Source organism: Panthera pardus, unplaced genomic scaffold (assembly GCF_024362965.1).
Source record: "Panthera pardus isolate Hobbes unplaced genomic scaffold, ASM2436296v1 HiC_scaffold_7, whole genome shotgun sequence".
Taxonomy (NCBI): domain Eukaryota; kingdom Metazoa; phylum Chordata; class Mammalia; order Carnivora; family Felidae; genus Panthera; species Panthera pardus.
In genome coordinates, this window is record NW_026527002.1 from 9437553 (window position 1) to 9725910 (window position 288358).

At 43.8% G+C, this 288358-nt stretch overlaps 1 protein-coding gene and 2 long non-coding RNA genes across 11 annotated transcripts; all 3 read left to right on the plus strand.

The window, feature by feature from the left end:
- Positions 1-46765: 46765 nt before the first annotated feature.
- LOC128775310 (uncharacterized) lies at positions 46766-71330 on the plus strand. Its single transcript, XR_008419943.1, has 3 exons — positions 46766-46858; positions 69369-69613; positions 71264-71330. It is a non-coding gene; the product is annotated as an uncharacterized LOC128775310 (long non-coding RNA).
- Positions 71331-93674: 22344 nt separating this feature from the next.
- Positions 93675-235076, plus strand: FAM110B (family with sequence similarity 110 member B). 8 transcript variants are annotated; one of them, XR_008420058.1, is made up of 5 exons: positions 108782-109869; positions 128055-128152; positions 160367-160444; positions 168930-169137; positions 228579-228778. XR_008420058.1 is itself a non-coding variant. In XM_053896549.1 (4 exons), exon 4 carries the CDS (start codon positions 232484-232486, stop codon positions 233594-233596), a length of 1113 nt encoding a protein of 370 aa, XP_053752524.1. In that variant the 5' UTR covers positions 109746-109869; positions 128055-128152; positions 174292-174380; positions 232154-232483; the 3' UTR covers positions 233597-235076. The 8 variants fall into 8 exon arrangements, 5 of the variants coding, with proteins under 5 accessions (XP_053752522.1, XP_053752524.1, XP_053752521.1 ...); XR_008420057.1 differs by lacking the exon at positions 168930-169137 and having other exon boundaries at positions 108780-109869; XM_053896549.1 differs by lacking the exons at positions 160367-160444; positions 168930-169137; positions 228579-228778 and adding exons at positions 174292-174380; positions 232154-235076 and having other exon boundaries at positions 109746-109869.
- Positions 235077-273795: 38719 nt separating this feature from the next.
- On the plus strand, positions 273796-280016 carry LOC128775362 (uncharacterized). Of its 2 annotated transcripts, none has more exons than XR_008420092.1 (3): positions 273796-273936; positions 276309-276489; positions 279841-280016. It is a non-coding gene; the product is annotated as an uncharacterized LOC128775362 (long non-coding RNA). The 2 variants fall into 2 exon arrangements; XR_008420093.1 differs by having other exon boundaries at positions 273796-273930.
- Positions 280017-288358: the final 8342 nt, after the last annotated feature.

The window sequence follows — 288358 nt, forward strand, 5'->3', positions numbered from 1 at the left end:
TTGCTGGGTCAGAGGGTAGATCTGTTTTTAATTTTTTGAGGAACCTCCACACTGTTTTCCAGAGAAGCTGCACCAGTTTGCCTTCCCACCAACAGTGCAAGAGGGTTTCCATTTCTTCACATCCTCTCCAGCATCTGTAGTCCCCTGATTTGCTCATTTTGGCCACTCTGACTGGCATGAGGTGATATCTGAGTGTGGTTTTGATTTGTATTTCCCTGATGAGGAGCGACGTTGAGCATCTTTTCATGTGCCTGTTGGCCATCCGGATGTCTTCTTTAGAGAAGTGTCTATTCATGTCGTCTGCCCATTTCTTCACCAGATTATTTGTTTTTCAGGTGTGGAGTTTGGTGAGTTCTTTATAGATTTTGGATACTAGCCCTTTGTCCGATATGTCATTTGCAAATATCTTTTCCCATTCCGTCGGTTGCTTTTTAGTTTTGTTGATTGTTTCCTTTGCTGTGCAGAAGATTTTTATCTTCATGAGGTCCCAATAGTTCATTTTTGCTTTTAATTCCCTTGCCTTTGGGGGTGTGTCAAGTAAGAAATTGCTGCGGCTGAGGTCAGAGAGGTTTTTTTCCCTGCTTTCTCCTCTAGGGTTTTGATGGTTTCCTATCTCATATTAGGGTCCTTCATCCATTTTGAGTTTATTTTTGTGAATGGTGTAAGAAAGTGGTCTAGTTTCATGGTTCTGCATGTTGCTGTCCAGCTATCCCAGCACCGTTTGTTAAAGAGACTGTCTTTTTCCGTTGGATATTCTTTCCTGCTTTGTCAAAGATTAGTTGGTCATATTAAGTATTGTAACCACTTTATATGAATATTTGGGGGTTGAGGAACAAATCATCTGAGTTTCCACTATTTCTTATGGGGAAATTCGCTTTGATATCCAAGGGCTTTGGATTACACGCATGTTTCTGGAACTAATTATGCTCGTAAACCAAGATTTACTGTATATTCTTTTAACGTGCTTTCGGTTATTCCTAACAGCTCTGTGAACTAATAGCTTAAAGAGGTTTAAAGAATCAAACTTTAAGGAATCTAACTTTAAGGAAACATTGTCTTTGTAAGTTCAACTCTCAAACTAACCTAAATATTTGAGCACAGTGCTGACTGAAAAGGAAGTTTCTTAGGACTGCAAAATAAAGACAGAAAACGGTGGACTAACTCTTAACATCTCTTTAATTACTGGGTGCCAGCCTCTGGCTCTGTGGCACTTACTTTCAGTAAGTAGCGTTTTCTCCGAATTAATTTTCCCTTCTTCCTAGTTGTATGACATCTAATGACCTAACGGCCTATTTTGAACAGAGATGAGTAAATTAGTCATTTATGGAGCTGAATGTATCTATCGTAATTACGCACGAGTGAATATATTAAATATATTAATTTATATAATGTGCATATTGTCCTAGTTAAAGGTAGAATACTGACCAAGGGCAACAATAAAATCTAATTTCTAAAAGAGGCCTTGCTTTCCTTCCCGAAGGTTAGACAATCAAGAGAAAATTTTATGACCATCTTGGAATACTTCTTTGGAATCTTAGTAAGGCTGGAGAGCTCTTTCCTTCATTTGGAACTAAGTCTGAAGATGCTACAATTGACACTAAAAAAAAAAAAAATCTCATCTGCCTTCTTCTCTCTCTCATCTTCAAATTTCATCCACTTTTGTTTTTCCATCCAGAAGACAATTAATCACTCTTCTGCTTGTCACGCCGAACAGCGGGCTGAACTTTTTCACCGAACCGATTGATTTCTGTTGAAAGAACAAGGGCAAAACAAGGGCTTAAAAAGTGATCAATCCAGCCCGCGCCCAGAGTCACTCTGTCAGAGAGTAGATAAGTCCGTAAACGTGTCCTCTGCTGACCTCCGGCTGACGCTAGGTGCTGCTTGGGTCTTGGTGTGAACGCAGAGCGGTTTGCAAATGCAAGCTGATCAGAGAAGCGTGCTGTGGGTGACGGCCAGTGCCTGTCACCAGTGACGAAACGAGAAAGAGTGTCAGTCCTGCACATTCACCTGTTCTCATTTATAATATTGACCGTCCCTGATGGCATTGACTCCTGCTTTAGATCTAATTACGAACATCAGTGTTACTTTACCGGAGAAGCATTTATGATATTTTTTGCTGGACGCCAAACTGATTCCAGTTCGGGGTTCTGACCATATCAATTTTTCCTGCTCCTGAGAACCAAAGACCATAAAACATACTGCATAAAGCCTCCTAAGAAGTCATTTTTCGAAGTCATTGGTTCTCATCCCACATGACTGCATTATAATCTATGAAGGTAGAAATCATGCCCGTTCCTCTCCCAACTTCCTGCAGTGCCCTAACCCAGAATTTAAAGTCTTGACTCTTGTCGCATGCACCTGGCTCCCCCCCACCCCCCGCCACCCCCAACTTATAAGCCAGTCCGAAGTTCTTACCGTGACCTCCCACACTCCCTACACAACCTGGCTCTGGACCACTTCCCTGCCCTTCTCCCACTCGCCCTCTCCCTCCCTGCAATCCAGCCAATCTGACCCCCGTGCAGGGCTCCTGAGAGGCTGAACCCGATCCTGCCCAAGGGTCTAAGAATTCACAGATTCTTCTGGCTGCCACTTTCGCCCAGAGGTATCTGCATGGTCCGCTTTCTCCCTCACTGCATCTCACCTGCCCAAGTATCATCGCCTCGGGGAGGACTATCCTGCCACACCGTCCCATCCCCTCTATACCCTCCGGCTTTTTCTTCCCTCCACCACTCATCCCTATCTAGTATTATATCGAATGCTTTTCTGCATTTTATCTTTCCACCACTGGAAGGTAAAGTCCAAAGGGCAGGAAATGTATCTTTTTTTATTCACTGCTAGAGTCCCATCACCTTGAACACTAGAGGACACATGTAAATGCTCAACAAATGGATTCATTCATAAATAAACACAGAAAGACATCCTCCTAGAGCCCAAATCCCAAATCCCAATTGCTGCCCAGACCCCAGAGACCTTACGATGGAGGGAAAGAGCTAAACCCCCACCCTCAAAAAGCTGAGCTGAGTAGTTTCCATTTACACTTCGTGTGCAGGGCCACCTGGGTGATGCAGTCAGTTAAGCGGCCAACTCTTGGTTTTGGCTCAGGTCATGATCTCAAGGTTCATGAGTTTAAGCCCTGCCTTGGGCTCTGCCCTGACAATGCAGAGCCTGCTTGGGATTCTCTCTCTCTCTCTCTCTCTCTCTCCCTCTCTCTCTCTCTCTCTCTCCGTATCTCTTCTCTCTCTCTCAAAATAAATACACTTAAAAAAATCTTTGTGTGCAGCAAAATCCCCCTTCTACACACACACACACACACACACACACACACACACCATATAGAATTCTAAATATATAAAGCAGGATAAGGAGAAGGCACATTAACCTGTTGGAGGATAGAGGAACCTAGGGAGTTCCTCTTCCTCCACAAAGGTTGTGGTTAAGGCACTTCACCAAGACCTTCAGGCCTCAGGGCTCCCCTGGCTTCGCCCAGCTGCTGCCTGCTGGGTCATCCCATTGTGCTCTGGACGCGACTTGCTGTTCTCAGCAGGAACTTAAGGTCATTTACACTCTCTGATTCTTGGAGCCTTGATTTACAGAGCGGCCGACCTGAAGCATATTGTTAGTTTCTACGGGGACACTGTAGACAAGACTCCACAGTCTCCTGTGCATCAGGTACACAGGGTTGAATATCATTCCTTTCTCAAGCTGGCATACCGGAGTGTGTGTGCCTCTTAGTAAGAATGTCATTGTTTTCACTAAGAATGATATACGTGCTAAATCTATTTGCACTTGAGATGGGCGTTCTTTATATTTAATAATGTTGCAGGATGCAACTGACGTAGAGCACTTATAGCGGCAATGTTTAAACATTCATGAAACTATTAGGGTACCGTTTGCTACTTTTTCAGCTAAAAATAAACCATTAACAACCCATTTCCGCCTTTGGAGAATACATCAAATAAGGAGTCTGCAAAGTCACAATCTGTACGATTATTCGGAAGCTCAAGACAACCACTCTGACCGTGAATGCCTGGCAGTCGAAAACACACAGGTCTAACATGGATTAAAATCCTAGTGGTTTCACCTGAGTGAGCGAGATGGATAAAGGTGGTGTGGGGGATGGTAAGCAGGCACACGCGGGAAGTAACAGCTTCCCTTACTTTAAAATGTTTAATTGACGTAACTTCACATGCTTCTCTCAACCAAGGCTTTCCCACTAATTTAAAAATAACACTTCTGTTAATTCATTATTAGTGTAAAAGAATGCAACTGATTTCTGTACATTGATTTTGTATCCTGCGACTTTGCTGAATTCGTGTAGCAGTTCTAGCAGACTTTTCGGTGGAGTCTGTCGGGTTTTCCATGTGTCGTATCGTGTCTTCTGCAAAAAGTGAAAGTTGGACTTCATCTTTGCCAATTTGGATGCCTTTGATTTCCTTTTGTTGTCTGATTGCTGATGACAGAACTTCCAACACTATGCCAGATCTATTTTCAATTTTTTGAGGAACCTCCACACTGTTTTCCAGAGCGGCTACACCAGTTTGCCTTCCCACCAACAGTGCAAGAGGGTCCCTGTTTCTCCACATCCCCTCCAGCATCTATAGTCTCCTGATTTGTTCATGTTAGCCACTCTGGCGTGAGGTGATATCTCAGTGTGGTTTGGATTTGTTTTTCCCCGATGAGGAGCGACGTTGAGCATCTTTTCATGTGCCTGTTGGTCATCTGGATGTCTTCTTTGGAAAAGTATTCATGTCTTCTGCCATTTCTTGGCTGGATTATTTGTTTTCTTGGGTGTTGAGTTTGATAATCTCTTTATAGATTTTGGATACTAACCCTTTGTCCAATATGTCATTTGCAATCCCATTCTGTTGGTTGTCTTTTCGTTTTGTTGATTGTTTCCTTTGCTGTGCAGAAGCTTTTTATCTTGATGAGGTCCCAATAGCTCATTTTTGCTTTTAATTCCCTTGCCTTTGGGGATGTGTCAAGTAAGAAACTGCTGTGACTGAGGTCAGAGAGGCTTTTTCCTGCTTTCTCCTCTAGGGTTTTGATGGTTTCCTGTCTCACATTCAGGTCCTTCACCCATTTTGAGTTTATTTTTGTGAATGGTGTAAGAAAGTGGCCTACTTTCATTCTTCTGCATAACAGTGTGGCGGTTCCTCAAAAAATTAAAAATAGATCTACCCTGTGACCCAGCAATAGCACTGCTAGGAATTTACCCAAGGGATACAGGAGTGCTGATGCATAGGGGCACTTGTACCCCAATGTTTGTAGCAGCACTTTCAACAATAGCCAAATCATGGAAAGAGCCTAAATGTCCATCAACTGACAAATGGTTTATATATAAAATGGAATACTACTTGGCAACGAGAAAGAATGAAATCTGGCCTTTTGTAGCAACGTGGATGGAACTGGAGAGTGTTATGCTAAGTGAAATAAGTCATACAGAGAAAGACAGACACCATATGTGTTCACTCTTATGTGGATCCTGAGAAACTTAACAGAAGACCATGGGGGAGGGGAAAGGGAAAAAAAAAGTTAGAGAGGGAGGGAGGCAGACCATAAGAGACTCTTAAAAACTGAGACTAAACTGAGGGTTGATGGGGGGTGGGAGGGAGGGGAGGATGGGTGAGGGGCACTGAGAGGGCACCTGTTGGGATGAGCACTGGGTGTTGTATGGAAACCAACTTGACAATAAATTTCATACTAAAAAATAAGTAAATAAAATTGTTTAATTAAAAAAATAAAATAAAATGAAATAAAAATAACACTTCACTTTCATCTCCAATTTTCAGTCGGCAATAATGAAGGAGGTTACGTGCTCGATCCAAATTGCCCAACCCTCCAAATCGTTTCCAGCTCTCATCTCCCACTTGTGATGTAGAAATAAGACACCCTTTAAATGATATTGCTTATTCTCTATCCTTCACTAATGACTTTAAAATCTTCCACATGGACAATCACCTAGTAAGGGAGCAATGGAAAATCTACCACTGGCCCAGCTCATTGGATTCTGTCATCTTCACTATACTCCTTTGTTACATGTGAAGCTCTCAGTCGAGAGATTTCCTGTGCCTGTAACTTTGCCAGCTGACGTGGAAACTGGCCTGTCCTACGGTTGCATCAGTACTTTTCCGCCCTGTGGACAGGGGCCAATTTAGGCAGAGGTTATATAGTTAATAAGCTAATGTGTTAGGGCAGTAATTTGGACCTGGAATATATCCCCTCATAGAAAGAGTGTAACATACGGTTGTTAGGTGTTAAGGCAAGCCCACAAAGACCCTCTAATCTGTAATAAATCAAAATCAGCAGACTAATGCATGGTTTTGATGATGCCGAAGCCCACTTTCAACTTTATGTCTATAGGAAAATGCACTCTGAAACCCAAACGGGACCCCCAGGAATATGTGCTTTCTGAGCAGGTGACACTGGGGAACAGGAAGTCCGTATGGAATGCAGCACAGATGACTCAGGCAACTGTATTAGAAATCTAGTAACTTCCAAGTCTCTTTCCCACTTCAGGAAGGAAGGCAGCTAAGTCAATCAGACTCCAAATGGTGTCATTCAGAAAGCAAGGGCGGTTCCTCCCGGCAAGCAGACACATCAGTGCTGGGACTCACCTGCCAGACTTTTGTGCTGGGGTTCGTTGTGGCTCAAACGATTATATATTGTACACAGATTCAAATCTGTCGTTAACGAGGCAAGCTCTGCTGGTAGGCTCTTCACGTGGTTGTCAAGGCAAAAGGAGCGTGCCACGAAGGGCTCCGAATAACCCAGCTTCCGGAAACTACTTTTGCATTGGCTTGCTTCCTTCTCTGCTGTAACACCCCCACCTCCGTGTAACTCAGGGGGTCGCAACTTCCGCATCAACAGGTCTGTAACCGCAACTTCCACATTGGAGAGAAAGGGCAAGACTTTTTTTTCCCTTCTTCTCTCTGAAAACACCAGAGAACGATCAAGAGGAGAAGCAGCAAAATAGTAAATGTCCCCATTGAAGAAACAGGTAAACTGCTGTGGAAACCTCCCTTAGCTTCCTCTGACACCATGGGAAGAGCAAAGGAGGCGACATGAAAAGGGCAGAGCTGACCTTCCTTCTCTGTACCCAGGCTGTGGGGCAGCCCCGCACCTGTCACTCTCGGTCACACAGGGAGAAGGAAACGCTAAAGTCCCTTGCATAGAAGACCCTACCTACATCGTGCCTGGCTTCGTGGAGAGTCAGGAGGGTTTGCCGACTGGTCTAGAAAGAACACATCTCGTCGGAGATGACAATACAACAGCATGCTGGTCTCAGGCTTCTCCATAGGAGCTGGCAGCGCTTGAAGACAACAGCAGTGTGCCTGACCGCGACAGAAAGCAAGACCCAGAAAGCGCACACCTAGTCAAAGAAACAGCGGACAAACGCAACTGGAACACATCCTGCAGACTAATAGATGGCCGCTCTCCCAAAATGGAGAAAGAGGAAGTTAATGCAATAAGAGATCCTGACAAAGCTGATTTTCTGGTTTTGGGAATCGTGCTATAGTCACGCAAAATGTTTACTCAGACAACTCTAATGTTACTTTCGCAACTTCTCTGTAAGTCTCAAGTGAGTTCAAAGTTAAACAAAAAAGTTTAAGTAAGGCAGCAGACAATTATATTTAAACATGCGAGAACTTAGCATAGTTCCCTTGAGTTCTTCTTAACAAACATTAGATAATGGGTTTTGGCCAGTGAGTAAGTGAGGGGAAATCACAACAAAAGAATGGTTAGCCCTGGGGGCGCCTGGGTGGCTAGGTCCGTTGAGTATCCGACTCTTAATTTCAGCTCAGGTCAAGATCCCAGGATCACTGGACCAAGCCCTGCAACATGTGGGCTTGCTTGGGATTCTCTCTCTCTCCCTCTCCCTCTGCCCCTCTCTCCAGCTTGCACTCTCTCCCTCTTTGTAAAATTAAGAAAAAAAAAAAAATGGGGGCAGCTTGGTGGCTCAGTCGGTTAAGCATCTATAATGGCTGTAATAATGGCGACTATATGCTAATATAATATAATATAATATATAGCAATATTTATATATTTATATATAATAGTATATTTATATATTTACTAGTATAACCTTGCAATATAATAATTATATAATTACAATTATATTTCTATTATATATATTATTGTTATATTATAGTAAGATTATAATAATAGTTATATATTATATAACTATATAATAGAATAGTAAAAGACTGGAAGCAATCTATCAGTGGAGGACTAGTTAAATCAATTACAGTAAATGAGAATACAATATATTTATGAAGAAGAGAAAGGCAGTAGCTCTATATATTGATACGAAAGGTCTGTAAGATGTATTAAAAAGAAAAAGAAAGTTCAGTACAGTTTGTGCAGTGAAGAAAAAAAATGAACGAAAGAAAAGTCCCTGCATGAGTGTTTGTGTGCTTATAGCTTAGAAGGATACACAGGAAAGTTGTGATGTGGTTTTCCCTGGAGGGAAGGAGTGAATTATAGGATATGGATGAAAGGAGAACTTCCATTCTAGATGACCATTTGTGCCTTATATATTTTGCGTTTTGTAAATCTATTATCTGTTAAAAATACAGATAGATACATGATGGAGGAAACGATTCACCAGAAACAGTGTTTAGAATATAGCATAGGGAAATGCTGATTCCCGGTGTTTCCACATTACCTGCAAAACTGTGCCAGCAGGGGAGGCTTCCAGAGGTGGAAAATGCAGGCTCTTGGCGAGAGGTATAGTTCCCATGATGAGTAAGAGTGAACATAGAAGGGCTTTTGATCACATCTGGGTTCCAAGCAAGCAACTAGGAAACTGTTCCAGCAAATACAAGAGGTACCTTGGTCTTCTTACAACCATTCTTGGGGCTGATGATTTCATGACCAAGAATGGGTGCAAGGAGGAACAGCGGACAAAAGATGCCATTCAGGGTTCCAGCTTACTAGGGTGGAATGTGGCTCCATTCCCAAGACAAAAAAAAAAAAAAACCAGAAGACAAAGGATGGTTTTCCTGGTGGCTTTGGTGGGGGGAGATGGGAGTAGAGGAGGGGTTCTTGTTCTTGGCATTAGTAGGTCAAGTGAATGTAGGGTAAGTTAAACTTGTGCCTGAAGCACAGATATTCAAACCTAGATGCTCATTAACTAGTTGGACTTAGTCTATATCTCAGAAGAGACAGCTGTCTAGGAGATGAGAGATTGTGTAGACATCAATGCATAGCTTTAATTTCAGCCTTGAGAAAGGATAAAAGTGATAGCAAGATATGCAGACTGAGGAGGGAAGAGCAGGTGGAAAAGGGGGAAAAAAAAAAACAAAAGGAACCCCAGCTGTAAGGATGTCCATAGGAGCAAGGGCTCTGTAGGGCTAGAGAACCCAAAGATTTCACAGCATCCAAGAAAAAGGAACATTTCCAATTTTTCAAAAAAGAGAGCTGTGCCCAGGAGATGTGTAGGGCAGAACCTGGAGGATGAAGCAGAGTCCAAAGAGAACTTATCTAAGATAAGAGGTTTCCTGGGGCGCCTCAGTGGCTCAGTTGGTTAAGCATCCAACACCCGATTTGGACTGAGGTCATGATCTCCCAGTTAGTGGATTTGAGCCCTAGGTCAGTCTCTGTGCTCACCGGGTGGAGCCTGCTTGGGATTCTCTTTCTCTCTCCCTCTCTTTCTGCCCTCCCATGCTCTCTCTCTCTCTCTCTCTGTCTTTCTCTCTAAATAAATAAATAAATAAATAAACTTAAAAAAGAAGACAAGAGGCTTCATATATTCAAACGAGAATAGGAGAGTCCAGTGGACAAGGAGGAGCTAAAGACGAGGAAGTGAGAAAATGAGCGATGCTCCTGATGAGAGGGAGATGATGGATTCTGAAACTATGAAGAGGATAAAGCCTTGTGGAAGATGGGGACCACCTCTTCTGTCATAACCACGAGGAAGAAGGAAAGAAGGGCTACAGGTGCAAACACACTGGTCACATCGGCAGGTAAGAAGGGGAGTTCTCGCCACAAGTCTGATGACAGCTCTTTTCTCATCGAAGTAGAGAGTTGAGTCATCTACTCAAATTGAGGGGCGAATTGGGGAGGCTAGGAGGTATTTTAAGAAGGAGTAGACGTGTTATTATTATAGCTTCTTTGCCGGAAAGAAAAACTGCCAACTAGAAAAGACTGGCGGGAGAGATAGGAATCCATAAATTTGTAGAGGAAGGAGTTGGCAGGGTCGTGTGGGCTTTGTTCTGGTTTGTTCGGTTGCTTACAGCATCACTCAGCAGATCAGATGTAGAGGCAAGAAAAGAGAGAGCCGCTATATTGATCCAGAGTGAGTGCAGGGAAAGAGACACGGGGGAAGGGGTTGGAGGGTGTAAGGAGGTGGTTGAAATAACAGACAATGAGATAGAGATCAGACGGAAGAGAAACACAAGACAGAAGGGAGCTGATGAATGGGAGCAGAGCGTTGAAGGTCTAGAAGTCTCAGTCAGGTACAGAAACACATGGATAGACAGAGGGGAGCAGACTGGAGACTGAAAACACAGATGTAAGCTGTCGATACATGGCTAATAGAACTATGAAAGTTCTGCATAAGTTTAAATGCAGATCAAAACATTTTTACTCGTCAGATTGGCAAAAATAAATAAATAAATAAATAAGTTGGATAGTGAAGTACTAAGTCTGATGAAGATGTGAGGAAATGAAGAGCCTCCCACGCCTTAGTAAGACTGTAATTTGGCAATATGTACTCAAATTACAAGTGGCCACACTGCCTGAGTGGGCACTACCACGGCTGGGAATTTAGTCTAAGGACACATTCAGACAAGTTTTCCAAAAATGCAAATGTAAGGGACATTCTCTGCATCATGTACCTACTCACTCAGCAATTATTTACTGGGCACCTACAATTGTTCAGGGGAAAGATGGTCAAAATGTAATTTTCAAAAATGAAAACCACGGCACTCAAACAAACACAGACTGAATACATGTCACCAGGTTTATTCAACTCATTAATTACTGAGGCCAACAGAATCGTGGTCAAGCTGGTTCAAAGGAAACTTTGAGGAAAGGGGATTTATATGTTCCTTTATAAAGGGAATGTTAGAACAAGATTGTTAGAATGTATACCATCTGGTTAAGTCTTAGAAGGAAATAAACTGTAACATTTGAAGTTATCTTTTCTACTGGACAGAAATTATTTGCTTCTTGACTAGACATAAATCGGTAAGTTAACATGTGCCTTTATGGAGCCTAAGCCCTTAGTTAAGAGTTAACAGCAGTCAAACAATATATTCTCTTGGGAAAATTAATTTTGGGGTGGGCTTGTTGAATGATGTCCTAGAATGACATTGAAAGCATATGCCACACTCTTTTGCACTTATTTCCAGATGCAGATAATTTTCTTAGTATGACCTTGGGCTTGGGGCACAACAGTGAACAAGGCAAACAAGTCCCTTGCCTTCCTGGAGGAACACCCCAGCGCTGTGGGCAGTTATGCCTAGTATGTCTAATATGATGAATTCTATGTCGTCTCTAAAAAGACTAAAGTTGATCTGTAACTGTTGTTGGCCAGAGGCCGAAGAAAAGTTGTTTTGTTTGAGTCTTAGAGCAAAAGAGTAGAGCATGTGGAACTTATGAGGATGAGAGAGCCTCCCGGGGCCCCCAGGGTTGACATTGGTGGGAGTGACCAAAGATAATGTTGTGCGATGAGGTGATCCAACCCCATTTCTCAAAAGACTTCATCAAATTTCAGTTTCAGCTTCAAGATATAAAGAGCCTGGGCATGGTCAATAACCATCCAACAGCTTTTCACACCTAGAAAAAGCTAGACAAACCAAAAATCAGTGACTTTTTTTGGACTTATCAGGGAACTGAAGTCATTGGGCAAACCGTCACCCTGGAATCTTGAGTCAAGTGGTGTCTCTAGGGAGATACTGAAACCAAGATCTATTCCCCAGAGCAAAAGCCACAAGAGCCATCAACTGTAGGAACAGTTAAATGGTAACACTGACAAATTGATGGGATGCCAATGTGGACTATCATGAAGGTGAGAACCTCTTAGAGGTCACAATCTTAGGGACACTCCCTCACGTCCATGGGTCTTTCTCTCCAGAAACCCCAGTAGGTGCTCATGGTGAGAATCTAAAAAGGATCCCCTGTGACTCTGGTCGAAGAGGGGGAAGAGCCTTCTCTATGTCAAATGGCTACTCTCCAGATAAAAGGAATTTGGCAGACCTTGATTCTAAAACCCTATCTCAGCTGGAGGAAGAGAATTCCTTCCAAGTCCAGTTCCCTCCAACTTTCCTGTCTCATTTAAGATGAAATGCACACACACACACACACACACACACACACACACACACACACACTTGCGAATGCACAAATGGTCAAGAGTCAGGACTTCAAGAAAATAGATCAGAAACCCTGTAGTCAAGGAAAGGAGTTGTGGTGGTAGGGGGGGCAAGGGGTAAATAAAGAAACACTTATGAAGGTCACAGACCAGAGACACAGGCCCTCAAAAAGACCAAGATTTTATTAAAAGAGTATAGAATGCTCTCTGCCCCCACACCTTGCCACCACACCAACAAGACCCAATATAATAACAGAGGATCTACCTAAAAATGCTGCCAGACACAGACTCCCTGAGGAAGAGTACTTAGGTAAGCCTAACATGAGGAGAAGAGACAAAAACAAAGACACTGGAGGCATCGGATGATGCTGGTACCTATAGCTACACTAAATATTAACGCAACCTAATATCTAATCAGATTAACATCAATCTTCACACTAAAGCTCTATTTATTTCAGTTCTTCTTACCCAATAAAACATACTTGAATTTCAGTAGAAAATTACAAGACATACTAAAAGGCAGGAACACACACACAACAATCATCAGAACTCAACGCGGATATGACACAGCTTTGGGGATTCTCAGGCCTGGAATTTAAGACAACAATCACTAATACACTAAAGACATTAATGGAAAAAGTAGATAACGTGCACGAACAAATCGTTAATGTAACATAGGCAGAGAGATAAAAAAGCTAAGAAAATAGCAAAAACAACACCATAGAGATGAAGAATGACTTAGATGAGTCCATCAGTAGACTAGACACGGCTGGGGAGAGAATCTGTGAGCTTCAAGAGAAGTCCATTAGAAATTTCTCGAATCGACACGCAAAGAGAAAAAAAGAATAAGAAACCAAAACCAGAACAGAACATCCAAGAACTGAGCAATATCGGGAAGCATAAGAGACACATAATTAGAATACCCAACAGAGAAGAAAGGGAGAATGGAATGGAAGAAATATTTGAAGTAATAATGGTTGAGAACATTTCAAAATTGGTGACAGACAACAAACCAAGATACAGATCCACAAAGCCCAGAGAACACCAGGCATGGTAAGTACCAGGAAAGTCTCCTCCTAGGCAGGTCATGTTCAAAAGAATCCACTCCAGCACTCACCTGTTAACTGGGTAGTTGGTGGGGATCAAACAATCTGGAAGTATTTCTGGTGGGCACTTCAAACTTACTGCACACCTCAATCCCTCCCTCTTTTTCACCTTTTACATCAAATTGCTCACAAAATGCTGCCAGTTCTCTAAGAAATGTTTCTCGGATCCAGCACCTCCTTTAACTTCCTATTACCACTGCCTGTGCCCAGGACTCCATCATCTGTTGCTTGGAATTATCACAATTTTTTTTTTAATCTGTCACCTGTTTCTTCCTTACATGCATCACCAGAGTTAATAGCCGAAAAAATCAGCTGACTCTTTGGTACCTGCAAATTGAAACCCAAAATTTTGCTGCAAACCTGACTACAGATCTATTTCCATCCTCTACCTCCGTGCATCCAAAATGAGTCCAGTCAGTACCTTTCCTTCTGGGCCTTGGCACACGGTATTCGCTATTCTGGGGTCACATTCCCCCCACTCTTCATCTGTCAACTCACTCATCTGTTCATATCTAGTTCAAATATTACCCTCTCGGTGAAACTTTCCCATATCCCCATTGTTAAATTGTTGCTCTATAATCTGAACCATAATCTTATAATCTTACACCTTAGTGGAAGTTTATTGAACGCGTGAAATCGTTACCTTATTTTAGAATTTATTTGTTGACCTGCTAAGCCAGAATCCTAGACTGAGGGCTCCCCAAGAGTAGAGGCATTTGTACGTGGTAGTCATTTAATATATGTGTTGGAATAAAATGAAATGAAATGAGGAGATGAGATGATTTTTGGAATGGCGTCAATCAAGGGTATTCGTGATAAATAAAGACAGAGGGAAATTTTCTGAATGTGAAGTAAACCTTATTTCGGCATTTGAAGCATAGCTTGGCATTTGACTTAATGATTTACAAACAAGAAGCTGTTTTTGCATTTACCCATGAAACGACGTAGCCACAGCATTCTATACTTCAAAAAAAAAGAAAAAGAAAAAAAAAGCAGATACCTAATACGTAATCTCATATCACAGATTTCTTCAATAAAGTGAAGCCTAGACACTCTCTTGGTGGTGGTGTTCCCTCTTCCCCATTGTCTTTGTCTGGGCTGCTATAACAAAACATCACACACTGGGTGGCTTATCTGCAAGAGAAATTTATTTCTCACAGTTCTGGGGGCTGGGAAATCCAAGGTCAAGGCGCCAGCAGTCTGGCGATGGCCTTCATCCTGGTTCATAGCTGTGACCGCACATGGTAAAAGGGGAAAGGTGTCTCTGTGGGGCCTATTTTATGAGAGGCTCGGCCTCATGATCTCATCACCTTCCAAAGGCCCCTCTTCCTGATAACTTCACCTCTGCAGGTTAAGATTTCAACACGTAAATTTGGGAAGATACAAACATTCAGACCATAGCCCGTATGGTCTGTCCTCACTACCCGCCCTTGTCATTACTGGAAAAGCTTCACATGACATACCCCATATTTGAACTTTTCATAGCCATGAATTAGCAGAAAACTCTAAATATTAAATATTAAAATGACAAGCACTACAGTAGGGTAGCCCAGACCAGAGGCTGTGGGTCAGGATGGTAAGGCCATTGCCTAATGGCCTCACCAAACGGGTCAAGGCTCAGTCAAGAGTGAGGCAGGTGTCTCAGGAAGACCAAGGCCTTGGGCTCTCAACCACTCCCCTTCCTCACTGCAGGGGTTTTGGACTAGGTCTTACAGATGCTCCTGGGCTCTGTGGCTAGACCTGCATTTCAACATTATTGATTTCCTTTATAATTCTATAAATTTTATTTTATGGCTTAGAAACATCGTCTTGTGAAGAGGTCCATGGCATGAAAAGCCTACAAGTGCCTATAAGGTTTCTATACTAATGGATCATATTTCAGGGAGATATGGATCCCCTGAAATAGAAACACGACTTTTATGATATGTGCCTTTTTTTTCAAAGAAAGTCCAGGGCTTTCACTAGTAACAAACCAGGGTCTAGAGAGTCGAAAAGGTCCGCAGTGAGATCTCCTGATTTTAGCCGGTTTTGGGGTGGCTCTCATAGGCACCCTAAAATCTCCCTCTTCCTTATTTCTAAACGCAAGCACTATTTATTGTAACGTCTTCCAAGTTTAGCGACAGACGGACTAATAAGTGACGTGCATGCTAACTGATCTTGCCTGTTACTTAAATCCACTCGGTCCCCACCAGGGCTTACATTCTCAAGCTAGCGCTTCAGGCGGCTTTATCCAGGTGACATCCCTGCATTGGCATCAGAACGAGTCCTTTGGGGTCAGGGCATCATACTAGTACCAATCTTGCCACAAACGCGATGCATCTTATTTTTCGTAAGTAAGCCTGTGTAGCGTAGTGTACTAGAGTAAGTACAATAGCACATTTAGTCAACCTGCCTGGGAAGAACCAGAATCCCAGTTTAGAATCCAGAAATGGTGTGATTTCAAAGTCCCAGTGTTAGCCTGACTCAGCAGGAGAGCCCCACGAGGGAGCAGGCTTTTATATCCACCCCCCCGCCTACGCCCTATGTCTTCATCATTGGTCATTGGCAGCCGGCTGCCCCCGGTGACGGGATGGAAAAGGCAGACTCCCAGGCCCTTTGGGGTCTCTGGCGAACTGGGTCCAGGAGTCTGCGAACAGTTCTACGACGAAGGTCAGAGGTGCCAACCATGAGAGGCAAAAACCACACAGAAGCCACGGATGGGTGCAAAGATAACGTCAAAGGGATTCCAGGGGACCTGGATGGGACATTGGCGGTATCTGCCACAAAGAAGCTAAGCAATTTTTCCAGGCAAACCTAAAATTAAATGTGCGCCTTCCCACTTCAAAATGTCACTACTACATTGAGTCTCCCATTGTCTAGAAACCATACTTTCTCAGAACGTTTTGGATATTCGTGCTGTGGCACGTAGCTAAGACCTAATTGCCACTCACTCGGTGCAGACTCTGTTACAGACCCATCAACGTCTCTTAATAAATCCCAAATGATAAAATAGCATGCCCCGCTGACTTCATTGCTAAAAAAAATTCAGTAACATTCTTTTGTCAGGTCACTGGTGATGACTGCGGCTTCCCTCCACCAAACACAGGCTGGGGCAGAGGCAGAGAGACCAGTGGCTGCTGAAAGAATGGCCTGAGTTGAGTATCTCAAGTAAGATGAAGTCACAGGAAATGAAGCTTCATTAGCTCGGATGCCTCCATATGGAACTACTTGTTGGGTCAAGAGCTTTCCAGAAAACCATATGAAACCCTGGGAAATGTCTGTTTTGGATGCAAGAAATCTCAAGGGGTTTTATGGATTCAGATCTTTGTTATGGAAAAAGGAACTTTGAGTTGAGCCTGGGAAGTTTGCTTTCTGGGAGGCATGCCAACCTCGGAGCTGATGTCATTTGCAATAACCTAGGGAATCAACCATAAAAATCAAGGCTTTATCATTTTTTAGAGATAATCACACACCGTAATTTCAAATAGGAAGTCTTACTGTGGGAAAGCCATGTGCTTTAGCTAGGGTATACGTTTGCGTAAAGGACGACTAACTGTAAACATCTCAGCCAAGAGCTTGGCTTGTACGTAAATAGCCAATATACTGATGCTTTCAGATAACATTTGCCCATATTTTAAAAAGATAAAGCGACGTCAGAGGCCTTTCATGACTTAAACTTGGCTCTAGTAATTACAGAATCGTGTTTTAAATACAAGAAATGGGCTTTTACTGACAAAAGTCAGAAGCCCATTCATCACTTAGGAGTCGTGTGACGCTGAATTTTTATGTAAACAAACACTACTAACGTGACTCTACCTGGGAGTGTTATTTCTTTTAAATAATCAGAATTCTTACCTACTTTTGAAAAAATATATAGACTATCTGAGATTGTAGGCTGAACTTTTATAGAGTCTAGAAAAGCAGTTTTGAGAGCCTGGCAGGAAGAGGGCGAAATGGAACAGAGAAGCAGATCAGAAGAAATAGTGAAGAAAGCAAATTTGCACTTTCTGTCCCCCACTTCAGGCCTCTTTCCTTTTGAAAGGGCTTTGAAGCAGCTCAAGATCCTAGGGCGAGTCCCAGCCAGCTCCGTCCCCTAGTATAATCTAGTGGAGTTTTCCAGAGGCTACAAGAGGTGTGATATCATAACAGATTGAACGCATGTTAAAAATAGCTACAATAACAACTAAATAGACATAAAGCATATGCTTTCCCAACAGGTTTTGGTTAAAAAAAAAAAAAAGTTAAAAAAAAGTCTCAATCCAAAAAAGACAAATCAAGGAGGGGCGGGGAGGGGGGTAGGTGGGGCAGCAGGAAAGAGAAGAAACAAAAGAGTATGGAATAATAGAAAATAAACTTGAGAATTCACAATAAAAGTAAATGGATTACACCACTGAGGTAAAGGACAAAAATTAATCTAACAGACATTTTAAAAATAACTACATATTGTTTATAAGTAAGTATAAAACAGAGTTGGCAAACTACCGCCCAAAGGCCATGTTAGCATCTCCCCCCACCTATTTACATATATTCTTAGGTGAAGAATGTTTTTTATAATTTTAAGTGACTGGGAAAAAAGAAAAAAAAATATGTGACAGACACCGCATGTGATTTACAAAGTTTAAGATATTTCGTATCTGGATCTTCACAGAAAAAGTTTATGAACCTCTGCTTTAAAATATAAAATGATAAAAAAAATTAAAAAAAATAAAATATGAAATGATAGGGCTGCCTGGGTGGCACAGGAGGTTAAGCGTCCAGGTTCCGTTCAAGTCATTACCTCCAGGTTTGTGAGTTCAAGCCCCGCATCTGGCTGTCCGCTGTCAGCGCTGAGCGGGTTTCAGATCCTCTCTCTCCCGCTCTCTGCCCCTCCCCCACTCATGCTGTCTCTCTCAAAAATAAATAAACAAATAAACAAATAAAAGGATAAGATCCAGAGTGGAGACAGGCTGGAGACAGATTTAGAACACAGTCTGGTTTCCCTCCACTCTCCAAAGAGTAGCTGGATATGCGCCTGCCTTGACACATTCGTTAGCCTCCCTTGTAGTGAGGTATGGCCAATAGGAAGTGAACTGCAGTGACTAATATAACTCCCAGGTCAAGTATTTGTAAAGAATACATACGTCTCCCACTTCACTTTCCCTCCTTCCTGTGGAAGAGAGAGAAAGGAGCCAGGGATGGAGTGAGCCATCTTTGACTATGCACATGAGGCCATCACCTGGAGACCGGAAAACGATGAGACAGGAGCCTGAGTCCTTAGACAGTTTACGAGAACAGAAGTATCCTCTGCTCCCTGTTCTCCCCCCCCCCCCCCGAAACCATTATAGATTAGGTAGAAATGGACTTCAATTTTACTTAAGCCGTTTTTAAGTAGAGATCTTTGTTTCTGTAACTTAGCCTGTATCCCCACAGATACAGCAAGCAAAGGTCAACTAAAACAAACCTGTGTTGCTATGATATCAGACAAAATAGACCTTAGAGCAAAAAGGGATCCAAAGTGTCATAACAGGAGGGAGGGGAGGGGAGGTGATGGGCATTGAAGAGGGCATCTTTTGGGATGAGCACTGGGCGTTGTATGGAAACTAATTTACCATAAATATCATATAATAAAATAAGTAAATAAAATAAAATAAAAACGTGTCATAACAGAAGGGCTTATTTTACAGGAATATTTAAAACTTCTAAACTAGAGTTTAATTCTACAGTTTTATGTAGAATCTTCACAGACCTACAAGAAATTAATGAAGCTACCGTTCTTGTGGAATATTTAACACCTCTCAGAAATCAACGGATAAAGCGTAAAATTAGCAATTAAAGATCTAGACAGAAAAATTAATATGCTTTATCCAGTGGGCACGTAGAGAATATCACACCCAACACTTGAGGAATTTTTGTTCTTTTCAAGCACATTTGAAGTGGTCTTTGAAGACCGACCACGTTCTAGTCGTAAAGCTGGTGTTAACAAATTTCAACGGATTGTAGCATACAGAATGGAGTCTCTGACCGCAATGTAAATAAGTTAGAACTCAGTAACAAAATAAAGCAAGAGGAAAAAGATATTTACACATTTCATAAAATTCTAAATCACTCAGGGATCAAAGTAGAGAGAATAGTGCAAATGATCAAATATTTACAGATGAGCAGTAACTACCATAGCATGCAACAAAACTTGTGGAATGTAGCCAAAGCATTGCTTCGTGAAGAACGCATAACCGTGTTAAGTCTCATTGAAAGGTAAAGTCATGGCTCCCATACAGATATAAAACTGAACACGTGTTAAAAATCTCATCCTGTTCGTTCATCAGCGAGGGAGTCAGGCGGTTGTTATAACTGCTCAAAAAAGAATCCAAAGAGTAGACACGTTTATAGATAAGAGATATTGAAAAGAATATGTGAATGGAAGTAAGACTGGTTTTTCCATAGGGGACTAGGGAAGAGGGTTGAACCTCTCTACCGCATAGGACAGAATCTGCGTGTCTATAGATGGGAATTATTCTGTTGCTGTCAGTTACTTGTGGTGTTATAAAATAGCTCAAAGGCAATGACAACAGTAGAAATCAAGCAACCCACAAGACAGACAACGCATCGTGTTCACTGGGTGTACAAGTTTTTCCTTACAGTCACCCTCCTGATCAACAATACCATCATAGAAGGACTACTGATAATCACAAAGTAAGGCCGGTCTCATTAGCTTTGGAAGTCCAGCAAGAGTGGTAGCTCATGGTATAGACCTCTTTGAGTTTGTTTGTTTGCAATGAACCAAGCATATAGCTTGTGAAGTATGGGAGAGAAAGAAAAAACTACAGCAAAATAAACCCAAAGAATAAAAGATATGGCGCAGCGGGGAAATCATGAACAGCAAAGAGTTCCTGTATCTGCCCCAGGAGGCAGAGAGCTAGAAGGGCCTCGCTCCCACCTTTACAACAAAATCAGCCACACTCACTTCAAATTCATAACTGTGTTTGAACCCACCGGGGAATGAGGTGGAAAAGCAACAAATGGTCTAAAATCGAAGGAGACACGGCAATGCACGGGAGAGGGGAGATGGAACACCCAGCTGGGCGTGGCGGATGGAACCAGACGCCAATTAAATCATTAGCCTGGAAGAGTTCAAAAACTCCGGTGAGAGTCAAGTGTGGGCCAGCCAGAGAGTGTGAACCCCCTAGGGGTTACAGAAATTGAATTTGCTCCCACTTGCAGACTCTTTCTGGACAAACACTGTTGTCTGCTCACAGAGAAGTCCAGAAAGAGCCCTATGAAGCACTCCCTGTGGGGGCGCCGGGGTGGCTCAATCTGCTAAGGGTCCGACTTCGGCTCAGGTCACGATCTCGCGGTTTGTGGGTTCGAGCCCCGGGTCAGGCTCTGTGCTGACAGCTCGGAGCCTGGAGCCTGCTTTGGATTCTGTGTCTCCCTCTCTCTCTGCCCCTCCCCCGCTCACTCTCTGTCTCTCTCTCTCTCTCTCTCTCAAAAATAAATAAACATTAAAAAAATTAAGAAATAAAAAGAAGGGCCAAATGTGAGGGAAGGAGGAGAGGAGCAGAATTCCAGGAGAGGAGGGAAACTACTGCTGCCTTTAGGGGAACTTTAAAAACTCTTGACTGGGTGGCTGGGGGAAGGGAACAGAGGAAAACATTCCTGGAGAAGGAGCAGAATTACATTGGCCTCACAACTACAGCCAGCAGAGGGGAAGGAGTTCACACCCCCTGAACCAAGAAAAGTTACTCAAGCCTAAATGGAAAGAGAGTAATCAAAACAACAGAGACCAACACCCTCAGCCCCAAGCTACCATGCTGGAAATAATAAATGACAACAGCAGAATATTAACGGGTGGAAACTGGAGAATGAGAGCATTGAAGTGATCTTTTTGAGGTGCCATGCAAAGACCTAAAACTCAGAAATCAGCAGACAGACCCCCATGCTGAACAGAAAGCATCTCAGAGCATTTTGAAGCCTGTGGTAGAGGGACAGTTACCATAGCAACAACAAAGCTCCAACCCAGGCCATCTCATCTTGGGCCATGAAACAAGCTCAACACATCTTGCAAAATCGAAATCACATAAAATATGTTCTCAGATCATCCTGGAAAGAACTCTCAAAACTTAGCAATAGGAAAACAAGTGACGCAAAAACGGGGAGGGGAGGAAAAATCTGAGAAGATACTTTGTCAAAGAAGAAGTATATAGAGAAAACGAGCATATAAAAAGATGCTACACATCACAAATTATTCAGAAAATTCTCATCAAAACAAAAGTAAGGCACCACTACATGCCCAACGAAGATCTAAAAAAAAAACAAAAACAAAAACTAAAAATACGAAGGGCTCACAAGGATGTGGGGCAATCGGAACTCCAATGTCCATGTAAGACGGTGCAACCATTTTAGAATCAACAAACCTAAAATTAGTCATCGGAAGCCTGTAGTGAAACAAAGATACTTCCCTTCTCACAAGGCATAGAGAAGGCATTAAAAAAATGCAAAATGCGGGTGCCCATCCGTAATATCTTCCCTAAATTTCAATTCCTGTTTGGTAGGTTTGGGATGCTCCCCTGACCCAGACGCCAGTCAGTAGTCTTTCAAAGATCTCCAAGTGTTTCTAGGAACCACGAAGAACACTCTTATTTTGAGCCCCACCTCTGCACTTCATCTCAGTATCTCCAGTTCCCATTTTAGGTTACCTCTTGCCTTTCTCCTCTTTGGTCCCTCCCATCAAAGTCCCATTAGGTGAACAGCCAGGTTGAACTCAGCCCATCTATGACTTCTAGGCTATTCTCTTCCACACAATGCCCTTAACTCTATGGGGTTATGTGAGAAGAAGCCATCAAAGCCTTTGGGATTCCCCAATCTCTGGGTTCACAGGATGGGCCCAAAGATCAGTGACGGCAACGTTCTGTTTCGGCACTAGGAAAAGGTATGAAATCAGAAAGTGAAAAGGTGGCTGATCTTTAATCAGACTTTGCTGAAGCATAGATTCTAGATCCTGGGGTGAAACGGACCTAACATGGTCCAGATACTCTGCTGTACGCGTTTCACGTTCTCACAATAATCCCCAAAAGAAAGCAGATTTTATCCCTTTTTACATATGAGAATACTTTTCACTCAGCAAGTGTACGTAAACTACTCACAGTCATACAGCTACTACTTGGCAAACAAAGGGTTGAAGCCAGATTTTTTTCTAACACGTAGGCCCTCGATAACTCTACTGTAAACATATGTCAGCTAATATACTTCATTTAAATTTCCAGTCAGGTGAGTGAAGTGATTTTTACTTGTTTTACTAGCTCTCAAACCGGCTTCACATTCTTTATTTCTCCATGATGAGCCTTTATCTTTAAAACGAAATAATGTGGGCCGCCTGGGTGGCTCAGTCGGTTAAGTGGTTAAGCGTCCGACTTCGGCTCAGGTCACGATCTGGCGGTTCGTGGGTTCATGGGTTCAAGCCCCGCTCGGAGCCTGCAGCCCGCTTCAGATTCTGTGTCTCCCTCTCTCTCTGCCTGTCCCCTGCTCATGCTGTCTCTCTCTCTGTCAAAAATAAACATTAAAAATAAAATAAAATAAAATAAAACTAAAGAATGAACCCCAGCTTCCCATAAAACGCTCATCCCCCAAAAGATATTTTCATACATCCCACTTTGATCAACTCATCCTATGGATGTTGCGTGAGACAAGAGCCTTTCCACATCTGTATAAAACTAGCCCTGTTCAGTGTTACTGAGCACGGGCCTCACCGGCAACTCTTTCTTTTCAAAGTGGTGGCGTACCTTGAATTTGTTTGGCATAGCAAAGCATTCCAGTCTGAGCCTTGCTGCTGAATTATGTCCCCAATGGGATTTTTTTTTCCCTAAGTAATGTTGAATTAGATTGAATCTGAGAACTTCTCCAGCCGGCTTATTTTCTTATAGTAACTATTGAACTGAATCTCTCTTCTGACTCCCTTGGTTCTTTTCAGATGAGAATAACCCAGTGAATCAGTCCTACATCATTCTTGGATTTGAATAAAACCTGCAAAGCCTGTGGGACTTAACATAGTAATAACTACCTCAAATGCAGGTAAAAGACGCAAAGGTAGAAAACGCTGCCAGCGCTAAAGGAAAAGAGGGAAAGAGTGGGCAGGTATTCTTGTGGGTAATTGCAAGTCTGACAAGAGAGGATCGCTTCCTGGTATGTATCTTCCCTATATTTTACATATCATATGCAACATATATTATATTAGTGACTCAAGTCATTTTTCCTTCCTGGCTTCCCTCTCCCTGGCAACGGCCATTCCATGTAGAACTTGGACTCATCTATAATTTTATGTCTTCTTTCAGTAGAAGTATAGGGTGGAGGGAATGGTTTTGGACTCAGATAAATCTGGGTTCGAATCCTGATTCTACCCTTTATTGGTCATGTGCCATTGACCCAGTCATTGTAACCAATCTGAGCCTCAATTTACACGTCAGAATATAGGGATCATAAAGTCAGCCTTACAGCATTATTGTGAGTATTAAATGAGATAAAGTATACAGAACGTCAAGCACAGAGCCTGCTGTATGTTAAGAGTTCATAGCACTTACATTATTGCTTATTGTAATATAAGCAATGTATCCTTACATTGTAATGTATCCTTACATGTAATGTATCCTTATTGTTAAAAATAGAGATAAAGCAGTCGTGAAAAAAATGCCTGCTTTTTACCCAAGCCATGGAGTTAGTAAGTCCATTTGAAATTGCACAATAATTTGCCACAAAACAAGAGAAACTGTTTCAATGAAACGACTCAATGGAGACACTCAATAAGAAGAAAATATCTTGGTTTATAACCACCACGTTAAGGTCAACCAGGCTGAGAGAAGAATTGACATTATCCAGCGCAGAATTCTCACAGTAGGACATGTGGTGGCAACGAGCCAGTTGTGAAGGGCCAACTGGTAAGTGATGGAAGGTTCTAGAAGTGCAGTCTTTGGCTCTCAGGGGAGTGCAGTGTCCACTTCCACAGTATTTCTAATTTCACATTTGACTAAAGGCTAAGTATTAGTAACCTACTCTGTAAGTTATTAAAGGTTAATATTAATTGATATTTATAGATAAGTGCATTTACTTATTTAATAGTGACTTTAATTCAGTATTCAACTAAACTACTAAACAGTGCCACACCAAGTTAGCAAACCGTAAACTTCATATTTTGCACACTCGCAGAGGTAACATGCCTACCATTTTCAAGAAAGCTGCTTTGAATTTGGTGTACAACCTCCATTTTTTTTTTGCCAGATACTTACGTAAAGGCCATTTCTTGTACATAATACCTCCCACATAGCAAGTGCTAATAAGTGGTAATTATTAGAGTTACTTAATTCCCCACAACCATTTACTTGCCGAGTCCTAGATACTCTTCCTCTGAAAAGCTTCCCTTCCCCATTTCTTCCACAACCATCTTAACTCAAGATGGGATCACCACACAGCCAGATAATTTAAGACTTTCCAGTGTCCCTGACCTTTCTGCTAAACCAGCCTGCAGCTACATCAAACTTCCTTTTTTTTTCTTAATTTTATTTTGGAGAGAGAGAGGTAGCACGAAAGCAGGGGAGAAGAGCAGGGGGAGAGAGAGAGAATCTCACACACACAGTGCAGAGCCAGAGGTGGGGCTAGATCCTGTGACCTTGGGATCATGACCTGAGCCAAAATCGAAAGTTGGCCACTCAACTAAAACTGAGCCACCCAGGCATCCCTAAAGCAAACTTCTTTAAAAAGCATCCATTGCCTTCCCCTTTCTTAAGATACCTAAACTGGGGGCACCTGGGTGGCTAGTCAGTTGAGTGACCGACTCCTGATTTGGGTTCAGATCATGATCCCAGGGTTATGGGATCAAGCCCCTGCATCAGGCTCCACACTGATCATGGAGCCTGCTTGAGATTCTCTCTCCTTCTCTCTCTCTCTCTCTCTCTCTCTCTCAAATTAAAAAAAAAAAAAAAAACCTAAATCAAAATGCACGTATGTGTCTGATTTTTAACGCCACCCTCCATAATCTGTTTTACCTGTCCAGCCGTCCTTGATTCCCACAGTCTTCCAATAAAAATTGTCCATTCTCCATTGCTTACAAATGAGCTCTTCACAGATTGACAGGGACGGTGGGGAACTTAAAAGTCATATTCTGGGGCGCCTGCGTGGCTCAGTTGGTTAAGCGTCCAACTTTGGCTCAGGTCATGGTTCATGAGTTCAAGCCCGGCATCCAGCTCTGTGCTGACAGCTCGGAGCCCGGAGCCTGCTTCGGATTCTGTGTCTCCCTCTCTCTCTGCCCCTCCCCCACCTGCGCTCTTTCTCGGTCTCAAAAATAAATAAAAATATTAAACAGTGATATTCTGAGTAAGATATAGGTGGAGATTTAACAGTAGGTGGGTGGAGCTTTTTGCTACACCTATCCCAAACTTGCCAGTCATCAAGATCCACACTGACTCCTCTTTCGAAAATTCTTTCCAACCCACTCAAACCATATTAATTTCCCCTCTACTGAACCTCTGAGCACTTAAACACTGTGCCACCCAAACCAACACTTAATTATGCATTGTCTCACTAAGTTCTTTAACCACTCCATGTACACTTCCTATATATTATCCTTTCCTGTCCAACAGGCAATTTCCCCAAGGATAGAAACGATGTTTTATTCATCTCTTACATTTTAAAATAGTGATGGGCATGTAAAATACGTTGTCGCATAGTGTTCGATTATTACTCTCAGGCAAATCACGAGGCATTTTAGCTGAATTATTTAATTTAATATACACAGCAATCCTATCAGGTAGGTATTTCTTGTTCTCCATTATAAAGGTGAGTCTTCTGAGATTTGAAAACAAAGTTATTTGCCCAAGGTCAGAGAGCTATTACACACCAAAACCACAGGTCGATTCCAGGAATGGCTTATCCCTAAGTCTTAACTATAGCAGGTATTCGACACAGAATTGATTGCCGATAGGTGTTTAATACCAGCTTGCTCCGATACAACGTCAGTAACTTTCATGCCACTAAATACAGAGTGCGGGTTCTCAAGTCTCAATAAACATCTGTTGATTGATTGACTGTAGGCAAACGTCATGCAATTAGCCAAATAAGCTTAGTATTGCAGAGGATAATATAGCACACGGCCCCGTCTTCCGAGATGACCGAGAATTCTTTCAGCTGGTTTTCAAACACTTCGAATTCTACTACATATTTTCCGTTTGGGGAAATAAACAAAGACTACCCTAATGAGAACTGAGGCTGTTCACTCAGATCTTGTTACAGCGTGGGAGTCAACCGCTATCACTTGCATTTGGCAGAGGCTCAAGGCAGCCAAGGGAGTGGGAAAGCTTTATGGTGGACAAAAGGAAAGCCTTTAGGAAGGCCCTGATTAGAGGTTGTTGGTCTGGGGTAGCTGGAGGCGGGCTCACCAGAGCAGGATGTATTATGTGATTGGTTTGGGCAGCTTGCCTTTCTCGGGTTGGTTCTTGAGTTGAAATGGGGTGGGAGTGGCAAAAACAGGGAAGCTGACAGTCACTGACCAAGTCGTGGCCTTTCTGGGCCAGTTGCTACAGAGGCTGTGGGTCGGAGTTCAGTTGTCCTATATGCCCTGGCCATTGTCCATTGGTATACTCGTTCTCCCACACTTAACTGGAACCCACCTCTTCTACTAATTTACATTTTGCAGGCATTGGGAATGCTGCTTCTATCTTTTTGTTGTTGTTATAAGGAAATCAAGCAATTTATTTTCAAAGACTTAAGTTTAGCGGGTTAATAAATTGCTTTCGTAAGAAATGCAATTTTCTAAAGCGGCTGCCCATTTCTTAACAACCAAGCACTTCCTAAAGACAAAAATGGGGCGCCTGGGTGGCTCAGTCTGTTAAGCATCCGACTTCAGCTCAGGCATGATCTCACGGCTCATGAGTTGGAGCCCCACGTCAGGGTCTGTGCTGACAGCTCAGAGCCTGGAGCCTGCTTCGGATTCTGTGTCTCCCTCTCTCTCTGCACGCCCGCTGCTCATGCTCTGTCTCTCTCTCTCTCAAAAATAAATAAACATTAAAAAAAATAAAAAGCTGAAGCAATTAAATCAAAAGATAACTCAAGTGTCACTTGCTCTACATAAAAACAATGACATTGTAAAGCTGCTGAAGAATGCTATTTCAGAAACCACAGATTATATATGAAGACATTGCCCTGGTTTCCATGTATACGAAAATGAACCCTTTCCCATAGCCACACTCCATACTATCTTCAATCTCTGAAGGTTTTGACACGTGTAAAGTCATTGGGTTTCTTCCTCCATTTTTACCAAGTCTCTAGCTTATTTCTGGAAGTACCCAAAATACAAAAAGCAAAAACCCTATAAGGTAGTGCAGGGAGAGGACAGGGGAAAATTTTGGTACCTTTCTCTCAATTTTACTGTGACTCTAAAACTGCTTTAAAACTTAAGTCATGGGGCGCCTGGGTGGCTCAATCGGTTAAGCGGCCGACTTCGGCTCAGGTCATGATCTTGCGGTCCGTGAGTTCGAGCCCCGCGTCAGACTCTGTGCTGACAGCTCGGAGCCTGGAGCCTGTTTCGGATTCTGTGTCTCCCTCTCTCTGACCCTCCCCCATTCATGCTCTGTCTGTCTCTGTCTCAAAAATGAATAAACGTTAAAAAAATTAAAAAAAAAAAACTTAAGTCATTATACATATATATATATATATATAATCACAACTCTATAACCAACTCACTTAAATTTTTGCCTACCAGTTTTGTCAAATCTAGGGATTTAGGGACTTTAATCTCTGAAATACTTAACGTTTGTAGATGCTCATTTTCTTCAATCACCAAGCCAACTTCCCCTCCTTGCTCTAAATTAAAAGTACTACAATGGTCCTTACGGTACTTACATCAAGTTGGAAATCATAGCTGGTTTTATTCGAAGCTTTAGTTCTGGGTCCAGGAGAATACAATACTCCGTTATTTAGAAGTGTCAGTTATCTCTTACCTGGAAATAAGGGAAAGTCAGCTTAATCTTATCAAAACAATAAGCAATGTTCTCAAGAATAAAAAGTAAAATAAGAACCTTCTTAAAAATCAGGATCCTGAATTCAAAACAGATCTACCCTATGACCCAGCAATAGCACTGCTAGAAATTTGCCCAAGGGATCCGGGAGTGCTGATGCATAGGGGCACTTGTACCCCGATGTTTATAAGCAGCACTTTCAACAACAGCCAAATTATGGAAAGAGCCTAAATGTCCATCAACTGACGAAATGGATAAAGAAGATGTGGTTATATATACAATGGAAAACTACTTGGCAATGAGAAAGAATGAAATCTGGCCTTTTGTAGCAATGTGGATAGAACTGGAGAGTGTTATGCTAAGTGAAATAGGTCAGGCAGAGAAAGACAGATACCGTATGTTTTCACTCCTATGTGGGTCTTGAGAAACTCAACAGAAGCGGGGGGGGGGGGGGGGAGGTTACAGAGAGGGAAAGAGGCAAACCATAAGAGACTCTTAAATACTGAGAACAAACTGAGGGTTGATGGGGGGTAGAGGGAAGGGAAAAGTGGGTGATGGGCATTGAGGAGGGCACCTGTTGGGATGAGCACTGGGTATTGTACGGAAACGATTCTGACAATCAATTTCATATAAAAAAAAATCAGGATCCTTCAAAAGGAGAATTAGCATACAATGCTTGGTGCTAGTGAGTAGGCCAAAGGCAATGGAAGCTGACCTGGTTTTTAAGAAATTCTGATCCAGCCAAGCATTACCCACCTAAGTAAGCACCAAAACCACAAGCCTAGGCCATGAATAGGAAGAAGGAAGGGCAAAATATTGGAAAGAGGCATGGAATGCGTGCCTGTTGGGGTTGGAAGGGGAGTACTAACGATTAGGGCTTCCTGGAGGAGGTCAGCCTTCAGCCAATTCTTGAAACATTTATGATAATAATATACACTGTAGGGTATTTTATATTCTACGCATCATGGTCACCTACCTGACCGCTTTGACTGAGCTTGACTTCAACTTCCACGCTGTCATTTCTGCCACTATCAAACTATGAGCCCAATTCAGTCCCTAAATGGGGTAACATGAGGGATGTTTCTTCAGAATTCAGCATGACGTCAGCCCAGCTGCTAGTTAGAATATTACGCCTAAGGAAATAATCGGCTATACTGTCTCCCAAACGTGTCTCCAGAACAGTTTTCCCTCCTTCTTTTCTTCTGCCACCATAAAAAATAAAAATAAGAAATTCCTACATGCAAGGTGTCAGAAAGGCAAGCGTCAATGAAGCCCTGTGCACCCACATACACATCTTAACTCCCACAAAAGGGTTCCCTTTTTAATCCAGTTGAGTGAGTAAGCGGTCCGGTCCAGGTATAATTTGTAATTCTAGCTCAGTCTGCTTCTTCTGGTTATTACTATCCACTGAGTCGTAGGCATTGAAGGTCAGCCCTGGGGGAGAGGGAGAAGCTTTGTTCGTGGCCCTGGGCTACTCTTCCCAGGAAAGGAGAAACGCTTTCTCACTGCAGTCCTGCTGCAGCCATATCTTTAGGTAAAATTTATGATTATGAACGCCTGCCTTCCTCACACTAGACTGAATTTCTCCAGGGTGGGGGCCCAATTCCCCACAGGGAAACAAAAGGATGACTATCTCAGGGGGCCAAGATTCCCGCCCTGCCTATCTGCCCACCTGCATCCCTTTCTTCTTGTCAGCAAAGTCGTCCTTCAGCTTCAGCACTGTTGGATTTGGGTTTCCCGGAAGCCATGGGGGGATCACTTCCGGTTTGGTAACTGCTTCTTCTGCTTCACCCTGAAACCTGCAAAGTGGCTCTAACAGTCTCCTGTGCGCTTGGTGGTGTCCTTTCTGAGCCCCCACGCAGTTCGCTTGGGGTCTTTCAATAGCACCAAGTCTGACATTTCCAGTTTACAAGCATTTTGGGGGGAGTAGAGAAGCACTCTTGACGACTGCATTTGAGCTGGGTTTGGATGAAAGGGACTTGAGGGAGCCCTCCTGTGGGGCAGGGCGTGTGGTGTGGGCACATCTGCCTAAGGCTGACTATGAACACCTGATAATGAGTGACCAGACTGAAGTCATGCCCTGATAACAAGACTGCTTGCAACAGCAAATACCAGCTTTTAAAACATATCAGAGGTAAATGTTATCTCCTTGAATGCCTGCCCCGGGAGGGCAGTTAGGAGCTGGTTTACATTTTTCCAATTAAAGTGATTCATTTTTGGTTGCATTAGTGGCAAAAAAAAGAAGGAACGCTTTGGCGAGAAGACCACATCACTAGGGCAAAGGTGTTTTCAATAGAAACAAATGGTTTTAGGAGCCATGATAAATATTTAACCACTTCTCTTTAGCTTCAATACCAACGATCACGACGATCATGAAACGCAGTTCAAGAAAAGAGGGAAGAAAGGAAGGTCCGAAGGAAGGGAGGGAGGACGATAGGGAGAGGGAAGGGAAAGAAGGAAGGAACTTTTGATTTTTTTCGGGTTTATCCTCCAGTTTTGTTCTTGCTAACACTACAGCTGTACTATTAAAAGTACAGAACGAAAACCTATGTGAATTAACACGCGCTCATTATACCCACCGCAACCCAGATTAACACCAATTAATTCTGTCACAGAAATACAACGGGAATTAGAAATCCGGGTTCGTATGGTGATAAATTATGTCTTTATCAGGCCTAGAAACTAAAAGGAAAAAATCCAAAATCAACCAAACCAGTCACCGATGGAGATGTCTTTTAACAACGCAATAATGAATTTAAGCTTCCAGCACACAATTTTCCTGGTAACTCTGTTTTTCTCCAACATTTCCAAAAGCTGTGGCTTTGAGCCTGACCCCATGCTGTCAGTCCACTTTAGCACATTTGGATGAAGGGAAAACAGAAAACATTGTTCTCTAAACTGCACCACAGTAATTTCTAGCAGTGCCTGAATGTGAGCTTAGTATCTCGGTGTTCACACTTGATTTAGAAAACACTTTGAAGCTTTGGATTAGAGTCATCAATATAATAATTTGACAGCATTAATTCCACTTGGTAATAAAAAGTGCTTCTTTCTTGGAATCTTTAGCATTATAAAGAAAAAAAGGCTTTCAAATCTCTCCAACACGGAAACTCTAGTTCGAGGGTACTTCTGTGCCAATATATACCCCTAGTACATATTTTTGTTTAAAAATATTAATATCTATTCGCCTCTTCCAAGTCTCGCCATTGTAATTTCATTTATCTTTATCATTAATCTCATGTGAATACCGAAGATGAAGGAATTGAAGTATAACTCACTTTGAGACATTCTGTGTCAACAGAATCTCAGCTAAACCTGGTTAAATATGATCGTAGTTTTCTGAAGAAGGCATGGAGTGTGAGAAGGAAATGAGTCAGTAAGACATCGAAGATGCCAGGGTGAGGGAAAACGCTCCAATCAAAAGGCCCCAATAAATTAGGAATTACATAATGACACCCAGTCTGTGGCACAATGTTGAGATGAACAAGTGACTGGCAACTGTGACCTCCCCCTTCCCCCCCCCCCCCGACCGCCAGATCCATACCTACCCCCCCAGATCCACCTACCCCCACCCCCTCTCCCCCCTCACCCTGCCCCGATCCATTACACTGAGCTGGAAAAGTAGGAGAGGAAATAATACATGCAAGGCATTAATAACAATATTCCCACACACATTTTCAAGATAGCTTCTATGGTACAGAAGACATCAGAATTTTCTGTTTGCCTCTTAAATGATGCATTGTGAAAATTTTACTTGCAGTTGAGTGAATTTAGCAACTCAAAAAGGAAATCTGATTGTTGAAACAGGTTCAAACAAATTCCCTGGAATCATGGAATTAGCCCAGTGTGAAAACCACTGAACGTGTTCAACGATTTCTTAAAGCGGTAATATTGTCAATGAATAATAATAACACCATAAGAGTCAAAATGAGGACTGGTAGCCCTATGTGAGGTTATTGAGAAAGCATGCTTTGTTGTTACCCGCATGCTCAAAGTTAATGAAATCAGAATTTGTGGGCTCCCGGCCAGATTCTAGGAGGCCAAGAGGTCTGTCTGTGTTATGCTGATGGACTGCCCTTCTCACCCAACCCTCCCATTTCTCTTAGAGAATCCTGCCTATGGGAAAGTCCAGTTAAAATGCCACTTTCCAGGAAGGCTTCCCTGAGCTTTCCCTACTCTGAAAGATTCTTTTTCCTATACATGGTAGCACACATCACAGCAGCCTTGTCCATACAGAACAAAGACCGACTCCTTACCTTTGAGTTCCCACCCCTTTAAGAAGTTAAAAATAACAGTACAGCTGGTACACCGCGCTTACTACGTGCCAGGGACTGTTCTGGACACCGTGTATCTATTGACTCACGTCTTTCTGATAATACGCCCCAGTCTAGGTAGTACTTGGACCCCCATTTTTCAAGTGAGTAAAATTAAAACACAGGCATTAGGTGAGTTGCCCCAGGTCACGGAGTTGGCACATGCTAAGATACCTCATTTGTCACGCACTGGACAATTGACTGCCATGAACATGCCTCGATTCCATATTTGACCAACCAACGGAAATTAGCCATAAAGCGTTTACTTGTAGTCTGTGCACCCTTAAGAATAGATTCTCCCAGGATGTGTGTGTGTGTGTGTGTGTGTGTGTGTGTGTGTGTGTGTATGTGCGTGCGTGCGTGTGTGTGCGAAATCTAAACCTACTTGGCCTCATAAATTGCAAAATTGCTTCCAAAGTCTTAAGACTTAGCGCCCTACTAATTAAGTTCTGGCATAGTCGCCCGCAGCCTGGGTCGTGCCTAGAAGTACAGTACTGACTGCCCCAAAGCACTGGTTGACTCCAGTCCCAACAGAAAAGTTGCCACACACCATGGCTCTGTACATGTACTCTCAGAAAAAAAAAAAAAAAAAAGTAACATTCTTTTTTTCAATGTCTATTTATTTTTGAGAGAGAGAAAGACGGAGTGCAAGCAGGGGAGGTGCAGAGAGAGAGGGAGACACAGAATCTGAATCAGCTCCAGGCTCTAAGCTGTCAGCACAGAGCCTGGCACGGGGCTCGAACTCACGGATCGCGAGATCATGACCTGAGTTGAAGTCAGACGCTCAACGGCCCCAAAAGCCCCAAAAAGTAACATTCTCAGTTCCTTGTCTTTTTCCTCATTTTTTTTCCTCTTAGTATATTGGTTCTTTCTGTTGACGCCTTAGCAATCTGTTATATTTTTGTACATTCAGTATTCGTTCTCTATTGCTGTAGAAACAAATCACTACCAGCTTAAAAACAAAATTATTATCTCCCGGTTGGTAGATCCGAAATCCATGCGGGCTCAGCTGGTTTCTCTGCTTCAGGTTTCACAAAGATGAAACTATGTTACGGTTGGGAGGTTCTAGGAATGAATCTGCTTCCAGGCTCATTCGGGTGTTGGCTGAAGGCGGTTCCTTGAGGCTGCAGCACTGAGGTCCTTGGTTGCTCGCTGGCTGTCCAGGCTTCTGGAAGCTTCCACACGCTCCCTTAGCTCATGGCATCTTCTACCATCTGAAAGCCGGCAACCAGCAATGGCGGAGGCAGGGAGGAATCTCTCTCTCTCCCCCCTCGGAATCCGTCTGACCTCCCCTTGCCCTCACCACCCCTCACCCTCTCCTGCCTTCCTTTTTGTCATTTAAGGTCTCGTGGGATTATACTGGACCCGTTCTGATAATCCAGGATAATCTCCCTTTTTAAAGTGGGCTGATTAGTAACTGAATTCCGTCTCAAAAATCCCGTCACAGCAGTATCTAGATTAGCTTTGGATCCAATAACCAGAGGACAGGAATCCCCGGGGCATCCTCAGAATCCTTCCAGCCACACATGCTGACTCTCAAAATGTAAACATGAAAATGTTTTCTTAGCCAGAAGTTAAGAACTTTGGTGCCTTTTAATTTTGTTACTCCCCATTCTGTATTTTCCAATTTAATAGCTCCTTTACCTATTAAAAACAAATACAATGAAAATGGAATTTAGATAGATGCAGTACTAACAAAGACTGTTACAAATGAGTGTATCGCTTTATATAACATTTCTTTATGAGTTGTAAGTGTACAAATGAATTAAATGATATGAAATGCACGAATGCATTAGCCGCTGGTTTTTTTAGCTATCAATAAAATGGTCTATAAAATAATTTCAACATCATGATTAAATTTCGCTTCATATTTTACACGCGGCATCATGACGCAAGCTTGGGCAAATAGTAAGCTAGGCAGGATAAAAATATATTTCCCAGAGATAAGGTAAATTAAGTAAAATAGACAATCGGTTACAGTTACATCATACTAATAGATAATTCAAGGATTTGTGAGAATTTTATGCATTCTGAAGAGGAAATCAATTGTCTTCAACATCAGTTTTGACCATGTGGGGCACATAGTAGGACCCAGTTATGCCACTGAATGAATGAATGAATGAATGAGATTTGGAGTGGTGGGGGGAAGTTTACTAACTTGCTCTATGAAATGTTCAATGATATGATGCAAGAATTAAGCTTAGTTTTCTCATCCATGGAAGAAGGTTACAATTATCTAATACCCCCCTAGCTTCATATCCTATCATCACGATTTACAATAATTTTCATTCTGAGTTCTCACTGTTTAGTCCATTTAAGATATTCACAAATATTCAAACATAGACAAAAATGTAAGTATGAATTTTTCCTAAAGAAAACTTAGAAAGCAATTAAAATGGGATTGCCATAGGATTTTGTCAAGTGCATGAGAGGTGCGATTTGCTTTCAGTGACAGTTGTCTGTACCAAAGCTGTGGATTCTCAAGATATTAGACGATGGCCATAACTGGGGAGACAGAAGCAATATGATGAGAAAAAAAAAGATATGGCTTTTCTTTTCTTTTTTCTTTTCTTTCTTTCTTTCTTTCTTTCTTTCTTTCTTTCTTTCTTGCAGTAAATTGAGGGTGGGACTTTAGGCAAAGCACTCTACTTTTCTGGACTCCACTTTCTTAACTGGTTAGAGAAACAGGGTTTGCTTAACAAAGGCATATTCCATCTAAATAATCACTCTCGCTCTTACTGGGGGTATGAGGCTATTTCTAGTGACTGGAGTCTTATGGAAAGTGGAGCCACAGCCCACAGGAAGTTGTTTGGAATGGCAATGAGCATTGACTCTTAATATAATTGTTTACAGAAATTTTCGCAAGTTGATGGGTACATCGCCTCACCACGTTGAATGGCTTTGTGTGCCTAGATCATTCGAGAAAGACACATGTCAATCTTTTAAAAATCTCCAGCGATTATTCCACTGTGTCAGACCCCCACTGTTCATGTTTCCTCTCCTCTGACATTTCCACTGCTGCAACCAAAGGCCATTTCCTTTTGGTCTGTCAACAGTGGAAATTGAAAACAGCTGCTCACCAATCCCTTGGATAATAGGTTCTCTGCACACATCATGTTATCAGATTTTGAAAGTCACCTCCAATATGGGAAGAAGACACAGAGAAGAAGAATTCTGAAGATGAAAAGAGCCTTAGTAAACATCTAATCCAATTTCTACCCCAAGCAGGAGTTCCATTTGTATCTTTGGTCTTTGAGCCATCCATTGGCCGCTGCACCCAAGCTTCCAGCAACAGGGGATTCATGACCCCCAAAGCAGCATATTTCCTGTTCAGATGACTTGAATTGTTAGAAACATTATTCCTATACTGAAGTGGAATCAGACTAGTTTCTACAGAAACTTATTCTGTTATCCAGAATCAGACAGTATGAGTTCATGCACTGTCTTCATATGGTAATTCACCTATAAGAAAAAAACTCTCCTGTTCTCCCAAATGGTTTATTCCAGTTTCAGCTTTATGGGAAATGGTTTACATTCATCTTATTACCCTTTTTATTAATTTCTGTATGTTCCTTATTTGGTCTCTCTTTGAAAAATTTACTCAAGTAATCAAATACACTACAGTTCAGTAAAAATAAATGATCTACAGTCATAGGCAAATATATGGTTGAAACTCACAAACAGAATATTTAATAGAATGAGCAGGACACAAAGGAATACAGTATATTTCATTCATGTAAATTCAAATCTAACAAGACTGCATGTATAGATACTATAACTATAAAGAAAAGCCAGTTAATGATTACTATGAAAGTCATGATAACACTTACCTCTGGACAAAGAATGAAGGTGAGATTAGAGAAGGACATGTGTCTGGGTTTAGGGGATATTTTAGAGCATTAGTAGTGTTTCATTTCTTAATTGTTGTTTTGTTTTTTGTTTTTTGTTTTTTTGAGAGACAGAGACAGAGAGCATGCATGCATGAGCAGGGGAGGGGCAGAGAGAGAGAGAGAGAGAGAGAGAGAGAGCATCCCAAGCAGATGCCACATTCAGCACAGAGCCCAGTGTGGGGCTTGATCCCACAACAGTGACATCCTGAACAGTCGCTCAACCAACTGAGCCACCAGGAGCCCCGGTAGTGTTTTAATTCTAGACCTGAATGGTGATTTCATGATATTCACCTTACAATTTCATCAATTTACATATATTTTATGTGTAAATCTACTTTTCTAAATGCAGATTCTGAAATTGTGCCTGTTTAGCATTTTATTCTAAAAATTTGCGTGCATTCATTTGGATTACATAACTCAGCTTCTAGAAAATTGTCCCAAGTTAAATGAAGGATATACACAAAATTTTTAGCTCAAGGTATGTTTAATGCAACAATGATTATAATAGAAAGGGGAAAAAAAGCCCAAGGTAAGTTAAAAATCCAAAGTTAGATTGAGTTGTTTGTGACACGGGTATGTCTTAATATAAAGGTATGTTTATGATTTTTTTCTGAGTAAAAAAATAAAATAAGATGCAAATCTGTATGATTACATTTTTTTTAAAAAATCTGAAAGGGATTTCAATGAAATATTAATAAGTATTTCTCAGAGGCTTACTAAGGTTTATTTTTATTTTCCTTCCTCTTTTCAACTCTGCATTTATTTTATTTTATTTTATTTTATTTTTAATTTTAGAGAGAGAGAGGTAACACAAGTGGGGGAGAGGGGCAGAGGGAGAGACAGAGAGAGAGAGAGAGAGAGAGAGAGGGAGAGAGAGAGAATCCCAAGCAGACTCCATACTCAGCACAGAGCCTGATGTGGGGCTTGATCCCATGATCCTGGGATCAGGACCTAAGCCGAAATCAAAAGAGTCTGACACTTACTTGACTGAGCCACCCAGCCACCCTCATCTCTGCTTTTAGATTATTCTATAATGATATGTGCACTGTACTGTTTTATAATAGAAGTATTATTAAAATAAAAATAAAATATAATGGACTTGGTGGGCACAATACTCTAAATGAGTCATGGATCATGGTCACTTGTGTGTAGAGTCTATTTTTCAGTGCAGTGAAACTTTGCAAATACTTTGTAGAAGCAACTATAGGACACTGTGAGGAAAGAAATGGGACTGGTCAAGTGCATATAAGATCAACTGAATTCAACCCATATCTTTTTAAATGTAGTTTCTTTTAAAACGAAGTTATTCAATAGCATAACGTCACGTAGTCTGTCCAAGCCTTGTTAGAAAAAAAGCAACATATCATGACCCCCTTTCCCAATTTCCTACCTCCCAGACAATTGCAACTCTTTCCCCTTATTCTTTCAGTGTATGTCTATTTTAAACATGTTTACGTTGCTCTCCCTCTCAAAATGAAATAAACATTAAAAAAAATGTTTACATTGCTTCATTTTGTAGCTTTAAGCATTATCCGTTGACTTCCCACGGCAGAAGATAATGATTTATCTCTTTTTCACTACACTACTCACATGCCTATTCTTGTCCTCACAACCTCCCAATATCACAACTTGTATTATACGTATTTAGTGTTACATCAACATGACAGAAATTCAATACTCATGGCTAAGTCAAGAGCTATCCCTTGCTGAAAATCTCATTTTCCCTGGAGTTCGTAATTATTTTTGTTTGTTCATTTGCTTGGGTTTCATTGTGTTTATTTTCCACAGTCGTATAGCCCCCAAACTCATTCTCAGTTGTAACCTCCTCTCAGTTCACCTAATACATCTTGTATTTTTCAGGTTAACACATTTTTAAAAGAAATCTTTCCCAGAGATTCTGTCTCTAATCCGACCTGGACGCTCACTCAAGACCCCTTTTATCTTTGCAGTTAACTCTTTCACCTTTCTTTTTTTGTTGACTTTGTGTTTCCTGGATCCCATGACTTTCTTCTTGGTGTATGCCCATATTTTGATGAGATGCATTGCTTTGTAGTTTCCTAAAAAGAGGTGTGTGGAAAATAATTTTTTGAGGTTTTTGAGTGCCCCAAAGTGTCTTCATTCTACCTTCCTAATTTATGGTTTTTGCAACTAGAGAATTCTAAGCTGGAATTATTCTCTCAAAATTCCCTCAGAATCTTGAGAGCATTGCTTGATTGTCTTCCAGTTCCCAATGTTGCTATTGATAAGCCTGAGCTCAATTCTTGAACTTGCATGAGTAGTCTTATCAACTTCTTTCTAAAAAATCTTGGCTTCATCTCTTTGTTACATTTCGTCCCTTTCACTGTGTGTCTGGATACTTTGTGAAAAATTGAGTCCTTCAGTTCTGGGACCTTGTCTTGAATTCCTTCTTTATCATTAATTCACCTCTGTTTCTTTAGCCCACCCCCACCCACCAAAAGAGACAAAAAAAAAGCCCAACAACAACAAAAACAACTCTACCCGACCACATTCACAGAACATTAATTCACCTCTGTTTCTTCATCTATTGTTCAGATGTTGAAATTTCTGAAATAGCCTTGATTTTCTTAGCTTTTCTCTCCATTTTCCAAACTTTGTTTTCTGTTCCGCTTTCAGAGAGTATCTCGTCAAATAGTCTCTACTGGGTTCTGAGACTGTTTCCATGGACTGGAATCCCTGAAAACTGTATCTCCCGATCCTTCTATTGGGGTTTCCATTTTTGCCATTATCCTTTCAATTATCAAGGGTGGCTTATTCTAATCTGTGAATGCCTTTTTTTTCTTTTGTAGCACCCTATTCTTATCTCGTCAATGGAATAGCTTCCCTTATCTCTCTGATAATAGTTTTCATTTTAATTTTTTAAGTTATCTTATTCCTGTATTGTCTCTGTTGCCTCCAAATTGCTTTGGTTTCCCTCCTCTTGTTTTGGTCTCTTTCATATTCTGTGATTCTTGACTGGGCACCAAAAAAAAAAAAAAAAAAAAACTGCTTAGGAGCTCTACAAAAGAGAATAGGGCTTGTCAATTACGGGTGTCACCGTGGCGTCATCTGGCTGAGCCCATTAGTTGGGGAACTTCCAACGTTCATATCTTTAGATCTTTTTCCGGGGTTATTCTGCTGACAGAGAGTTTTCTAATGTCTTCCTGGAGTGAAGAAGCCAGCATTCTCGGTCAAGCTAGGGGGAGAAGATTGCAAGTGGCGGTAAGGAGGTCTCAGTGTTGAATACATGTGGACTTGCACAGACTCGCCCGTTCTCATTGGGGAACACCAGCTTTCAGTTCCACCAGGAGCCCTCCAGTTCAGCAGAGATCCGCTGTTTTATCCTCCCCAGAGTCCTACATCCTGACAGAGCGAGATGGGAATCTGGGAGCTTCCAGCTTCTTCAACATGTTTTCATGAAGTCTTCCAGGCCCCAACCCCACTTTTGGGCCTCCTCCAGGGGTACTTGACTTTGCCAATCCCTAGCTTTGAGGGGTTTCGTGTGAATCAGATGCTTCTCAGCCTTCCCGGAGCCAACTGAGGTTCAACGCTCTTAAGTGTGCAAAACCAGCGATCATTCCTTCATCCGCTTTCTAGCTTTCCAGTTATCTTCCCTAGCTGTCTCTTTGCTCTTGTGGGTATATCTATTTTTCTATTGTTTTCTAAATAATCCAATTTATTAGGGATTTGGCAAGATGCACAGGTAAACATGTGCATCTTCATTGAAACTTCATACATTTTGTCCCATGAGCTTCTCTTAAGACAAGTTTTTCCATAGTTTATATGTTTTCATCTAGTTCTTGGGGGACAAAATGTAGGCCTGTGTAGTTTTAAATTTTAATCTTGTGCATCTCACCCATATTTCACCCTTTTAAGGTGATTTGGAAGCTCAATCCTGTGCCAGGAATGACAGTAATAATAAAGACATCTACTATTTTACGTGTCTGTGACACTATACTAGATCAAAGTCATATGTATCCCTCATACTTCTGTGTTATCTGCACATCTGATAACCACATTCTTCCTCTTCCTGTAAGTCATGGGTTGGCAAGCTACAGCCCATGATCCGAACTTGGCCTGCGGCCTGATTTGGTAAATAGATTTATTGGATCTCAGCCATCATCATTTGTCCACATGTTGTCTATGGCAACCTTCGTGCTGCGGTGCCAGAACGAAGTAGATACAACAGAGACCATATGACCTGCAAAGCCTAAAATATTTACTCTTTCATCCTTTACGAGTAGTTTGCCAACCCGTGCTTTAAGTTACTGATAAAACATATTATATATGAGAAAGCTAGACCTGATCCCATTGGTATGTCACCAAACCTTTCCGATGGCTAGCATCGATTCATTGACCAGTACAATTAGACAACTAGCAACAAACCTGTTTAACTCCTTGTCTTTCAGACTATACAGATCAAATTTCACGAAAGGTAAAAACGGACAAAAGCTAGTGCTGACTTTATATTGAATGAATTGTCTTAGAGGAAGTCCCCTATCAGTTTGTGCTTAAGCAGTGATGACATTCAAACGCAAAAGAGCCTCTGTGGACGATATTCATGTCCGGGAGTCTCACATCCTGTGCCTGGGATTCTGGGAAAGCAGGGAATTCTGGGGGATTGTAAGAATTCACAAAATGGGTTGCAAAAAATGTTAGACCTGTGGATGGGAGAAAGGGTTAAAGCTACTTCATGTTAGTGAAATACTGATGCTTACATTCTCCCTCTTAGAGATTTGCCATATATTAGCACATGAAAGAGCTAGAGAATTCCTGCAAAGCAGTAATATGAACACCTTTGTTTGTGCAAATGTTACCTATCGAAAATTATCTCTTCCAATTCCACGACTGTGATTGCATCGCATCTGCCTTTATAACATTGGAAACATTGTCAAATGCTTTGCTGACATCATTGGTCCTAACCAAAATGAATAATGGTATTTTGCACGGTTTTCAGAAACCCTGACAACTTTTTGGTTCTCTGGTATAGCAGCATTTTACCTGGAAGCTGTTTTAAAAGAAGCTGACAGTTAACTAAGACAGTCAGAGCACTAAGAGAAATGATGTTTATCATTCATTGCTTCCCTCTTCCTTATTCTGAGCCCACCAGAAGGGAATGAGGGGAAGGTAAAAGCGATAACTGTTGAGGTAGGGACACATGGGATCACTTGCCCCTGCCGGAAGCAACTGGAATGCAGGGTAACCAACAAGCAAGACAGCCCCTCCGCAGATCTATTCCGGAGTTTGTCCAGTTTGGACAGCACTGACCACTGCTTTTATGCTCTTCTGGTATATATCTGGTGAGGGTCACTGATAGATGGCAGTTCTGTCATCACCCTGTCCCTGACATCCTCTCTACTGTGCCAGCATTTTCATTAGTCTTCTCTACTTATCAGAGGGGAGTCCAGTCATTAATAAAAGTGATCTATTTGAGCACTGTCTTAGATCTCAGCGTACGTAGTAATGACAAAATATAAACCTAGAGCTTTGCTCACTACGCATCAGGTACACATGTTGCAAAGGCCATCCTTACAGGTTGTTTCTTTTCACACAAAGCGTAAAATGGAAAGGGTCCCAAAGGAATGAGGATTTTCTCCACTTCCATGGCTTAAGATGATTTATTTCCTGATACGTTATCTCATTCAAGGATCCAGTTGTATTATCATTCCTGTTTTGCAAATAAATAAACCAAAGCTCAGAATGATTAAATAACTTACCGCAGGTCTCAGAACAGAGCCCGAATCAAACTTAGATCTTCTATCTCCAAATTCCAAGCTCTTTCTAACAAGCCATGCTGCCTATCCAAATACTGTTTTTCTCATTCTCGAACTCCATCTATCAGTCTAGTAATTCTATTTAAAAAGCAAAGACCACACCCAAAACCACAACCAAAATGACATGCGATTCACATCACATTTCTGTTGGACAGCACTGACCTAAGATTTGATGCAATCCCAATAAAAATCCCAGGAGGCCTTGTTGTAGAAATTGACAAGCTCATTCTAAAATATAAATGGAAGTACAAAGAAATAGGAAATGGCTAAACAAACTTGAAAAAGAACAAAGTTGTAGAACACACACCCTTTGCTTTCAAGAGTTACTAAAAAGTTGTAGTAATTAAGACAGTGTGGTGTGGGCATAATGATGAGCTTAGAAATTAATAAGGAAGCGTAAGAGTACAGAACTAGATCTACACTATGCAGAATAGATTTTGAATAAGTGTCAAGGTAATTCAGTGGGGAAAGGATAGTATTTTCATTTTTCTTTAATGTTTTATTTATTTTTGAGACAGACAGAGACAGAGCGTGAGCAGGGGAGGAGCAGAGAGAGAGCGAGACACAGAATCCGAAGCAGGCTCCAGGCTCCCAGCTGTCAGCCCAGAGCCCGATGCGGGGCTCGAACTCACGAACGGTGAGATCATGACCCGAGCCAAAGTCGGACGCTTAACCGACTGAGCCACCCAGTCGCCCCAGGATAGTATTTTCAATAAATGATGCTGGAACAATAGTATATTTGTATGCAAAAATAAAAATAAAATAAACATGAACTTTGACCCTTACCTCGCACTAAATATAAACATTACCTTGAAATGAGTTACAGACCAAAGTTAAAAATAAACTTTTAAACTTCCAGAAGAAAAGCATGGTAAGATATATTCATAAAGTTGGGGTAAAAAAAATAATTCCTAGATAGAACACAAAAACGTATGAATCATTACATTGATAAATCGGACTTTATCAAAATAAAACAGCATCATTCTTTGAAAATACTGTGAAGAAAATGAAAAGGCAAGACACAGGCTAGAACACAGCCACCATACGTAAGTCTCACTGAACAACCTGAATTTGGAATGTATAAGGAACTCTTATAATTCAATAATAAGAACACAAGAACACTTAATAAATAATAAGCCAAAGATCTGAATAGTTCCATTACAAAAATATACATATAATGGCGTGCCAACGAGCTCATGAAAAAAATGGATGCTCTGGGTCATCCAAAGTGAAGCCACAAAGAAATATCACTATGCACCCGCTAAAATAGCTGAAATTAAAAAGATTGACTCTATTAAGTGTTGACAAAGACTTGGAGCCACTGGGACTGCTACACATTTCTGTTAGGACTACAAAAACGCCACAGACACTTTGGAAAACAGTTTGAAAGCTCCTTATAAAACGTAACATACACTCACCATGACCGGGCAATTGAATTCCCAGGCATTTACCCCAAGAGATGAGAATGTATGTTCCCATAAAGATTTGTACTTGAACGTTCAGCACCTTATTCATAATAGCTAAGAACTCTTCGATAATAGCCGAGTGGATAAACAGATTGTGGTATATTTCCATAATAGGATGCCATGTGCCAATGGGAAAAAAAAAATGAACTGTGATACCTCTAACACCCTGGTCGAAGCTAAAATAATTATCTGAGCAAAAGCAGTGAGGCAGGAAAGGGTGAATGGTGTATAATCTCATTTTATGAAATTCTAGAACAGAAAAAACAGGGTATGGTAACAGAAAGTGGGTCAGGGCATGGCCCAGGTTTGCGGTACAGGTGGCGGGGAGATTGACTTCACACGGACAAGAGGGAATGTTTTGCGGTAATGCTCCGTATCTCAACGCTGGTAGAAATTGCATGGTTGTATGTGTGTGTCAAAGCTCATCACAATGCACATTTAAAATGGGTGTGCTTTGCACACCTGAAACTAATAGAACACTGTATGTTACCTGCATTGGAATTTCAATAACTAAATACATAAATATGCTCTATTGTATGTAAGTTACACCTCAATGAGTTTAACATAGTTCAAGTGTACGTGCAGAAATAGAAGAAAATTCCAGGTGCACATATATCAGTGTTATAACGCCCAGGCAGCAGAGTTGTGGCTGATTTTTACTTCCTTGATCTTGTTCTTCTGTGTAATCTAGCATTTCCATTAGTATACATAATGTTAGTGATAAAGAAGATTAAAAGTAAAAGTAATATCCATTCATTTAAAAAAAAAAGCCATGGATATAGCTTTTTCATCCCCTGTAGTAATTTTCTTATTTAATCATGAGATTCTGGTTAGGCTGATGCATCACTTAAGCAGCTACCGAGCCCAGGTCCCCGGTAGGAGCGAATTGAACGGAAATGTTGGGTTCACTTTGGTCATCACCAGGACCTACACTGCCTGATCTGCTGCCTCTTGAGAATCATTCGGAATGTTCTCCATCAAGCCTCTTTTTCTGAGCCCTATCTACTAGGCTCTGCCTAGTTTTAGAGCTCTGCAAGGCCTGTCAAGGAAAAATCCAGAGACGGACAGTAGTTCCAGAGGCAAAAACAGATTCTATCCAAGAACCATCGCAACAGGGGAAACCAAATCTCAGTATAGACCTAGGCTCAGCTCCACATACAGCAAGGAAAATTGGGCGTTTGTGGCCAAGGAGCAGCGTAAAAATTACTAAGAGGTGACGTGGGGATGGGGGAAAGGGGTTTCTGGCTAAACCAATTTGGCAGGATGCTTGCAGAAGGCAGGCAGGGTGAGCAGATAGCATGTGGGGTGGGGGGGCTGGAGGGTGAGGAATGTGATCAGATATCAAGGGTGGTCAGATACTGAGGGCAGGGTAGTCTCACTAAACTGACTTCGCAGGATTCCTGCTCTTGAGATCAAGGCCCAAGGACGGGGCCCAGTCCAAAGAGGGCTTGAAGGAGCCTGATGAAAGTTAACTCTTTGTCGAGTGTCTTTTCTCGTCCCACTTCAAATTGCGTGCCCTGTGTTGGCAGGTTCTTTCCCATACGACCCGAGTGGGTAACAACTCCTGGCAGGGCAGGGCCACAGCCCTTTCCAGGGCCCTGTGTGTGCCCCTTGCTGGTGAGAGAGCTCCTCTCTCCTCACATGGTGCTGATACTTGCTTCCTGGGAAGAGGCCCAAATCTGGGGGGATCCCTTTGTGCAGTTTTCCCTCCTGTTCCGTTCACTCCTTGAACTCTTTCTTTCCTTTTTTGGCTAGCTTCTGCTCTCGTCTTACGATCGGAGGAGGCATTCCTTCCCTCACCCAGAAAGACAGAGGATACAGAAGGCTTACTTAATCCTTGTCACTTCCTGATTCCTCTGGCATCCCAGGCCTTTGGGGTGTGCCTCCTCCAAGAAAGATAAAGAAAACATCTAGTCTCTCTTGTACAGCACAGGAGACTCCTCCGGGCCAGGGTGACAGGCCTGACAAATGGAATCGAGGACAATGGGTGGATTCCCAGACAGAGAAAGGAAACTTATTACACCCCGGGAAGCCAGCCAGACAGAAGGCGGCGAGCGGGCAAAGGGTTCCCTATACGTCTTCCCGTCTTGCCCTCCGGGGTCTCTTCCGATGCCATTTTCCTCAGTCTTCTAACCACCATGTCAACAAACCCTAAGGAATTGCTGAGATGGTGCATTTTCGGAGAGTGTAGACAGGAGACTTGCACCTCCTGCTTCACTGGTGCTTCTGTTCCCACGATGGGGCAGGGGGTCACCGCATAGGAGATCAAGTCCTGGTGGCACTGAGGCCAGACTGGCATCCGTGACAAGTTCCGGGCTGTGGAAACTCGGCCCCAGGTGCCTGCGAAGTCTCCCAGACACGTGTTTACCTGGAGGGGCGTCGTTACATCGATTCCCTGTCTCCCCCAGTATAACGCACTGCCTTCTTGACTCTGAGTATGTGCTTGCGGGTAGAAGGAAGACGGGGGGACACCGTCATCTCGATAGGACTCCTATGGTTAGAGATCCGTTGCTAAATGATAGTCAATTTCTTTAGTTCTCATAGAAAAGAATAAACCTGAATTTAGTGCTAATGGGAATTTAGAAAGGCTGCAAGCCCAGCAAGGTCACTGTCATATTCAGTATTTGAGAAGAGGGTCTGTAAATGATGGCACAGGCCTTTGAATGGTGGGGAAATACACCCTCTGGTCCCGCACTAGGTATTTTCCACGAGCGAGGGCTCCTTGCTGAACAGGGGGTTTAATGGCAGAGAGACACAGCGCAATGCAAATATTATGCCAAATTCACATCCAAGGGATTGGGAAATGCAAGCTTCTCCTCTTTCCCTTTGCCTTTCCCTGTTACATTTAAAGGGGGAGCTTCACAACATGCCCTGTCTGTGATCAGTAGCTCACGCAAGACAGGGAGCATTCCCCTTTAACAGTTTAACTTGAACTCTGAGAACCTATGCGGAGCTCTCGCCCTTTCAGCTCAATGCTCTTTCGTCTGCAGGAAAGAAAGGCACAGGCACCTTAATTAAGTGTGATCAATGAGCTTACCCCGTGTAAGTTCTTAACGAGGTAGAAGATGGAAGAATATGTTAATCCATAATGAAAGCTGCCATTTTGTCTGCCATATATGGCTTTAGTCATTGAACAAAATGTGTTTGAGTCATGATCTTCAGTCACCCGAGAACAGGAAACTCATTTACTCTAAATAGGACAGCAAGGTAGAATCGTCCATTTTAAAATTCAAAAGAGATCCTCAAATGCATTTTTTGCTGACAGAAAGTTTGCTTAGCATTTCGGCAAAGCCGACGCACAATGGAAGTTGGGTCTCAGGATGATAGGAACGTTGCTACACGAAAGTGAAATCAGAATCGAACTATATGTATAACTTACCAACTTTCTTATTTTGGTCTCAAGCTATTTCCTTGGGAGGGAGTGTAAAATACAGGGAGGTGTTCTTTGGCAGTCTTTCTAAGAAACAAAAACAAATTGGGCTTTTGAAACATTATTATTCATGTGTTTCTGAAAATACTGAAGAATATTCGAATTTGTTCATTAAAATAATGAGATAAATAGGTTTGATATGTTGACAACTTAAACGTGCAATTTTCATTTTCATCAAATTTATGTCTTCATTCTGAGTGTAATAAGGAGCTATTCTGGGATTGATTGGCACTTATTATTAGGAAGGGGAAGGTAAGGTAGAGTTAAGGAGTCTTGGGACTATGACAATCTGTTATGTATGCTCAGGAAAAAAAAAGCTGTCATCATTGGTCTAAGCCTTAAGTAATAGCACTCTGCACAGATTTTTTTTCTGGAGGGATCCATCCAACTCCACGATTCTGTAATTTTATAAACCGATTAAACTATATTCATTGGGGGAACAGCACAGTTACTCCGAATGTTCTGTGTTACTCTCTACAGTTCATACTCTTTTGCCTATTGGGATTTTAAAGATGGTACAATAGTCAGCATCACTGTGACCTCTACCAAGTTCTAAACATTTGAGAAATAAAATAATGGAATAAGGCAGGTGAAGACTAAGCCACGAATGTGGCTCAGACAAATGTATTCCTTCATAGTGAACCTAAAATCTCATCCGGGGCAGCTTGGGACAAAGAATAATGTGGGACCAGGACAGTCCCGCCCCTCACCTCTCCCCTATATTTCTCTCCCCCACAGAGCTTTCCCCTGGGGGGGGGTAGTCAAAGAGAACGCTTATTCTTTATAGACAACAAATTCCAAATGAAAGTGGCTAGCTAACGTGCTCAGATTCTCCTTCCAAGATCATCACATGGGTCACTCCATCTCTCTAGGAATGGAATGATTAAGACCCATAGAGGTACACTGATGTTTTTCTATCTGGAAGGGCACATCTGGATGGAATCATCTTCTGATACTGTCTCTAGTAAGACTATGGCCAGGTTTGTTCTGTGTCAAGGGTTGGGACAGTGAGATCATGACCTGAGCTGAAGTCAGACACTTAACCGAATGAGCCACCCAGGTGCCCCCATGGATGCCATTTTTAACAAAAAGGGGAAAGTAAACCACTGTTGATTCAGGTTCTCTACCTACTTTGGAACAAAAATTCCCAGAGTGGCCATTCACTGGGCTCCTTTTTCCAAACATCTCAAAGCTTGGTCTGTAAAAGCAGTAACTAAGTTACAGGAGGAAGCTTAAATCTGTCCTTTTCTTCTCCAAAGTTTCTTAAGATTTCCTATTTTCTTCCAAGATAGAAGGATTTCTGGAAGAACTCTTACTATGATGTTTTCCACTTTGTATACAATCTTAACTTGAAAATGGAAGAGTGTTGTTTGTGGAAAGTCACAAACAAAGGAAGACAAAACAAAAACCCACTTTCTTAGCTCTCCAGCTGGTGAAGACTAGACCTTGGCAACTTTCTTTGATCTACCATTTTAAAAAGTACTTAATTCTGGAAAAAGTCATAAAGAAAAAATGTTTCATTCCATTTGAATTTAAGAGAAATGTTGGTAAAAAGTGAGAAGGGTACATAAATTTGAAAGTTGATTCAAATTGTTCTCCCAGATTCTCTCCTTCCTCTTACCTTTTTTTTTTAATGTTAATTTATCTTTGAGAGACAGAGATAGAGAGACAGAGCATGAGCAGGGAAGGGGCAGAGAGAGAGGGAGACACAGAATCCGAATCAGGTTCCAGGCTCCGAGCTGTCAGCACAGAGCCCCACGCGGGGCTGGAACTCAGGAACCGTGAGATCATGACCCGAGCGGAAGTCGGAAGCTCAACCAACTGAGCCACCCAGGCTCTCCATCTCCTTCCTCTTACTTTCTTACTTGAAGTGAGAGCTTTATTTCTTTTCATTGAAAGCCGAATCTTAGTTTATAAGAGGCGTGTACTGAAATGCTCATTCATGGTTGTTTCCTCCATTTCTCTCTTCTATCTTTTCCTCCTTTTTGCCCTTTGGTTCCCCTCTGACCAGCTCCATCCAAGTCTAAATTATATAGTTCCTAAATTATTTAGTCATTATCATTTTCCCTCAGTGCCTAGGAGTCTTACAAGTACTCTACAGGTGCTCACCAAGCTTCCTCCAGCCTCAGCCAGGAGAGAAGGACAGTGGATTTTTCTCTCTTCCACCTCATGGACAGGGAAAGCATTGTTCCCATCCAGTCTCCGGAAGAGCGAGGCTACCTCTATGCTCATGCTCATTCTGAGAAAGGTGCAAGGAACTTACTCTAGTTAAAGGTGGGAGAGACAAACTCAGTCTTGTCACCAAGAAGAACTGGTAGTTTCTGTGGAGGTTTCTCTGCACTCAGAACCACGCTCCCTCTATACACACACACACACACACACACACACACACATCCCTGGCCCAAACCTCAGCCCCACTCGGACTCATGATTTAGGACTTGGAAGGTTCTGAGGGAGTATTGTCAACCCTACATCCTCAGGAATGCATCTAGTAATAACTTCCCTGCCCCCAAGGAAGCAAGTCAGGCACAGTTGAACTTGGAAAGTTTTCAAATCAACATGAAGTTTTACCCACAGACGTGACAGATTCTCTGGTCTCAAATCATGCCATTTAAAAAAAAAAATTTGGATTTCTTAATTAGGTAGAGTATGTCATAAATTAATTTGCTTGTTTACAAACGTTATATCAGTTTGCTTAACCATGCTAAAAGATGCTATTCACTAGAAATATCAGTAGGGTAAAGAAACGCTTCTCTTCTGTTTTCATTTTAATGGTTTGGTAGGAAAAGAAAAACCAGTGGCGAGATCTTGAATTACACTCAAACAACAGAAAAAAAAAACTGTTTTCAAGGGAATTCTTAGTAGAAAATGTTGACGTACTGGTTCTCCGTTAAGAAGAATCCACTTACGAAAATATTTTCAATGGTCTATGGAACATCGTTAAACTCAAAAGAATACTCTTGGGTGAAATCAAAGTATCAGATTGCAATGCCTGGCTTCATTTATATGGTTGTCACTGAACTGATCTTCAAATCAATATTTCTACCCAGACAGGAAAGAAGTTACCCTGAGTCATAATACGTTCTTAGGACTTAGTCTCTATTTTCTTATCCAGATGCCATTTCCAAACCTGCTTAGCATAGATAATGACAAAGTCCCTTAGTCATGAGACTTCCTATTACAAACTATGCATGTTGTGGTGACGTGCCAGTTTTAAATCCCTCTTCCAGACTCACTTTGCACTAATTTTGAACTTGAGGCATTTAAAGATGATGCAATTTTGACCACCAATATGGTCTCCACTATACTCAGAACTCAGACACAGTTGTAGAGAGTTTTCCAAGTAGATTATTATAGATCCACCTCCCTGAAGATCCAATATGCTAGGTTAAATCAAAGAATAACAATAGGTAAAAGCATGCATTTTTGCATATATATATACATATATATATATATATATATACACATATATATATATATATTCTTTTCATTTACAAACTGAAACAAAAAGTAACTTGGTTTTGTAGGTCTTTATTGTCTGATGTCTATTCTTTCTCAGTGGTTCCTTCACACTTTGATAAAGTTGTTACAGTTAATGGCAAGATTGTGTAGGCACATATGTATGCTATGGAAATCTGTAGAAGTTTCCCTGGCTGATAAGCTTCAAGGGTAGCATATGGACTAGATAAACAAACTGTACACTGAGATAGATTGGAATGCTGAGCCCCCACTTAAATCTGGGAGCAATGAAATTCTTTTTCTTCTCTCCTAGAGCCAGTCGTAACTTTTCTGCTCCTATTACAACTAGTGGAAACCCTATTCATTCACCCAACATGATATATGTAAGATCAACTGATATATACTGGTGAGAATTTTTCCAAATGCAGGTCTTTCTTGCCGAGCAGGTGTAATAAATTCAGTTTTGTCTTACAGTTGCTTTCACATCCTTATTAACACTTGTTCTGTGAACTGTATTTGTCTGGTCAGACTATGATGTGCTTGTATTTGCCACGCAGACAAAGAGAAAGACATCTTGATTCTGGTTTGCTCTTAAGCCAGTCTCTGAAACCTGTCTGAACCATTGCTCAAGTAGAAATAAATTTTTGTATTTATTTATAAGGTTAATATTCACATGATTGTTGTTATGACTAAATGGATAAAAAGCAGTGCAGAAACACTTTGTAAATTAAAACGTATTTACGAATGCTATGATGATAATAGTAGGTAGATGCATTTCTTATATTTTTCCTTAGATCCTGTTATAAAGACAAAGAAAAATTAACATTGCAGTAAAAGACTTGGTGAAAATAATGATAAATTTAAAAGTCTTACTTATCACTTTTGAAGTCGATGCTGTTTTTTAAGACCCTGAAATTCATTAACTTGAAAAAAGGATGTGCCAAAACAAAAACAAGCAAACAAAAAAAACATAACCTTTGAAAACTATCAATTTAAAATATCGTATTTTTCACTATCTATATTACCAGTCCACGTAATACTAGATATTGGGGTCAATATATAAAAATGCATGTAGGACAGCTCCTAATCTCAAATAATATACAATTGACTTAAGCAGATAAAACCAGTGCACACAAAACAGAGAATAATGTAATACTAAATGCCATGATTCAAGCTAAAATGCAATGTGAGTTTTAATAAACTATTATTAGTAAAGTAATTAGCATTCTTTGGCACTATTTTAAAACAGGAGAATCTCCGGGCGCCTGGGTGGCTCAGCGGGCTAAGCATCTGACCCTTGGTTTCAGCGCAGGTTGTGACCTCACAGTTTGTGAATTCAAGCCCCGCATCGGGCTCTGCACTGGCAGTGTGGAGCCTGCTTGGGATTCTCTCTCTCCCTCTCTCTCTGCCCCTTCCACTCTCTGTCTCTCTCTTTCAAAATAAATAGATAAACTTTAAAAAATGAAATGAAATGAAATGAAATGAAATGAAATGAAATGAAATGAAACAGGAGAACCTCAGTAAGAATGAAAGAAATCCATCATACTAAAAGAAATACGTCATGAATCAGCCTGAAGGTATTATGAGCCTGAAAATATTATCAGTTACATACCATAGGAAATTAGACTCTCACAGTTTGTGTTATAACTATGTTTGTCTCTTAAAAGATCTTTAAAATAGTTCATAAAGTACTCTTTGAGGGAAAAAAAATTGATTTCTTGAACAAAAGAGGCTGATTAAATGAGAAAAAAATATTGAGGATAACAGTATTACATAATCACCTTCCAGTGTATTACCATAGTCTTGTTTCTTGTTTCTTTTTTTTTGTAATTTTTTTAATGTTTATTTATTTTTGAGAGAGAGAGACAGAACATGAGTGGGGGAGGGGCAGAGAGAGAGGAAGACACAGAATCCAAAGCAGGCTCCAGGCTCTAGCTGTCAGCACAGAGTCCGACGCAGGGCTCGAACTCATGAGCTGTGAGATCATGATCTGAGCTGAAGTCGGACGCTCAACCGATTGAACCACACCGGTGCCCACTATTTCCTGTTTCTTAAACCATGTTAAATGCAAATTTCTGGTCATAGAACCTAGAACCGTTCGATCAGAATCGCTGGTGGGTAGGGGAGTGGTTCCCATCTATCTGAATATTTAGCAAGCACCTCAGAGATTCTGACGCAGTTAATCTAGGGAAGACTTAAGAGAAACACACTCTAAGAGGAGAAAGAATTTATAGAGAACATGGCCTCTTATCACTTAAAACATTCTTAATTTACGAGTTAGAAAAAGTGTTTTATTTAGTGGATATAATCAGAAAGCTTACCCAGCTTTTAGACAATATACACATATCTCTCTTTTTTTAATATAATTTATTGTCAAGTTGGCTAATATACAATGTATACAGTGTGCTCTTGGCTTGGGGGGTAGATTCCCGTGATTCATCACTTACGTACAACATCCAGTGCTCATCCCAACAAGAGCCCTCCTCAGTGCCCATCGCCCGTTTTCCCCTCTCCCTGTGCCCACCCCCCATCAACCCTCAGTTTGTTCTCTGTATTTAAGAGTCTCTTATGGTTTGCCTCCCTCTCTGTTTGAAACTATTTTTCCCCTTCCCTTCCCCCATGGTCTTCTGTTACATTTCTCAAATTCCACAGATGAGTGAAAACATATGATATCTGTCCTTCTCTGACTGACTTATTTCACTTAGCACAATACCCTCCAGTTCCATCCATGGTGCTGCAAATGGCAGGATTGCATTCTTTCTCATTGCCAAGTAGTATTCCATTGTATATGTAAACTACACCTTCTTTATCCATTCATCAGGTGATGGACATTTGGGCTCTTTCCATAATTTGGCTATTCTTGAAAGCGCTGCTATAAACGTTGGGGTACAAGTGCCCCTGTAAATCAGCACTCCTGTATGCTTTGGATAAATTCCTAGTAGTGCTATTGCTTGGTTCTTAAACACGAACGTCACACTTGTAGATTTCACCACATTCAGTATCATATGGGCAACCATATGGGTCTATAACAAAATGAAAAGAAAACTTAAAACAACTTAAAGCATGTTTGGAAAATTTAAATTATACTTTTAATTGTTTTAATTTTTTATTGGTTATTTATTTTCGAGAGAGAGAGAGTATGAGCGGAGGGCGGGCAGAGAGAGAGACACACACAGAATCCCAAGCAGACTCCAGGCTCTGAGCTGGCAGCACAGATCCCAACACGGGGCTTGAACCCACAAACTGCGAGGGCATAACCTGAATCACTAGTGGACACTTAACCGACTGAGCCACCCAGCCACCCCTAAATTATACTTTTAAATAATTAATTTATTAAAGGCTATATTTTAAGGGAAATTAGAAAGTACCCAGAACTGAAGGAAAATATTACCTACCGAAATTTGCAGGATATAGCTCAAGCTGTACTTACAGAGAAATTTATAGCCATAAATTCTTACCTTGGAAAAAGAGAACGTTGAAATTTAATGAGCTAATTGTCAAAACTAAGACAAAGAGAAACATAAATTACTGGTCCAAAGAAAATGACAGTAATCAGATGATAAACATAGGAGCAATAATTAAAGAACATAGCAACCACATCATAATGAAGATCAAGACAGCCAAAAATTGGTTTTTTGAAAAGAATACACTAAAATAGACAAAAATGTCTGCTGAAACTGGTCACGACAAAAAGAGACGATACGCGCACAGACAAATATGTTAACAGTGAAAATAGAAGCATAGCACATATAAATCATAGATTAAAATGGTATTGAGAGAATAACATGGATGGCTTTATACCTATGAAATTTTAAAGCTTGGCTAAAATGCATTGTGGAAAAGACTATTAAACAAAACTGGCTAAAGGAGAAACACACAACCTGAACACCTCTATAATATTTAAAGAAATTGAATCAGCAGCTAATAATCTTCGTGCAAAGAAAACCTAGAATTCGGTTGTTTTGTGAACTATGTCATTTTTTTTAAATCATCCAAATAAGAGGAAAAAGGGGAGTACTCTAAAGTTCATTTCATAAGACTAAAATTACCTGCATGCTAAAATTCTATAAGAAAAGCAAATAAAAATTATTTTTATTAAAAATAAGCTAATTCACTCATGTATATAGACTCAGAAATATCTTTTTTTTAAGTTTACTTATTTATTTTTGAGAGAGAGAGACAGAGATGGAGTAGGGAAACAGGGAGAGAAAGAATCCTACATGGGCTCCTCACTGTCAGCATGGAGCCCGATGTGGGGCTTGAACTCGGGAACCATGAGATCGTGACCTGAGCTGAAATCAAGAGTCAGAAGCTTAACCAACTAAGCCACCCAGGCGCCTTCTCAGAAATATCTTTTAGCCAAGTGAATCCAAGCCATATATGTCAAAGTGTAATTGATCATATCAAAGTGCTCTATTTCAGGAATCCAAGGTTAGTTTAACATTAGAAAATTTACTCAATGGCTGAAATGAACAAATCAGGAGACTATAGATGCTGGCAAGGATGTGGAGACACGGGAACCCTCTTGCACTCTTGGTGGGAAGACAAACTGGTGCAGCCACTCTGGAAACCATTATGGAGGTTCCTCAAAAAATTAAGAATGGAACTACCCTATGACCCAGAAATAGCACTGCTAGGAATTTACCCAAGGGATCCAGGAGTGCTGATGCATAGGGGCACTTGTACCCCAATGTTTATAGCAGCACTTTCAACAATAGCCAAATTATGGAAAGAGCTTAAATGTCCATCAACTGACAAATGGATAAAGAAATTGTGGTTTATATACACAATGGAATACTACGTGGCAATGAGAAAGAATGAAATATGGCCATTTGTAGCAACGTGGATGGAACTGGAGAGTGTTATGCTAAGTGAAGTAAGTCATACAGAGAAAGACAGATACCATATGTTTTCGCTCTTATGTGGAGCCTGAGAAACTTACCAGAAGACCATGGGGGAGGGGAAGGGGGAAAAAGAGAGAGAGGGAGGGAGGCAAACCATAAGAGAGTCTTAAAAACTGAGAATAAACTGAGGGTTGATGGGAGGTGGGGGGGGAGGGGAGAGTGGGTGATGGGCATCGAGGAGGGCACCTGTTGGGATGAGCACTGGGTGTTGTCTGGAAACCGATTTGACAATAAATTTCATATTAAAAAAAAGAAAATTTACTCAAATAATTCAGCACATTAATAGATTAAGAGCAAAAACAGATGATATTCTCAATAGATTCGGGAAAAAAATTATTTACTAAAACTCAAAACCTATTTATGATAAACATTTAAACTCTTGGCAAATTAGAAATAGAAGACAATAATTCACTAACAGTTTACAGCAAACATACTTAATGATCAAACGATAGCAATCGGGAACAAGACAGTGATGTCTCATACCATCATTTCCAATGAACGTTGTTCTTGGAGACCCTTGAATTCAGGTCTGCATACATTGTACAAGAGACTTCCAAATGTCACCACAGCCATAGCTCCAGATACCAAGTGTCCCCTAGGGCAGAACTGACAATTCACACACACCTGTCTTCCGTTGGAGCTGTTTTTCATACCACAGCCTCCCAGATAGTAACTCAGGTTTACAAGCATTGAATGGCAAACATCAGTTCAAAAAGATCTCTGTATAATCTGAGCTGAACCAAGTCCTTCTAGAATCGAGGAGACCTGAGGCCTATCATGATTCTTCAACACAAGCCAGGAGGCTATCTGTGGTCACTGATCGAGGTAGAGGCTCATAAAATCCCCACAAGTATAAAATCTGTGAGGTCGAAATGATTCCAGCCGAGGACATTCTTTATTCATTGTGCTTATCTAAGAAACTCCTCAGCAGCCTCTCTCATTTCTCCCTTTCTGATTTCTGAAGAAAAGCAATCCTGTCGTCCTCTAACAAATTACCACAAATATGGTTGATTAAAACAAAAGAAACTTAGATCCAGAAGTCCAAGATCAGTTTCCCTGGGCCAAAATCAAGACGTCGGCAGGGACTTGCTCCCCTCAGAGGCCCGAGGGGAATATTTTTCCTTAGCCTCCAGCCTCTGGTGGCTGCCGTCATTCCCTGCTTGTGCTGTATCGCTTCCATTTTTGCCTCTGTGGTCACATGGCTTCCCATCTTCTGGGTATGTCATTTGCCTCTGCCTGTCTCTTAGAAAGACCCTTGAGATTGAATTTAGGGCCCACCTGGGTAGTCTAGGACTATCTCCTCATGTCAAGATCCTTAATCCTATCTACCAAGATTCCCTTTCTCATATAAGGTAATATTTACACATTCCAGGGATTAGGACAGGATATCTTTGGGTGGCCATTATTTAGCCCAACATCATGAAGAGGAACTGGAGGTCCTGACTAGAAGCCGACTCTGGCAGGGCTCCACTGGGCTTTACCTACGATGGCTACTCTCAAACAGGTGACAATATTAGGTTCTGTCTTTGCAGGCCAAGGAGTGATAATGCCTGTGGCTGCCATCATAGGAATGTGTAACCACAACCTTGCAATTGTTGCCGGAATATATATATATATATATATATATATATATATACACACACATATATGCATATATATACATATACATATATACATATATATATATAAGATACTTATTTTATAAGTATCTTATGTATATATATATATATATACATAAGATACTTATTTTAATTTAACAGCACATCAGTAAACTCAAAATTAAGAGACACTTGCCTTCTGACTAGCACAGAACTTGAAACATAACAAAAGGTTACTAAGTAGGTGTTTAGTTGAGCCCCAAACCATAAAGATATTTGTCAAGGGAGGTTAGATAAGGAGAAAATGGTCCTCGTTTACTTTATTATAGTAAAAACACCAGAAAACAGACCAGAATCTTCGTACTTGAGCAAGGGTTTTTTGGGTGCAAGGGGTAGAGATCTACTACCTGAGGGGTGGGGTTATTCTGAGAATATACATGGAGTACATAATTAGACCCAAAGCAGTTCCTCTTTATCCCTTTCTCAGACCTTGAGCATTTTCCTCCGGCTTTTTTTAAAAATTTTTTATCATTTATTTATTTTTGAGGGAGAAAGAGAGAGAGAAAGAGAGAGAGAATGCAAATGGGGGAGGGGCAGAGAGAGAGGGCGACACACGGCTCGGAATTATCAGCACAGAGCCCCACACGGGGCTGGAACTCACGAACCGTGAGATCATGACCTGAGCTGAAGTCGGTCGCTGAACCAACTGAGCCACCCAGGTGCCCCTGCTCAGTGTGCTTTTCTTCATGACTTCTTCGTGACTTCGGTTTGAGTGGGACCCATGACGGCTACCCCAGTCAGTTTGTCTCTCAATAGCTTTTGGTGATCTCTTTCTGAGTGATTCTACTTCAAAGGACAAAATGTCTGATTTCTCTAGCTTTTTTTGAACTAGAGCTACAATCAGAGATTATGGATTGGCTGACCTTGAAGTCCTCGTCAATTCCCATACAAGGGCAGAGTGGGGAAAGGATTAAGGCAGGGCCATGTGCGAAAAAACATACCACCTGGGGTAGCAGGGGCTATATGAGGGTACGTCTTCCCATCCTAAACTTCAGATACCCTAAAACTATATCAACTACCGTCTCCTTTTGGAAATCTGGATCATTAAAATTCAAATGGCTCCTTATAAAGCCAGCATATTGTAAAGGTTAGAAATCTTAAAAAGCAAAATATACCATCTGGTTGTTATATTATAGGCATTTACTGGGGAATGGATTTTTTAAATATAAATATGCTCAAAATCTAATGTCACACTCACAGTATATCACTATTCTCTCTCTCCATCTCTTCGTTTCCAAACCTTCAACAGATTTACTAAAATTTCTCTTACCGTAACCTTACCTTCCAACTTCTCTTTATATCCCCTCCTCTAGTCTCACCGACCTCCTGGATTAAAAGGGTAGCTGAGCCTTGTGGGGCTTCGCCACCAAAAAAGGGCCACTCCTTGTCCCTTACCTAGCCATTTCTAAGATGCCTCACTTTCTGCTTTGTGGGAAGACTATTCTGAAGACTGAAGAAGTGAGAAAAAAACCAGAAACCAGTAGAGAGTTAAAAATCCCAAACCAGACCAGCACCAAAGAAGTTGCCATCTAGTTCCTGAAAACCGTGACGTCAATTGTAGTGAAGATATACTTAGTGACATCCAGCTTTGCACGTTGAGTCCCACTATGGACTGAGAACGGCGCAAGGCACCGCGTGAGGGCCGGACAGCCCTTGAACTTAGCAATTAAAAGAGACCTGGACCAAGTGACCACAATCTAAATTTCAGGCAGAAAAAGAGGTTTGAACCTAATGCAATAACAGCTAGAAGGATCTGGAAACATCGTCCTGGGTATTCGGGAAAGGTTTCCCCGAGCTGGTATCACGTTTAGTATATGAAGGATGTGGAAGAATTCCCCAGACAGACAAAGGAGAAGGGGGCAATTGCGGTACCTAAATATGCACAGAAGTATCAATTTGTATAAATATACCGAAGCCTACTGGTTCAGAACACAGCGGCTGGAATTTTCTGGATGCATGACAAGAGAAGGAAGGGTAGGGAGGAAGACAAGAAGCATAACCTGAAGCCACAGGGTGCAGGACGTGGATGGTCGGCCAAAGAATCTAGATTTACCTCTAAGTCACTGGAAGACCTGGAAAGGTTTGAGACAGAAGGAAACGATGATACAATTTGGGTTTGGCAAGGCAAGTGCAAGAGTAGATTAAAATGGGGAACGGTCTTCTGGTGGGAACTCATTTGGGACACCTTCACAACAATCCAAGTGAAGACGTAGGGAGGCCTGAAACAAGGCTCAGAAATGATTGGCATTGGGAAGGGGGTGGGGGGACATGTCAAAGGTGGAGTCAGCTGGAGTGTTCACACTGAGTAGGGAAAGGAAAAGAATCAGCCATCTTCGACAAGGCTTTGACCCTGGCTTGCTGGCTTGATTCAAAAGTGTAGACAAGGCTGTTTTTTAAATTTATTTATTTATTTAGTTAGTTAGTTAGTTAGTTATATTCAGAGAGAGAGAGAGAGAGAGAGCATATGAGCAGGGGAAAGGCAGAGAGAGAGGGAGAGAGAAAATCCCAAGCAGGCTCCATGCTGTCAGCACAGAACTTGACGTGGGGCTCCGTCTCAAGACGTGTGAAATCATGACCTGAGCGGAAATAGAGAGTCACTTACCTGACTGAGCCACCCAGCCCCTCCACGGATAATGCTATTAACGGAACTGCTCATGGAAGAAAGAACGGAGTTGAAAAGAGGTATAGAAAATTTGCGTTGAGAAAGGGGCCGGATGGGGTGGGTGGGGGTACAGGAAAGTACCAATGGTGAACTTCAAGGATTGGGTAGCATTTAAATCAGGCAAAACAACTCAGTGAGTATACTAAGAAACACTGACTTGTATACTTTAAATGGGTGAGTTGTATGGTACTGGTATCCCCATAAAGCTGTTACAAAAAAGGGGCGCCTGGTGGCTCAGTCGGTTGAGCGTCCGACTTCGGCTCGGGTCATGGTCTCGTGGCTTGTGGGTTCGAGCCCCACATCGGGCTCTGGGCGGACAGCTCCGAGCCTGGAGCCTGCCTGCTTCGGATTCTGCGTCTCCTTCTGTCTCTGCCCCACCCCTCCACTCACACTCTGACTCTCTCTCCCTCAAAAATAAATAAACATTAAAAAAAAAAAATCTGTTACAAAAAAAAGGTCAGGCCTGGGAGAAAGAATTTCCAAAATGGCAGAACAAAGGTAACAAGTTCAGGGAATAGAAGGTAAATATCCTTCAGATTTTTGTTTACTTTTCTTATTCTCTTATTTTTTATTCTTGTTTTATCATTCCTTGTTCTACTTCCAATCTCAAGTTGCCTGTTTTGCAATCCCCACCAAAGAGGGCCTGCAATTTCTTTCAAATGTTCCAAATTCTGATGATGCCGAGTCAGTAGTAAATTCACATATGCTAGCAGTAAATTCACAGATTCGCATTTCTCATAAAGGGAACTTGTGACTAGAGAGAAATTGTAATTTTTATTCGATGGAGCATGTGCAGAATGTCACAAGAATTTAATGCACTATCATAAAGTGAAGTGTTTTATTTACTGGATTTTTGTAAATGATTTTTAAAAACCACATTCGGAGGACCTTAAGAATGAAGCTTTTATTTGGGTAAACCGTAACCATACATAAATACCAAAATGCCTGTTGAGAAGAACTTTTTTATGTCCAATAAATGCATAATTCTGAATGTTTTTATACCAGTAATAAAGTATTTGGTATGCTTACTGACAGGTGAGGGACCCATGTGTGATTTCAAAATCATGTGATATATTTATACATGCTACAGGGTGACGGCCATGAATTTTCTATTAAAAAAAGAATGAGATTAACACCAAAATAGAACTATAATTTAAAATGGGGCAGGGAGGGGCACGACAAGAAGCCAATTCAGTGATCTTGTTAAAATGTAGGTCAGGTCATGATTATGTTGTCTCTTCTGCTCAAAACCCTCCCAAACCTTCCCATCTCATCCAGAATAAAGGGGGCCCTCCTGTGGCCTGTAAGGCCCCAGTCTCCCTGGACTTTCCTCACCCCTTACCTTCCTGTCCTGGGCTCCAGTTCTCTGTCCCCATGTGACATGCTCCTGGGTCTCTGGCTCTCCATGGGTCTTGAAGAACATACCTCTCCTGCCATATAGTCCTGGCCCTTTTTAAAAAAAAATTTTTTTTAATGTTTATTTATTTTTGAGAGAGAGAGACTGAGAGAACACAAGTAGGGAAGGGGCAGAGAGAGAGGGAGACACAGAATCCGAAGCAGGCTCCAGGCTCCGAGCTGTCAGCACAGAGCCCGACGCGGGGCTCGAACTCACATACTGTGAGATCATGACCTGAGCCGAAGTTGGACGCTCAACCGGCTGAGCCACCCAGGTGCCCCCAAACCAGTATGAATCTTAAGTACTGAAAATGATATGCATCCTCTAAAGGAAACAAGTATATGCAAGCATGTTTTTAGCCCAGCTTATGGGTTCACTGCTGTTAACATCTGCTTATGTATCAGGTATCTATAAGAAGCTAACTCATCCAGTAAGGCTGAAATGCTATGTAAACTTCTATATCAAAATAATTTTTTAGGAAAACAATCTTAGTGAAGTCTCCTGAATTCTTTTGCATGTGTATATATGCTTTCTGTAAATATATTTTTATGTTTATTCCTATGTGTTATACTTTTTGTTTTTTTGTTTATTTATTTATTTTTTAAATATGAAATTTATTCTCAAATTGGTTTCTATACAGCACCCAGTGCTCATCTCAACAGGTGCCCTCCTCAGTACCCATCACCCACCCTCCCCACCCTCCCACCCCCCATCAACCCTCAGTTTAGTCTCAGTTTTTAAGAGTCTCTTATGGTTTGCCTCCCTCCCTCTCTAACCTCTTTTTTTTCTTCCCCTCCCCCCATGGTCTTCTGTTAAGTTTCTCAGGATCCACATAAGAGTGAAACCATATGGTATCTGTCTTTCTCTGTTATGACTTATTTCACTTAGCATAACACTCTCCAGTTCCATCCACGTTGCTACAAAAGGCCATATTTCATTCTTTTTCATTGTCATGTAGTATTTCATTGTGTATATAAACCACAACTTCTTTATCCATTCACCAGTTGATGGACATTTAGGCTCTTTCCATAATTTGGCTATTGTTGAGAGTGCTGCTATAAACATTGGGGTACAAGTACCCCTACGCATCAGCACTCCTGTAACAGTGTGGAGGTTCCTCAACAAATTAAAAATAGATCTACCCTATGACCCAGCAATAGCACTGCTAGGAATTTACCCATGTGTTATGCTTTCCGTATTGCTTGATTGTTAACTCTGGGTGCAGAGAATATTTATCTTTTTTTCTTGGTGTTGTTTTCACAAGTTTTACCAAATAGATTAGACAGCCCATGCTGTGTGGTGCTGAATGTTTGAAAGCACATAAAGACGAGGCTAAGGAAGCACCATATAATACGAACACTGTTGGCATAGTCCCCAGACTATCCGTTTGATTTTCTCACACTTGTTCTGTCCAGGGCTAACTCTTCATAGAGCTTCGCTCTGATTAAATAAATAAAAATTAATTGGAAATCTTTGGCATTTATGCCGTCTGAGAAAATAACGCTCATGAGATATCAGAAAACCCCCACATGCACATTTTAATAAGAGCCTCCATTTCCCAGCCCAAAGAACATCTGGTTCATTGGGGGACATATATCATGATGTTAAGAACATGAAGTGGCTAAAGCCGAAGAGAATGAAGTTCAGGGGAAAGTGTATTCAGCGTTATTGGAAATGTGTTTTATTGCAGAACAGTAAAGATTTATGACTGAGTCAGGAGGATTAGCAGTACAGTTTTCCCATTCTCTTTAATAAATAAATTATGTTAATAACAGCTTTAAAAAACATCAGCAAGGTACACTATAATTTTTAAGTTACATAATAAATAGTGACTAGAAACATTACTAAACCAATTAAAATTTATATTTAAAATTCCCCACTAAATTTATCTATAATGATTTTTAGGGGTCTGTGAGGGTTTCCATCTTGCTGACCTGAAATTAATTACCGTTTAATGTGTTTTAGAGACACATGTTCAAATTTTTTAAATGTTTTCTTTTTTAATGTTTATTTATTTTTGAGAGAGACAGAGACAGAATGCGAGTGGGTTAGGGGCAGAGAGAGAGGGAGACACAGAATCCGAAGCAGGCTCCAGGCTCTGAGCTGTCAGCACAGAGCTCGATGCGGGGCTCCAACTCACGACCTGTGAGATCATGACCTGAGCCGAAATCGGACGCTCCACCGACTGAGCCACCCAGGCGCCCCTTAAAATTTTATACAGATTATTAACCCATGTGACGTATTCTGCAGTCCACTTGAAAGGCATATCGAAAGTAAGAGGAACTAACAAAGAGTAGAAGTCTGCTGTGCATTCTTTCACGTCCTGAATCTAATAGAGTGTAAATATCACTCATTTAGAAAGTCGTTCTTCGAGGATCCTTTCTCTGAGCCTAAATACAAGAGATTCGTAATGTTATAAAGACGAAGTTAAGCAGCCAATATCAGGGTGATTAGCTAACTGTCCATCATGGAAAACAGACTTTTCGAAGAGAGTGTAATGGAAGAAATATCTCAGGATTTATAGCAACCGTTTGGACATCCAATTTCATAATATTATTTCCCTCTTCATGAGTTTGAAGAACCTGGATGGAATTCTAGGGGATTCTCAGAGCCCTGGGGTTAGCGTGGGGCCAACAAGCGAGTTTTTCAGAGGCAGGTCCTACTGTGCCTTCTACCCAGGTGAGCTCTGTAAACACCATCTGTAGGTTCCTCTGTCTTTAAATAAGTCCATTTGCTTCTTTCGGGGAGGTATATAATGTAAGACATTCACAGAAATGGGGTATAAATCATAGGCAATGCTCTTCCAACAATTCTACATTTAGATAAGTATATTATCTTACAGCGACATTCAAATTAGAAAGCCTAGAACTTCTGGGAAAAAAAACATGCTAAGCCCCCAAATATAAATACCCCAGCAATAAATCACCTCTTCCACAACTTTTCTCCCAACTTCTCAGCCCCTGTCGGACTATAGCTTGTCTCCAACTGACAGCCATCATGGTTTGTTAACCAGGAAGAAGCATCTGAGAAGCAAATATGGAGACAACCCTCTGAGGCTCGTTTGGGGATGTTTCCATTGACTCTCTGTGGCCCAGATGTGAGTTCTTACTTCCAGATCCTCCTCCAATATTATTCCTGCCCTATACTACGCTTTCTGGCCTTTTGGAAACAGGGCCAACTTTACAGAGTTAGTAGACGGAGTATATCCCGCCCCTTGGAGGATGTTGGGCTGGCTCCCTCTCCAGAAATGCTTCTCTTTATCCACTTAAGACAACTGACATTTCACCATAAAAGAAAACTTCACACCTTTGGGTTTCCAAACCAGAGAAACACCAATGGAAGGCTAAATGTTTCCATTCTTAGAAGTCTGATGGAAGCAAGGAATAACTCGTATGTTTAAAGACCAAGTTGCCAGCCTTCCCATTTAACAAGGAAGGGTCCAAGTGTCACTTGGTTAACTTTTTCCCAAATTTCCATTAACATACTGAGTTATTTTTTTTTTTTTAACATTTATTTATTTTTGAGACAGAGAGAGACAGAGCATGAACGGGGGAGGGGCAGAGAGAGAGGGAGACACAGAATCCGAAGCAGGCTCCAGGCTCTGAGCCGTCAACCCAGAGCCCGATGCGGGGCTCGAACTCACGGACTGCGAGATCGTGACCTGAGTTGAAGTCGGACGTTTAACCGACTGAGCCACCCAGGCGCCCCTGAGTTATTTTTTTTAAATATTTTAAAAAAACATATAAAAGTTTACATCTGCATTGTAGACTAAAAATTACAGAAAATGATATGCCAAGAGTCTAGGGCAAATTCTTGCTAACTACTGCGTTAAGAGCACTCCACTGAGAAAAAGAATCATGGGTCACCCCACACTGATACCGATACAATGCGACTGCGATGAAGGAATTAGGAAAACATTCTGATTTCTGCTACATCGTTCATTTCAACTTCCATCCCCACCACCCACCAGAGACTGAAACTTCCAGAGAAAAAAAACACAGCTTGCATCTTTAAGGCCAAAAACAAAACAAAACAAAACAAACAAACAAAAAACTAAAGAAAAAAAGACATTACAGACAAGAGAAGAGAGAAATGACAGAAGCCTAACTCACCTTCTGCCAAAGAGGGAAGTTTATTGGCTCAGATATCTACTCTGTGGAAAGGGCAGAGGTGAAGCTGGTCTTGGAGAAAGCCAAATACTACATCCGAGTATCTCTCCTCCCCCACCCCCCACCCGCCCACCCTCCTTCTCTCCTTTTCCTCTTTAACTCACCTTCCTTCCCCCCTTCCTGTCTCCTTGGCTCCAGACCCTCTCTCTGTCTCTTTCTCCATCGTTCCTTTTTTCTTTCGAAGTGCTGCACCCTCCACGTAGGAAGGGGACAGGCTACCAGCAGCCCTGTACTCCTACCTGATGGCTCTAACAGCAGAAGGAAAAGGAGTCTTCCCCGCCAGCTCCATTTTAATCTTGAGGGACACTGAGAGGCATGGCTTGGGCTACATGCCCATCTCCGTGACGGGAGAGAGAGTAACGTGAGCAACATGGCCTGAGTCAGATGTCCCTGTTACCAAGGTTGGGGGTGAGAGCACAGGAGGAGGTCAAAGGAAGGGAGAAATGTTTTCGAAGAAAAGGTGAAAAAATAACACCTGTGCTTACTGCACATGCTTGCAAACCATCGGAACATTTGTTAGGTCAGTATTAGCTTTCTCTCCAGGTATGGATTTGTTTTGTTTTGTTTTGTTTTGTTTTGTTTTGTTTTTTTACAAATTTATTTTGGTATCATTAAAGCACATTAAACGTCATGTATTAAAATGTACAAGTTGATCAGTTTTGACACGTATACACCCTTGAAATCATCACCGCAATCAAGGTAACGGACATTTCCATCACCACCACATGGCCTCATGTTTCTTCGCAATTTATCCTTCTCTATTCCCCTTACTGAAGCCGCCACAGACCTGCCTGCCATTACTGCAGATGAGTTAGCATGTTCTAGAACTTTGCCTAAAATGAATCATGCAGTAAAGGATCTTTTTTTTTTTTTCGCCCTGATTTCTCTCACTCAAGATAATGTGTTTGAGAATCATCAGTGTTTTGTGTACACAAATAGTTTGCTTCTTCTCATGACTGACTTGAGTACGGATGTATTATAATTTGTTTATCCATTCCACAGTTGAGGAATCTTTGGGCTGTTTTCAGTTAAGACTATTACAAATGAAGCCATTATGAATATAATATATTTTTTGGAAAGCTTTGCTTTCCTTGTTAATTACTAAAAGTTGAATGACTAGGTCATATGGTTGGTATATCTTTAACTCTTTAAGAAACTTGCAAAATTTATCCAATGTATTTGTACCATTTTACTTTCCCCTCAGCAGTATATGCGAGTTCCAGTTCCTCCACATCCTCACCAACACTTGGTATGATCAGTCTTTTAACTTTTAGCCATTCTGCTGAGTGTATGGTGGTATGCCATGTTTTTCTGCATTTACCTCATGATCAATGATGGTGAGGATCTTTTGACATATACGTTGTCCATTTGTGGACTGTACATTCAAATCTTTTTATTTTATTTATTTATTTTTTTATTTTTTTTAACGTTTATTTATCTTTGAGACAGAGAGAGATAGAGCATGAACAGGGTTGGGGCAGAGGGAGAGGGAGACACAGAATCCAAAACAGGCTCCAGGCTCTGAGCCGTCAGCCCAGAGCCCGACGCAGGGCTCGAACTCACGGACCGCGAGATCATGACCTGAGCTGAAGTCGGCCGCCCAACCGACCAAGCCACCCAGGCGTCCCTCAAATCTTTTTAAATTGAGTTGTCATTCGTTGCTAGAGATCTTTATATGTCCTTGTTATAAGTTCTTTGCCTAACGCACATGTTGTAAACGTTTTCTCCCAGTCTGTGAATAGCTGAGATCTAATGCAAAAAAATAAGTCCTTGGTGTTTATATGCAATTTCCAGCACAGAGCACCTTTGGAATTTCCTGAATGATAGAAATGTCTTTTTCTGTTTTTAAGTATAGTCCACACACAATATTGTATTAGTTTCAGGTGTACAACACAGTGATTCAACAACTGTATACATTATGTTACCACAACTGTAGCTACTGTCTGTCATCATGTGCTATTATAATACTATCAACTATATTCCCTATGAGGTACGTACTTTTCATCCTGTGACTTATTCAGAACTATCTTTTGTTATTCATAAGAAGCCTCCCTCAGCCACTTTTGAATATATGCTAATGAAGGGACTTAGGTTAGGGCCACTAAAAGCCTCAGAATGGAATTGATCACAAGAAAGACTAAGTGATTAGATGATTGGAATTGTAAGCCCCACCCACCTATCTGAGGGAAGGGTCACCTGGAGATTGAGCTCTCTAAAAATTCCTGAACAAGGACATTTGGGAAACTTCCCAACTGGTGATTATATCCATGCACTTGGAGGGTGGCCTGCCCCAATTTCACGAGGTCAGAAGCTTCTGCACTTTGGATCCTTCCAGACCTTACTTTATATATGTTTTTATCTGGCTATCCATTTGTATCTTCCATAATAAACTAGTAAACATAAGTAAAGTGTCTTTCTGGTTCTATGAGCCATTCTAGAAAATTATCAAACCCTAGGAAGGAGTCATGGGACCTCTCAACTTATAGCCAGGGGGCCAGAAGTATGGGAGGTCTCAGAAATGCAGCTGGCATCCGACATAAGGGACAGTCCTGTAAGACTTTAAGTTGTGGGGTCTGTGCTAACTCTGAGTGGTTAGTGTCAGAACTGAACTGAATTGTTGAACACCCGATTGGGTGTCTGGAAAATCAGAGAACTGGTCGTTTGTGTCGAAAAACACCCCAAATTTGCCTTTTCGTTTTTTTAATGATGTCTTTCAAAGAACAAAGTTTTTATTTTGCTATAGTCCAATTTATCAATTCTTTCTTTTGTTTTTCATGTTTTTGGTGATCTAACACATTTTTGCCTGTTCTAAAATCTCAAAGATTTTTTTTTAACCTATGTTTTCTTCTGTGGATCTCAGAGTTTTAAAATTTGTATTTAACTCTAAAATCTATCTTGAGTTAATTTTTGTTTATGATGTGAGGAGTTGAGGATTTTTTTTTTTTCCATACAAGTCCACAGTTAGCTCACCACTATTTGTTTACAAGTCTTACCTTTTCTACATTTAATTTTCTTGGAAGCTTTGCCTAAAATCTACATTTATATGTGTGGATTTATTCACAGCACATGAAAGTAATAAGTACCCCAGCATACCTCCTACATTCCAGACACACTATTTATTCTGTTCCACTGATCTGTATGTTCACCTTTTCACTAATACAAATGTTTCAATTCTGTAAAATCAAATAGGGTGAGCCTTACTTGTGAGATTATTTTGGAGGTTCTACTAGGGGAGAGCAGCTTCTTGTATACCCTTGACCAAAGAATGAACGGTCTTTCTCTATGGGGGAAGGTCATCCTCTCCCACCTAGAGTGCATCTTTGGAAGGAATACACATGGAATGGTGAGGGAGGAAAGGGACCCCTGCCTAGCCAGCCAGATCAGCCAGATCAACCCTGGAGATCAATGGAGTGATAAATGTTGCAGCCAGATGGCCCTCACGTCTGAGTAAGCCCTACTTGTGAGAGATTAATTACCTCTTTAAAATTGTTTCGTCTATCACAGGTCTATTGCATTTTAATACATATTTTTAAATTAGTTTTTAAAATTCATGAAAAAAAGTCAACTGGAATATGGATTAGGACTGTATCAGATTGATAGATCACTTTGGGGAAACTTGCATTTTCACAATATTGAGTCTTCTAATCCATGAACATTGTCTATATGTCACTCTATTTATTTAGGTCATTTTTAATTCGTCTATGCAATGTTTTGTAGCTTACAGTGTGGAGGTCTTAAACTTCTTTTGTTATTTATTCCTATGTATCTGTATCAGTCCGAGTTTTACATATATATGCATTTTTAACAGGAACTTGATCTAGTGCAATCATGGGACTCTCTAAGCCTGCCGTCTTTGTGTTTAATGCTGGAACAGAGCAGATAATTCTGAATGGAAGATAGATGTAAAGTGAGGAACAGCAAAGACAAACTGAAACCCATAACTATAAGCCGAAACTTATGTGTATGAGTTGCCTGGAATCCAAGAGCACACCCTGGACCTTTATCCGTTCTCACCTCCACCGTGACAAATCGCATGTCCTACAAGAGAAGCCGACACCCTAAACCATGGAGATGAGCACACGTGTCTCAGCAATAGAAAAGCTGAAGGAGGATTTAAGGGTAAGTGGAGGACATACAGGCCCAGGTGTTGCCCCACACCAAGGAGGTGAGCCAGCAGGTGAACACCAACACGAGTGAGCTGCAGAAGCAGTTGCTTCGACCTCTGAAGCAAATACACAAAAAGGCTGCTTCTTCACTTCTGCATTCCAAATCTTGCACGAAAATACGACGGCGGTTCACCTGCACCAGAAATATTCAGGAAAGGGAACTCCAGGGAACACTTCATCCCAGATGAGTGTGACACATTACAAAACCACACCAATTATCTCCTTATCAACTTGCCACCCATACCTATCTCTTCAAACCACGCTTAACGTCCAAATGGAAATAATAGTAAAATCACATTGCCACTAAACATGAGGCAAAGAGTAAATACAGTGTAAGACTTTCCCCCCAAATGGATGCAAAGATGTGTTGGTGTCTCCGGTTAAATCATCTTCTTCCAGATGATTTACTCTCCTCATTTGACATTTTGTAATTTAAATACTGAGGTAAAATATAAACGACTATTAATATATCTCATGTTAACAAGGAGACTGGAAAAGTCGCAGAAAACAAAAATGTTGGTTAATATAAGCCTTCATATCAAGATAAGAAAATACTCAACTATTACAGTACTTAGTTCTCTAAATGTTCACATGATAATGGCTGGTAATTATAACTAAATTATTCTGCCACCCATTCAAAATTCCCTTTGCCTTCAGAAAGTGCAACAGTTGGTAATGGTTGGGCACTCTTGAGTGACTCAAACCTTCATTCCTGAATGCTCGAGTTATTAGCAATTCTTCCTGAATTGGGTTTTTGTAGTTTCCAATGACTTTAATCTCAGGACTTGAAAGTACTAAGAAATGCCCCCAAGGGATCTCCTACATTCCAGGCATACTGTTGCCTACCCCCACTGTGGGGTAGTTACCCAATTGTTCCTTAATGATCGTGATCAATCATCCCAGCCAATATGGTAAGGACTTTCTTCGCCTGGTGGTTCACTGGGTGAAGCATCTCAAAGTGGCCAGGCGACAGTCTTAATTTTCAGTTGAGTGGAATTATTGTTCTCACTCGTGGAAGACTGATCCTTTTGGAATAAGATTTCCAGACAGACAGAGTCTAAAGATGAAGACAGAGGAAGCACAACTTTTTCTTGTAGATCACCAGGAGTCAGAGTAAGGCATTTCCAATCCCACATTCCTGGATGCCTGCATCCCGAGTTTGGGGGACACTATTGATTTGAAGTACATACTGCATCCTGGAGGAAGTTTTCCTACCTCTCCAAGGTCCTCAAAAGGCCAGGGAATAGCCAGGATTAAAGCTGACTGGTCTCGACAGAAGAGGTCATCTCATCTACCTGATCATTAAAATTCTCCTCGGCTGACATCACTCTTTAGTAAGCATTCACGTGGAACGCAAATAGATTCACATTCTTCACCCATTCCGTCAGATCTACCCACTTTCCCCATCCCCTGATGGCTAGCATTTGCACTACCCTGATTGTGAAAGCCTCTTTAAATTGTGTGTGCCAAGCACCTCACTTGTCTCAGTCACTCTAGTCCTGGCCCAGGTTCATATCTCCACATCCAAATTGCTTAAAAGACTAAGAGAATTCTATTTTCGAACTTCGACTGTCTATTTTTTTTTTTTTTTTTTTTTTTTTAGGAATTGAGGAAAATGGAAAAGATGCCAGAAGACCAAGGAGGTATAACTATTTACCAGTTCATAAACCATTCACTCATGAATCCCTTTATACAACATCAATAGCATGCCAGGCTGGGCAGTTTGGACTTTATGCTGAGGACAGTAGGGAGTCGTTGAAGAGATTTAAGCTTATGGGAAAAGGCTGATGTCATTAGATTTATAGTATTCATAGAAGTCTCTATGATTGCAGTGTTGACCATGGGAAAAAAGGGGAAGGGACTGGAAATAGGGAGGACACATTTTCTACCTGAATGAGCTTAAGAGAAGTGGTATCCATTATACCTCAGTAAAGCTTATAAGAAAAGAAAGAGTTTTCCGTTTTTCTCAAGCTAACCTAGGGGAGTGGCAGGGGGTGAGGGTATTGGAGTGGGAGCCAAAGAGAAGTTTCAAGGATGAGATAATACCAGCAGAGTCTTAGAAAAATAGGTAGAGGGGTGTCTGGGTGGCTCAGTCAATTGAGCATCTCACTTTTGATTTAGGCTTAGGTCATGATCTCACAGTTTGTGGGGTTGAGCCCCACATCGGGCTCTGCACTGACAGTGTGGAGCCTGCTTGGGACTCTCTCTCTCTCTTTCTCTGCACCCCTCCAACCCCCACTTGCAGGTGCTTCATCCCTTTCTCCCTGTCTCAAAATAAACAAACTTTAAAAATAAAAAAAGAAAGAAAAATGTATAGATAACTAATCGATTAGAAAAGAGGAAGGTGCATTCTAGGTAAAGAGCAACCTGATGATAGAGGGTCTAGTTGAAGAAGCAGCAGAGTACGACAAAGGCCGAAACCAAATCTCAGGGAACATCAACCCCTAGGGAAGAAGCGACTTTTTTCATCAAACCATGGGAAATTCCAGTGCATTCAGTGGAACTTACATATATGTCTCAGTACTAAGAGTTCTATTTCCTAGCTGTGGTCTTCAGGCAATTAATTAATCCAACCTCTCTTGGTTCCAGTTAACTCTAAGGCACACTATTTTGAAGGTTGTTTACAGAATCGTGTAAAATCCAATTCTAAGCCCTCAAATGCTAGGTGCTTATAAGTGGCAGTTAATTTCATTACAATTGTTAAAAATGGTAACTTAAAGAATTATATAGTTATGTAAATTTGTGAGTCCCTCTCCAAAACCGTTAATTAAAGAATGTTACCCTGAAGTAGAATCTTGAATGACCCTGTCTTTGGGTTTCTCTCAATGCGGTCCTATTCAAAGCATTACCGATAACTTCAACAAATCCTAGCATACTAGTTTATTAAATTTACGAACAACATAGAGCTTGGAGAAAAAGTATATTTGATAGCAAATTAGAATTTAAAAAGGGAGCAAAAATGACAGAAGCTTAAAACATTAGGCACAATTAGCAGACTTTAAAAATAATAACAGTAATAAATCCACGTTAACTTGCTTTCCATTCTTCAAATACACTGGGTCAATTCTTGTATCGTGGCCTTTGAGCTAGTCTTTTCCTTGACGGGAATGTTCTGCCCACTTGGCTGGCTCCACTGTGTCATTCAGATGTCAGCTCAAAGATCATCTTTTTTGGAGTGGCTCCCTTGAGCACCCCATCTCATACAGCACTAGCCTCCTACCTCGTGGCAAGTTATCATATCACTTTCTATCATTGCCTTCGTTGCCTTTATCAAAGCCTAACAGGTCTTCATTTCACGAAGCTCGCTTGGAATACGGCAGGTGTTTCCTTTGCCCGGTGACCGTTTCTCTGATGACATTCACAAACCCAAGGCCCTACATGTATACTGTTAACTAGACGCCACATCTGGACCCTGTGCCTGGGCTCCGTGTGCTCTGCTGGTCCCATACTCAATTTCCTTCTTTCTTTTCAGGAAGTGGCAACCTCCCAACGTGAAGAGCAGCTGTTGGTAAAAGTGAGGAGAATGAAGAGGGAGGCCATTTTCTGTTCTCTGAATGGGGCAGACTTGTTTTATCTTTTGGTTGGCAGGAAGTGAGGGGGGGAAATCGCCGGATTCCCACCTTTATTCTCACCAGCAGCTTTGCCCCATTTCATCCGACCAAATAGCTTCAGGCTAACAATTGCAATTCTTAGTTCAACGCCACCAATCCCTTTTCACACCTTATGGAAAACTGTCTCAGAAAAGGGTCTAAGTGTTGCAGTAGGTTGACGGACAGCTGGTCCGTCTTTGGTCTTTGGTCTTTTCATTCTATTTGCAGCATCTTTATTTCTCTTTTAGAAAAGAAGTTAACGGGAGTCATATAGGAGCTACGGCACAGACTACTTTTTAACCACCTCAATCTCCCTACTAAGAACCCTTGGATTTCTTTTACTTGTAGTGTTGGCTACTTGAAGGGTAGGTTATTTGTTGCTCTTTTAACGCACCAGAGTGACTTGATCCTAATACCTCTTAAGCCCCACCGTGTCGGTTTGGTTTATTGTCCTAACCTGTTATGATCCCTTTAAAATCTGTTCCATGTTTTTCCTGTAATTACATGCAACTTTGTGCTGCTCGAGATGTCGTGGGTTACGTTCAAGTTGAGAAATTTCGCAGTGTTAATGTAACGTCTGTCTTTGTACATTTGAATACAATTTGAAGTGAAATATAATTGGCATCCAGGCATATATTTACATATATTTAATTAAAATGTAACACATAAAGATTTACATGCTTATATGTATTTAATTAAAGTATAATTTAAATGCGATGACTGGAAGCCTGCTGAACTAGCACAAAGTGAACTGCTGTGCAACCACCACTTATTAAAGAAACATCAAATTGTCAGCACCTCTCACGCTTTCCATGCTGCTTCCCCATTAGTAATGCCACCCCGTTCCCCTAAAGAAGTCCCTCCTATCCTGACTTCTAAAGGCATAGATTGGTTTTGCTTTTTTTTTTTTTTAAGTTTATTTATTATCTTGAGAGAGAGAGGAGAGCATGCGTGACCTTAGGGGAGGGGCAGAGAGAGAAAGGGAGAGAGAAAATCCCAAGCAGGCTCCGTGCTGTCTCACAGAGCCAGATGCAGGGCTCCATCCCGTGAATCGTGAGATCATGACCTGAGTGGAAATCAAGAGTCAGGCACCTAACAGACTGGGCCACCCAGGCTCCTCAGTTCTGCTTTTTATTCAACATTTTATAAGGGGAATATATAGTACACGTTCCTTTGTACCTGGCTTCTTTTATTTAATAACGTGCTTAAGTTTCGCCCTTGTGGTTTTATATATCAGCAGCTTATTTATTCTTACATAAGTACGGTCAACTTTGGCAGACATTGATTGACAAAGTGCTTGCATAGACTTCTCTCCTACCAGTCATGTATCAGAGTTCCAGTAATTACACAAGCTGTCAGGTCTTTTGTTTTTTTAATTTTACTCGTTCTTGTAGTTGCAGAGTGGTCACTTATCGTGATGTTAAACTGTATTCCCTGGTTATTGATGTGGCTGAATACATTTTTTTAAATATGCTTACTGGCCATTTGCATATCCTTGGGAATCCTGTCTAAGTCTTTGGCTCAGTTTTCGTTGTCTGTGAGTTCCTCGCATGTTTTGTACATGAGCCTTTTGTCAGTCAGATGTACTGCAATTGTCTTCAACTTTGTGGTTTACCTTTTGGTGAACAGAACTTCTTAATTTTGATGTAGTTCATTTTATTAGTCTCTTATTTTATGTTTTAATTACTATAGCTTTAATAACAACTCTTGGTACTTAGTAGTAAAATTCCTCCAGTTTCGTTCTTTTTCAAGATAGCCTTAAATAAAATTGTTGAGGGGCGTCTGGGTGGCTCAGTCGGTTGAGCATCCGACCTCGGCTCAGGTCATGATCTCGCGGTCTGTGAGTTCAAGCCCCGCATAGGGCTCTGTGCTGGCAGCTCAGAGCCTGGAGCCTGCTTCAGATTCTGTGTCTCCCTCTCTCTCTTCCCCTCCCCTGCTCATGCTCTGTCTCTCTCTCTGTCAAAAATAAATGAAAAAATTTTTTTTTAATTTAAAAAATAAAATTAATTTGTTGAAAAGTTACTTAATTGTTTTCTTTGTGAATTTTTTAATCCAATGGGTTATAAGTTACTAAAAGCAAGACCATCATTTTTTCACTAGGAAAATGATCTACAAATTGTGAAATTATCACATCCGTCTGATAAAATGTCTCTTTCCCTGCTCTTTCCCGTGAACTAAATTAAAATCTCTGCTGACCCTAAAATGGAATCAACAGTATTTCTATCATACTTTGGCCTACAATCAATCAGGCAACTAAGAGAGTTCTAATTCACTTAGTAGACTCATGACCCTGTTTTAACATTAGAGAATCATATGACCCTCTACCTTCAATACATGGTCTTAATTACCCAGAATGAATTGTTTTCTAATTTAATCTTCTAGGACTACATGACTCCAAAGAATTTTTAACTATTTTACTTCTTAAATCCACAAAACTCTTCCCGATTGCAAAATAAAATATTTTCCTTTTCTAATTGATGTCACTTTTCTCATGTCTAGTCCTTTACAGAAATTCAGAACATCTGATCAGCCTGCTGTCTGCTGCATTCCTCAGACTCTCAGAAACTTTAAGAGTTGTCTCTCTTCTCTGTCCTCCTATGACCTGTTTCTAATTCCCTAAAAAATTGTGTCTGCTATCTTTAAAATGTGGTAACAGAAACTTAGACAAAACAGAAAGGAAAGGAAAGGCAACTTCTCAGACTTTGAAATTAAGCTTCTTCCAAATATACCTTTCCAGTATCCTGTTGAATTTTATGAAATGAAAGGTCTCAAGACTATCTGATATTCAGCTTATGAACTACTAAACTCAGTGGACCCTCCTTAACAAAATAGTGGTTGGCAAAAGCGTTTTCATCACTGGAGTCTTTAAGCAGAGACCATCACCCCATGATGAAGTAGGCACTTTGGGTATGAGATCGAATGAGACCTTCTCTAAGATCGAAAGCTGAGATTTTTTGACTCTCAGGATTTTTTCTTTTAGTACTTCCTCAACCTGCACCGTATTACATTTTCTGTTGTATTTATCGCTAGGGGTAATCATTTTGCCTTATTCTATATCATCCCACTTCACATCTATAATCCATTTTCAAGTCCGATTGAAGTCTGAAGTCTACTGAGGTTTCAAGTCCTTCTGAAGCCTACTTCAGAAATACAACTCAATTTCATGAAAGGTTCTTTCATCTTAATTACAGCCACCATGGTGTGAGTCACCTCCATCTGCTTCCCTGGACCACTGTAAAATTTCCATGTTGGTCGCCCAGCTTCCGTTCTTAGCTTCCGTTCCCCTATCCCCTGAAAATTTGTGACATCTCAGCTAGATTGGCCCTGCGGGAATATAAGGCAGATTATACAGCTTTCAGGAGGCATGCAGACTAAAATGTAAATTCTTTACTACAGTCCTACCTCTTCTCCAGCCACGCCTCCAACCTCTCCTTGCTCACTGAAGGTCTTCCTTGACTTAGATGGTGGGTTATGTCTCCACAAACTCATAGTAAGTTGAAAATACCGTACGTTGAAAATGCATGTAATACACCTAACTTACGAAACATCATAGCTTGGCCTCGCCTAACTTCAGTGTGCTCAGGACATTTATGTTAGCCTACAGTTGGGCAAAATTGTCTAACACCAAGTGTATTTTATAAGAAAGTGTTGACTATCTCATGTAGTCTATTGACTAGTATACCGACAGTGGAAAACAGAATGGTTGCAGGGGAACAGAATGGTTACAAGTATGTTTGTTGTTGACCCCTGTGATCATGTGGCTGCTTGGGAGCTGTATCACTGCCCGGCAACACAACAGAGGATCCTACTCCATATCCCTAGCCCAGGAAAAGAGCCAAATTCAAAAGTCAAAGTACGGCTTCTACTGAACATGCATATCGCTTTCACACTATTGTACAGTTGAAAAATCAGAAGATTAACCATCACATGTTGCATCCTTCTGTACTTTTCTTCCTTTTTCTCAAACATGCCTAGCTCATTCCTGCCTCCCGGCATTTGCGATAACCATGCCCTCTGCTTGGAATGCCCTTTCCCCTTATCCCTGCGTGGCTGGTTCCTCCGATGCCATCTTCCCAATGAGACCTTCCTGACCACCTGACCTAACTCAATTCCATGCCTCCGCAGTCACTGGCTTTCTACAGCATCATCTATTGAAAACAAACACACTCATCATCATCTAGAATTATCTTATGCATGTTTTATTATTTGATTGCTTTTGCTCTCCCACCATGAGAATACAGTACAAGAACCTTTGTCTGCTTGTTTCCTGTTGTATCACCGTAGAGAAACTTTACAATATACGTCGCTTGAATAAACGAGAGAATAAACAAATTACCAAATGAGTGAGTAAACTCTTTTTATGCTATGCCCATTCTTCCTGCATCTTCCTCTCCTGTCTTCCTCCTAATTCTGACTTGTTCTTGTAAAAACATTGCATGTGATTTATGCTTGTGGTTCGTCGAGAGCGTAACTGCTGTGATGTCATCTTGCTTTGTGAATTCTAAGAATCTATTTACACACAATCATGCAAACCTAACCTACAATATATAAATGTTTTAGATTCTTTTTTAAAAAATGTTTAAGGGGCGCCTGGGTGGCTCAGTGAGTTGAGCGTCCGACTTTGGCTCAGGTCATGATCTCACAGTTCGTAGGTTCAAGCCCCGCGTCGGGCTCTGTGCTGACAGCTCAGAGCCTGGAGCCTGTGTCGGATTCTGTGTCTCCCTCTCTCCCTCTGCCCCTCCCCCACTCATTCTCTGCCTCTCAAAAAATAAAAAAACATTTAAAAACTTTAAAAAAATATCTTAAATTCTTTAATCTTGGATTGGTCACATTGTTATAAATGATTTGCCTGCCATTTGGTGAAGCACCAACAAATCTTTATACTATTGCTGCCATCCAAGGAGTCTTTTTAAATACTTGGAACTTCTCTTCTATAAAATAGCATTCTTAGATTCTCTTTTAAGAGTTTTGAAGCTTCTCTTATCAGTGCAGAGAAAAGAAATCCAAGTGAAAGGACCAGAAGCTGGAACTCTGTAGGCATATTTGTGGCTGGAGTTATTTCACTACTTCTGCATTATGTGGTTGACCTCAACATGTGGAAAAATACAGTAAGTCCCTTCATTGCACAGGGTATAGTTACGGTCTCATGTAACTTAGATGGTTTATTCTTTTCACAAATATTTCATGATAAACATCCAATAGGCCGAAATCTTTTCCAAATAATTAATGTGTATTTGCTTAAAGAAACAATTTTTATTAATAAAATTCTTTTAAACAAGTATGTTTCTGTCTGCCCCTTACCTCTACTAAAAAAGTTCCAATCCCACCAATGTGGGAAAATGTTTCCCGTTTCCTGAAGGCGTTTACTCATGGGAGTGTACAGAATAAATCAGATCTGTCTATCAGGAAAGACAGAAAGGAAGAATTCTGAGTGATGACTACCCGAGATTTGCTTACAAGAGGAAATTTTCAACTTTTCTACTCCAGATAACATAATTTCTCTACTATTGGATTAAATTAATGTATACAGTGCATCCAAAGTCTATGCCTCACATATTCCTTTTTTTAAAACTAGTTTTTTTAAAAACTAGTTCTAAGAACTCATCAAAATATTTGGTTTAGTTTTTTTTAAAACTAGTTCTAAGAACTCATCAAAATATTTGGTTTAGTTTCTGACACTTTTAATGACCTAATCAATTTCACGAAAAAAATAATTAAATCATCCATTTTGGAGTTAGTCTTGAGGATCAACAGAATCTTAAAAATCTATTGTTTTATTTTCTTTGGGATCTTGAGAATTCATGAGGACCTAATATTGTTTTGCTATATCTGTAATATTAGACTTACTAATCTGAAGATAAAATTAAGATGATTTTAAAAACAGACCAAAACTTTTCCTTCCTCCAAAATCTCAAAATTGTTTTTAGGTACCATTTTAAAACATCTGTTTTATATTAAAATTTGTTGAATATGAAATCACATATTATGATTCGTATTATTATGTATTTCAATTAATCCTGTCTGTTTGTACCTTAAAACATTTTGTCTTACCATTTAATCATGTCTGTCAACAAGATCAAAAGTTCTCAACAGTAATATTGTATATTAAAGTTAGTGATAAATGCCCAATGACTGTCTTATGACTACCATCTAGCATCTTTTGAAACATTGTTTATAAGTAATCATTCAACTGACTGGTGTGCCCTTCACTGAAGATTCTTATTCTCGTCTCTTCTGAAGTTAACTTCCTTTTTTTAAAGCTTTGTCCACCATAGACTCTTAAAGCAGTTATCAACTGTTTATTTTATTTACAATTGTAATTTCTCTAACAGAAAAACCCTACGGTCCTCTTTTTAACCCTCTCATTGTATAAAGTCGTATTAAAATTTTATTTCCTCAAGGAAATTTTATAATCATCCTACATCTGACTTCTCTACACAATGTCTGTTTGGTACTTACTTGAAACTGATCTTGCATTATATTTATTCGAACTTGTTTGTCTGTTCCGTGTTTTCCTGAGTATATTCTATTACTTAAAGAAATAGGAAATTACCCATGGATTGAAATGACATCTTATAATTTGCTTATAACTCTGACCTCTTCCAGTCTTTCTTCATCATATGCACCAAGGATTCTCTACAAATTGCACAGATCATTGGAAAATCTCTCATTATGACCAAACTCAATTACAGATGGGTGCACCTCCACAAATTACATAATCACTTTATTCTGGGGTTGCAGTTAGGGCAGAAGATTGCAGCCTGCGCGTACCAATCTATTCCTCGTGCGGTGGTTTCCTAAAATGCTCTTTTAAATATAATACACTTCTACATTTAAATAGTTTTGTCCTTTAAAAGATTCAGTCATTAAGAGGAGCAAAGGCTTTCTCACTGCAATGATTAATGCATGTGCATATATGTTATGATCGGGAAGATAGAAGCTTATGAGCAACAGTTATTGACTCATATTATATAACATTCCGCAAAGTGACTTATCGTTACAGCATTGGATCTATTGCACCAGACAGAAAATCAGAGTCTGTGGGCGAAATTTCTAGCGTTGGGGGTGCTTTGTACACCCCATTAGGGAGGCCCGTCTGTAGTGTGGCCCGTGGAGATGGGCACTGGAGGCCACTTGGTTTTGCATGATGGCCCTGCAGAAACCAGAGTGTAGAGGATATTACATAATTTTGAACTTCAGGGCCAGTCCTTTTAGTTAAATAGTCTTGAAACTCTGATGGATGTCTGGTCAATCTGTTATAGCCCGTGTTGTCAGAATGTACAATGGCCCTTACCAATCATTTTATTTAGTTGAGAATAAAAATTAAGATATAACAATAAAAAGCAAATTCTGTATTTAGGATATTTGTGAATAAAATAGAAGTGAGGCATAAAGCACAAAACGTAATATGACTAGCATCTAAAATTAAGGACTTTTACAGTCTAAACTGTCTGCAAATATGCCACAAACATTAAAAATTTATATTGCTTACATGAGTCTTATGTCTCAAAAAAGGAAAGATTTTATAGTGACATTTCAGTCTCCAAAAAGCCCATCATTCATGAAAGCTAAAATTAATTATTTTATGCTGAATTAGTAGCATAGAAGCTTTTGTAATAGCATATAATCTTTCATGTGAATTATATGTTCTGGGTTATTTCTCAGTCATCTAACAGTAGCTTTTAAACATTATTCAACCACATGAAACATTGAAAATTGAAATTTGTTACCTATCATATCAGAAAAAATATATACTTTTGAGCTTAAATCTTTTTAAAAAAATTTTTTTAATGTTTATTTTTGAGAGACAGAGACAGAGTGTGAGCAGTGGAGGGGCAGAGGGAGAGGGAGACACAGAGTCGGAATCAGGGTCCAGGCTCCCAGCTGTCAGCTCAGAGACCGATGCGGGGCACGAACCCATGAACCGTGAGATCATGACCTGAGCTGAAGCTGCACGTTCAACTGATTGAGCCACCCAGGCGCCCCTGAGCTTAAATCTTTTTTTAAAGGCTGAGGCACAGGAAAACAAACACTGACTTCATATTAGCTAAATGCAAATTAAGGAGTAGCTTGTTTATATTTACATAAGATAACATCTGCATTTCTAAAGCTATATGGAAAATGCAACATGTCAGGTGGGCTATACACTGAGGGGAAATGAGTGTACTTAGCCCATTCTAGCTACCCAAGAATATAAAATATATATTATGTATATAACCTAGATGGAGCTACAGATAGCCCAAGCTATGCAGGAAAACATCTCTTGGGATTTTACAAGCTCAGTAACTTCCTCTGCCTATATCCTGTTGTATTTGGGGCTCCATTCTGGAATAACTAAAATCATGATTTCTGAAAAGCCTATTGGAAAAACTGTCTTTTCTCCAGTGAGAATTGGTCCTTTGCCAAATGTTAGTTGACTCGACATGCATGGGTTTATTTCTGGGCTCTCAAGTCTGCTCTGTGGGTCTATCTGTCTGTTTTCATATTAGCACCTTACTGCTTGGATTACTATAGCTTTTTAACGTAGTTCAAAATAAGAAAGTGTGATGTCTCCAGCTACATTCTTCTTTCCCAGGATTTCATTGGTTGTTCAGGGTGTTTTGTGGTTCCAAATGAATTTTAGTTTACTCACTGGAGAAAAGTTAGTTTCTTCAATAAATCTTGCTGGGTTAAAATTGGATAGTCACATCAAAAAAGAAAGAAAGAAAAGAAAAGAAAGAAAGAAAGAAAGAAAGAAAGAAAGAAAGAGAAAGAAAAGAAAGAAAGAAAGAAAAAGAGAAAGAAAGAAAGAAAGAGAGAAAGAAAGAAAGAAAGAAAGAAAGAAAGAAAGAAAGAAAAAGAAAGAAAGAAAGAAAAAAGAAAGAAAGGAAAGAAAGAAAGAAAGAAAGAAAGAAAGAAAGAAAGAAAGAAAGAAACAAACTGGGCCCTATCTTAAACCACTTACAAAAATTAACTCAAAATGGATTAAAGACCTAAGTGTAAGACCTGAAAATATAAAACTCCTAGAATGAAACATAAGGAGAAGCTCCTTGACATTGGACTTGGCAATTTTTTTTTTGTTTTTGTTTTTGTTTTTGGATATGACATCTAAAGCACAGGCAACAAAACCAAAAGTAAATTGGTGGGGCTACATCAGACTAAAGAGCTCCTGCATAGCAAAAGAAATGATCAACAAAGTAAAAAAGCAACCAATGGAATGGGGTAAAATATTTGCTTACCATCTGATAAGAGGTCACTATCCAAAATATATAGAGAATTCATACAACTCAATAACAACAACAACAAAACACACATGCAAATAATCTAAAAAAAAACCCAAATCATAGCAGCAGAGAACAAGCTGATGGTTGCCAGGGGTTTGGGGGAAGATGAGGGTGGTCAAAAGGTACAAACTTCCAGTTATAACATAAATATGTTCTGGGATGTAATGTCCAGCCTGGTGACTATAGTTAATATTGTTTTGTATATTTGAAAGTTGCTAAGAAAGGATCTTAAAAGCTCCCATCACAAGAAAAAGAAATGTGTAACTATGTGAGGTGATGGATGTTAAGTAAATTTAGTGTGGGGAACATTTTATTTATTTTTTTAAAGTTTATTTATTTTGAGACAGAGAGAGAATGAACAGGGGAAGGGCAGAGAGAGAGGAAAGAGAGGAAAGAGAGAATCCCAAGCAGGCTCCACAGTGTGAGCGTAGAGCCCAATGTGGGGCTTGAACTCATGAACCTTGGGATCATGACCTGAGCTGAAATCAGGAGCTGGACACTGAAACGACTGAGCCACCTGGGGGCCCCATAGTATCTACATACATGGAATAATTCCTTATTTTGTACACCTTAAATTTGTACAATGTTGTATGTTAATTGTATCTCAATAAAACTGCGGAGGGGGAGGGGGCAGAGAAAATATTAGCAAGGCCTTGTGATCCTGGAGGAAGAAAGCAGAGTTAGCTTTCGGGCATGCCCAAAGAACTGCTCTGTTTCGAGCTTCCCAGTATTCCAAAAAGCCCATTTTCCTGTGACTCCCCAACCACCTCCACAGCTCTGCCTGGGTGAGTCACGTCTCATTTGGAATTAAAACTGCCATCGCAACTCTTATTTTCTCAAATATAATATTTTCAGGTAGAGAACAAGAACACCTTATGCATAGGAAATTAACAGGAATATTTTGCTATTCATATTCTTAAATATGTGGCTTCACAAACTTTTTCAGACCCAAGGAAGATTAGATCTTCCCATAATTTTCCATTCTCATTCTCTCCCGGATTCTGATGTGCATCGCCAGGTGGGAAAGGTACCCTGCAGCCTGTCAGGAGCTGCACGGAGATCAGGGACTTCTGCCTGGCCTGTCAGCACTTCCCATGTTCCACGTGGTCAAGCAAGAATTACTGCGGTATAAAACTTTCGACGAGATCCCAGGGATTGGACGTTGATGAATATAAAGTGACATAATAATTACGCCACTATCAGAGCATGGATTTATCTCAGTGAATAGCTGGTGAAATTTTGTCAGCCGCTATGCAGTAGGGAGAAATTTCACAAGAGGGGTTAGGGTTAGCTGCACCCACTCTTCTCATACAGCTGACAGACTTCATGAGGTTAATGAAGAGCCACCCGAATACCACTGATTGAGCAGGACAATTTATTAGTGCGTAGTGAGGCCTGAGTTCAGAGAAATAGGCAATCTAATCAAATATAACGCAGGAGGACCTTCTAAGAACGGCATGATTAAGATATTTACTAAGAGGGGGGAACCCAGCCCATCCAAAATTCATAAGACTGTTATGGTTGATGGTTATGAGCAAATTGTGCTGGGTATTTAAATTTTCTACTTACTACTTTGCATAAAACTCTGAACTCACAGCTAATGAGGAGGTAGAGACTACCAGAGCGAGATGTGCTTGTCGATAAATGCCGTAATTACGTACCCACATTTTTGTAGCCTACGGTGACTGTGTGTAGCCACACTTCTCTTCTATCAGTGGCACCAAAAAGGCAACATTTGCTGATTTGCTTTTCTTTCAAAGGATTTCAACATACTATGCTTTAGTCTTCCTGTTTACGGTCTGGCAGAGTTTGGACAGTTTTTGAATTGGGTGTGATGGTGAGCTGGGGAGTAGAGACATTCTCTTTATCGCCCCGTTCTGCCTCTTATTAACCTCCTTCCCTCGGTCCCTCTACCTTGTCCCTCTTCTGTGACGTGCTAGTCGGCAATTTGCAACTGCGGATGTTCGAAAAGGGTATCTACTTAGAAGTCTTGACTGCTGGTGGTGAAAGTAGCAGAAAATTTCAAATCTGTGTAATTTATGAGGCACCTGGCTGGCTCAGTCAGTTGAGCATCCGACGCTTGATTTCCGCTCAGGTCATGATGGCGGGGTCATGGGATCAAGCCCTGTGCCGGGTTCCGTGCTGAACATGGAGTCTGCTTAGAATTTTTTCTCTCTATCCCTTTCCCCTGTTTGTGCACACACTCTCTAAACAAGAGTATATGTGTATGTGTATGTGTATGTGTATGTATATGTATATGTATATGTATATGTATATGTATATACATATATATACACACACACACACACATACACACACATACACATATATACACACATACATACACACACACATATACACACACACACATATATATACACACATACATACACACACACATACACACACGTGTGTGTGTGTGTGTAATTTGTCAGGTAAATAAAATGAGTTAGTCATCGGACTAACTGCCCAAAAGATTGATTTTTACTAATTTGGGGGAATGGAAGAATAATCATAGAAGAGGTAATAAAGAACACATTTGACTGGTTGTCATGTATTACACAGTGAACCAGGAAAGCTATTGTACTAAGTGCAGGTAAGATGTGAATGACTAAATGCATAAGTGAAAACATTGAAAATGAGAGATTTGCTGACAGAATGAGTGAGGGAGGATTGAGTGGGTGAACCAGCTAAAATTCGCATCTATACCAAAAGCACTCTGACATTTTGTTGCAAGTTCCTGGTAATTTACAGGTGATTTCTGCAAATGTCAGAAATACATTGCTCAGCCTTAGGATTACTACCAGGTGACTAAAAAAATAGAATGCCTACATGAAATTCTGAATATATCTTTAGCCAACATTTAGAAACCATACCATACACTTTAAAAAGAGTTCAGGGAATAAACACACCCACTTTAAGCATGTTTTAAACAGAGGAAAATGGTTATTATGTATCAGTACCATCTGTGACTCAGAGACCTAATATTCCCTTACTTGTCCCCTTCTCCATGTTCTCTCTTGCTTATTACCTATTTTTACTGGTTGGCGTCTCCACCGCATAATGGTAGAAAGGAGCAGAAAAGTTCAAATTAGTTCATTTTTCTGGCTACTAATGAACTGGTTTAATATTTGATTAGGACGAGCTTTGAATTGAATTAGAGATTTCAGTTATTCATGCCGCCTCTGATTTTTGATTCCAGGGAAAATGAGAATTAGTGAGCTGTGTACAAAAGGGATTATAGTTCTATTAAGTAAGGAGCTTAATGTTCTAAGTTCACCTTGCCACAGATGGTTTAAAAATGCTGCGTATATGTGGCACATTATTTCCCACTATAGGAATACAGAAAGTGTGTATGTTAACCTAATATTCCATATACCGTGCAAGAAATGCTGGCAGCTTAATATTTTTCAAGTTTGGAAGATATGGAAGTAAATGAAAGTTCTGAGCTAAATAGAAACAAGACTTCATGTATTTATTTTATAAAAGCAGACACATCTTCAGTCCTGATGCGTAGATCAGGTTTCTTTTTATGCTTTTTTTTTTTTAACATTTATTCATTTTTGAGAGTTAGAGACAGAGTGAGAGCAGGGGAGGGACAGAAAGAGAGGGAGACACAGAATCCAAAGCAGGCTCCAGGCTCTGAACTGTCAGCACAGAGCCCAGTGCAGGGCTGGAACCCACAAACTGTGAGATCATAACCTGAGCTGAAGTCAGATGCTTAACTGAGTGAGTCACCCAGGCGCCCCTAGGTCAGTTTCACAGCCTGAAAGGACCTAACAATGTCAAGCTCCTCTGCATAATTAACTTATTATATGCAGATTTGGCAATCTAGGATGTCCCAGGAAATTTTTTTATCGTGGTTGCTGTCAATAATAGAATAGGAAAATCAGTTCATTCAGTTCAATTGAAAAGACAGCACCCATGTGCCCTCCGTGGTCTCAGCATCTGGGGAGAAGTTCCGTCATCAGCTCCAGCTCCTGGGTGCCCATGAGACCAACTTGTCCTTTATCTGTGCTGTTTATGACAGTTTCTGGCTCCTGCTAAAATCCAGGTTGAGTTCCCTTTTCTTGTTTGTGCTTCAGCTTCTCAAGAACTTCTGTAGGTAGTTCCCTGTATTCAACCCCCCGTTTCCTGCAGGGATCTTGACTGAAGAGTGGGGGGCATCAGTGCGGGGGGGGGGGGCGGGAGAAGAAGAACTGTAATTATTGGCAGGTGGTGAGTGAGCATTGGGGGCATAGGAGGTAGCCAGATGGGGTCAGGTCCAGTCAGCGAAACCTTGGTTTGCCAGCATAACTCATTCCTGAAACATGCTTGGAATCCAAAGCACTTGTATACCAAAGTGAGTTTCAAGAACCATTGGCTCAGTGGTGATCATGTGACATTCGGTGTCACATACACTCCTATTACAAGACGTCGTTTGATTATCAAGTAAAAATTTACTCAGAATGTTTGCTCCTCTTATGGAACACTCACAGAACAATTTACTCTTGATCCAAGGTTTTAGTGTATTTGGGTTTGTTTGTTTATTGAAAAAAAATGTTTTGTAACATTTATTCATTTTTGAGAGCCTGAGAGAGAGACAGAGCATGAGCGGGGATGGGGGGGCAGAGAGAGGGAGACACAGAATCTGAAGCAGGCTCCAGGCTCTGAACTGTCAGCACAGAGCCCAACGTGGGGCTCGAACTCACGAACTGCAAGATCATGACCTGAGCCAAAGTCGGTCGCTCAACCCTCTGAGCCACCCAGGCGCCCCTGTTTGTTTATTTTTAATCTCCAATCCATTGCGGTCTGTTATTTGCATATATACTATAAAATAAAATATAAGGTCCCTGCAACAACAAATTGCTCTAGAAGTTTCTAAACTCCAGCTTTCACTTTCTAACTTCGCTTGTCCCAGAACAACAATAATCAATTTACAGACGACTGCTGGTGGGTCTACAGACGGCGCTCTGAATGCACTAGTCTGGTAGAGAGCTAGGAAAAAGAAAAAAAAACCCTACTCTGAAGATCAGAAACTGAGGTGGAAGTCAGAGATCAAAATTCTGGAGTCCCTGACAAGTCAGCAGTAGTTGGGGACACGGAATTGGAAAACAGCGAGTAGGAAGAAATAGAGACAGAAGTAGAAACAGGCTGGGGCAAAACATCCGTGAACACTATAATGCGGCAGATAGTCTGAGAGAAACAAGAAGTAAAGTCGGGGAAGAGAGACCCCCAGAGGAGGACCGGGAAGCGTAAGCCCCACACCAGGCCATTTGGGTCCACTGAGGCATTCAAGAGGCCTCTTGTTCAGTGTGCTCTACGATTCAGGCAGGTTGTGATCCGTGTTTGCGCTCTCCGAAAGTCAAATGTTGACATCCTAACCCCCGCCCCCCCCCAACTGATGTTAGCACTAGGCATGGCCTTTGGAGGTGATTAGGTCATGAGGGTGAAGCTCTCATAAATCGGATTAGTGCCCTCATAAAAGAGACTCCAGAGAGCACGGTGCTCCGTTTCTCATTCTGCCATGTGAAGGACACGGTGAGAAGATGTCCGTCTATGGACCAGGCAGTGGGCTCTCACTAGACATTGAATCTGTTGGCTTCTTGATCTCAGACTTCCCAATCTGCAGACCTATGAGAAGTGAATTTCTGTTATTTATTAGCCATACAATCTCTGGTATTTTTGTGATACAATCTCTGGTATTTTTGTGATAGCAGTTCAAACGGACTAAGACACAGGAACATCAATGTATTACGTGTTTTACAGAGAATTCCGTCTTTCGAAATACTTGGAGTAATGTACGTGAGATATTCAATCACAAAGAACAGTGTCTTCATTGGTGATATGAACAAATATGTGAAACATCAGTGCTGACAGAACTTTCTGCAATGACTATGGCAATGTTTTTTTTTTTTGTCTGTGCCATCCAGCGGGGCTGTATGTGGCTATTGGACACCTGAGAAGCGGCCAGCGTGACTGCAAAACTGAGGTCTTCGTCCAATTCAATTTTAACTCATTTAAATTGAAATGGGCACATGTGGCCAGGCACTGTATTATTAAACAGATGACTCACAGGCAAGTTTTTAGAGTAAAAAATATATAGGCTTTGAGGTCGGGTCACATAGACCAGCCTCTAAATCCTTCGAATATTAACTCTGTGACCTTGGGTATGTCACTGACCTTCCTTGGGCCTGAGTTTCTTGTTCAGAAAATGGGGGTTATAATATTTATGCTCAGGGGCATTGTTGCAATTAGAAACGAGGCTTGTAAATTGCCTAGCACAGACCACATATTCGGTAAACGATAGCTGTTACTAGTATTAAATGACGTAGGTCAGTATTCGTGAACGTAATTCGATTGTTTTGATTTCTCCGATCATCAGCATGAACATGTAATAAACTGTGAAATATGCAATAGGTGATAACCCTGGGGCTGTTGCCTCTGGTGGAGTAACCTCTTCCTGTAACAAAGGACGATGTTTTTCTCGTTAGTGATTCTCTTATCTCTGGCTGGCTGTGAGCTGTCCTTTTTCAGTGTGATTGCTTCTGGCAAATCCTAAGGAGCAGTCCTCACTGCTTTTTTCCATAACCTCGGAAGAACTATACAGGCTGTTCAGGAAAAAAAGACAAATTGAGCTTGTTCAATCAATAACTTTAATTTTACATATAATTCTAAGTCAATGGAGTCCGATCAGATGGTTTCTAGAGGTTGTTTTTTCCCCCCTGTGGGATGAAGGGCACAAATTCAGAGACCTGATTTACTTTAAATTGATCATTACAAGCTCTCTTGGGAGAAGTCCTAAAACAATACACGTGCCCGTCCCTCCTCCCCCTAATCTGGAGACCTGGCGTTGTTAGGAGCACTCCAAGTGCTCCTAACCATCTGTTTCATGGTTTGAAAATTATTGGTGTATGCCATTTTTCTAGGGTAGGCTCTGGACAGAGGGGAGCCCAGGTTACATGAGAGATTTCTGAGCCACTCTAGGGTAAGGAAATGGCACAGACATCACACGGATCGGCACAAGGATGGGGAGGGACTCTGAATATCGGGCTGAAATTTTCCCTTGGGGAACCATAGCCTATCCTTTGAACAAGTGTCACTCCGAGCTGGGCCTGGATTCTAGAACTTTCCTTTCCTTTTCCTCCTAGGCTTCCTCGTCATGTTTCTGGAGATGGTTCACCTCCTTGTATTGTCTTTCTGTGGGGCTCAAACCTATGTATGGTATACTATAATTAGTAAGCTCCTGGGATTTCATGCATGAAATTTCACTAGTTATTGACATGGCCAGGTACATATCCATCTGAAGGAAAACCAACGAAAACTCTTTTCCCTTTAGAAACCACTCCAGAGGCTCAGAGCAATGCCTTTGGGTCTGTCCCACCCACTCTCTTGCCACCCAACCTCCCACTGTTCACAGTGACCTGTGAGTAATGGTTAAGCGACATACAGATTAGTGTATGGACGCTTGTTAGGGTACCAAGCCAAATATTGTCACATAGTTTTAGAGACAACAAGTTCTGTGGAACAAAAGAATTCCAAGCATAGGCCAATGGCCCACTTCTCCTGAACAATACGCAACACAATAAAATTCCAGCGCGACGACCAATTTCGCCAGCCCCTGGAGGTCTGTAACAGGCCCTAACGTTTTCAATCCAGGAAAGAGGAAATGTCCTACATCAGCAAAAATAGGGGATTACGGAGGCACGTTTTACTGGACTGACTTCAAGACAAAAAATTTGCTGGGATGTTCTGGTTCAGACATATTAATATTTTCTCTCCGGTTTTCTAACCACATCTTTTGTTAACTTTTGGTTTTAAGGAGGGCAATGTAAAAATGTTAAATCTGCACTGGGCAACGGTAATACCTTAAATGAGAACCTCAGTCCTATTAAAAGGTAAGACTTAACTACTAAACGACCTTCTTGGAACCTATTTTATTATGAAGGAGCAATTTAGGTGATCGAGAAGCTAGGATTCATTGATTACATTCCTGATCTTCAGAGCCTGGCTCACATGGGAATCTTTTACGGCCTTAGGAGTGAGTATTTTGGAAAGAAACCTAACTCCCAAGAAGCTAGAAGGACAATTTATGGGTGCATTTCCTCAGAAATCCAGGGTTTTGACTGGTTTCAGACATGGCTGCCTGGAGGGCCTCATTAATGCCATCACCACTCTTCCTGTCTTCATTGCTCAGGTGGCTTTCTTCTTTTGGCCTTACTCTCTAACAGGCTACCTCTGTCTTACACCGCACTGTCTCAGAAGCTGTCATATCAACTCTGAAAAAGCCCCCCCCCCCATCTTCCCAGATTAGATCCTCTGTATTTCCCCTCTTCCCTTTGTGCCCAGAGGATGAGAGGTACTCTCATTGGCAAGCTTGGGTCACGTGCCTCTGTGATGGCAGGGAAGGTCTCTCCTGCACAGTGTAAAGGAACAATTCCCTAAAGGAAGAGGTCGGGGCAATGCAGTTCATTTTTTTTTAATAGCTTACCTTGGGATGAGAGAAGTCAGTTCTAATGTGCTACACAAAATAACTTTATTCTGCCGTTACACGACTTTTGGACACGGGGCGATGTGTGGGCATCACATGGAATGCATTAGCATGGCGAAGGAAAGTTCCCGGTATCATGTCACTCGCTTAAAATGGTTCCCCTGTCAGTAGCCAAAACTTGACGCTGGAAGTCTGAGTTTCATTTATTTGATCGTTTCTGAACTGGAATGATACAAGTGACACAGTTCAAATACAGATGATCTTTCTGAGCAAATGGGATGAAGATAATTTTATTTCAAACGTACAAAAGGTATAAGGAAATCTCTGCTAAATATTCTAGAGAAGTAATTACGTTGTGAGTTCGTATCTCATTCAGTCGTTTCGATAAGTAGGGATTTCTTCTACTAGAGTTCCCAGTAGCAAACACTAAACTGGAATGTGCTCGGTATTCCTAAAACGACAAAACCCTCAGAAAACCCAACCAAGTGATTAAGCGCATCGAAAGAAAAAGCATTTACAAACCATACATGATGAACATGAATCATCATACACCCTGAAACACTGAGTTAATTTGGAAACATCAGCCGGCCTGCACTCTAGGGGCAGTACATCGTGCTTGCGATTTTTAAAATATTCTTTACTGTTTTCTCCAAACATTTTTTGGAGTCTGAAAAAAAATGCCTTGAGAAATTAAGTCTGCAAATGCTCACAGCAGGCTCCCCAGAGTGTATGCAAGTGAGCCCACGGAAAATGTCAGGCACCGAGATCATCTGGATGGGTTGACTACCAGGTGTGGTTACCGCATTCACAAAAGGGACTCCAGGGTCCCCCCCCCCCCCCCCCCCCCCCCCCCCCCGCGCCTTGGTCTGATGTGGGGCTTCCCGGAGGCAGCGGAGACCCTGTGGCTTCTTCCCCCCCTCCCCACCCCCCCAAGGGTGGGAGCGTCGGTGGGGGTGTGGAAGGGGTTTGGAGGTGGGGCCAAGGAGGGGGTGGGGGAGGGGGCCGGGCTGGAAGCGGGGGTGCGGGAGGGGGCGGGAACGGGGAGGGGGTGAGGAGGGGGAGGGGCGGGGCGGGGGCGGGGCGGGGCGCTCTTTAGGGGCGTGCACACTCCACAGGGACACGCGCTCTGGGCCGCGGCAACTCGCTCCAAGTTCCCTCCCTCGCGCTCCGCGAAGCCCGCCTGAGCCCTCCCACTCGGTGCAGACCGAACCATCGCGGCCGCCGCCGGCCGGGCCCTCCACGGCCTTGCGTCCCGGGCCGCCTCGGCTCGCGCGGGCAGCTCCGTATCCGTGGCCCCGCGGAGGCGGCGCGAGGACTCGGCCGGCCCCCGCGGCCCGCGCTCGGCCCTCCGGCGGCGCCGGCGGCCCGGACCCCGCGTGTGGCGGGCCCGACCTTCCTACCCGTCGTCCCCGGGAGCTTGGCGCCCGGCCGCGGACCGCACCGCCCGGGGCCGGGGAGCGCGGCCGAGGAGGTAAGGCCGGGCCGGGCAGGGGCTGGGGGTCGGGGCGGGGGGCCGCGCGGCGCCCCGGCTGCGGACAATGCGGGAGGCGCGCGCGGCCGGAACGCAGCCGGGTCCGCCCCCGAGCCTCCGCGCCGCGCCTGGCTGTCCGTCCGGCCCGGTCCCGCAGCCGCGCTGGCCCGGACGGACCCCGGCCGGCGGTGTGGGCCGCGAAGGGGGGAGGCGCCCGGCTGCGCGTCCGGGCTGGGCGGGGAGGCCGGGCAGGGGCGCTGCGGAGCCGGGCGGGCTTGCGGGGCGCGAGCGGCGGGCTCCCCGAGCGCGCCTGCTGCCTGCTGCTGGGGGAGCGGGCAGGCGAGGGACCGCGTCTCCTCGCGGGGTCTGCAGCTTCCGGGGCTGAATACTTGTTGGGGTGGGGGTGGGGGGGCGGGGGGGGTGTGTCTGGATCTCCTGATCGCCGGCTGGGCAATTCTGGCAAGAAATGCAGATTCAGAGGCTCTGAAAGTTTGTATTTGGTTGCCCCCCTCCGGCTCCGCCCGTGCCTCCCTCGTCTCCACTTTCTTTGAAAGCACACAGATTCGAGAGGGAATGAAAGTATCCTTGGCTCACTCGTGCCCCCCGTCACCCAGCGGAGCTCATAACTTCGCAGCACCGCGCGTTGCAGGCTGTGGGGAGGCGCCGGTGCCCGCTGCCCAGCCTGGTGCCCGCCGATTGTTGTCGGAGCAGGAGCAGCGTGGTGGAAATGGCAGTGACAGTGGTGCCTCTGCGCAGGCTTGCGGGGAGGGTGGCAGGGGTGACTTTGCCGTGTGCTTCAGTTACTCGGGGAAAGTGGAAGGAAAAACACCTGGTGCCCGGCTTCTTAACCCTTTCAAGTTGTGACTCGTTTCGTGAGCCGCAGAAATGGACGGGCTTTCTTCGCTGCCTGAGATCCAGGCAAACTGGGTTTCCCCCCCCCACCGCGGCCATGCCCTGTGCAAAATCTGGCACACATCTGTGACAACATTGCATGGCTGGCATTGTAAGGACTGCAAACTGGTCTGTTTTTGAGAAGGGCAATGTGGTAGTAGACTAAGCGTTTTTGCAATATCAATAATATGACTTTGCTTTTCCCCATTTCCCTTGTTGGTGTCCAAGATACCTATTCAGCCTTTCCCTCCGCACCGCCCCCCCCCCCCGCCCCAATTCACACTTAGAGTCATTCTATGGAAAATACCTGTACTAACTTGTATATATTTTGTGACATCACAACCCCTGGTCATTCAGATGAGCTATTTATTAATAAGCATAATTATTTTAACCTAAGGGCGAGGTGATGATAAGCCAGAATTCTTTGTCCGTAACATCCCCACTGATTTATCCTACGATATTTCTGGTGCTAGTATGGATCTTACAACAGTAAAGTCACTAATTGAACAGGGAGGTGGCCGTGCTTTGTCAACCTGATCATCGGTAAAGCGCTTTGAGCAGTGCCGGAAACCCAGTGCTAGGTGAGTAGCACCCTACTTTTCTTTTTTTAATTTTTGTTATCAGTCCCTGTGTTTTTCTGTACAGTTGTTTTTGTTTTTAAAATGGAAGAATTTCTAAGTCATGGTCTATTTTAAGTATTGGTTTAATTTTAGATCAGAATTGAGATTGGGTTGTTGTTTTGTTATGACTGACGATCTGTTGCGTGTTTTCTTCTGCACAATAAGGAGATCTGTACAGGCCAGCACATAGTCCTGAACAGTCCTATCCAGGTACATTTCATAATAAGGAGACTTAATTATCCTTAAGGGCCTAATTGAGGAGAAGCCTGGCCATTGGGAGAAACCCAGTCTGGACCCCATTCTGAACCCCCTCATTCTCTAGGTTGACAATAATACTTCCATTTGTACTTGAAAGAAGCATATTGGCACAACGGTTAGGTAACTCCCGCTGGGTCAAAAGGGAATAAAATACAAATGTGTGCCCCGTATATACATCAACCAGATCCTGTAATTCTTACTTGCACTTTAAATCTCTAGAGCAGCCTAATTAGCTAACATAAGAAAAATTAAAACGACTTACTTGCCGAGTGTCTGTACCCAAACGATTACGTTTGCTACCTAGATATTTTAAAAGATTGTCGGAAGTGTACATTCATTGTGAGGTTTTCTCCCCCTGCCCCCAGCCCTTTTAACTTTGAAACGATATCTCTCTCTTTCCCAAACAGTTTACTTAGCTAAGCAAAGGCATGGCATTAACTTTTGGGGCCCGGCCATACTATAGCTGCTGTAGATACAGTGTGGCAGGTAGGTGGAGCTGTGGATAATGCTGGTATAGACGAGGCAAATTTGTGGTCCAGGAGAATGGGATGGATTAATTTAGTAATCCCATTGTTTGCCCTCTCCCCAAAATATACTCCCGCCACACCGATCCTAACAGCCTCCTTAGGAATAAACTCTGTAAAAAATCTGTCCTTTGTATGTCCAACTTTTTTAGACTGTTTACTTGGCCACACTTTTCTCTCTGAAAAGCCACGGTATTCAGGTGTTACGACGAACGGTGCTTGTAAAAATCTTACTTGATCGACCGTACTCTTTACTCTCATTTTTTTCCGTGATAGGATAAGGTTGATTGTTCTGAGCCCAGAGGATCTCCAAGTAACCTGGACTTAAAAAAAATGTTTGTTAATTTTTAATTTTAGAGCAGGGGAGGGGCAGAGAGAGAGGGGGAGAGAATCTCAAGCAGGCTCCCTGACAAGGGGTTCCATCTCACGACTGTGAGATCATGACCTGAGCTGAAATCAGGAGTCTCACGCCTTAACCCTCTGACCACCCTGACACCCTATAAACCTGGACCTTTTTTCAATACTTAACTTTTAAGAGAGAGAAACAAATGATAAGAAACCCAGTTACGTCATGACTTGATTTAAGAAAACAGCTTCTCAGGGCGCCTGGGTGGCTCAGTCGGTTAAGCATCCGATTCTTGGTTTTGGCTCAGGTCACGGTCCCACGGTTCATGAGTTCAAGCCCCGCTCAGTGCTGATGGTGCAGAGCCTGCCTGGGATTCTGCCTCCTTCTCTCTCTATCTCTGCCCCTCCCTATCTCTCTCTCTCTCAAAAATGAATAAACAAACATTAAAAAAAATAGAGAGAGAACAACTTCTCGTTTATTCTCGTTTTTACCAGTTTTCTGACTCCCGGTATGATGCAATGAGAATTGATATGCAGGACGAAGGATCTGAAGCTCTGCAAAGCCATGACTCATCCGAGAAAAAATATATCCATTCTATTTAGTACAGCACCAAGGGTAGCAAGTGAATAAGAGGACTCAGAAGAAGAAGGCTTTCTGGACTGTAATCTGAGTTGTCTCTGTGGGCCGGCTCGGGGACCGGCCTCGTTCTGGGCAGTTGACGGCATGTTCTCTTTCTTCCAAGGCAGGATAGTTGTTATCTCCTTTCTGCTGGTGACGCAAAGTGACTGGGTGAATCGCAGTGGTTTTACCCCTGGGCCGTGTGTGCCCCGGAGCCCCTGAATCTTTCCACCACACCGAGGGGGATAACCTCTGTCTTGGAGGTGCTCCCCTACATTCTTTTTGGGTCTGATACCAACAGATCTCTTCTTCGTAACCAAGTGACATGCTTTGAAGTTCTTGACCAGTGCTTAGTCATTAAGGGGTACGAGGCAGGAGACCTTAAGCTAATTTTAGTGTTTAGAGGCCACCTCTTAAGATTTTGCAATACTTTATTAAAGCCTCCTTATTTTAAGAGGGTTGAGGAGAAGGACGGCAGGTTTGACTTTCTTGAACTATGTAAAGGCGGGTGCACATGGCCTAGAGGGTGAAGGTAGTGTTAGGACTGTTTCTGGCTTTCTGGCTCAGGGGATCTGGTGAAAGTCTTAGCCTCCTTGAACCCCCACTGACTTTCTTTCCCTTGGGTTAAAGGACCTGTTTTTCATTTTGATCACTTAAAAACATCAAATAATCAAATACGTTATGGTGATGAATGAAACGTTGGATGAACACTTCGTTCAGCGGGCTCATTTTTTTCAACCTGACATTTTAGCCAGAGCCTAATTTCGTGTTTCTCGCAGCCACTAAAATTGACATTGCTATAGAAATACAAAGAAGTCGTCTGGGGGAATTGTTCAGAACAGAACACAAATTCTGCCCAAAATGTTTACCAAAGAAACTAAAGGTAGCGTTGATTCTGAGGTTTGGATGGATACGTTACAGGATCGTCCGGCCCGGAAGATTGGGGAGAAAGTGGTAAGAAATACAATTTTTCTTTGTGTGTGTGTGTCATCATCCACGCAGGTAACTGCAGATAATTAAGGTATGGGCAAAGCTTCAGAATTTCTGCAGAATACATTTTCCTCCTGTTTTTAAGCCTGGGTTTGTTTCTAGATGATCTTTTGTAACGCAGCATGAATGACCTTACGTCATGTATCTTCCTTTTCTGACACGTTAGATTTCCTCCTTCTTGTGAGAAAGGACGAATGTAATGTTCACGTTTTTAACATTGAGTCTCATAAAGAGAATTACAGAAGACCACAGCATTCAAAGACATAAGACTCATTTCTTCGTTTTGTTTTGTTTTGGAAACTTTAGTAGTTAGTAGATGAAACAAATTGCTTCCTCTTTCCAGTGTATGTTAGTGATAAAAATAGTGACCATGTGGATGATTTAAACAATTTTAAACTGGAACTGGAGCTAAAGCTGGGGTTTAAAATTGTAAACACTTTAGAGGGAAGTTCAAAGGTGAATACTGAGCAAAAGGAAACAGTATGTCACTTGGCCGACAGGTTTTCTAGAAGAATTATAAGAATTCTGTGGTATGTTTTATATATACATCCGAGCAAAATCAATGGGTTTTGAAATTATCCAGTCTAGATAAAGCTTTTAAAGATACAATTTAGAAACATATGGGAAATTTCTGAGTGGTTATCTGGGAAGGCAAAGCATTTGCTCCTCATAAGCCCCACTGGAAGTTTCTTTCTTTCTTTGTTCTTTCTCTCTCTCTCTTTTTTTTTTTTTTTTTTTTGACTTTTCAGGAAGAATCACAGATACACTTCAAAATGATCATTGTCAGCATTTTTTTTGTCCCATTGGCTGGAACTTAATGAAAAGGAAGTAACTATGAGGGGCGCCTGGGTGGCTTAGTCAGTTAAGTGTCCCACTCTTGATTTCGGCTTAGGTCATAATCTCACAGTTTGTGAATTGGAGCCCTGCATTGGGCTCTGTGGTGACAGTGGGGATCTTGCCTGGGATCCTCTCTCTGCCCCCTCCCTCAAAATAAATAAATAAACTTAAAAAAAAAATAAAAAGTAACTATACACATAAATGTAGCTTAGTAATGTCTTCTATTATGGTTATTATGTTAAATGGGTATTTATAGAGGATCCTTTGTGCACCTGCCTGGGTACTGGGGATAAGCAGTGTCCAAGGAAGACAAGGTTCCTACCTCTTTTAGGCTTTATGGCATGAGTGGAAGCAAAAGATAATAAGATAAACAAACAAATAATGACAGTAACCATCTGAACTGGGCTGGGTGGTCTTGGAGGGCTCCAAGAAGGATGTTTGAGCTGAGCCTTAAGTGAAAAAAAAGGAGGGGGGGGGCAACCTCTGGAAGGTCCCTGGGTAGAGAGGGTGGCTTGTGCAAAGGCCCTGAGGCAGACAGAACCTGCATTTGTGAAGAACGGGAACTTGCAGCAGAGGGACCAGGTCAGCAGGGCCTTGAAGGCCATGGAGGGGAGAGTTTCTGTTTATTCTAAAGTCGTGGGTGCTGCTGGAGGGTGGGACGCAAGGAGGACCGGGCTCCGGCAGCTCATGTGGCCCCCCTTTTGGAGAATGGACTGTCGGGAAAGAGCGGAAATGGGGAGTCAATGAGAAAGCTGTTGTGGTGACCAGCCAGTTGGGCTGGAAGGAACGAAAGGCGATGAGGGGTGGGGAACCTGATATTGGCACCATTTTGAATGTCTCCTAACCTAACCCACTGTTGATCTTAAGATGCATTGTTATCGCATGGCACGCTAAGAAGAGAAAACATACTACCAGTTAAACTGTGATGCACCACCCGCTGTGATATGAATCCTCATTTCAAGGTATTAAAATGGGAAAACAGATGTGTCTTAGAATCGGTGAAATAGGGTACATTCTGGAGCTCACGCTGAGAGGGCCTTGCTGCTTTCTGTTTTATTTCTATTTGCGTATCAGTGATACAAACCGAATCCTGTTATTTGGAAGGACCTGGGCCGGGGTGGGGGTGGGGGTCATATATAGTGGAATCCCCTACCTCAGGATTGGAAGCTAGGCAATTGCATCCGGTGGAAGCAGTCTTTCTGATACTTTAAAAACGTGTCGAGAAGGCATTCACAGATTCTTTTGCCCCCAGACGCACAACAGACTGTGGGTGTCAGAGATAAAGGAAATTGGGACGGCCCGGATTCGTCAGATTCAAGGGGAGTCGCCGACGCTGTGTGCACATTCAGAACGGGGTGGCAGAGCCCTTGGGAATTACAAGCTTTATTTCTGTTACACTGGGAGCAAGGCAGGGTGAGGGCAGGGTGAGGGCTCGGTCAGGGCCATGCGGATTCCAGGCCAAACACTTAGCTGTAAGCCAGCAAGTAGTGGAGCCCATGACCGACAGACTGAGAGGAGGTTTTATAGTTGAGTTTTTCTGGGTGCGGAGATCGGCTCTGTGTGAACTTGAGTGAGTTGTGGAGGCTTCTGGAACCTCAGTTTCCTGATCTGTAAAACGGGGATGACGTATAGCATCGGATTGCCGTGACGGTTAAGTAAGATGATGCTGCCCAATGCCTGGTGCTCCACAGAGATGAGTTGCTGTTACGTGTTACTGTCTCGTAGATTTCGTGCCTTTTTCCATCTGTCTCTTTTTTAAATGTTTATTTATTTATTTGAGAGAGAGAAAGAGAACGTGGGGCAGGGGGGAGAAAGAGAGAGAGAGAGAGAGAGAGAGAGAGAATCCCAAGCAGGCTTCACTCCATCAGTGCAGAGCCAGGGCGGGAGGGGGCGGGTGTCAGACTCATGAACCATCGAGATCTTGACCTGAGCCAAAATCAAGAGTCAGACACCGAACCGACTGAGCCACCCAGGCGCCCCCGTCCATCGCTCTTGTATGTTCTCATCACACGGGTCACAGGACGAGAGTCACGTTTTCAGAGACTCACCCTGACCGCTGAAGCTGAGGTCGCCCGTTCTCCGACCACCCTTCTTTCCCTCTTTCCCATCGTCCTGCCGCATTTTCTGCACAGCCCTCATGCCTCGCTGAAATTGTGGGATTTGTTTACATATTGAAAATACAGTTTCCAGGGTGAGAGGGATGCTGTCACGGAAGCTGCTGAATCCACGTGGCCGGAAACTGTGCCAAGCACCTGGCAGGCTTTCCGACCGGGGTGCGAGGTGAGGAGGTCCTTGCCTGTGGGACCTCGAAGGCCCTAAAGTCTGAGATGCCAGCTTTCAGGCACCTAGTCCCTCTGTAAAAACCACAAGAGCAGACACGATAGAGAAATGCACCCGCCGTTAAAACGCAACCAGTGCTTGGGAAACAGTGCTGGCCATTCCAGAAGCCGGCCCTGACGTTGTGGCCTCAGCCGTCAGCCTCATAGACCTGCCCGGTCAGCTGTGTGGACTGTGGGCTATCTCCCCTGCTTCTGAGTTATATTCAGTTACTTGTGATGCCCCATCTCATCACCATGACTTTGGTTGGGGCATTTTCATGTTGTGTGTATTTTGCAAAAGGGAATTATTTGTATATTCTTTTCCAGGCTTTTAATCTTTCACGGTACTTGCTTGTTGATTGCAGTCTTTGGGTGGAGTTTAGTGACTAATATCAAAGGACGTATTTTCAAATCTCAGTGCAGACACTCCACAGTCGTGGACGTGTGTGCATGTTTATTCAATACACGTACAAGCTCTTTCTTCCCTGGCTACCAGGGGGTCAGCGCTTCCACAGTGGGTCAGAAACAGACCGTTGGAAACTAGGAACTCAGACGTGCTGAGAAATACCAGTGAATCCTGACAACGCTTCTGTGTCTTGACTACGCGGTCAGAACAAGGTGAAATGGGAAAGCTCATTGTCCTCTTGACTGTGAGTTGGGGATTTAAAAAATCCTTTTAATCTGTCCCCTGGCCCGTGCTCATTCCAGTGCTCATTCATTGGAATGTTGTGATTTTTCAGAATCAGATGTTATTCTTCCCAATAAATTTTGTTCTTGTGTAGTGACCATGAGAGGAGAAGAGAGATCTTTGTGTCGGTTCTGAATATGGCCGCTCCCGGGTGCGATTCCTCGCTTTTGCGGGCTTCGGTCCAACCTGCAGCGCGTATCGGGTGTGTGACCACGTAAACCTTCTCCTAGTGCTTTGGTCAGCGTGGCCACCATCTTTGAAGGGATCAGCTAGCTGTCTAGCAGCTCAGTTATTTAATTTCGTGGAGATTTTATTCTATCTGATTCCTGTTAGCGGATTGAAATGTATAGCTCTTGTAGGGGGAAGAGTTTTCCAACCATACGCATCTGCATCTCGTGGTAAGTTGAAGTACGTATCAACCTGTGTTGTTTGGAAATTGGTTTTACGTGAATATTCCACCGAAGTGATAGGAGTTCATGTGAGGCATTGAACGCGAGGCATTCAGCTGTTGAAAAGCTCTCTCTGCCCTTCGGACCTTTCCCAAAAGGTGTTTAGGTACCGCGAGTTAGCGATCGAGAGACGGCATCACCGAGACCTTGTAAGGTCAGGACACCAAGACGTGATGAGACGTGTTTATACATTTGGTGTCCGAAATACTTGAATATCTTCATTTTAATTTGGACCTTGTATTTTACCAGATTCATACAGACCTTGTGTTAGTCAGGATCCTCCTGAGAAACAGAATCGATAGGTTGCTGTCTCTGCCTCTGTCCCTATCTCCGTCTCTTTTTAAGGGAGATTTATTATAAGGAAGTGGCTCGTGCGAGTAGGGAGGCTGGGAAGTCCCAGATCTGTCACCTGGAGCCTGGAGACCCAGGGGAGCCCATGGTGTAAGTTCCAGTGTGAGGGGAGGGCAAGACGATGTCTCAGCTCACAGAGTCTGGCAGCGATCAGATTGTCCCTTCTCCCCTTTTGTGGTATTCAAGCCTTCCACAGACTAGATGAGGCCCACCCGCGTCAGGGGGTGGGGCGGGGAGGGCAGTCTGCTTCACTCAGTGGACAGGGTCAAGTGTTAATCTCACCCAGGAACATCCTTCCAAGCACACTCTTGCGTAACCAAGTATCTGGGCACCTGGTGGCCCAGTCAGGTTGATGGGTACACTTCTTTAGTCCTCATGCCAGGCCACTGCCTGTTGCAGGAGAATGGAAGTGACCTCAGTGCTGCTTTTGACCTTGTCCGTCCTCTGAAGTGTCTGGGTGCCCGTGCTGAAATTGTCCGTGTGCTTTGCAAACGGCGTCCCGTGTACCCCAGCGATGCCTACGTGACATGGGGGACGCACCATCAATGAAGCAAAGGTTCATCTTTTTTATTTTAGGAGAAAAAGAAAGCTTAGCAAACGTTCATCTTTTTATTTTATTTTATTTTTATTTTTATTTTAGCTTCATCACGTTTTCTTTTCTCCATCACTTTTCAGCCCCTCTATCCGGTCTTGGAACAGAAAGTCATATAAAGGGAATATGATGTCAGCAGGCATTTTTCCCCTTGCATTTTGATAAGTAAAGAAGCAAAACTCCTGTAAGAAACTCCCCTCTCCCAATAAAAGGGTAAATTCCTCAAACCTGACATAGCAAACATACTCGCAAGCAAGACAACTTTTGTCTGTGCTCATAGATTTTCAATCGATCAGTCGATGCTTTGTGGTCTAATGAAATGACAACGTAGGAATCATGAAAAGCTTGTCTTCGGAAAGGGGTGAATTCTTTCCCCTGCATCTGAGCTGACGCTGACATCAGGAATGTGCCCCGTGAGGGAGAGGGGCCTTCAGATGGATGGTTCATGCCAGCTCATGCGTAGCATCTTAATACTGAAGTTAGGACCCTGGTCTCCTTTGACATCCTCTCTGTCCCTGAGTCTGAAATATCTCTCCTGCTTGCCCGTCTCGGCATTCTTTTTTTTTTTAAGTGTATTTATTTTGAGAGAAGGAGAAAGAGAGCATGGGCAAGTGGGGGAGGGGCAGAGAGAGAGAGGGGGAGAGAGAATCGCAAGCAGACTCCACACTGTCAGCATGGGCTCATCCCATGACCTTGAGATCATGACCTGAGCCGGTTCAGAGAGTAGGATGCTTAAGTGACTGAGCCCCCTGCCTGTCTGCATTCTCAGTGCATCTTCCACCTTAGTCCATTCCTTGGCCATCTTCTCCTTTCTGTTTCGTGGTCCTGCCCTGAACCTTCTTCCCTTTCCTGCCTCTCTTGTACCGTCTCCAAAATTAGCCGAGGTATCCGTCTATCACCTTGTCCACCTGCTCCAAGCCCGGACCGCATGCTCAAAACAAAGTCTTATTAACGTGCCATTCCTGTTCTTCCCAGCGTGGCTCCCGTGTGCCTCTGGCATCTCTCTGCATTGCACCTGCTGTTTCTTCTGCCTCCGGCGCCCCTTCCCCTCCGCTCTGCTTCATGCAATCCTGGCCACCCAAAAAGGCTTCTGTCATGTCTCCTCTTTAATTATTTTCCCTGACCACATATGGTCTGAATGAAAAAGGGCAGAAGAAACAATCTTGTTTTTTATGATGTTTAAATAACTTGAATGCAAGGGCATAAAGGTAGATCTCTGCCTCATGACTTATTCTTGTGAATATCTGCTTCAGCCTTAAGCTACCTGAGTGGTTTTGCATCTCAAGATTGAGGTGAATGACTTCTCAGATGCCAAAGGAGTTGGCGGCTGAAATCAAGGCATTACTCTTGGTAATAATCCCGAGAGATCACGGAGAAGGCGAGAGGTGCCAGAATCGAGATAAATGCCCTGGTTTTTCAGAAAGTGACAAGAGATTCCAGACCCACACTGTCCAATATGGTGGCCACCCATGACTCCTGAGCACTGGCTGTGTGGCTAGCATGACTTCAGATATCCTGCAGGTGTGATATGTCAGATTTTGCAGATTTCGTTTGAAAACAGAATGCAAAATCACTCATTAATATTTTTCATATTACAAGTGAAAATGATATTTTGGATTGATTGAGTTGAATAAAATATGCTGTCAAAATTCATTTCATCTTCTTCTTTTTAATTTTTAATATACCTACCAAGAGGATTTGAAATGACATATATGGCTCACATCTGTGGCTTGCATTATATTTCCATGGGAGGATGCCGTTCTAGACTCTACAATTCAATTATTTTACTCCCTATCCTTGGCAGTGTTCTAAAACATAGTGTTAAGCAGATGGTTGTGTACTTGCAGGGAAGGGAATAGTCATAACTGAAAGCAAGAATCGTTTCACGAAGAACAAATCATGCCAAGCTAACCTCATTTTTTTTTCATAAGGTTACTAGCCTAGAAGATCGGAATGATTCTGTAGATTTCTATCTGGCTTTCTGTAAAAACATTTGAAACATCTCCGCTGATCAGCTCGAGAGCAACGTGGAGCCCATAGAATTGTGGTTGATTGCGTGGCTGTGTCTGTAGCTGGTTGAACTCGGTTCTCAGAATATCTTGTGTTGATTGTGGTGTCAGGAACAGGTGGGGAGGCTCTCAGGCTTCCCGTAGAGCCTGTTCCATTTGGGTGACACGAGGGAACAGAAACGAAGGTCGTCTGTGAAGAGGTCAAGTTTGACCAGGTCTGAAAGGAGGCATGCCACACCAGCCACGTTCTGCCGAATGGTCTGGATCCCATTCAGCGAACACATTTATTGAGTTTATATGTGCTCACGGCGCTCCGTTGGGTGCTGAGAATAAAAATTAATAATACATCGTCCCTAACCTCAAAATTTCCTCTGGCGAGAAAGAAAACCTCCAATAAAGTCGCACACTCGCTGGTAACGCATCGGTAGAGGCGTGTGTGTGTAGGCACCTCACCTCTGCGGCCCCAGAGAATGGCGTAGTATTAATTGGTCTGAAACTAAAATCGTTATCCTTAATGCCTCATATCTAACATATATGGCACCTTCATTTATGAGAGGGTTTTTTTCCCTAATTGGTTTTATTTATATTCTTCCAGCTTCACTGAATTACCATGGACAAAGAAAAGTCATACGTAGGATATACAGCGTGAAGTTTTGGCATATGTATGCATTATGAAATGGTGGCCACAGTTAAGCTAAGTAACACATCCACTACCTCACGGAGTTACCGTGTGTGTGTGTGTGTGTGTGTGTGTGTGTGTGTGTGTGGCGAGAACATTTAAGATCTACCCTCTTAGCAAATTTCAAGTAGACATCCGGGTTCACCGGGCCCATGTACTAGAGTGGGTCCTTCAAAACTGTTACTTCTCAAAGAACATTCTGGCTTTGCTCGCTAGGGACAGAAGCACGTCATCTGCCTTCTGGCCGGGCTTTTGGGCCCTCCGTTGAAAATTATGAACCGACTGAGCTCTTAACAATCCAAGAGGCTTATTTGTTGGGGAAGATTCTTTCACGGGTTTACGGAGCCCCTCCACTGCTTTGGTTTTGTCAACTTTGACCTTCCACGTAGGTGGCGCTAGGCAGCATTTGGGTGGCCAGGAGTTATCTTGGATCCTTTTAGAATCATCTTCCTGACAGCGTGGCCCTCTTGTCCCTCCTGCCCTCTGTTTGGGTTGAAGACTGTTCCAGAGGTGGCCATGACATCTCCCTCTGTATTTTGGTGGAGACGTCAGTAAGTACCTCTTGCACTGTTACCAGCCGGGGTGTTCTACACTTTACACACTTGAAAATGCGTCAGAAACACGTGAGGCAAATAATTTGATCAGAAACAATAAACTTGAAGCAAAATTTAAGCTCACCTATAGCGGCTTAGTAGGAAACTATGTGTAGTGTTTCTCTGTCTTGACCGGTTTCTGTGCTTTAATTTTCTCTAGGTTCTTAAACTACCTGGTTCCCTCTGATGACAATTTTTCTTAAAGGTATCTCACATCTTTCGTGAAAGAGGGCAGGGTTCACGGTAAAACCAGAGGAGTTCTTAATGTGATTTTTGGTCTATAAGTTGGTTGTTGAAAATCCTTTGTATTCGGAAGGTAGGAGTTACCTATGTGACCTTGTTGAAACTTGCATACTAAATATTTACATTGGGGCGGTCAGGTGTTTAATTCTTTATCTTTTGTGGGTGTGAAAAATATTTAGAGGTCATTTCTTTTTTCCCATCCCCAATTACAAGTTTTATGGAGTCCTGTGGCAGAAAATTTCTTCCAACTTAATTGCCTCTTGGGTAGAACATCTCAAAGGGGGGTTTGGCGATGTCTCTGGGCCACGAGCAGTGCATTCTCTGGGAGGGTGTGGTGACGGGAGCGTGAGGCAGGCATACCCTTGGGATCCTGTGCCTTGGCGGGGGGGCTGCTGGTGGTCACCTGAGGTTACCCATTTCTTCTGACAACAACACTGCTGTGTCGGTATTGCTATGGTCCCGCCTACAGGGACACTGGGGCCAAAAGGTAGCACCAGTGGTATCTTCAAGTCACTGGGGAGTGGAAAAGCTGGTATAGAGCATATACTCAGTGGGCAGAAGGAGGCGTTCTCCCTGCCCCCCCCCCCCCCCCCCCAGCCTGCTCTTCCCTTTCCCGGGGTCCGTGTCTCATTTCCCTGAGGTGGCAAGGTGGAGTGAGCATTCCCACATTTGCCTTCTCGGGCAGGTGCCTCCCTGCCTGGAGCTGTTCTCAGAGCTCCTGCATTTCACCGTCCCCTGGGATGTCCCCTCTGCCAACCCTGCTTCCCCCCCAGGCTTGAGAGGGATTGTTGGTGACCCTCTGATGGGTTTTCCTGGAGCACCTTCCCACCCAGACAGGCTGTTTTGGAATTAGACAGGGTGCAACTGAGACTGACTGGGCTTTACTTAAAGATTTGTTTCAGTACCGCAAATGAAGGCGAATACCTGGTGTTCCAGAATCTTTACCTATGTATATCAAACACGAAATATAACAGCAAGTGCCGAGGCCAGTGTAAGAGGATGGGGGGGTGGGGAGGGTTGGGATATCCCAATGGCCGTCCCCCGACCCGCACATCTCGTCGGATGGAGATGGGCTACTCTCCTGTCCAGACGCCCAGCCCGGCACATTTCTGGGCTCAGTACACAGTGGTTGACTATACTCGAAAAGCCTCTGTGGGGTGGAGGGATTAGTGACTGCATGCTCTGCCGGGTGCCCAGCCAAGACCCACGGGGGAAAGTGATATGGAGGCGGGTTTCAACTTAATGAAGGTCACAGCTGCCCCAGATCAGAATGGGCTGCCTTATAAAGTGGACTTTCCGTTGTTGGGATGGGGAAGTGGGGGTTCGGAGGGAGCTGGGCAGTGGGCTTTCTGTCCCCTACGCTGAGACCCAGGTTGTTTTCATCCTGACTTCCCAGCTTCACCCACAACCCCCATGGCTGTCGCCATTTCTAGCGGCATGTTTTTGACTTCTCATTTTGGGTTTATTTCATGATGCCTCGCAAGCTGAATCTGCTCCACGGTAGACTTAACAGAATCTATTCAGGGCACTCTCTCAGGGGCACGGTGTTGGAAAATAAGGTCACATCTCTCTTTAACACCAAAGTAAACTGATAACTGCTTGTAAGCAGAGTAGGAGAGGGGCAAAGCGGCTGGCCTTCAGGTTGGGGCATCTGTCACCGTGCCGGAAACGAGACTGGAGCTTGTGTCTCCTGGGATCAGGGATTTTCTGTGCATCAAGATCCCGGCAGCCGCGGGTGCAGAGTTCTCTTGCCTTCCAATCTCTCTGGCTTGGCAAGTGCCCAAGCAAAACGGGAACTACTGGGGCTGACTTGGCGAAACAGCTCTTCCTCGAAAGGGCCTTCAAGACTGCCTAATCCAGTGATCCACACTGTCGACCCAGTAAGACCGTCTGGGATTCTGTAGTGTCCCGGGCTACCTTCTTCGGGTAGGAATTGGGGGGCACTGCGGAGTTTGCTGGTGACAGTGATGCACACAGGTGGCTGTGGGAGCCCTGGATCCGGGCCAGTGACTCCAAAACAGCAGACTTACCTAGAGGGTTAAATACAGATTGCCAGTCGGCTCCCAGAGTTTCTGATTAAGAAGGTCCAGGGAGGACCTGAGAGTTTGCATTTCTAACAGGTTCCCTGTGGATGCCAAACTGCTGATCGGGGTGAAATCCTCATTTTAGGGGTGCATGGTGCTACCCTGAGAGCCCCCAGGCACAGTAAACTTTGCAGGATCCTGGGCAGGAGGGAGGGAGGGAGGCTCATGGGAGGTGGATGTCTTGTGGGAAAATGCCGCAGAGGGCAGAGTTACAGACGTTCTCCCGACAAAGATCTGCCTTATCACAGGCTTTCATTTCCCATCAAGAATCTGAAACAAAGCTCATAATTTTTAATGGAACACTTCTGCTTAATAAGCTGTGCGTATGTATGTTTTCCCCTAACCATTCTGCTTTCATCTTTAGTCTGTGTGGATACTCACATTTAAAATATCAGTTGAGGGGTTGCCTGGGTGGCTCAGTCCGTTAAGCGTCCGACTCTTGATTTTGGTTCTGATCACGATCTCAGGGTTGTGAGATCAAGCCCCGCATCAGGCTTTGCGCTGGGTATGGAACCTGCTGGAGATTCTGTCTCTCTCCCTTCTACCATTCATGCTCTCTCTCTTTCTAAAAAAAAAAAAAGAAAAAGAAAAAGAAAAAATTATCAGTTGAGTTATGATTTGCTTTTCAGAGTACCGTTTATTCAACATTTTTAGACGCTTGGAAGCAAGACTATGATAAAACTGTGTTTTATTTTAAAATAAAAATAATTAATGGAAATCTGGAACATATTCAGCTTTCATAAAATATTTTTAAACGTAGTGATTCTGAGGTGTTTTCGTTAACATAAAAACTTTGAGCCACAAAAGTATACTTACTTCCTTAGGTTAAAAAAAATGTTTTTATGTCAAAAAAAAGGCACCTGGATGGCCTAGTCAGTTAAGCGTCTGACTCTTGATTTCATCTTGGGTCGTGATCTCATGAAATTGAGCCCTGCTTTGGCCTCTGTGCTGACAGCATGGAGCCTGCTTGGGATTCTCTCTCTCTCCCTCTCCCTCTCTCTCTCTCTCTCTCTCTCTCTCCCTCTCCCTCTCTCTCTCTCTCTCTCTCTCTCTCCCCCTCTCCCCCCCCGCCCCCTCCCCTACATGCACTCTCTTGTTCAAAATAAATAAATTCAAAAAAATAAAAATAAAAAATTTTTTTACAAAATGGTATCCTTGGGAGTTTTTTTTTTTAGCTGATAAATTTGGTGTTCTTTATTTTGAAACAGCTAGGCTCTTTTTGTTTTAGGGTACATAAAATTTACACTCTTGGAATAATTTTTCTTATTTCAACAAAAATTAATGTAGATATCATTAACTTGATTAAATTTGGAGGAATATAGTAAAGGTGATTTCTAAATTTACTCTTGGGTCCATAGGTAAAAATGCCTTTCATGAACTGAAACATGTCTTTAAAGAGTTACAAGGATTTAAAGTAATGAAATGTGTATTCTATAATTAAAATAAGTCCTATTTGGAAACAAGTGTAATTCAAAGAATATCGAACTATTCCTTATCATGTCATTTGACTCATTCTATTTTTACGGTGTAATTATATCGTCGACCCATTTAATCTGAATACCTCACAAAACAGAAACTAGGGTATCTTTTAAACCATTTTAGAATCTGAGAAATCCGACGTCTCTTTGGTGAGTGTGGCCAACGGGAGCTAGAACATGTATCCTCTGTGGCTCTTTGATGATTTTTTTTTTTTTATCTATGAAACGGATACTTTTAGATAAATGGGTATACGGAGCAAAAAGAAGGCTAGGAGTTGAAGTGAAATCTGTATTCTCTATCTATTATTACATAAGAAGTGACCACGAAACTTGGTGGCTCAAAAAATGATGTGTCTCGTCCTCCCACTTCTGTGGGGGTCTGGGGTGTCTCGGGAAATTGCAGTCAGCGTGTTGCTGGGGCTGTGGCCACTGGGAGCCTGGACGGGGCCTGGAGGAGCTACATCCAGGGGGGCTCAGCTGGGTGCCGGGTGCATTGATGCTGGCTGGCTCTTGGTTGGGTGGGTGGACCTCAGTTCCTCCCCGCCGGGGGCCTTTCCTACCCCTGTTTGAACTGTTTCGGTCACAGGTCCAATTCTTGGCCAAGGAAGCCCCAGGGAATGATTCTTCACTATGTCCAAGACTGGCTCCCCCCCTCCCCAACTCTCCGTAGTCCCCAGGTTTTGGCCGAGGTGCTCCTTTGCTCCAGGAAGTGCTCTAGGGAGACACCTGCAATGTTCATTGCTTCCAGGCGCGGTGATCGGCATGTGCTAGCCTAAAAGGGAACGTGCCCGGCGAAGTTTTCCTGAGGAAGGTCATCCCCGAGCTGAGTCACATCTACCTCCCTAAGGTAGGTGTTGCGTAGGTGAAGGGATGGGCTGGGGGTGGGGGGCTGGGGGGAGAAATTCAGGAGGGAAATTGCAGCCAGACGCGCCAGACCAAGTCAGGGAACTGAAGCGTGAAACGGCTCGGGCCAGTCGGGGATGCTCCAAGCAATTGAGTTTTGCAGCTTAAGCTGAAATGTTTGGGTTGGGGAGGTCGGAGGGATGGAGAAGCCCCGTGTGCCCAGGTAGCGGCGTTTGGACTAGCTTCCGAACCGTGCAGCGTGGGCACGTGGGCACGGTACCTGTGCTGCACATTTTCTCGTTCATTCCTTCAGCAAAGACTTGAGCACCTGTTAGGTTTGAGGCGTGGCACGGCTCCACTTCTGAAAGGTGGAGGTGTCTCCATTGTATAGAGGAGAGCCTCGTTGAGGGAGATGAATTGACTTGCCAAGGTCACGTAGCCCGTGACGCGGGGGCTCCGGGTGTCTGTCCGCATCGGTGTGAAAACCTGAAGGTACAGATGAGATGCAAACTGGTTTTTTTTTTTTCTTTTTTTGTAGGAATCACCTGAGACACATATTTACAGTAAAGATTCCAAGGCCTCGCCTTAGACTTATTTATTTCTGGGGGAGGGCCCTCGGGTGATGCTTGGCTATTGGTGAAGTCGAGAACCTGGCTTTGCTTTGGGCTTGAACTTTGCACAGTGTGGGTAGGGAAATCGGGAGAGATGTAATTATTGATATGGCTAATTTTAAGTCAACTCTCTTGTTACTTGTGTTCTGTTTATTTGATGGGTTTGTCCTTTCGTTCTGCCTAAGTTTGGATTTATCAAGTATTTTTTATTAAACATCTTTTTTAATGTTTATTTATTTTTGAGACAGAGGGAGACAGAGCATGAGCAGAGGTGGGAAGAGAGAGAGAGGGGAGGCACAGAATCCAAAGCAGGCTCAGGCTCTGAGCTGTCAGCACAGAGCCCGACGCGGGGCTCGAACTCACGGACCGTGAGATCATGACCTGAGCCGAAGTCGGACGCCCAACCGACTGAGCCACTCAGGCGCCCCTATCAAGTATTTTTTTAGTATGCCATTTTATCTCCTTGGCTGTTTAGCCAAGGTTTGTTTTTATTTTTTACTGGTTGTTCTAAGGATCCATCTATTTAATGCTGAATTCGTATTACAACTTTCAGTTTAATCTGAGAGCCTTACAACAATACATTTCCATTTACCCTCTGCTGATCTGTTGTTATGTATTTTGCTTCTACCTAAGTTATCAACCTCACAAGACAATAGTATGTTTTGCTTTGTAGCCGATTATCTTTTTTAAAAAAGGTAAAAAAAAAAAAAAAAAGAAAAAAGAAAAACCTTTAAAATATTTATACACACTTTTACCAGGCCTACACTCTTTACTCCTTCTTGTAGATCGGAGTTCTTCTGTTTGGTGTCATTTGCCTTCAACCCGAAGAACTTCCTGCATCATTTCCTGTAATGTGAATCTGCTCGTGACAGATTCTGGCTTCTATTTCTCCTAATGAGAAACCGGCCGTCATTAATATCTTTGTATGTAATGTGTTTGTTCCCTCTTGCTATTGATTTATTTGTTTGTTTGTTTGTTTATTATACCTTTGGTTTTTATGTTTAGCTTTCAGAAATTAGACCGTGATATGTCTCGGTATGGTTTTCTTTGTATTTTTCTGCTTTGGATTCAATGAGCATCTTGAGTTAGCGGTTTGATGTTTTTCAAATTTGGTACATTTCATTCACATTCCTTAAAATATTTTAAATACCATCATTCTCTCTCCTCTAATTACTCATATTTTGGATTGTTTGATATTATTTCTCAAGTCGTTGCTACTTAGTTCATTTTTTTTCCTTCTCTTTTTCTCTGTTGAATATGGAAAATGTAAGATTACTGACTTGTTCTTTTGAAATGTCCAATTAGCAGACCCATCCAATAAACGTCTTTTTTTCCAGATTTTCACTTTGTTAATTTTTTCTTTTTAATCTCAGTATTATTAATATACCATGTTCTATTAATTTCAGGTGTAGAATATAGTGATTCACAATTCTATACATTACTCAGTGCTCATCATAAGTGTACCATTTAATCCCCATCACCTATTTTTACCCATCCCTCCTCCCTCTTCCCCTCTGATCACCATCAGTTTGTTTTCTGTATTTAAAAGTGTGTTTCTTGGTGTGTTTCTCACTTTTTTTCTTTGCTCATTTGTTTTGTTTCTGAAAGCCCACATACAAATGAAGTCGTATGGTATTTGTCTTTCTCTGATTTATTTCAATTAGCGCAGTACCCTCTAGATTCATCCATGTTGTTGCAGATGGCAAGACTGCACTCTTTTTTATGGCTGAATAATATTCCTGTGTGTGTGTGTGTGTGTGTGTGTGTGTGTATAAAACACATCTTCTTTATCTATTCGTCTATTGACGGCCACTTGTGCCGTTTCCATAGTTTGGCTATTATAAATAATGCTGCTGTAAGCATAGGGGTGCACGTATCACTTTGAATTAAAATTTTTTTTTGTACTTTTTGGGTAAATACCCAGTAGTGCCCTGACTGGGTGGTAGAGTAGTTCCGTTTGCAATTTTTGAGGAAACTCCATATCGTTTTCCAGAGTAGCTGCACCAGTTTGCGTCCCCCCTGGCAGTGCAGGAGGGTTCCCTTTTTTTCCCCATATCCTTGACAACACGTGTTGTTCCTTGTGTTGTTGATTTTAGTCATTCTGACGGGTGTGAGGCGATATCTCATTATAGTTGCGATTTGTGTTTTTCTGATCCTGAGTGATGTTGAGCATCTTTCCATGTGTCTGTTGGCCATCTGGATGTCTTCTTTGGAAAAGTGTCTATTCATGTCTTCTGCCCATTTCTTCACTGGATTATTTGTTTTTTGGGTGTTGAGTTTGTAAGTTCTTCATTAGATTTTGGATACTAACACTTTATCCTGTATGTCATTTGCAAATATCTTCTCCCATTCCGTCGGTTGCCTTTTAGTTTTGTTGATTGTTTCCTTCACTGTGCAGAAACTTTTTATTTTGATGTAGTCCCGATAGCCCACCTTTGCGTTTATTTCCTTTGCCTCGGGAGATATCCCATCCAAGAAACTTTTTATTCAAATGCTGTATTTTTAGATTTTTATTTAGTTCTGTTTTAGAATTTCTGTTCTGTACTAATGTATCTCAGATATTCTCCCATTGTACACTTATTTTTCCGTATTTTCTTTTTTTTTAACATTTATTTATTTTTGAGAGAGCCAGAGTGTGTGTGCTGCAGGTGGGGGAAGGGCAGACAGAGAGGGAGAGAGAATTCCAAGCAGGCTCCATGTTGTCAGCACAGAGCCTGACGTGGGGCTCAATCTCAGGAACATGAGATCATGACCTGAGCCGAAATCAGGAGTTGGATACTTAGCCGACTGAGGCACCCAAGCACCCCTATTTTTCTATATATTCTTCAATATATTTTTTGTAGTTGTTTTAAAGTTCTTAACTACTGGGGCGCCTGGGTGGCGCAGTCGGTTAAGCGTCCGACTTCAGCTCAGGTCACGATCTTGCGGTCCGTGAGTTCGAGCCCCACGTCGGGCTCTGGGCTGATGGCTCAGAGCCTGGAGCCTGCTTCTGATTCTGTGTCTCCCTCTCGCTCTGCCCCTCCCCTGTTCATGCTCTGTCTCTCTCTGTCTCAAAAATAAATAAACGTTAAAAAAGTTCTTAACTACTTATTTCATTAATGGAGTCATCTATGTTTCTTTTCTTATTGACGTGTGTTAATTCTTAATTATGGATCACATTTTCCTGTTTCTTTGTATATTTCATAATTTTAAAAATTGTACCCTAGGTGGTGTAAATAAAACAGGAAAGACTGAAGTATAATATTTTGTTTGGTTCAGATCTCAGAGCCTGCCTGCTCTTTCTTCATAATGGAGATTAGGGTGAGGAACTGAATATTCAGATCCCTCAGAATTTAACTAAACTATGGGTTATACTTTTAATTAAAATGAGTTCACCTGATACTCCTTTTTTTTATGATCTCAGCATTTCATCTGGGAGAGGCTTGGACTACCATTTTAGATGCTTTGATTCCCCTTTGTCCTCAGAGATTGAAATACCATGAGAATGCATGGGCTCTGTGATTTCCCTTGGCTTTCTAGCGTCTTCACTGTTGCTCTCTTGTCTGCTTTTGCACAGGAGGGTATGGGGGGTAGATTGGAAGAGTTACTAGGAAAGGTGATTTGCTGCTGCATTTTTGGTTCTTCCAGATTCCAGTCTGTCTGTCCTACCGGTTCACACTGTCCTGTAACTCTGGTCTCTGTTCGTGTTCCTGCCAGGTCAGGTCCGTCCGTGGACTACTTCCTCCCCCCTCTTCAGACTAGCCAGGCTCAGCCTAGGCAGACATGCACCCTAGGCTGGCTTTCAGCTTGCCTGTGAAGGGCTTGTTTCTTATTGAATGTGGGTCATCGAGGCTTCTGTGCATTTATTACCCTTTGCTGGACGCCCAGAAAAGTATATTTTTATTTGGTCCGGGTGAAATTTCTCGTTACCATGAGAGCAAAGGCCTTTCTACGTGCTCCGTGTCGTAATTGGAAATGGAAGTCTCATTGTACATTTATTTTAAAGCAAATACCCAAAACTTTGAACTCCAGCAGTGAGCTCCCTGGGTTCCGGTGGGGTTCAACCGGTGGAAAACACTGGCAGATGATTGGTGTAAGGTAATGTGGCGGGATTCTCACACAGAGAGAGTCGTGACGCGGAGGCTTTTTATCCAGGAGGCAGCTTTTATTCATGCCGGCACCGCTCAGTTGGGTTTGTGCCCCAAGATCTGGGCGCCGCACATCACATGGCGTAGTTTTTTTTTTTTATACATTTTCTATTTCTTTGTCTCCCGTATATGGTAACACACGTAAACATGCAGTCTGATTAAGCAGGCTCAGTTTACAAGGTCATGAGGGATGTTGTCACGTAGGTGCGTAGCCAGGTTACCTTGGAAGTTTTCTCTCCCTTTTTTCTCCCTTCTTAGGGAGGGGACCCTACCACAGTGAAAGTGCTGAGTGACATTCTTCCACTTTTTCCTTTCTCCCAAGATGAAAATCTGGGACCTACGCAATTCTAATGAGCCAACCCTAGTTACCGATAGCCGACAATAAAACGCGATAGTCCGCAAGAGAATAAAAAATAAAATCAAACGTTGTTCCCTGGCACTTGCTGTGAGACAGACTTCTTTTCAGTCATGAAACTGCCCGATCAAATGCAAGTCGGGAAGCAGGAAAAGTTAAAGATGCATACATAAAGTGAACCCAGAGCTGTCTTAGTCTGTTTGGGCTGCTGTAACGATCTACCAGAGACTGCGTAGCTTAAATAATAATCATTTGTTTCTAACAGCTCTGGAGGCAGGGAAGTCCAAGATCAAAGTGTGGGCAGATTCTGTGCGTCAGGAAGGCCCGTTTCTTGGCCCGTAGACAACTGTCTTGTCTTGTGTCCTCACAGGGCAGAAGGGGTCTCTTGTGTCTCTTTTGGAAGGGCACTAATCCCATTCAGGAGGGTTCCACCCTCATGACCTAACGACCCCCCAGTGGCACTGCTTCCTAATACTATCGCAGTGGGTTCATTGCAATAACATTACTACCACTGAGGATCCAACCATAAAGGATTATTTACTCTATTTCGGGTTTCAAGCCAGTGGTCGTAAATGTATTATCCTTGAACTCGGGACAACTCTGAGTAGAACGGAGATTTAAGTTGGGAATTGTGTGACTACAGAACATACACCTTTAACCACTAAGCTATAAATACTCCCTTGTTTAACCACTTTTTAACCCTTGTTTAACTTATGTGGTGTATTATACCACATAATATACCCCCTCATTTTAGGGGGGGGGGTGTTATATTTGTCTTATCTGTTACTTTTTGATCAGTCGGTAGTATTTTTATCCAATACCTAGTTTTTTTTGCGAACATTGATTTGAGATGGATATAAAAGAATTCAAAGACTATGTTTTTGAAACATATAATTCGTTTGGGGAAGGCTTACATAAAATAGCCACATAGCCAGAAACTACTACAAAAGATCATATAATAACTGCTATATTTGATGGAGCAAGCTGTATTTTTTATCGTGCAATTTAGTATTACCGTTAAGATCGCAAAATTGCCTTAAATGTGATGGAGCCATTAATCTGATGTTTACCAGTGGTGTCGCTCTTTCCTGGCCATTTATTTTGACACGAATTTTCCCAAAGCCCTAAAGCTAGGGCACAGCAGACATCAAAAATGAAACGTTCAGTCCTGGGTGTAACTGTACCCTGACTTATTTTACAGACACGCCAGGTGGCCTGGCTCACACTCCCCACCCTCTCGATTGCCGGAAGCAGCCTTGAGAAGGGAGCCATGAGGAGCACTGAATGCTGGTCTTCCTGGATCCCACTAGTGCAGTCAGACTCTTGCTGTAATAAACACAGGGACTTATATTGGGACCGTCCATCCGCAAGGGCCTCACTGGAGAGACTCGTCTGGCTCTGCACTTACATCCTAAGGGCAAAGACTTTCCTGGGATACGCGTAGACGCAGGCTAAGACATGGATGAACCTGGAAGACTTAGGCTACGTAAAATGAGCCAGTCACAAAAGGACAAATGCCAATGAATCCCACTTACATGAGGTCCCTAGAGAATTCGTGGAGACAGAAAGAATGGTGGATGCTAAGTATTGGATGAGGGAACAGAACACAGAATTCACTCACTCATTCATTAATTTGTATTTAATGGGTACAGAATGCCAGTTTTTCAAAGTGAAAAGAGTTCTGAAGATGGGTGGTGATGATGATTGGACAAGAATAGGAATGTGTACTTAATGACACTGAACTAACTGTATGTTTAAAAATGGTTAAGATGGGGGGGGCACCTGGGTGGCTCAGTCGGGTAAGCGTCCGACTCTTGGTTCGTCTCAGGTCATGATCTCACGGTTCATGGGTTCAAGCCCCACGTTGGGCTTTGCGCTGACAGCGTGCAGCCTGCTTGGGATTCTCCCTCTCTCCCTGTCTCTGCGCCTCCCCCACTCACACTCACTCTCTCAAAATAACTAAACGTTTTAAAAAATTGTTAAGATGGTAAGTTTTATGTTATGTGTATTATACCACTATTTAAGAAATGTAATGATATAAAACATGATGGAAAGTATGCATTTCGATGCTGAGAAGAAAAAGAAGTGCCCAGTAGATTGTGTTACATTGTATTGACATTATGCCTAATTTTTATAAGATAGCAGAAAATGCCAGTGTTGATGTTGGCATTGTTCTATACTTGCTTATTAATGAGACAATTAGCTTTTTTAGAGAAAGCTAAAAGTAGAGATTCTTTGGCCTGAAATCATTGCCACCCACTCTGGAAAGTACTTGAAACGGACTCTGGTGATACTTCTCACCTAGACAAAGGGCCCCAGACCTTGGCATTGTTAAACAGAGATTTGTCTCTTGAGGACCAAATAAAAAACAACAGTGTGGGAAAGCCGCTGTGCCTGCATGTTTGATGAGCGTAACTAGTGTGTGTGTGTGTGTGTGTGTGTGTGTGTGTGTGTGTGTCTTACAAACAGTTTAATTGATACTTAGAGTCCCTGCAGTCCACATTGAATATATTATGGAGACTAATTGTTTTCAATTTATTATTTATTTTGAGAGAGAGAGAGAGAGAGAGAGAGCGCGCGAGCCAGGGAGGGGCAGAGAGACAGGGAGAGAAAGAATCCCAAGCAGGCCCCATGCCGTCAGTGCAGAGCCCAAAGGGGGTCTCGAGCCCACGAACCCTGAGATCATGACCTGTGCTGAAATCAAGAGTCAGATGCTTACCGGACTGAGCCACCCAGGCACCCCAGGGCACCCCTTCTTTTAAGGAAAAGAAAGGTGAGGGGAGACTCGAATCTGATCAACACCTTTTTTGGGATTGGGAGATGCCTTGTAGGATGGGAAATCGCCAGTTTATAATCATAGAAGAGAACAGAATTTTGTTGACATAATGCTGTGGCCTGGTGAGGTTTTTTAAGTACTATTACATAATTTTTATTATTTTGAGGAAGGTAGTGATTAATTTAGTAGATACTGGGTCAAAAAGTGTAGCTTATAAAAGTAGAATTATCGTATGCCCCAGATATTCTGCTTCTGGGTATACGCCCAAAAGAATGGAAAGCAGGGTCTCAGAGATATTTGTACACCCACGTTCACAGCGGTATCGTTTACGGTAACTATAATGTACAAGCAACTCAAGTATCTGTCAGTGGATGAATGAATAAGCAACCTCTGGTATATCCCTAGAAAGCGATACTATTCAGCCTTGAAAAGGAAAGAAATTCTGACACGGGCTACAATAGGGGTGACCCTTGAAGACGTCACACTAAGTGAAGTAGGCCAATCGCAAAAGGACAGATACTGCCTGATTCCACTTATGTAAAATACTCAGAGCGGTCGAGATCATAGAGACAGAAAACAGTTGCCAGGGACGGGGCGGGAGGGATGGGGGTGGGACTTGTTGTTTGATGGGTCCAGAGTTTCCGTTCTACAAGATAAAAAGAGTCCTGTGGATGGATGGCGGTGATGATTGCACAACGTTAGGAATGTGTTTAAGAGCACTGAACTGTACACGTAAAAACCGTGTAAGATGGTACATTTTGTGTTGGGTATTTTACCGCCACAGAAAATTAAAAAATAATAACAATTTAAAGATCGGTCTCCAGAGACGATCGATGCTTTTTGGCGTAGGTTATATAGTAAGTTCTTCATTCCCATGTGTCTTCTTGAAAGAAGTCTTTTCCATAAGGTAGGTTAATAAGGGGTTTTGCACGGAAAATTTTGAGTAACTTACAAAATATACGTTTCTACAATGGTTTCTGCTGGACAAAGAGGTACAGTGACTTTGGACGGATGAATCTGACAAAAAAAGAATCTCTTCGTGTATTTTGGATTTAGGAAATCTCTGGTGGTGTACAAGTTTGAAAAATTTCAAGGAAGGAGGCTCCTGTATTCTTTCTTCCCAAAGTAGCATGTTAGTCCTCCAGAACGTATCAAAACTACCCTTGTTTATATTCACGTCCAAACCCGTAAATAACTTGTCCCACCCACACCTGCTGGCACACACAGCTACTTACATACACTGTCGGTTTTGTGATTTTGTTAATCTTTTCTAAATGAGATCTTTCAGGTACTGACAATCACTAAAACCCTGGAAAATGGCAATATTAGTAATTGGATCATAGCCAATCAGTTACGTCCTCGATTTTTTAAACATGGATTTGTATGATAAGCTCTGTGTCGGGTGTTACAAAATGAACTTTGGAAATGTGCAGCGTTCTTTCTAAAAAAATGTGTTGTTTGGAACCAGGTGCATTTATCCTTAGGATACATTTGTGACACGGATATTGTAGTAAGCACTTGAGGGGTTGTCCATGATGACATTTTTCAGAAATTTCTGTCTCGACTCTAACCTTTCTTTTCCCAAATGTGTTTTGCTAGTAAGTGTTACTGTTTATAGAGAATCGGTGAGCAAAAGTGATGATATACATTTGAGTGAATTTCATGAAACTTTTAAGTGTGCTTTTTCTTTTTTTGTCAAGCCTAGAGAAATATAGGTATCTGTTTAAACTTAGTGCAGTTAAATTCATTATTGGAATACATAAAAAGCCTCTTTTTCAGGTACTTAGGTGGCTCAGTCGGTTGAGCATCTGACTTCACCTCAGGTCATGATCTCATGGTTCGTGAGTTCAAGACCCACATTGGGCTCTCTGCTGTCTTCCCAGAGCCTGCTTCAGATCCTCTGTTCCCCTCTCTCTCTGCCTCTTTCCCCCCCTCAAAAATAAATAAACATTTTTTAAAAACCTCTTTTTAAACTGTCTTCACAGCATGTGAGGAGTATTATGTCAGGTGATTATGGTCTTGTTGGTTTGAACCTCCAGAAGATTCTTTAGTGGTATAATCCTGTCTTTTTGGAAAGAAAAGGTAATTTTCTAGGCTTAGAAATCAGTGATTCATAATCCAGTGACTCCTGTGTGCCTGGCATTTTTACACATTTTGTTGAGACATCTTATTGCGAAGTAGGCAGTATTTCCATTCGTTAAGGGAAAAGCAGGCAGGACGAGGCAGCTGAGACATCGGCATTTAGTGAGTGTTTGCCGTGTACTGGTTCCTTCATTACCTCCTTTATAATACACTGGCACATCGTCCTCACAATGGCCCTTCGAGGTAAGGGCTATAATTATCTTCATTTTATAGACTACGAAACCTGGGCTGTAAGAGGTCAAGTTAGTTACTCAAAGTCACTTAGTTGGTGAAGGCGTGGAAGCAAGATTTGAGCCCAGCTGACTTTGCAACAGCCGAGCACGTCCACTGGATAATCATTTTGGTTCTAATATTCTGTCCCAATTAGGGCTGCTTGGATTCTTTAGAAAGATGCCCGCGTGTCTTCTGTAGCCCTAGGATGATAGCATTTGTCTGGGTTTCCTCTGTGTCTCCTGCATAACGCAAGTTGATACACTGCTGATTGATATAAGGGCAGACAGGACATACAGAACTCGGCTACCTTGGAATCCCCGACTCGTCGAAAATACCTATAAAGTGTCACAACCTGGGCGAAATCCTAGGGATTAGGATAACCAGGCAGAGGGTTTAAGGTTTAGCAGGGAGATGCAGCCATAACTAATCTTTGTATACGGGGTGAGCGTTTTCCTGGAGACCAGTAAGCCGCCGTGGGCATGGAGCGGGGGGGGGGACGTGGTAAAGCATGGAATTCTTCTCGCAAGAGGGCTGGGACGGACTCTGTGAAGGCCGTGTGGGCCGAAGGCTCCAGACACACGTCAGGAGGTGTGGGGTATTTCAGACCGCGAGTGGCACGTACACAGTGAAGGCAAGAAAAAGTGTGGCCCTGTGATCATGTTCCGCAGTGACTCAGAACCGCTGGGCACAGCGTATGAGGGAGAGTGACAGAGAGGCGAAATTGATAGGGGGCCCTCTCTGCCAGCCTGCGGGGTGTTGGGCCCGGATCCTGGAGTGATCAGTGACCGAGAGCCCCTGAAAGAGCGCAAGCACTGTGGGCACGGGAGTGGGTGGGGCACACGGTCCTAAAAGGATACGAGAAAGATTGATTTTGCTGCCGCACGGAAGCTTGACAATCTGGGCGTTGAGAGACAGGCTGTGGGATGACAGGTAGCATGTTACCATGAAGTCTTAGAAAGAGAACGTGGCTGAATTCTCGGCTCAGTAAACTTGTGCTGCCAAGTCTCCCTACCTCACGAGGCAGCGTCTTCAAATTTGACATTGTTCAGGTGGGGGCGGGGGCGGGGTGGGGAAAATGGGTGATGGGCACAGAGGCACTTGTCAGGATGCGCGCTGGGTGTTGGATGTAAGGGATGAATCACTGGGTTCCGCTCCTGAAGCCAGGGCCACGCGGTATGTTAACTGACTTGAATTTAAATAAATACATTAAAAAAAAAAAAATGACGTTGCGATTGCTCAGTGATGCTATGTTGATATCACGAGCTACCTTTGCTCCTCTAACTCCTGCCATTCAGAATAGTGTCTCCTCCTTCCTACGATAATCCACCTTCCACCCCCCACTCCCCTAGTTGATTGAAATGTATTTCTTGGGCCTTTTCCTATCTGCCCATGTTTCAGTGTGTCAAGGTCCGACAGTATCCAACACCCCGATCAGCCTGGGTTGTATAGGAGGTACGGGGTAATTCCAGGCTCATACATCATCTTGGGGACTTAGCGGTGGGCGGATGGCAACATGCAGAAGGTTCGGGCACCTAAGCTGGACTTCAGAATGAGACTTGTAACGCGTACGTCCAGAGCGTAATAGAGCATTACCCTTCCACCTGTATGGTTGATGCAGTTAGAGCAGAGTAGTACTTCTGTGTATTTGTTTTTCTTCTAAAAAAATTTTTTTAACATTTATTTATTTGTTTCTGAGAGAGAGACGCACACAGCACAGCGGGGGAGGGGCAGAGAGAGAGAGGGAGACACAGAATCCGAAACGGGCTCCAGGCTCCAAGCCGTCAGCCCAGAGCCCGACGCGGGGCTTGAACCCACGAACCGTGACATCATGACCTGAGCGGAAGCCGGACGCTCAACCGACTGAGCCACCCAGGCACCCCTACTTGTGTGTATTTGTTTTCAATGTGATACTTTTGTTAGTTCAGCCTGTAATTTTACCAGTATTTTATGTATATGTAACACTTGAGTGATAAACTCAAGCTCATAGGTCTTTTTCAGATTAATTACTTTATCACTCCTAACTGCAGAGTGTGTTACTTATATTTTTTCGTTGATGAACTTAGGAGGGGCAAGGGCTCTTTCTTACTTAATCTTGGTGTCGTTTTCCATCTAGTTACCAACACATGGCAGCCCCTCGGGGAATATTTGCTAAATGAATGCAATTTTCCCTTATATCTGACACTAACGCTATAAAATTATCCCATCTTTATACATGTAGAATCACTGTTATGTAATATTGTAGCCATTTTTAACCTCTGAATCAGCTATAATTTTGATAAGCCTACCTTACATCCTTATTTACATCATAGGTAAGCTTGTCCAGTAGACCAGCTCAGAGCCTTGTGGATGCTTAAAAAATGTTTCCCAATTAACCTATCAGAGAGTTTTAAATAATAATTTTGGAGTTGATTTACAATCTGACCCATATTTCTTCACATTTCCATACTTGTTGGGTTTTTTTTGTCTCTGCATTTATTGATAATTCTTCAATCTCCTATATATTACCCCACATGGATCATCAGTAGTTTTAGGAAGATTATCCGCTTACAATGAGGGGGAGTTTATTTTAGACTAAATATTGTTAGCCTATTTTTTTGGAAATCTGTTTTAAGGCTACAACCTATCAGAAATTGTAGAAAAATGGAAGAATTTAGTTTCCTTATCAGCAATTTGACTATTGTTTTTTTTTCCTTTTTCTTTTTTGGTGGTCTCTAGGTACTTACCCATCATTGATTGCTATAATCTTTATTGGAAGATGTTGGGGTGCCTCGGTGGCTCAGTCAGTTGAGTGTCTGGCTCTTGATTTCGAAAGCCTCAGGTCATGATCTCTCGCTTTGTGAGTTCGAGCCCCACATCAGGCTCACACTGAAAGTGCAGAGCCTGCTTGGGATTCTCTCTGTTTTCCTCTCTCTCTCTCTCTCTCTCTCTCTCTCTCTCTCTCTCTCTCAAAATAAATAAATAAACTTAAAAAAATAAAGTATTGGAAAATGTTGAGTACATTTTTAGGTTTTATTAATGAGATTGCTGATTTTCAAGTTAAATGATGGTGGCACTGAGTTTTGTTTGTTCTTAATCAGGTTTGTTTAGTTATACTGTGTATGCAATTAAGTTCACTGATTTTAAGGGTATAATTCAGTGAATTTTCACAAATATGCCCAACCGAGGCACCTGGGTGGGTGGCTCACTTGGCTGAGCGTCCAGCTCAGGTCATGATCTCTTGGTTCATGAGTTCAAGCCCCACATCGGGTTCACTGTTCTCTGCGCAGAGCCCGCTTCAGATCCTCTGTCCCTCTCTCTTTCCCCTCTCTCTTTTGCACTTGCTCAAAAATAAATAAAACATTAAAAAATTAAAAAAAACAACAACAAATGTGCACGATCATGTAGCAGTACTCCTACCATGACATAGATCATTTCCTTCCCCCCGCCCCCAGCATGTTCTATCATCCCTCTCTGCATTCACCCCTTCTCCCCGCACTCTGGTCCCTGGCAATAATTGATCTGCTTTCCTGGCTAGAGTTTTGCCTTCCAAAAAAGTCTATGTAAATGGATTTACGCATATAGTCTCTTGTGTTTGGCTTCTTAGTATAACGTTTTTGAGACTGACTTACGTTATTGTATGCATCAGTAATTCTTTTCTTTTTATGACTGAGTTGTGTTCCTTTGTGTACTACACCATAATTTGTTTCCTTCTTTATCAGTCGGTGGACATTTGCATTCTTTCAAGTTTGAGGCTGTTATGAATAAGGCTGCTCTCCGCATTCTTGTGTAAGTCTTCAGCATTTGGGTCTTTAAATTTCTCTTGGGCAGATGCCTCAGAGTGGAATTGCTGGGTCGTCTGGTGTGTGTTTCACTTTATAGGAAACTGCCCGATTATTTTTCAAAGTGCCAGTAACGTTGAATTTTCTGCCAGCAGGTGTATAAGGATCCCAGTTGCTCCGTTTCCTTGCAAACACTTGGTATTTTTGCCGTTTTAAAAGTTGGTCATTCTTGTGAGTTTCTGGTGGTATCTCATTAAGGTTTTGCTTTGCATTTTCCTGCTGAGTATATTGAAGCTTTCTTCTTGTGCTCACTTGGCATTTGTTTATTTTCTTCGTTGAAGGTGTTTAAATCTTGTCTTCCCCCCTCCCCACCCCCGCCCAGTGGGGTCTTTTGTCTGGCATTGGGTTTTAGTACCATTAACGAGTTATTCTGAAGAGACACAAGGAAGGTATTTTGTTGCTGCCTTATTTTCAAGAAGGGAATTCCTTTCAGGGGGTATTTTGTTTCCTGCACCATTTTTTAAATTATTTTTTATTTTTTATTTTTATATTTATTTATTTATTTATTTATTTATTTATTTATTTATTTTTTGCTGCTGTTGTGGGCATGGCCAGAGGGATTCATCTGTTATCTGTTGGTTTCTTTTCCTGTATCTCACCCTGCTTCCTGACATCCGTAGTTGACCCTTGAACAACGCAGGGGTTATTAGGGTGCTGAACCCCCACCATGCAGTCAAAAATCCACATCCAGTTTTTAACTCCCTCCAAAACTTAACTGCTAACAGCCTAGTATTTATTTTTATTTTCTTTAAGTTTATTTCTTTATTTTGGGAGACAGAGACACAGAGAGGCAGCAGGGGAGGGGTAGAGAGAGGGAGAGAGAGAATCCCAAGCATGCTCTGCTCTGTCAGCACAGAAGCCAAGTAGTGCGTGGGGCCCGATCTCATCAACCACAAGATCGCGACCTGAGCCGCCATCGAGAGTCAGGCGCTTAACCGACTGAACCCCCCCTTAACTGCTAACAGCCTCCTATGGACCAGAAGCCTGACTGGTAACACAAAAATGGGCACGTATTTTCGAGGTCGTATGTTTTATAGAGAAAACAGAATGTTATTAAGATCCTAAGGAAGAGAAAATGCATTTACAGTACTGTACCCCATTTATCGGGAAAAGCTTGCGTATAAGTGGACCCTCACCGTTCAAACCCACGTTGGTCAAGGGTCAGCTGTACTGCTTACTAAACCTGTCAACTCGTTCTCTGAGAAAACCCACATGGTTTTATTAGCTGCCCCCCTAAACACACATACATACGTATACACTGATCGTGTGCAAAGCTTGCCTCGCCTAGACGCCTCTATGAAAGCCCGCTTAATTATTCCCCTCATCAGCCAACAGTAGGCAAGGACAGCCTCTCATGCTTTTTGGTTCCCTTGTACCTGGCACTCGGCGCAGAGTAAATAACTGAGGAGGCGACAAATGACTGCTGATGGTAATAAGTTGCTGGTCTAGGTAAATTAAGTGCTCTTGAGTGATTCCAGAGTTTTGGAGAATAAGAGTTCTGTCTGAACTGATGGATCTAAAAGTAAATTATCTTAACTCTTACTTTAAAAACTGCTTATATAAGCTTTTACTGTAGAATACCTACATTTTGCTTGCTAGCTCTCTATAAAATCTTCTTGAAAATGTGTTGTAGCAAAGCTATGATTATGATTTGACTGTGAATAAGAGGGGGAAATTCTATTTTTAGAGTAGACGTATCTAGGTTAGCAAACCTAAGAGTATCCCAAATTTTATTTGGGACTTCTCCTGGGTATTTGTGGCTTAATCTAGCTTTATCAGTGGAGCAAAGGGCAGAGTATGTTTTTGATCATTTTGAGTAGCATTTCATATTAATGTAAAGTTAAGTTGACGTGTCAAGTGGTGTTCCTGCTGTGTAGAGTCATAGGTGTGTAGAAAATCGATGAAAATGTGAGCTCTGAAGAATTTATTTATAGGAATTAAAGATCAGTGAGGATCTAATAGAGCACTGGATTGGCACCTATGAAATCTGAGATATAGGACCAGGTGAGCTGTGTGACTTTGGAGAGGTCACTTGACCACTCTGGGCTTTCATTTCCTCGGATGTGAAATGAGCGGATTCGAGCCGATGACCATACAATGGTCTTAGCTTTAAAATACATGCTGTGAATTATTTTTTATGAGGATGATTTCGAGGTCACATGGCAACTTTGAAGACAAATCCAATCCTGAAATTCATTTACGGTGTTATTCTCCATCCCGATCCGAGGTGTGACTTTTGACATCTCTCAATCATTAGAGTCAGGTTGACCTCTTTGTTGTTTTCTTTCTTCAAAAGTGTGAGAAAGAGAAAGCAAAAGTAATGATAAAGGTGAAAAGGAATTTGTGATATGATTTAGGGCAAAACAAAAAAATCGTAGTTGGAAAATAGTAAAATGTAAAACTTTTTACTTTGTTATTATGAGTCACCATCAATCCCAAATACCTCTGGGCCCAATTTAATAAAAATTTCCCTAATGCTTTGTCAAAGGTGTATGATTTTATTCATTTGAATTCTGGAATCATATACTTCAGCAGGCAAATAAAGTCTTTTTTTTTTTTAATGTTTTGAACATTTATTCATTTTTGAGAGACAGAGACAGAGTATGAGTGGGAGAGAGGTAGAGATAGAGAGAGGGAAACACAGAATCCGAAGCAGGCTCCAGGCTCCGAGGCGTCAGCCCAGAGCCCGACGCGGGGCCCGAACTCACGGACCGTGAGATCGTGACCTGAGCTGTAGTCGGACGCTCAACCGACTGAGCCACCCAGGCACCACCAAATAAAGTCTTAAGTTGCAGTTAGTAAACAATTAAACAGAAATGTAGAACTTGGAGTTCATATTTCTCTTCTGATCTGGTACCAATTTTTACTTTAGGTTCTTGTTGAACCTTGTTAGATACAGGCACAGGGAAAGTAGATTGTTTTGAAAGTTTTAACTGTGAGTGTGGGAAGTGTCAGTCTGAGTTGTTATTTAAATAGACATTTTCAGGCTTGCTTTCTATTTTTTTTTTTAAAGCTATGCAAAATCTAGGTCAGGATCTGCAGCCTTGCTAATAAACTTCTGGCTTATCGTTCATTACGCATCACTCCAGAAAGGAGATAATGATGGTTGGGAAAGTTGGCATTGACCCTAATGAAGTGGTTAAAATTTTTACGATTGCTTCCTCCTAGATCCATGCAAAATATACAGTAGATCTCAATAAAAAAGATAACTTGTTACGGTCAGTGCATTTTCCTTCCCTGTCCGTAGCTCCCACTTTCACGTAAACAAAGATCTAGTTATTTGGATTGATGATACACAAGGAGAACAGGTTTCAAGAGGAGACGACGTTTACATTTCCCACCGCGGTGTTTTCTTTTGAGTTGCCGGATGTTTAGAAAACAAGCACTTTCATGATCGATGCAAGTATATCCAAGTATAATAAGAGCATTTATGTGTCAGACAGATATACGGATTGGACTCTCCGTCTCTTTCCCCCTTTGTGAACCGGAATCACGTTGTTTCTGGGCCTGAGCGCATGCCTGGTCAATGTTAATTGTTTCCTTCCTAAAAATGAAACATTGTGCACTCACGGTTTGGGACGACGTTGCCTCCGAGGTCTGTCCTGGCTCCAAGAGAAAGAAGCCCCGGGACAACGAGGCATGTGTGTGTGTGTGAGCTCATGCTTAGCTACATTCGGAGAATGGGACGAGCAGTAAGGCCCGTTTCGTAATATCTTATTCCCTTCCAAACGTTAACCAAGTTCCTCCAGCGTAGCTGTTTCCTTCCCCAGTGATACAGTTGTTGGTGAAGAAGCTCGCTCGTTTCCCGCGTGGTTTTGGGAACTAGGACTGACAAGGCCTGTGGGGGCCTTGAGTTTGGAGTGCCATAAAGCCACCTGGGTGGGGGCTCCCGGCAGATGGCAGTACACAGGCTCCTTGTTGGGTTTGTTTTCCAATGAACGCCCAAACGCAGCCCCCCCCTGTGGTTGAAATTTGCTAGAGCAACTGCATTTGAAAGAGGCTTTGGGCTCCATTTTCCCTGGGGATGTTAGGAAATACACTGTCTCTGTTCTTCAGTGAAAATCGGTCTTTTTTTTTTTTTAATGATACTTGAAAAGTTAATCACTTATATCCTCCAGAATAATTTTTGTGTGTCTTTTTCCTTTAGAAATCCCCAGTTGGGCATCCAGAGCGCCTACCCTGTTCTTTCTGCATCTTGAATCGAGCGTTAACAGGACACTCTAAGGTCTGAAAGGGAAATAAAAGGTAATTAAAACTTTTCTTATTAAATTGATGTGTAACCCTGATGATTGTAAAGTAAATACAACCTTTTCTTTGTTGAGCAGAATTTAGGTGTTTTCTTCCACCACTTGCCCCCCCCAGCGCCCCCACCTTTCCATTCTGATTTACTTTCCCTTCCTCTCTTCTGCTCCCTCCTTTCTCTGTTCCTGTCTCTTTTCTCCCTTTCCCCTTCTTCCTCCTTCCCCCCTTCTCCTTCTCACCCCGCCCCCCCTCTTCTTTACATGCATTCCCGGTGGTGCAGCTCACTGTCCTGAGCCCGCCCATGCCATCCTGTCTTTCTTGCCCTGGGGGAGTGGAGGGATTGCCAGAAAGCCCCTCTTGGGACCTGCTGCCCACCTGAGCACCGTGTCTGCTGGTCTCTGCTCCTGCCCCTGGCTGTCACTGTCCTCATTGTCCCTGAAACCCATGGGCTCTCCCCGACCTTTTTGAAGCTGCCTGGGCGTTTACCTGCAGGGGCTTTTCCGTGAATTCTGTGGCTGTTTTAACTCCCCAGTTTGGACTGTCAGGATCGCAGTCGCTCACGGGGTAAGTAAAGAAAGGCGCAGTGGTGTGCTGGCCCCTGACTGGTGCATTTGTAAGTGTTCTCGCTCAGTGTGAGATTTGGCATCTTTTTCCGAGCCACTAACATGATGCAGAGATTGCACAAAAATGAAATGTTACAGGTCTGCAACACAGGATGTTAACGTCTGCACTCATGCCACTCCCTAGCGATAATACTGCCTAAATTGAGGTGCGAACATGTTAATTCCTTTCCTCTCCACGCATGGACTCGTGTGGCTAATAAAGACATTCAGTCAGTAATAAGTGCCCTGAACCAGTTGGCAAAAATATCAGGGGTAAAAGTGGTTTCATATTTTCTGTGGAATATCTCACCTTTATTTATTTCGCGTTCCTGGTAACTGCCAAGTTGAATGGGCAATTTCTGGGGGGGGGGGGGGGGGGGGCGGAGGGGGGGGTGGCCGCTGGGGCTCCCACGTGCCTGGTTCATGTTCATGTTTTGTAGTACACTGTAGTCAAGCTATTACTTAGGCCACATGGTGTTAAGAATGCATCAGTCACTGCAGTATTCCCGAGGGAACCTGGGCCTTGGACGCTCGGTGGGAATGGGGAGCTTCTCCCTGAACTGAAAACCTTTTCAAGCATGATTCTTGGGACGTGAGTCTCCTCTCTTCACAGTGCCTCTGTCTGTCCTCAGGTTGACAGTTGTGAAGTTAGTCAGTCCCCCCTGGGACCCCCTCCCCACTATATCCAAAAATAATTTGCCATGATGCCAAAAGCCCTTATTCTGTTACTTCCCCAGTTGCTGGCTTCCCTACACTGTTAGCTGGTGAGGCAGGTCCCCGACTTGTTAAGCTCAGTAACTGAGAGCCTAGTGTGGCTGGGCACATAGCCGTTGGTGACCATTGAAGGGACATAGGGCATCTGTGCAGGGCTCTTTATTCTGGGATGCCTTGTGCTCTGGGCAGTTAGAAGCCCTGGCCTGTGGGTCACATGTGCCAGCTATGAGGCCAGATTTCAGTTTCCTCCTTGTGAGTTTCTTCAGGGAAACTTGGGGGGGGGGGGGGCCCAGCCAGATTTATGAGTTGGCTTGTGGATTAGGGTGTTCGGCTGTGGCCACACCAACCCTGCCCTTTCCTGTCTGCGCTTATAGCCCTTATCGTAGGTGGCATGGAGGGCAGGCATGGGAGAGCCAGATTCTTCGGGGTTGGTAAATAAGGTCGTGGCTTCGGCGTTCAGCACATCTGGGTCAGCATCTGTGCTCTGCCACATGGTGGATGTGATGTTGGGAGAGCTGTTGGCTTGGTGCCCCAGTTGCTTCATCTGTCAAGTCAGGATGATAGTGCTGTATCATAGGATTATCGTGAGCCTTCAGTGAGTTATTATTGAGTTGCAACGTAGACGGGCTCATGGGGAATGCTCAGTAGCTATTTGTTGCCATCACCTTCTGCAGAGTGGAGATAGTAACGTTTCCCTCTCCTGGTTACTCTACCCGTTAAATGAGGTGGTCATATACAGGCGGCCTTTGAACAACACGGTTTGAACCGTGTGGGTCCACCTCTATGCAGATTTTTTCAGTAGATCTACGTACAGTGTCGTAAATGTGTAATCTCTTCCGTATGCTTTCCTTAACATGTTCTTTCTCCTAGCTTCCTTTATTGTAAGAATGCAGTCGGTAATACATATAACATCCAAAATATAGTCGATCGATATTTTTATGTCACCGGTAAGGCCTCCAGTCTCCGGTGGGCCATCAGTAGGTAAGTTTCGGGGGAGACAGAAGCTATATGTGGATTTTTGACTGCTCAGAGATTGGTGCCCCAACCCCACGTTGTTCAAGCATCAGCGGTAAAATACATCGTGCCAGGCACGTAAATGCACTCAACATACGGTCGCCCTCAGTGGTGCTGGTCAAAATGACAATAGCATTGTCACAGCAAGTGTGTACAGAGTGGGACAGAGATTGTGACGCTGAACGCTAGCTGATACGTAGCAGTAGCAGGCAAGTTCAGTTTGGCGACCACACGGTATGTATGTATTGACAACTTGACATCGTTTAAAATCTCATTAGCTGGTTAAATCATTGTCTACACTTTGGACACAAAAGTTAACTCAAAAAGGCTTTGTGTATGGTTAACTATTGGAGCGAATAGTTGAGAATTATATACCCCGCTCATCTTTTGATTCTTATTAGTGTCTAAGTTTTTAAATATGAAGGACAGCCTTTTCTTGAATTTTTACAAAATTTTTAAACTACCTTAAGAATAAATGATATTAGCTCTTGAACAATGTTAGAATCCATCAGCCTGTCCACACATGTCCTTGATCATATTTATAGGTGTGTCGATGTTTTGGTCTTTCTCATTAGACACGGCCTTTCCTTCGTCATTCTTAAGTATACTGAAATATTACCACCCATGTTATGTGGTTGTTCCAAAACTTTATAAAAGGGGAAGCAAACTGAACTCTAATAACATTTGATTCTACTAGACCTAAATTAAATGGGGCTTAATTTTAGAAAAATCTTTGACATTCTCTTTCCTATACTTGGAACCAAAGCACATTTGAATCCTTGGTGTATTAGAGAATTTCTTACCACTTTTTTTGTATGTTCGCTTTGGGTACACCGGAGACAAATGGCATTCCATGGCTTAAGAACATCAGTTAAAGGACAGAGTATATAATTCGAGTGACTGCGAGTGACCTTAGGATGTGAATGTAGTTGAGCCCTTCTGGCGATAGAGGCCTGTCGTGTTTTCTTCGCACCTGTGCTTGGCCGCGGGCATGCTCGGTGAAGCTGGGAACTGAATTAAAAACACAGCAAAGGCAATTGGAGAACTGAAAATGCCTTTGTTAGGATACTGAGAATATGATGACTTTTCAAATTTGCCTTTCATCGTACCGTAATCGAGTTTAAAGTAGAAATCAAGACCCTGTAGCGGGGGTGATACTTTGGGTGTATTTGAAAGCAGCTTTTTGCTCTGTCCTAAGTTTAGGATGCTGATGGGCCGGGGTCCACCTCCTCCTTCCTTCTGCCTTCCCTTCCTGCTGCCTGTGTCTCTCCCTGCCCCCCTCCTTCCCTGTCTGCCCTCCTGCCCCTCCCCACCCACCTCCTGCCTGTTTTTGAGATGGACCTTAAACAAGCCCCTGTCTGTCCCTGCTCTCGTGTTCCCTGTGCAGTGGCCTGGCTGTCGTCTTCAGAGGTCCTGATAAGAGTTCAAACCAACAGCAGCGAGCAGCCTCGAGCAGTCACGCCACCAGCCCTTTCTGCTGTGACTTGTATTCTGGTGGGCAGCCCCCCATCATTACTTAAACACCTGAGGGAGCCGTCCGCCTCTCCGTTAGAATCCGTGGCGGTACGTCTGTGCTCTTGAGTTACATCCGCCTCTTAGAGCGGTTTTGTCGGCGTCCTTTGCTACCTCATTCCTCAGCTAATTTGGGAAGGAAGCATTCTGCTTCTATTAACATCACTGTTTTCTGGCAGAGAACAGTATTATGGTTGCGTTTCACAGGAAAGACCCAGGCTCAGCCAGAAGTGTTAAGTTCTGTTTGGAATCAGACTTATTCTCTTATCTGCCAGTGTGTGTTCTTCATGATAGAAATCTAGCACTGTGGGGGCGCCTGGGTGGCTCAGCCGGTTAAGTATCCAACTCTTGATTTTGGCTCAGGTCATGATCTCTCAGTTCAGGAAACCAAGCTCTGCATTGGGCTCTGCGCGTGGGCTCTGGGCGTGACCGTGCGGAGCTTGCTTGGGGTTCTCTCTCTCTCTCCTTCTCTCTCAGCTCCTCCCCTGCATGCACTCTCTCTCTCTCTCTCAAAATAAATAAATAAACGTTTACAAAAAAAGAAAAAAAACAAAGAAAGAAAGAGACCCGATACGGTGACTCCTGAACTGGCTTAGTATTCCCAGCAATAGACATTAATCTCTTTTCGTTTTGATTTTTAAAAGTTTTTGTATTTGACTGTAAGTTGGCACGCAATCGTTACGATTTTTTTTCCGTTGGAGATGTGCACAACTTAACAAATTCGACTTTGTTACGTGTTTGCACATAGATTATGGTTTGCCCTGAGATTAAACAAGTAAAAAGAGTGAGGCTACTCCTCAAAATTTGTAGCAGTGACCAGTGAAAGTTTCTGGAAACCAGGGAATAGTTTAGTTGCTATTCTGAACGGGATGTTAGTGAGTCCCTCCTATCCATACCCCTGTCCCCTCTACCCTGGGGTCACCTGGGCTTTAAACTCTCACGGAGACTTGTTTGCTTTTGGTATAGATCTGACCTGAGTACCATCGAAGAGCAAACCATTTAAACAGGAGTGTATTTGAGTAGGTTAAATATACAGTTCTTCAAATCCTAGAAACATTTGAATTTCCCTTTACCAAGTACTGAGTGTCCTGTTTTTTATTTTATTTTTTTATTGTAATTCTGTAATGTAAACTTAGATTTTCTTCGATTTTTTTCTGATAAATATCCATCCTTCCTTCTTTTCTTCCTCCCTCCCTCCCTCCTTCCCTCACTTCCTTCCCTCACTTCCTTGTGTTTAGAGGAAGAAGAACAACATCTGATGGTATGTTGTCGTTTTTCAGGGTGATTTTGGAGACATTTAAGTAATCGGTGGGCCTTCCATGTATGAGTGGCACTAAGTGCATGTTGATTTTTTTTTCCTATTTGATTGTATAATCCCGGGCTCTGATTAACCTCCAAAGCCTGTTATCGACAGTAAATGAATTCTAATTGTTACATATGATTCTTAAAAGAACCAAGTCCTTAGCACTTTTTCCGGTTTTCATACACAAATATATAATTTGGCTTTCCTTCTTTAAAAGGAAGGTTGCTTATTGTATGGATTTCAGATGTTTCTGATTTAAGTCACACACTTCAGTCGTACAGATGAGGCTCTGTTTCAACCGGGAATACGGTGTTTATATAATCTTTGAAGCTTTTCTCGTTGCATCCCTTTACAATGAGTTCCATTCTCGGCTCTGTTTTCGGAGTTGTTTCCTATGTTAATTAGCCCTGGAAAGCAGACGTTTCTTTTCTCTTTTTCTCATTGTTGTACAGGTTCGCCTCTCCAGCCTCCACGGTTAGCATTTTATCTCCGAGGCTGCTCTCCTCTCTCTGTCGGCTGAATGGATAGGCATCACCACAACATGACACAAGCAGGGACTGTCTGGGTTTGAAATGCAGGGTGTAGGGGGCCAAATGAATTCTAGATTGTTCTGACCTAGTAACTCACCCAGTTTTTGTTTCTGCATCTTCAAAAGGTACTACTAGGAGGATAATTGAACCTCCTGCAAAAGGTCTTTCTCTCCCCGAGTGATTACTGCTGGCATATAAATCTGTGTTAGCCTCTTTTCACTTACATTCGAAATCTCAGATAGCACTCACTCCAGATCAGGTTGCATCGCTGCCCTCGTGGCTCCCCGTCGGCCCTGGGAACATTCTTGACGGCTGTTCAGCGCTGTCATATTTGCGCCTGACGTCATGGCATGTTCAAGATACGCATGTTGCAGATTTCACTCCGACTCCTTGATTTTACAGAGGAGAAAATTGAGACCACGTTTACAGTCGCCTCCGCTTGGGATAGCTGTTAAGAATTCAGCAAAGATGTCATTTTCTGTTGTCCTTCCTGCACTTCTGTAAATTGAGCATTTTCCACTAGGTCACAGAGATTGTTTTGATAGAAATTCCCTGAGGGAGGGGTGCCTGGGTGGCTCAGTCGGTTAAGCCTCTGACTCTTGGTTTCACCTCAGGTCATGGCCTCATGGGTTCGTGTGTTCAAGCCCCGCATTGGGCTCTGTGCTGACAGGGCAGAGCCTGCTTGGGATTCTCTCTCTCTCTGCCCCTCTCCTGCCCCTCCCCTTTCTCTCTCACACACACAAAATAAATAAATAAACTTCATTGAAAAATTAAAACCAAAAAAGAAACTCCCCGACAGAGCTAAAGAAGGCATATCCCTACCATGTTAGTTTATACAACTCCCCCCCCCGCCCAACCCCTGTCCTTCTAGGTAATTCTTCACAGTGTTGCCCTCTGTGCCGGAGACTGGATTACAGTTATCCTGGCTGGCTGGCAGGTTCAGGGCCTCCTCACTGGCCCTGCTTTGGGGAGGGAAACTGAGCCCTGACTCATCCTCACTCTAAGAATGCTGGGAGGAAGTCCTTGTGAGGGCCTCCTCTGTGTGGGTCACGTTAAAAATGCAAAGAGCTTAGATTATTAGCCTTCATGTGACTCAAAGACTGAACTCCTTTCCCTTAGAATGCGTGTGATGAGCTTACTTACCTGTTTGTTCGATCCCATGCTGGTTGGCACAGGGCTGGTGGCCAACCCGGAAGCACCAGCCATGGGTGGTGTTCCCCAAGAGGACGTTGTCACCAGCTCTGTTTGCTCCCTTTGGAACACCTTCACCATCCACGCGGAAAGTCTTACCCATATGGGATCGCGTTGAGGTCACAGGTCTTGACATTGTATTCCCCTGGTACTCCTTTCGCGTGATTTGTTTGTTTGTTTTTTTTTTAATTTTTTTTTAAACGTTTTATTTATTTTTGAGACAGGGAGAGATAGAGCATGAACAGGGAGGGTTGGAGAGAGGGAGACACAGAATCCGAAACAGGCTCCAGGCTCTGAGCTGTCAGCACAGAGCCTGACGCGGGGCTCGAACCCACGGACCGCGAGATCATGACCTGAGCCGAAGTCGGCCGCTTAACCGACTGAGCCACCCAGGTGCCCACGCGTGATTTGTTTTTAAAATCGTAATTTAATTAATTATCTCTGTTTGGTAGGCTGTGTTGGGTACCAGGTCAGTCAGTTGGACAATGGAAAGTGCTGCAGGAATTTTGAAACTGAGTCCTGTTCTCCTCTTTCACCGTGGTTTGAGTTGCCCGGACAGGTCAGCTCCTTCTCTGAAGGTCACCTCTTCTTTGACGTACTATGCTGTCTCCGCCCTGCCTTTTTTCTTTTCCTGCAAAACATTTACTTTCTTCTGCTTTTGATTTGGGCACAGATCATTCTGTCCTCAGAGCTAATCCATCTGTGTGCTGTGACAGTTTATTTATTGAACATAAAAGCAAAGCAGTTTGGTTTTTTTCTAAGCAGTTCATGTTTTCCAGTATCTGAAATAATGCTCACAAAGAGAAGTTGATGTGCAAACATTTAGAGACCCAGGTGCTCCTGGACGGTCACCCCCTAGATCAGGACCAGCATTGAAAAAAATTTTTTTAATGTTTGTTTATTTTTGAGACAGAGGGAGACGGAGCGTGAGTCTCGGGGGAGGGGCAGAGAGAGAGGGAGACACAGAATCCAAAGCAGGCTCCAGGCTCCGAGCTGTTAGCACAGAGCCGGATGTGGGGCTCGAACCCACGAACCTCGAGATCGTGACCTGAGCCGAAGTTGGACGCTTAACCAGCTGAGCCACCCAGGCACCCCAGGACCAGCATTTTTAAATTCCATGTTCAATGAGGCTTAAAATGTCTACATATGATATTTTTCCTTTCTCTACAATCTTTTTTTTTTTTTTCAGCAGTCTTGTTGCCATATGATGGTTGATAAAATAAACTTTCGCAACAAATGCACACAATTTCTTGTTTTCGGCGGGGGTGGGGGGGTCAGAAATGGGGAAAGCTGAATTGCTAAGGTACACCACGGTAACTTAACCACGTGAATAAACATTAAGTGGAAATGTCCATTCCAGCAAGAAATAGGACCACGCCTTCAGCGTAAAGCATGGTGATGTTTCCCACTCTTCTGTTATTCTCCCTTTTACCAAAACCTAAAACATGCCGCCATGAGTAGATATTTCTGGTGGTCCCCATCACGTAATTGGTGGTGACATTTCAGCCACCATGTTAGCAAGTTGATATGCTACTGGTTCTCCCCCCTCCCTCATTTGGATTGGTCAGTATTCTGTAGCTCCTATCCAGGGAAGTCACAGCCAGAGGAAATTATAGCAGGTGCACCGTAAGCTGGGAGTGTCATTGCCAGATAGGGAAGGTGAGGGCGTTACCCTGGATGATGCAGTTCACTCACCGTAGTGATGGCCAGCTGTCACCCACATGTGGCATCGAGGTGTGGGGCTACACTGGCTGGTGGAGGAAGAACTTGGGGTCCACAGCACTTCCTGGTGTGAACCATCTGGTAAGTGAAGACGTTCCTTAAAGTAGTGTGTGTATGGCCGTTTTCTCCGTTTTAGCGATAGGGTTTGGTAATCCTGCAGTAATCTGATCACCAGATGGTTGGCAGACGGCTAACTTCTGCTTTAAGTCTGGAAGCGGCTCGAAAAAGGAACCCTATTTCCTTGTCCCTGAGTCTCTCACAGGGAGTAAGCAGGGGTCTAGCTTCAGTTCTTAGAAGGATTTGACCTCAGAGACGCTGTGTAAAGTCTCCCAGCCTTAGCCTCCTTGTGTGTACCATGCGGAGAAATAGATTCCGATTTCTCTGCTTCCATAAGCTACAAGTTTTGATTTGACCATTATAATCAGGGGCTGAGTTAGAACACGTAATGTTATTGGACCGAAAATAATGTTATTCCTTCTCTTTAGATACTGAACCCTATACTCGATCCAGGATATTGCACTAAAATTGCGTTTATGATGAAGACATTTTAAAATTGCAGATGTTAATTGATTTAAAAATAGTACATATGCGTTTTTATTCAGCTGTTGACCAACAGGGCTCGGGTGCCTTTTCCTGATTGTGTAGCCAAAAGCAACAGTAATGAGGCTTGTGGGTGCAATGTCAGTGTCAGTGCAGAGATGATAGCACGTGGCCTCTCTGGGTTTTGGCTGCTTTTTTATACAGATCGTTTCCCGCAGCCTGTCTGTTTCTAGTTTATTCACCCTTCTAGGTTACCTGGATCTTCTGCTCTGCGGATTGTAATTTTTTCCCAGCGAGCTCTCCCCATCTCCTTTCATAAGTGAGGGAGACTAGTTAGGTGATGCTAACACAGCCTCTATAGCACGGTTTGAGAGGTACTCTGGCCGGCTGTAGCACACCGAGGTAGTGCATGAACTCTGTGTGCCAGAGTTTACGGCGTAGGACTGCACTTTCTTTCTTTTTTTTTTTTTAATTTTTTTTTTAAACGTTTATTTTACTTTTGAGACAGAGACAGAGCATGAACGGGGGAGGGTCAGAGAGAGAGGGAGACACAGAATCGGAAGCAGGCTCCAGGCTCTGAGCCATCAGCCCAGAGCCCGACGCGGGGCTCAAACTCACGGACCGCGAGATCGTGACCTGGGCTGAAGTCGGACGCTTAACCGACTGAGCCACCCAGGCACCCCATAGGACTGCACTTTCTAATATGCTAGATGAAGATGTGGGTGAGGAACTTGTCTCCAGTGTCGTGTTATGTTCCGCTACCTAAAAGCTACGATCTATAGGGGAGGAGCACCTGGGTGGCTCAGTCGGTTAAGCGTCCCGCTCTTGATTTCGGCTCAGGTCTTGATCTCACGGTTCGTGAGATGGAGCCTTGCGTCAGGCTCCACGCTGTTTAGGACTCTCTCTCTCTCCCCCCTCCCCCTCCCCCTCCCCCTCCCCCTCCCCCCTCCCCCTCCCTCTCCCTCTCCCTCTCCCTCTCCTCCCCCCCCCCAAATAAATAAATACAATAAACTTAAAAAAAAAAAAGAGCTACAATCTGTGTCAAAACCCGTTATCAAACCTCCCTGGATCCTTGTAGAAGAAGTGAAATAGATATAAAGCATCCAGTCATTAGCATGCCAGGCCTTTTCGTGATTTCTAGATGTCCCGCTTTACACCCTGGAAACGGGCCTGGCTCCTGTCGGCCCCGGAGACTTTGAGTGACACTTTCATCTTTAGAACACATCCCTCTCCCTCAGGGCACCGGGGGCAGACGCTGTTTGCACTGTAGCCAATGAGATGGTTTTACGAGGGTAGGGCACCCGGGATCGGCTGGTATTTAAAGAACGCGGACGAAAGCGGCAGGTGCCTTGCGGAGGCACGAGGCTACAGCTTTTGGACACTTATTTCCTCCTAGGATCGCAAGTCTTATCGATGGCTGATTGTGTAAACTGGAGTTGTTTGTCCACAGAGCGTGCCTCTCCCCGAAAGGAGAGGCAGCTAGTAAATGTCAGCTCAGGGCCGGCAGCATGTGGCTTCAGAATGCCCAGCCCTGGTGGCCTGTTAAGGATGACGCGTGTCAGTAATCAAAGCACTCGGGTGTCGTAGGCGTTTACTTTTTCAGATGTAATAAGTACTTCAAGCCATGGGTTTTGCCTTGGTCAGAAAGTTGGGATATAAACAATGTGGTCTCGGGAGGCCTGGGTAGCTCAGTAGGTTAAACGTGGGAGTCTTGATTTCGGCCAAGGTCACGATCTCACCGTTTCGAGATCGAGCCTTGAGTGGGGGGCTCCGTGCTGGGTGTGGAGCCTGCTTGGGGTTCTCTCTCTCTCCCTCTCCCCCTTCCTCCCCCCTTCTCTCTCTCTCTCTCTCTCTCTCTCTCTCTCAAGAAAATAAATAAATAAAACAGCATAGTCTCATAAAAACTGTTTCTTGTAGATCAAGAGTTAATTTTCATTACGGAAGAGATCACCGACTAACCCTTAAACCTATGACAAGTTATTTAATCTCTCTTTGCTTTGATTTTCTTGCCCAGTGGATACTCCAGATCTGAACGCCTCAACAGTGGTTACCGTGGGCAGGCAGCATTCTGGGTACTGTGCACCTTATTCCCTCATTTGATCCTCTTAACAGCTCTGGGGTAGGGTCTGCTATTATCCCCATTATAAATGAGGTCACTGAAGCGTAGAGAGGTAAAATAGCTTGTCTAGGGTTCCACAGGTAACAGTAGTAAAATAGGACTTGCATGTAATCAGGATGATTCTAGAATTCCATTCCCTTAAATGATACGTGGTACTGGCTCTCCAAAAAAGTGGTATAATAGTCACTGATTCCTTTGTATTTGGTGAATGTACATTTACTCTTTCGTGGGAGGTATTTGAACCAATGAATGTGACCGCCGTTTGTCTGGTACTTAAATACATTCTGCAGGGGCTGCACAAAGTACCGTGCTACTTAGGAATGACTTCCTGCAGCAGCGTGGATTCCTACCTAGACGTTGGGGTGCTCAGAGGCACCACATACGCTGGTACAGATGAATCCTGTGTTGGTCCTAGGGGGCCCCTCGCACAGACCGCCATGATCATGACATCTCTTAGACTGCGTTGTCCACAGCCTGTACAGTTGTATGCCCGGCTTTTTGCAAGCTGACAGCCTTATTTAGAAAACTTTCGGGGCACCCGGGTGGCTCAGTCGGCTAAGCGGCCGACTTCGGCTCAGGTCACGATCTCGCGGTCCGTGAGTTCGAGCCCCGCGTCGGGCTCTGTGCCAACAGCTCAGAGCCTGGAGCCTGCTTCCGATTCTGTGTCTCCCTCTCTCTCTGACCCTCCCCCGTTCATGCTCTGTCTCTCTCTCTCTGTCTCAAAAATAAATAAACATTAAAAAAAAATTTTTTTGGAAAACTTTCATGAACATGTAGAAACTGTAGTGTACCTATGATCATAGTTCCTGCTTTATAAACTCACCTTAGTGTATCAAAGCTACCTTTGAATGAAGTGGAAAAAAAAATACTTTACATAGCAAACCTCTAGATGCTAAAATGCCCATGTGAAAGCAGTAGCTACCAGGTAAATAGAGAAGCCGTTTGGAATGCAACAGAAGAATCCAAATAAGCCCCTGTACTAATTTCTAATTTACAGGGACGTTAGTTGGCCAGACTGTGTGGGTATTAGAATTACAAACTCATCAGCTTAGTAATTTTGCAAATTATAGACCTCACCCAGCAAGGTCCCAAAATAAAAGCCATTTCATTGAACTATTTCAGCTGTCACTTAGCTTCAAGGCAGCGCAACTCGCGCAATACATCAGATTGTAGAGATTCGTGGATGCTCTTTAGCCAAGTGCCACTTCTGGCTGAAAGCAGGTGGCACTTGGAAATGCTCATGAGACAAGGACAAAATACTGTGTGGATGGATGGACACAAAGCCCTCAAACTGCTGTACCCACTAAATATGCTCAGTAGTAAATAGGTTATAGAACACCTGTACTATGTAGTGTTAGGAAGTAATGAGTGAACCAGGTAAAATAAAGCTGTCTTCTTAAGCAGCTTTAATTGGTGAGAAGTTTAAGCGTAATCGTCTGTTGAAAAGTTGTTTAAAAATTAGTGAAGTGGATTAATTGTAACCTGACAGTAAGTCAGTGTGATGTACGTGTGTGCCATTAGAATAGTTATGGCCACATTTATTACAGGGGGAGGCAGAGCCCTGAGTGGGCCACGTTGTGGGGCTCAGAGGACACTAGAATTGCCTTCTCTAGCCGCTCAAAGCAGCTCTGGATACGTCAGCAGTGATCACGGCCGCACAGTGGGGTCCCCTCTCTGACAGCATGGTCACACTCTCCCGTGTTGCTCTGTGGTTCTTCCGTGCGAATGTCGCCTAATAGAGGTTTGTGGTAAGCTCCGTGAGGGCAGGAAGTGTGGTGTGTTGGCAGCTATCTCCCCAGGGCGCCTAGAGCAGTGCCTAACACCCAATGGGTGCCCTATAAATAGTCACCAAATGGAATGAACTCAACTGTGTCCCGATCTAACCCCATATTGTATATTAATACCCGGTCCATGGTCCAGCGATCCAGGCTTCTGAGACTTCTGCATTCTCCGAAATGATCTGTATGTTTTGTGGCGATTCTGAAGAGTGCCCGTTTCATAGATGAGGGAATTGAGGCACAGGGAGGTTGTAGGGGGTCAGGCATTACCTTTCAGATATAAAGGTCCGCCCTCCTTAAGTGCATCATCTCCCGTTAACGAACCCAGAATAAACAGAATGTCTTAGTACCACTTCTACATCCATTTCTTCTTTGACCTTTCAACTTTAGGAACCCTCTTAGAGCAGAGATCTGAAGAAGGAACTCCGTGTGTACATCTTCCCATAGCTGGCGACATGGACTCGTAGTCACATTTCTTGATCTTCAGCTTGTATCGCCTACTCACGTCCACTTTTGCAAGAGGATAACTTACGTCAAGTCTTCGATGACCAGTTGTCCAGTTCAGAATACGACGTCTCCAGCCTCACGCTAGACTGTGTCATTCTGCCAGACGTTGGCTGTGGGGTCTTGGTTTATTAATGGTCAATCTCCAATGGATTACGCAGTGGCAGGTGGCTTTGCAAATGCTGGAGAGAATTTGCTTTACAGGCCATAGCTTGAACCGGGGAGCCTGCAACCCGCACGTGGCAGATTTCCAGAGCTGATGTTGTTGGGCAACCGTGAGGCTAGCGCACTTTCAACCCAGGAGAAAGTCGGGTGGGAGAGTTCCAGAGAGAAAATACCGGAGGTGGTAGGGGGCGTCTTCGAACGATACCGAAATCCAGTCATCCCAGGAGCGAATGTGGAAATCAGTAGATTTCTTTCCTTTGGAAACAGTAAAGACTATGTCAGAATGAGATACTCTCCGTTTTTGGGAAGCGGTGATACGAGCATTCTGAAGGACGTCAAATGATGTAGTAAGTCCGTCCAGCGGTCCCTGCCTATCTGTAGGGAAGAGGAAAATACCAGTTACCCGAGTTTTGGCATCATGGTCTGTGTTTGGTAGGGTGCTTGTCATGAGGTCTGAGGACTAGCTGTGTCTGAGGTGCACTTGGGAACTGCCATGTTTGTTTCTTCTTTGTGTCCTCGGGGTTGTCCCCAGAGGCCACCGGGCGTGGGCTGTGGTTCCAGGCACTGAGGCACAGCGGCTGTCCATGAGGCACGAGGGACTTCCTGAGATTGTAATGAATCGTGTTCTCTTCCCGCCTCTCTCTCTCTCTTCATTTTAAACCGATGTTAATCAAACAGTGATACTTTGTAAATCATTGAAGAGGCAGTTTCCCATCAAACGGTAATAGAAGAATTCTGTCTTTGTACAGTTGATACCTGTTTTGGTAAATGACTGCTCTCTTGTCATACGTAAGAGGCCATTTCACGTGGGTAATGAATATCGGGACTTTAGTTTTTAAAAACAGCTTCGTGCAGGAGGTTATCGTGCTCGGTCACCAGTTTGAGAATTTTGAAAAAAAAAAAAAAAAGCTAATGGCAAAGTAGGACTTAATTTAAATTTTAGCTTCTTTCTTTTAACTCTCTTTCACCTTCTACAGAAGTTATTAGCATGAAAGCCTAATGGATTCACACTCCCTGGGATATATATGCTGCTGAAATTCAGCATTTGGTTCTCAATACTTGCTTAATAATCCCTAAACCCAGCCTGAAACTCTAGGGTGCTTAGGCATAGTTCATTATTACGAAGCCAGTCAGCAGTGAATTACTTAGCTGTTTTGCAGTGGTTTTTCTCTTACTTAGTCCCTTTCGGATGCACCTGCAAATTCTCTTCAGGAAAATTATCTGTTCATATTTGGAGGATAAAAATAGAAGCTTTGAATATTCCTTTGGTGCAGGCTTGGTGGAGAATATTTTGGTGCTGCTGGATATTTTTCATTTTAAAAAGAATGTTCACATTGATCTCACTGTTGTTCTTACCCTGCTGAGCCCTGACCCCCTCACCTCCACCGCCGCCGAGTCCCCTCCTTGCCTCATACCTCACAACATGTCAGTGGGTTCTGTTGTCCTGTTTGTGCCCACCCTGGTCCTTTCTTTCCCCTCTGCCTTCCCTCGGCACTGTCTCTTTTTGGTACTTTCTGGAGGTTCTCCATCCTGATACACAAATCTGGGACACTTTCAATCCTTTTCCCCCCTGGCCTCAGGACTTTGTGACTTACTGCTCTGTTTTCTGTTGTCTTCTAGGTCGGGGGCTCTCATCTCCTCCCTTTCCTGCCCTCTTTGTTCATTCCCTTACTACGGCTGAAATGTGCACATCCACCAGGGGTCTTGCTCAGCCATTTGGTCATTTTCAACCTGGAACATCATCTGGTTCCAGCTTTTCTTCCCGCAGTGATTATCTCAACATTTATGTCTCTTGCTAGATTCACTTAATCGATAGTCGAGCCCAAACTCAAATTCACGAGGACACGAATGGATCTCCAGATCTTCCTGCTAACAAACCAGCATCTCTCCTAGCTTTTCTGCTAAAGTACCCCTGAGCTTCTGATACGGAGGAACCATCTTTGGAAAACCTTGGAGAATCAACCACACTCGTGGGCGTTCACTCATTAAGTGGTTTTGTTCCTTGTTCATATTTGCCTTTTTCTTTCTTTACTGAGTTCCAAGTCGAGTGCCCATCCTCTTTCATCAGGTAGCGTCACTAAAGCTGTCACCAGCTGGCTACTCCATCCCTCAGGGGTTCCATTTCCTGTCCAGCTTGTGTGTTACCTATAGGTGCATCTTGATAAAATGCTGTCTTCATGTTACCTTCCTTCTTAAAAACCTTTTACTAACTCCCACGGACTGTGGGGGGTAAACGGTACAGGTGGGGTAGGGTGGGCACCTACCTGGTGCCATAGACGAGCTCTGACTTACCTTTCCAGTCCTTTCTGTTCTCCAGCTTGGAATCCTCCCCGTCAGCTTTATTGACCTGCTTGAGATCTTGAATGCTTGTGGCAAACCCTGCTCGTTTCCTCTGCTCTCACCCGGGCCTAGAGTCCCCGTCCCATTTCCTTCACTTAGCCCAGTCACGGCAATATGTGCTGTCACCCACAAAACGGAAGGGTCACCTCGTGCTTCTTTTAAAGACAGACTCTAAATGAATTTATAGCACTTCCTGTCTTAAGATCTCGCAATTAGTTTTGAGTTATCAGTGGGTCTCTTCACTGTTTTATTTTTAACTGTGGTAAAAAAAAACCCACAACATAAAATTTACCGTCTTAATTTCTAAGTGTACAGTTCTCAGTGGTGGTGTGTTATTGTTTTATATTATTTTCAATTTTTCATGGGTTTATTAGCCACATCTCAACCGTTGATACATAAACCATTTAAAGACTTGGGTTCCGTACTCTTGGCTGCGTTGCCTTAAGTCAGTGCATTCGTTATGTGCCTGTTGTTTCTAAACACTGTGTTTTGCATCCCCGACTTTGTCTAGTTCACACAGCAGATGTTAAACATCTGACAACTGAGTTTAAGAAATTTCTTTTAGGAATAATTTTTGGTGGTGGAATTTGTAAACAGCTTGTATAAAGAGTCACAGCTCATTCGTTTAAAAAGTAAATGCCAAGCAAGACAAGCATTATCGGGGGGGGGGGAATTTTCTCACTTAAGAGAAATCTTTGTAGAGTAATAGGGATTAAGATTTTTATTTCCTCCCAACAAGACTAGTGTGATAGATACTTGAGTGTGTGTGTGTGTGTGTGTGTGTGTGTGCGCTTTTAAACTGTAGTGCTCAGTATTATCTATTAGAATCATTTGTCTCCTCAATAGCATGGTTATTTTCATTTTACATTGCTGGGTCAAGAATGAAAGGTTTCGTGTTTGATTTAGGTCACACTCTCATATACTCTGTTTCTGGGAAGTCACTTTGGCTTTCGTACAAGTTTCTGTTTGGGGAATTTTAGAAGTTGGTGAACTCGTGTCCCCTTCCCATGGATGGGCACCGTTTTGTGGTTCTCAGGCTATTGTTTCAGACTGCTGCAAACTTGGTTGTGGTTAAGAACTGCCAACTACCTCTCATATGTGAATAGATGACAGTGGATAGAAATACTTCACGAAAATCTCATTTTCTTTAATGAAAAGAATGCAGTTGGTCACAATCCTTAGGCGTACCTACAACAAATGTCCAAACTGCCCTGAATTAGATCAGATATTTCTTTGTAACTCTTAATATAAGTCTGGATGGATGGAAGGATGGATGGGTGGAAATATATGCTTTTTCCCCCCCAAATCTGTGATTTTATTTTGCTCATTTTTTGTCTTTAATTTCATTGCATCTTCTTTCTTTCTTTCATTGAAATATAGTTGACGTTCAATGTTACTTTAGCTTCGCATGTACGGCGTAGTGATTTCGATAGATCTGTACGTCATGCTGCGCTCACAAGTGTAGCTATCATCCGTCACCACACCATGCTATTAAATTACCAATGATTATATGCCCTATGCTGTACGTTTTATCCCTGTGATTTATTTATTTCATAACTGGAAGCCTATACGTCCCCCTCCCTATCACCTGTGTTGCCCATCCAGAAAGTAGTATGGAGGAGTTTGGAGGTCCTCAAAAATTTAAAAATAGAAAGACATATGATCAGCAATTCCACTACTGAATATTTACCCAAAGAAAACAAAATACCAAATACTAATTCAAAAAGGTATATGCACCCCTATGTTTATTACAGCATAGCCAAGATAGAGAAGCAACACACATGTCCATCTATAGGTGGATAGATATAGAAGAAGTGGTGTATACACACACACACACACACACACACACACACACACACACACAGAGGAATATTACTCAGCCATAAAAAGGAATGAGATCTTGTCATTTGTGACAATATGGATGGACCTAGAGAGTATTCTGCGAGGTGAAATAAATCAGACCCAGAAAGACAAATACCTTATGATTTCATTTATATGTGGAATCTCAGAAACACACACACACACACACACACACACACACACACACACACACGCAAAAAACCAAGCAAATGAAATGTACACTTTCTGAATTGATTGTTCAGCACCGTCACACCAAACGTTATATAATACCCAGGTTATACCGTATCTTACACATCATACATACTAGTAATAGTACTGTATTGATTTAAATTGTTTATCTCAATTCTTAATAGACTTGTTTCTCTCTCTCTTAATAGCCTGAGGGTTACTGGAAAGCAGGGGCTGACTTATTTATCTGTTTTTAGTGCCTAGCAGAGAGCCTAGCATGGAGTTGAAATGAAAGAAACTTCTATAAGTTGAAATCACAGAATTGCTTATAGAAACAAAATGAGATGCTGAACATTTATATTTTAATAAGTATTTACTCTCAGGAAAAGCAATAGGCAAACAGTCTCTGATGCTTACTTTTTCTTATAATATGTGGCTGTCACATGTACCTTAGCATTCCCTAGAATTAGTCAATAAGCACTTACAAAGGATACTGCATATAGTAGATAGTCAGTTACTATTTTGATGAATAAAAGACGGACACTGTCCCTAATATACATCATAGGAACCTAAACAAGCTATAACATTGTTGTCGCTTTTATTGATGTTAGCATTAGTCTGTTGCAGAAGGGCTGATTTCTATTTTAACATTTCTGAGAAGTATTGCTTTTTTTTGCATGCAATACTTTAGAATAGTCACTCTCATTAAAGATGTATGCGTCCTGCTTGGCCTCAGATTTCATGGCTTCATAGGAAGGATAGAGATTTCCTTCAGTGTTTCTTATGCTTTTCTTTCTTTTCCACTTGTTGGTTACACATTCATGCTCCTGAGGATAGTTGGCTAATCCCGGGAGGTGCTTTTAGGGTAGTGTCATTTTTATGTGAACAGAGGCTGGCTTAGAAGAAAGCATATTCGTTTTTCTGTTTCTGGTAACAGATCTCCGCAGGCAGCCATTTGTTACCTCACAGTTGAGTTGCTCCCCAGTCTGTCATGGCTCAACTGGGTCCTCTGCTTACAGTCTCACACTCAGGGTGTTGGTCGGACTGTATTCTCGGTTGAGACTTTGGGGAAAATTCAGTTTCTAAGCTCATTCATGTTTTTGGAAGGATGGAGGTCCCTGTATCCTGGCTATCAGCCAAGGGTGCCCTCAGTTCCTAGAAATTTCTAGAAACTACTGGCAGTTCCTTGCCCTGGGCCTTCTCAGGTGCCCTCTGACTGACCCTAGCAGAATCTCTCATCAAATACCTCTCACTTCTGAGCTCTTTGGTTTCTCTCCTGTGACCAGCCAGAGAAACCTCTCTGCTTCCAAAGGATCCATGAGATCAGGTGAGGTCCCTCCAGATAATCTCACCATCTTAAGGTTAATGCACCATATGGCATACCTAAGCATAGTAAAATCCATTATATTTACTGTCCTGGGACCATGCAGGGTGCGTACCGGGTTGGGAATTCCTGGGGACCATGTTAGAATTCTGCCTCCATAAAAAGTTCAGTTAAGATACCTGGGAAAGACCAAATTTACCTTCATACTTATACTTTGAGATCCTGAAGACTGTGTTTCATGGGCTCTATCTTTTTCAACCTTACTATATTTCTAAGAGAGAAGTAGTCCTTCATATAAAGGGATTTTTTTACAGTCAGGAGGGCATAGGGTTGAATGTTTGTGGTTTTCATTTATCGATCTGTATTATTTCAGACAGTCACTCCAGGGCTAGTGGTGGCCAGATGTGAGGACGGGAGTCAAGTGAGCAGAGTCTGCAATTAACATGGAAACCAAATTGACCCGAGTTTGGGCTTCATCCAGGAGAAGAACTTGACAAGTGAGGCCATGGGGAAGGCAGTGAACTTGACAAGCCAGGCCATAGAGAGCCTCCCTCAGTTCAAGACCAGAGAAATGACTTGCCAGAATCACTGTTTTTTGGCAGATTAACCTGGAAACTGTATTATGGTTAGAGGGGAGAAGCCAGAAGCAGAAACTAGCCAGAAATTCAGAAGTGAATGTTTATTTATCCATGGCAAGGGAGATTCAGGAATTAATTATGTTTCTTGAGTTACCTTAATAGCAATAGTGCTAGTAGAATAAACAAGAGTGGGGGAGCTTAAACAAGATAAACGAGAAAATCAGATTACTTTTTATGAGTTGTGATCACCTGAATAGCATCAGTCAGTTTTAGTGGAGACCGTGGATAAGTGGTTTTCAGGCTGCGTATCAGGTAAGTGATCAGTTTGTCGTTAACTTACCTGCCTTTGCCGTTGGGTTTATACGTATTGGTTTAGGTGCATATACATTTTTCTTATCGTCCAAACAGCTTTGCTAACCAGAGACACATGGGGTAAAATGGATACCCAATGTGTGTTTTACAGGGAGTTGTATTTCACATTTATAGCACTTGGCTTTGCCTGTTCCCCTACCCCTGGCAAAAAGTAACACTCCTTTAAATGAGATGGGTAATGGTTCCGTAACATTTATTACTACAGTGACAGGTTGTTGCTTCTGAATACTGTACTTTCTCTGTTTAAATCACATACTTCTGGTTTTCTTGGAGTCAGTATTCCAAAGGAGTTTGGCTTTTACTTCCTATTCCCTCCATGCATTTTTTTGACTGAAAGATTCTTAAGATTAGAAACAAACAAACAAACGTAGAAGTCCTCCCTGGGCCTGGGAACCAGACCGTGAACATATCCGTTTGCACGGAAGTATAAAACTGCTGGTTTTGCAAATATTCAGCGTGGAGTTCTCACCGCACAGTTGGCTGATAAAACCCTAGATAAACTAAAACTATAGAGCTTTTGTAGCCTGAGAAGGAGAACACATAGCTTCATCTTTGTGACCAAAACTGGCAATGCAACTACGGTAAAAAGAGGGCATAGTGATCTGTAGGTTAGCGATGGGATCGGAGACATTGAGATGCTGAGGGTTTTAAAGGAAACCTACGTAATAAATCACTTGTTCACTCAATAAATATAAAAATTTTTTTTAACGTTTATTTATTTTTGAGACAGAGAGAAACAGAGCATGAAAGGGGGGAGGGGCAGAGAGAGAGGGAGACACAGAATCTGAAACAGGCTCCAGGCTCTGAGCAGTCAACACAGAGCCCGACGCGGGGCTCGAGCTCACGGAGCACGAGATCATGACCTGAGCTGAAGTCGGATGCTTAACCGACTGAGCCACCCAGGCGCCCCACACTCAATAAATATTTATTGCTAACCTGCCCCAAGCCTGTTCTTCGACAGCTGGGGCTAGAGTAGTAAACAAAAAGAGGCAGTAAGTTCTGCCCTTGGGGGGCTTATATTTCGGTGAAATGAAGCAGACGTACAGAAGATAAATATACGAAATATTTGGGACTTCAAATGGGCAGAAGTACCACACGGGAAACTAAAGGGCGGGGGGATAGATGTGTGTTGTAGGAGAGGGCAATTTTAGAGGCTGTAGTAGGCAGGACTCTGTACTGGGTGGCGGGGCCAGCGGAGTGTGGAGTGGGTGATGAGTGTCACTACCATGATGGGTTACTGGATGACGTTATGTAAGACTCCATCATAGCAGACTGGGCTAGAATTTCTCCTGCTGGTCTTGGAGCAGTGAGCCGTGGGAAGGCCACGTGGCAGGAGACCGGGAGCGACCTCTCAGAGACGAGAATGGCCCCAGCTCGCAGCCCCCAGGAAACCCGGGACCTCAGTCCGCCAGCCCCCGGGGACTGAATTTTGCCAACAGCCACAAGAACTCAAAGGGGGACACCTCGATTGCAGCCTTGTGAGACCTTGAGCCGAGGACTCCGCTATTGGGCCTTGACGGGAACAGTGAGATGCTCACTGGGTGTTGTTTTAAGCCGCAGAGTTTGGGGTAGCTGGTTACACAGCAGCAGAGACCTGAGGCAGACAGAGAGCCAAGGAAGGCCTGACTGCAGCTGGGGGGGGGGGGGGGGGGGCGGGGGGAAGGGGGGGGGCGTGTATTTGAGTCAAGCCTGTACCTGAGAGAGTACATGCAGCTTTCTGTGGGAAAGGGCCCAGGCAGTGGGAGTGGCCAGGAGAGCAACATTTATGGGGTGGAGGGGAGCCCCATGCTATCAGAAGTAAGGTCAGAGAGTGTTTGGAGCCAGAGTGGAAAGGGCCCTTGGGCTGTTAAGGTTTTGGCGTTTGCCCTTAAAGGCAATGGGAAGTCATTACAGACAGAAGGGTGACTGAATCCGACCTTCCCTTTAACAGGGTCTCCCTGGCTGCTGTGCTGACACTGGATGAGACCAGTAAGACACCTGCAGTCACTCAGAGCACAGGTTTGGCCGCTTGGGCCAAGGTCCAGCTGTATGGGTGGGTGAGGAAAGGTCAGGTTCTGGAAATATTTTGAAATCGAGCGTGTGGGATTTAATGACATCTCAGATGCATAGTGTGATAGAGGAGAATAAAGGATGACTCCAGGGTTTCTCAGTAAAACACCTGGAAGGAAGGTGCTGCCATTGAATATGATGGGGACAGGATCGTGGGGCCTCGCACACTCGAGCTGCTGCTGATGTGCAAAGGGAGACAGTGAATTGCTGCTGGGTGTACCAGTCTGGAGTTCAGGAGAGAAGACAGGGAAGTAGTTAGCACATGTACGGGACCTAAGGCCATGAGGACCCTAAGACCGTCACCGTAGACGGGCAAGAAAGAGATTTAAGACCGAAACATTGGCGCGCCACTGGAATATCTTCGATTATTTTATCTCAGGCATGAAATGTTGTTCTCTTCGTCTCCAGAATGTCAGCTCACTTTTTCTGTTTGCTTTCAATATATGGTATTACCTGCTGGACCCTGGTGGGAAGATTCTAGCAGGAACTAGGAGCAGATCTCTTCCTCCTGAGGGCAAATAGATGCGTAAGCCTAGAGCCTCCTTCTAGCCCCAGTTTCACAAGAGTAGGCAGAGCGTTTTTATATCCTACCCTGACCTCAGCTTCATTACCAAAGAACAGATAAGCAGTCAGTGTGGCTTTTCAAGATGGGGTTTGCAGAAGACCCGTGGCTCGCTCGTATAGTTTGCTGTATTTCTTCAGTTAGACACAACTCAACCGATAGACAAGAATGGGAAGGCACCCTCTGGGGATTTAGTAGATCGGGAAAGATCAGAACTCCAAAAAGCAGGGCAGTTGGGAGGAGGTGAAGGAGCAGTCCCTGGACCCCTGTGAAACCTGCATTTATCAAGAGCCCTGGGGCTGGTGTATGTAGCCCAAGCCTCGTCGGGGTTGGTGGGTGTAGGGAGAGGCGTGACCCTCACAAGCAAAAGAGCCTACCTGTGGATACATCTGTGTTTATGTAAGTAATCCCTTTAGTTTGTAAATTTCTCTATAAGGCTAGTTACATATTTATTTACAAGTCTTACAAATGAACGGTTATTTCATTGTACTTTCTCTCTCTCTTTTTTTTTCTCTTTCTCCATTTTCCATCATCATATCAGGTGGGTCATTTAATCTAATATTGAATTGCTACATTGTCAAAGGTAGTACCTTTTTTAAAATAGAGTCACCCCGGTGGCAATATAAAATCTTTGGGAGCTGAGACGGTTATTCATACCCTCCAGAAAGGGCTTGAGCAGCAAACCTGAAGAGTTTGGGTTTCAACTGGTTGGCCCTTCTGGAATGAGGACACCATGCTGGCCTTGTCACCTGGGACAGTGAGCAGTGGGGTCAGAGGGCAGCAGTGCTGGGTGGTATGCACCTTGATTTATGGTGCTAGCCTGCCTGTCCTTTTCTACCTGCCCGGAGCATTTGCTTAGACCCGACCACAGAGCACAGGATCTTTGTTCCCCTCTGACTTCATTTGCAAAAAGCTCACCCTTCTTCCACGTCTGTGTGGCATCTTCCCCCCGCCCCATTTCGGGTTATATTCCTTTTTGGCATTTAAATACTTACCAGGCCCATTCTAAGGATTTCACTTCAATTAATTTTCCTTAAACCTGTGAACACGAGTTCTTTTGTGTCATTTGAGAAGAAGACATCATGCTTTTCCCCACTCCCTTAGTGTCGTGTGTGCTTTCAAAGAATGGCATTTTCAGTGCCCTTTTCAAGTTGAGTGAATCAATTGTGCTCTTAAGTAACATCAGTGATTTTTTTTTAAAGATGCTTTGGGCCTGTGGAGATCCAATCCTGGTCAAGTGAAGCCTTCCTTTGTAAGAACCCTTTCCTGTGGCCATCTTGAGTCACGCATAGGACGTGCTGTTTCCAGCTGGGATCAGCATTGACACCGGCTAATATGCTGTGTGCAAGAAAGACCCTCAAGTCTTCTGCTTCTTGATAAAAATTAGCAACTTCCAGAAACTCAAGAAACATTTGCCACATCTAACATTATATACTTGGATGCAAAGCGTTGCTTGCTTATAGTCCTTTTTTTGCTCTGAAGCGTCAGTTTCCGATATAAAAGACCAGATTCCCCACTGTTTTTAGTCTGGTCTGGAACAGAGGTTGACAAATGGTGGTTCATGGGCCAAATCTAGCCCACTGTCAGGTTTGGTAAATAAAGTTTTATTGGAACACAGCCACGATCATCTGTGTATATGTTGACTGCGGCTGCTCTGTGCGGTAGTAACACAGATGAGAAGTCATGTCAGAGATTTGCGGAGCCTAAAACACTCACTATCTGGCCCTTTACCGAAACATTTGCCAACTGTGGTCTGAAATCTATAACTTTTTTTGAACTAAACATTTTCGCCCATAACCCAATTTTGGAATCATCGCTATTTCCATCTTTTTAAAATTGTCAGGGAGAAAACAGCCAGTGGTTTAAAATACATCAAAATTCAGCGTTGTTTGGTTGTCTAATACCACTTCCCATTTTCACAGGTTATCAAAATTTGTTTAATTTAAGAAGCATAACGTGTGGCAATGTAAAACGAAAAGCATCTCAGGTCACACTGAAAGAGAACATTGGCATTTCTACAGAACCTAAGTATTAGGTTACATTTTCACAGGGCTTGATAACATTTAGAACTAAAATCTTCATGAAGGCATAATTCACACGTCTCTGGAGGTCTCCCTCGTAAGCCACCCAGTTTGACATGTTTATAGCCTAACGGGAAGGCTGGATTTCCTTGGACTAAAATCAAATGAGAGGCTAGTTTGCATAGGTTTCTTTGTGTGTGCGCACGTCTGGGAAGACTTCAGTGCTTTTCTGGTACGTTAATTACATTTTCATCGTAATGCACGGCTTCTTTGAACTGCCGTTTCCTTTTCCATAGGCTTTTGGTGGTTACTGTGTGTTCCAGCATGATAAGGACAGATGATCCCCTCTTTCCCGGTGCCCTTGCCATGCCCGTCACCGGAGTAGTTGCAGGGTACTGTCCTACGACCCGGACCCGAAGAGAACATCCTCTCCACGGCGGTCTTGGGCTCTGAGGGCTAACGCAGGACACAGAGCTCCGAGCGAAGAAGTCTGTGCTTTCAGTGGGAACGATCTGCCTTTCTTTCCCATCCGGAGCTGGCAAATGAGGGCAACAGAGGGGCTGTGTTAAATGTGGCGAAATCTAATTACCGCTTGATTTATAGCCACATCCACGCTATAGCTGAGGGGCGAGTTCCCTGCCATGAAACACACTCCGCTGGTTATGGGCTGGCTGAAGGGCTCTGCTGTCCTCCGCCGGCCTCTGCAGAAGGGCTGCTCTCCTTGGCGAGGACACCGGGCCGGCTTACAGGTCCACAGCCTGGACGACATCATGCCAGGGCCCCTCAGGCACATGATGCTGGCATGGGTGAGGTCCTGCTGGGCTTGCTGGACACACACACACACACACACACACACACACACGCACAATGCACATTGAGAGCTCCGTGCAACGTTTTTTTTGGCAAGGCTGCTCTTGTCCATTTCCAGGACATGGGGAACTGAAACTAGCTTATTTTCCTAAAGAATAGAACTGGAGGCCCTGCCCTCTTCCTCATTCTTCTCGTGCTGTTGTGCCTCAAGCTTGAGGACCCGCATTCTCCAAAGTGGAATGCTTTCCATCGAGAGACCCCCTTTTGTGACCTGCCCCGCCGCCCCCCCCCCTTCTCGGTCACCTGCAGAAGCCCCTGCGAAGGCTCAGGAGCTCAGAGGCAATCGTGTGGCTTCATGGTTGCAAAGGCGCCTGTCAGGGTCCCCTACCAGCGCGCCCCTGATTCGACCAGCCCCTGCTGGCAGCCTTGAGGTCACAGACCTCTCGGTTCTTGAACTGTGGAGTGGTGACAATAGTCAGTATCTGCCTCACAGAGTCATTGCGAGGATTGAGCGATTAATGGGTTCGTCCATGGGGCCACGTACGCAGACGGTATTCAGTGAAGTGTAGCTGTTCCTGGGCCGGAACTTCACGGGAGACTAGCCTCAGTCCTGTGTTCTCTTGTTTCTTCTTTTCACCCGCCCTCACAGGTGGGCAGCTTGCATTGCTTTGAATTTCAGACGCATTGTCACTGGGGACAGGAGCTTTATCACTGATACGTTTTAGCATCGTCTGCGTGCAGCTTGACTTTTTTTTTTAATTTTCTGTAGACAGTGCACCCCCTTATTAGCTTAAGGGGGCCAGCACCCCTCCCCTCTCAAAGCTGTGAAATAGCTGTCCACACAACTTTCTATCTAAGCAAAAACTGAGTCTTAAAGAAATTAAGTAATTTTACCTACCTTCCGGTAACCAGTAAGGAATAGAACAGATAATTCGAGCCCAAGACTGTCGTAAAGCCTCCTCTGGCCTCAAGACGCTTCGCCGTGAGCTTATTTCTGTGACACACAAGTCAGAGAAAATGGCAAGTGGATACAGTCTGTTCGTATCAAATATGTTTTGATTTCTTCCAGAAAACTGCTTTATTACAAACATGAGACAAATAAAAGAAAAATTGGTCAGGTAAAGGCAGAAGACGCAAAAATAACTTACCGGAAAGGCATTTTAAATGGGTGCTAACAGCAGTTAACTGTTGGAAATGAGCTTTCCCAGGGCCTATAAGTAGAAAAAGAGATTCTCAGGCCTGATAAAGTCATCTAAAGATAAAGGTACAATGTGACATTCGCGTGCGTAAACTGTACCTGACATAAACTCATGTCGAATTGAGTTCTCATTTCTTCCTTATGTGTACGCGGCATTCTACATAGAAATAAGAGGTTGAAAAATTCAGAAGAACTTAAAATAAAAATAGTTTTGTGAAGGTGTGAAATTGGTAATAAAACCTTGAACACTTTGTAGTGAGACTCTGTTGGTAATAACTGGGTTTTTTATACAATATGGGATTTTTGGGGGGGTAAAATTTACAGATCTTTAGTGTCCAGTCTGGTAAGGAAGGTCTAACAAACCCAAACACTCTTACAACGCCCCTAATAAAAATGTGGACCCTTTCCTTCACTCCCACAAGTTCTCTCTTGCCGTTTTGCAGCCCTGTTTCCCCTTTTCTGCTCCAGATGAAATCATTGTTCTGATTTCTATCACCGTAAGTTAGTTTTATCTTTTTTTAAATCGTGTATCGGTGAAATCACAGTAAATGCCCTTTGTCCTGTTTCCTTTCACTCAATATCATGTCTTGGAGATTCATCCATGTTGTTGTCTCTCTCAGTGGCTGGGTCCTTTTACAGCTGAGTGGCACCCCATTGTGTGTAAATAGCGCGATTGGGTTTTCTCTGATCTTCTGTTAATGGATAGTTGGCTTGTTGCCAGTTGGACATTTTGAATCAAATTGCTACGAGCATCGCTCAACTGGACAGATGTTTTCCTGCATCTCGGACACGACCCCTGAGTGGAATTGCGGGCTCAGAGGCCAGATGTTTGATTAACTTCCGACTGTCCCATTAGCACCACGTGAAAGTTCCAGTTATTCCACGTCTTTGCGGACATTTGGTGTTGGCTCTTTATTTTCAGTGATTTGAGTGGCTGCGAATTGATGTGGTTTGAAGTGATGGGGTTCAGAGCCGGCGGCCCGGAAAGAAATCTTGAGACGATTTTGGTGCAAAAAAAAGGTGATTTTGTCAAAGCACAGGGATGTGACCTGTGGGCAGAAAGAGCTGCACTGGTGTTATGACGGGTGACGGATTTTATACTTTTAGTTGGGGGTTAGGGACGGCATAAGTCTCTAAGGAATTTTGGAAGCAAGGTTTCCAGGACCTTGAGGAGGCTAGCTCTGGTTAGGAAAAGGTCATTTACGACTGTCTCGTAAACTCTCAGTCATGACACCCTCCAGATGTAGATCAGTGGGCCATATGCTTGGAAACATATATCTTGGAGAGGTAGAGATAAATAAAGGACGTTTCCAAACGAATTTCTATATGTTAAAGTAGACTCACAGGATCCTAGGGGGTCGGGCTAAGATTGTCTATTTCCCTTAGCCGAGTGTCCAGTCCACATCAAGACAGTGGAGCTCTCAGAAGAAGGTCAGCCTGCCTGTCTCAAGGACTTGCCAGTTGTAGGGAAATTTAACTTTGCCTTTGTTTCCCACATCATGAGCTAGTGTCTTTTGGGGTTTAAGTTTGTGTTTCCCTCACGACTGATGGTGATGAGTACCTACCTCTTTGTGTGCTTACACGTCTTTTGTGTATCTTCTTTTGCCAAGTGTCTGTTCAAGCCTTTTTTCCCCTTTTAAAAGTGGGACTGTTGGTCTTTCTGTTACTGGTTTGTAGTTCTTTATTGTTTCTGTCTAAAAGTTCTTTTTCAGATGTAAGTAATAGACCTACTTCTCCCGTTTGGCGTTTGCCTTTTCATTTTTTCGATAGTGTCACTTGATGAGCAGAAGTTTTGACTTTGGTCAAAGACCAATTTGTTAATTAAAAAAATGTTTTTTAATGTTTATTTTTGAGAGAGAGACAGGGTGTGAGTGGGGAAGGGGCAGAGAGAGAGAGGGGGAGACACAGAATCCGAAGCAGGCTTCCGGCTCTGAGCTGTCAGCACAGAGCCCGACGTGGGACTTGAACCCACAAACCGCGAGATCATGACCTGAGCCGAAGTCGGGCGCTTAACCGACCGAGCCGCCCAGGCACCCCATCAATTTGTCAATTTTTTAACAGTGTTTTTCGTGGCTCTAGAAAATTTTTATCTCCTTCGGGGTTGCAAAAATATTTTCATCTGATTTTTCTAGGAGTTTTGCAGTTTTGGGTTTTAACTTGTAGGTCTATGATCTATCTCCGGTTTAGTAAGGGTCAAAGTTTACTATTTTTCTAATGAGTATCTAGCTGTTCCATCATCATTTATTGAAATACATTTCATTCTCCATTGAATTGTCCGAGTGCCTTTTTCAAAACTCAGTTGTGTATTTGTGGATCTATTTCTGGACTCTTCTGGGTCATTGCTCTAACAGTTGCTTCTTACTAACACCACAGCGTTGGCCTTTCAGTGTCTTGCTGGAACAGCTTAGTGTCCTTCCCGAGGAGGGGGAGGACACTTTCTTATCAGTGGCAACACAGGTGACTCACCATCTAGGTTCCACACAGTGGGACGCATGAACACAAAGTGTGAAACATCACGGATGTTTGACGCTGACATGGAATTTTGCAGGTGGAATGTGTTTTGCAGTTGGATGAGTTCGGTTTATTCAGATATGAAAAATTTGGTGTAATACATTCCATTTCACTGCAATTTGGGTCAGAGAACAATGCTGAAAAGAAATATGTACGAAGGCCTGAGTGAGCACAGACTACAGAGCAGCCCCAAACTAGTAAATCAAAAAAGGAAGATCGGTTAATTGATATTCCAATTAATATCACACAGCTGGGTCCAACCAGGGTTCAAAATGACGGTGTTTCAGTACAGCTCCCTCTTGGTTGTCGGTGCAGTATTTTTTCTTCCTTGAAAGATACATCCTTTCCAAAAGGTACACAGCATTAACATCTTTTGGCCTCTTTGGGGAAAACAGAAATTACGTTTGTTTCCGAAGGAAAAAAAATCAGAGAAGAAATTCTGTGTCAGCTCCATTGCTGAAAATGAGGACATTTGAAGAACAGTAGCAACTACAAATCAGGAAAGGTCTTCCCTCTCTGTGCTTCCTTCCCTGGCCTGTCCTCGGCTGGGGTTTGAGGCAGGAGGTGTTGGCCCTCTCATCTGGAGCATCCGAAGGAGTTGGAGTGTCGATTCTCATCCATTGGGGCCCCCATCACTAATGGCGGAGAAGCAAAACCCGTAAGATTTTTCTGTCTACTTCACCCCAAAAGCCAGGATCCACCCTTTTGACTGGAAGCGCTGTGCTCATTATAGACAAAATAAAATTGACTAAGAACCACTGTCTGTACCCCCAGCTCATCCTCTTGGAACGCCAGGAACCCCCTTTTAAAGCCTGGCATCGACTCACATCACATCCTCAAATTGTATTTGCTCTTAAACACCATTAAAAAACAAATGCAAAGATTATGCTTAGCCTTTGGAGGAAGATGACTGAAACGGCCCGTGCTGCTTTAGAAAATGCGGTGAATACCATCAAGGTATCAGGTGGGCAGTTTCTCTCGCCACCCTCTGAGCTCCTATGGTGCTTTTCCGCTCACCTGTTAGGTACTTTATGCCATTTATTCCTATTGCAGACCATTTCTGTGATGTTAACTTAAAAGCCTTCTATGTAATTTAGTACACAATCCACTTGTGTAGGCTTGACTCAGACTTTATGATAAAAAGCATTCATCACGTGCTGTTCCATGGAAAAGGAATTTAAACTCTCCTCTTCAGAAGAAGACCTGCCTGCAGTAGAAATAAAATAGCTTCTCCCTGAATGGAGCGCTGATTTGGCAAAGATCACGAGCAGTCAAGTCAAGAGGAATGTAATTGACTGCCTGAAATTTAAATTAGCTTGTAATCTGACTTTGAAAATAAAGCCGAAGAGAGACGCGAGAAAGTTTCCTGAAGGTGAATTCATGTCCTTCCCATCACTTCCAGTTTCAAAGTTAATAACATACCCACGATAAAAGTAATATGCAGTGAAGCTTATCTTTTCCTGTGCTTGTTCTTCCTGATATACTGACGCTGTGCTTAGAAAACATACCCTACAGAAAGAGAACCCACGTCCGCAGAAATGATTTTCAGATATCGCCACAGATTTACACACTGTTTCGGTAATGTTTGGAGGAGGAACTTTCCCCTTTATTGTGTCCATAAAGCATAAAGTGACAACCCAAGAAAGAACCTTAAGTAAGTAACACAGATTTTCTTGTTTGCTTAGAAAGTCGTCAGATGTTCATAGTTTCAGAAGATTCTTTCTCTTCAAATAACTTATTCATTCTTGAAGGACACGTTATTTTTTTCTCCTTAAAATCACTGAGTGGTAAAACGCTCCAGGAGCGGAACATGAGTTAAAGGAAAAGGGTTCCCTAATTATTGTCACTGCCTTTATTATGTAATGAAAAATTGCTTCTTTGCTCTAAAAGAAAACATGGAAAGAATGTGTACATTTGGAAGTAGGAACAGGAGACATATAGGGAATCCAGATACAGAAACTGGTCACCGTGTAAGAAAAACTTAACATTCGGGGTGCCTGGGTGGCTCAGTGGGTTGGGTGTCCGACTTCGGCTCAGGTCATGATCTCATGGTTTGTGAGTTTGAGCCCCGTGTCGGGCTCTGTGCTGACAGCTCAGAGCCTGGAGCCCGCTTCGGATTCTGTGTCTCCCTCTCTCTCTGCCCCACCCCTGCTCACGCTCTGTCTCTGTCTCAAAAATAAATAAACATTAAAAAAAACACTTAACACTCAAAAAAGAAACTGGGGGTGATTATTTTCAGCAGGAAAAAAAAGTCTTAACTTTAAAGGTAATTACACACTTAATAGTATATATAGATGGAGTAGGGCTCAGGTTGCTGCAAGGCAGATTTCTTTTAAAAAAATCCCACTTGCACATTAATTTCTATTGTGGAACTTAAAAAATTGGTCCCTAGATATAATAAAATTATCTTCAAAATATACACGTGTAAATGGAAATATCTTTCTGACAAAACCATTGAACCATTATCTATTAATGATACTGAGCTAGGGTTCACAAGATTTTTTAAACTGTGAAAGTAAAAACAGTATCTAGGCAGACACTCTAAAAGGGGATTGTTTCTCTTTACCTTATTTTAAACTTGATTCCTGCTGTAGTAGCAACAATCCATAAAGTTTCAGACACCTGCCAAGGTCCCAGTCGATCTTGAAGCATGCTAATGTTTCTAACTTTATATCCAAAGAAATTATTTTCCATTTTCTACAGCACTTAAACTTACTGGCTTCTTTCCAGACGTCTGAACCTGGCCATGTCTTCCAAGTATGTAAGAACGCTTTTAGATAAAAGGAGAGAATTATCCAAATAACTAAGGTAAGGACTATCTGAGCTGCACTTAGCAATGAGGGCTTGTGTGAGTGCCAGCAGAGGCTTGCCCTGATGTCTAATAATCATCAGCAAATTGGCTGACAATCCAGGCTGAACTTTTGGTTCCTACTCTAATGGTTTGACTTACGGCTGAGAACAATTAGCTCATCAAAATCGTGGTTGCTGAGGCTGCTGCTTACTGGCCGATTCCTCACCTGCTGGTTAGCAAGGCTGAGTTGCAGACTGGCTGTAGGCTAGATCTGTCCACTGGGGCGGGGGGGGGGGCAACAAGAATCTCCAGGCCGAGACATTACAGGGGCTCTACTCATTAAACACTGGCCACCCTAGGTTTTTCTTTTCCTTGGGTGGGAGTGGGAAAAAACACAAAGCTTTAGTAAATAATTTATGTTAGTGATAGCACAGTAGAAAAATTTTTTAAATTCAGTATAATATTCCATTAATTTTATACCCCATAATGTATGTAACCGATTGGCTATTGTTGAATGGGATTTCCTTTCTCTTTTGACTCTCCAAGGGATACTGTGATATGACAAATACCGTCACTCTATACATTTTTTCATATATCCTCAATTATTTCTAATTTATTTTTGCATATGGTCTGTAGGATGATTTCCCCATGGTGAATGGCCAGGGGTAAAGGTATACACATTTGTCACATTTTCAAGACATTTTCCCACATTGCCCCCAGGAAAAAAAAAAAAAAGCCATGCTCATTTAAGTTCCAGGATTTCTAGATGTTACTAACAAGCTCTTAACAGTATCACATTTCCCCTCTGGGTTGCACGCAGGGCATGATGTATTTATATTATATACTTATGTATATATTACGTATTTATATTATGTACTTCTTTTTCTAAGAGAGGGTCGGTTTCTCTAATAACATGAATATCATTTGGCCTGGATGTTTAATTTTGCCATCAGCCAAGTGTGGAGAACTTAATGTTTACAAAATGCTGGGTACTCTCTAAATGCTTGTTGTATATATTAACTCACTTAATCCACATAATATCCTCATGTTGTAGATGAGAACATTCAAGCATGGAGAAGTTAAGTAATTTACCCAAGGTGGCCAGCTGGAAAGTAGTAGATTGGTATAAAGTATAATGGGATAGGAGGTGAGAAGTACATGATGATGTTATTCTAGCAACATAATTTCCCCCAAAGAATATCATTCAGGAGGATATAACTTCCAAAGTTTTCATATGACCCCTTTCAAGACACGTATCCTTAGGCTTTAAAGGAAACTTTAAACGTTTCAGAAAGACCCCAGATGAATTTCATAGCAAATGATATTTGGATGAAGTAACCTTTCAAAGTTAGTAACGTTAAAACATAATAATGAACATTTCATACGATACATACTTGAAGTGATTCCTTGAAGCTGTTGCTTAAAATAGCAGTATGCTTCAGTCATGCAAGATTATATGCCTTGATTTTTGGACGGTAATTGTAGAGATGCCCTCAAGAACGGGGGCTGATACTATGCAGAACTGCTTACAATTATAGGAAGCTTCATTTAACTGAAATATTTACGCATGCCGCTTTAGGAGTCAAAGCTACGATTTAGGACGTTAGTCCATTTATTGTAATTTAAAGTTGTGTAGGAATTATCGATGGTCAGTAGAGAAAGAGTCCAAGCCTGAGTCCTTTTGGTAGAACAGAGATTGTTGATAAGGTAAACACCTTCACATCCAAGAAGATGCCTGTCAGTGTCCATAAACCCTGGTATGATTTGAGAACAGAAGAAAAGGTAATATGCTTAGGAATATTACTGCAAGCCAATTCAAAGTTTATTATATTATTCTATATAAGATTATTTATGTGTATATATTATATATGATATGTGTGATGTATTTATACATTATTGTTATTTTTATATATAATATATATATAAGATATATATAAGATTATTTAATAATATTTAATTATTATACCCATGGGGTAATTAATTTTTTGTGTATAAGAACAAACATGATTTTAGCGAGAAAAGGAGCAAAATGGGAACAAATTGGAGTTCCTGAGCAAGTCCTAGTTTATGGCTCCCTTTTCTGATTTCCCTTCCTTCCCAACAAGCTCTCTGGTGCTCATTGCCTCCCTCACCTGTAAATTCCATCAAGGAAGACGGTATATCTCAACCCATGATCACATAAGTAGGGGCCCAATATACATTTCTCGAGCTACTGAGGCAATGTCTCCTTACTATTTTTAGGTTTTCAAATAACCCTCTCTTCCTTGTCCTAAACTTACATTTCTTAAAGGCTACAAGTCAGAATGCTGAGGATTAATCTTACTGGTTATTTATTTTTAAGTTTATTTATTTACTTTGAGAGAGAAAGAGAGAGAGAGAGAGAGAGAGAGAGAGAGGAAAAAGCACACGTGGGGAAGGGGCAGAGAGAGAGGGAGAGAGAATCCCAAGCAGGCTCCGTGCTGTCAGCACAGAGCCCAACTCGGGGCTTGAACGCACGAACTGTGAGATCATGACCTGAGCCAAAACCGAGAGCTGGACGCTTAACCAACTGAGCCGCCCAGGCACCCCTCTTATCGGTTATTTAAAATCATTCCCATTAAGGTATAGATCACTGATGTCTTATTCCACCACCATGGTTGTGTTGTTGTTATTGTTAAAGTTTCTTAGTGATATTAATTTTTAATTGCTCGAATGTCCATTCGTGCAAGGCTCCCTGCTGTCCACATGTGTGTTCTGATACCAACATGTAATTACACACGCATGAAATGTCCTTGTGCGTTCTGCCTCATCGGCTGGAAAAAAAAAAAACCCATGTTTGACTTGTAACCATGTATAAATATAAGTGAAAGGAAGGTAGGAGTTTTGGTTTCTGGAGAATATAGAAGTTCTTTTATTATGCAGTGCTTAAGTTCCTGTGAGTTATTATGCAATGCTTAAATTCCTGTGCGTTGAGATACTTTTAACACTCCCTGTAATTGACTGTTGGACTTTGTAATTAAGAAACAATCATTTGGGTGGAAATGGGCTGCTGTAGGAAATAGCTGAATCGAAAAGATGCTTTCCTCAGAATGTTGTGTTTGTGAGTTAGATGCAAAATGAAATCATCTTACGACGATTTTTCTTAATCTGCTGTTCATTAGGCACGGAAGTGTGCTTTTTGCGTCGGAATTTCAAAAGTTGCTTCTGTCACCCTAATCGTTTAGTTTCTCAGGTCTGGGGGGGGTGGGGGGAAAGCCCCTTTTGCACTACGTATCCCAGCTCTCTTCTTAACCCCGTGGACCTGCGCGGAAGCACCTCTGTGGGTTCTTCTTAATTCACGCTGAATGTTGAGACTACCATCCTCTAAACAGGTGCAGGAGCTCACCCCCAGGGCAGGAGACTTGTTACTTCTTGTGCACAGCAGGCGTAGGAGGCCCGTTTTCCTGTAGGAGGACAAAGTCCTGGCTGGTTAGTTTTAGAACGCGAGGAGGTTTGGGGGCTGGGCAGCCCTACGTGGCCTGCTAAGGTTGTAGGCGCTTGGTACTTGGGCATCCTTGGGGTCAGGGTGCAGTACAAAAGGGTATGGGACATTGCAGAGGTCAATTTTGTCTGTATAAACTTTTTTGAGGGTTAGTCCCATACCTAAGGAATTCTTTGTTCTCTTTTTCCCCCAAGTGACTACTTACCTCTGGGCCTGAGAAACCAGTTACATTCTTGGTTAAATCGGCATGATAGGGCTAATCCCCGTGCAGTGTTGACCTATGATTAGGTCGTGTCAAAGTCCAAAGCCCTAAATTCGGTGGTCCGCTGGGTGGGCTGGGGTGGAGAACTGGAAGAGAGGCTGAGAGCAGACAGGGCCTCATAGGTTTGTTATAGGGGGATACAGCAGGAAAGGGGCCCAAGGAAATGGGGAGAGGGGGCCCCTGGGAAACAGTCCGTCCAAGTGCTGTGGTCAAGTACCACCGACTGGTGCTGTCCAGCCCTGCACTTGTGGATCTTGTGAAGTCCCTCCGCGAGGGTGTTTGGGCCGCCCTGGGTCCTTGTTGACAGGACAGATGCCGAGAGTGCGAGGATGTCGGAAAGGCTCTACTCTGCGAGCGACTGCTAGCCATTCACAGCCAGCCTCCTGGACAGAGTCTCTCTGGAGCTAGCCGCCCCGCAAATTCATACCTCCTTAGCTGTCTCACTGTCCCCTACCTTCCCGTCTCTCTCCGCCGGTACTATAAAATATGAATCGTTCGGAGAAAAAGAAAGACAAGCAAAGGCGATGGCGCAGACAAGGCTTTGAGAAGACCCTACAGGATGCACGGCTGGATTGGAAACCGAGGCGCACTGAGAAGACTCACACCGGCTGCTTACGAGGGCTGGCAAGATGGTCGTCCAGACATAATCATCTTCCTCAGCAGGTGGCTTCCCAGGAGGCCCCGAGAGCTGACTCACACGACGGCATCCTGTGTTGATGGACGAAGGAACGTCGGAGGCCCTGTTTGCACAGCAGGGGTCACTTCGTGGCACACGGGGCAGTGTGCGAAGCATCCGAATGAAGAGGGGGTGCTGAGGACCGCACCTGGTCTTTGGCACGGGTGGGGGAATTCCCAGCAGCCCATTTTGGTCTTTCCCAGCCTGTCCACGTTACACCTGCTTCAGGCACCCGTGTGCTGCCTTCTAAAAAGAAAGAAAGAAGGGAAGGAAGAGAAGGAAGGAAGGAAGGAAGGAAGGAAGGAAGGCCAGTGTTTGGGTGTTATGAACAGAGAAGGAAAGAGCACTATACTTCCTAACTACTCATATGCTGTTCCATCAGTTGTCCCACCCCTGGTAGCCAGAGGAGACTTTCACAGCCTGGGCGTGCTTCTCTTTCCCTTGGAGCTGGGAGTCGGTGGTATGCTAAAGCCCTTCAAATGGTCTGGGGGGAGCTGATCGTTAGCACCTCTGCCCAGTCCCACGCGCAGCGACTGCACGGTGGTTGGTGGCTTGAAACCCCACGATGGAAATGCGGCTGGTCAGGGCCACGCCATCCCAGGCTAGCTGTTCTGATACTGGCCAGCCCGTACTCCGCGTGGGCTGGGATCCGTGGCACGCCTCGGACCACCAATCAACCGCTGGTCCTTGCTCCTTCCTTTGGCAGAGCCGGGAGAGGAGAGCTGAGCTGCGGCTCCCATCAGCCAAGTGGGAGAATCCTTGGCCATGGAGGCCCAGCTTGTGAGCAGCCCTCCCCACGGTGGAACCGGATCTGGTTCCTCAGAGCAGAAGCAGCTTTCCTGGACCCCTTGCGGCAAGTTGGAGTCTGACAAACAACCAAAATACAGACACCTCGGATCAGTCTAAAGTTATCTAGGAGCCATACGCTTAGAAAGAATCATTTTTAGTGTGGGAACTCTGGTTTCCTTTCCAAGGGAAGAAGAAAACTCTAACAGAACTCTGTATGCAAAGTCTCGATGCTTACGCTTTCCTCTCTTCATTCTCCAAGGTTAGAGAACCAAAACAGAACTGGGGGATTCCATTCAGGGAGGTTGATGCCCGTGGTGCGTGACTGCTCCTCCTTGCCCAGTGTGGCACACGTGAGATGCACACGTTTCTGTTCTTTGTCCAGGGCAGCAGGGCAAGCGAAGGTTTTGACTTAGAAGATTGTGGGAACCTCTTACTCTAGAAAGAACCGAAAAGGAATCAGCAGTCATATTTTCAGAAGGCTTGGACCAAACTCCCTTCCTTCCTTCTCTGGTGGATGTGGTTTCCGGCTGTGTCTCCAAGTCCCTCCTTTGCCCTCCAGTCCCACCAGCCTCTCCAGGACCTTGACACACCCCTGGCCCTCACCCACACTCCTTCAGCCACAGACCGGTCACCCCACCCCCCACTTACATGCTTTCACAGCACCCCCTGCCCCCCCCCCCCCACAGCGCTTCACAAGGGTTTACTGCCATCAGGGTTGCTCATTTGTTAATGAATCACTTGATGTTCATCTCCCTCATTAGAATGGAAGCTCCATTAAGAATCTGAACGCTCTGACTCCTCCCTGTGCCGCTGTTGTCAATGTCCAGCCCGGTCTTTGCGCGCAGGAGGTGCCAAGCACTGTTCGTTGAGGGGGCGAATGGCTTTTCAGAATCAAGGACGAGTTGACAAAAGTTCAAAGACAAAAGTGCTCGTTCCGGAGGTTAAAACCAAATATATAGGCTCGCCCAGCAGAGTGGCAGTAAGAAAGATTACCAATTAACTGTTACCCGGTTTCAAACAAATATTGGTTCTAAACATGTGGAAAGATAAGACCGAAGAAAGGACAGTCGCTTCCGTCTCTCAGAAAGGGTCTGTTTAATGCTTCTACCAAACAGGCATGAGAGAAATTAATCAAACAGCTTTTTAAAGTGCCTTTTTTTGAGCTAGCAGTCTGTTAAATGAAGGGGAAGGCAGAGCTGTTCGATGTTTCCTAGATAAATGCCTGGAAGTGTTACTAGTCTGTATCCTGGCAGCCTCTGGGGAGCTGTGCCTTAGGCCAAATCACTGAAGCCAATTCCTCTTGGAGTTTTAGCTCCTGATGATGCTGATTGCGCTTTGATAATTCAGTGGTCGATGCTTCCAAGTTAACGCACGCGGCAATACTTTCCTTCAGCAGACTTGTCTCCATCAAGTTTCCCCCGACTTTGTGTCTGTGTGTACGTTTCTACACCCTTTTTCATTCTTAAGTTGATGGGCCATGAGTTTCTGTGCTCTCCTTTGGAGTTTATGGGCCATGTCTTGCCTTTCACTAGCTTATTTCCCAAACAGGTTGTGGGACACAAAGACTGGTGGATGAAAAATGATCCTTAGGCAGGATTCCTTTTCTATGGCCGCTGATTAATCCCTGGGGATATTTGGTTCCTTAGAGCAAATCATAGTGCCTTTTGAGAATGTCAGCTTTCTATCAAGGTTTTCAAATAAAAAGCAGAGCAAAATAAAACTATAGAAATGAGAAGTTTGCCCAGTATCGTCGGATCAGAACTTAACTGGTAGAACATACCAGTTTCTGGGAATTACTGAAAGAACATTGAACAGATTAACAGATTTGATAAATATCATCCCGGGATTGTTAATTTTGTGGCACATACAAGAAAGAAATGACTTTCAGGGAAAACAAATGTGTAAGTAGGCTGCAGGGACAAAAGTTGCCTTTGACTCGCTGACTTCTCTCCTCTCCCCTTCTCACATAAATTTGTCAATTTAAATTTAACCAAACCGCTCATTACCAACTTTCCACAATTTATATTCCATAGAAAACACTTTCAAAATGTATATCATATAATCCATATTGCAAGTCGTAAATGAAATACAATTATATGCCCATAATTTCCTGAAAAGTCCTTTTAAGATCGGTTCTTACAGAATCAAGTGAAATTGTAGCAATTACATAGGCAAAAAGAAGGAGGTGTCATTTTTTTTTTGTTACTAGAGTGAATACAATAGTGATTCTCTGTGATTAATCAAGTCTGCCATTAGCTTGTCACTGTTAATTCTAAATGGTGTTTCTGACAAAATTCCACAGTGGAGAAGTGGTTAGATACTTTTTTAGAGTAGTGTGATACTGGAAAAGAAGGTAGGTAATAGGACGTCGTGAAAAGATTGCTGCTATTAATAATAGCTTGATGAGAACTCACTGTGTGCCAGTCCCCGTGCTAAGTGCTAATAGCCCATTGACAATAATCCTGCAAGGTGTCTCGCATTATTGCCTCTGAGACACAGAGAAATCCAGTCCCTTGCCCAGTCACAAAGGTAGGAAATAGCTGATCCAGAACTTAAACCCAGCCAGTTTGCCACTTAGATGCATGCCCTTTAGGTTTGCATCAAACCATCCCTGACAGGATTTGGCTTCTAGAACTGATTCTACCGTTAAACCGTGAGGTGGGCAAATGTATTTAATTTTTGCTTTTATAATGACTTCTGATAACCCTTTTCCATCCCTTGTAACTCTGAATTATTATTCATCACGAGAATCAAGATTATGACTTTTGACACCTTGAGTAGCCCTTTTCCCCGATGGACACAAACGTGCATGGTATTTCCAATGATATTGAGAGATTAATTAGCACTTTAGGACAAATGAGTGGCAAATTGCTAACCCAGGGTAAATAAAGTGAGGCGCAGATTTTAGAGGACTTGGATTTTAATATCCTCACGGTATCGATTTTATGATTTCTCCCTGCTGGCTTCTGTGAAGTTGAAGGAAGCTGGTGGCACGGCACATCGATTTCACCACTCTTTGTTTCTCCAGACTGGAGAGAACACAGGCACGCGCTTGTAAGAAACACTTCTCGTTTACGAGGTGATGCATCCATCTTCAAAATGACAGGAAATCAAGATGATTTTTGTCTGTGGGGTTTTAATTTATTAAAATGCAATTTGCCTCTGTGCTTTTGCTCTAAGAGCTCTGTGCTAGCAAACTAGCTATAATTAGATTAGCAGCCTGCTAAGCGCTGGTGACAGCCTGCGCCTCAGAGAGCATGTGCTGGATTCTGCATGAGCCTCTCCTCATTGGTTGCTCGCCCTGCTGCTCGCCAGTTTGATAGGTTTCCACAGTACTCTTTATGCTGCATTGGAGACATAGATACAGAGATACTCTACTGTGTTCTTGCGACGGCGGAGGTGCTTGGCTGCTGACAGTAAAGGAGGAGGAAGGCACCGGAGAGAAGGTGTCCGTCTTTGTTGTAGTTCATCGGAGGCACCGGCTGCCGGCTCCCGGAGATCACTGAAGAAGTTTCAGTTCATGGTAATTACTTTGAGGCTTTATCTGGCAGGAAAAAAACAGGGCCATGCGTGAAATGAAGTGCGTTCGTCATGTCCTCCGTTTAATTTGATCTTGCTTTTGTTAATATCACGCGTGCTCCAGCTTTCCCAGACTGTAATGTGTTCTCCTGGAGAAGGCTTGGCTGGTAAACAGCTCCCCTGTTCACGAAGGAATATTGTTTTTACCTGGATTCAAGAGTGCAGGTAGCGGGGGATGATTCTTATTGGTTCTCTCCTGTTTTGGAAAGTCCGATGTTGCCTCAATTTAGGTGGCTTTGGAGGTGCGTTTCAGTAGCCGGGTGACTTTGTTTGCATGGAGTCCAGACCCTCATGAATAATGAGCAATCGAGGAGAGTTCAGTGAAACACACTTTGATGAGGACGGGGGAGCGATTCTCCCGGTGTCGGCGCAGAAGTAATGTGCTATTGTTTCTTCAAAGATGTGTGCAGCCTTCATTTTGGATGGCTTTCTTTGTTTCACTGTTTGTAATTCCCATTAAGCCTTTTTAATATGGAGAATATTAGCATATCCCATTGTGCCAAAAATACGTAGAGGTGCGTATTCAGCTGTGCCAAAGAGAGAATTTTTCACTCGGGGCTTTTGTTTCACAGGGATGTTACGTTGCTTTCGGAGTTGAAATGAAATCACAGAAAGGTGGGGTTCTGACCACTTTGACTGAGGTCTGACGACGTTTGAAAATTTCTATGCATGGTCGCCTGGACTGTTTTCCAAATCAAACCCTACCTAATCTTAAATTGTGTAATGAAGGTAGTATAGTCTGGAGGAAAAATATCTAAATGGCCAAGGCTGAGCTTCACGAAACCCAGACAAACGCAGCGTGAGTTTTTGTTTCTCAGCGTACCTTCGCCATAGAGCTGTTTGATTCAGAAGAACCCCTTGTTATCATCTGGTCCTCAAACTTAACAATTGATGTCCTTACCGTTGCCGACTGTGGAGACCAGAGAAACTTGTGTATTGACTCACCAGTCACACGGCTGGCTGGCTGCCACCATGCGTCTGGTCTGCTATCAGTGGAGAGCCCTGCTGATATCTGAAGGCTGTCAGGAATTATTGCCCTGCTCCTGAAAAGCCAAACAGTGCCATTTAAGTATTTTGTTAAAATGACTGCTTTGATTGAAAGCTACGATCTGGTTGGAAGGGCTTCTGTAAATTCTTAGGCAGAGGAAAACTTCAGAATACTAACTGTGCTTCACTCCCCACCACCCGGATCCCCTCCCTAGTCTATCCGGAGGTTGTAATAAATTGTCTAATGTGACATTTCTCCCAAGTCACAGTTTTAAGGAAAAAAATAAAGAATATATCAAGAAAGGGGGTCATTTATGGTAATGCAGCGTCATCTATAAATAACAAAGTTTGGCAGTCACTCATTGTAAGGCAGGGGCTCTCTGTGACTACGGGCAGTGGCAGCGTTTTGGTTTTAAGATAGCACGTGTGACGGGATGAATGTGGGAAGGGTCGCCCTCCCGAGAGCTCTGACTTCCTGTTTGGACTCCCCTGACCCCAGCCACGCCTGGTTCTGACTTCAGAAGGTTGCGTCGCCGTGGCGGGAGCGCAGTTGGTTACGGTGATCGTGCTGTCCTTCACACGGCCTGACCCCTCTCTCCAGTTACAGCCCTCCATCCTTTGCCTGACATGCTTCCTGCTGCAGGTGTGGAAAATAACCTGCATTTGACAGTTGGGCGTGGACACTCGTCTGCACAAGAATAAATTGATGCGGCTCCATAACTGCCTGTCCTCCTTCTCCTTCTGCTAATCTCCCGAAACCCCTCCTTAATCACCTTAGTCTTACAGAATTTCCAAGAAGGAAGCTGCCTGAAGAGTAAATTATTGTTGTCCTGCATAACCATTGTAAACCTCCCTTTTGAGCACAGCCCCACTTAGCATTTGGGAAGCTGTGGGAAATAGTTGTAAATGACGTTGATTCTCAAGGGCTGGATCTTAAAAGACTTTCTGTGTCTAGAAGGAACTTCTTAAAAATGTGATGTAACTATAAATGCACACGGATATTGTGTAAGGTACTATGATATCCCAAAGGGCCTTTTAACATATACTAAAGGGGCATTTTTCAAATAGCACTAAACAAAATGCCAGCCATCTTTTCTTAGAGTACCAAAACCTACACTTTTATCCTTCAGATCAATTACTACCTGTTTTTACTACGTTCAGAGGATTCTTTATGTAGTTCTGAAATGAGAAAGTAAAAATAAGTTTCTTAGACACTTTAAAATTTTGTTCTGCCCATCCTTGTAATTCTGTGGCTCTTTACTGCTGAGAGAACGGCATTTCTGACCAATCAAAAATAAGTCCGTTAGGGGCGCCTGGGTGGCTCAGTCGGTTAAGCGGCCGACTTCAGCTCAGGTCACGATCTCGCGGTCCGTGAGTTCGAGCCCCACGTCGGGCTCTGGGCTGATGGCTCAGAGCCTGGAGCCTGCTTCCGATTCTGTATCTCCCTCTCTCTCTGCCCCTCCCCTGTTCATGCTCTGTCTCTCTCTGTCTCAAAAATAAATAAAACGTTAAAAAAAAATTTAAAAACAAAACAAAAATAAGTCGGTTAGCATGAACTAGAATATAAAATGTATAATTTTTTAAATTAAAACATCAAGGGCTACTTCCTGACTTTTTCTCCTAGGGGCTTGTAATCATAGCCGAAAAAAATGGTAGTGAGTTTAAAAACAAAAAGTCATTCCACATAGAATAGGATGTGCCACAAAGCCCGTGGGCTGATCGCAGCCTGAAAATAATTGCAGAAAAGAAAGAGCAAGGTGTCGTACATGGTCTTGGATGTGAGGGTTGTGGTATGGCACCTCGAGGTGGCTTTCTGGCCAGATGCTTGGGCATCTGTGATGGCAAAAAGCAAGGGACATCTGTCCTTAGCAAGTGATTAATATCTCAGGATTGACCCCCCCCCCCCCAGATTTGCCTGGGTTGGAAAAATATTTGAAGAGACACGGGGCTCTCATTTAAGTGTATTTCATTTTTTTTATTATTTTACTCTGTGATTATGTGCACCTACCAAGTGCCAGGTTCTGCGCTAAGCATTCATGAGACAAGGATAGAAGACACAGCTCTGTGGTAGAGGAGAGACCGTGAAATAAATAATAATAGGGGATAAGAGAACAGAGGCGTTTAGCTTGGTGATCCCAAGGAGAAAGGGCAGGGAGGGAAGGCTTCAGGAGAAGAGAGATGGTAACGCCCGGCCCCCCATCCAGAACTTTCTGATTGCCACTCACTTTGCACCACATCCACCAGAGCTAATGTCTTGTAGGAGTTGGCGTGGGCCACAGGGCTGTTCCGTAGCTTATATTGACTTTCAGTTTTACTGTGTGCTCCTATTTGTGATCTGTAATGAATGTCCTGAAGATAAACCGTCGTTTTTTTTTCCCTTCTGCACCTTTGCAGAATGCACCCTGGATTGTTGCACGGAAGTATTTATGTTTTAGTAGATTTACATAACATGGGACTTAAAAAAGACTTTTTTGAGGCATCCAGTAATTTAAATGTACCTCGTAATTTAAAAATCCATCTTCAAGGAATCTCAAAATACCTTCATTACTGTTGTACTCCCGAGCAATTCAGTGATGACTTTTGCAACCGTGTGCCTTGCCAGGAATAATCTTTTGCTCTTAGAGGCCTGTTGACTCTTTTGTGGGAGTCATTTATTTTGTCGATGCTCACTAAAGACAGGCTTGTAAAGTTGGGGCGTGGATGATAACACTTGCCTTTGGCCTTACTATGATGAAGGCCTTCTGCTTTCCTTTCCTTATACATTTCATCGAATTTAGGCGTCTTTTAAATCGTGCCAAATGTGGGGGGAAGGTCCACTTTAAGGACAAGTTTGCATTAGATCTTCCACCAGTGAACCGTCTGCGTGGATACGGGTCCTGCATTTCCGATATTCGGAACCCGCAGTCAGAATTCTGCAGTGTTTTGCTCTAGTCGGGCCTCCGTATCCACGTTTTCACATCTGTCGTATCGCAGCCTTGACTTCCCTCTGCCTTCGCTCTACTGCTACTCTCTGTGTTGGACGTATTCTCCTTCGGAGCTGACCACCAGAGGCAGCAGCTGGGAGCGGGCCTGCTGGCCTCTGGGAAACAGCCCCCTTCCATTTTTCTCCTGTCTTGAATTGTTTCTTTCCAGGCTCCTTCTTTTCTGCCCACCTGTTAAGTAGGTATCCCAAAAGTTCTGTGCTTCATCAGCTTCTCTGACACCTGCTTTCCACTGGTTGGTTCGTCCATTGCCACAGACTTAGCCACTACTTTTGGGTCCCCGCATGTCCCCTGCTCCAGTCCTAGCAGCCTCCTGGGCTCCTTGTGCCTCAGGGCCCTGGCTGCCCCCTCTGCCTGGAATGTGCCTCCCCCAGTAGACCCCTGGCTAGCTCCCCCGCTGCCTTCAGATGTCTCCAGCCGCCATGGTAGCGGGACATTTCTGAGAATATAGTCTCCCCTCACTGGAATGTAGACGCTGAGGTCAGACATTTTTCCCTTCACCCACAGAGCCTAGAATAGAACTTGGTTCATAGAAAGTGCTCTGCCAGTACTTGAGAATGAATGAATGAATAATGAATGAATGAATACTATCATGGGGGCTTGACAGTGCAGGTAGGGGTACTCCTGGAGCTCTGCCCCAGCCAGCCGAGTGGTTTTTGTGAAGCCCCTTACCTGAGCGGGCCTGTTTCCCGTTCTGAAGGGGGGGGGGGGGGGGCGCTACCAGATGGCCCTGAGGCCATTTGACATGCGAACACCCTGTCAGACCTTGGGTAGACTCAGACTCGGGATGTTCAGGGCAGCAGTTCCAGAAATGAGATGACGTCCTGTCAGCCTTTATTTATGTGACTTCTCACAACTCAGCGTGCAGATTCTTCTATATAATTGCCGCCCGTGGTTAAATGTCTCCTTAAAAGCGTAGCTGAGGTGAGCAAAAAACCCTTCGCCTCTAAGTGAAGTGTGTGAGAACTAACACATTTTGGTGTACCTACCTGTTTGTTATCTGTTTTTTTTTTTTTTAATTCATGCGCCCATTTTTAAAAGAACCATCATTTTCCATTGCTATATATATCTAGTAGCCTGCCTATTTCTGTCAAATAAAAAAGCAATAGCAGTTTTTTCTCTATTTTCAGATATTACATGCTGCAGAGAGTAGCTTAAGGTAGAAAGGATTCCCTGTGACTTCTGCCTACCGTCCATAAAATACTCATTCCTCTTTCAAGTAAGTACATTGCTTGATTTGGACCCGTTCTGAGCAGAAGGTATTGATTCGCTCTGAAAACCTGTGACATTATTACATTAAGACAAAGAGGCTGAGAGGCTGAGGTTTCAGATATTTTGCTGTCTGACCAAAAAAGAAAAAAGACAAAGAAAAAAAAAAGGAGTTCCTGTCTTGGAGGTCTCTACCAGGACTAAAAGTAACAGTAACCTTGATTTACTTTTGCTTTTCCAAGGAATTCCATGATATGTCTTCTATGTATTTGCTTAGTAGTGATGGTTTTTTTCAAAGGCCGTGTTGTATTTACCAATAATCAGTGACCAGCTACTCGTCACTGCGTGGGTTTGAAGGCGACATTAACAAGCGAACATCTTTGTACTTTAATGAAAAGTACACTGTCTATGGTCGGGGAATGAAATGGTGTTTTCTGACAGGCCGAATGGTGTAGGGCCAGCATTAAGTGCCCTGGGAGTTTTGGGGAGAGAGAGTTTTGCAGGATGGCTCCCAAAGGAGGCCATGTCAAGAGGCCAGAACCTAATGGCCAGCCAGGGGACAGACCGAGAAGGCCGGGGGCAAGTGTTGGCAGATAGCCAACAGCTATGGAAATGTGCGTGCTTCATGAAGAGACTGCTGGGCATCTCGTCCCGCGTCCACACCACCCCAGGATTCCTTCCTGGTCTCCAGAGCTGATGGAGAGCCTGGAAACATCCTAGAACCAGACCCATTTTCCCCCGAAGGAAGCAAGGACGTGGATGAACAGTGGTCAGGGTCCAGATGGTTCCTCCCTTTTCCAGAGGGGCTGAGAGTTCGATATCACCAAACGAGGACATTGGAAATGTTTAGGAAATAGAGAGACAGCTCTCCAGTTAACTGATGTCTGCAGTCACTTAAGCAGTGGTAAGGCACAGACGTCACGAGAGCACAGTCTTAACCTCAGCGCCATATTCCCAAGTGGCCACAAGCTCCGATTTGATCGACAGCCTTCCTCAAGCCTCTTTTCCAGCATCCATATGAATCGGGCCATTGCTCGTATAGTATTTCATGCATTCTGTAGTTTATTATTCCTGCATTATGCATGACATTGTTGGGTAGATGTTACCACTGTCCAGGAACTTCAGAATCTAATTTAGGCTGACAGGTAAGAACCGGCCTGTGCCAGGTGGAATTCTGCCATCTGTGGAGAGAGAGGCATTACAGAAAAAGCCAACAGTGCCCCCCAGTGATATGCCCTGAAATCCATCACCATATTACCTTATCTTCTCATCCCGGATATAAGAAGTGCTGAGAGGAAAGCCCTAGGCTCCTGTTGGCTGGAAGGAACTCCACGCCCTCCATCCCCCGGTCTGAGATTGCAAAACTGCCCCTGCACACAGGATTTAAGAGGGAGTGCCTCCAGCAGGGCCCCGTGTTCTCCACTCGGCCTCATTCGAGGAGCCCACCCATCCCGATGTGCCCACAAGGGAGGGGGTTTTCTGGGACAGGTGCTAAAAGCAGGCCCCCCACAAATGGGCCTGTGGGTCCCTTTTATGATTCCCAGCTCCCGTGCTTTTTCAGACACCGCCGTGCGATGTTAATGCCCGGGGGGGGCTCGCTCCTGAGAGCAGGTGAATTTGCGACCCTGGTAGCCAGGAAAACACTGAGGGGTTGAGTAGACACGAGTGTGAACTCAGCTCCACTGCTTACCAACCCTGCGAACGGACTTTACTTCTCTGAGCCTCAGTTGCCCACATGCCAGCTAAGATAACAGCAAGCTAGTAGGGGTTTGGAGAAGGCCAAGGACATAGCTGTGGCAGTGCCTGGTTCCGTAGAGGCATGCAAGAGGTGAAGGAACGTCCTTTCTCCCTCCCAGACAGCTTCCGGAGAAGACAGGCAGTTACTGTCCCAGGCACAGCCGTCTTGAGTTTGTCGATATTTGTCAATATTCTCATTTAGCTGAGGTCCTGCATGGGAGAGATGAGAAAGGATCCAGCCACGTTGACTCATTAATGCGATGTCGCCTGGGTTGGAGACACTAACTCTTGGCCCTGTGTCTAAGTCAGTTAATTGTACACAAGCCGATTTCAGTTGTTTCTCTGCTGGTTTTCCCGTAAATAAGATGGAAACATTTACTTCAAAAGGGCTCTAAGAGATCGTTGTTGAAAAGCATAGTTTTTGTCTCGCCATCCAAATGTTTTCAACTGTTTGGGGTGGTTTTTGCATTTGAAGTGTATTAAAACTTTGTTTTGTTTCTGCGTTCTTGAAATAGAGATAGGTAACCCTATGGAGACCTAGGTACGAATCTTGTCATTCGCGTTTTTCATGATCACTCAAGACGTGCATTTAAGATTACGTTGTTTTTTTTTTTAAAAAATTTTTTTTCAACTTTTTTTTATTTATTTTTGGGACAGAGAGAGACAGAACGGGGCATGAACGGGGGAGGGGCAGAGAGAGAGGGAGACACAGAATCGGAAACAGGCTCCAGGCTCCGAGCCATCGGCCCAGAGCCTGACGCGGGGCTCGAACTCACGGACCGCGAGATCGTGACCTGGCTGAAGTCGGACGCTTAACCGACTGCGCCACCCAGGCGCCCCCTTTTTTTTTTTTTTTTTTAATTTTTTTTTTCAACGTTTTTTTTATTTATTTTTGGGACAGAGAGAGACAGAGCATGAACGGGGGAGGGGCAGAGAGAGAGGGAGACACAGAATCGGAAACAGTAAGATTACGTTGTTTTTAAGAGTACAAGGTGTGGGGGTGCCTGGGTGGCTCAGTCGGTTAAGTGGCCGACTTCGGCTCAGGTCATGATCTCACGGTCCGTGAGTTCGAGCCCCGCGTCGGGCTCTGTGCTGACAGCTCAGACCCTGGAGCCCGTTTCAGATTCTGTGTCTCCCTCTCTCTCTGACCCTCCCCTGCTCATGCTCTGTCTCTCTCTGTCTCAAAAATAAATAAACGTTAAAAAAAAAATTAAAAAAAAAAAAGAGTACAAGGTGTGTCTTTTTAAAACATGGTTCCTTACTCAAGGAAACTAAAAAAGAAAAGAAAGGCATAAAATGACCTTGCAGTGTTCTCTTGGTTAAACTTTTGAGTTTTTTCAGTCTAGAATATGAAACCCCCTGTATAATGTTTATGTAAGTCGCCGTGAAAGAAACAAACGGTTTCTATGCATTATCCGTGTGATTACAATTTGAGGAAATAAGTTACAGTGTTTTAGTTTCTTATTATTGGAATCAAACTTAAGCAACTGATAAAGGCAGTTTCGCCTGGAAAGCTTCCTTTTCCAAAACTTCTCTGGCACAGATTTTTGTTCCTTCGTAGCGTGAGTGCTGGGTACTTGAGACATTGCCGGGAGCAAAAGCAACCTTTGCCTGCTTTTTGTGTGTGTTAAATGCTCCTGACCAAAAATCCGGGCTAGTTTTCCCCAAACCGCTGTTTCTCCATTTTAGTGTCTCCTGACGCTGGTCCTCCCTAACGAAAGATTTGTTCCTTGTCCATGACTCATCCACCTTTCACGCCAGCATCTCTGACTTTTTGCCTTTTCCCAGATCAGCTCTTTGCCAAGCAAATGACTCAGAGCTCAAGTTCCACCGGTACAGTCAGGTGTGGCTCTCCCAAAGCCGGCTCAGCTGACCTTGAGCAAGGTCTCCCCAGGAGCCAGGGAAGCCAGCGGCGGTAATGAGACCCGCCGTGCAGCCCAGTGGAGCCAGGCTTTGACCTTGCTTGGTGCTTTTTAAAAAAGCAGAGGAAGAGGAGGGGCATCCTCTGGGAAAAAGTAGCTGGGATTTTACTTGTCTTATTCTCCTTCACAAAAATCATATAGGCTTCTGTGAAGTTAGACGTAGGGATATTCTCCTCTCTAAAATAAAATAGTCCTATACTCAGACGGAAAGTAGAATTCTGTTTTTGAGGATTTAACGCGTATTTATTATGAAATTCAAGAGGCCACTACTGATGGCAATTTAAATTGTTAAATTGCCAGTTATTTGGCATATTTGAAATGCTCTTTTTTAATCAAATGAAAGAACTTCTGTAAGTTACTGTGTGCCCATAGTTTTTTGTTGTTGTTAATTACTAGTGACTATTACAGTATACATCAGTTCATTGTCGATGTAGTCACTGCTTTTCTTTTTTTTTAAGTGTATTTATTTATTTTGAGAGAGAGAGAGAGAAAGTGGGGGAGGGACAGAGAGAGAGGGAGAGAGAGAATCCCAAGCAGGTTCCACATGGTCTGCCTGATGCAGGGCTTGAACTCACAAACTGTGAGATCATGGCCTGAGCCGAAGAGTCAGATGCTTAACTGACTGAGCCACCCAGGCCCTTAGTCACTGGTTTTCTACAAAGATTAGAAGAAGAGCTAAGCCCATGGTCCGTGGAAGGCCTACCTGGGGAGTGCTGTGCTAGAGGCATCCTGTGCCTCATCCGCTTACTTGCCCTGCAGAGAAGGCTTTAAGAATCTTCATCGTGTGGATGAGGATGCAAGAACTGAAGGGGTTAAAACTTCCTGAAAGGGCAACCGTGTGATAAGATGCACTGGGTATAAAATCCCAAGTCTACCCCCAGGCTCTTCTATCAATCCCTTACTAGACTTTTCATACCCATTGATTTCTTTATAATGCTAGGGTCATAGATGGAATGGGAAACATAGTTGAGGATAATTGGACAGTGGGAAAGTGGAACGGGAAGGTCACAAGACAACATGGATATCTTGTGGAATGTTGGAACCACTCCCTAGAAACTATGGGTGGTCTTCAATTAGACAAGGGATGAGACCAGAAAGCCAAGTGATGAGAGAAAGGGGCTGTAAGAAAACACCCACTAGAGAGAGGAGGACACATACAGAGTAGTGGCAAGTAAAAAGCTGGCCTGTCAAGTCCTTCACCTTTTATTCTCCAGCCTGTTGAGTTTCTGCTCCACCATGAGGTGTGGACTGAGGAAGCGTCCAAGCATCCTGACTATGCAAAGTTCAGAGAGGTGGAGGCTTATCAGGACCACGTGACTAGTGAGCATCGGAGTATCCTCTCCAAACTGGTCACTCTCTTCCAGAGCCTAGTGCTGTGGTCTCAGTGTGTCCCCCACCCCATTCATATGTTGGAATCCTAATGCCCAATGTGATCGTACTAGAAGCTGAGGCCTTTGGGAGGTACTTAGGTCATGAGAGTGGAACCCTCGGGATGGGAAGGTACCTTGGTAAGAGAGGCTCCAGAGAGATCCCTTGCCCTTTCTGCCATGTGAGGACACACCCAGAAGAGGGCCTTCCCCAGGACTAACCACGCTGGCACCTCGATCTTGGACTTCCAGCCCGCAGACCTGTGAGAAAGAAATGCTTATTGTTTATGAGCCACCCGGTCCGTGGCATTTTGTTGTAGCATCCGGAACAGACTAAGACCCCTAGGAGAAAGTTGGCCTCTGCACATGGCCTTTGGATGGTGTTTGGACGTACCTGCTCTCATAGCTTCCCATAGCACTGGTCTGTCACTGTCTTGAAATTGATCTCTTGCTTTTACTTGGGTCTGGTGTGTCTGACTCTAGAAGACACGTGTAAAGCCGAGCTCAGCTCAGCATCATCCTCAGACAAAGACATGCAGTTTCCACCACAACGGTCACTGGAAGGAACTTCCTCTGGAAGGAAGCCCCATTGAGGCACTGCTGGCTCTTTACCATCCGTGTCCAGGGAGGCCAAGCCTGACCGGCTTTTCCTCATGCATTAGACGTCAGACCCCGTCCCTTCAACACCAAACAGCTCTGTTACTGACTTCGCCTTATTATATCAGTCAGCCTGCCCTCTGGTCTCTGCTGTCAGACCAGTCCATTTAGCAGGCAGAACATTTTTTTGCCAACACTGTTTTCATCTTGTTCCTTCCCTGCTCCAAAACCCTGTTTTCTCCCAGGTACCCATCGATCAAATTTAAAGTCCAGAGCCTTGCAGCGAAAGCCACCTCTCGGCTGGCCTCTCCACACTTACCCAAAGTCAGGATCTATTACTCTTCTCGTGTGCCCTTCACACCTGGCTCAGCAGAGTTTGTGTGCGTCTTCCTCCCCACAATTCCTTATCAGCGCCTCACTCTCGGAGTCGAGGAGTTCCTTGGAGGCCCATCTCAAAAGTTACCTGTTCCTTAAAAAAGAAAAAAAAAAAAGAAAAAAGCTTTTGTTGAGCAAAATCCAAGACTTTCTACCACTCATTCATTCACCAAGTTTCTTCACAATTTAGTATATACCATGTACATTTACAGGCACAGTCTCGCAGTCATCCTTTGGTGTAAGCATTTGTATGATTCTCAAATGATATGGTAAGTTTCTTTAACAATTTTCTCTTACTGTAAAGAACACAGGCTCTCAACGGTGGCGTCTGAGCCACGGCGGGCATCCATCGGCACCTGCCCTGAAGGGGCACGGGCGGGGCTGAAATCTTAGAGAAGACTTTAGGATGTCCTGCAGCCTCAGTATGCTTCTGTGGACTGACGAGCTTCCTGAAGGGAAATGAAGTCATTTATCAATGCTGGAAGCCCTTCAGGAAAATCACAGTTTCGCTCAACAGCACAGATTGGAGAGCCGTTGTCGGTTCTGAAATGTCCATAATAGAGTGACATCTAAATAGACTTAGGGAAAACACAGTCGAGAGGAAACCACAGCATCTCCACTGGAAGGTAAAACAGACCCACTGACGGCCAGAAACACAAGTAGAAACCCGATCAGAATCCCCCCGTGATTTGTGAGGTCCGGTTCAAGTTTCCCCTCCTGCGTGAAGACTTTGCTGTTTCCTAAATCGTTGTTATTTCAGAACTTACATTACAAGCACTCATAGTCCCTTAGGACCATGAGTGTCTCTGTCGTGTACTTTCTTCAGTCTCTGCATACATACGGCGTACTTACCGTTACCTGATTTGTGTTACGGTTATGTTTCCTCCGCTTCTTGCTGGCAAATTATATAAGCAATCGGAGGGTAGGAATTATGTTTGAACCCCGTGCCTTAGAATCCAGCACAGAATCTAGCAAACTGTAGACGATCGAGAATAGTTTGTGGACTTGAGTAGGACCCAAGGGTTTCCTCTGCGTATAAAGGAAAATCACTGTAGGTCTCCTCTGTCTTTTACAAGTTCTGGTAGCAGCATCCTCTGCAGACACAAGACATGGCAGCAGGAGGGGTTAACGGGACCGGGTGCATCACTTCGCTGAAAGACAAAGACACAGTCTACATGCGGGAAAAGGAAGGAGAAAATGAAGTCAGGAAAAAGAAAGGGGGAAAAAAAAAAAGGAAAAGTTGAGTTGTTTGTAGCGAGTTACAGTTGAATGTTATGGTAAGAACTTGAGCTTCAACTTTAAGCTACTCAAACGAGGGAGCAGTGAACGCATAATTAGCTTTATCAAAAGGCTCTTTAAATCTGGACTCCTCAACTGCATTTAAATAGGGTTTTGTTTACAAAATTTAGTTTAGATACAGTTCTGTTCCTTAGCTCAAAGTCTGTGTTCCCTAGGGACTCAGATTCAGCATTCAAAAGCTCAATTATTTGTGCTTGGCCCCAAGTTCAATAATAGCCTTAATTTGCAATTTGGGGGAGGTACCGCCTCAAAAGACATACATCAGCGCTCATGAAAAATGAGGAATGAGCACAGCCATGCCTACTGTTCACACTCACCCCGGCTTCGCGTTCTGCCTGTGTGTTAATCCATTCATCTTTTCCTTAAAAAAAAAAAAAAAAAAAAAAAAAAAAAAAAAACAGGAATCCACTGCCTAGTGCACCTGGGGATTTAATGGGTATAAGGAACCTTTCCTGCCCCCTGAGACACTGACATTCTCCGTCCTTCTCGTGAAGGGATAAAAACTTTGTGTTTGAAAACTAATTTTGAGAAGAGTGTCCGTTAACTCATCTCGGGGTTGGTTGTAAAGAAAATGCGAAAAGATCGAAGAAAATGATGGATTTTAGGCAGAACAGGAGCCCTGATCACATGCCAGGAGAGAATGGCTAAATCGTGGGTAGCTCAGATCCATGACCTATGGAAGATTCCAGTACGAGTGAACTGTGTATTCGAATCTTTGGTCTATTCTCGTAGATCGTCACATTGTCTGTGAATGCCAAGGGTCTCTTCTCTGTGTCCTCTGAAACCTCCATGCTATCTTTCCCGAGAGGTGTGTTTGTGACCTAGACCTTGCCGGCTGACATTCATCTCATATAGTGGACGTGCAAAGGAGGAAGTGCAACGCATTGATGGTGTGCACCCCGGTTAACAGACAAACATACTGTTTTCAAGCATCGTTTTGAAGGCAGTTGGCCCATACGTCGTGGCAGAGTTTGAGATTTTAAGTGGTTTTGTAGGATTCTCGTGCTTGCTTTCCATCCAGTGAACCGTGGACTTGAATCCCGTTTTTTGAAAACATGACTTTTCACTGCAAAGCTTAACACCTTTTATACCCTGCCACTCTCCATCTCCCAGGTAGAGAGGGGGCTGCGAGGCTGTTCTTTCCATCTGTTAGTGTGGATTACTTTCCAAGAGGTTCCACCGAGGTGCCAGTGGGATATTTATACTTGATTGCTGGAATCATGGTCAATTTCCCCACCTAGTAGCCTTAGATCCTAAACTTAGCAAAGGCATGAGCTCCCATAGTGCGATCTCAAGACCCCCTTCTGCACACTGTTTTACAGAGTATGTCAGAATGGACATCCCTGGTGAGTCAGGGGCGGCATTGATACGTGACTGTCTTACCCCATCCCACTGCCTCTTCTGCCTCTGTCTCAGGCTCTGTGTCCTTGCTCCAGAACCCTGGCAGTAGACAGCAAAAACTAAGGGGAGAAGGCAGGGCTTCATTTTCTTTTATTCTCCTAGTTTTATTTGTGGTTCATTTCATGCTATACTTTTAAGAAACCCCCCCCCTTTCTTTTCTTCATGCAATCAATGAGGAGATCTTAGAAAGCCAATACCCTCATAGATTTAAGATTTTGACCATTGGCTTGTTGCGAACCAGAAAGACGCATGCGTTTGTTGAACTTGAGCCTGAAAAGGTTTTATTCACATTGGGTTTTTAGAGAATGTAATAAATGATCTCAGAATACACCTGGCATGTTTACTTATAAGGCATTTGAAGGCCACGTGCATTTCCTCCCGTACCGACATGTGTTTCTGCACTTTGAACCTTCCCCGGAACTCGTCCCTGTTACGTAACGTGCTGCATTCTGCTTTCGTGTAACTGATTCCTTGCCGCATTCCTTGATGCTGTCCTCTTGCAAATGAGGACCTGCCCGCTGCCCTGCTGTTCATCATGTGACTTTAAGTCTCTCCCTGAAGACACTTTATGCCAAATCTGCAACGTTTGGGGGTTTTTCATCGTATTAATGACACTTGACGTCATGCATTCACCTTAAATACAACAACCGTATTTCAAAGCACCTTATGATCATTAGACATTTACATCCAGTCGATCTTATGTTTTATGACTGTTGAAACCTGGTTTTGAATCGCTAGCTGAAATGTTCTTCTATTTTAAAGTAATAAGTAGCCATGTCGTTGACAGTTGGCCTCATACATAAGTAAGACCACCGTGCGCGTCTTAGGATATTTTGTAGAGGGTGCTACCTCTGTTTTAAGCTCACGCCTTATTGCTGTGTAAAATACTTCACAAACTGCCCTCTCTGATTTCCGGTCTCCTCACTGGTCAGTAACGGATGGTGATCCTCTAAGACTACGTGTTAGATGCTGCTGTGTTTCCCGGTGAAGACAGTGGGATATTAATGGACAAATAGCTCCATAGCATAGTGACTTACACAATGGGGCACGAGCGGAAGGTGGTGGAACCGGTGTTGGCCTAGCATTTACTAGGCGCTTTTCAGAGGCCAGTCATCTGGCCTTTATGCATCGTCTCGCTTAATTCTCATAGCCGGCAGTTGTTGGAACGGAGCAGGTAATCAGGGGGCAAGATACAAGCCCATGTTTGGCTGCAGATGCAGCCTTCTTGTACACCTTGCCAAAGCGTGTCAGGAGTGATGGTGTACGTGCCAGATCCCAGACTTTGGAGCTAAATGTTTTCTTCCTATTTAGAAACCATATTCTTTTGGCAGATTAGATCTGCTAAAGGATTCTCTGAACAACAACAACAACAAAACTTGCTGTAGATGCCAACAACAGTTCCCCTCCAGGCTGTGGATTATGTAGTGGCCTCAAAGAGACCCATGCTCTCTGTCACCTCCATCCCTATCCTTAGGGGGAGGGGTCTTGGATGGCTCATCCGGCCGTCTGGGACTCGGATCATTGGGCTTTGCTGCCAGCTCTCTGAACGGAGGTTGGCAATTTGCTTTTTTTTTTTTTTCATAGACGTATACATTTTACAAAGCGCTTACGTTTTGAGGAATGGGGGGCACTGTCACCTCAACTTTATAGATGAGCAACAGAAGCATAGAAGGAAAGTGACTTGTCAAAGTAACATGGCTCATAACTGGAAAAGCCGTGCGTGTGAACCCATCTGTCTCCTTCTCCATCACAACTCTGAAACAAGGCCTCTGCCCAGGAGACCTCATTTGCTTATCAGTGGAGTCAATGAATGGGGCTTCTTCAGTGGTTTTCAGCACCGTTCCCTGGAGCACAGACGTTTCCAGGCTGACGGGGCATTGAGATTTGAGGCCCTGCTTTAGCCAAAACCACCGTGTGTCTGTCTGTTTTGCACGCCGATGTTCCACATAACCTTTACTTTAGAGACAACTTCTGCAGCCGACAAAATGCTTTGAAGACTTCCATTCGTATTACATTCTAAGCTCTACCCTTTAGGGCCCAGCGCCAACTTAATAATCAATGAAATTAATAGAAACACAAGTAAGTTGTCAGGGGTGTGGTTTGGCTTACCAAATCTGATTTGGCTTCCCAAATTAATTTGCAGCTTTCCAACGATGTTTCTGTTGGGTGAGGCCAGCAGGGATCCCCGGAAGCAAAACATCTGATACCCAGCTCAATACCACGTATCTCCTTCAAGCCCTGGTCCTACCTTCTCTGAAGTTTTGCTGCTCTCCTTGTCTGCCCAGGTCTACCTGCGCGCTCCAAAGAGCACAGGTGATTTCAAGTGGCACGTTGGCCCCCACTCACCACTATTCACTGGCTCCCATCACTTACAAGGTCAGGTTCAGGCCACTTCACTTCAGATGAGATTCCCCATGACGGTCTGTTTACCTCTCCTGCACATCTTCCCCCCGCCCGCCCCTGCCCCCGACACACACACAGGGTTTCCCCGAAGGATCATGAAAGGACTCACGGCCTCTGTGAATAGCAGATTCTTAATGCTCTTGGGCTTGGGTTTTAGACCGTTTTCTGGCCTGGCACTCAGCTTTAGGAGTCTGCCCAGACGTCATCTCTTCCAGGAAGACTTCGTTACCCCTGACTCTACAGTTTACCCCCACGTGCTCCTCTTGGGTGGTTTCGTGGCTCTTACATACTTTATTTCTGCACTGAGATCAAATGTTTCAATTCCAGTGGTATCTTTTTCCCTCTCTAATCTGATCTCCTCAGGGACAGAGCACAGGAATCGGTCATTTTTGTATCCCTCATGGTTAGTCTAGCACCTGGCTCATGAGAGGGGCCCAATAAATGTTTGCTAAGGTGAAATTAAATGAAAAACTAAATTCCGTTATAGTATATATCTTAAGCGGTGCACAGAATAGCAAAAATGTACTTATTTTATACCTGTTAAAGTATGCGAGGATGATAAATAATTTCATAATTGATTTTAAAGGATAATCACATCTTTCGGTTTTTCCATTAAATCTCATTTTGCTATGTGCATACATATATTCAGTGAGTTTGTACATAACAGTGCATTTCCCCAGTTACCCAGTCACTCCGTAGCTGTCTTCCTTGTTTTCCTGAGTTGATGAATTTCTAGTTGTAGCAAGGCCTAAATGTTTTCAACTCACACATCCAGTTTAGAACTCCTGTGATAAAATGACGTTTCCAGACAGGCTTCCCCATCTTTTGTAGTTCAGTTCTGAATTCAGTGAAATGGTCCTTTTGCCTTCCATAACCCATTGTCTGTATTCTCTTCATTCTTGGAGTCGATTTGAGTAGGGGGGGGATTGTGTTTGCTTCTTTTTATGGGATGCAATGAACACTTAGTTTAATAAACCGAATCGTATGTTCTCCATTTTCCAAACTTGAGAAAGACATGATTGTCAGTTGATTGCGCGCGCTAGAATTTATGTGGAAGTCCCAAGAACACGGAACTCTGCTTCCAGGTTACGCCTGGTGCTTGGCGTGGCCCCATCCTGGATGTGAGGAGGAACAATAAGTTACGAGCATGTTCCAAGGGGAGGCGATATTTTATCCGAAAACCATCAAGGACAGATTTTTCTGCTTTTCATGCTGCCTTTTTGATCGGAGCGTTTACAAGATGAAACCCATGCACCTCAACTTGCTCCCTTGTAAATTTGATCCCTTGTAAATCTGCAACATTTTTCCTTGTTACAACAGTTTTATATTCCCGTGTACATAAATACTGCCTTTGACGGGATCAGAGCTAGTGCCACGAATATGCCTTTAGCGGTCGTGAAAACTCTGCAGTAAGGCGTTGAAGTTTTAGGTGACAATCAAATGGTCCCACAAAGGGCAGGCAGAAGCTGAAATAAAACCTTCACAGATGATTGGTTTTATTTCACATCAACTCTGTGGTCTTAATACTGTCTATCAGTTGCTGCCTTTGTGTATCATCCGCGTGGATCGGTGAACTTCAGTGGGCGAGGCTCATAAAGCATTTCATCGTGTGAAGGTCATCTGTGGCTGAGCTATAATCTCTACAGTTCTGAGAACATTCCAGATCTCTGCCAGCCTTGTCATTTGCACTGGGGATCTGTTTCGATGTTTACTGCTTCCCTTTGGCGGCTGCTTCCCTCAGTGTAGTGCTTAAAACACTGTGCCTTAAATTCGCAGTGATTTAGTTTCACGGTTTGATCTATTTGTGGGTGCCTTAGTTTTAGGAGTTCTGCTTTCCACAAAAAACTAGAATAAAAGCTGAGTCCAAAGACATTACCTTCTACTGCCCAGAGTACATTTCTTTCCCTGGTCATTTTCTTCTGATTAGCATCCATGGCTCTGCTTTGCAGATACTCTATTTGGCATGATAAATAGGTTATGACCGAAATAAAGACAAAAATAATTATGGCAATTTGACAACACATTCACTGGGTGGGAGAAAGCCATAAACATCCTGACATTGTAATGATTTGATACAGATAATTTGAGAAATAGATATACTATGGGTGTGCATTGATAAGTTTTGCTTCAAAGCTGGCTATTCATATTGAAAGTTCACATAGTCCTTCTTTATTTTTACATCAGGCAGTCAGTCACCTTTTAGGAGAAAGCGTTTCATAGAAGTAAAATACCACCAACACTAACCGCTACATTAAAAACATATTTTTGCCGTGATGGCATCTTTTAGGACATTTTATTTACATGTTCGAAGTACAGTTTCTGTGCTTCTCCCCCAATGTGCTGTTACCTTAGCAAGATTCAGAAGACCTTCAATTAATTAGTTTGATTCGAAATAAAGTCTAAGGTATCTGTGTACACTTTTGGAGAGTTCCGTTGAGAATCTCTTGTGTTTTCATCTCATCATTTAGAAGATTGACCTGCGTTTTTCCCAAGGCCTCGTAAGAGACCCTGCCTCAATTTTAATATTAACAATCTGATAACATCCATGGTAATGACATGTAGCCGCTGACATTTGTTGGATGCTTGCTATACTCGTGGCCCCACTTTAAGCATTAACCTGGATTTTCCCCCTTCATCTTCACAATATGCCCTTGGTACAGGGGAGGAAACTGCAGCACGCAAGTGCTGTCCTCGTGGGACCACTCTCTGCGGGGGGGCAGCCGTGCATTATGGGTGTGGCCTTGCCTTCACCCGTCTAGTGAATCCTTGACCGTACAACCTCTGTAATGGGCCCAAAGTTAATGCCACTCCAGAAGGCGAACCCTGTAAGACAAAAGAGAAGGCCATTTTCATGTTCCTCTCGCCACCCAGAATTACATTTGAAGCAAAGCAGAATGAGAACATTTCCTTTGGGAAAAAAAAATCTCCCTTGAAGAAGACACCCTTATTCGGGAAGTTGTGATCGTTCATTTCCGGGTTACGGAGCGTCTCCCGCACTTGTCTTCCGTGTCTTTGGAAACCATGCTTTCTGCCCGATCCTTCTGACGATCCCCTGGTCAGTTGTCACAAGTCAGTTGTCCAGCGGGGCACACGAAGCCCCTGCTGGACAGCAACCGCTCTCTGCGCTTCATCTACGTGAAGGGTGCCGCACCTGTTGGGCGCAGCCCCTCCTCTGTCGGGATTCCACGTTGGACTCTTCCAGCCAGGGGTCTGTAACCCAGAGCATGAATTAAAGTGAAATCCGTGGGTGCCTTTGTCACCACCATACCTCCCCCAGAGCCCATGCCGATGGCCGTCGCCATTAAGCTTAGGTGGTAACTTGTAAACATGAATGCCACGTGAATTCTCATGAAAACGAATAACCTAGCAAAAATCATAGCTGGCAGTGACCCTGAAAACCCCAAATGCAGATCTCCCTTCTTCCCATGCGGTCGCTGGGTTATAGGGAATGTGTGAACCGATCTCTCCTTGGCAGAGCAGCCCGTTACCATGGAAACGCACTTACTAGTTTCTAAGCCCTTCTGGCTAGTTCCAGGAACATTAACTCTATACTAGTCCTAAAAAAATAAACCAAAGGTTCATAGCTGGCTTTTGAATATGCATCATTATTGGAGGAAAAGCTTTCATTTCAAATTCCAAATAGACTCTCCATCTGAGGGGTATTGCAATTTCTCTTATTAATAAAAATGCTTCGCATAAGCCGAGTAACCACCGCTAGGAGGTCGATGTTCTCCTGCCACTAACTAAGCCTTCTTTTTCCCGTATCATAGTTTGGGTTTGGCGTCGGAGTCATCTGGGAGAACATAATTTTATTTTGTCATACTTTGCTGTTTATGTACTATTTTTGTCTCTTAAATCTCAGCTTCCTTATGGAGACACGCTATATTTATCAAGCGTACTGTCCCTGCACAGACAAGATAAGTGACTGTTCACTTTTCCCCGTCGACAGTAGCTTTTGTGCGTGGTGTCTACACGCCTGCTAACTCGTTAGTTTAAAAGTGGGAATAGGGGCACCTGGGCAGCTCAGTGAGTTGAGCATCGGGCTCTGAGCTGACAGCACGGAGCCTGCTTGGGATCCTCTCTTTCTCTATCCCTCTGCCCTTCCCCTGCTCACTCGCTGTCTCTCTCTCTCAAAATAAATTAAAAAAAAAAAAGTGAGAATAGAATCTAAAGGAATGTACAGAAATATTCAAGTTGATAGTCATTAATTGGGGTATATTAAATATTTAAATGTAGTTTTTAAAAGTGAATACTTACATTCCAAAAAATTGAACACAAGGAATTTCAGCATGTAAATCTCTTCAGTAAACTCCGAGGAAAGTTTCTCTCTTCGTTCTGGTTGTTAAGTTCATTCGGGTCCGATCCTCTGGTCTCCCTGGGCGGATTTAGTTGTCGTCTAGATGTTTAAGTGTGTATAGATATGAATACCGTACTGATACATTATGCACACACACACGTATCCAACCTCACTGCCGAGTATATCGGCAGAGTATATCTTTCAGAGTATATCTCGTCTGTTTCCTGTGTACTTTTCATAATATTTCCTAAGTGTGTTTTGTGTTTTCTCATGGAGCCTATGGCCTTACACGCGAGTGGGCCGAACGAAGGCTCTGTGTTTTGTGTGCTGCGTTTCCAGTTTTGAAAATTTTCATTGATTCCTGTCCGTCTCTTCATTTTCTCTCCTACCACCCGATTGCTAAGCATTCGAGATATCAGCCTTTTGTTCCTGCGTCCTACTCCCATTTGGGGAATCCGTGCACGGTTTGCTCCGCCAGAGTGCCGTGTCAGTGCCATCCGCTCAGCTTTTCTTTTCCCCACTCCCCGATCTCTGTCCCTTTCTTTTCTGTTGTCATGTAGATTCTAGAAATCTCATGGAAGCCAGGGATTCTGTTCCTCTAGTTCTCTGTACTATCCAGCCCATGTACATTCCCAAGCTCTAGATACTGAAATAGCACGCCCTAAATTTCGTTCGGTGTTTCCTCCTATCCTTTGGGAAAAAAAACAATCGTTAATTCAATTTAGGGTCCTTGAAGTTATTCCCACAGGATGTGTTCTGAAGGAGGATGGACTCCTTCGAAGAGCAGCATACAAGTTGTTAGGTTTTGGTCCCCTTCTCAGTGGAATACACTTCACATATTAGTCGGCCAGCGCTGCCATAACAAAGTAGCACAGACTGAGTGGCTACAGCAACGGAAATGTATTCCCTGTCTGTTCTGGAAACAGAGACGTCTGGGTGAAGGTGTCCGGGGCTCGTTCCCTTTTCCCTGCCTCTCCCCCAGGTTCTGGTGGTCCGCCATCCTTGGCAATTTCTGGTGGCAATCTTTGGTACTGCTTGGCTTGTAGAAGCGTCACCCTGATCTCTGCCTGTATATTCACACGGCATTCTCCCTGTGTGTGTCTGTGTTCAGATCTCCCCATTTTTATAAGGACCCCAATCGTATTGCGCTAAGGCCCACCTTGTTCCAGTATCACCTCGTTTTCGCTAATTACATCAGCGCACCTTTATTTTCAAACAGGGTCACATTCTTTGTTACTGAGGAGTAGGAGGGACTTCGCTGTATGAGTTTTAGAGGGACCCAATTCAACCCCTAGCTCATATCATTACAACAAAATTTGTTTTGTATCCTGAGTCTACTCCGTGGTTTTACAACAGGTAGATCTTGTGTCTGGATCGCGGTACAAATCAAACACAGTTGGTGTGGGTGCTTTTAACAAATGAAGTCGTGAGCGTTTACGCCTTGGCCAGCTCTGCTTGGCACTCTGATTGTTCATGTACTTGGAGGGTCCATTCATTCCTAATCATACTAGCTCAACCTCATTTGAAAAATAAACAAACTGTGTCTAAATTTGTGCCAGCGATCGTTACCCCCCCACATGACAGTGAGATCGTTCAACGTCACTGTAACCTTTTCATCAGATGATGGTTCCATTTTAATCCAAAAATAACCAGGACCATATGAATATTTACTGAGAGTAAACCACGGTATATTATTAATGAGAGCCGTATTGATTTCCAACCTCGATGAACTCACTTCCCCCGAAACCTCATGTTCTTCATGTTTCAAGAATTAGTTTCTAGATCGTGCTCGACTACACTGTCATTTAATCACAGGGGATTTGAAAGCATTGGATATATACCTACAGGTCTTAAACCTTAATTTAAAATTTTTCTTACGTAAGTCACCAGCCAATGAGAGGGCCAGGTTCTCGGTGGCAGATGGCATCCAGTGGCTCACCATTGGCACTCTTGGTACCCGTTTCCTTGAAGCTGCGAGTCTGTGCCCCCCAGCCATGTGGCAGTTGTCGCTGCCAGTTGGAGTCCCAGGGCGCAGGCTTCACGCGCCCCCCAAGGGGAGACACTAAAGCGGCAAGCTGGAGCTCTAGCATCCACCAACTTCTATTTATTCTATTTAAATGGCGCTCGGGCCCTACATCTAAAACTCGAAAGCCAAGGAAATCTTCAGTATTAATGCTGCTTTTAGTTATCTTTCTGGACCGTCACATCTGCTTTTCCCTTCGTTCAGCAATGCTAGCTTATTCACCAACACTTTTCAGGAATGTGTTTACATGAAAGCACAGCCAGGATGTCAGAAGACCCAGATTGCAGATAACTTTGCGCTGCTTCAGTGGCATTCAGAGTGAGTCACCCTGCCTCAGTCACGGAAAGAAGGGCTCTGATTGACAGAACTTGGAAAAGACGATACGGAGCAACAAATGGATATTCCCGCGAATCAATCCACTTCTGTTTTAGAGCCAAAATTGGGAAATTATCTATTCGCAGCATACCAATTTCTGATTATGTAATTTGATTTTCATCCTAGAGGTTTACCACTGTTTATATAATTTGATCTCCAATAAAATACAGCTTTCTCCTGTCTGACCCTGGGTTCAGAGTATATCTAAATAAACTGTTTAAGAATATATATATTTTTTAACGTAGCCAGCTCCTTTAAACCAGAATACATGAGTTCTAATGATGGAAAGAAATTTATCTGGGCAAGTGTTAGTACAAAGCTACTTACGTTTTTGCACAAACGAGTTGATTTCCAAGGTCGTAACAACATATTTCACTCTCAGCCCCCAAGTGGGGTTCACGTCATACCTGCACACAAGCCCACTGCCTTCTCGCACGTACGACTCCTCATGCTTTAGCCGTGCCATTACGCAGGATGGATACTGGTCACCCAGGCTAGAAACTTCAAAACCAGTAAAGGGATTTGAAAGAAGAGTGACATGATGAGACTCGTGCTTTAGAAAAGCCTGTCGTCGTCTTTCCGTGTGCAATATTATAGAGTATAGTGCATCTTAAAAAGAAGACCTATTGAATGAAATAAGGCAATAAAAGGGTTGAATATATACCTGAGGGTCTTATGCCTTAATTTTAAATTTTTCTTATTTTGTCTAAGGCAGGTTTCAGTTCTCAAAATTAATTAAACTTTGTAAGGGGATACAGAGAACGGTTTGTACAGCTGACCCAATTAATGCAGTATATAGAGTCCTGCCGTGTATTTCTATACGCAAGTACCCGTGTTACGTCCCGAACATCTCAATCAGTCTTGATAGTAAACTGCACGGGTGCAGTTCCCCATGTCCCCATCATTTTCACTACTTTGACTCCTTCCAGGAGCCATAAGAGGACAAAAATGAGTCATAACAGTTTTATTTTCCCAGCACATTCTGTCTCCTTACCTGACACTTACCAGCCTTTCCTTGAAGCGTCCCTAGTGCCCCGGTCATAATTCTACTAGATGGCATATCGCCCTCTAATGTAGTTGTCTGGTTGCCTTGCCCAGCTAGAGCCCAGTGTGTCAAGAGCAGGGACTGTGTCATTCTTTGACTCACTTCTCATCACCCAGCGCTGGGTTTATTACTCAATATGTGTTTGCAAAATGAACGAATAAAGGAGGAAGACAGCGATGTCTTGAGCCTCCAGCCGGCTCCTTAATCTTTGCTTCTCTGCATACTTCTATTTCACACTTTGATTTTTCCCAGGATTAGTCTTTCGAGGTTTAACCTGTCTACTTAAGAAACATACTGATCGGCTCAGATGTTTCCTGGTTGTACAGAATCTTGTGGTTAGACAGGGACACTATGGTTCCACCTGTTTTTCTCCAAGAATTGCAGCAAAGCCTTGGCAATCGCGTGAGCATGCGACAGGTTTTAAGAAAGTCTAATAAAGAAGGGGCGCCTGGGTGGCTCAGTTGGTTAAGTGTCCGACTTCGGTTCAGGTCATGATCTCCCAGTTCGTGAGTTCGAGCCCCAGGTCGGGATCTGTGCTGACAGCTCAGAGCCTGGAGCCTGCTTCGGATTCTGTGTCTCCCTCTCTCTCTACCCCTCCCCTGCTCACACTCTGTCTCTGTCTCTGTCTCTCTCAAAAGTAAATAAACATTAAAAAATTTTTTTCTAAAACGGAAGTCTGGTAAAGAAGATTGCAGAACACCTGAGAGCAAGCTGGGTTCTAGGACTAAGTAGAAAATCATCTATTGAAACTACAAATAAAAATGAAATGTAAACCTATCTTTTTACATACAGGCCATTTTCTTCCTCATCCTCTTTGCACCTGGGAGGGGGAAGACCACAGGGCAGAGTGAGATTAGATTAAAAGATAGTGATCGTAGGCTTTTTTTTATAACGTGTAAAATTGATTCTCACTGTTCAAAGTCAACCTGCAGTAACTTGCTTGCAGTCTTCTGTGCTGTAATGCGGTACCTACTTGCTTTTGAAATAATTACTCCCCACAGTTTTTCTACGGATATTCTTTACTTTGGTGTTACCGTTACATATTTTCCAAAAATTCGTATCTGATTGCCTTTTTCACTCTTCTTTAAATATTGGAAATTACGGTTTTATATGCAAATAAAACCAATCAAAATAAAAGCACATTGTATGAAGTTATATTCCAAAAAGTTTCTCAGACGACTTGGCTCGGCGATTTCTTAAAGGCTAGAAAAACACTTTATTAATGGAGGAAACCGAAGTCTGTCTAAAATGGCTTTGGCCTCCATGTTACCTAAGGTTGAAGAACAAGGTCTAGAGCTGGAAACACCTGGGTTTCATTATAGCCCTACCACCAATTAGGGGAGTGATCTTGGCAAGCCAGGAAACTTCTGTAAGCCTCTGTTTCCTAAGGTTTGATGTATTAAATGGGAATTTGGATGTAAAATACTCAGTATACCGTGTTATTCTGTTATTATTTTGATGGGCCAATTTTCATTGCGTTGAAAGGGTTGAACTGTGTTTCAGTGTTTCATTTTTTCCAGTACTCAAGTGTCATTTCAACTCCGAGCGTGTACGCAAAGCTTGGGAATTTGGTGATTGCCCCAGCACAAACAAATGCGAAATAGTTGTAGGCCATGGAGTTAGAATAAAACTGTCTAGTGGACTGGAATTGTGCCCAGTCTTTTCTCTTTCCTTTACGTGGTTGCAGTCTACATGAGTTTCAGTCACGCCGTTTAGTTCATAAAAACAGTTACCCCGCACCACAGTCCAGATTTGAGTTCTCATTAGTGTGCTGACCATAATTGCATAAAGAGCAAACTTCGTAGCCAGCCCTTCAGGCCACAGATCACTACAGAAATAGCAGGTGCTCCTTCTGGCGAATGTCACAGTCATGTCACTTCCTTCAGAGTCACTGCTCATCGAGCGTCTACCGACAGCTGTAGGTGTAGTTGCAGTGCCCCCGTGTCTCCTGGTAATATCTCGCAACATTTTATGAAAGTAGATACTTAAAAAGGCAAATTGGCCAAGCCGGGATGGGAGCGCCGCAGAGCAATGACATTGGCATCAAAGGGACACAGAAGAAAGAGTTCCGTGGGGAGTGTTGACCCTGCGTTGTTTGAGAGACTTCCAGATGTGCAGTGAGAGCTGACGCTTACCGCGTCAGTGAGGGAAGCGGATGTGACCAGGTTGAAGATGTCCCAGAGGAAGTGGGGGACTTCCTGTTAAAGCGACTTCCTGTTAAAGCGGTTTTCGGGGATATGCATGGCATCGAAAGCACAAAGGATTAAATGGTGGGAGCAGTGTGACGGTTCACCAAGGCGTAGAAAAGATGCTCAACTTCATTCCTGTCGGGTGAGGTGGAGAAGGCAACAAGCATGGATCGTTTGGGTCACTCTTGCTAAATTCCCACCAGAAATTAAAAATTCTCAACGTGTTTATGTTGTCGATTATAGTGTTTTCAATTGTAGCGTTCATTTCCCTACACATTTATAACTGACAAGAAGCAAGTTTTCAAGGTTTTGACAAGAAACTGTAGAGACCACAGAGCCTTCATAATTTTTGCCCTTGTTTTAGTAAGTACCCACTGCATGGCTTCAGCCTATAAGGTTCTTTTTTTCTTTTTAAGTTTATGTATTTATTTTGAAAGGTGGGGGGAGAATGGGAGTGGGGGAGGAGCAGAGAGAGAGGGAGACAGAGAGAATCCCAAGCAGGCTCTGCACTGTCAGAGCAGAGCCCAGTGGGGGGCTCAAACCCACGAACCCTGAAATCATGACCTAAGCTGAAACCAAGAGTTGGATGCTTAACTGACTGAGCCACCCAGTTGCCCCTGAGGTTCTTTTTCTAGCCATAACCTTGAAAAAGCGAGGGCCATCTGCAGTGAAAAATAGTCAAAACAAATCCTATTGCCGTATGGATTTTCCATTACTGAAAAATTAGCTCACATACCCTCTTTAATGTCATGATTCTCAATTACTGTCCTCGCCTTTTAAAGGCAGTTCATCTAGTAACAGATGCCTTACTGATCGTAGACCTTTTTCTCACTTCTCAATATCGGTTATTTTGAATTTTCAGAAAGGCCAGAAATTAAATATTCGAAGACTCCTACTTTTGTGGTGCTCTTAGTGAAATATTTTTGCACAACGAAAGTGGTTTGTTTCTTTGTTTTCATCATAAAAGAAGGCCCCGCTGCTATGTTTCGCAGGCAAACAGGCAGATCACTGCATTATACGTAGCAAGTTTTAGTGACAGTTCTGTCGTGATTACTAGATTTCCCGTTCATATCTGCAGTCTCTTGAGGGGTGAGAAATGTAATCTTGCTTGCTAGCTTAAGTCACCAAGCGGAGGGGATTTGTTGTGTATCTCATGCTAATGCATGCAGATCGTTTTGATTTGAAGACCTCTAAAGTAATTAAACCTGTCTTGTATCATTCAACCTTGTAATAATTGCCTGTAATTTAAAACCTCCAAATTGGTTGGTTTTGAAAGATGTTAGTATAATGAATAATAATAAGGGCCTCTGGGTTATCTTTAATGTCTTGTGCTGTGGTCTGTGGGTATAGCAAGGAGATGAAATGCTTTTGTTCTTTTCGGGACCTGCCCCCTTGATGTACATGAATTTGCACATGGCTGTTTATCATGTAATTTATCCTGTCATATTTATCAGCTCTATAAAAATTTTTTTTTCTTACTCCAGAACATTTGTTTCCTGAATCTGAGGTGGAGATGCCATGACGTACAATGAGAAGGTGACAGACATAATAAAGAAGGGGGTCTGGGGCGCCTGGGTGGCTCCGTCGGTTAAGCACCTTGATTTTGGCTCAGGTCATGATCTCGGGGTCATGGGCTCAAGCCCCGCATCGGCCTCCGTGCTGCTAGCGTGGAACCTGCTTGGGATTCTCTCTCTCCCTCACTCCCGCATGCTCTCTTTCTCTCCCTCAAAGTAAATGATTAAGCATTAAACATAAAGAAGGGTCAGAAATGGTGATTTTGAAGATCCTTTGCTAATTCTCAAATTCCAGTTATTTTCTTTGACTTCCATCTGTAAAAAGGGAAATTCCTGCAGCAGGACAATGAGTAAGGCACAAACCTGAGGCAACAGTGACATAGGTGAGACCTTCAGCAATCCTCGTAGGCCCACAGAAGGCCACCCCGAGCCCCTCCGGGACAGGCCTGCACTTCAGACTCGGTCTAAAACGTTACAGAAAGCCTCTCCGTTGGCTCAGATCCCACGGGACGCTTTCTAGCACCTTTAAGAAAATGGGTGACTTGGAATTTGGTGCTATTTCTCATTAGCCTCCTGGCCAGTGGTGTCCCCCACTCAGGGACACCGGGCGTCACAGCCCGGGCCTCCTGACTGCAGCCCGCTGCCCCTGATGGCCAAGAGGCCAGCCTGCGGTGCCACAGCCCTGCCCTCCCTCCCCACCCCCTCCTCTGGCAGCTGCAAATTCCCACCCTCCCTGGTTCGGCTTCTAGTGGTTCATGTCCTCGCTCAGACCATGCCTTCTGCAGGAATGCCTGCCCCTCTCCCACTCGGTCACTGTCACTCTGTCACTCTGTGAACCACAGATAGTGATAAGGAATTCTTTCCTTCCTTCCCCAAGAACTTTATTATTTCTTTGCCTTCATTACCTTCCTCCGGAAGTAATTTATTCTTAGCCACCATGACACCTCCTGTTTGGGTGTGGGGGGGGGGGGTGCCTGTTATGCACCAATGCACTTGACACGAGTGATGTCGACCCACCCAGCAGCCCTGTTCAGCCCTGTTACAGACTCTGATAGATGAGGAAACGACCACCTCGCTCCGGAAGTCACCAGTAATTAGGAAATTTGGATTGAAATACTTGCTCTCTCATATAGCATGTCACACATTGTGTGGTTGTGTGCCTGCTTCATTTTTTTCTTCCCCGCTAGACCGTGAGGTTCTCTGTCTTAATCGACTTATCACTTCTACCTCAGCCCTAAACATTTAGCACCACCACCCTTGGCCCAAGGTCCTTGTTCCATGAATAAAGTTTATTGGAGGACCAGATGAGTGATCGAAAGTTTGAATCCACTCCCAGGTAGCCACAGGGTAAGAATAAAGACTAAAATCCAGTTTTATAAACGGAACATCGTATTTGCGGGAATATTTTTCGGCTGTACGTATCTGGCCACGGTGAGAGTCTACGTAAACAGAACTCTTAGAGTCTCTGGGGCTGAGTTTACTCGTTTGGCCTCAAACAAAGGCACAGAAGCGATTTCAATGAAGGGCCCTGAAACATGGGAGTTTAGTTTTTCTACAGCGCTAACTCTGTGTAGGCCCCCTTTCTGGTTACTGGCCAAGCAGCATGTGAAGGGCAGTTTGGGGAGGGGGGCTTGTCTAGAGTTCCTCATACGTCAGCCCAGCCACACGTGGAAGATCCCAGACGATCCCACACAGTGGCAAGGTGCCCGGGACACTGATGGAGAATCCAGAGGGCCAGCAGGCATGCCCCCTGCCATCAGAAAAGCAGAAGGTTGTGGGATTGCCAGAGTGGCCATCTGAGCCAGCGCCATCCCGCCTGCCATGATTGGTGACCCTTCAACTAAATAACACCCTAGTGCCCTCGAGTCATTAATCTGTCCTTCGTTGCAATTCATTTACTGTGGAAGTGAGTCTGGCCTGGAGAGAACAGTCTAGCGTAACGTATTCAGTCTACTCATTCGAAGGCTGTAGTGAGTGGCTCAGAGACAAGGCCGAACAGAAAAGTTGGGAACCTCGTGCCTTCCATGTTTATTCTGATTGTTCTTCTCTTCCACGGTTATCGACTAAAGCACAGAAGGGACGGTAGTCCTGAGAAACTGAGCTGTGGGGTTCCCAGAGGCCTGAAGGTTCCATCCAACAGAAGTAATCCAAGATTTGGGGCTAGCAGGAATTACACTTGCTACCTACTTCATAGCCATTGTTTACATTTGGGCTGGTTACAATTATTTGTTCCAGAAACTCTTCAAGGCAGATGATCGTATCGTCATACTCATTTGTTTGGACGAGGAAATGTACTTATCAGTCTGTTTGCCCCAAACCAGAAAGTACTACCAACTGCTATGATTAGAAAAAGGAAAAAAGGAATCTGTTGGTTTATTGATGAAGTTTATTGCTGACATTATTGTGCATTTTAATTAGGAGAGAAAAAAGAAAGGAACTGGTTACGATGATTAAAACTTCAATTTTTCTTTGGAGAATCGGTGGCCCATAAAATGGCTCAGAAAGGGGTCATAGTTGGAAGTGTTACCCTAAGTTGTGTGTAATGAAAAGTTAATTCTGTGTTAAGTAAAGGTAACAGTGTTTTTTTTTGCGTATTTTACGTGGTAGCATTATCTTCCTTATTCTCTCTTTCTTTACCATAAATCAGAGGCTCTGACCAAAGATTCTTTTTCTTTTCTAAAAAATTACTTCAGAATTTGATTTGGACTGTGTTATCAGCCCAGTATTACACTTTCTTTTCTTTCAAATGCAGACCAACAGGGGTTAGAAAATCAGATTGAAAGAACAGATTTTTGGGATTTTTTTTTTCAGTGTTTGAGAAAATTTCCACAGAAAGTCAATTATACGTCAGGCATTTGAACATGTCACTTGAACAGTAGTGTAAAATTGTGCCAGACGTTTTGAGTGACGTGGTGGGGGGCGGGGCGGGAACACTGATGGTGATTATTCCTCAAATAAAAGGTTAGTCTTTAAATAGCTATAAAAGTTGCTTCAGGAAAATAGATTCCAAATTATAGGAGGCCAAAAATAAAACCTTTAAAACGTTGTTTTAGAACATCACTTTTAGAAGATAGTGTAATGCTTAATTGTATGAAACAGATTTGATTGAATATTGTTACTTGATGATAGCAATTCATAAATTTTATGTTACAAAAAACATTGGACTTCTGAATAATGAGAATTAATTAATCTTTATGAAGATAATTTTATGTTTTGTATTTATTTACAATTCCGTGAATCTCTTTTTGCAAATATAAAGCAACATTCTAAACACACGTGTTCGTCTTGTACGAGACCCTGCCCTCATGTACCCCCTAAGTTTAAAAAATAATGCTGTGCTCAGAAAATGGCTGTCTAGATATAATGGCACCGGAATATGCTCTCCACTCCTAAACTGTCCATTCAATCGATATCTTGTTGGCTCACATTTAATGCAGACTTTAAAATTTTTAATTTATAATTTAATTTAATTTAATTCTTTTTGAACTCAGTAGATTAGAAGCAGGAATTGCAAAGGGGTGAGGAAACTTCTGGACCCAAGAATAATGGCCAATTAGAACTAATAGCCTGATTCCATGAGGAACACCAGAAACCTAAAACAGCAGACATCTCCAGGCAGGGTTTCTATGTACTATAGTTATATAATAACCATGAATCATCAATAAACACAGATATGCAAGTATATAAACCACTTTGAGAAGATACCATCACAGGGGCTCCCGGGTGGCTCAGTCAGTTAAGTGTCTGACTCTTGGTTTCGGCTCCGGTCATGATCTCGAGGTTCGTGAGATCGAGCCCAAGGTCAGCTGTGCTGACAGCACAAAGGCTGCTTGGGACTCTCTTTCTCTCTCTCTCTGCCCCTCCCCTGCTCACACTCTATCTCGAGAGCTCCAGAGTAAATAAACTTTAATAAGTAAAAGATACCGTCACAAATGCTTATTTAAGCAAACTGGATCCTTAAATAGACATGTGATGAGTTTGAGTGCAAAGACGAATTCTAATTTCTCTGTGCACCAGCCCCTCCTCCCCCAACCGTGGAAAGTAGTGAGGGATTAATTCTGCATTCTGTCAGTCACTCGCTGAGCACACAGTCTGTGCCTGGCACTGTGGTAGGCACTTTCCATGTCTTGTTTAACTGAGCTAAAAACAAATTCACCCTCAGTTATCCAGATACCCGTAATTCAGATTAGTTACACGTAAAGCAAAAGGTCATTGGTAAAAAGCAAATCCTTTTGGCGTTGTTTTTTCGTGCTGTTTAAAATCACGATATTCAAGTTTAAAATTAATATCATCCTGTCGGCAGCTTACTTAGTAGTTTTTACAAGGAAGTTCTAATTCGTTTTTGCTTGAAACATCATGAATATAACCTTGTAAAAAGCTAGAGTTCCAAGTCCCAAGTATCCAGATCTGTACCTTGAGCATTTGTAGGTCTGGTAACAATCCTCACTCACCCTGCAGGTGAACGTCACCTGTCTGTGACTCCCCTGTGACACCCTGTGCTGTATAGGGTGCTGCTGAGGGCCGGACCTGGTCCCTGGGTCCCCCTGGCGGGTTTGCGGCCCCACCTCTTAGGTACATGCAGCCCTGACCTGATCCGGCCTCATTCCAGATGCATGCTGATTCCCATGAAACCTGGAAACAATTTCTAGCTTTGTCTTCCCAAGAACACTCCCATAGGAAACATCCTCTGGCTTTATGGTTTTAAGGGATCTTTTATAGTTTCCTGCAAAGAAGGAAGCAAATCGCTGAGTGGGGGTGATCCGTTAATAAAGAAGGGTCTCCTGGGTACAGATCTTTAATGGTGTTTCATAGGTATCCGTGCACAGAATTGCTTTGGACTCATGTCTTGGCTAAAGCTTAGTAAGCATGGAAAATTAATGTCAGAGGAGAGTTTAAGTGACTTCTTCATCATTTTTTAAAAGGTTCGTGCTCACTCACAGCCCCTTGTTGCTTTATTTTGGTATTCTCTGTTTTAAAGTAACTCACATCCTGCCTTTACATTAATGTCATCTGCAAACTTAGGAAGTTTGCTCTGTCCTGCCCTCTGGGTCTTTAATGAGCATACCCTGTCCCTTAAGAAGGGAAAGACTCACTAATAACTCAAAGACTAATATTTGTAGAGGGAGACACTCTTTTCCCAGATGATCACTATGATATGAGACGGAATCACAAGTCCTGCTAGGTTCCATCTATAACTTGTCCGCTTTCCGTGACAAGAGAGTGTATCAGTCTGAGAGAATTATTCCTAGAATCATCATTGTTGTTCCTCAGGTCAAATAGATTGATATTTCATAATGATTTATTCTGGTAATGATAGAGTAATAAATGAAATATTTCCATGGATTCTCAGAACTGTCTTTGAAAGCTGTAATTATGTGTAACACTCACTGGCATTCTCTCCAAGTGTGCTCATTCTCGGGCCCAGTGGCCTTCCTCGTCCCAGCCAGCCTCACGTTGACCTCAGTGATTTTGCATTCTTGATGAGACTCCCCGTTCACCTCTTTTGAACCCCAGGCACAGGACGCAAGGCTCCTCCTTCTGGACTCAAACACCGAAAAGGGATTCCCCTTCTTAAAGTTAGCTGGACACGTTGGTAGGGGCGGGGGGGGGGGGTGCTTTAGGGGCCTTTTCTGGCCCTGAGCTGAGAGACAAAGTCACTAGGTGAAACAACCAAGTGTTCAGTAAGGGCTAACTATCGATATGAGCCAGGAGCAGTTCTAAATGTTTTGCATGTGTTAGTATAATTAATCCTGACTTAATCCTCAGAGAAGGGTAATATTTTTTATCTGTTTTTACAGATGAGGAGATTGAGACAGAGAATGTAAGTATCTTGCCAAAGGACATTTAGCTAGTCGGGTAGAGGCACTATCTAAACCCAGCAGGTGTCTCTCCAGACTTCATGCTGTGCTGTCCTCTGATTAAGGGCGATATGACAGGTCATCTTAATTGGCATCAGACCTCTAGAGTTAGTTCGGTGCTCTGAGGCTACCTGTTCCTGTCTCCCGGAAGGTTTGTTGTTTTAATTTGTGGTTGGATCACTGTAAGTTCCAGGAAAATCCCATTTTCCTCCGAACCTGTGACTCATCTGGACTAACACCGTTGTTTAAAATATTTCATTGTTCACTTACTTGTGCCGACCTCAATGCCCCATCCCATTCAGTTTCTTAAAGACTGTTTCTCTGGCTCATTTTCCATTTTTTTTTTTTTTTTTTTTGTGGAACTACAAAAAAGAATTCCCCTTGTATGTCTTTTGTGTAACCATAGAGTGCTATTAATATAGTATCTTTACCAGATAGTAAGTTCTACACACACACACACACACACACACACACACACACTAACCAAGGCCATGCTAAGGTCATGTTAGGGTATGGGAGCTTCTTGGGACCTTTGCCTTGTTTCTGACCCTTTTCTTCCAGATGTCGACACTGCACACACACTAATGATACAGTGTGTGCCTTACTCAGATGCTAAGAAGTGTGTTACCCTGAGTATAACTGGGGGGGGGTGGTGGGGAACCTCTTATTCCTGATAAAAGAATATGTTAGTAGAAGCAGAACAGCATAGTGATTATGAACTGGAACTTGGGAGTGAGAAACCCCTGGACTGGAATCCTAGTTTAGCCTCTTGGTAGCACTCCAGACTCTGGCAGGTTCCTTTACTTATTCAACGGACATTGCCAGGGGCCTGTGAGCCCGGTACTGTTCTGGGCTCTGGAGATGCAGAGAACAAAGCAAACCAAGGCTGCTCCAGCGCAACTGAATACTAGCGTGGGAGACAGACAGTCAATAAATAAATATGTCCTCGTCCTGTTGGCCCCGCCTTCGGTGCGTTTCCAGGAAATGACTGGTTCTTACGGTTCCACTGCTGTGATTGAGATCTAAACCGCTGGGATCACTGCAGTAGTCTCTTAACTGGTCCCTGCTTCCATTCTGGCCCCTACAGCCTATTCCAAAGAGCCCAGGCTAACTCCTGAGTCCAAATCCTCACTCCTGGGCTCGAAACGCTACAGTGGCACCTGTTCCCATGGAGGTGGTTACGGCCTTTGTAGCATCGCACAGTATGGCGAGGTTGTGCCCCTTAGGTGGCCCCCCTCCTCCCTCTCATGCTCACCACACGTGTGCCTTCAGGCCTCTGCACCTGTCTTTCTGCAGCATTTCTGTGATCACCCCCTCACCTCCTCCAGAACTTGGCTCAGAGATCTCTTCCTCATTGAGGCCTCCCTCTTTGACATACAGAATCTTGCCTGAATGTGGAAGGAGCTACCATACCTGTTGAACATACAAATATGCCAACCCTAACACTCAGACCAGATGTGTTCCTTAGTACTTTTAATAGCTCGCTAACCCATCAGTAGAATAAAAGCCTATTCTGAAAGTTTCGGGAGCCTTCTTCTACAGACGCTGACATTTATTCGGATGTGTCATGATAATAAATCCAGAGGTTATGAACGAATGAGCATTCATCCTATTTGGAAGAGATAAGGAAAAGACAAGCAAGTTACCTTATTTGTTCCTGTCCAAAATTTCTTCCATTTCAGGCTTGTAATTCTGGATTCTGGGGGCTGGGGGATATAATAGACTGTAGAGCATCAGGAAAGGTTTGTTAACCGCAAAACATTTCAAGCTTCTCCTGAGTGTGATGCACACAGCATTTGGGGGCTGCCTCTAGGATTCTAAGGCTAGAAGCTCGCTCAAGACCTAAAGAAGGACAAGTGGTAAGGCTAGAATGCACGTGTCTTGGGACCCCATGGGATGGCTTAAAGCAAAGGGCCTCTTTTGTGGCGGGCTTATTTTCCAGCATTTTTGTGCTAGCCCTGTCCAGAATCCCTTAAGCAGGAAAAAAAAAAAAAAAAAAAAAATTGATCGTAGGTAAACCAATTAGGGAACCTAAGTGAAGTGGTTTCTGTGAGTCCAATAAAGCAGAAGGCAAGCTGAGCTACATGAGAAGAGCTGATATGATTCTGGGCACCGCTTTCTTGGTGGCAGCTGGACGCAGATACGGGAACAAAGAGGGGTTTGTTCAAGTTTACTCCCCAGTGGGACAATCCATGAACCAACATTCAGCAAAAGAGCCAGAGAAAACTTAGAAAGGGGAGAGCTGCAGAGGCCCCAGTTTGCATGGAGAAGCACAGAGCCACAGAACGATTGCCAAAAGTGGGGATGGCAGATATGGGGGGCCTCTTTGCCTCTGAGCACTGCACTTCCTTTGTTGGCCACACATGACCCTGAGAGACGTCTGGCACGGACCCAGACTGCCTTGTTTGCATTCGAGCCCTACTTCTTTCTAGCCGTGGTCGGGCGGGCATTTTCTTGAGGAAATTACTGAACATCGTAATATCTTAGGGCCTCAGTTTCTTCATTTGTAAAGTGAAGGACAGTAATAGCCCCTCCTAACTGTTGTAGGAGCTAATGTGTTCATATTCATAAGGCACCTACAGGAAGCACCAGCCAGGAGCTATTTCTGTAATCATTACTCCTATGTATGAGGCACCTAATGCATGTGTATATTAATAAACATAGTCTATAACCAAGGCATTTTTGCAATCTCCCTATTTAATCCGCATTAAACTTAGTTTCTTTAGAAAACAAAAAGAGATTAAATAAAGGACAGCATTTTAAAAATTTAAATCAAAAAGTATCTTTATAAACACTTATGCAATACTGTGAAATCTCTCGGCCTCCAAAAAGTCTCAGGAAGATTCTAGAATAAGGTCTTTGGTTATAAAAAAGATAGATCTTATGTGTGCTAATGTCAGGAACCTTAAATTTAAAAAGAAAAAAGTTTACCTGGTTACCATCAATCTCTATATTGATAATAATACCATTGCCATGATCCCAAGAGATGCCTTGTCTCTTTCCTCCTCTCTCTACTGACCTTATTCCATGACATCATTTGTCATAAGTTTGATGAATGCGCGTATTCTATCCTGAAAACACCAATCCCCGGTACTCGGGGTACTGCAGGTTGACACAGTGAGGAAGCGCACATCATTCACATCTCAAGAGCTAGAAACGTCTGGCCTCTTACTGAAAACGAAAAGGGAAAGGAGCCAGATACATTCCAGGGCATTCAGATTTCAAACGCTTTTCATTCCCCCAAACTGGTCATCTATTTTTGCAGGAGGCGGGAGGGACCAAACGTCAGGTCAAAGCGCTGCATCAGAATAGTGGCAGGCAGCTTAGCTACGTGGCCAGCTTCCGTGGAAAGCTTCATTGCCAACGGTTACTTCTAAGCAGGGGCTTCTCATCGAGGGGGATGCGTGACCACGGTACCGGTTGCCAAGATGCTTCCACAGAGCCTGCGTTAAGAGGGATGCTTTTACTCAACACACTCATACTTTCAGTTGCAAATCAGCAGGATCTGTAGCGACTACTGTTGTAAATATCTTCCGTGCCATTGAGGGTAAAGACTCCAAAACTTCCCCCTCTGAACCTTACAAGTGTGGTTAGCAAAGCACCTCTTTTTTTACAGCTACCATTTCAGATGTTAGTTTGGTGCAGACTGGGGAAAACCATCTAACTTGACGACGCTAAAACACATCATAATACTGACACGTCTAAAAAAACCACTCAGCCGTACTTGTGCTTCTGGCCTTCGAATCTCCTTTGCAGAGCCTCGTTTTAACATCGCCTGCAGACATTATTACTTTAAACATTCAGAATTCGTATGATCCATGAGTCTTCTGAACAGGGAGGGTAAGGGTATCCTCTTGTAGCCCGAGAAACTCGGATACGTGCCCATCCTCGTGCCTGCTGTCTCGGGATGGCTGAGCTGAAATTCAGGATGGAACAAATGGAAATCGAGTAGCAAATCTGAAAAAAGTTAGCCTGCATGCTTCCTTTTATCTTAATTTGTTTTCTCTGTATCGGGGTTTGGGGAAATGGCGGTACGTAAATTTCTCGTTGTGATAGTAGATCCAACGCTCCAAATAACTCGCTTCTCATCGGCAGGGTTTTGAGAAATTGGTTGAGACGTATGCTTTGCTTTTCTCGTGGGTCCTTGTAGTCGTCTCGTCGCAGTCGCCATAAAATAGATTCAGACGACTCCGGTGGCTTTGCTTCCTCCCGCTGACTTGTTTTCAGACGTTCTTTGGGACTGTCCTGCTTCTCAGCCTTCTCTGTGCGGCGAGAGTGACAGCTGTGCCCTTCGGCACTCACCTGCCTGCTAGGTGCTCTGTACGTGTTACATCATTTTAAGTCCACGGCCATCTGGTAAGGTAGGTTGTATGTGCCATTCCTTTGCTGTCAAGAAAGCCATAATCTGCTTCAGGGACATGCAGTCAGTAGGCAGTGGAGCCCAGAGTGAAGCCAAGATCCGTCTGACGTCCAGGTTCGTACTTTCAGTCACTATTTGTACCGTCACCGAACCAGTGGGCAGAACATCCTGCCTCCCAGACCTGTGTCCCTGACTGAGCGACTCCAAGGGCACCTTCCACAAGGGCACACGATTTCTGATAATTCTATCAGAGGCTGAGGAAGGGCCCATGGCCTGAGCGTATTTTAAGAAGACAGGCAAATTGTAGGGGCTCATAAATATTTATCATTATGGGGGACACCCCCCCCCCACCCTGTACCTAACATGTTGCTTTCTTACTGAGATCGCTTTGGGAAATCACTTTTTCTGGGTGGTTCCCTTTTGACCTACCTGATTTAGTTTTTCTTGTCTGGAATGCCCTGTACACTATTTAATGGTGAAGAATGATGGGGGATGTAGGAATAAGAGAATAGCCCCACTGATACCTATTATCTACCAGGAGAAATTCCAGGCAGGGTACCTCCGGGAGTAAGTCTGGTATTTCAACAGGTGAACTTCTTCCTCTGTAGTTTATTTTTGTATCAGAATACTTGCTTACGGACTGCCTTCCCATCCCAGAGCGGGCTGCCCTTTTGCTGTAGATAAGGATAATCCATGGCGAATAATCTGCTCAAGAATTCAAAGGGAGGGAATACGTCACCCACATTGTTGAGGTTTTGCCTTATCTGCCCAAGAGCCCTGATATAAAGAATCTAGCCTTTAAGAAGATGCCTCTGGGATCCACGAAGTCCCCAAGGTGAAGAAACCGAGCCGTAAGACAGGGAGAAGAGGGGACAGTGATTTAAAACACTGGAGGGGTGACTGCAATCAGAGTTGGCTGAGGCAGCTGTTCAACAGACACATCCCTCGCCTGTCCAGACAACGCCCGCGTGAGGTGGAGTTGAAGGGTTAGGGACGCAGAGTGTCCCCCGTGAAAAGCTCCAGTTCAGGGGATGTGCAGACGAAGCTGCCCCGGAGGCATATGAGAATCCTCTTTCCCTCCTCACTTCCCCTTTGCTCCTCCAATCACTTGACTCTAGTGATGCCCCCCGGAGATACAGAGGCGAATGACAGACGCTGTGCTGTCCTCAGGGACCTTACCTTCTGGTGCAGGAGACCGACAAACATAAGATTTCGGTTAGTCGCAAGCGTATGCAGAAAGCGTATGCAGAAAAATGGGACGGGGGTAATGGGAATGTACATGCTGTGTGGCTGCTGGTCTGAGAAGTGACATCTGAGCCGAGGCCTGGGGAGGAGACCGGAGGGCCATCGATCGCCATTGCCCGTATGCATACGCGGTGCCTTTAATTATAAATACTCATACGTGCCTGCTTCCTGGAGCTCTTTATCCCCCAGGGTCATTTCTGGGCCAGTTGGTTACTCTTAAAGCCCCTCCACAGGTTCTGTGCTGTGACTTTTCAACACAGTGAGAGACAATGCGAGACAGCGGAGGGGGTCAGGGAGAGACCGTCTCTCTTCTTGGATTCCTGGGCGTTTTCTCTCTAGGTTTGTTCTGCCATCTGACAAAGCACACCCTCTGTACGTTCCCTAAATAAAGTCGCCTGGGAGGGGTGCTTTTGAATCCCCTCATTCCTAAAAAGTGTCTTTATTCGACCCTCCTGCTTGAAGAAGGAGTGCCTGGGCATGTGACTGTGGGTTAAACAAGCACGTCCCCTCAATTTTGGAGATACGGCACCATGGTCTTCTGGCATCTGGTGCTGCTCTTAAGAAGGACAGTGCCATTCGGGCGCCTGTATGTGTCCTGTTTTTCTCTCGAAGCTTTTTAAAAAAGATGTTTTCTTGATCCTGATGGGCTGAGATTTCACAGTGATGTGACTTACCGTGAATTTTTGGTTTCTTTTAGTCTTTGGTTTCTTTGGTCTTTCTTCTTGGGACTGCTCGTCCTGGCCCTGGATGCCTGTGTCCTTCCATGACTAACCTTTTTTTTTTTTTTTTTTTTTTTTTAATGTTTATTTATTTTTGAGAGAGACAGAAACAGAGTGTGAGCACGGGAGGGGTAGAGAGAGAGAGGGAGACACAGAATCCGAAGCAGGCTCCAGGCTCCGAGCTGTCCTCACAGAGCCCAACGTGGGGCTCGAACTCACGAGCCGTGAGATCATGACCTGAGCTGAAGTCGGATGCTTAACCGACTGAGCCACCCAGGCACCCCCATGAGTAACTTTTTAGTAGTATTTCTTAGATAATTTCTCTGCCACCTTAATCTCTGTTGTCTTTGCCTAGAATCTTTATTACTTGAATACTGGGACTTCTGGACGGAGCCTCTCATGTCATCACCTTTTTTCTTATTTCCTAACTTTGTTGTTTGTTGGTTTTTGGCTCTACCTTCTGGGAAAGCTCCCTGATGTTCCTTCAAATTCTCCTACGGAATCTTTATTTCAATTCAGTATTTAATTAACAGCTCTTATTTTTGCTTTTTTTTTTTAAGGGAGCGTTTGTTTTTTATTTTGGGGCTGCAATATCTTTACTTATTTCTCTCGATGATTTCCTAAGCCTTTTGAAGTTTTCTTCAAATGTCCTTTGAATATCTTGTTTTCCTCCAGGTTTCTTTTTTTCGGTTTGATTATTCTGGTCTCTGGCTTTCATGTTAGAGTCTTGGCCGCCCATTACCACTTAAAAGGGAGTTACTGAGAATCAGATCAGGGTCTCCGTGCGAGAAGGTAAAAGCTGTGGATGGAGAAATGCACTGTATGAAACCCTGTGCTGAGCCACCTTCTCCAGATTGGAACCCCTAAACTTCAGGAGGTGCCCTGTTCCCTCTGCTTCAGCACACGCGTGCATGCATATGCACACACACACACACACACACACACACACACACACACACCCCTACCCGATCTGATCGGTTTCTTCCGAGGGAAAAAATTCCTTCCCGGAAAGCATCTTATGTCCTGCTGTTGGCATTGAGAGTTTGGCAGAGGAAGTGAGACCTAGGCCTATTCCTCCTCCCCGTGCTGGTGCCTTCACTGTGTCTCAGTCTTGCTTTGGGCCCAGCGCTGCCCACCTGGAGTCCCGCAGGTGATGGCAGAGATGGGGGAGGGGGGACACTTGCCTTCATGCCATGTCAGGGTGGGGGTCCCAGGGGCCCCCCAGTACTGTGTTCGGAGTTTCACAGGCTCCATGCTTTCAGCTCGCTTTCTAGCCCTCCACTCTGGGCCTGTCCTGTGCAAGGGTCCTGCCTCTTTGGGGGTGTTGCCAGGAACATCCACTGGCTTGTCACTGGGACCTTCTGACACACAGTTCGATTTAATTTCCAGCGTCCCGTTAGGTTAGCTACTATTCATTCCTCTGCTTTGTACTATTCCTTTGCTTTCTACTATTCATTCCTCTTACTCTTTTTTTTGCCCTTTTTATTCTTCTCGTCTCATGTTAACAAGATTTGCGGAATGAAAGGAGATGCAAGAAATCACGCGACCATTCTGAACCAAAAGTCACATTTGGTATTTTTCCCCCCATTTGCTTTAGATGCATCTTGCGTTGTTCAAATTATAGCCGTTGCTCTAACGGTATTCTCCACATGAGGCATCCACCTTTAGAAAACACCGTGCAGAAAATGCTAAATTCTGTAACACATCAACATGATACGGTAAAGATTTTGTACACCGAGACTAATTATAAATTATTTAATTGACATGACTTATGTTTTAGAAGGATCAGTTGAGAAAGGATCTGTCAGCTGTGCCAGACGCGTTTGCAGAGCTGTCCTGACTGCAGAGTCTGAGACACAGCTTCTTGCTGTACGGACTTACTCGGGAAGACAGTATGAAAGCAGATTCTAAGTTAATTAATAGTGTTTGTGACAGGGATTCAATTCTCTTCTATTTATAGAGAAAACGTGTTCTCCTGATTCTACACAAATGAGGAGGATATGAGATCCGTATAGGAAACAGTTCTTCTTAATTGGATTTGCTCGTTTGCGCCTCTGCTAATCTGCCTTACTTTATCTCTCTGTTATCTTTTTTAACTTCTTCTTCTAGGGAGAGGATCCCTGGTTATTTAATATGAGTGTCAATCTAGAGAAGATAATAATGGAAGCATTCAGCTCTAAAAAGGAAGACAGGGTTCCCAAGTAACATCTTCTTGGCCACTCTTGGTGTAATAATTAGCCCTGGTCTCTGGTCTACAGATGAGAGGCCATACGTATATTGGCAGAACCTTCAGTAGATTAATTAGGATATTCAGTCATCCTGAAGTAAAACGAATTGGACCAGATGAGATTCTTCATGCCGTTCTGATGGTAAAATCTACCGTGAACCCCTCAGCTTTCTTGCTAGCGAAGCATAGTAGACCATTGCTCAGAAAAGTTGTACTGGATCTATTCTTGGGTTGCACTGTCCACCAACAAAGTTTCATTCCCAAATCCAAACAGATCTGATAGACTAGCTATACGTAAACATTGGGATTGCATGTTACAATGCACACCTCACTTTTTTCGTTATCTTTGCTCGCAGTCTTTCAATCCCAGAAACGCCGTAATAGGCTGCACCCTAGTGACGCGTGTAAAGACAGGCAGAGGCAAGGAGGAGGCAACACCGTAAACTTGATCGGTACGTTTTAAGATGTGCCAGAGGGTAGGAAAATCGCCTTTGTTACATCACCTATCCCATACTTAAATAGAACTTAAATTCGCAAAGCACGTGTTTTTAAAACTTTCCCACCGACTTTACGTACATCTGTGTTAGAATGGTCATTTAAAATATAGAATGAATGGGGAACGCTTAGGAAATGCCAAATGTGAAATCATTGAATCTTATTCCTCTAAATCAGTTACTGGGGAATTTAAGAAGAGAAAATGATTTGTTCCTTTCAAGTTTGCTAGACCGTGAAGTCCGCTCTGCCCCAAATCCTCTTTCTTTGATGCTAATTCTTTTTTAAATTTATTGTTAAAATAAGTTTAAAGCACTTCAATCTGGAGTAGGAAATCATTGAAATCTGTAATTGTTCTGTTTGGGTTTTTTTGTTTGTTTGTTTGTTTTTTTCTCTGTTTGAATTACATATGAAATTTTTCCTTGAAAACACTTTTTGGGAAACAATTTCAAAGAACACTATGAATGTGTGAAATTTCTTTTATCTCTAAACCTCATCTCCAATACTTCCAGCTTGGTACCTTCATAAGCATGAGTAAGTTCTTAGGTTAGTACATTACTGTCTTCAGTACTATTTAAATGGCATATTACAATCCAGGCCAGATTCTGAACTGTAATAAGGGAAAAACACTTTTTTTTTTTCGAAACAAAGTTTCATTTTAGAAACTCCTAGCAATTTAGAAAACATGGTTCCATTTTTTTATTTTGAGGCCAAAGCTTGAGTCTCAGGTTGGTTTCTCAATATGAAAATCTGAGAAATGTTAAAGCCCATTTCTCCATATAAAATGTCTCGTAATCTGACAAACATGTTAATTTCTATAGTAGAACCTATTTTATAGAACTATTATCGTAAAACCTATTATATTTTATATCTGTGTTGTTTTATTTTTATTTTTTTAATTAAAAAAAATTTTGTTAACATTTATTCATTTTTGAGAGACAGAGAGAGACAGAGGGCGAGCGGGGGAGGAGCAGAGAGAGAGAAGGAGACACAGAATCGGAAGCAGGCTCCAGGCTCTGAGCTGTCAGCACAGAGCCCAACGTGGGACTCGAACCCACAAAATGTGAGATATGACCTGAGCTGAAGTCGGATGCTTAGCCACCTGGGCCACCCGGGTGCCCCTTTAATTAATTTTTTAAACGTTTATTCTTTTTGAGAATAGAGCGCACGCGCAACTAGGGGAGGGGCAGAGAGTGAGGGGGACAAAGGATCTGCAGTTGGGCTCTGTGCTGTCAGCACAGAGCCTACGGGGCTTGAACTCACAAACCATGAGATCATGACCTGAGCCAAAGTGAGGTGCTTAGCCAACTGAGCCACCCAGGTGCCCCCAAATTTCTGTTATTTTTAAAGTAATGATTTTTCACTTATTCCGGAAACAGATTGTGTGTTTCCGCCCTGTGTCCTGGGCAGGCTTTTTTTTTTTTTTTTTCACTTTTTATTCTGAAATTATAGATTCATAGAAAGTTACAAAGATAACAGAAAAGCTACGTACCGTCTCCCAGCACTCTCTGTCCCCATGGTTATGTCGGATAGAATTATAGTATAGTATCAAAGATCAAAGATCAAAGCCAAGAAATGGACATTGGGACAATGTGTGGGATGCCATACATATGTCACTCTCATCACATGTATAGTTTCATGTAACCACCACCGCAGTCAAGATCCTCTTCTGTATGCAGAGGTCTCCCTTTCCGTACCCCCTTACACACACATGTGTACTCTGCCCCCAGCCCCTCATGGCCATGTATGCATTGTTCTCCATCACTATAGTTACATAATTTTGAGAATGTTACATAACTGGGATGAGTCAGTATACGATTTTGGATATTGGCTTTTTTCACCCAGTGTAATGCCTTTGAGATGCGTCCAACTTGTTGCATGGACCAGTAGTTCTTTCTGATTTCGGAGAAGCATTCTATGGGATGCTTATGCTGAAGCAGTCACCCATTAAGGGACATTTTGGCTGCTTCTAGTTTTCAACTATTACACATAAAGCCGCTGTGAACAAGTATGCATAGGTTTTATGTGGGTATAGTTTTCATTTCCCTGGAATGAATGCCCAGGAGGACAATTCTTGGGTTCTATGTAAGTCTACACCTAGCTTTCAAAAAACAAAAAACAAAAACAGAAACCTGCCAAACTCTTTCCCGGCATGTCTGTACCAGAAAATATTCCTACTCGGTGCACACGGTGATCTAGTTTGTCTGCACCCTCACCAGCATGATCTTCTTGGTGTCGCTTTTTTTTATCTTAGTTGCTCTAACAAGCGTGTAAAGATATTGCTTTGTCATCTTAACCACTAGTGACGTGGGGCATCTTTTTCACGTGTTTTCTGCCCTTCATATGCCCTCTCAGTCGAAGTATCTCTTCATATCTTTTGCACATTTTCCAACTGGATTGTCTTTTTTTTTTTTTAAGTTGAGTTTTGACTTATCTATATATTCCAGACATGAGTTGTCAGATACGTGTTGTGCGACTCTTTTCTTTGAGTCTGTAGCTTGCCTTTTCCTCCTGGTAACAGGGTCTTTCGCAGAGCAAAAGTTGTTTTTTTTTTTTTTAATTTTGATAAGTCCGACTTACCCATGTTTCCTTTGTTGGATCACGTTTTTGTTGTCATACCCAAGAACTTTGCTTCATCAAGCCCCAGGATCCCAAAGACTTTTTCCTGTGTTGTCTCCTAAAAATCCTATAGTTTTATGTCTTACAAGTAGATCTGTGATCCTTTCTGAATTTTTGCATAAGGCATGAAATTTAGGTCAAGATTCACATTTTGGCCTGTGGATGCCCAGTTGTTCCAGTACTGTTTGTTGAGAAGACCATTCTTCCTTCATTGAATCGCTTCTGAACCTTTGTCGAAATACGCTGACTGTACTCGTGTGTGAGTATACTGGTACTATATTTGGGTTTTCTGTTCCGTTCCACCGTTCTGTAAGTCTGTCCCTTCACAGTATCACACAGTCTTTATTATTATGGCTATTTAATAAGTCTTGAAAGTAAGTAGAGTGATTCCCCCCACTTTATTCTTTTTTTCTCAAAATTGTTTTAGCTATTAGAGTTCGTTTGCCTTTCCATATAAATTTATTTTATATTATATTTATATTAATTTATATTATATTATAAACTTATATTTCCATATAAGTTTATTTTATTACTTTTTTGAGACCGCGGACGAGAGGGAGGGGCAGAGAGAGACAGACAGACAGAAGCCCAAGCAGGCGCTGGCAGCACGGAGCCCGACATGGGGCTCGAACTCACAAACCATGAGGTCATGGTGACCTGAGCCAAGATCAAGAGCCAGATGCTTAACCAACTGAGCCACCCAAGCGCCCCTCCTTTCTATATAAATCTTAAAAGAATCTTCTGTGAGTTTGCATATAACTGATAGGAGGTTTTACTTGATACTCTTCCTGCCTTGCACTGTTTCATTTTGGCCTGCTTCGCTTCTGCCGGCTTCTTCTTGTTGCCTGTATCGTCTGGCATATCGTCTAGTTGGAGAATATCAAGGGGTGGTCCCCAAATTGCTAAGCAGGTTGAATGCGATGCCTCCCGAAACCCCAGAAAGATTGTTTTTTGTTGCTACGCTTTTCATTCTCCTACATTTATTTTAACAAAAACATCTAGAATTTCCATGTGTTTTGGAAAATGACGACCAAAGAAATGACTTGCCAATACCACCAAGTGCTTTTAATACTTTCCATAGAAGTGACACCTTTACTGTAAAATTTGAGCAAACACCTTGGCTGTGCCAGGCCCCAGGCTGAGGGCCTTCCGTCCTTCCTATCACCTCAAATTCACAGCCGCCCAGGGAGGAAGGCGTCGTCGTCTCCACTTAAGAGACGGAGAAGTAGAGGATAGCGCGTCGGGGGAAGTTACTCACCCAAGGTCACAGGACTAGGGCGTAGGGAAGCAGGTTCGAAACACAGACCCGCTCGAGTCCAGAGCCTGCCCTGCACTCAGGGGTCCTGCTGTCTTCCTCGGTTCCTGCGAGGGACTCCTACCAACCGCTTTCTCAGATAATCCTACTTTTTGAAAATCACTGTAATCCTTGTATCATTTTGCTACCTAGTTCCCAGCAAGGCCATATCTTGAATATCCCCACTGTACCATAACATTCCAGCTCTGGCTAGAGAGTTGGACCCGAAGGTTGTAGTAAATTGTCCAGCTATAAGGCAACATTTAATAGATACTTTGTAGAGTAACTTTTTCGTGTGTCAGGGTGGGGGCGACGGAGGGATTATGTAAAAGGGCCTTTCCCATCTGTCAGAGAAGGTGTGTTTTGTCCCGCAAGTGGGAGAAATGGATTTTGGAATGACGCATTACTTTCTGTAGGTGTCAGGAAGTAGGTCACTTTATAGTATTTATCATAATACTTGAAAAAGCTGACACTGAAAAATGAGAAGTTGCATGTTGAGTAGTTCTTCGTCCAAAGACGAGATATGGATTACTAAGAGATTTTTTTCTCAGATAGACACTAGCTTTTAAAAAAAAAAAAAAAATACCATTTTCCTGTTTCCTCCCTAGATAAATTTCAATTTAATGGTCAATTGTGGCTTGATAAAAGGAGTCATTTTGCCTTCATATGTATATATTTTGGCTTCATTTATTGAAATACTTTTCTAGGTATACTTGTAAACACAAGAAGGCTCTAACCTCCTTATGCTCCAGAAACAGTAATTGCAGAGATCGAGAGAGCCTTGGTGAGTAAAACAGGTGAACATTGAAAAGCCTCCATCTATCTTTAAAAAGCTCTTAAACAAAAGAGAAAAATCCAATGCCCTCCCTCTAGAAATCGATAAAGAAAAAAGAATATCACAAAGGAGTTAGATGCCCTCGAAGCTAATGGAGGGGGAAATTACATGAATCAAAACATTCATTTTGGAGAGGCAGGCATTATATCCAGTGATTCCTGGGGTGATATCTCTCAGTTCAGAGCCAGTGGCCGCCTGTTGCAGGATTTAATGACTCCCATCTCTGAACTGCAGTCGTGGATGGAGGTTTTCCGAAAGCCTTTGGGGAGGACGTGACCTCCCGAATGAGCTGAGGCATCACACGCAAACGAAATGCTGCTGGTAGCACGGTGTCACGTTTAACCGCCCGGCTCTGGGTCACATTAGAGGCGGCCTCTGACCTTCAGGTATCAACCACCTGTCATCATTCCTTAGCCCAGTGAACGGCTCCTACGTGGTGATTTCCTTGGTGAGCCCATAAACTCATGGGGCAGTTTCAGGGGCTGTGCACTGCTCGAAAGACTCTGCACAGTCTGCATCGGGAGACATGCTGTGCGAGAATTTCAGGGCCATGAGAGATGTCAGAAATCAACCCCGGGTGCCGACCGAGAACCAGGAGAACAGCGCGGGGAGAAAGGTCGTCGGCCTGCAAGGCACAGCTCGATCTCCGCGGCCACGGTTGACAAGACGTGTTGCTCTCTCTTCTCGCCCCTCTCCTTCAGCCAGCCCTCCTCACTCACACCTTCCTCTTCTTCGCTCTTTCCCGGAAGACCTCAGCAGCTTATCATAAGTATTCTTGCCGCTATCCTGCTGTCACCTGTGCACCTAGTGCTCGGTATCTTAGGACAGTCTGTCTGCAAATGTTTCTGCTGACTTCACGGGCTGTCCGTCCTCGCGTGCCTGTCCTCTTGCTCTGAGCGCGGTAAATGAAGTCTTGGCAGTGAGAGAAGTTTCAGAGAAGCAGACTTCTCGGAGAGGCACTTGACGTTCGCCAGCCGTGCCCTCCCACCCGCCCCAGGAATCCCCTCTAATGTTTCTCGGACACGTGGGAGGTCGGTGTCTGTACACGCGCGTCCTGGGAGAAGGAGCTCGCTCTCGGTTACAAAGGAGTTAACTCCTGCTCGGGATAGTTTTGATTGTTCCAAAAACGCTTCCTTCGACCGGTCTGCAGATTGCTTCTGCGGCCGCCTCGCCTCCAGCTCATTAAAAAAGAACGGTGGCCGGGCGCCTGGGTGGCTCAGTCGGTTGAGCGGCCGACTTCGGCTGAGGTCACGATCTCGCGGTCCGTGAGTTCGAGCCCCGCGTCGGGCTCTGGGCTGACAGCTCGGAGCCTGGAGCCTGCTTCCGATTCTGTGTCTCCCTCTCTCTCTGCCTCTCCCCCACTTGCACTCTGTCTCTCTCTGTCTCAAAAACATGTCACAGACACACGTGCTGTCATTTCTACCCCTTAAAGAAAAAACCCTCCCTTGACCCTGCTTCCCCTCCAGCTATCACCTCCTGAACCAAGCCGCCAGCCCTCAGTGTCTCCTTTCTTTCTTCCATTCTCTCCTAAACCCCCCCGCCCGATGCTTTGCCAAGCTCTGTTTTACTGAAGTCGGCCGTAACTTCCACCTTGCTAAAATACACGTTCTGTTTTTCCTTTTACCGGCTCTACTTACCGGACTACGTGTTTTCTTTCTTTCTCTTAGGTATTGCCATGTATGTGAGCCCCGTCTGTATCGTTCATCTTCTTCACGGCCCGGCATATAGTAGGTGCTCAGGAAACATCCTCTGAATGAACCGGGACGCCTCTGGCGCTTCCTGCATTCTAGACCGTTCTCTCTGTACAAACTGGCTGGACCGTGTCCCTTTAGGGGCCTGTTCCTTTGAGGGCAGGGAGAGGATAGGAAGCTGTCTTTGCCGTATTGAGTGGGTCTCCGTGACCCGAAGGGTTCATGCCCAGGGGTGGGCCCAGCTTCGTCCAGACAGAATGTGGCTTTTATCTCATCCGGTGATGACTGGATTGTTATTTTTCGGTCGTTAGGAAGACACTGTCATTTCCTTAGCAAGATAGGAGAATAATTATTTCCCACTAAGGAGGGTAGAGTGCAATTTTGAGATCCCCTTGGAGCATCTTACCAAGCAGAGCTTTTATGGGCACTGCCACAAGTTGGGTTTATCGGGCCGGTTTTTCATATTTTACGAATGCCGTCTCACAAAGTTTTCAGAACATCTTCCTGCCTCTTACTCCCCCTCACTGTTTTATCCTCTGGTGCGGCCACTGCCGCTAACTGTAGTGTCTCCCAGATTCTGCCACCGCAGCAGGAAGGAGGTTTCGTTAGGAAAGCAGCCAGAGGCCTGGCATCATCTGGGTTGGGGGTGGTGAGGAGGGCGCCCTGTCTGTTCCGTCCTCCCTTCCTTCCTGGCTCTCGTCCAGATCCGGCCCGTCTTCACTCCCTGCAGCCGCAGATGTTTCCATGTCTCCGCAGAGCAGTGGGAGAGCACAGGTTTAGAAAACAGACCTGAGGTCGACACTGAGCTCCTTCGACTGACCGGCTTCACGCCAGCCCCTCAGACTTCCCGAGCCTCAGTTTCCCCATCTGCCAAGGGGGACACATGACACCCGTTGGGCGAGGCTGATAAATGTAAGGCACTTATCCGGCATGAGGTCTGACAGAGGAAAGGTAGCCCACAAATGGTTGCTGCCGTATTTCTCTTTTTAGACCCAGGGATTGTGCCTAAAATCAAAAGCTTGAGAGATCGTGAAGCACTGAACATCAACAGCCACCTTTTGGCACAAGCGAAATAATTCTTCCCTGTTAAAAAGTAATGGAAAACTCCCATTTCTTGCCACACAAACAAACAAAACAATGCTAGAGACAGGGGAAAAAAAAACTATTTCAAAAAGCCTACCCCCTTTTTTCACTTTGAATGAGTCATTTTTCTTTAGTAAACAGGAGTGAGAAGCTTAAAATTAATCAAGATGGAGGCAGATAGCATCGTTTTGAAGTGAAAGCACGAAGGAGGGCAGTAAAAAAGTACATCGTATGTGAGTGGATACCAAAGGCAGAGTTTTCAGAGCGCGTGAAAGATGCATTTTGTTCATCCAGCAATGCCTGTGGTTTTTTTAAGTCTTTATCCAATTACTTTTAATATAGATTTAAGATTACTGTAATCCTTAGAGCGCCTCTTAAGTGAGCAGCTTTTTGTTTGTGTGTTTGTGCATTTGGGCAGCAGGAGGAGGGAGACGGGGAAGTAAGCAAAGCCTTGGGGATAGCGTTAGCTTTTATTCTTTTACACTGAGGCACAGACACGTCCTGAACTGGACTCGGGTCAGACAAGCGTCCCTGCGAGAGATCTCTGAAGCCTGCCGTCCCCAGCAGTAAGTGCTGGGCTGGACAGACAGACGAGAGCCGGGTTGCCCGCCCTCAGGTGTGTGTGGCTGGGAGACGCGAGGGCGGGACCGCCCCTTGACTATAAGGACCATAAGGGAAGTGCCAGGGAGGAAGGACAGGATGCGGAGAGAGAGGTCAGACGAGGCTTCTCAGGGGCCTCGGGACACTTTCTCCAGCCAGGAAGGCTCCGGTCAAGGCCTGGCAGAGGAGGGAGCCGGAGCTGGAAGCAGGCATCAGAGCGCGTGGCCGGGAAGACGGGGTCCTGGCGGCAGGTGGGAGGGGGCTGCGGCCACACACCCAGATTACCCTTGGCCCCCGGGATCTCCTGTCCCTCCTAGCCCAGTGCCTGCCCCCAGACACCTCCAGGCTAAACTGCCCAGCAGAGCCAACAGTTTGGCCCCGTGCCTGGTGCTCTGGTGCCGGAATGGGCCCGGGCAAGTAGAGTGAACTTACCAGTCATTCCTGAGCTCCTTGTCACTTGGACCCAAAAATATTACTTCAAGCGCAAATCGTGGTGAAGCCCTACCTCGTGGCGTTCTAGGTTTGGAGATGATTCGCGTGAGACGCGTCAAAACGTTCAAGATTAAAAGATGTGCTGCAGAAAACACGTGTCTGGCTACTTACGTATCTTATTTTGAAGGTTATTTTTTTCTCCCACGGTGCAGTCTGAATCCTGGAAAATGAGAAAATGCTGTTACCTTTTTTGAGTACGTTTGAGGCAAAGAACTCGTCCGAACCGCTGCGATACTAAGAGCTATTCGAGAACTCGAAAACGATTCTAGGTGTTCCTTGGCAAAGGAGATCACGTGTTTTGTTCGTTTGTTTTTAAGTGAACCTACTGGCTATGCTTGAAAATTCTACCTTGCATTGATGTCCTTTTGCAAGCGTATTTGTTCCCTAACCACAATTCCGGGCTAATGTGCCCATGAAGTTGTGAAAGAACAGGTTCTGTGCAGTTGTGTGCTATTATACCAAACTCTGCAGTCCAAAGGAGGTGCTCTGGGGCGCCTGGGTGGCTCAGTCGGTTGAGTGACTTCGGCTCAGAGCCATGATCTCATGGCCCGTGGGTTCCGGCCCCACACCGGGCTCTGTGCCGACAGCTCGGAGCCTGGAGCCTGCTTCGGATTCTGTGTCTCCTTCTCTTTCTGCCCCTCCCCTGGTCATGCTCTGTCTCTCTCTGTCTCAAAAAGAAATTAAAAAAAAAAAAAAAAAAAAAAACATTAAAAAGAAAAAGGAGGCGATTTGAGTGTGGTTTCAAATTTCTAAACAGTTTATTCCAAGTTTCACTCCCCAAGCTTTATATCTGACATCTTCACTGAGTCTCTGCAATATAAATTGACGTGCTAGATATTCTACGGAGTGGTTAGCGTTTTAGTTCAGCTCAAGTGCTTACTATGTGCAAGGCGGGCAGCTTTACTGGAAATGGCAATAAAAAAGTGTGCTATCCCTGCTCTCTGATGCTCTGTGTAGTAAGACAGAATGAAATCACAGTCTCATGTTGCTTGTTGTTCCTTTTAATATCTCTCATTATTTTCATCAAAGTTCGGTTAACTTTCATAGATCCGCAGTCAGTGGTATCACGAAAGAAAATTAAATTAATGGAACCCAATTTATAAACACTTCACCTTCTCCGCTTGTGCATTTAAGCTGTTAGCAAATGGCATGGTTATTTGATTTAGCAAAAAATTAAGGAGATTTCTGTTCCTTCTCCATCTTCTGGGGGAAGCTGGTACTGAACAGCAAACAGCCCAAAGAGGAGATTTTTAGGAACTAAAATATAATTAGTGTGGACTCCTATGGCCATATTACCCAAATATAAAACATTCAAAACGACATCATTAAGAGCTCTGGGGTGACCGTGTGACACGGTGAGGTGGGCCGAAGTGTACCTGTACAGACCTGGGTGTAGAGCCAACAGCCACTCAGTATTGAATACCTTAGACTATTTGGACCTCCGTGTCCTCATCTGTAAAATGGGGATAATACTTGCTTTAGAGATATCGGCAGGATTGAATTTAAAAACCTATAAGATGCATTAGTACAGTCCTGGGGACATTATATATGCTTTATAAGAAGTGGCCATGATTAACAGGTTAATTTTCAAACGTAATACAAAGGAATTTACCTAATCCACTTACAGCGAACTTGGCCCACTGTCCAAAAAAAAAAAAAAAAAAAAATGCTGCTTTACTTTTTCTCCCTTCAAGTTGAAAAATGGTTCACAATGTTAACACATGTTAAGGTTTATTCCAGAGTAAAATCTCCTCTGCCCCAAGGCTGATCACTAGAAATTAAAAATACTTTCAGAAATAAGGGTTCGATCTATATTGCCACCCTTAATCTCTGTTATCGTATATATGAGCTACGATTGCCGTAGAGCACAAGTCAACACACAGCTAAAGGAAAAAGCAGTATGCGCAGCGCAGATGCTTAGCGTCGATGCTGGTGGGAGAACGTAGGTGCAGGGTCCCCAGATGCACCCAACCCTGGATTCTGGTCACGGCCGTCAGGGGCCACTCACAAGTACTTCTTGCTTCCACGGGGGCACCAGGCAGCCTCGAGGAGGCAGTTGTGAACACGGATGAGGTGGTCCTCTGACAGTGTCTGCAGGCACAACACAGATCCTTTTAGAGTTCCGAATCTTTGAGATCGTTGAGCCCCTGGAAGGGTCGCCTGGTCTACCTAGCTAAGGGAACCAGCTAACACTGAGACCCACGTTAATTAGCAAGACTTCTAAAGCCTGTGATTTGAGCACACTAGTCTTTAAAAGAGGACAGTGGTCCCTTGAACTTGACGTTCATTTAGAATTTGGCCTCCCGCATTCTCACAGCGGAACGTAAAACCACATAAAACTCTAAGAGAGGATAAAAAGTGGCTGCGAGTGGGATCGTTTTATGTTTGTTTGGATAAGGCAAGCAGTCCTATTGGATTTTCATTAGGAATCCTAGTGGCCCTGTTTTTTAATTACTTGTAGTTATTGTCATTAAGCGAGCCATTGTATTGCCAAATGATTTTGGGGGCCCAGCTACACGCAGCCTTGATTTCTGTAATCTCAGGTGAAAGGCAGGGCTCCCCCACAGTGGAACAAGTTGCTGGGCCTCTCTTAGCAGCATTTTCTTCGCCTTTGGCCAAGGAAGAACGTTGGACCAGAAATGTGATTTTTGTCCCCCTCTGATTCTGTTTTCATTCTAATTGTCTTAAATAGGAGAATGGCATTTTAAAGGGAACCCATAACATTTTAAAATAACGGATTGACTTCAAAATGAAAACGAAGCATTTTCTAAATGACCTTGGAGAATGACATTAAAGAATCCATCATGGATTGAGATTTGACCTGCTCTTTTTCTCCTCCCAATTTTAGGTTTGATTTCATTTTTAATAATGGCTCTATTATTTACTCTAGCCTGGTTCACTCACATAACTGTTTGCTTTGAAATTTGAAACCACATATTTTCTCTGTAACTCAAATAAAAATGGGGTCATGCGAATGACCTTTCAGACAGAAACTGCATAGTCAATCCACTTTGACAGAAATAGCGCACACACACACACACACACACACACACACTATGGCTTGAGAGCAATGGAATCATTTTAAGACAAAAGATCATTCAGTTCCCGTAAAGCTCGAGATCTGATGACGGCGATTATCAGTGCCAAGTTGCCGACACTGGGGACGAAATTTAATAACCGCTCACATTTACTGAACAAACGTGGTGCTGAGTTCCATGCTGAGCGCGTTTATATACCTCACGGAGTTCCCACATCCGCCCTATGGAGTGTAGCAGTCATTACGCGTAAGAGAGGAAACTGAGGCACACTCAGCTTGAGTAACTTCCCAGGGTTGCAGACCTTTAGGTGTGGTTGACCTTGACCCCTGGACCTGGGCTCTGAACTGAGGAGTGGCAGAGAGTGAACAGGGGAACAGAAAACCTGAGGGATACTGTGTGGATGGAGCCCTTTTGTTTTCTGGCCTGGATTCAGGAGGGATAAACAGGAAGTGAGTGTGCGCTTTTCTCTGTGCCTGAAGAATTCAGCCTGCTGAGTTCTCCTTTCCGTCCCTGGGATGAAATCTCAGATGGCACCCATAGCCTCTTCAGTGGGTCTTAAATAATTGAAAGTTCTCAGATCAGTTTCAGGAACGAAAGAGCCCAGTCCATCGTTCTGTCTCAACCCAAACTCCAGCCTTTCATCCGGTTTAAATTAGCTTCTCCCTCTTCCAGCTCAGGCCTGTGTTGGCTCAGGAGAGAAGGGGGGGGGGGGGGGTGAGTATTTACTGTGGAGGAGGGGACGTAATAAACATCGTGGGTTTTCCTCTCCTTTCTTGTTCCAGCTTCTTTCCCTCTCATGAGCAGGCGTCCCTTCTGACCTGAGTAGGTCCCGCGAGGCTGTGTGAATGTGCAGGCCAGGCAGAGTGCTAAGGGGAGGATCGCAAGGTTCCTGCCCTGGGCTTTGACACCTGTCATCTGGTGTGGTCCCCTGGGGAGGGGGGATTTCAGAGCTGCCTTTCTTTGGGAGCTTTGGGGCTCCCTGGGGGCAGCCGCACCCCTCCTACCGCTAGGGGGTGCTCACGGCCTTCCACTCAGCGCAGGGCTGGGGGCTTCCTTTCGGGGGTGACTCTTTGGGGGCAATTCTGTTTCCCATCACCCCAGAGCACCTTTTCCCAAATACCTAGGTGCACCTAGGAAACCCCCACTCTTGTACTCCTGGAAACACGGCTTCATCTCACTGTCTGAGACGAAGGTAGACAGACAGAGCCACTGTCCTCCATCATAGCTCCGAGCACAGAGCCTGAGACTGCCCTCCATACTGCTTTCCTGAGGCAGAGTTGTCTCCCATAGCCGCCTTTGTGTGCCCCCTGGGCTTCATGAGGAAACACTGGGCATAGCAAGTGGCACCCACCCCCCTCCACTCTTCCCTCCAGCCTTGCTCAGCTCACAGCGCCACCTGGGGGATATTTCCATAACACAGGGCCTCCCCGGTTGTCCCAGTAATTTTCACACCTTGATCAAAATGCAGGCACAAGTTGTGTGCTGCCCCACCAGTGCACCTGGCACATAGGAGAGCCAGTGAGACAGTTCCTCTTCGTCCGTATCTATAAAGTCATAAGAAGCTAACGGCGGGGGCGGGGCGCCTGGGTGGCTCAGTCAGTTGAGTGTCCGACTTCCGCTCAGGTCATGATCTCACTGTCGGTGAGTTCGAGCCCCGCATCGGGCTCTGTGCTGCCGGCTCAGAGCCTGGAGCCTGCTTCGGATTCTGGGTCTCCCTCTCTCTGTGCCCCTCCTCTGTTCATGCCCCATCTCTCTCACTCTCAAAAATGAATAAATGTTTAAAAAAAAAAAAAAAAGCTAAGAGTTGGCCTGTCCATCATCTCTGCACCCATTCCAACATCTTTTTCTATCCCGCGGTTGTAGAGAATGGATGTGCCGGAAGAAACAGGGCTGAAAGGGGGTGCCGCAAAAGGGGGGGGTAACGGTTTACGCCACCTGTGGAAGACTAAAACAAAGGAATGGAAACCTAGGGCAGGGGTTTGTTATTAAATCATCTGTGAAGACCTACTCTGTAGCCAACCGAAAAAATAAGCCGAAAAAGGACTAGGATACTGGAATCAAAAGTCAAAATGTTATTGGGAAAAGTCCCCGGTTGCCAAGAACATACGAAGGGATAGTGTGGTTGGAAGAGGATTCTTTCACCAACAGCCTGGAGTTGATGTTGATGGCAACACTGAGGCCAAAAAAGAGAAGATTCAGCCGTCAGAATTATAGGCGAGAGGGATTCACCGGGCGATGAGACAGAACGAGGCACGTCATCCGGTAATTGAAAAAGTACAGGTCCAGAAAGGGCAGTGGTTTTGACTTAATGCTTCCAGATGGTGGGCCCTCTGATTTCTTAGTTTCTGTGCAATTTGTAGCGTGCAAATGCAGTCTTTTTTTCAAACCTGCTTTTGTGACTTCCCCAGTTACTTTTCCACTCTTGATATTCTCCTTTGCTTTTGCACTTTTTGCAAGTTATTCTCCCAGCATGAAAGAAAGGAATAAAAATGAGCATGCGCTAGGACGGGAACACGTTGAGAACATGGCATGTTAATTAAAATGGACGCATTAACGTCTTCCAAATGGAATGGCGTTGCTCCCTTGAACCCACAGAACTGAGCGTTATTTGTGAATGCATTTTGCTTCGATAAAATAATTTTCTGTGAGAACCACAATATCGTTAACCGTGTGTGATGGGTATTAAGGACGTGACAAACGTTGTGAGACGCTGCTGGTTAGGAGACATCTGAGGCAGAGGGGAGGACAGGTGTGAATGCACACAGCTGGTTTGGAGGGACAGACTGCCATAGTTCGGTTTGGCTCAGGCCTGGGGTGCAGAGGAGGGAGGGATGGAAGAGAGAGTGTGTACCTCCCCACAAACCACTTCTGGGCAGTCAAACTGGGAGCCAGAATCGTCCTCAACACGCCCCCCTCACCCTCCACACCCAGCGCGTCTCCAAGGTCAGCCCAATGTACCTCTTCCAACGTCTCTCGAAATTGTCCACACTTCTCTCCATCCCCAGAGACACCCTCCGCATAACGGTTATGTGAATGAAAAGTGTCTGTGCCCTTATCTAACCTTCTCGGGTCCTGTAAAGAGGTGGGTACTATTATTGTCCCCATTTTGGAGACGGGGAACCTGAGGCCCAGGAAGATGCCGTAACCTGCCCACGGCGGCTCAGCCATTGCAGGGCTGAGCCGGGATCCAGACCCAGAGGCAGCTACTCCGAGCCCAGCCACCTTCTCCCTCCCCCGGACGGTTCTGACTCTTCTATTGGGAGTGCATTTCTCTTAACGTTTGTAAAGAATTCAAAGGCTAACACTGTCATGTGAAACTGTGCATTTTTGCCGCACCGACAAGGATGTCTGTCTGTCCTTAAGTGGGAAAAACCGAGACTGTAGTTGCAAGAGTGACCCTCCTACCAGGTTGGGGTTTGATGCCTAAAGGCAGTAGCACAAATTACCACAACAAACAAAAAAATCAGAAAGCAGCATGGCCCAGGTTGATACGTACTGTCAGTGTTCTGTGCTCTGACTTGGTGGGAAATCAGAAGAGCGGTTCTTCAAGAATTCTTACTTACCTCGAAGGTAAACCGCTTCTTTTGTTGTCCGCCTCCAGGAATGTTTGAACTGAAGGCATTTCCAAGCTCGCCAAATTCAACACATTCAGTTTTCATAGAGAAGGTCACGTTTGGTGACCGCAAGTGGAATTCAGCTCCCACCTGACGGCAACATTTCCACCTTTTCTCCGTAGTAACGCGCGTGGGAAATGGCCAGTCTTCACCTATTTAAGGAATGTCTGTGGGTGAATCCGGGACTGTGTTGAATCCCAAGGTCCTGGCTCTAACTCCCTTGCTTTCTTCCTACGTGCCCCAAAGACCCCAGACTTGAATTCACTTGAGAGACAAGAAAGCTTGGCTCGTTTTCCTCTGCGTCCGAGGCACTTGGGTTCTAACCTGATGCTCTCGAGTGCAGCGGTGGGCTTCCTCTCGCCCCTCAAAGGTGCACCAGCTTCCTAGGCCTCGCCTGGGATCTGTGAGCGGCACAGGATCTAGGTCCCCCCCCCCACCCCAGATCTACTTCAGGAGTGGGCGTTTGCAGGGCATCCCCTGGGGTGCACAGGCACGTAACAGCTTGAGAAACACTGCTTCAAGTGGGTGAGAGTCACCGTTTGCGCCTGTGGCCTCCAGCCCTCCCCACCCAGAGCGGGACCCCCGCAGATAACATGACCCCTCTAGCCCCCCTGCTCCACGGTGGGGGGTAGGAACTGGCAGGGCCCCGCTCCTGTCACCCGAGGCCAGATTGCTGTGGAGTTCACGTGCACCCTGATACGGTGGACCGTTTTGTGTCTCACCTCTGCCAAGCTTTGTTCTCCGGTTCATTTTTTACTTCCGTGAAATGTTCAAATGGTTATTAAACAGGGGAGAATGTAGCCAAATGGTGAGCGGAAGTGTCTCTCTGCCTCGGGCTTATGTTCCCTCTTAGTAGCCGTAAGTCAGGGATCAGGCAGGACTGTATAATTACCTTTGTTGATGAAATTCTAGGCGGCCGAGCTCTGATCTTCCTTTCCTAGAATAAGGTAAAGAAATAGAAGCCCCTCCTGGCCGGTGCCTGGCCGCACCCGAGGGACCTGTCCAGGGGTCAGAGGGGCGTCATCTGCTCCCCGAGCAGAGATCGTGGTTGTCACACATCCGTGACCTCGAGATGTGGCCCCAGGGTTCCAGGCACGGCATCTACTATTTGACCGATCTCAGCCAGCACCGTGTCAACGTTGAAAAGGAAAAGAAGAGAAGTTAGGGATTATGGGAGCATTAAAAGAAGGAGCACCTAAGCCGCCTTCATTGGGTCTGAAGTAGCTGTAGTTTGTTGGCCAAAACAGATCCTGTAGCACCCACCCTGTTTCTTCCAGGAAGATGCTTTTCCTTTTCCTCTCCAAAGAGTCCGGATTAAAACGTGTAGGCTCAGAACCTGGTCATCTGTAAATATCAGGGTGTTGAAAGTTATTAGGGAGATTGGGGGTGCCAGAGAAAAGGGAGAAGGAAGGGGTGGAAAGAACAAGGAAATGCAGTGCAAACTGCTTCCAGTCACGACCTTTCTAACATAATCTTTTCACACCGGTTTTGTTCTAGTGCGTGCTTCCGAAGGTTAGATGGCGTGGAACAGATGGGAGTGCCTGCGGGAGCCATCCTGAGCGTCTGCCTCTGTTTACCCATTGCCTCGCCTTTTTTTCCACGAAGAAAGCAAACTGTGAAAGCAAGACAGGGAGCTTTCTGAGGCGGGTGCCCGGGTATTTAAATAAACTGGTGTCTGCCAGTCTTGTGAGCCGAAAGTAATGATTTTTGTTTCGTGTTCTCAACGACACGAAAGCCCGCCTTAACAGACAGGGCCATGCGGTACGGTCAGGTCAGTAGCGGTGGAGGTTGGGGCTTCTGGTCTTAGCAGGATAGGGTTAGAAGGGGAGACAGTCGAGCAGGCCAGCATGGGCTCTAATGCCAGTTCACATTACGTGATAAGGACAACTCATCATGCGGAGAATATTGTCCTAAGAACGGTAAATACAGGAACCACAATGCAGTCCTGAGCCAATATTCCCATATGCCATTTTGAAATTGGAAATAGCTCGCTCCTTCTTGGCTGCTCAGAACCACATGACTTGGAGGGAGGAGGGAACCACATGACTTAGAGGGATAGGAGGTGCTTGGGTGAGAATCTCACCCAAGCACCTCCTATCCCAGATGAGGAGACGAGGCCCCAGCAGAAGAGGCTCCAGGAGCTCTGTCTCCTGCAACCCACTGGACGATCCTCTCCCCTCGGCTCACCTTGCCAGAGGTTGGCTTTGGTCCCTGAGCACAGAGCTGGTGGGTGCCAATCTCAGTCCTGTCCTTCACTGTGTCCCCAGATGTACCGCCCCTGTCCCCTCTGTGGACACGGTTGGAAACTCCAGAGGTAACTAATCAGAGGAGACGTTACACATGCTGGGAAGAAACGTGGCCTGTCCCGGGGGCAGCCTGCTGTCGCGCACTCCGTCTGTGATCCGGTGGGTTGCCTCTGACCCCAGGCTCTCCTGCCTGTTCTGGCCCTGAGCCCCTCTGTGAAGGGAGCCCCAGTTCATCTTCCCAGGAAGGTGGGCCCAGGATGGTGGATGACCAAACGCAGAAGGCTCCGCAGAGAAATAGTGGCTCCCTTCTGGCATTTCGCTCAAAATGTGTTCAAAGAAACAATGTCACTGAATCCATGAGAGGGGGGAGGAGGCGGTGACATTTTAAACTACATAGCGCACAATTAAAGGAAGTTATTGTGTAGGAATTGCCTTGGGGCTTCTCAACTCTCGCATAGGAAAATATTTTTATTAGAACAAATCCTTTTGCAGATTCCCAAAATCGTCTCTTAACAAAACACGGCAATGGGTGTATTTGGAGATTGAGCTTGTAAAAGATGATGAGAGAGGAATCTCAGGCTTCCCTCCCCCCCCACCTCCATGCTTGTTATTAATGGACCCTTCATTTTCTTAACGTGAGAGCAGATGATTTTATACGTACGCCACTTTATTTTGTAAATTAGTTATTTGATGTTAGTGAATACATTACCCTTAATATTGCTTATTATAACCAAAGATGCTGAAAAGGGCTGTAACCAGTTACCCTGGGATGCTGACGTATTCATAAATGTTCTCTGTCAGCAGTAACAGGCAGAGAGACTTGTTCTTAGAAAAATGCTACATGGGACACCTGGGTGGCTCAGTCGGTTAAGCGCTGGACTTTGGCTCAGGTCATGATCTCACAGTTCCTGGGTTGGAGCCCCTGATCTCACAGTTCGTGGGTCCGAGCCCCGCCTCGGGCTCTGTGCTGACGGCTCAGAGCCTAGACCCCGCTTCCGATTCTATGTCTCCCTTTCTCTCTGCCCCACCCCCGCTTGTGCTCTCTCTCTCTCTCTCCCTCTCAAAAATAAATAAACATAAAATTTTAGGGGGCGCCTGGGTGGCTCAGTGGGTTGTGCCTCCGACTTCAGCTCAGGTCATGATCTCATGGTTCGTGAGTTCAAGCCTCATGTCAGGATCTGTGCGGACAGCTCAGAGCCTGGAGCCTGCTTCGGATTCTGTGTCTCCCTCTCTCTCTGGCCCTCCCCTGCTCACACTCTGTTTCTCTCTGTCTTTCAAAAATGAATAAATGTTAGGGGTGCCTGGGTGGCTCAGTCAGTTGAGCGTCTGACTTCAGCTCAGGTCATGATCTCAGGGTTCATGAGTTCAAGCCCTGCATCAGGCTCTGTGCTGACAGCTCAGAGCCTGGAGCCTGCTTCGGATTCTGTCTCCCTCTCTCTCTGCCCCTCCCCTGCTTGTACTGTCTCTGTCTCTCAAATATAAACATTAAGAAAAATTTTTTTAGGGGCACCTGGGTGGCTCAGGTGGTTAAGGGCCCAACTTCGGCTCAGGTCATGATCTCACAGTTCACGAATTCGAGCCCAGTGTCGGGCTGTGTGCTGAGAGCTCAAGGCCTGGAGCCTGCTTCAGGTTCTGTGTCTCCCTCTCTCTCTGCCCCTCCCCTGCTCACACTCTGTCTCTCTCTCTCAAAAATAAATAAACATTTATTTATTTTTTTTTTTTGAAAGATGCTACATATATCGTTCACTAAGTAGAGAGACAGCTGATAGATTGATACTGGGAGTATTGATAAATGTTTCGTTGTGGTGGTTTTGGTTGAGGGCTGGGGTGGTCAGATTGTTCAGAAAGCCACAAATAATAAATCCGTGAATACTCAACTCTTGCACCAGTTTTCTATAGCACAGACATGCTTAGGTATGATTGACGTCTTCACATGTTCTTAGTTCTTAGTTCTCTAGGGGATTGGGGAAAACACATACCACAGAGAAACCCTTGATTTCTGCTCATGAAGTGTGAAACATTATGGAGCATTTATAATCAAATTAGTTAACTTGGTTAATCCGGAGGTCTTTCTAGTTTTCTTTTTTAATTAAAAAAAAATAAAATAAAATAAGCTTGCTTTATTGAACAGGAGGAGCTCCATACCGTAGACTTGGCTTTCGGGAGAAAGTGCTTTCAAATATATGGGTTGTCCAAAGTAAGATAACTGAAACCTGCTTTTAAAAAACTTGTTTCCATCTCTGCTGCCAATCCCGTGGCTCGCCCCGTTATCTTCAGCTTTTGAAGAGTGAAGGAAGCGCTCGTTTCAGACGTTACTGAGCGGTCGGTAGGAAGAAACCCCGAAGTGTTTTGCGCCGGCCGCCCGCCCGCCGGAGGGAAGGAGACGGCGCTCCCCGACTCCCCGACTCCCCGACGCGGTCGCCGGCGCGGATGCGGGAGCCTCGCAACGCCGCGCGGTGCGGGGCCCCGGGGACCCGGCCCTGGCCAAGCCCGCATTTCCACACCCACCCAGGATTTCCTGGGTTTGGTGCGAGGGACGCCCGCCGGGCGTGATCGGGGGGCGGATGGCGGCCACGGGGAGGCAGCCGCGAGAGCCCACACGCGTGGGAGAGCGCGGCCCCCGTGCGCGCGCGCCCCGAGCCCCCGCGTCCGACTGAGGGCGCCCGGGGCGCGCGCTCCGGGGCCCGGGGCCCCGCCGCCCAGGCGCGGCCGGTGGGGGTGGGAGGGGGGGGTGGCGGGGGCGGGGGCGCCGCGGGCTTTCTCTGTTGCTACAGCCGTGATGTCACTCGCCCGTCCTAACCCGCGGTTGGTTGTTGTGTGTTTCAGCTCTGCCTGCAGTCGAACACAAAGACCTGGAGGAGACTCCCACGTCGTTCGGGGAGAAGAAAGGAGGCGGCCGGGCGCAGCAGAGGAACTCGTGGCTCGTGGCCTTCCGGAGAGGGGGGGCGAGCGGATCGGAGGCGGGGGGCGCGGGGGGCGGTCGGCGAGCCGTGAGATGAGGCGCCGCCGCCGCTGCTGCTGCCGCCGCTGCTGACGACACCCAGACCCCAGGCTCCGTGCGCCGCCCTGCGTGCTTCATGTACATGTGTCTGCCCCGCGCACCCGGAGGCGCCCAGACGAGAATCCAACACGGCTGCCGGGGAGAGGCCACCCACCATGCCCACGGAGACGCTCCCGACAGGTAGCATGGTGAAGCCGGTCAGCCCCGCGGGCACCTTCACCTCGGCCGTGCCCCTGCGCATCCTCAACAAAGGCCCCGACTACTTCCGCAGGCAGGCCGAGCCCAACCCCAAGAGACTCAGCGCCGTGGAGAGGCTGGAGGCCGACAAGGCCAAGTACGTCAAGAGCCAGGAGGTCATCAACGCCAAGCAGGAGCCCGTGAAGCCGGCCGTGCTGGCCAAGCCGCCCGTGTGCCCCGCCGCCAAGCGCGCCCTGGGCAGCCCGACGCTCCGCGTGTTCGGCGGCCACGCCAAGACCGAGAGCGGCGTGCAGAGGGAGACCCTGAAGCTCGAGATCCTGAAGAACATCATCAACAGCTCGGAGGGCTCCAGCTCGGGCTCGGGGCACAAGCACAGCGCCCGGAACTGGCCGCCCCACCGGCCGGACTCCGCCGACCTGCAGCGGCACTCGTTCGCCGAGTCCCTGAAGGTGTACCCCACGCAGGGCCGCGGCAGCCCGCAGGAGGGCGGCTCCCACGGGGGCCGGCGGCTGCTGGAGCCGGCGGCCGAGTCCTTCCTCCACGTCTCGCACAGCTCCTCGGACATCCGCAGGGTGACCAGCGCGAAGCCCTTGAAAGCGATCCCCTGCAGCAGCTCCGCGCCCCCCCTGCCTCCCAAGCCCAAGGTCGCGGCCGCGGCCACCGCGAAGTCCCCCGAGGCCGACGCGGTGGAACCGGCCTGCGGCGTCAGCCGGAGGCCCTCGCTCCAGCGGTCCAAGTCGGACTTGAGCGACCGGTATTTCCGGGTGGACGCGGACGTGGAGAGGTTCTTCAACTACTGCGGACTGGACCCCGAGGAGCTGGAGAACCTCGGCATGGAAAACTTTGCCCGGGCCAACTCCGACATCATATCCCTCAACTTCCGCAGCGCAAGCATGATCAGCTCAGACTGCGAACAGTCTCAGGACAGTAACAGTGACCTTAGGAATGACGACAGTGCCAATGACCGGGTGCCATACGGCATCTCTGCCATCGAAAGAAACGCGAGGATCATCAAGTGGTTGTATAGCATCAAACAAGCCAGAGAGTCACAGAAGGTCTCCCACGTGTAAGACAGAAAGGCCGTGCGAAGGAGGGAGGGGTGGGTCTCTGTGCATCCGCAGTCGTGAAGGGTGTGAGGTCTCCTTGAAGTGTTGTGAGCTTCTCCACTCTCTTTGTGTTGCTTGTTGTGCAATGTTTCCAAGTTGCATGCCTGTCAACATGGGGACCGACCCGGCTTCCACGTCCACCATCGCTGCAGAGCCCGGCTGAACGCACGTCACCTGCCAAGAGTTTGCGGCCAGAATCCGGAATCCAACTAGGGCTTCGATCTTTTGAGCAAAACTGTTTACACGAAAAACGGTAGACAACTTCTTCAATATTTATGTGGTTCTTGTGTTTTTCTATCCCGCGCTATTGTGTCTTAATTAAAAATCTTATCCACTGGCTTTTAAGTTGAGAGGAGAACCGTTTCGAAGTAAAAAGCCAACTTGCCTACACGCGAGACCCAAACAGTGGGGAAGGAAATGGGATCTGCTACCAAACGGATAACAGTGACTGACCTGAGTGAGAGAACCAGGCTGGGTTTTCTGAGGAAGAAAAGCGGTGAGCCTGATGTTAAGCGTTCGCGTATTGGAATTCTCCTGCCACTCGTTAAAGTAATGGGGCAACCGTGCTACGTTCTGTGTCCGACTCCGTGTGTAAAATGTTGGTGCTTCTGTGTAATACTGACCCCGAGGAAAGACAATCAGATACGGCGAGGGCGATTAAATCTAGGAGTCCGGGGGTTGGGGGTTTTGTTGATGTTCTGATTTGGGTTGATTCCAGAATTCCTACTATTAATCTTTTGACGGGAATGGCCATCCTAAAGCTGATACTAAATGTCTTAAAAAACAAAACAAAACAAAAAGGTTTTTGATCAAGAACTGATTCTGTGCTGATTCTCTTCCCTCTCTCCTCCCCTTCCTGCGTTGTTGTTTTATTTGGGAGAGGGGGGTGGGGCTTGCGCAGGTTTGAGTTCTCTGAAGACATAAACACAAATGGAAATACCAGCCATATCAGTATAGAGCCTCCCATGCAGAAGTGAATACCTTCCGTAGCTGAACCATATCCGAGCAGTGCGATTGTGTTGTCTTGCCTATGTTATTCTCTCAGGCTGTGGACCTTTGTTACAGCTCTAGGAAACTGTAGAGACATGATGCCATGTAGCTTCCCGCCCCCCCCCCCGCCCCCCCCCCCCCCCCGCCTTTGGTCTCTAGTGCTGCCTACCAACTTGTTCCCCGTTTTCCCCAGTAACCTGTCCCGCAGGTGGTTAGTTAGCTGTGGACCAGCTGATAGTCGCGGTGCGGTCGCAGAGAGGTAAACGTGTGGCAGTCTGCTTCATTGCTCTGTACTCATGCCCCGAAGTTCTCAGCAGCAGTACCTTAGACTTCATCGGCTAATGGGAAACTTTTTATGGTGTAAATGCTGTAAGACTTTGTACATACTTCAGTTGTTATGAAATCTTTAAGAAACAAAAAAAAGTTACGCTAATAAATAGCTCTGGTGCAGGCACTAATGGTGGTGGTTTCTCTTTGTCCTTTTCTTTGCTCCCTCCTTGAACGTTTAATTTTGGACTGTGGGCCAGAAGCGGATTTTTGGTCGTGTTGAAGACACATTGTTTCATTAAGCTATTTTTACCACATCACAGTTCTTCCGAATGATAGCGATAGCAATGTGCTTTTGTTAAAATAGCTTCATCCGGCTTCCTAAAATATGCTGCCTCTTCTTTACTTAGTTCACACGTTTGTTATTTTTACCTTTTCTTACACATCAGGATTTTTCACATCTTCTCCAAGACTCCAGTTGTAAATATTTATGAGTTCATACAGCGGAGACATCCCTTTGAATGGTCTTTATTTGTACAAGCCCGACATCGTTAACATTACATGTGTCCATACACGTGCCCACCCGTTCATTCGTTCCTCTTTCAACAGGTCATTGGACGAGCGGCTCCCTTTTTCAGGCCTCACAGTAGGCACATGACTATCGTGGTCAACAACACGGTCTCTGCCTCAAGGAGCACAGGTTCTCACATTTACTTTCCGAGAAACATCGCTCTTCTTAGTGGACCTACCTTATCTCCTCTTATGAGGACATTGAGTATTCAACTATTTACCGAATCAAGTTATTTGAAGGCTAACACTTCTTCAAAAGTTCCACATGATATGTTAGTGTGGAAGAAAGCATTCTTTGAAAACTTTTCAGAAACAGAAATGATAAGATTCCCAACGACTACTGTTTGTAACACTTTCCTTCTGGAGATCAAATTTGGTTCCTTGACTCTCTGCTGGGTTTGAATTCTTTCTGGTTCTCTGATTAGTTTTCAGTTCAACTAGACTTCTACTTCCCAGAAGAAACATTCTGAAATGCAGCTTGGCGTGGGTGATGACACAGCACATTCAGGATAATAGAATGAAAATAGGTTTCTTTCATTTAGTTCAAAATAAGTTTTATATATATATATATATATATAACATATATGATATATGTTAACTATAAATGTTATATATATATAACATTTATAGTTATATATATCATATATATATATATATAATACACACACACACACACACACACACACACATATATATATATTCTTATATTCCCTAACCATTAGGGAAGAAATGTGGCCATTTGAAATATTCATGGCTTAGCATTTATATATCCATCTCTTTCTAGGGCTATTGAAATACCAAAAATTGTGTCATTTTTCTAAGGAAACCAGTTTTTTTTTTTTGGAAGAAGAGCACTTCTTAGCTAATTTAACATCACTGCCCATGCTGTTTTAGTCATGGATCCTGTTGAATCTTCCAACATTTGAAAACCACATGTAATCTGCATCCCACCATAATTCAGTCTAATCCCGTGTGGCCTCATTAGAATAGTGAACAAATGCGAGCCTTTTGGTTCCTTTCATAGAAGGTGGGGGCCCCTTATTTCCTTTTTGTTCTTGAAATTAGAGTTTCTATAACGGACTGTTTCAGAGGCTTACTATTAAATCCTAAGCATGAGAGACTTCCTAATTTAAAGTCCGTTTCACAAAGTGCTGATTCTGTTAGAGCACGAGAAGTTATCTCACGTGTGCGTGCATGCGTGTGTGTGTGTGTGTGTGTGTGTGTGTGTGTGATGATAATGTTAGTAGGAATATAGCTCAGCATACTTTCCCCACGCACAATGCAGGGTGAAGCACAATTTCACAAGATGGCCCCAAATACTGGTTGTTTCTGAGAACCACCAAATTTTAAGACAGTCCTCCCGGAATCCACCCCCTCTGCCGTTGTCTTAACCCAGGCTCTCATCTTTGTACCTGAACTACTGTTCCTCTAACCTCCTAACTGGAGGACCCTCAGCTGCCAGCCAATCTCCCTTCCCATCCCGCTTCATCCCAAAGATACCATAATCAGCTCTGATCATGTCACTTCTCTGGGTGAAAACATCCTCCAGCTTGAATATATTGCTGATAGGATAAATCCTAACTTCTTCTAAGAGAATGTGGGGTGTTTACTTTTCAGACCCCCTTTTCTCTGTCTCCAGGCCCCCAGATTCCAACCACTCAAGCCCCAGTCTCCAATCAGAGGAAGTTTCCATTGGGAGTTTTTGCCAGTGTGGTAGTGATCTGTTCTGCAAAATAAATTTCCCCAAAGCTGAGCAACTTATAACAAGTATTTATTAGCTCACTCTCTGTGGGTCAGGAATCCTGGAGTGGCTTAGCCAGATGCTTGTGGCTCAGGGTATCTCATTAGGCTCCAGACAAAATGTCATTTGGGGCTGCATCAGCTGGAGGCTTGACTGGGGCTGGAGAATCCAAAAGTCCAAGATGAATCACGTGATGTTGCCAAGAGTCCTTACAGCATGGCGTCTGGGTTCCTCTACAGGGAGTGACTGAACAGGGACAGCAAGGAGGAAGCCACGATACGTTTTATGATCCAGTATCTGCTGATACCCAATATCTGAAGTCACACACACCTCCACCATATTCAATTGACTAAAAGCGTGTCACTAAATACAACCCACGCTCCTAGAGAGGAGGATTAGTCCTCATCTTTTAAAGGAAGAAATATCATGGAATTTATACCCATCTTTTAAAATCACTACTGCTGAGTTTCAGTAGTTTTTAATTCTGTGAGGAATGCCTTTCCCTTCCTCCTTGACTTCGCGGACTCCTGCTTTTTCGAGATTCAACCCAACCATCAACCAGTGAGATTTTTGAGTTTCGATGTTGCCTTCTCCCATTACATAGTAACTTTTTGTCCTGCCCACTGGCCCAGCCTTTGCCAGCCTAAATGGTGCCTTTGTGTAAATTGTTATAAGGTATACCTTCCTCAAAACATTTGATTTTCTGCCGGGCTAAAAAAAAAAAAAAAAAAAAAAAAAAAAAAAAAAAAAAAAAAGACTGCCCTATTAATTCATAAATCTCCAAAGAGTATAATGTGAACTGTGATCCCAGAGTTGGCCAGGGCACAGCACAGCCACCTAGAATATATAGTAGATGCTTCGTAAGTGTCGACTGGATTTTTTTTTAACCTATCACTGTTCAGTCCTGTGCTAGTTACTCCAAAAGTGTTCTCAGATGAACCCAAGGTGGTCGTTATTGTTCCATTGTGCAGGTGAAGCACGTCAGTTCCATGGAGGTTAAGCCCCTTAACCGAGATCCCAGAGGAAGTAAGTGGCAGGAAGGGACGTGAGCTCAACACTGCAATTCCAGCTCAAGACAGAAAAAGGCAGACTGAGTGTTGTACTTTAAAACCAAAGTGCTCTTAAATTCATCTTGATAATTTCATCTGCTGTCTGTATATACAAACATGTCTCAGACAGTCAGAATTTCTGCAGTTTTCACTCTTACCAAAACGGTTACCAATAAAATTTAGAAAAAGACTTCAGCCGTTGCATTATGAATAACAACACACAGCCTGCTACGTTCAAAGAGACAACGCTGTTCAGAATGGCATTCTTTCAGTTCTGGGTGTGCTGTGTTTTGAAGGTACGTCCTGTCTTTTCTGACCAAGGACTTTCAGAAGGGATAAACAGAGATAAATGTCTGCCCGTAATTCAACAATCAGGGAACACATTTAGGCGATTTGGTGAATCAGCATGGTTCCCTTCTGCCGTCCTTGGGGAGGTACATGGAGTGTTCTGGCCAGAAGATGCGCTGGGGGAGGAATTAGAAGGCTAAGGATGCTCCAGAAAAACTGAAGAGATCCTTCACTCAGAAAGGATGATTACTTTCACCACAGTTTTGAAAATGTGGCACCTGCCTTGTCCACTTAGCCCTGTAAGGTGATCAAGAGTTCTATCGGCTTCTACACAGCTGTCCGAGGGTGACGCGATGAAAGACAGGCTCTGTGGTTGTGTGTCTGGCTCTGAACAAAGTCACCTGCATGGAGGGTTTCTCTCATATGTGTAGTTCACACTCTCTTGCTTTGGCAGAAACCCAGCAGAAGGAAAAGCCAAAGAGAGATGGGCCTCGGCAGCCTTGTGAGACCCCTTCCTCCGATAACTGAGACCCGTCTGCCTAAAACTTTGCCTCCATTCCCTCACCTGCAAAACAGAAGGAAAGTCATCTGGCGCGGGTGTTCCCTTGGCCTCAGGGCTTCGTGGCAGCACCGAGAGCTGTGTTCGGAACATTAGGATGAAGCGCAGGGTTATGAAAATTCAGAGAAGGCGGGGTTCATGTTGTCATGGCAAGTGAGATGGCAGGCAAGGCCTGATGGGGGCCAAATACTTCACTTACTGGCATTGTCTGCACCAGCCTCTAGTGGGGGAAAGGAATGAAGCCTATAAAAAGATTCTTCTCTGAATGGAAGGAATCTCCAGAAACATGTCATGGTGTCAGAAGGTGACAGAACTGAACGTGGCCAAGTGCACACCAATGTACAAAGCCGTGATAATGATAATGACGGAGTCGTTCACTTTATTGGGCACTTTATTCATTCCCCATTCATGAGACAACCGTTAGTATGCCTTCGATGCGATGCTAAGCCCTTTGTCACGTTCTCTCATTTCATTCTCACAAGAACGTTAGAAGTAAATTAGAATCTGCTTTGCTGATGAGAGATCTGAGGCTTGAGCAACTTCTCCAAGGCACCCATCCAGTCAGTGGGAAGAGTGAAATGCAAATCCATGTCCATAAAGCACTCAGTCCGTGATGAGTTATTAGCATCTAGCAGGGTGGGGAGCCACTTTTGCTCCTTTGCGGGAGGTAAATTGTGTTGCGGGACGTTCCCCGGAACTTTCAAACCCAATTACGTAGGCTGGATTGTGATTCTTCCGTGCAGTGAGTGAGTCCAGATTAGTTCTCGCTTTTGATCCCATCAGGCCTGAAGCTTCTTGGTTCTTCTGAGAGGGACGTCACTGATCAACTAGCCCTCTCTATCGTATTTTATAGAGGAGGAAACGGGTGCCGAGCAAGGAGGAGGTGGGACTCAGGCAGGGCTGCGGAGCAGGTGAACTGACCAGTGGAGCCAGAACAGGGAGACGAGAGCTCCACCACCCTCACTAAGTACCAGGGCCAGGGAACGGTGGGACCACGCACCGTTAACAATTCCGTCACATGACGTGGTCTCCATCTACTCTATCATTCCTTTGCAGGGCCCCTGGCCTCAAAAACTATTAGATATTTAAAGAAACCTTAATTAGATTTCCTATTAATGTGCATGACCTCTTTCTCAATTTAACCATAGCAGATATAAAATACTTAATAGAGATTAAGAAATTTCTCTCAGGAAGCTTCTAGCAATTTTGGAAAGACTTATCACTGTTTTTGTGTTATTTTGGTAACTCTGCTGTCCGTGGCTGCCCAGTATTCCTCAGGAGCTTAGGGACCATTTTTACCGGCCTGATTCTCGGCATCCTGGGTCCTCTGGGGCAGACCGCTGCCACTGGTTCCAACATCCATTTGCTTCTTCCTCCTTCCTGCTCACAAGACAACTGCCTGTTCACATCCCCTAGCATTAGTTGTGGCCAATGAACCATGAATGGAAGTGACTATGTTAGAGGAGGGAGGAGCTAGTCCCAGATTTTTCATCTTCTCTTTCCTCAAACATGGCAGCCAGCAAAGTTCCAGAAGGCGGAGTGGCCCTTAGATTCCCGAATGAGGACAACGTAGAACAGAGCCCTCCACCCCCAACACAGAGTGGATATACAAACGCCAGGGGATGAACTCTGCCCTTGTAAATGACCCCCATCTGGGGGATTATTTTGCCCTAAGCCACAGCCTGGCCCATCCAGACTGTTGCCTCAGTTGGAATGCAACCAATAAGACTTAAAAGATGGTCACATTATTCCAGCAAGAGGCAGGATCAAAGGGCCGGCTCCAACCCTTTGTTTCTCAAAACGTGCCCCTGAAACATTGTATTTGAATCCCTTGAGGTTCTCAATACAAAGCAAATTCCTGAGTGCCACTCCAGACATCCTGAGTCAGAATGCCAAGGAGTGGGCCCAGGTATCTGCCTTTTTAACCTGTACCCTCCAAAAGTTACTAAATGGAAACCAGGGAGAATGCTATCATTGTCTGGTATTGGAAAATACTTTTGAGGGGCGCCTGCGTGGCTCAGTCGGTTAAGCGGCCGACTTTGGCTCAGGTCATGATCTCGCAGTCCGTGAGTTCGAGCCCCACATCGGGCTCTGTGCTGACAGCTCAGAGCCTGGAGCCTGCTTCGGATTCTGGGTCTCCCTCTCTCTCTGCCCCTCCCCCACTCATGCTCTGTCTCTGTCTCCAGAGTAAATAAACATTTAAGAAAGAAAGAAAGGAGATACTTTTGTTACATTTTGGAATCCTACTTCTGAGCCGTAGCCTCTGAACGCCTGCTCCACTCTGCTCCCCCCTCAATTCATTCCCGTTAAGCAACCAAAGGAGACCTTTGCAAAACCAACTGTGCGTAGTATCATTCCACTGCTCAAAACCATTCAGTGATTTCCCACCGATATTAATTTTGTACTATGACAAAATTAAAAATGCTGCACCTCAGGCCATGAGACCCTGTGGTGTCTCTCACAGCCTTGGCCCCCCAACACCGAGGCTCCCCATTCCCTCCGCTCTCACTCGTGTTTGTGAGCGCACCAGCTCCTCTCACCCCAACTCCCAGGGTCCAGGGTCGCTGCCTCCTTAACAGGCCATTGTCCTCTTGAAATTCCCTCCTCACGTGGCAGACCTGTCCTCTCAGGTTTCATTTCTGTTGCCATAAAGTTGATTCCTTGTGTTCATTAATCTCCGTCCCCTGCTAATTTCCTTCCTGGCACTTAGCGCAATCTGAAATCCTCTCATTCGGTAAGTTATGGTCGATCTTGGGTGTTCCTTCGCCCCCTTTACCCCGTTCAGCTCCAGGCACAGGAGTGCTGACTGTGGGGTATCCTCAGAATGAATGGAAGAATCCAGACCTAGCTCCCCACCTAATCCCACCTCATGGCTTCAGGGTCCCCTCATCAGTTTGTCCTTCTGCCCCTCCTGTCTCTGACAGTGACACTCTGTTAGAGTCCTGCTACAGATGAGAACTGGGGTTGGCATCTAAGTTTCTCGCCCTAGTATTTGTTTTTGGAAAATGAAAACACAAAAGCAAAAAATTTAAAAAACAAAATTAAAAAAAAAAAAAAAACTAACACATTTAAGGTCGTAGGAGTCCACAAGAGGGACTTCCCTGCATAAAAGGATTTTATAAGCAAGAATTTCTCACTCATTCAAAAGAAGTGGAGGGGCGCCTGGGTGGCTCAGTGGATAAAGCATCTGACTCAGGTCTCGATCTCGCCATTCGTGAGTTCGAGCCCCATGTGGGCTCTGTGCTGACAGCTCGGAGTCTGGTTCAGATTCTATGGTCTCCCTTTCTCTCTCTCTCTGCCCCTCCCCAGGTCTCTCTCTCCTTCTCTCTCTTTCTCTCTCCCTCTCTCTCTCTCTCAAAAATAAATAAACATTTAAAAAAAAAAAAAAGAAGAAGGGAATCAGGGCGCCTGGGTGGCTCAGTGGGTTGAGCCAACAGACTCTTGATTTCGGCTCAGGTCGTGATCTCAGGGTCATGGGTGAGATCGGGTCCGCTGGCCAGCTCCACAATGAGCATGGAGCCTGCTTAAAATTCTCTCTCTCTCCCTCTGCCCCTCTCTCCTGCTCATCACCCCCCACCTCCTTCCCTCTCTCAGAAAATAAATAAATGAAAGCAAAAGTCTCCTATTCCCTCCAAACCGTAGCCCAAAGCAGCGGGGAGCTCTGCTTGGGATGGGCTGGGGATAGTGACCATCTAAGAATGCAGAATCTTTATCTTGACTTCCTTCCTCCATTTGTCTCAAAGGCCAAGGAGTAACACACCCCATTTCCTTACCTGAATACAAAAGCTTACCTTTTGAATGCAAATACATACTCAAGATAGGCTCCTGGGTATACACCGTTGAAAGCCCCCCCTGGCAGTCCGTCTCCACGGCAAAACTGGCTCAGAATCGCCTCCCATTTGAGCCTTTCAGTTTGTGCACGCTGACCTCTCAACCAGGGGCTCACCATCCTGTTCTCTGGGAAATTCTGCTCACTGGAGAATTAAAAAAAAAAAGGAAAAGGCCAACCATGCATGAATGTAATTTCTCTCTCAACTGGATGAAACTGTGGTGGCTGGTGATTGAGAACAACGGAAGATCGACTGGGAGAAGGGAAACCAGGAGGGAGGGCTCTCACGGCTCTGCCTCCCAAGATGCTTGGGGTAGCCTGCTTTGCCTTTCTGAGTGTAGGTAAGTTTGGAAGCTTCTGAGGATTTCTAGGCGTGCTTAATCTGTGCCGGTGGTTTCCCCCTTTTTGTAAGAGACGGAGAACAGCAGCCAGGTGAGTGTCTTGTGTGCACCCTGAGCTCTCGGCTGCCGAGCTCCAAACTCCAAATGTTTCTGGCAGGCACATCATTTCCCCCACGGAGTTCTCGACCATGTTAAGGACCGGAACAACGACGCATTTTATTCTGGAAGGAAACGTGGTTGACACATTTATTCGGTAACCTCTGGGCATGTGGCTAGTTCACTAAAGGCTTTTCTTCTTTTCTCCCAATGAACTGACAGGTGCACGTGGTCCGGGAACGTGGGGCGGATGTCTGCGGCGGCGAGAAAATTACTCCATTTGGTCTGAACAAAGGCTTGGTATGTTTTGTCCATGTTGCGGATTTCTCAGAGCAGCTCGGTGTGTGAGCCTGGGATTTAAAAACCACCCCCTTCCCTAAAGACTCCTTGCTCGGAGTTTATGGATTTTGTTTCCATCTGCTGAGAATTCTTTGGTGTAAGGAATCTGCGAGTTGAGATTTGGACAGTATTTCGGGTTCCCAAGGTTTGGTTTCCAGCCTTTAATTCACCACCTGATGCCTTTTAAATCCAGTTTAATGGCTGAAGTGGATTTTTGTGCTTTCTGCACTTAAATGATTACGTGTTCATGTGCATGCACATGTCAGACTTCTTAAAGAATGTACTCCAGACAAATGTACTGGGGGTCACGTTACACTACCGTTATTTTTTTTTTAACGTTTATTTATTATTGAGAGACAGAGAGACACAGAGCGTGAGCAGGGGAGGGGCAGAGAGAGGGGAAGACACAGAATCTGAAGCAGGCTCCAGGCTCCAAGCTGTCAGCGCAGAGCCCGACGCGGGGCTCGAACTCAAGAACCGTGAGATCATGACCTGAGCCGAAGACAGCCGCCCAACCAACTGAGCCACCCAGGCGCCCTACACTTCCGTTATTTTTTTTAAATTACAATCCTGGCGATTTGGCGGAGGGGGTTCTTTGCAGGGGAATTTGATGTGACATGTAGCCCAGCAGATAGGAAGGCCGATTTCGAACTGAAAAGAAAATGTAAAGCATCTTCTCTAACATATACGTACTCTGAGCCCTCTTTGCCTGGTGATTGAACGTCCTGAATGCATTCAGGTTTGGGGGAAAAGAAAAGATTAGAGAACAAATATCTTGCCTAGTGAGAAGAGGGAGCCACAGCTAAGGTGGTAACACAGTTCCGTTCGATTTTCCTCTGTTCTCACATGCGCCCGTGCGGAGGTAACCTCCCTGAAGACGGGGACCCTTGCCCCACTGCTGTGTCGCCAGTGCCTCCTTGACTGTGGTGCGCGTATTGCGTGAAGGTGCTTCATGTTCACTGAATGAATACGAGGTAAGAAAAAAACCCAAGATCTCAGATTAGGAGTCCTAATCTCAGGGGAGAGACCAGAAAGGCTGAGCAGAGAGCTTTCCCTTCTGCCAGTGGCCGCCCTGTCCCAGGCGCCGCTCTGAGCCTGGGGACACCACGGTGAGCCCCGCAGGCAGAATGCGCCCCCTCTCAGAGCTCTGATCTCCCTGTGAGACAGACGAAATAGACAGATGTACAGATGCTGAGACAATCACACAAGCTTGGGACAAAGGAATACAACAGGGCCGCAGTGATAGGCAGTGGCCTTACTTGGGGTGTCATTTGAGGAAAAACTGAGGGAGGTGAGGGAGGGACCTCGGACATATCAGAGAAAAGCAACCCAAGCTACAGACACAGCAAATACGCTGCGGGACCCAGGGGGCTGAGGAGAAACAAAGGGGTTAGCTACTTAGTGGTGAGTCCCTAAGAAAGGAAAACGTCCTATCAGTCAGATGCCCTTGAGGGGACACTGCGGGTTGGGACACGCCAGTAAACCCAAGCTTGTTCTCTGGAATCCCCGTGGGGATGCTTCCATCCTGAGAGACAGGTGTAGTGCAGACTATTGCACTGAGTCAGGAACCGCTTTGGGGGAGCTCGGTTCTCTGAAGATCACAGAAACCAGCTGACGGCCAGGCGGGTGTGTGGCCTCATGGCCCGCCCTTGTCACCAGCTGTGTCCCCAGTACCTCCGAACCCAGCCCACAACAGTCGGACATCCAGGAAAGAGAAGAAGAAGGCTACGGTGACCCGTGGCGTCAGATGACAGAAGGCACCCTGGGAAAAGATTATGTTCTCCCGACACAGAGTGTTTGTTTGCTTAGTCCTACTTTATTTTATTTTACATTTTATTTATTTTTGGTAGACAGAGACAGAGCACAAGTGGGGGAGGGGCAGAGAGAGAGGGAGACGCAGAATCCGAAGCAGGCTCCAGGCTCCGAGCTGTCAGCCCGGAGCCCGATATGGGGCTCAAACTCACAAACTGTGAGATCATGACCTGAGCTGGAGTCAGACACTCAACTGACTGCTTAGTCCTATTTTAATCACCACCAAGTACCACTGTTTGCTAGTCTTACTTTTTTTAAAGCTTTATTTCTTTATTTTGAGAGAGATGGAGACAGTGCGAGTGGAGGAGGGGCAGAGGGAGAGAGAGAGACAGAGAGAGAGAGAGAGAGAGAGAGAGAGAGAGAGAATCCCAAGCAGGCTCCACCCTGTCAGCACAGAGCCCGATATGCGGGCCTGGAGCCCACGAACCGTGAGATCATAACCCGAGCCAAAGTTGGACACTTAACCCACTTGAGCCACCCAGGTGCCCCACGCTAGTCTTATTTTTATTTTGTTTAATTAAAATCATTTCTGCAACAGAAAAGTAAATAATACCAAGTAATACATGATTTCAAATAAACACCTTTTTTCATATCTTTATAATAAAGTAAAAGACGTGTATATAAATGTATATATATATACACATGTATAACTATATGGAAATACATTATGTATACGTATATAACAGACATACATATACAATTATACATATATAATATACATACATATATACGTACATAAATATACATACATATACTACAAATGTATAAATAAAAATATATATGCGCAAGTGTGTATATATATATACATACATATATACATATATATGTATGTATATATATATATGTATATATGTGTATATATATATATATATGATATATATATATGTATATATATATATCATACCTACATAAGCTGGTCACACAACTTGAGCTCAGGCCTCATTTTCAGAACAAAGACCACGGAAACCAACAGCCCAGTGCAGACCAGCAAACCCTCGCAGGGTGGAGGCTCCCGGAGACAGAAAAATCAGTAGCCTAGACTGGAGCCAACCGAAGGCAGAAGCATTTCTGCGAACTGGAAACTTCCGTGTCCGTGGCCCAGCCAGTGGTGGCATCTCACACTCTCCCATCCCCAGAAAAGTGCCAGACCCCCCCCTCCCCCGCCATTCCCCACTCCGCTTTGGTTTCTGAGGGCTCCGCTCTCCATACCTTCTCTTCCCGCTGTGAACCTTCAGCAGCTCACGCAAGCTTGCTCGGCCTCAGTTTCCTCATCTGCAAAACGGAGACACTGTTTGGTGCTTCTTCCTCCTCAGGAGGAAGGGGTCATCCTTTTGTGAGGGTTAAATCTGTGTACTCGGCACCCAGTGGGGCCTGGGGTCTCCTCTCCTCCTCCTCCCCTGTTCTCTTTCATTTCATGAATTTCTGAATGCATTGTCACCAAGAAGGGGGCCTGAACTTTAGAAAACAATTAGCCATGGGAAAACTTTCTTTCATCCATTTACGTAACAATTCCCACTGCGGACCAGCTTGTCCAGGGTTTTGTGGGACACAAAGAGGAATCCAACAGGTTAGGAGGGGAGAGGACACAACTCGTGGGGCATCCTTACCCCATCCCCCCCCAATTTCTGACTCAAATCCTGTGAACCCCAAACCAAACTACCCCCTTTCTAAGCCTTCCCGTCCCATCACACCACACAGCTGGTCTTCCCACCTCCCTCCCGTGTGTGTGTGTGTGTGTGTGACAATTATTTATTGCAGAGAACGTTTGGCAATAAATCACACGTGGCCCTGTGGCACGTCTCCCATTGTTGTTTTAATTGTCGTTTCAAAATGTTGTTTAAATCTCATGCCAGTCTATTTAACTTTTCCCACCGAGAAAGGGATGGAAAACCCACCCCTCTAAAGGTTCACACTGCGGCTTCATCTGGGAAAACCCACTTTGCATACACGCGGCCCAGAATTAACTCCCACTTGACTTGACTTCGGAAGAGTTTCTGGGTTTCGTTTCTCTATAAAATTAACTGTAGTGCTAATAATCATTTTGATTCAAATGGGATGTAGAGACTGTAGATAGACGTGTGCCGTTAATTAAAACCCCGGGTAGACAGTCCCTGCTCTGAGCTGAACACTGCTATTCCTTTCATTGCAAACACCTGAGGTCCAATATCCCTTAAACCAATTGGGTTTTTCACGGTGCTGCACTGTCACAGGAATAGGAACTTTGGTGAACCTGGCATGGGAGGGAGGGAAGCCAAGGAGAGGGAGAGAAGCTCTCCCTAAGTGCCGTGTCCCAGTGTGAACTTGACTGACTGAAATAAAGCTTTCTGTAGAACTTATTACTTATTATGGCTTTTCCACGGGCTAGAAATGCTGCACCTAGGAGGTAGGTAGTTGTGTCTACTCGCGGTAAGTCAGGGTTTGGTTGTGCAGAATTGTATTACGGCACTGAACTTGAAATCGAAAGAGGCGGTCTGCTGGAAAACAGGCCGAGAATGGCGACCGAGTGAAAACGAGCATATTTTCAGAGCTTGTCTGAGCTGATTTAGAGGTACAGCTCCCACTGCCAGCCCGGAAAGGCCTAGAAGCTGCAAGACCGTCAAACAGGAGTAAATGATGTTCTAGATGGACAGTGACAACTTTGGAAGACCTAGAAGTGTTGAACTGAAAGGATTTTGTGTGAAAGCTTTCTATAGAGATGTGTGTGTGTGTGTGTGTGTGTGTGTGTGTGTGTTCATACATTTATTAAAGAAGTTGTCCTCTTTACTTTCGGGATTTGAATGTGAATAGAGGGCACAAGATTCTACAATATAGGTTTTGTTGGCTGAGCCTTTTTTTTTTTTTAAGTTTATTTATTTCTAGAGAGAGACAGAGAGAGCAAGCGGGGGAGGGACAAAGAGAGGGGGAGAGAGAATCCCAAGCAGGCCCTACACTGTCAGCGTGAAGCCCCATGTGGGGCTCGAACTCACGAACCGTGAGATCATGGCGTGAGCCAAAACCGAGAGTCGGTCGCTTCACCAACTGAGCCACCCAGGCGTCCCTTGTTTGCCGATTCTTATTCTATCTGAGCTGGTATTTTAAGTGCACTGATCTCATTTCCACCCTGAGACCTTGCGGATACAATGGATGTCCCTGCAGATAACACACAAGGCAGGAATGCACACCACACGGTGGCTTGTGACGCTGCAAACACACCCTCACTGGCACTGTCCCCTCCCTCCCAGTCAGTCATAGACCAGCAAAAACAAGGAATCATCCTGTTTCTCCAACGAGCGCTCGGCGCTCAGCATAGCTCGTTAAAACTCCACCAGCACTGACCTCTGTGTGAGGTGGCATTTCTTTCAAACGACTGCAGTTTGTCAATTTGCAAAAGGAGATTGTATCCCCGAGAATGCGGAGCTGACGATGGGACACGGGTGCTCTCCCCAGAACAAAGGGCAAAGTCTGTTCTAAGGATAAGACGGCTGAAGAAGCGAACGGCAACATCCGCTCAAGAAACACAGGGGCAGAAATGAGGGAGGGAGGCAAGCCAAGGACACTTCCAGAACGACAAGTCTAACCAGTCCAAGTGATGCTCCCAGCCTAGATTTTGTGGGTGGTGGTTTGATTTGTAAGCGCTCAGGGTCTGTTAACCTCGCACAACTATCCTCTTTCAAGATGAGTGCCTAAATATTTTGTCAAGCGGCGAGGTCACCCAGGAGGCCCCGTGGCTCCGGGGTGACAGCCCCAAGCGGATCCACAGAACAGTGCAGCCTGCCCGGAGAGACCACCAGGCTGCCTGCCCCCTGGCCCCCCCGAGCTCTGGCCACATCGCCAGCAAAAGGGAGGAACACCCAAAGGGTCTGCACACTGCTGTCCTTCTCTCTGTTTCGGTGTCATTTACTACCAGAGAATTCTAAACGGGCTACTGCAAACAAGTTCCATTGATCTCAGATCGTCCTCAGTGTGCTACAGTCCTCGGAGGCTGTGCCTGAGGGCACTGTTGGTGTGACCGTGCAGTACGGCCCTCCTGCACCCCATACCCTTGTGCATCAGCTGTGACCCGGGCAGTGACCCGGGCAGGGCCGATAATAGAGTGTCCCGATTCTCAGGCCATGGGGCCCAATCAGAGGTCCTCAGTGAGAAGGGGGAAGAGATTCTACCAGAACAAACGGTAGTGGTGACTCTGGAGCTGCTGGGGGTCACCGCCAAGAGTGAGGCCCAGCAGAGACGGGGCTACTGTTCGGCCACGCCCATCCGACTTCCAGTTCTGTGAACCAAACCCCACCCCCTACGTTTCTGTATTAGGTTTGATTTGGGCTTTCTGTCACTTTCAACACCAGAGTCCCCACTAATGCCCTGGGTATGGTGCCTTTGAGACGGTTGGTTAGTTTAAAGACGGTGAATAGTTGCCTTGAGTTGGGGCCAGTTTCTAGGACTCATGCTCTCCTCGGAGACCTCGGCCACACAAAGTCATGAGAGTGTTGAGGCACAACCAGAAGGAGCCGATCCCTGGACTGCTAAGAATAGTCTGGGCCAGGGGTGCCTGGGTGGCTCTGTCCGTTGAGCATCCAACTCTTGATTTCAGCTCAGGTCACGATCCCAGGTTCATGGGATCAAGCCCTGTATCAGACTCCGACCTGAGCGTGAAGCCTGCTTGAGATTCTTTCTCTCTCTCTCTCTCTCTCTCTCTCTCTCCCCCCCTTCTCATGTTCTCTTTCTCTCTCTTAAAAAAAAAAAAAAGAAGAAGAAAGAATGGGCTGGGCCAAAGAGCACCACTCGACTACCCAAGTCAAGGACTCCCTCCACCATGGGTTGAACTGCCCTCTGAAATGATATGGGCACTTTAAAACATAAACTTGCTTATTCCTATTATGCAAGCAATACATAGTAATTATAGAAAACCTGGAAAAACTGATCAGATGAAAAGAAAAAAGAAATCAGAAAAAAAAAGATCGGATAAAAAGAAAAAAGGGATCATTTCGCCATAATTCTCACTGTACATATAGGTAAACATGTCATGAATTTTTGTCAGTCCCTCCATTGCACTTGAAACACACAGACAGGGCTATTCCTATGATAGTCCCAAGATCTAGCACTATGCTTGCCTCATGAAAAGCGATGAAAATAACGGGCGAGCGAGCGAATGCAGAAAATAGTGTGACACAATGGAGTACTTCCAAACCTTCCGGGCTCCCATGAAAAAGTCATATTTGCAAAGCATTCTGGGATAAATGAGGCTACTTGCAGTTGAAGACCTAGCCCTGCTGAGCTGCGCTATCTCAGGCACATCTCGTAATGCAGTTGGAGAAGTTCGGGAGTAGTTCTGTACAGAGGTTGGCTTTCGGGTGAGTCAGGCTTGCACTGGCTCGGAGACTCACCAGGTTTTGAGTTTCAATCAATGCCAGGTGCAATGATCTTACACGCTGGGTCTGTCCTCTCAAGACGCACAACCATGATTCTTCTTTCCTTAGCCCTTGTCCCGGGACAGGGAGTGCCCTCCTTGGAATGCAGACTTGAACCTGGGCCCACAAACCTCAAGCGGGATACATTAGGCTTTGGATGGCTCATCCTGATATTTAGAAATTGGATCCATTTGGGAGAACAATGAAAGGAAAATAATATCCGCGATCGAATTTGATTTTTATTTTAGGATACGGTACAATTATAGAGTAGAGGATGCATCGATCATTCTGATGCAGTTTAAAAACTAAATGTTATCACAGAGCCCTTCCAGAAACCGAGCTCCAGGATATTTTAAGAAATGACGCCTCTGTGAGAATGTGGGTATCCTCTCCCACAATAACGGCTCTGCAGGATAAGCCTCGTTTAAATGTATGAGTTCCAGCCAGTTTATTGAAAAGCATATGTCCTTATCGTAATACCATACAACTGCAATCACTTTGGAAATACCCAGTCACCTTAGGTTGGGAACATGTAATGTACTATTCGAACGGGGTCAAGCGTCTCTCGCGATCACACGCATTTATTGTCTAAGAGAGCGTTACTAGAACGCAGCCAATATGTGTGCTTTGTCTTGCGCCCGACCCCCACACGCCCTAGTGACCCTGCTCAACCTCACTCAGTCCCAGGTATCGAAGGGATTACAAGGACCAATTTTCAGGCTTGTATGAAAAGCCCAGCTCTAATAATTAGCAATGAGGGGCAAAGGTCCTCTTTAATTTTTATATCTGTCAGTCCTTAAAAATCATTGTCTGGGGGCGCGTGGGTGGCTCAGTCGGTTGAACATCCGACTTCAGCTCAGGTCATGATCTCACAGTTCGTGAGTTCGAGCCCCGGGTTGAACTCTGTGCCGACAGTGTGGAGCCTGCTTCGATTCTGTGTCTCCCTCTCTCTCTGCCCCTCCCCCGACTCACGCTCTGTCTCTCTCTCTCTCTCTCTCTCTCAAAAGTAAATAAATAAACAACAACAAAAAAATCATAGTCTGAACCTAAGTGCAAGCTTGGATCTTAAAATTCTCTTTTGGAAACAAAGCAGCGTTCAAAAACTATGTTTGTTCTCTTTCTATATGATGTAAAATTATATCGAAAAGATATCTTAATGAATATTACATTGAAGTAAAATGTTAGGTGCTGCTGTATTGTGCATGTTAGTGGCATCCTATATTGTATTAATTGTTGGTATGTTCTGCCATATTAATAACAATCCCCAAAATATGCCCTGTCTCTAAATGAGAAAGAAATAAAATGATCATGAGAAGCAGCCATTAATACATGCATCTTGTTAGTTATGCGGGGGCACTGAGCAGGGGGCTCTTCAAATGTAATCACACAGTTCTAGCAGCATCCTTGAGAGAGAAGTGCAGGATTCCCCTCTGCATGGCTGACGAAAGCCGAGACTCAGGCCGCCCAGGTAAGCTTTTGGCCGTACATCCTCAGTCTAGAACATTATCTCGGGGCCGGAGTTCAGCCTTTCAGTTCTGTGTGAGTGCCAACAGAGATGCTGAAGGGCACGAAGGGGCATCCCTACAAGCTGTCTGTCCCAACCTCTGCCCATGAGAACCCTTGCCTGGAATGTGCTGTTCAGCCCCTAATGCCCTCACCATCAAAGGCCACCTCCTTCTTTGTTTCTCAGTAAATGCCGCTTACGGAGATTAAACAGCGTTCCCTGACACCCTGGTCCTATGATCCCATAGCACTTTTTGCAGATTTTGTCTACTTTTGGCTATTTGCTCTTGTGTTGATGGTCATATGTTTGGCATTAGACAGTGAGAACCACAGAGAGAGGGACAGTGATGTCGTGTCTGATGTCCCCCCAGTGCTTAACCACAGTAACCAGGACATGAATATTTACCGAGGGAGTAAAAACAAACCAACAAACAAACTACGTATACTCCTTTGTGTTATTCATTCTTCATACTATCAGAGCTCAATTTAGGCAACTAATAAATGTGGAAGACATCATTTGAGTTAAGATTTCACCAGGTTACCACCAACAGAGCAACAATTGATTCAGGCAACAAAACTTATACATACACGTCTGATGAGGAAAAGGGATACTTACATAGCCTCAAAGAGCCTCCCCCCAAATTACGAGTTAATTAGAAAGGAAAAATAGTAACCTTACCCCTTACCATGGATGGATTAAGATAGCGGATACCACCTTAACCAATGGATCCAAGTTAGCATCACCAATCGGGACAAACCAACTTCACGTGATTCCTGGTGCGATGCTCCAAAAGGACAGAGCATCATGTCTCTTGAGTCCATGTGGAGTAGGATCGGAATATGGAAGGAGCAGACTTTTCCTTGTCCTCATGACAACCCCAGTGACACACAAACCCTGTGATTCTAGGAAGGGCCCGTACCCATAATACAAACAAGGAAGCACCTGCAGTGGAACTCGATGAGTTGGCCAACAATCGGCCCTAGAAAGTGTGAGAGCCCGACCTCTAAGCAGGACTTCTGGCTCTGACCTGCGTCTTCCCTCCATGTCCTGCTGCCTCTCCCGGGCCCTCAAACCCACGAAAAAGATGACTGAGTGACTCCAGGGCATGGAGAGGGAGTCTGCAGGCCAGTTCCAGCCCCACCCCGGCCACCACCCATGGGAACGCAGATGAGGGGTCCTCTGCACCCCTGCTTCCTTTTCTGTAAAAGATGGTTCCTGAAAAAAAATGGGGCACCTGGGTGGTCCAGTCAGTTAAGCATCTAACTTCAGCTCAGGTCATGATCTTATAGTTCATGAGTTCCAGCCCCACATTGGACTCTGTGCTGTTAGCACAGCCTGCTTTGGATCCTCTGTCCCCCTCTCTCTCTCTGCCTCTCTCTCTCTCTCTCTCTCTCAAAAAAAAAAAATAAATAAATAAATAAATAAATGTATTTAAACAACAAAAGATGGTTCCTGTATCATCTATGATTCCAGGAAGTAGATAGTTCTGTCTAGACTTTTGATGCATAGACCTGGCAGCCATTCATTTGTCGTATGACTTGGAAACTTGCTGTGAATCTTTTAAGAGAACCAATTTCCTTCAGAGTCAGATGTTTTGACACAATGACTACAATATCTTAGATTTGAGACAGGAACAGAAAGGAAAAATCATACGCCATCAGGCAAACCCTTCCAGGTGTCATAGAAAATGAAGCAAAACTTCCAGGACTCCCAATCACAGGTCAAAACCATTCATGCCTTCATTCATCCAATCAGTCAACCATGTGGTTGATCCATTGCTTCCAAAACCACATCTCTAACAAATCTCCATTCTATAAAACCCCTCTAGAGGTTAGAAACCTAAGTCTTGATTGGCTCATCTGAACAACAGAAAGACACTGCCGCTCCCACCATGAAGAGGAAGCAGTCTTTGCTTAAATGTTCTCATTCCAGGGATATTTAATGAGCATTATTATGTGCAAGGCATTAGGCTCTGGGATACCAAAGAAGGTTTAATGTAGACTAAGGGGGATAACGATGAGGAGAGTCTACACGTAGAGAAGGAAGAAGAAAGGAGCTGTACAGGCAAACACAAGGAGTGAGAAGTCGGTCCTGTACAAAGAACCACTGGTCTCATTCAGTTCAGTTGCCTTCAGGGCATGTGCGTTTCAGGAGAGGGCAACGATACTGGAAGGGTAGTTTCAGGGCTAAGCAATTTGCACTCTTGTAGCCATTTACAGAAACCCCCGAACTGGGTGCTTTGGAGCTGACCCAACGCTACACTCCCGTACCTGCCTCTGCAGCGCGGCTTCTGCTGTTTTCCTTGGGAAAACCGGGCTATGGAGAACAAGGAGGGATGAAGCATCCGAGCGAGAACCACTGACAAGATAAATGATGGTTTTGCCCCTGGGCTCTAAGTATCTGGAAGGATAGCAGAAAGGGTGTGCCTGCTTATCCACATACCTTCTTTGGCAAGGATTTCCCATCAGACTGTGTAATGAGGAAACTCACAAACTGTACAGCAACATTCTTCGCAGGTGGGGTCTGGGAACTGGTGCGGGCCTCCACAAGGATTGCTGCTACTTCACAGAGAGATCGGTACAGAAATACTGAGTCATCGTTGACAAACGTCTCCGGCAATTTGACACGGCCATGACGCTCCAGCGTATGCTCGAGGGATCCATTTCCCCCAACGGAGCAGAGGCGAGAAACACTGGTCTGTGACAGATCGGAAGTGAAAACAACAAACCAAAACCCCAAACCTTCTTCACTGCTGCTAGTTTTAACAGCAGTGCTATGGCGAGCACAGTGGGGAGGGGGTGGGTTTCAGTGGTTTATCAACGTGCACTGAGTGCTGGCCGCTGGGGAAGGAGGCCTGGAGACTGTCCCTGAGGGGCGCACCGTTCGGTTGGCAAAGCGGATGGTCCAACAGACTCTTGTAGCCCAATCGGATAGATGCCAGACTAAAGCTTTCTTTAAGTTTCCTCCCCCGCACCTCCAAAGCAAGGATGCTTTTCTTGCTTATTCGGGATGCCTGGGATTGATGATGATAGTGCCCATTTATTGAGCATTTACACTGTGCCAGCCTCTAGATTTAAAACTTTACATGCATTCTCTACTTAATCCCCACGAGAAGCCTCTGGGATGGGTACCTTATTGTCACTTTCGACGTATAGATGTGGAGATTGGGACTCAGAGAGAATACAAAATCTTGTGCAAGGCCATAGATTTCATAAGTGGAAAAAGCAAAATTCACAGACTGCCTGACCTCAGGGTTCAAATTCTTAACCCGTACCTATGTTGCTTTTAACTGATCACATTGTAGTTGCCTGTTTAGTGAGAAACCTTACCCTTCTGGAAGGCATTGCCTCTTTAGCAACTTTTAAATGGTTGGTACATAGTAGGTTCTTGGGATAGAGGTGATGACTGTTCAGCAGACGTTCATTCCTTCCCTCCCCAACGAGACTCCAAGCAAGATGCGTAGATCCCACACCACTGATGGTGAACATGACCAAGTGACTTGCCTGGCTAATAGAATGGGTCAGCATGCCAGCTTTTAACACAAGAGCATCACCTTCCCACTCGCCCTCTGGTGCTTCTGTGATTACCCTTAGAAGATCCTTAGGTATCTACTGGTCTGAGGAAGATATGGAATAGCATAGGCTCAGGACTATTTCATGGTTGAGAACCAAATGGCAAAGCCAGCCTCCATCAGGCAACACCTGCCCAACCAGAAGATGAACGAATAAGAAATAAAATGTTTCATGTTGCGTATCACTGAGGGTTTGCCATCATGGTTCAGCAATACCTGACTCACAAAAGGTTCAAGAGATATTTGTGGAATAATGTATCTGGTGCCATGGGGGGCATAGAAAAGGTACTGACACGGTGGCCGGGGGTGGGGGGGGAGGCGGAAAGAAGTCCTTCTAGAAGAGCACCTCCTCGAGTCGTTATTTATGCAGGCTTATCCGTGAGTGGATCCCCAGAGCCTCCGCCAGCGTCTGGCATCGAGCATGGAATTAACATAAATAGATGCGTGAATACCAAAACTAAGTTAGATTAATATAAAGTGATGCATATGAGCTGAACAAGACTTTTTATCCAAAGGATTAAAATTACTAATACCAAAATTCCCAACGCAGAGGCAGAGTGTCCCTCAAATGTGATAACAACTCAGTGTCTCGACTCTGAAACAGCCACACCGGGTCTCCATCCCTATGCGTCCTTTGATGTCACCGAAGGCCAATGCCCAAAATGCAGCCCTTTCTTTCTCTCTCAAGATGTCGATGTTCACACAGTCCCTGCATCTGTCCCTTGCTGCCTGGGCTCAGAGCAGAAGTGACGAAATGCCTGAGGTAGACAATTTGCCCAGGACTGCCAGTATGAAAGAAAGCCCAGCGAACTTGCAAGAAAGCAGCCCTCAGGAGACTCTGGTCAGATTCGTGCAGATGCAGGAGGTTGACAAAAACACCCAAACTTTTGCACGCTTATCAAGACTACACCTCTGAACCTGTCACACACAAAAAGATCGGAAGCAAGAGAATAAGTAGGACTGAGCGAGCTCGTGAATAAAAATCACATTTAAGTGTAAATGCCCCCTTGCTCCTAGTGGCTTCCCGCAGAAGGAGGACAGACAATATTTTGAGATCAGCCACAACCATCAGCCTATGTAGGTCACATCTAAAACACAGTAAATAGCGTGTGATGTAGCCTTAACAGACACGATCCTAACAGCAAAATCCGGTAGATTTGTGTGTTGTAACACATCTTGAAGTAGAAATGTCTCTCCCTGAAGAATGTATTTCTCCATGAATTTGATCTCCGTGAATAGTTGATGTGTGTATATTCCTGGGCTTTCAATTTGTCTGCTGCTTAAGCAGATGGCTAATAGTATAAAAACTTGGAACATATTAAAACATCTGAATCCCAGGCCATTTGATTTATTTTTAAATACCAAATTGAGTTTTTGAATGTTTTAAATTCAAGTGCATAATTCTTATCACCTTGATTAGATCTTTAAATTCTGTACTCAGAGTAACAAATCATGGAAAAGTTAAAAAGAAAAAAAGGCACGATAGAGCCTCTTTAACACATAATTTGTTCCTCGGGATGGAGGAAGTAAAATATTTCATGCCAACCCTTTCTCCCCTGATTATTTATATAACATAATATAAAGGCATCTTATTTTCTTCTATGTCACTCATGTAACGTTTTCACTATGTCACTCATCAGTCAAAATGTTCCCCTTGTATTGTGTTTTTTTTTTTTAACATTTATTTATTTTTGAGACAGAGAGAGACAGAGCATGAACGGGGGAGGGGCAGAGAGAGAGGGAGACACAGAATCGGAAGGAGGCTCCAGGCTCTGAGCCGTCAGCCCAGAGCCTGACGCGGGGCTCGAACTCACGGACCGCGAGATCGTGACCTGAGCCGAAGTCGGACGCTCAACCGACTGAGCCACCCAGGCGCCCCTTGTATTGTGTTTTAAACCCAGTTTGCCTACGAGTTCCAAACATCCTTGGGCATGTCCAAGTCTCGTGGGCTTTACCTCCTTTCATCAGGGATATACTATTCCCTTGTCTCATCTACCTCCTAATCAGTCCTTCTTATGGCTTCCCAAATTGTTTGACAAAGATACGGCAATTGATTAATGTGTTATGATAGTGGCTGTCTCCTTGGGTAGGGCAGGAGGAAGAAGGCTGGGGTCTCACCGCACCGGGGAGCAGGAAAGCTGAGTTCTGCTGCCCTCCTCTCCCTCCCAGCTACCACCCGGGGCAACTTCTCCCATTGCCCAAGGACTCGGTCTCTGCAGTGCTGATCCCCGGGTCTTGTACAGCTTAGATGCTCCCTTCTGTGTGGTCTTACCTGTTAGCACTTAACCCTGGGCGGGGGAGTCCTTGAAGTTAAAAGCCCGACCGAACCAACAATCCCCTTCCTGGGATTGATCCGTACCCTCCTCCAGCTACCCTGTCTCATTTCTGTCTGTTCAAGGCCACACTTCTGGGAAGATTGGCTGCATTCTCTGCTTCTGCCTTCTCATGTCAGGTTCTCTTCTTAACTCACTACAATCAAACTCTGATGCTTTCAGGTCACTGAAACTCCCCTCGCTGGGGCCTTCCCTGACCCCCCTGTGTCACCAGATGACGCGGGCCTTCCCAGCCCACCCCGGCTCTTGGTAAGTTTGCAGCAGCAACGGGCCCATTCGCTCATCTCCCCCTTGAATCGCCTCCCCCCTCCCATGTCATGGACCACCCACTCTTGCTTTCCCTTTGGCTTTGCCTGCCACTCTTCCTACTTTTCTTTGCTCTCTTTTGCCAAAAGAAGAAAATGGTGGAGCGCCTCAGCGCTTGCTTTGGAGGCCATTGTTCTCCTCTGCTTTATTTTTTTTCCTGCTTTCTCATTCAGTCTCATCAATATGCTGATGACACATATTTGTATCTTCAGCTCCCCCATCACACCTGAGTTGCACACTTAGAAGGCCCGCTCTCTGCTTGGTATCTCTACCTGGATAACTTCCAACCCAAAATGAAAGACATGGCAACAAAAGACCACCTAATCGCTGATTGAACTTCTCGACCTCTCTCCTCACCCCTCAGCCTTCCCCGTCTCGGCGATTGGCATCACTGCCCCCTGGCAATTCAAGCCATTTCACTACCCCCACTTCAAATCACTAAGTCAGTCCTATTGGCTTTATTATCACCATGCATCCCCAGTTTCTTTCCTTCACCCCACAACTACCACCCTTGTCTAAGACATCACCGTCTGTCACCAAGAATATGGCACCTGACCAGTAGTTCTCAAAGTGTGGTCCCTGGACCAACAGCAGCAGCATCATCTGGGAAATTGCTAGAAATACAAATTGTGAAATGCTGAATCATAAATTTGGGGGTGGGGCCCAGAAATCTGCGTTTTAACAGGCCCTCCTGGGGATTCTAATACAGTCCAGAAGGCTGAGTTAACTTTTTGTGCTTAATTTTTGTCTTAGATCATACGGTCTCACAAGAAAACTTCTAATGGCTTCAACTTGTTTTTTTAAAAAAATTTTTTTAACCAAAGCACGTACAGTCCCACATGTTCTGGTCCCTTTCTACATCTCTAATCACATGTCATGGCGTGTCCCCCCTTTTACCCCAATGCTCCTATCCCATTGGCCTTCTCTGTTCCTTGATTATGCAAAACTCATGTCTACTTCAGTGCCTCACGTTGACTGTTCGTTCTTCCTGCCATGCTCTTCCCAAATCCCCCAGTCTGCCTCGTTCTTATCGGTCACATCTCAACTGAAGTGGAAACCTTACAAAGAATCTCCCCTAGGCTTCCTATCAACTCGCCTGATCGCTTTCTATTAAGTAATTCTTTTATTTTGCTCATAACATTTATCACTACTTAGAACTATATTATTATCCTACCTGATTACTGATTATCTCTCCCAATAGAATTTAAGCTTCAGGATAACAGTGACCTTATCTGTCTCATTCATTACTCTATCACCAATGCCTAGACCAGTGCCTGACACATCCATATTTGTTGAAGGAGTGAAGATCCATGTTCTAGAGCTACCTCCACCTTGAACTTGCTGTGCGACCCAGAGTTAGTAACCCTGCAGGTCCTGAATATCTTGTCCTGTATAAGTGAAGAAGTTGGAGTACTTAATTTCTAAGTTCCTATCCATTTCTACAAGTTGTTAAAATCTGGAAATGTAAACCCTCTTTCTGCCTCATGTTTTAAGAATCACTAAAGGCATTTCAAACAATTATTCTGTACGCAGTAAAGGAACACCTGAAAAGATATCTTAAGAAGAAAAGATGAGAAAGGACGGAATAACAGAGAAACAGAGACAATGAGGAGAAGAAGAAAAGGAGGAGGAAGAAGAAAAGAAAGAAGAACCTCTGATAGTCTCACAAGCCAGAGACAGTTACTGTTTGAATTTTTGTGTATTCTATCCAATATTCGTGCTATGGGTATTTCCCTTCTCTATCCTTAAAATGAGATTATATTTGTACTTTTTTGGTAAATTCCCAATTACTCGTCATGTTTTATAATCATCTTTTTACATGTATTAGTTAAGGTTCTTACTCGCAATCAACAAAACTTGATTCTGGTTGAAATTAACAGAAAGGGAACTTAGGAAAAGGATATTGGGTAGCTCGCAGATTCAGTTAGGGAACTGGAGAATCAGGGGTAAAGCTCACTGGCCAAAACAGCACTCAAAATGATACCACAAAATTGGAAATTATGGATACGGCTATTGCTACCCATGCAATCCATCACCAAAATACATCTTTTGCATCACCAATTTTTACTTCAATTGACTGGCAAAGGCCTTTGGTAAGCATATACACCTTAGCAGCAAGAGAGCCAGGGAAAGAAGTATCTGACATTTTCAGCTTCTGTAGTTGAAGCCAACTTTGGATCCATAAAATAAGGAATTTCCCCCATATGATTCCTCACAGATGCTACAGCCTAAAAAGAAGACAAATTTCCACTACAAATCACCTCTTGATAGACAGATAAGGGGCTCCTGGGTGGCTCAGTTGGTTAAGCGGCCAAGTTCAGCTCTGGTCATGATCTCGTGGTTCGTGGGTCCAAGCCCCACGTCGGGCTCTGTGCTGACAGCTCAGAGGCTGGAGCCTGCTTCCGAGTCTGTCTCCCTCCCTTGCTCATGATCTATCTCTCTGTCTCTCAAAAATAAATGAACGTTTAAAAAAAATTTTTAAACAAAGATAGAAACAATGGTACACACCACACATACACACACGCACACACACACAATACAATTATAATGCAACATATAATGCAATTAACCTTCTCACAACTGAAAATATATTCACCTCTTCCCCAAAAGTAATCAATGCAAATTCTTCAATTATTTCAGCCATCATGATTCAAAATGTCAAAACTATGTCCATTCTTTCTTTAGCTCTGTCCTAATCCTTTCTTTTTATTCTGTAGCCTATGGACTACATGGTATAGTCAACAACCACTAACATACACATGCACACACACACACACACACACACACATGCACGCACACACACATACACAGACATAAAAGAAAGAACAATATTAGTTAATAAATATATGCATGAAAATACAAGAAATAAAATGCAATTACATGCCATAGTCCTCGTTTTCGCAACGAGTCCCCAGGCTTCACTTGATAATTACGCCTTGCCTCTTTCTCTACACAGTCCTTTTGCCTTCAGCCAGCATTTTATGGGATGATGAAAATTTTTGTTTCTAGGGGCTGTGCTCCCTTGGTAGTACTTCCTTTACAGGCTTCCTTTAGTTTTTCACGTACCGGCTCATGTCCTAACTACGTCTATAGTTTATTAGCAACCTGATTTTCCCTAGAGTTAATCACCACAGTAAACCATAACCCTATTTTCTTACTTGTTTGTCCAGTGAGTGAAGAGCCCGAAATATCTAGGTAACAATCTCAGCATGACCAGGTGCATAATTTGCAGAATCGTTTGTGAAATGAAATGTGGGTCTTTGGTTAAAAATGTATGAAGGATTTCAAGATGGCAACAGCTGAGCATTAAACCAAGCCTGGGGTGCTCTAAGCATGGAACACTGTGCGGCTACCGTGGCCACATGCCCATGAGTTGGCCCTGAGTCTCAGTTTTTAATTCAATGGAAAAAGTATGGTATCCTATAGCAGACTGCATTTTATTGCTACATTAATACTTCATTCCCCATGTTCATCTCCCAGTGTGCTATTAACACTCCCCCACTGAAAGTCTATGACCCCCTCCCCCTTAAATCTGGAAAAAATTCTTGTAATTGCCTTGATCAACATAATGCTTCTGTCTCTCTCTCTCTTTCTCTCTCTCTCTCTCTCTCTCTCTCTCTCCCTCCCTCTCTCTCTCTTTCTTCTGTCTCCTTCCTTTCCTCACTCTTTCTCTTTCTATGTACTCTGGGAACTCTGAGTTACCCTGAAGCTGCCATGTTGGAGAGGCATATGAAGTCTTCATATGAAGAGGCTATATAATGAGATATTCAATGAGCCCCAGCTATTCTGGCTTCCAGTTGTTCTAGACTTCCCAGTCCAGGCTACCACCTGACTACAACCTCATGAGAAACCACAAACCAGAATCATTCAGACAAATACACCCACATTTTTTACCCAAAGAAATCATGGGAGCTAATAAATGACAATTACCATTTTAAGCCATTAAGTGTTGGAGTGAATTCTTTTTCTACAGCAATAGGTAACTAATCCAAATCCTTTGAGCAATAGTCTCCAGCCAGCAAAGTCCAAGTCTTAGGTATGGGGAGCAAAAAAAATTATGCAAGAGGGTCATTAAGTATAATAGTGAGAGATACACTCACCCTTACATCCATGGGTTCCTGGATGGTTGTATTTTATTTATTTATGGAGATGGGCTCAGACCTAATACTGAATCCTAAAGGATAGCATCACAAACCTACAAGGGTGGTTTTCCAGTTAAAGCTGTAATTGAAATGCCAATAAGTTGAATAACCATACAATTTATCATCTAAAGAAGGACATTTCGAGAGCAAAAGGGAGCACTTTGACTAATTATTCTGGAACAACAAGGCATAAATCAAGGCCATCCTAGGCACGGCAAGACGGATAGTCACTCTATCAATAATAGGCTTCTAGGTCATGGGATACATAGTAAGAATGATAAGTCACATGAACAATAATTATCATCTTACATCTACTGAAGTAAAGTAAGTTCCTTGGTCAAAAGTAATGTTGTCTGGGTTCTCATGATAGAAAATAAGGTCCTCAGCAAATCAGTGACAAGTGGTTTGGGGCAAGAAAGTAACTTCAAATATAGAATATACCTGTGTATATTCCACTGAGGACCAATTATTATTCCCCCATGAAAGGCACACCAATCTGTCACAAGGTGACTTACAGTGGTCACGGTTGCTACAGCTCAGCAGCCAGTAGACCATAGTACACTTCAGTAAATGGTGGCTGGTAATTACAAGTTCATGTTTCGGAATCTGGTAGACATGCTCCTGTCTTGCTTTTTTTTCTAAACATCCCTCACTTCTTTAGCATGTGTTATTTCAGCTGGATTTCAGAATTATGTTCCAGTTTCCAAAAATCTCTCAAGGAATGGTGATTAGAATTCTACTACATTTATAGATTAATTTGGGATTTAATGAAGGCGATGGAGGGCAAGGGGCATTCTTAGACACGTAAAGTAGTAAAGGTATTCTTGAAACGATTTGCCATATGATACCTGTTTACTTAATACCTGGCATAGAATACCTCAGAAGAGGTCCCCTTGTGAGAGCCGCTTTAAAATGGACTGTTTTCAGATATTTCCTGGAAGAAAACAAAATCAAGTTTTCCCAAATGGCTGTCAAGATTTTTTAAGATTTTTATTTTTAAGTAATCTCTACACCCACCATGGGGCTTGAACCTACAACCCCGAGTTGGAGAGTTGACTGCTGCACTGACTGAGTCAGCCACACCCACCCTCCTCGTTTCTGACAAAACAGTTATCATGCATTATTCTCTTTCATGGCAAAAGAAAGAAAATGCAAACAAAAGGTTATTACCATTTATTTTTTTGAGAGTGGGAGAAAATATATAGGTAGTGGATGAGAAACACTTTTTAAAAGCTTTTAAAAACCATTAATCAGCTAGATATAATTACAGTGATATGAAGATTCTGTCTTGCTTTCTTATTCTCTTGAGACAACTTTATAAGTTACTTGGTGAGGTTACAAATCTTGTCAATTGTATTAGCATCTAGTGTAATTAATATCAAAGTGCATTTCTGTGGCATTTCCTTATTAAGAATTACTGATGCTAAAGTAACCTAAGAAATGGGTAAAGATATATGAGATTTGTTGTAAAATATTTGGCTTTATGGGAAAAAAATTTACTATATAGATCTTTATCCTTGTAACTTCCAAAGCTTTAGTTAGAAATGATTTTCTTGCACTTCACCTGGAAGGAGATACTAACCTCAGAATAAAAGTCATACAAAAGAGGTTTAAGATTATTTAGTTACAGAGACATCCAGACAGAAAAAAAAAAAAAAAAAAAAAAACCCATAAAATTCTTTACTTACTTAACAAAAGACATATTAGGGCACCCTATTCCCTTTCATCTACATGTTTATTGAGGTAAAATGCGCAAATCGTAACTGATGAATTTTAATACGTGTATATACTGTGAATGAACCCTTCCTTCAGATAAAATAGGAGGACATTCCAGAAGGCTCTCTCAAGGCCCTTGCAGCCAATATTCCCTCAACCAAAGCTAACTGTTATTTTGCTTTTATCACTGGAGATTAATTTGCCTATTCTCGAACTTTATGTCAATGGAACCACTTATAAAGTATGTACACACTTTGGGGCCACCTTCCTTCACTCAACACTGTATTTGTGAGATTCATCCATATTGGTGCATGTAGTACCCATTCCATTTTCATTTCTGTAATTGAAGAGTAAAAATTGAACAGTAAACACTTTGAAAGAGTTTAGAGAAGAATAAAGAAATAACTAAAATTGGGTTAGTTAAGCATTGGTCTGCATCAACATTTACTCTCCAAATGAAAACCCCTGGGATTACCTACTTACTGTTCATAGCAATCACATCCCAGAATGATCGGCCATGAACCTGAGGGGACCTCAGACTGAATGGCATCCATAGGCTGGGTAGATAAGAATAAGGAAGAAGAGAGGGGAGCCTGGGTTAAGTTGGTTAAGTGTCCAACTTGGTTGGTTGAGTGTTGGTTGAGTGTCCAACTCTCAGTTTCAGCTCAAGTCATGATCCCAGGGTCATGGGATCGAGCCCTGTGTCAGGCCCCACGCTATCAGTGTATGGAGCTTGCTTGGGACTCCCTCCCTCCCTCTCTCTCTCTCTCCCTCCCTCTCTCTCTCTCTCTCTCTCTCAAATAAATAAATAAATAAATAAACATAAAAGAAAACAATAAGGAAGAAGAGAGGTGAAGGCACTCATCCTACAAGGTCAGGACAATGAAACGGTAATGAGTATCTTGAATATTTTATTGAATCAAAGGGAGTTATTCTTCTGAAAACTTGAGAACATATTGGAGCCTTAAATTGAATGGGTAGTAACACAATATTAAAGATGAGAAAGATTTGGGGTGCCCAGGGGGCTCAGTCAGTTAAGTGTCCAACTTTGGCTCAGGTCATGATCTCCGGGTTTGTGAGTTTGAGCCCCATGTCGGGCTCTGTGCTGACAGCTAGGATCCTGGAGCCTGCTTCACATCCTGGGTCTCCCTCTCTCTCTGCCCCTCCCCCCTTGCTCTCTCTCTCTCTCTCTCTCAAAAATAAATAAACATTTTTTAAAAAGATGAGAAAGATTTGATGCCAATGAGAACATGGAATAATAGGAAGGCAATCATACTATCTCCTTCTCTGGGAAGTTTGGGGAAAAAGTAGGAAATAAGTATTTCCAATAAGCACATGAAAATATTCAACTTCATATCAAAATAAAAGAGAATTGACCCTTGAAGTACACAAGTCTACTGACGCGCAGATTTTTTTTCAATAACTACAATATAGTGCTATAATTTCCTTTTCTCTTTCTTTTGATTTTCTTAACATTTTATTTTCTCTAGCTTACTTCCTTGTAAGAATTTGCATGTATATATATATATATATATATATATATATATGTAAATATACTATATATATGTAAATATACTATATATGTGTGTATATATATGTATATATATGTGTATATATATGTATATATATATTGTATTATGCATAACATACAAAATATGTGCCAATCAACTATGTTATCAGTAAGGCTTCTGGTCAGCAGTGGGCTGTTAGTAGTTACATTTGGGAGGAGTCAGAAGTTATAAACAGAATTTCAACTGCACGGGGATGGTTAGCACACCCATCCCCCATGTTGTTCAAGGGTCTGTATCAGGAAAATAATAATGAGAATTTGCAAAAGTTAAAAACGATACCAACATCAGTGCCGGCCAGCACATGGGGAATGAGCCCTCTAAAACATGGGCGGTTGGCAATAGATCAGGATACCATTTCTAGAGAACCGTTTGTATGAATTCAGTACACTCTAGCAGTAATTTCACGTCTAGGAATTTCTTTGGAGGAAATAAAGATGAAAGGGAGTTAAATGCAAAAAGTGCTTCACAATATTATTTTTATAACAAATATCTTCAAACATTTAAATATCTAGTAGATGGAGAACAGTTTAACAAATATCATATAGCAATATGATGGAGTATTATACAGCCATTTAAGACTTATCTTTAAAGGAATATTAAATGTTGGGGCACCTGGGTGGCTAAATCGGTTGAGCGGCCACTTCAGCTGATGTCACGATTTCTCTGCTCATAAGTTCGAGCCCCGTGTCGGGCTCTGTGCTGACAGCCTGGAGCCTGGAGCCTGCTTCGGATTCTGTGTCTCCCTCTCTCTCTCTCTCTGCCCCTCTCCTGCTCATGCTCTCTTTCTCTCAAAAATAAGTGTTAAACATTTTTTAAAGGAATATTAAATAACATGAGAAGATACTTACGAATAACACCAGGTGAAAAAGAAAGACATACAACTACACCCAGCAGCTGTTGTAAACTTTCTCCATTTGGCCTACATAATGCTTTAAACAAGCTTTCCAGGGACCTGGATGCTCTGACCCTTCTGCGGAACAGCGTGTTAGTCCCCTATATTGATGACATTGTGCACACGGTGTACAGGAAGGGACCCAGCCTCTGGGTGCCCTAGTAAGCAAGAAAGTGCCAAAGAGAAGGAGATCAGCCTTAGAAATATAGAGTGGCCTGCCACGTTGTAAAGTTTTAAGGGGCTGAGTGGTCTGGCAAGCTAGGTCAACCCCTTTATGATGAAGGACAAGACTTTGCATCGCATACCTGTATCAGTTGGATTTGTAGGCAACATATACCACGCTCGGGACCACCACTGCGCCAACCATTTATCACATGACTCGGAAGGCTGCCTGTTGGGAGGGGTGCCCAAGGCACCCCTGCTTCAGGTCTATGCCCTGCCACTCATGCCACATGGCCCAGCAGACCCAACAGTGCCGGAAAATTCTTTGCGTGGCTGTCCTCGCTAAAGAGTCTAAGGGCCCAGATCCTTAGAGTTCTGGAGTGAGGACCGGCTCTCTGCAGCAGGAAACTGAACGGCGACTTTCACGTGCTACTGGGCCCTCCTAAAGATTGAGCCCTCGATAATGGAATATCGAGTGACAGAGTGACCTCTGTGGCCACCATGGGCTGGGATTAGCCACCTGGTAGAAAGCATGCAGGGGAGCGATCTGCTGTGCTCTGGGAATGGAAGGCAGTGGGGAATCACATCAGGACAGGTAGGAAGGACACAAGTATGCTACGTCCGTGGGCTCATACCGTTTCCTCGGAGGAAACGCATGGGGCTCGATATATCTGCGTGAGCTGAAAACGGGATTCAGGCCGCACTAGAGCCGAGTTTTGACCAATGGCAACATTCATGTAGCCAACGCTTCCAGGAAGACAGGTCATCGACTTTTGAGGAGTGATCTGTATACCGACTCTCGAAGACAAAAGTATAAACTAATCCCTCCAAATTTCTTAATCCCTCCAAACTTCTGTCTCACGGGAAAATGACACCATTCGGTAATTTACATCACATACTGGTTTATATGGGCAATAAACAAATATATAATTTTTAAATTCTTGGTCATTGACTCTTTCTTGGGATAATATTTAATATTGACAATATTAGACACAAACCCATTCATTTCTATCATCTATCAATCTATCTATGTACCCATCTATCATTTGTCTATATCTTACACTCTGATACCTTTTACCTCTACTAGGGAATAACCTTTGGGTTACATTAATTTTTGCCATAAGTCCGAGATGTCTTGACTCGGTCTCTCGTGAAGTTTTAGCGACAGTTTGTTTGCTTGTATTTGGTAACAGAAGGAATAGAATAGATTTTCAAATGGCTTCTCTGGGACTAGCGGCTGTTCTAAACATATCTAATTTGAATTTTTGATTTACACAGCTGGTTTTATTTGCTCTGAGGTATTATTGCAAAAAAGGATAGAAGCAGCACATGTGTTATACTAAGCTCAAGTCTCATTTAAACATTTTATCTTCCAAATCCTGAACTACAAATGACCCCTTCAAAGTTCAGATTTATACTTGCTCTTAGAATTATTAAAATTCCTATTTTTTATAAAAGAAGTCACAGAAAAAAACATTGGGAATAAAATCTGTCTCTCAAAGTCTCCTAAGTAATTATAAATGGAACTAAAACTGTTGATTTAATTTTCCTTAAATAGCTCCAAAGGGTATGAGTTAAGTGGACAAATAAAGCAATTCTTATATTTGCTATCATTTCATTTGTTTAAAATATTATTGTTTATTTCTGTTTCTTATCTATGCTCCTGACAAAAAAGTCAGGCACAAAAGGCCTCTTGAATTGTGTCCTATTTTCAAATTTTAGAAGACTTACCTACAAATATTAACTTTATGTTTTGGTGATGACTTTTTTTTATGGAATCTGTTATAAAGCTACTAGAGAAAGAAATGTACTGATGGAACCATAAAAAACACATAAAATACTTCATGTGGAGTATTTTATATTCACCTTAAGACTAAAAGCTACTATAAGCTGCGATATTCTGAATAAAATAAATCATCTTAAATCATCTCTTTGGGTGTCATATTTTTTATCTAGTTTCATTTTAGAAAAATGAAGTACATTATTTATAAACACACTGGATTCCCTCCCCCCCCCCAAAGGTACAGTTGATTACCTATGGAAACAGAAACATGACTTTAGCAAACCTTGGGAGTGAACGCTGAGATTTGCATCACATTAAATCCTTGCTGCAATGATCAGTCTTTTTACTTAGCAATTTATCGCACTCTTGGAAGATGGGCTGGGGACAGTTAAGGAGGAAGATGATTGGTGTTTAAGTAATGGCAGGACCAACAGTTTGAAGGCAGATAAACATGGAACAATACTGGGAAGGGTGTGCCCTTTTCTATGGCAAGACCCACGTGATGGCACAGGAACCCAGATGATCAGACATGGTGGAAAGAGGAGGTTCCTAAGACACAAAGGCTCTTGGATGCAGAGAAAGGACTTTGCTGTGGGAGATAGAAGGAGGCTATTGAAAGAATATTGTAAAATGGGTCTTAGGCATAAGTGACCGGTTTAGGAAGATTACTTTAACGTGTGTTTATGAATTCTTTTATTTAACAAATAACGTTGAGCTCTTAAAATGTGCCAGGTGCGTTCTAAATGATGGCAACATAAAGAGAACGTTGTATGGTCCTTTCTAGCAAATATTTCATTACTCTGGTGAGACTGTATAAGATGAATTGGAGAAACAAAATAATGAGGGCAGTTAGAAAACATTTTCAGCAGCCCAGGAAAGAAAACCTAAGCTAAGTTGGTGGCAGTGGGGTGGGTTCAGGATACAAATCTATGGAAAGTGGATAGACGTTCCTAAATTGTTTTACATGGAAAAGAAGGGGCAATTTTTAGAAAGACCTCAATAATGTGATAAATTAGAGATACCATCAACACAAACAGCAGCCTGTAAGTGTAGGTTTTGGGAACAGAATTTCAGTTAAGATTGGGATGAACTGACTTTCGAGGTCTTTTGGGGTATCTAGTTGGGTCAGGAATCAGAACAAGAAATCATGGTTGGGTTGGGGAAAGATGACCATACAATTTATCATCCAAAGCAGGATGTGCCCCTTTGAGAGTGCACTGGACAGTATTTGGACCTACACCAGGACAGTGAACATAAATTGGAGCTATGTCAGGCAACCCAGAATGGATGGTGACTCTTAGTTATAACCATCCACTTCAGCTCAATAGTTGGCGTTGCAGGATAGTATAACATTGTTAAGGGAGAATATGAAAAAAAGAGGAACGGTGGATGAATGGCCACATCTACCCCATGAAATAGGTCATCCAACGGTGGTTTGGGAATCATTGTTATTAGATCACACCCTGGGAAGTTTTCCAAAGCTGTATAAGAGACTTTGGCAAAGGTAGAGTTCAATACAACACCCCATTTAATCTTTAGAACTTCATTTTGTACTTGACCATTTTGCCATAGAAAAGATCAAATGGAGAAGGAGAACGTAGGTAAGTTACGGCACTTCTGCAATCTCTGTTTTCAAGACCATATTCAGGGTTAGAAGCAGTGCACCCCTGTCTGAGCAGTTAGGGTAGCATTGTGGGCTCGTATGGGATGGGGCAAATGGAAAAGCCGGCCACCAGACATGCTCTGTAGAATAGATACAACCCGTAGAGGAGGGAATGTGAAAACGAAATGTCAGGGATCAATGATGATGTGTTCACTCACAAGAAACCTTTATTTCCTCATTGCATCCCCTTCACTGAAAACGTGTGTTAGAAGATGCCTAAGAAGTGTGAAGGGGATGGTGAGTGAAATGGAATGTCTAGAAAGTACTAATCTGGATGCTGACTGAAGGCGTCTGATTTTTCATCCTTTAAAAGTGAAATTTGAGGCACCTGCATGGCTTAGTCGGTTGAGTGTCCGACTTCGGCTCACGTCATGATCTCACCAGTTTGTGAGTTCAAGCCTTGCATCAGGCTCTGTGCTGACAGCTCAGAGCCTGGAGCTTGTTTCAGATTCTGTGTCTCCCTCTCCCTCTGCCCCTACCCCACTCGCGCTCTTCTATCTCTCTGTCTCTCAAAAATAAATAAGTGTCAAAAAAAAATTTTTTTAATGAAATTTTTTTTAAATGAAATTTCTTTTTTCCGGAATAATATTACTTAGCTCTGAAAGTCTTACCATGATATGCTGGAGCCAGTTCACACTAATTCACAAGAATCAATTATCAAAGTTTCAGGAATTTCTCAAGCCGGTTGTTAAAGGTAGCCATTATTAAAAATTGCACATTATACAATATTATGTTACATTATTATGTTCTATAAAAAGGTATAAACACTTGAAACTCAATAGTTTCTGATTATTTTATTGCATTTTACTATCATCTGTGCTCTTGAGGTTTTTTTACTTCTTTTCGTACCTACTTGGTAGAAATACTACATAATGCTGGCTAATCGTACATCTCTCCCCAACTCCACAATCTGTGATGTCAGCTTGGTAGCTTGAAATTGGTCGCGATGGGCATATTGACACCCATAATATAGATAAATGTTAAAATCAGGGCAACGCTCCAACCCTCAGCCTCAAGTCCTGGTTGTTAAATATTTATATAAATGCTATCTATCATTTCAGCTGTATATTTTGTGGTAAGAATTAATTAAGGGGATTGCATTTCATATGAACTGCAATACAAACCAGCGGCTGTGTGAATTGTTAATTGCAAATTATGGCAGACAAATCGTCAAATGCTTCTGTAGGACTCCTTTTGGAAGTAAACTCTCCATAGTGATGACACCATATTAGCACTCATTGCAAAAAATACATCTGTTTAGGATCTGCCTGACCATTTATGTAAACTGAAACATTTTGGAAATATTTTTCTGGGAAAATTTCACTCCTGTAACTATACGTTCACAAAACAAACAACACAAAACAGAAAAACGCAGAATCTTAGCGTGGGAACCACTGTGTTTTAGAAAATATAGATTTTATTCTGTATTCCTGGATCATAGGCAACAAATCTCAATTTTCTGAGAACTGGCTTCTTCCTAAATTCCTTGTGCACTCAGAGACTGGCTGGGCTCTTTTGAGAGTCTGTGTATTATTTTTACATTTGTACTTACTACTTTATCACTTTGATGATTTTTTCCTTGATAAAAACATGCTGAGAAAGCTTACTTATAAAGCCTAAATTAATTTCTTTTTAACCGCAGTAGTTTTGCCACCACATGGTTATGTGCCAGAGTTAAATAAACTTTTTAATTTTCCTAACCAATGGGTGTAGCTCAGATTTAAATAGCTCTGACTCCAGCAACATCACTGCCCAGAGAACAAAGCCAAGACTATCTGCATTTGTTACCAAGGAATTTCAAGGAGTTGCTAATCAGCTGATTTTGATTTTAACTTTACAGTAGCTCCTTTTATTTGTTGCTTTTGCCTGCTGGTGTAGATTTCACTGAGACTCCTTTATCAGATTGGATAATCTAACGACAACTGAAAAGTTTGATTTAATTTCTCTTCCTTCTGCCTGTTTTAAGGGGCTTACAAAAGACTTGCAGGCATAAGAGGTGCATTTTAATTACTAAATCATAAAATAGGCTTTTAGCGTATCAAATTCAGGAGATCAAGAGTAAAAGTGATTTACATGAGGCACCTACGAGGCAGTATTATTTTAAAAAGAAGCAACTTCATGTAGTACATTAAATACAGCCATTATTTGTAGTTGGTAAGCCATAACCTTCCCTAGATTTATGGAATCGAATAGGACTCTTCCTAATCTTTGACTCTTCCCAAACATTGTGTGAACTCTGTGGGCTCTTTCAAGGAGCTACCTATATGAAGAGATCCACATGTGAGATTCTAGAAGGTCCTTACTATACCAGTTAATTTAAGCCTTAGCTACAGCTGACGACTGCGGCATTCACGGTGGGCGGGGCGAAGTTTGGAGTTCCTCTTAACCTTTCATAAAGCTTCCCGAAAGGGTCTTATGGAAGAACACAGTGAAAAAGAACAATTTGAATGTAAAGAATGGTTGGAACTTTATCTTCCAAAAATATTTTCAGCCTTAAAGGTAAAAAGCGTTCGGCTAGACGTTAAGCAACAAGGTCATTAACTCACTGCACACTGACATGCTCAGTGCAAGCCTGAGTTGGGTTTTTCGGGGTTTGTTTGTTTGTTTTGAGGTAGTGCCTTCTCCAAAGACATTTCGATAATAAATAAATCTTATGGGTGTATACTTTTTTTAATAGATAAATAGGTGATAGATAGGTAATAGAGACAGACAGACACGTGTATGTGAAATTGTATAACCAACTCCCTTTCTCTCCCTCTACTTTGTGCCCATTCTGTACGGGGTCCAGGAGCCCAGGGTCTGTCAAGCTCTTCTTTCCGTGCCCGCTGAATAAATGCCCAATGCGTAAATAAAAGCAAGTATGGAAGCTAAGCCTCCGCCCTCTTCATTTCAGTATTTCAGCTCCAGCCTCACCACAAACCTTATGACCACCCACACAGGATGAAGGAAGTATTTAGGTCAGGAATTCATGGACGTCCTAATAAGAGCCCAGGCCAGTCTTGGGTGCCAGATCACAGTTTGTCTCTTTACCCTGTAACTCTTCCAGGAGTGTCACTGCGTTACACATTGTTTTGATAGAAGCCTCCTAGAAGGAGCATCTTGAGTACAGAGCATATGGAGGCATTTGGCAAGGCCCCCCAACTGAGAGAGAGAACTGTTGTCAGTAAATCAGGCTCCTTCTACCCCAAAGTCCATTTTATGTTGCTAAGGGAAAAATAGCACTGAAACGTTAGTCATCTAGAATATGTTTTTCAACTCGGGAAAGCAACAGAATGTTTCTCTGAGGGAAATTCATCTGAAGCTACCTCTGCAAATGAAACGGGAGGTTTCTGAGTCTGGAAATTTGACTTAAGAATCACTTTTGGATAAAAGGATTTATGCTCACATTTTCAGGTAAATGTACGTAGAGCATCACCAATACCTTCCAGCTAAAAATGGTGGTGGGGAGGGGGGGAGTGGGAGGGTGGGTGTTTGGATGAGAACAGTTGAGAAAAATTCATAAGAAGGCAATCCTCCAAATGAAATGATACGATAGTACTGTCACCTGGCATTTTTTCCCCCTTTTTCTCTTAAATCTCTTTCTGATTTAGACAACGAGGAAAGAACATTATAAATACTTTTAGTGATAAACTTGAGTTCTACACAACTGACAGCAGAAGTGAAGTTGGCAGGTGTTTTGACTGACACTAGAAGTCTATTCCTGTTTATTCAACTCTGGGTTACCATTATTTTGATATTATGTTAATAGAGAGGGAAAAGACATACGATCATCTTGTCAAGCTATGCAGAGAAATAGATCTGATTTCCCAAGGGGAAATTATAAACATATCTTCTTTCCTGTTGGGATAAAATCAGAACTTTAGTTCATTTCCTATTTGGCCTTTTACTGGCTGTCTCTGTGTCACTGAGAGTGCAGACTCTTGGTGACATTGTTTGTATACCAAAATCATGATTGTGAAAAGTGTCTGTGCAGGAAAAGGATGTAAAGGGGAAGCCTAGAGGTTAAGAAGGAGATAATCAAATGCATATGTTGTTCTTCAACTATATTTTGAGGATAAATTCTTGAATGTGCATAATTACCATGTGCTTTTCTTCAGAGGGTTTGTTTTCTTTTAATGTGAATATGTCATTTTTTTCCTTGGCTATAGCTCCATGGGTATTTGTCAAAAGACTCATTTTATTGAAACAACGGGTTTCTCTATTTTTTTTTTTTTTTTTTTTGGCTAAATGTAATTACATGTTTATCAGAAATAGATGAAGGGTATTTAGAATTTCCGGTCTATAAAAGGCAAGGTCTGATGCATAGAGGCCTCACATGAAGGGAAATTTACCTCCGAGGTAGGGAAACTGAAGAGACGCCATTTTGGAAAGGCTCTATCTCGGCTGTTTTTCTGCTCGGCCCCATGTATTCATGTTCTGTATTTTGTCTCTAAATAAACCAAAGAAGCTATGGTCCCTCTCCAAGGGGGAAACAAGAAAGTTAATCATTCTCTAGTTTTGCCTAGGCCCCCTAAATACACCTGATAACATCTAAGAAGAGCCTGATCCCAAACATGTTCCAGAACATTAGTTTCAAGCAAACCTTGGCTGATGCTGACATCAATACCCCTCATTCTGGATAATTTAGAAAATAACACTGAGTATTCACCTGTTACTGACCTTTGATTGGACCCTACCCTGTGTTCCTGAAGGAGTATATACCCTAGAGCCCTTTCTAATATAAAGCCCAAACCCCAAGCTATGACAAAAACTCATTCTTCTTTCCTTTCTGAGTCTCCCCGACACTCTGCTGTTCTATGTCTGTCACTCACATTGTTTGATAAACTCTGCTTTCACTTTCTCCAGCTTGAGTTTGATTTCCATCCTGCACAAAGCCAAGGACCTTCTTGGCTGGTCCTGGGCCCACATCACCTCCATGAATTAGAACTTGATGGGAGTTAGCAGTCTGATGAAGTCTTTCACTCTCTTGATGGACGTTTAAGAGGAAATATGCATTCTTGCATAAGTGACAGACTGTTGGCAAATGTGATCACTGCATAGACCTGGGATAATTAATGAAATTAAGTCTTCCCTATGGTAGCCAAACACATCCTGCAGGTCAATTCACTTCATCTCTAACCACCCTCTGTTTTCCTTCCTAACATAAGCCCTGGTCAAGTCCCCTGTACCTACAGACATAACCAAAAAAGAGATCTCTACTCTGTCATAAGGGCTTCAATGCAGAAGCCAAAATAAAGAGTAGAGATTTAATTGACCTTTAATAGAACATCAAGTCATTATTAAATTGCATTTCTGTGTTTCACAGAATAAAATTCTTTCTTCCTCTGTTGACTTTCACTTTAAGACTACAGAAGTCATTCTACTCCTAATGATGATTACAAGGATATGAAATTAGATAGAAATGATTTTATTTATTTGTTCAAAACATAGGGGTACCTGGGTGGCTCAGTGAGTTAAGCATCCGACTCTTGATTTTGGTTCAGGTCATGATCGCATGGATCTTGAGATAGAGCCCCAAGTGGAGCTCTGCACTACCAGCATGGAGCCTGCTCGGGATTCTTTCTCTCCTCCCTCTCTGCCCCTCCTTTGCTCGTGATCTCTGTCTCTCTCTCTCTCTCTCTCTCTCTCTCTCTCAAATAAACATTAAAAAACAAACAGAACAAACAAAAAAACAGTTACTGTAAACCTACTATGTGTTAGGCACTATTTTAGACCCCAGGATGCAGAGGTGATTAGACAAAGTCACTGACCTCAAAGGGTTTATGTTTTAGGGGAGAATCCAGGCAATACAAACTAAACATGTTGCCATGGGCACAGTGACAACAGCTTTTGAAGAAAAGAAAAGCAGAATCGGTGGGTGGAGGATGACCTGGGAGAAGGAAGACTTCCCTGGTTGTCAGGGAAGATTTCTCTGAGGCAGTGACATCTGAACACAGAATCATGCTGACAAAGGTTGGTGGCGAGCCGCATGAAGAAGGCCTGGGTGGGGTGGGGTGGGAGGCATCCCAGGGGAAGAGGAAATGCACAAGACTTGAGAGAGGAGAGGCTTTGACAAAAAAGGAATAGTAGAAAGGTTGATGAAGCTTAAGATGGAGTAAGTGAGTCAAGAGGAGGTCAGAGAGCCTGACCAAAGTCAAATCATGGGTGGCATTCCGGATTATGGGAAGGACTTGAATTCTCATCTCAGAATAATGGGAAACCACTGGAAAGTTGACAGCATAGCAACGACATAGCAGGTTTGTATTTAAAATAAAACCTTTCTGATTGTTATGGAATCACTGCGGGGGGAAGGGGAGATCATGGGCAAGAGTCGAAGCAAAGAAGCAAAGAAGACCGAGCAGGAGATGATGGCTGAGACTTAGAACAAGACATAGTGACAGAAGTGACAAGAAGATGTCACACTTGGGTACATTTCAAAGGAAGAGCTGATAAGATTTGCTGATGGACTGAATGTGAAGGGAGAGATGAATAGTGGGATACAGATATTTATAGGCTTATACCTGGAAGAATGGAGTTATAAGTTATGGAAACAGAACACTGGAGAAGCATGTTTCGGAAGTCTCTTCATTATGGCCCTGTTAAGTTTGAGATGCCTGTAGAGAAGTCAACACAGAGTTTAGAGAAGTGGTCTGGGCTGGAGATATGAATGTGGTAAGCCTCAGGATACGGATGGTATTTAAATCCATGGGACAGGGCAAGACTCTCTAGGAAATGAGCATAGATAAGAAAGAAAAGTTCTAAGGATTGGGCACGGAGCTCTGAGACCTTCACAATTTAGCAACCGAGGATAAGGGAGGCCAGCGATAAAGGCTGAGGAGGCACAGAGCAGCAGGTAGAACGCCAGGAGGGTACGGTGCTGTGAAAACCGAAAGAAGAAAGTGCCTCAGGAGGGAAAGAGTGATCCCTACATCCTATGCTCCTGAGAGGGTGAGTGTAATGACTTTGTGGCCTTGACAGTTATGTTTTCAGTCTGGAGGCACGGGAACAGTCTGAGTGGAGTGTGTTGCAGAGAAAGTTCGAGATGAGAATGTGGAGATGGCCCGCAGAGACAATTCTTTCTAGCTGGATGACGACAAGGCAACAGGTAAGTAAGGCCGAGGCTAAAGGCAGTGAGCATTCTTGGAAGAGCATTTTTATTTTTATGGGAACTATAGTATATGTATTGACAGTCATGGTCTAATAGAGAAAAATAAATTGATGAAACAGAAGAAGGAGGAAATAATTAGAGGATCAAAGTCCTTGAGGACATGAGATCCAAACACTCACCAAGTGGTTGGCCTCTTATAGGGGTAGAGGTGGTTCAAGCCTTGTAAGAGGGCACACAGAGAAGATGGGGCGAGCTGTCAATAGGTTGGTAGATTTGATGAAAGGTAGGTAGGGTATTTCTTTTCTTAATATTAGTATTTTCTGAGCGAAATGAGAAGTAAATCAATCATCTCAGAGTGCGAAGAGGAAAAGGGTAATTGGAGTTTTGAGAAAAGAGATGGAAAATTATAATCTCAGAGAGTGGAATCATTCATTGACTAGGGAATTAAGGTGAAGTTTTGAGCCGTGCTGAAGAATTACTGGAAAAATACAGCCTTCAATTTACAGCAAGCGTGTTCAGCTTCGGCTTGAGCTTTTGCTCAGCCCATTCTATTGCTCCGAGGCCGGAAGCAGCACATGCAGAACTTGAGTTGTTCCAAGTGGATATGATAGACAGCGATGGGTGGAGATTAGAAAACCTTGCTTGTAAAGGGTCAGGCGGTGTATACTTTAAACTTGCTTTGTGGGCTATACAGTCCCCGTCACAACTATTCAGCTCCCCGCTTCAGTGCAAAAGTAGCCAACTACAATGCGCCAACTTCATAGGTGTGACCGTGTTCCAGTAAAATGTGATTTATAAAAACAGTGGGCCGATCTGGCCTGGGGACCTTCGTTGACTGTCCCATTGGCCAGGGAATTGGCGAGTGTATGCAAGGGACTTATTGTAGTGATGGACTCGAGAATGGGCAACGCACGACGTGGACACAGGAGCATGTGACAAATTGCAAATGACTTGGAGGTCTAGATGGGTTTAGTGAACTACTGGAATAGGGACGCTAATGAAAATGAACTGGAAGGAGAGCAGTTCGTGCTTAGAGTGTTTGCTGCTTGACATCTCGTTGTGAGAGACAACACACTCATTGGCTAGGAGCCAGATGAGAACAGGAGCCTTGGAGTTTTGCAGGTGCCCTTTAATGTTCTGAGGCTGAGTCTTGGTGAGTGGAAGGAAGGCTCTTAGCTCATGCTCTGGAAGCTCTCTCAAGTCAGGGGCACTTAGAGTTTTATAAGCCTCCTCGTTAGATTACCCCAAGCAGCAAAATGGGCTGATGCCCCAGGACTCAGATCTCTCCCAAAGCCTGTGAGCAATGGCACGGCCACATAGAAGTCATTCTGCAAGAGAATGTATGCCCCGAAGTCCACTTGAATTCATTTGCTGCTTGGTGACTTCCACATCTTTTCCAGATCATCGTTAGTTAATATTCTACGGGAGGGGAAAACACAGGGTTATTTTTATTCTTGCAAGATCACCTTGCTTGGTAACGTCTGCCACATAGCATCCCTGACATACCTTTCACAGGTAGTGCAGTATTTATGCTGTAAGTCTTCTCATTAAGAAAATTTACTAGGCATCACAGATGTAGAATATTATTATTGGTAATTTCCCAAATTAATTCATCGATTTGCTTAGTCATTCCTCTTATATGCTAGGCAGACAAATATGGTCAACCCTTGAACAACACAGGAGTTAAGGGCACCGATGCCCCCCCAACACAGCCAAAACTCCCAGTAGAACTTTGGACTCCCCCCAAATGTAACTACTAATAGCCTATTGTTGACCAGAAGCCTTAATGATAACATAGTTATCTTAACATACATATATTTGTATGGTTGTACTATAGGCTGTATTCTTACAATAAAGTAAGCTAGAGAAAAGAAAATGTGATTAAGAAAATGATAAGGAAGAGAAACACATGTACAATACTGTATCGTATTTATCAGAAAGCATCTGTGTATAAGTGGACCCGTGCAGTTCAAACCCATGTTGTTCAAGGGTCAACAGTATATTTGAGGCACAGTCTCTGCCCTCAAGATACTTAAACTGGAAGTGGAGTGGCTTTTGTAAATAAATAGTTGCAAAACACTGAATTAATTGCTATGACGAAGCAGAGTAATTCATCACAAGCTACTTTTGGGGGACTTTCTGTATGCCAGGATAAAATGAATAAAATAAAAATAAAATAAATAAAAATGAATATGATATTTGCTTGCACTGTCAAGGTGCTTAGAGGCCTGGTGTGGAGCTGGACACATAGACGATTTCAAGACACTACCCTTGTTGCTACTACAACGAAGCGATGCGAATGGGCCACGGCGGTGGCACAGAGGAGGTAGAGATCCCTTTGCGGGAAGGCCAACGAAGGCTTCCCAAAGGCGAAGACTCCTGAACTGGGTCTTAAAAGGTGATTAGGATTATCACCAAGAGCAAGGGAACGTTCTAGGAGGGAGGAATCGCAAATCAGTGGAATGGGAGCTGGGCTAGTAAGAGAGCCAGAGAAGGGGAGGAGCCAGAAGGAAGGGAACTGCAGACCTTACCAGGCCAGCTGTGGGAGAGACACCCTGCTTGGCTCCTGCCCACCCCCCAGGGCTTTAATCCGGGAAGGGAACATCACGCTTGCCTCTCAGAGAGGGGCTGGAGGATGGATGGCAGGAAGGTGATACTGGAGGCAAAGGTTTTCTAGCCCATTTTTTATTGAGTTGTTGTACCCAGGCTGAGCAGTTTATTTGAATTCTCCAGTGAACATTTCGGAGCGGGGGGGGGGGGGGGTGGGGGGTGGAGGGGTGGGAGGTGCTTCTCAGGGAAGTGCACAGGGCAGGGCAGGGGGCTTGAGAAACCCGCCTGCCCCAAGCACTGGATGCGGGAACTTCTGGATCACAACGGGCTGAGTTATGAAACGCAAACTCAGAATTGAATGCTTGTCTAGGTCTTTCATTATTTGAATCTAGGCTGGTTTAGGTCCCCTTCTCCGCTCACGTCTATCAGGCATCTGTGCTTATATCTACCAGGTCAACAGTCACATAGGGCGTTTCTCGGACACCAGACTGGACATTCCTTATGGATGAGGCGCAAGACTGACTTCCCTCGGTGTACATCTACCCAAGGTCTCACCGTACAAGCTCCACAGCAATTACTGAACTGAACCAAACACTTACTGCTTTGTGCTCAACAGCTATGGTGAAATTGGGGACTGGGGGATAACGCCTACTAACAATATTCCTGGTAGCCTGAAGCCATATCGACCAACAGCCTCAAACTTCTAAAACACAGTTTAGCTAACACTGCAGAATCCAACAACCTGAAAGAATACCAAAAAAAAAAAAAAAAAAAAAAGGAAGTTCTACCGGACTTAATGCGATTCTAACTTCTTTGAGGTACAGATTTTGTACCCTGCTTGTAATTTATTTCCTAAAATGCTTCCTCATCCTACCATACATGAGCATGGCATAAAAGCAATTTTTGAGGCACTATTAGAAATGTTCCAGTCAGGGTCCAACTTAAAAGGACTGTCAAAAACTAAGCTGGAAAATGATGTTGTACACAGGCAATCTGCTGTTTGTCTCTATCGGGCTATGGCACTGAAGGCATTGTTATCTCTGTGGTTTTATCACATCCACCTGCTTAAGTTGAACCCACGCTGCTCTATTGTACCAACAGAATAACTGTTTTAGCAGACTTGCATTTTTCATTTTTTCTCCTGTACGTTGCCTAACACCGTTGGATAGTGTACTGGCCCTATGTCAGTAGTTATTGGTCATTGGAAAAGATATAACATCAAAAATGAATTCCATATTGTACTCTCCTTCATATCATTGAAAGTATACTCATGCCCTTCAGCACCGTGAAATACCAAAGAACATAGCTCTCTGTCTGGAAGTCCTAAGGTGCAAGTGCTATCTTGAGAGTTGTGTCATTTTTAAAGAAGAGTGGCAAATAAATTATTTACGTTATTTACATTTAATAAGTCATTTACATCTCTGAAAAGAAACTGATCCTCGGGGCGCCTGGGTGGCTCAGTGGGTTAAGCGTCTGACTTCGGCTCAGGTCATGATCTCGCGGTCGGTGAGTTCGAGCCCCGCGTCGGGCTCTGTGCTGACAGCTCAGAGCCTGGAGCCTGTTTCAGATTCTGTGTCTCCCTCTCTCTCTGACCCTCCCCCATTCATGCTCTGTCTCTCTCTGTCTCAAAAATGAATAAACGTTAAAAAAAAAAAAAATTAAAAAAAAAAAAAGAAAAGAAACTGATCCTCATGTGACCTGTAGAAGTGGGAGGGGCAATATCCCTAAACATTACTGGTTTGATACCTGTGGTTATGGCAGCAAGGATGGATGTGTCCTGGGGCACCTAGGTGGCTTGGTTGGTTGAGCGTCCAACTCTTGATTTCCCCACTGAGAGTGAAGCCTGCTTAAGATTTTTCTCTCTCTCTCTCCCTCTGTCCCTCCCCCGTTTGCCCTCTCTCTTTCTCTAAAATTAAAAAAAAGCATAGACTACACATACTTTAAAAGATTTATTGATCATGAATTAGTTTGCCTCTACCACATTTCTATGAATTAGGTCTTGTGGCATTGTTTTTTTTTTTTTAATTTTTTTTTTAATGTTTATTTTTGAGACAGAGAGAGACAGAGCATGAACGGGGGAGGGGCAGAGAGAGAGGGAGACACAGAATTGGAGGCAGGCTCCAGGCTCTGACGCATCAGCCCAGAGCCTGAGGCGGGGCTCGAACTCACGAACCGCGAGATCGTGACCTGATCCGAAGTCGGACGCTCAACCGACTGAGCCACCCAGGCGCCCCGTGGCATTGTTTATATAGCTGACATATCCTGGATGATAAACAGGATGTCTGGCTTTTCAAGAGGAAGTCGAGAGAGAGAGCAAAAAGAGACATTGTTTAGTGATGAATCTCACCATGTGGCCACAGCAGTTGGAAGTCTGTTTATTATTGTGTTTCTTGATGTAAAAGTTAGTCAGCAATCGAGGAATTTCCAACCCTACAGAATATACTGGGTCATTCTGAAACAATCACTTATCCACTGGTCAAACTGGTGGGCTGACAGAAACCCCAGGGAGCCTTCCGTCAGGGAGATTCTATCAAGATAGCACAGCCCCTTTGCTCTGTTTAATGCTCTACTCTTCTCATATCAGTCTCTTTGCTCTCTGTGACAGTTCTATACATATGGAAGTTCATAAAATTTATTTAAGGAAAAGCAGGAATGGTCGGGGCTAATGAAAAACTGAACTGGAATGAGTCCCTGAAAAAGACTATTGAATCCTGTTCACTCTGTGGTACCTGAGCTGTTTTGGATGAGATCCCAGAAAGCGTACGTGATGGTGAGTTTTATGTGCCAACTTGGAGGGTGTTTGAGGTGAGATTAACATTTCAGTCACTGAACTCTGAGTAAGCAGATTGCTCTCCATAATGTGGATGGGCCTCATCCAATCTGTTGAAGGCCTGCGTAGAACACAAAGACCAGCTTTCACAAGTAAGAGACAGTCTCCAGGAGAGTGGCTTCAGATCTCATCTGCACCATTGGCTTTCCTGGGTCTCCAGGTTCCTGGCTCTTGGACTGGAACTTTACCATCAACTCTCCTGGGTCTCAAGCATACTGGCCAACACTGCATATTTTGACTTGCCAGTCTCCATAACCATGCGATCCAATTCCTTACGATAAATCTCTTCACATGAGGTGTGTGTGTGTGTGAGTTCTATTTCTCTGGAGAGCCTTGACTAATGCAGTACGATATTCATCAACAGACCAATTGTACCAGTTGCTCATCAGTAGACGTATAGAACTCTGGATCCCATATTTATTGGTTTCTAAAACCACACTAAAGACGATTGCTCGAGACGATATGCCTTGTTCTCAATATCTGGCTTACTCGCCACTCTGAATTTTTTCAAGACCCAGGGAGGAGGCAGGTCTGTGTGGTCATGATAGCTCCAGGTATCCCAAACCTCTTGGTCCAGAGGTGGATAATGACTAGGAACATTGGAGGGTGGCTAATCCATCTGCTGGGCTGAACTAAACAAGTGTTTGACCTTAGGGATCTGAATGAAGAGACATTGGAATGGTCAGACCAGACAGGGCTGATGAAAATAAGTACTTCTAAGAGGCTTCGTGGACATCTTCTGAAGCACACAAGAGGCTCACCAAAGGCAGGCAAGTGGAGAGTGAGGGAGAGCGGAGAATACCTATAACGAGCCTGAGGCTGGGCGAAGGAGAATCATGCATTCACGTGCTAGGAGCTACAAAGGCTGAGAGACTGCTCTGCCCGAAGGACACTGAGAACGACCCACCCCTGCCAACACACCGTGGCCTTGGCTTTTGGCTAGGGCTGCACCATTATTTGACCTTGGGAGAAGTCACTCACCTCCTCTGGGTTTTAGTTTTCTCAGGTATAAAACAAAAGGCTTCCCTTTCATTATGGAATTCTAGAGAATCCAGCAGTTTCAAGTTTGTCCTATGAAACAGGGATTCTTTAATAATGAGTTTTCCTTTAATGTTATCGGGCTCTGTATTCTATCGGTTGCATCTGTGGCCACAATGACATTGTTTTCCTTAGAGAACTAATTTTCAAACTTTTTTTTTTTTAAATACCAGGGAGCACTCTGTTTAAAGGAAGGCTTACAGGGAGATTTCAGCAAATAAAACAGATAAAAGCTGAGCGGATCTGATCAGAGTGACTGAGGCTTGGAGCTTCACCTCGGTGGCCTTTCCCAACCTCCCCCGTCCCCACGTCAAGCTCTGTAGACTCCAGGGTGAAAGCCTTTGCCCTGGAGAAACAACTAAGATGAACGTGGAGGAGGGAGAATGAAATAAAGTATAAACGGCAGGAGCAGCTGGAGACCAGCAGGATTTTAGAGATACACAATCTGGAAGTATTTCCTGCCTTGGCACGGCGAACTCCAGCCAGCCGCACAGACAGCAGCCTTGAAGGGCAGGGGCTCGGGAGAGACAGTTGCAAAATTGGGGCCAGAGGTGAATGGGTACTACGGAGAAAAAGAACAGGAGAAAGCCAAGGTATATGGTGGTGGTGTTTTTGTGTCCCTGGCTTCAAATGACACAGAAAATAAACCAGCGAAGGAAGAAAGAGGTTTAAATGCAGGAGACTTTTCAAAGAGGTACTATAATTAATTAAAAAGAGGACTTTTCTTATACATTTGCTAGGAGAGACGAGATTGGGTGTTGTTTCTGTTGGAATCAAAGGCGCTGAGGGCATCAACGGAAATGGTGGAGTAAAGACCTCCAAAAATTCTCTCCTCCATAAAAGTGATGAGAGCAGTGGCAAAGATGGTCAGAATCAACTTTTTCTGAGCTCCGCAAATTAACCAGAGCTTGTCGCAATCCGGGGAGCACTTATGCAAGTACAAGAGCGAAGTCTCGGTAAGAATAGTGAGTTTTGGGGAGTTTCCACCTCTCCTATCCTCATTCTCCTCTCAAGCTTTGCAGGAACCTTGAAAACGAACAGCCACAAATCACGGTGAAGATCAGCAACCTGGCAGCTTGGAGGCAGAATGGAGCTGCTAGAGCTCCATTATCTGACCTGTGTGGCATTTTCCTGCAATATCCCATTTGCAAGACTCCCTTTATTTGGCCTTCCTTGGCGCTCACCCCATACAAAAAAGCCCTTTTCCCATAGACATTTGTTGAAAATAATCAGAAGCAATTGAATATAGCGGCTACCTGAAACAGAAAATAGTTGGAACAAACAAAACCTGATCGAAATGATTGATAGGAAAAGTAGGGGCATGAGATGTCCATAGGGAGCTTTGAAAAGCCATGACCTATTCCTGGGCATCTAGAAAGCCACATGCTCGGATAGGGCTATTTGCACGCCTGGGATTGGTTGTGCACATGCCTCAGAAAAGACCACAGAAGGCTCTAGGCACTCACCTTGGGGTGACCTTGAGGTCCTGCACAAGCAGAAAGTGAAAACCAGACAGAATGGGAAATTGCCTGGCTGAGTGTTGGAGGCATGCCCCAACACACACAGAACTTCTAGTAAATACTGGTAAGAATTACTGGTTTTATTTGTAAAGTATATCTCTTTCTAATCATTAGTTGACCAATATGCTAACCAATCAGAGATGTCAGGGGCCACACAAAGAAGACAGACTTTACAGAATTGGTTTAGAAAACCCATTACGAAAATAAACAACCCCAACAAACGGTCAAAACAACAAACCCTGGGGAAGAGGGGATTGCCAGAGTTTCCATGATACATTATTTAAAATATCCAATTTCAACAAAGAACCATGGGACTGGCAAAGAAACAGGAAGGTATGGCTCATACACAGGGAAAAAAAGTCAATTAATAAAAACTGTCCATGAGGAAGCCTGGACATAAGCCATAGGAGAAGTCTTTAAATCACCCCGCAGAGATCATCAATAAACAGAGAAAAGTTATAAAAAAGAATCAACTAGAAATTCTGCGGTTGAAAAATGCAATAACTAAAATTAAAATTTCACGAGAGGATTTCAATAGCAGATTTCAGCAGGCAGAAGAAGTAATAAACAAACCTGAAGCTAAGTCAGTTGAGATTATCCAGTTTGAGGAACAGAAAAGAAAAAGATTGAAGAAAAATAAACAGAGCTTCAGAGACCTGTGAAACGCTATCAAACGTCCCAACATACATGTAATATGAGTCCCCGAAGAAGGGGGAAGGGAGAAATGGGCAGAAAGAAAATTTGAAGAAATAGGACTTCCCAAAATTGAGGAAAAACATTAGGTTTTACATCCGAAAAGCTCGACAGCTTCCAAAACTAATAACTGCAAAGAGAGCCACACCAGACAGGTTATAGTCAAATGTCCCACTCTGAATAATGAATAAAACTACTGTACCGATGATCAATAAGGAAACAGAAAACTTGAAAAATGCTATAGGCCAACTAGAACTCACCGACATCTATGGAATACTCCACCCAACAACAGCAGAATGTATATTCTTCACAAGTGCACATGAAACATTCTTCAGTAGAGACTGTACATTAGGATACCAGATAAGTCTCAATAAGTTTTAAAAGATTGAAATCACATGAAGTATCTTCTCTGACCACAGTGGAATCAAGCCAAAAGTCAATAACATGATGAAAACTGGAATTCACAAATATGCGGATATTAAAAACTCACTCTTACAAAACTAAAAGGTCAAAGAAAAAATCTTAAGGGAAATTAGCAAGTACATAAAGACCAATGAAAACAAAAACACAACACACCAAAGCTTATGGAATGCAGAGGAAGCAGGGCTCACAGTGAGATTCATAGCAGTAAACACACACATTTTTTTTAAAAGATCTCAAATCAATAATCTAACCTTACTTCTGAAGGAAATAGTAAGAGAAGAGCAAAGTAAACCCAAAGCTAGCAGAAGGAAGGAAATGACAGAGTGGAGTTTAAATAGAGAATAGAAGATGGGGCACCTGGGTGGCTCAGTCGGTTGAGTGTCCAACTCTTGGTTTTGGCTCAGGTCATGATCCCAGGGTCATGGGATCGAGCCCCAGGTTGGGCTCTGCACTGAGCGTGGAGCCTGCTTACTATTCTCTCTCTCTCTCTCTCTCTCTCTCTCTCTCTCTCTCTCTGCCCCTTCTCCAGCTCACGCACATTCTCTGTTTCTCTAAAAAATAAATAGGAAGGAAGGAAGGAAGGAAGGAAGGAAGGAAGGAAGGAAGGAAGGAAGGAAAAAAAGGACGATAGAATCAATGAAATCAAAAGTTGGTTCTTTGAAAATATCAACAAAATTGACAAACTTTTAGCTAGACTGACCAAGCTAAAAAGAGAGAAAACTCAAATTACAAAAATCAGGAATGGAAGAGGGAAACATCATTACAGACTTTATGAGGAAAAAAGGATTCTAAGGGAATACTATGAACCCTTACTTGCCAACAAATTAGAAACTCTACTTGAAATGGACAGATTCCTAGAAATATATAAACTGCAGAAACTGACTCAATAAAAAGTTAAAAATATGAATAGACGTGTAACAAGATATTGAATTGGTACTTCAAGTTTTATCACACACATACACACACTGGAATATTGCTCAGTCATAAAAAAGAACGAGATCTTGCCATTTGCAACAACATAGATGGATCTAGAGGGTATAATGAGAAGTGAAATAAGTCAGTCAGAGAAAGACAAACCAAATGATTTCACTCATATGTGGAATTTAAGAAGCAAAATAAATAAACAAATGGAAAAAAAGAGACAAACCAAAAAAAAAAACCAAACAAAACAAACTCTTAACTACTACGGTTCCCAAAGAAGTGGGGCGGGGGAGGGGGGGGATGAGTGAGAGAGCTGAAGGAGATTAAAGTGCTTACCATGATGAGCACTGACTAATGTATAGAATTGTGGAATCACTTGAAATTAATGCAACCGTGTATGTTAACCATACTGGAATTAAAATAAAAACATAATAATAAACAAAATAATAACGAAACAAAAAGGGGCAATGAATCTGAATACACATTTTCTCAAAGATTTACTGATGTCCAGTAAGCACATGAAGAGATGTCCAACATCATTACTCATTACGGAAATGCAAACCAAAATAACAATGAGATGCCGCCTCACACTTACTAGGATGGCTATATTTAAAAAAAACAAGAAGACAATAACAAATGTCAATGAGGCTGTGGGAATGTGAAATGGTGCACCCACTTTGGAAAACAGTCAGGCAGTTCCTCCGGTGCTCAAATATAGATTTACCATATCATCCAACAATTTCAGCTTCCCAGGTGTGT

Coding starts and splice junctions, on each gene's coding strand:
- FAM110B (XM_053896547.1), top strand. CDS start 232,484: ATGCCCACGGAGACGCTCCCGACAGGTAGCATGGTGAAGCCGGTCAGC.